Genomic DNA, 285656 nt, shown 5'->3' on the forward strand with positions numbered 1-285656 from the left:
TACCTCTACTCGCCCATTCCAGCAGACACTAGACTCCAGTCAAAACTCATCACCGCAGCCCTTTTTGAAGTCTGAGGAAGCGCTGACCTCACAGCCACCAGATCAAGGGTTTGCAGGTCACTGTAAGTCACCAGGGGTCTGTCAACATGTCCACTCACTGAGTTCAATTAGATAGCCATCATTAAAAAAAAATACCTGAAGCACGTCGACTTAATTTCATAACTCATTGGTTCTGCAGTACCTTGTCTGCTGCTCAGTACCATAGAAATAGGTACCAAAGCTAAAGGGTCGCAACTATCCTGAAATGAGTGATTGCTCTTTCAGTTTTTTTTTGTTTTTTTTTGCTTTACACTCATTTCTAAGCCCATGTTTCAGTTTTTGAAATTATTAAAACACCACTTAAAAATGCTAACTCGGACAATGCAAATGGGAAACTGCAACATGTGTCTTCCATTTTGCATGAAAGTGAAATCTTTTCATGAAATGATAATTTGTTGAATCATCTGAACAGGACAAGACATTGCCATGATAAGTAAATATATGCTAAGGTACACTGTCAACTCTGATTGTCCACTGCCTATCAGAATAAAAATAGAAGAAACAAATCAAAGGGTCATGTTCAAGATTAATTTACTGTTTCTCCAGCCATCAATATTGCAGTACATAGAATATCACAGCTACATATTTGCCTTCACCTCAGACAAAAAAACGAGTGATGTGGCAAATTCATGTGGGAAATCCCTGCAGTATTACCGTACAGTATCTTATTGCATGTATCATGCATACACGTTTCCTCCCAAAGAAAATGTCATAATGGGATTTGTGGAAAGGGGAAGTTGATAATACAGTGCCTCCTGATCTGTATCATTTATTATTATATTATTGCATAACCTTCACCCCTTCCTTGACTTGCACGTTGCTGCCCAGAATTACTGTAAGACCAGCTTACCCGGAGCTACAAGGCCAGCACTCTAACCTTCAGCACTACGCAGTAGCATCCCTGTTCCATTTCAGCCTTTTGAACAATGGCAATTGTGTATCGCATAATTTCATAGAGATGAAGCAATTATTATTGAGGACGAATTAATGCATTATAGAAAGAAATTGAAATTTTTAATTGAAAAGAGAATTTGAAATTAAAGAATAGATTTCAAGATAATGAAAGGAGAATCCCAATGAAACTGTTTTGCAGAAATTTGTTTTATGAGATACTATAGTACTTGAGTCAATAGTTTTGGAACTGAGCTAAACGTTAAAAAAGATCCACATTAGCAACAGAAAAACTGAAACCTAGCAAATGGTTTCTATTATTTATAGAGAGAGAACCTTCTCCTCTCCGTGTTCGTTTTCTTTTCCCTACTTTCCAAACTGTAAGGCTTGTCATAAGCACACACCGAAGTGCTGTGGAGTCTCTGCCCGTGAAGCTGCTCAGGGTAAGACTGAGGTGTGGTGGAAGGGGACGGTCTCCGATGTGTCTCCGCACAGGATGCAGTTTTAACACTGCCGTCAGCCTCGCCCCCCTGTTTTTACTGCTTCCTGGGAACTTTGGCTCCGGACGCATGGAATTCCACCAACTGTTTCTTTCCCAAGGTCTGTGACTACCGCAAACAAAGCTGAGTAAGAGCGGGAGGGAAAGCGTGTCCCTGAACTGGCCACACGACCAAACCGACCCCGCATTTCAGCACAGCTCATCGCCGCTGCACCTGTGTGCTACACCAGCCAACTGCACTGATAACCCTGCTGAGACAGTCCCACACCTGACCACATTTCATTCTCCCCTCTCCCTCCCTGCCTCACCCAACCACCCAACAATCCTTCCCAATTTCCACTCCAACTTTTAAACCTCCACTGCCTGGTCAGTTCTTCAATCTGCTCCACTTTCGCCCCATATCTTCCAACCACTCCCACCTCCACCCTTCTTTGTCCATTCTTCATCCCCTCATCCACTACAGAATAGCCTTTTCTAGGACTGGCTGCATGTCATGGCTGCGTGGCCATCGACCTCCTGAGCGCTGACAAACACACCGCAGGTTAATGACCAGGCAAATTCTTTCATGTGGGAGTGGGAAACAATTGGGACATTCAGTTCTGCTCATTGCAGGGAGCATGGGAGGGGCAGGGATGGTGTCGGAGAGAGAGAGAGAGAGAGAGAGAGAGAGAGAGAGAGAGAGAGAGAGAGAGAGAGAGAGAGAGAGAGAGAGAGAGAGAGAGAGAGAGAGAGAGAGAGAGAGAGAGAGAGAGAGAGAGAGAATCCACAGGGAGCCCAAACATTTTTGATTCTTTTGGCCATGGCTTTCTGTATGCAAAGCCGAAACATTCCAATAGTCTTATTTCTAGGCTGATAATACTACAGCTGCAATTATTTTCTTCAAGGTCATTGTCTGCTGACTAAGGAAGCATTGCGGAATTTCAACCCCCCTTTGTTCTGAAGGGAAAAATAATATCTGGATGAAAATCATCTGGATAAATATTATTTCTCAGTCTATGACGTAAGTGATCTAAACAGCTTAACTAAAATAATAAACTGTGTGTGCTCAAATAGAATTCTGCTAACATAAGAATCAGAAGAGAAGCACTTGAACACTGTCATGGGGACACATTCCACTGTGCCACTCTTCCAGAGTGGAGTATTCTGTGGGATATCAGTTTACTCTGCTGAGGTATAATTTTACCCTCCTGTACTGCATTTTCTAGCTCTCCCATTTCCAATGGATTCTCAAAAGATGAACATCTAAATATATTACCAGCTGATTTTGATGTAGGTCGGTCAGTTAATCAAAGTCAGAGTTAAGTGAAAGGGATGGAAAAAGGGAATGGGACCTTAAGGTCATAGTGAAGGCAAAGAAAAAATCTTTGAATAATGTGCTGTTAAGACGGAAAACCGGTAACTGCTGAATATACGGGAAAATGAGGTGCGCACTCCCCTTTCCCATCCCATTGTAGTGAGAAAGGAATGTACGTGGCGCGTACAGAGAGCCTGAGTGTTTTCTTTTAAACTGGTGAGATGTAGATGTGCGATAAGCACGCGGTTTCTCATTACTGCTTACCATGTGCAGCGTAAGCCCCAGGCCCAAACGTGCGCATCATAACCACCGGCCTGACAGCTCACAGCCTGGGGCCCTAACGTGTGCCTGTGGGACGCTGCAGATCATATCTCCCTGCGATTACTGTAAACAGGGAGTGCAGAGACAGCACGTTAGGCCAGCGCACACTCGCAGTCACACTGGGGAGAGGTGAACTCTGCACCTGCCTGCTCTATTCGCCTCAGCGAAAACCTCAGAGAGAGGGGGGGGGGTAGAGAGAGAGAGAGGGGGGGGAGAGAGAGAGAGAGAGAGAGAGAGGGAGAGAGAGAGAGAGAGAGAGAGAGAGGAGAGAGAGAGAGAGAGAGAGAGGTGGATTTGTATGTGTGAAATTAACGCTGAATACAGTACGACTGTACTGACTGGACATACACCTTTCATAGTTATACACTTTCCTGAGACAGATCTAGGTTGAGTATTTAAAATAGAGGTTTAAAATGATTCCATTTAATATGATAGAGATATATGTGCCCCTCTACACATGGGTCAATGGTTTTATAGAATTAGATAAGTGTACACATAACCAGGAATACTGTGATCCTTCTTGCTTTATCTTTCGACTCATTTCACAGTTGGGGGGGAACAATATTGAAGCCTCATCTTAAAGGCTGATTCTACTCACATTTATTCACTTTATATTTCAAACAAAAACCAAAATAAAATCATTTGGTTATCAAGACTTTCTGGGACGCTCCTTAATTATTCATAATCTTTTACAAATGTTTTTGTTTGTACAAAAATCAGATGCTGAAATTCTTTTGATGCTCCTTTTATTTGAAAGATTTTTAAAGTTTTTATAAGAAGCAAAGATTGACAAAAGCCTGCTCAGAAGTTTCATTAGCTAACAACAAAAAAAAATTGAATGCCGATGTTGACTTTTTGTCCAATATTCCCCCTCAGGTCAGAAGACAATGGAACACATTCCCCTTTCATCTCTTAGCATATCCACGTGTGGAACATCTATTCAGACAGACCCTTCTCAATTACCACTGAACGCTGATATCTCTGGACTAAATGAACCTGGAGAATTAGAGCACCTTTTATGGTGAGCATTTTGTATAACCCCCACTGCACCCACCTCTAACACACACACACGCAATATACACAATACACAATACGAACAATTCATTTTGCAATTTGCAGAACAGATAATCAAGTGGTATTTATGATGTCTGATCACCCCATGGTCTAAAATCACCCATCTGTACGCCTACGTGGGGCTAATTAGCTTCTTCACACATTGATTGCTTATTCATCCACCAGAAAAAAAAAACACTTTCTTCTCTCCCCACACAATTCAGCATTAACCTTCTACACTTGTGTAAATTGGAGCGTGCCTTCCTGGGGGAGTCTCATTGTGTCGATGCCTTAGCTCTCATGTAAGATCCATTTCTATTCTTAGCCAGGGTTGTTCATCACCTCAGCGCTAATCGCATCCTGCAGGTTCAGCTGTCTGGGGGGGGGGTGATGAGACAGGGGGGCTCTGTTTGCTGGTATATGTATGAGACCCCTTCTGTTGAGCCAGGTCTGACCACACAGCGTCCTGGTAAACCCTGTCCGCCACCCTTAATACCTCACTGATGCCATGTCCTCACAGCGCTGGCATTTATCAGCAGTGTGCCCTTGTTTGCTAACCAGCGCTACACCCACCTGAGTCTTGCCTAAGCAGCCAATACACCTTCCCAAAACATGCTCCTGCAAGCACGTTCAGCACAATTAAGCCACGGGTCTCCAAAAAAACAGACAAAAGAATGCCAGCTGAAATTAATTATGCAAAAGATTTGGATAGATATATTTCTAATAGTACCCATTTTCAATGGTATTTCACAAAACTATAATAACTCTGTGCATCCTGGAAAATCTATGGACATTGTGTACACTGAATGTACGTTCAAAGTTATTAATGATGAAATGCCGTACATCCCTAACACTTTTCTTACATTAGGCTATATATCAAACGTGAAAGAAGGTGAAAGGAGTTTTTTTTTTCTTATCTCTTCTGAGGTCTAATGAGGAAACCGAATGTAACTGCCACAGAACAAAGAGAGGGAGCCGGTTTGTGAATGGCTGTGAGCCGGGGCTATGGATCGGGAACGGGCGCTGATCTCCGCGCAAGCCCCGGATCCTCGGCATGTCACCGCGGCCTGGAGATCAGCGGGGGCGTGACGTCACCGCGGAAGCGAGAGCGGAGGACGAAGAATCTGGTGGTAATGAGGGATTATGTGCGGATTAGATCCCTTTATTAAGATGTTTTTGATCCTCATTAGGCCGTTCCTCATATCTGTGCATTGATTCTCTCTCACTCAGCCCATCCCAGCCCAGCGGTGGGGGATTCACTCTCTGATAGCTGAAAATAAGAAAAGAAAAGTTAAATGGGCCACAAACTTAACCTTTTAAAAAGATAGTATTGTTTTAGAGTTTGAATGCTGCAATGAGAAATCGAAAATATAAGGCACATATTTTAGATATACCGGCATACATTTATGAAGGTTCATTTTTTAATAAAATAGAACAATTGCAACCATTTATGACATTTCTATAAATGTATAAAATTACACATACATATTACATTTAATATACCTGAAAGTATTGTATTTTGGAAAAACACAAGGATAATTATTGATATATTTTCATATACACACATTGCATTTTAATATGGGTATGGGTAAGATGCTTTCTTTTCGCAATTTGGAATTCCGATTTTGGCATTTAGGGACATTTAGGGTCGAACTCATTGCACTGTTTCCTGTCACTGTTCTTTGCGTCTCTGTGCCCACGCTGCGGATCTTTGACCATTAAACCCGATCCTTTATCTGTGCAGACAGACATCTGTGTTGTGAGCGCGGAGTGTGTACAAGCAGACATGTTTACGGGCGCAGGATCTCTCTGCTATTGTTTTTCAGAGAGAGAAGAGGGAGGAAGTGTGCAGTCCAGCAGCAGGCAGAGTCCGTGTATTTCCAAAGTCAATATTGACGGCCTATCAGGAGTTTAGATAGCCACTAAGCAAACACTGATGGCGGCTTTAACACCTCAGAATCCAGTACAATGGTGGGAGTGAATCGCAGAAATTCCTGGGCTCGTAGAAAAAAAAGAAGCATCCCAGAGATTAACATGGAGGCCCAGGGATGGCCAGGACATTTGACAGAGGATGGGAAATGGCTGCTACAATCACACCGGCAAGAGATGACTGTGGCCCAGAGCCCAGGCCGACTGAAGGAAATAGTAACACTAAATCGCCAATGTGCTGTTGTTTTTATTAGATATCAGGAAATGATTACGAAATAAATAACAGACATTGACTAAGACATTTTGTTATTTACATTTCAATTTCTTTCTACAAACCTTTCTACATTTCTTTCTACAAAACTCAAGCATGAAGATCTTCTCAACTATTGCCTCTCGATAGAATCTATTTCCACTAATTAATTTTATACATACCAGGGTATTTTCTAGCATTGAACTATCTCACATATCTAAGTATACGATTTTACAATGATACGAGGGGTGTAGATTGCTATCCCATACAATGACTCCATAAACAACGGTGAGTGATATTATCTAATGTTTTATGTTCTGTGAACTTCCCCCGTGAAAAAAGAAAAATTCCACATTCAGCACGAGGTGTGTTACTCTTCCCTGTCCTGTGCGGGTGCCAGGGGTGTGAACGGTGAGTGGCTGCCTGTCAGCACCTCCTCGCCCGTTCTGGAAGAACGGCGCGGCGGAGGAGACAGATTCGGCAGATGAGGGGCTGAGCACTGGGGCTAGCGGGGGAGCGGCGGAGGTGTTCCCTGAGTACGCAGCTCGCTCCCGTTCCCACGCCACGGCCTTCTCGGGCACCTGCCCCGACATGTTGACCGAAACCAATTGGCTCGGTGGAGTGCGTTTCGAGCCCCGAGGGCGTGGGGCAGGTTGGGACGGCGTCTCACTTAAGACCAACGGAAAACGGGCGCCTGCCCACAGCGCACCAATGAGAGGAGGCCGCCTGCGCTCCAGCGGCCTGTCCCAGCCTGCAGAGAGGATGAGGAGGAAGAGGACACTCGGGACAAACTGAATTAACACCGCCTCCCTCCTCAGTCAAGATGAGCTTAAGCTCAAATGGCCCAGCTCAGCATTAAGTATATCCCACATAGTATGAACTAAAATAAAAAGTAAATAATTACTGGGCGGACCTATAAAGATATTTAGGTAATAAGCCTGCTGAGGAGAACATCAAATAAGCCAGCTTTTGTGAAATTCCTGTTCACACTATGTGGTTAGTGGTAGTAAGCACACAACACATTGGACAGTCAATCACAGAAGACTTGTGTGCTGTTGCTCAGCGTGGGGGCTGCCCTACTGCAGGTGAGATCAGAGGTCATGGAGCGGGGTCAGCAGGTGCATTTCTGTCCTAGCACCTGTAAAGACTGACCATCGATGCCTAGAGCACCAGCATGCTTACAGAAAATATATACTCACACTAATCCCAAACCGTAAGACTCGAGGCCTGCTCAACACAAGACTCCTAGAAAGCAATGGCAGTTGGCACAATGAGCTTGTTAGACACAGTGATGTCATCCTCATAGTCAATTATATAGCTTAGTCTCAGTCTGCAGCGCCAAAGGCATATATTTTGGCATGCCATTTTGTCATATGTCTGCCATGAGTATGCAAAGCTGTGTTCATGTATTTCATTTCTTTATTGTCAATTTTTTCAGCCTGAAGCATGATAAATCAGGCTGGTTAGTCTGGGTGTGTGACTCTACTCTCCACTAGTGACAGTCTGTACAGGGGATGATTTTACAGCAGCAGTGGCTGTGCTGCCTCCCTGCGCTGTTAATATTAGCACAGCCTGGTATGCTTAGTAATGCAGTATCCATACACCATGACTGGCACACCAGTCTACTAAATGCATCCCATTCCCAACCCCTCAGTACCGATGGTCTGTTGCAGTGGTCTCCACTGCCCATGTTGCACACAAATGCTGGTGCTCCGGTCCGTTACGTTAGTGCTTGTTATCCAAATAGTGGTGCTCTTGTGCTTTGCAGGATTTGAGTGTATTTGATCCAGTATTCCATGGACAGATCTTAGGAGTTGTGTATGAAGAGAGAACGTAATGCCAGAACCGTATTTCCAAACAGAAGAGAGATGTCAGGAGAATGCACACAATTCTAGCTTTAATCAAGTGGCCCCAACATAAGTCAAAATAAATAAATAAATAAAATAATAAATACGAAATATTCTTCTGAGACAAAATGTACACATTAATCTACCGGGCAAAATGTACAAATGTACAAAAGTCAGGACTGTTCTTCTGCTTTAGCCTGGGATCAGTTTCCCATGTAGAGTAATACACAAATCTCCTATAATCGTTAGGGGCGTGAATTGAAGCGGTTTCGTTGAGATGCCATCAGCTCATAAGACAACAGCAACAGCACCTGGAATAGACTGGCGAGCCATAAAGTGTCCTGTGAAAACTCAGGCCTGTACGAGTCTGCACAGGACACCCTACAAATCTGCAGGGTCTTCAGCCAGGAACAGAAATCCTTACAAGTCCTCTCTTGGTGAAGATGACATCATCACCACATCCTGGGAAAGGCAAATAAACGTATCCTTGATCCTCTCTAAAGACATAATCTCACACAAATAAACGCGCCAAAGTCATGCATCTGGAAACAGGGGTAATTATAACATACTGTATGCGCTGCTTTCTGGGCCCCCCAGCAGAGCCTGGGAGTGAAATGTGTTCAGGCATAGACCCACTCTCCCACTGCAGGCCGTGTACATGTACCATGTTTCTAACCAGGCTATAACCGGGGAGTACCTGCTGAAGCTGTCTCTACTCAGAAGGGAAAGATCAATGTTCTCTGCACTGCGTCTAGGCTTCAGAGACATTTACTTATCACCCCTCTTTTGAGTCAGAAGATTTGCTCACTATTTCTTGATTAGAATACATTTTTTGTGTAAGCCTGGTCATACACAGGCCTTGGTCCCCACCTTCACGACAGCCCACAGGTTATTTTTGTGTACTGCATTAAGTTCTTCCATGATAGATCAGGGAGAATTTGAATGGAGACTCAAGGCAACTTTGTTGCTGGAGATTCCTTTAAAATATGTTTAGGCCTCAAGAACACTTCCTCCAAAAAGGGCTGGGGCTAAACCGCCATTGTTTGAAATGTGAAATGTTTTGCCATTTGGCCTGAAGAAATGAACTATCAGTCCTGTCGTGAGTGTTTGACTCTTGCGGAGCTGCTCGTTGTTGTTATCTTCTCACTCCTCCCACACTTGGAAGACGAGCATCACTGGGCGCACTCCATCCATGGAGAAAAAAATTGCCGCGCACAAGATACCATCATTTGGATTTTTTAAAAAATAAACAAAAAGACAATCACCAACCAAGCATCACACTCTTTGTGTTTATGGCAGACCTGCATTGGACAGTGATTATAAGAAGGGGCAAACAGCCAATCAGTTACAGTGCTCACGCAGTAATAACCAGGAGGTTGTGTGGGGTGATCTGGGAGGCCAAAATCCTCAATGCATTTTTCTCTGGGTCTTGATTCCAACTCATGTTGCATCTTCTTGTTGAGTGGTCATCACAGTTTGTTTGCACATTTTTCATCATGGGTCCCCTTTGGAACTCTTATTCTATTTTATGCATTAAGGTCCTTACTCTAGTTTAGTATAATTAAAACACATGATGAAGACCAGTCACCCTCCCTATTTCTTTACTCCAAGCACTCATCCTCATTGTCTTTTTCAGTGCTTGCATTGGGATATGCACTATGGGAGTGGTCAGGGTTTAAAATTCTTGTGGGAGCACTGCTGTCACTTTTTTTTATCTCCACAAGTAACAGTACTCAAACAACCCCACTGAACATCCATAAACTGAAAAAAGTGACTTTAAAATAAGCAAGATGGAAAATTCCCCAATTTCTGGGCAAGAACCTTAAAAATGATAATGGATAATTCTGAATAATGAATAACGCTGCCTAATAAAACAAGACTTGAAGGAGTCTCCAGAGCTAGAAAGGAGTACACTTGGCATGGCTCACGTGAGCCCGTTTCTGAGAGAGGTTCTTGCTGTCCAACACCGGTCTGGGAGCTGCTCTTTATTGGGTTGACCACATCCGCACATGGCTATGCAAAGAGCAACCGAGCGACAGGAAGCAGCCGTGAAAAAAAGGAGAAATGTGACTTTTGCACAAGAGCTTCACGAGGTGGTCACTTCAGCATTCAGAATCCTCGTCGTCTGGTGGGAAATAAGTAATGCCTAGGAGCAGCATTGAACTGAATTTCCTATGAAACCAGCACGAGGAACAGTGTCATGTGAGGCTTAAGAAGTGTACTTTCAGTATGAGCAATGTTGTGTCATCAATTATCTTACACAACAACAACATCTTCCTTTTAAATCATGCCAAAGAATTAAACAACAATCCCCATGCATGCAAGCACTTATACAGCTTTGGGAAGAACATCAGGGTACAGTAAATGGTCTTGCAAAAGACCAGGTCATTTGTTGACTCATCTGTTTGTCAGAATCAACACACTTAGCAGAAATCATTTTCAAAATGTTGTATGGATTCCAGGAGGACATAATGAAGCCCCTTTCAGAATGCTCTGCTGCTGATGTGGCCCATTCTGTCCTGAGAGACAGTGTCATGGTGAAAACCAGTAACAGCCCAGTGAAGCCAGGATTGCAGCTCCTGGTTTTCAGTAAAAAGTCCTATCTTCCCTGCAGCTGTGAAAGCTCTCTCCCAAAGCTTTGTTTATATACCAACAGATACAATATTAAGTCTCTGACTTTAATCTCTGCGAGAATCACTAAACATAAACAAATAAGACTTCATCACTTAATCAGCCCTTTTCTGTAAACCTGTCTTTTGTTGGTTTGAATTGTATATTGTATGAATGCAATTGATAACACGGTTTTCATTGTTTTAGCCTTTTATTTTTATTAAATAGATTTGGTTTTCTGTAATGCATCATCATCTTGTTTTTAATGTCTTTTGTCTGTATAACTATGCCCTTACCCTTCTTGTAGATAGAAAATCATATGCATATCTTTGCTAACACATGATTGTCATAATTTCTTGCTGCCCAGAGATACAATATCTGTCTGAAACAAATGACAGTGTTCAGAACTTAACGGCTCAAATGTCAACAATGTGTCACCATATTTATTCTGTTTTGACACATCCACACTGATTCCCATAAGAATTCGCAATACAATTCAAGGTTCAGCTTATAAAATGTAAAACTTTGCATGGTGGGACCCCATCCTTTATTTCAGGTCAGAAATTCCCAAAAAAAAAATATTATCTTCACTGACAAAACCTGTTAAAACACTATTTCATTTTGTCATGTTCTTTTGAATGTCATATATTTGGCTCCTTAATTAATTTTTTTCTTCTTTTTTTTTTTTACAATATACTGTATATATTTTTCTAAAAAAAAGTGAAATGTATTAAGAAAGAAGAAAGATCAAGCTCGAAATTCTATTTATATTCTTTTCATTTAAAAATAACAAGAGGAGTTTGGGCAATTTAGACATGTAGGTAAGGTAAAACCAACATGCCCAAGTCCCTCATGCAGAGACCTGTTCCTTCCCTTTCAGTCAGTTGTCTTCAGAGTAAATGGAGAAAGAGGGCATTTGTAAGGAAGAGCAGAAAGTATGTATTCAGATGTAATAATGTCTGCACCAGATTAAACATCCTAATGCACTTTTTTCTTTCCTAGAGGAGATTGGGCGGGCGCCCAGTGCTTGACATGAATACTAACCAAATACACACCTCCACACTTATCATTCTGAGTCATAAATATTGTTCTTCTGGGCTGAGTTATTCACAATGATTCAGAGTTTCTGCTCACAAACTGGTGAGAAGCACGACACCTGGGTGTGTTTTCTCAAGTGAGCCTTACTACGTGTGGTGGCTTTTGAGTTACACCAATGCTTTGTTTGAGAGCTCCTTTAAAAATAGAAACATTTCTGTTATTTTGTGAATAAAAAACTCTTATCCCCATCAATTCTAATCTAAATAGCATTTACAAAAATGACATTCATCATTCTGATATGATGTTCACTGGGAAGTGACCCTTAAAAAGAACTAAAGCTGGGAGTGGAACGCCCCCCAGGGGCTGAACCTAGACATTATTGGAAGTGCGGTTCAACTGCCCTGTAGTGCCCTCAGGTGGTAATAACATGCAAGCACAGCTGCAGCAAACACCAACAAGGTTCACAGTCCCTTTACAACAAAAATATTTACAATATTTTGGCTATGCTGAATTCTCATTTTTCTTGAAAACAGAAGGTTGTTCTGATACTTTCAACATTTAACTAAATCTAGCACACTGACATAAACACTGGTTTATTGAGAAGTATTAAACTTTTGCATGAAATGTAAAATATATTGAACTTTGTATTGGTAAATCAATTGAATAATGTATAGAAGTATATTGTGTAATATTTTGATTATTACACATCAGTCCCAAACATTACATTACATTACATTACATTACAGGCATTTGGCAGACGCTCTTATCCAGAGCGACGTACAACAAAGTGTATAACCATAACCAGGAACAAGTATGACGAAACCCCTAGAGAGAAGTACCGGTCCAAGTGCAGGGAACAACCGCATAGTTCAACTTGGACCCTGAAGGTTAAACTGATTAACACTAACACAACGAGAACGGCAACAACGCAATCTATGGAAAAAATACAAGCAGTAGTTAAGACAGTTAATGCACCTAAGTCACCTACGAAACAGCTGCCTAGTTACAACCCTAAGCTTACAGTCATTTACAGGGGGGTAGGGAGGGATGGGGAGAGGTGCAGCCTGAAGAGGTGAGTCTTCAGTCCTCGTTTGAAATGGGTCAGTGTCTCAGCTGTTCTGACCTCCACAGGGAGGTCATTCCACCATCGTGGGGCCAGAACAGACAGGAGACGTGTTCTGGAAGTGCAGGTGCGAAGGGGGGGAGGTGCTAGGCGTCCTGAGGTATCAGAACGGAGGGATCTGGCTGGCATGTAGGGCTGGATATATGACCCATGGCTCTTGCTTTTTTGGGTGACAGTACTAATCTCCTTCCTAAATAGGTTATTCTTCTAGAAAAAAAGAAAAAAAAAACTTTTAATGTAAATATATTTTGCAGGCCATGTAAAACTGGACTTCCCACCAGCAATAAATCATGAGTCTAGTGAATAAAAAATAAATAAAAAGTCTCCTCCTTCAGAGATGAAGTGCTCAACTGAGGGATGATAGCAGTTCTTTTCAGCTGATGTGGGCTCCCTTAATATTATATTGGAAATATATTTGGAATGCCTCCATATAATTTAATGAATTATTTCATATACTGAATCATATTTTTCAATACAGATCAATATATTATGCTGCATAAGGGACATGCACCTTGTCATCAGCTAGGGTGGAATTTCAGAATGAATGACATCAGGAACTCTGTAATGCAAGAATTAAATTTTGGAGTGATCAACAGGCCATTGTTTAATCAACTTATTTCCCTCCGAAACACATGGCAGAGTGAATTGTGATATTTTGATCATTTCTTCATTCAGTTCCGGAACCTTCCTTAACAACAGGCGTAATTTCCTCATGGCTCACTGCGTTGAGCAAGTAAGCTGTGAGAAGTGAGGAACATGATACAGCTGCTTCATCTCAGCAAGGTCTGGCATACCTTTGTCTTTAACCTTGACACTACTATTTTCTGTGTACACTGGTATCTTACCAAAACGTTTCTTTCTTTTTTCCCACCCTACACCTTTTTGGTGGCACATTTGTTTTGTACAGCATTATGGACCATTAAATAGTTGAGAAGATTTTTGCCTCCTTAAACCTCAGTGTGGACATTCCTTTTGTTTAATATCAGTGTGCAAGCATTTTCTATATCTCATCGTATATCCATTTAGCTTACGCACCTGATTAAAAGATATTTTTTGGACTTTTTGACAAGAAAGCAAACTATTTTCTATTTTTTGATATTTTTTGTTCCTTATATAAAATATAAATGCACCGTCTGTGGGTTTGATGATAAATATGACAATTTTTCCCCCATTTATAAACAGAAACACTTCTTTAAATACATTACATATTTTCTTTTTATTTACAGTTTAAAAATTATCCAAGTTAAAAGAGCTGCCAGCAGTTACATAGTATGTTGGAAAGCGAGACAAGCGAGGTTCATATTTTTTACTTGGTGTTCTGCATAATAACACGCTAGTTACTTTAACATACATAAATTAATAACGTGATATATTTACAAAAGTTCAATCATCACAAAACAAAATTGTCTTTTGTTTTTGTCTTTTGTTCGTTGTTGGGAGTTATTGTATTTAGGAGGAAAGTAAGGGGGAAAAGGAGCAGCAAACGTTCAGGCCATGGATGAGAGGAAATTGCAAATGAGAGGTTGCCAAACAGACCTTGTCTGAAGATTGATGGATTGTAGGAATTAAATGTTCTCTTCACTATCACCACAGGCTTGTGTTTGATATGAGTTGTGATTGGAGGCCAAGGAAAGCAAAGGAAACAAGGAGAAGCAACATGTGAGACTGGAAACCAACAAAGGGACAGTATTCTGAAGCAGCTAGTGGTATGTAGGCCGGTAAACTAGCCAACAGAGAGTTTCCATAGTCCAATGCAAAGAGATTTAATGTTTTCTGCTGTGAATAGCTTCTCTTGCAAGTGGAAAAATTCAGTGCTATGAAGCCCTTGAGTAGTCACAAAAAGGTGAGGAAACAACATATAAGTTAAGTGTATCTGTTTGGGAGACATTGGCCGGGTGAGGAATCTGTGTCTTTGTATGAGACCTTTAAATCTGTACATATGATAGTCTTGCATTTTTGGATATTGCTGTGTAGGATTTCTCAGGATGACGACTGGGTTACACTCATTAAACCTGCAGAATTTTTTGTTTGAATTTACGTTAAAAACTACTAGCTTCGGCGAGATAAGTGGACAACAAACGAGGGTGTTTCGGTGTATTATCCGAATACACTGCTTGTGGAAGACACGAGGGGGCACTCTTCGAAGGGACGCGTCGATATCCGGTTAAATTCACCTGTAGGTCACAAAATGCAAAAATGTATTTTTATTTTAACATTGGGTTTGCATTTTAAAACATAAGTTGTATGTTGAATAAAATTCCGATTGTATATTTATTTATAAAATTGTATTACGAACCAATGTTTGTTATAGTGACGTGAAGGTACACGTCGCCTAGCAGGATGTGCTTGCGTATGATGGCGGCTGTGTGTCTACATCGCAATACTGCAGTTTTGTAAGAATTCATATTTAATCCTCCTTCATATCGCGTTGTGTTTTTTCGGAGGTAAGAGGTAAGGTGGGTGGGGTTCGAATGGGGTTTTGCTATTATCGATGTGAAAGTCAGACTTTTAACGTAAAGCCAGTTGTTCAGTAACCATATAGCGTATTACACGTCTGGTGGCTAACATTAGCTGTATAGCAATAGCTAGCTGAGTAGAGTTGCTAGCTAAGGTATTGCCACTGTGTTATGTGTCAGGATGCCGTATAGAGAGATCGGATTCGTGCAACACATGTTTCGTTCAACAGGTATACTGCTGAATTATTCTTTTCTAAACTTAGGGGCTGTTGTGTTGGTTCACTAGCTAACTAGCTGCAGCAACCTTCCACCGGACTAGGTCCCTGTTGGTCTTTCGACATCGTTCGAACTGTTATTCGTGGACTTGCTAGCTAGTTGGAAAGCCGGCTACAACTAACGTTGGTTTCGTTTGACTAACTTACCAAGACTGTTGTTGTACACACACTCCGCTTTGTTCCAATGTTCCAGTTTGTAGCTAGCGTGCAAACATCAGTGTATATCAAGCAGTGACAAGTTAACGTTGGGTAATTTTACCGTTATTTGCTAAGTTGGCTGGTTTGGGCTGCTGTTTGCTCTGAGGTTCAGAATATGCATGTTGTGTGTGACAGATACAATGCAAGGGAGGTCTGTTAACTTAAAATTAGCTTGGTAGCTAACGTTAGCTAACATTTAACCCATCTTATCCACACATCACCAGATGGCTAGAGAGCTTGCGAATATTTTCTGCGCTGGCTAACATTACATTTTCATTTGGTTTTGGAACATGTCCATTCGTTTGCCAGGAGCCATAGCTGGGATAATACTGTCGTGAACGGTAAATGCAGTGTTGTCAGTGCTAGCGGAACTAGACTGAATTACGCCAAAGTGCCATAATACACACAACTAGTTTCCGGCTGGCGGAAATAATAGACGTTTACTAACGCAAGTATCTATCGCCCTCGTCCTGGAGAGCCACTGGGGCAGCAGGTTTTTTGTATTTACCTAAATTAGTAACCAGTTCAGGCCCAAGAAACCAAACTAATCACCTGCTTTAACTGATCACTTGTGTGACAACATGAAAGCAGCAGACTCTGCGGCCCTCTAGGCCTAGCGTTGTAGTCTGCTGTTCATTTACGTTGTCAGGCGTATTGTTAGAAAGGTAAATATTAAAAAGTTTAACCCTTAAAGGTGTAAGGGCACACACGTTAGAATGTTCTTAATTGAATATTCTAATGCTGATGTTACAATCACTGCTGGTAATTGAAATCATGAAGTTCCTGAACGCTGACTTAATTTTTTTTGGGAAAAAAGCATTCCAGAAAAACAAATTTAACCCTTTGAAGAATAGGTTAAGAGCATGTGGAACTTTATGGCAAAGTTAATTGCCTTTGATGTATAGTGCATGCTCCTATAAGGCAGCACACAAGAATGTTTAATGTACTGGAGAATTATTTGTTTTATAATTACTCATAGCTTGTCTTCAGCCTCAGTAATAGTGTCTTGAGCAGTTGGTGTTACGTCTGTTAGTGTTTGTCTTGCATGTTTTAGATGCACGAGTAGTCTTGATAATTAGTTTTGCTGCTGAAAGGCTTGAAAATTCTAAATAAATCCTTAATCTACTTAGAAATTCCTGTTTCCCTAAGGGCAGTTGAATAATGTTAAAGGTGATTAAACTTGTATTTGTCAAAACTAGAACTGGATTCTCTCTGTTTACATGTGGCTGGGGTGGAACCTTGGAAGTGGTGTAGTAGATGTGGTTGTAAACAGCTGTGTCTTGTAATGGTTATGGAGCTGGGCTTGGAACTCTGAAGGTGTAGGTTGGATTCTGGGGTGGGGCTCTGTCCTTGTACCTTTGAGCAAGGTGCATCATGTGAATTGCTTCAGTAATATCCTGTTGTATCAGTTAATTGTAAAGAATATAAGCAGTGCAAGGTACTCTGGATAAAGGTGTCTGCTAAATGGCTAAAGTGTTATGTTTGACGCTTGACGGATTGTTTCGTCTCTCTACAGCTGACATCTAGCTCAAAACTATTAAACGGCTTAATTCTGGATAATCTTTTATTTTGACTGGAATTTTGTGGAGATGCAGCCCCCTCCACGAACTGCTCCACCCGGGGCTTCTGGCCCACCGCCTACTGGAGGGGTCCCCAATGTATTTCGACGGACAAGGCCTCACAAGCATCCAGGGAGCACAATGATGATGCCTGGACCCGCTATGCCCACTATGCCCATTCCCCCTATGACCGATCCTTTTGCATTTGGCAGGCAAGCCATGTCCACCGGGTCCCAGCCACCACCTGCCAAGAGCAGCCCCCTTCCTATGCAAGCTGCACCCCCTGTAGGATTTCACCCAACCGCCCCCAGCCAGGAGCATGGAGTGCCTCCACAGCCAGCAGAAAGTGCACAGGGTGCCCGTCACCTTCCGCCGCCCTCGTCTTTGTCTGCTCCCGCCCCAGGGGTAAACGTGTTCACTCCCAACAGCGCTGGGGCTTCAGCTGCACCACCTGGGCAACTCCCTAGCCCTCCCACCCTCACAGGGGCAGGTGCTGCAGGTGCAGAACAAGGGCACGGCAGTTCTGCAGATAATGTGCCCTACATAACACCAGGAGCCTACAGTTCAGCCCCCATGCAGAACAGACCTCCGTATGGGCAGGAGTTCAGGGGCGACCCTGCCCCTTACACCCCCTCGGCCCCTGGTGCAGTGCCCTCTCAACCCCAGACCATGCCGCCCCCAGCCTCGCAACGGATGCCTGACTATGGGAGTCGTCCACCTTCTGATCAGAACTACTTCCAGCCAACCAGTGATCCACCCCAGGCTTTTGTTGCCCACCCTCCAGCGCCTGCCCCAACTCTTGCACCTGCACCAGCCTCCTCTCCGCATTTACCCCAGCCTTCCCCTTCTCCTCACTTACCCGCGTCCACTCCCTCGCCTCAGTTGCCCCATCATGTCCCCTCGCCTCATTTTCCCCAACCTGCCCCCTCACCTCACACATCCCCACAGATGCCCCCCCAGAACCAGGTCCCCTCGGCTGTACTGGGCCCCAGCAGCCCACCCACCGCAGCCCTTGGGCCAGGTGCAGCCGAGCAGCAGGGGCCTGCAGGGGCCGCTGCAACCTCCCTGTACCACAATTCCCATTTTCAGGCCCAAAATTATTTCAGTCAAAACTGTGTTGTACCTGACCCCTGGTTTAGCCAGTCTTCCCAGGAGCACTTTTACCACCAGATGGGCGGGGAGTCTGGTAACAGACGACCCGACCCCTTAAATTCTCAACATGGCACCCCCTCAAGCCAAGGTGGGCCGGTCCCTTATATGGCTGACCCTGGCACTGTTACAATGTTCTTCAAGGGGAACGACGTTGAGAATGAGGAGACACTCTCAGGAGAGGGGAAAGCCATTAACGGAGTTGCTGGAGCTACTGGACATTCATTCCCAAACTCCTCACTTCCCAACCATCAAGTGCCCCCTTCACAGGCTCTCCCGGGGGCCGAGGCGGCCCAGAGAGGGGGTCCGAATGTGCCTGGCCCCTGCCATGCCCCGCCTGTGGGTGAAGGGGATGCAGTCTATATGAATGACAGTGGGTTTGTCAGCGGCACCCCAAAACATGCGGGTGTCCAGTTTGATCATGTGGAAAACCTGGAGTGCATCCCCAACCAAGAGGTTTTGCCCAACGAGCCGCAAAAACTCCCCACTGTGCCCCCGAGTGCCAGCGAAAACCTGGGAGCGGCACACAGTCTCCCTGTTACCCATGGAGGGGACCATTTTGAAGGGGGCCCCAACCTGGAGACCCCCGATTCGGTGCCTCGGCCCATCAGGTCGGAGAGCGTGTCGTCGAGCTACAGCAACGTGAGCCACGGGAGCGCTTCCGGCTCCAGGAGGCCCCAGGGCATGGGGCCCACTTTCATCCAGCAGGAGACCGCCAGGCCCCCTGAAGATTCCTCCACGGAATACTTCCAGCAGATCGACTCCTCCCCCGCCGGAGAACCAGTGCCGCAGAACATGTCCAGCAGGATGTACCACAGCCAGCTGTCCCAGACCCCCACCCCCAGCCCCCCAAAACCCACTGGAATTTTCCAAGCCAGCGCAAACAGCTCTTTTGAGCCCGTACGCTCCCATGGCGTGGGGGTCCGGCCTGCGGAGGTGGACCAGGCCAGGATGGTCATGGAGAAGAGCAGCTACAGGCTACCCGAGCCGGGCGTGGCCGACGTGTCACCCGGCAACCTGGAACAGCCACCGGACAACCTGGAGAACATCTTCATGCCCTCTGCGCCGCAGCCTAGCGTGGGGCCGGCGGAACGGCGGCCCTCCTCTCGGGCGCACGGGGCCCGTATGAAGTGCGAGAGCCCTGCCACCACGCTGTGGGCCCAGAACGAAATGCCCAACCTGGGAGCCAACATCCTGCTGGCCCCCGCGGCCCCTCCCGTGCACGCGCCGGTGAGACAGCCCAGCGCAGAGGTGATCCAGCCCCCTGAGGACGGGCCGCTCGACCTGCAGGCCCCTCAGCGGCCCCAGAAAGCCGACAACTCATCCGAGAACCTGGAGAACCCTCCCAAAGTGACCGAGGCCGACCTGAAGAATCCCCAGGCAAGTCTCGGCTATGCCTCCCTGCTAGTCCCTTCCCCTGCTGCAGAATCATTCCACAATCAGTCTGTCCTGATTGCGCCTCCAGCTACTAATTACAGCGTGATTTCAGCAAATAATTCTGCACATACATCAAATCAGACTGCCCCCAGTGAGATTTTACAGAATACAGCAGTAGATGGCAATTCGTCATTCATGCATTTACATTTACCGTCTACGGCATCCACTGCAAACGCAATAGTTCTAGATTCCTCGAAGACTTCTAATCTCCAGCAGCATTTTATTGCTTCACCAGTAAATTCTTCTGGAAGCTTTAGTGGTCCGCCTGTACCAAATCCAGGACCCCTCAACCTGGCACTGGACAAAGCCATAAAATCAGAGAACCCCCCTCTGGCATCTACAGGTAGACCACCACAGCCACTTCCTTCCGGGGCCGATCCTATTGGCAGTCAGGCCCACTCTATTCCCCCTGTTAATTCCCAGACCCATTCTGCAGCCGCCAATCAAAAGCAACCCACCAATTATGAGCTCCTCGGTTTCGCCATGCACCATCCTCAGAACCACCAAAACCAAGCTCCTACCCCAGGTAGTCATGTGCCTTCTGCTGCTCCTCAGCAAGCGCTGCCCCCGTCGCAGGCAGCCAAGCCAGGAGCGCCGCAGGGCAACACGACAGGGTTCTACCTGCAGGTGACCAAAGACGCGCAGCAGGGAGGGAGGGGGGAGGGCGAGCAGCAGCCCGCGGAGCCGCCCCCGTCGGCGGCCGCTAGCTCCCAGCAGCCCGCCCCAGACTCCACCCAGCCGCCCGAGGCTCAACCCGGCCTTCAGGGGCCGGGAGCGGCCCCTTCGCCCTCACACAACCAAGGGCTTCCACCAAATAACCAGTATCCTCAGCCCCCTGCGCCCGGACAGGGCCCACCTGGGCCGGGTGCCCCCCCAGGCCAGCCTTGGGCTGTCCCTCATGGGCCGGGCGGCCCGCCGCCCCCCCAGCAGCCGTGGAACTCCTCTCAGCCAGCCGTCACAGACCCGCAGAGGCCGCCGTCTGCACAGGGGGGCCAGCAAGGGTATGCTGGCCCACCTTCCGTGCCAGGACCTGGGTACGGAGGGTACTATGATGGCGCCTATTCAGAGTATCCGAATGGAAGACCGCCTTATCCCCCTCAGTACTACCAGGTAAAACTTTTGGTACAGTTCCTTATCCAAGCTATAATCTTTTATTTACAGTGCGTGCATCACTGTCTTTTGGAAGATGTATTGTTGCTTTCAGGCTAAAATGAAGTAATGTGTAAAAAAATCATTGTTTTGAGGAAGGAAATGCAAAAAACCTTTGCAGTTGTTAAAGTGTTTTCCTCCTAGATCCTTCTTAACTGCGACCAAATTTCTTGAGCCGTTAATGAATACTTTGTGCTGCATAGTCTTCGGTATTTCATTGTTTTTTATTACAATGCTGTGGTTTGGCTTGTTGTACATAGGATGATGCCTACAGAAGATACGATGCCCGCTACGGTCGATATGAAGGATCCAACCCAGGCTACAGAGAAGGAGAGCAGCGTTACCGAGAGCAACCGGACCGACCCAGTTCTAGAACCAGCCAATACTCGGACAGGCCCTCCTCCAGGTCAGTTTGTTTCCTGTCCCTGTAGGAGCAGAACGTGTCATACAGGTGTCACTGCTCCCTCTGTTTGTTTGGCCTGCCGTCACTTTTCAGTAGCAAGAGATTTACATGACGGCACCACATGCCCAGATAGACATTTCAGCTGTAACTGTATGATTAATGATTAAGTCACATTTGGGAATATGTGATTCACTCAATGTTCCTGCAGCCAGCGACATTTTAAAGTGACTGATGAGAAATGCTTTCTACATGTAGTAAGAAGTGAAGCACTATTGTGTGTGTGGTGTGTGTGTGTGTGTGTGTGTGTGTGTGTGTGGTTGTGTGGAGCGGTTGACGTCTTTCAGAGAAAGCTGCCTACCTGGCACTGTGACTTGTAAACATGCGGTACACACCCTGTTTGGCTGTGTACTTAGTCTGTTGTGCTCACAGTACTTCCTTTTCTTTCCCCTGTTAGACCTTTTGCCGAACAGCTAAAGACCCTGAGGTTAAAATGCAAACCAATTTAAATTTGAATAGAATCCATTTTTTGTGCACAATTCCTGCTTTAAACTGAGATAAATTACAAGGAGTTGATTGATTAAAGGTACTGTTGCATTTTGTTTGGATGGTGTTTTGGAGAATGCTGAGGTGACGTAACTCTGGGTATTACCGGTTGGTGTTGCATCATCATGTCATCTGTGTCTACATGGTTATAATGGGCTGAAGGCTAATATCTAGACACCAAGTGATTTTACCAGTTCTGCCTGATTCCCCTTCTGGTGATTTTTGGCATTAGCGATCTTTGCGTATCCTATTCTTGGGCATTAGCTCATACATCATGTAATGCACTGATAACAGATGTATTTGGATAGTTAATAGTAATTTAAAACTCCTGGGCAGTTACTGCACTGTTTCAGAGTAACGTAAGAAATCCTGACTGTGACCAGGAGTCTCATGGAGTTTGTTTTAGCATTTCTCTGGGAGGGGGGTTTGCAGTCAGCAAGATATACCCTGCCTCATTGCACACAGGAACCGTGATTGGTGGATTGGGCACCTGCAGTCTGTCTGTACCATCCTCATACATGACTGCAGTGACTGACGCTGCACACCAGCTTGAAAGCCTATATTCCAATGTTGCAGAAATTGGTTGGGCTTACAGACTTAATACAGTCAAACCAAAAAGAGAAACGTCTTTGAGGCAGACGCTCCTTTTGAGTAGAGAGTATGTACCTTTGTGTTAGACAAGATACCCAGCAAATGGTGGTTCAGTCAAACCCAAACTACCATGAGAAAGCGTCACATTGATTTCTGCTCTGTTCCTGACAGACAAGGCTACCCTGAGGATCACCAGAGAGCCAACCGAAGTGCCTATGATGAGTATTATGCAGAACACTATAAGAATCAGTATGACTATGGAGGTAAGGGACTCTGCACCCAGGTGTTCCTGTGTCCTGACATGCTCGTCACATGACGTGTTTCTGTGAGGCAGTCCGGTCTAATCATGCCTGTTCCCGTTTGCTTTCCAGATCGGAGCCGGTGGGAGCGCTATGACGCGGCGGGCTATGACCCTCGGTACCGGGGCTACTATGACCAGTACTGGTATAACTACGGCTCTGAGGCTTATGGGAACAGAGAGGCGTACTATCCTCCCCAGCAGTACGCCGCCAGGTACACGCTCTCTTTGTGATGGCGGGCTGGGTCTGTCGGTCGTGTGGAGTTTCCGCGGTGTGACGGGGTGTCCCGGCTGCTTCCCCCGCAGGCCGGAGGATCAGTGGCGCTACGACCCGCGCTACGACGCCAGCTTCGACGACGACTACCAGCGCAAGTGGAGCCAGTACGGCGACGAGTTGGACCGGCGCAGCGTGCACAGCGAGCAGTCCGCCCACAGCGCGCACAGCTCACGCAGTCAGCACAGCCGACGCAGCAGCTTCAGCTCCCACTCGCAGCAGGTCTGTCTGTCCGTCTGTCTGTCTGTCTGTCCGTCTGTCTGTCTGTCCTGTCTGTCCGTCCATTCATCCTGTCTGTCTGTCTGTCTGTCTGTCTGTCTGTCTGTCTGTCCTGTCTGTCCGTCCATTCATCCTGTTTGTCTGTCTGTCTGTCTGTCTGTCTGTCTGTCTGTCCGTCTGTCCGTCTGTCCGTCTGCCCGTCTGTCAGTCCGTCTGTCCGTCTGTCCGTCTGCCCGTGCCGCTAGACCCGCTGCCGCGCCCAGCTTCGTCGACGTACTACCGCGCATGCGCCAGTACGCGACAGTTGGACCCGCGCGTGCACCGCAGTCGCTCACCGCGTCAGTCTCGCGTCGTCAGCACAGCGTCCGCGCTTCAGCTCCCTCGTCAGCAGTGTCTGTCTGCCCGTCTGCCCGTCTGTCAGTCTGTCAGTCCGTCCGTTCATCCTGTCTGTCTGTCTGTCTGTCTGTCTGTCCGTCTGTCCGTTTGTCTGTCCTGTCTGTCCGTCTGTCTGTCTGTCTGTCTGTCTGTCTGTCCGTCTGTCTGTCAGTCCTGTCTGTCCGTTCGTCCGTTCATCCTGTCTGTCCGTCTGTCCATTGGCCCTGTCTGTCTCCCTGACTGTGTGGCTGGCTGCAAGTCTCTATGTAAATCAGATCATTGAGATGAAACATTATTTATTAAAACCAGGCTGTACAGTGCTCCTGTTTTAGGACTGCTGTGTGCTAACTGCAAAAATATTTTAATAAGCGTATTTACTATTTGGGATGCATTAGTGTACTTAAAGGTTTTTCAACTTAGGACCATGGGCTACTTGGGGAAAAAAAATGTTTCCACAGAGCCCTGAAAACTATGCATTCATTGTTTTGTTACACTTTTGATAATTAACTCTGGCAGTTAAGCACACAAAATGGACAATGTATTATTATGTATTAAAACATGATTGGTTTGAATCTGGTGAGAACATCAGGTTTAGGGCTAGTTCATCATGCATAAATTTATTTAGTTGACTTATAGCCAGTGTGAGATTCACACACCTGTGAGTGTGTGCACGTGCATGGCATGTGTGTGTGTGCGTGTGTGCGTGTGTGTGTGTGTGTGTGTGTGTGTGTGTGTGTGGGTGTTCACTTTCATTTCCATGGTCATGTGTGAGTGACTATGACAGTTACTGTTTTCCTGTCTGCCGTCACATTTTTGTAATGTCTGCTAGTGCTCCCCCTGTTGGCTTCTTCAGGTAACTCACTCCTGTCATGTGACTGCCTCACAGAGCCAGGTGTACAGGAGCCAGCCAGACCTGGTTTCTGGGGGTTACGAGCCCCCTGGCCAAACGTCCTCCCTCATGGTCGACTACTCGTACGCACCGTACTCCGACAACGTGGACAGAAACCAGACTTTCACCGATTACCCGTACCCAGGCGCCTACTCCTCAGAGAACGCGTGGCCCGCTGTGGAGCAAGGTCAGTCCGGGGACCGGGGTTCCTGCAAATGGTCATGGACATGGTCATGTATGGCTGAAAAAAGGGAGGCCATGTGCAGTCATGGTTCAGGTCATTGTGGCATGTACAATAGTCCAGGGCATGAATAACTCCGTGACACAGCTCCCCATTAAATGAGCTTTAGAGTGGTGAAGTCTGAAAGTTGGCCTAACAAAGCCTTGAAGTAAAAAACAAAAAAAAAGTCTTGAATTCAGTGGGCAGGCTGACCACTAGTTTTTATTCTCAGGTTGGTATTGGTTGGGCACATTGGTTCACTTCTGCAGCCACATTTAAACTTCCCTCTGTTCACAAACCACCAGACTGCAGGTGTCCTGAACAGACTGTTGTCATTGGAATACTAAGCAGCGGCAGGCCTCTGTGTAATTTCTGTTCAGCTGAGGAAATGGATGAGTGGTCTAAGCCCGCTGGTCCCTCTCTCCTCCCGTCCTCAGCGCCACCGCGGCCCATGACCCCGGAGAAGTACTCTGTCCCGCACCGGTGCGCCAGGTTTGGGCCCGGGGGCCAGATGGTCCAGGTGCTGCCCAACCTGCCCTCGGCGGGCCAGCCTGCGCTGGTGGAGATCCACAGCATGGAGGTCAGGCTCTGGGGTCCTACCCGCTGCTTCAGTTCTACATTTCACAACACTCTGTTTACAAGCCACTTCAGCACCTTGTACACATGGCTTTGTGCTTCAAGGCCTCCAACTAATGTGATCTTTGGCTGACTGTAAGGGTTGCATATTAAACTGAGGATTTTCTTTTGCTTGTGTTCACTTGGCTTGCTGTAGTCGTCATCAGATGTTAGCTTGAAGGTTTGTGCAGGTCACATGCTTTCAGTTACTTCATCAAAAAAATAACTAATTGGAGTTCTAATTAGCCAGATTGAGAACCAGATTAATGGGTGAATGAGAGGCATCAGTTGTAAAGCGCTTTGGATAAACGCGCTATATAAACGCAGTCCATTAAGAACCACACAGACACTCTTTCTCACTCTTCAGACTACATGTGTAATTGGAGGCTTTGTAATTAAAGTGAGAATGTAGTAGTACATTTGGGTGTACCTGTTTTTCCTGTTGATCTTGATTCATTTTATTTTTTGCAAATTGCAAATAGTCTTTCAGCTGAGCTGTAAAAGCTGTGTACTCATAATACCTGTGTCCCAAATTGATCCTACATTCCTCAGAAGGGCTACATGCAGCCGGGGGTTGTTTGAGGTAATGAGTGAGCACACGTTTCCTCTGCCCACAGACCATGCTGCAGGACACACAGGCGCAGCAGGAGCTACGCAGCTTCCCCGGCCCGCTCGTAAAGTAAGAGCTGTGTTCATAACACTGTGTTCATAGTGCTGCATTCATAACACTGTGTTCATAGCGCTATGTTCATAACAGCGTGTTCACAACTCTGTGTTCACAGCACACAACACACTGTTCACAACATGTTGTGCTACATCTGCTCTGCATTGTGTTCCAGCGCTTCATTTGAACTGATGACAGCTGGGGCTGAGAGCTGCTCTGGGTGACTGTAATGTAGCTCTCACAAGTAGATGCAGAATGCTGCAGTACAGTGTGATTTATGTGAACAAAGCACTTGAAATATATCCAGGTCACGTGAAGGTGATGGTGCAGCTTTGTCTAGATGTGATGCCTTTTTACATCCGGATCAGATTTAGCCTCATTCTGGTGGTCACCACCTTTTCAGGGTTGGCACTATGCAGATTGCTGTAGGACTCAGCTGCGACTCAGACTAGTGATGCTCTAAGCTCAGGGCCTGTACTGCAGTCCATATCCCACATTCCACACCCGCAAGGTCTTCAGAGCTCTCTCTCCCCTTCCAGAGAGGAGACCCACAAGGTGGACGTGATCAAGTTCGCCCAGAACAGAGCTCTGGAGTGCCTGCGCTCCGACAGCCTGATCGATAAGGACTCGGCCTTCCTCATCTGGGAGTTCATCGTCCTGCTGTGCAGGCAGAATGGAGTGAGTGCTCTTTCTCTAGTGGGAAGGGTGGGACTAGGGCTGCAGCAGCTCCCAAGTCCAAATGGTATGCTTTAGTTTATACAAGTCCAGACAAAGTCTGCTGCTCTTGATTTTTAAATCATGTCTTATCAAACGCTATGTTAGTATGTTCAATGTGCTGTTCAGTATGCTTTTCTTTCTTTTTGCCATTATGCATCTAGTCAAGCTCACGATCTCATTTAAAGCAGGGTATTGAATGCGCTGTGTGTATTGTATGAGCGTATCTTGTCAGTTGATTTTTGACCGTTTGCCCTTACGCTTATGGGCGATGGTCGAGGCGTTTCCTCTGGCGTGTGTGAGCCTCCTGTCGTGTCGCCCCTGCGTCGCAGACGGTGGTGGGGACGGACATCGCCGACCTGCTCCTGCGGGAGCACAGGTCCGTGTGGCTGCCGGGGAAGTCGCCCAACGAGGCCAACCTGATCGACTTCACCAACGAGCCGCTGGAGCGGGCCGAGGAGGAGCCGGGCTCCGGGCCGCTGTCCCTGCTGTCCGACACCTTCATGACCGTGCCCGAGAACGTGGGCAAGGAGACGGAGCGCTTCCGCGAGCTGCTGCTGTTCGGCAGGAAGAAGGCGAGCTCCCCCCCGCCGAGCCCCCCGCCGAGCCCCGCGCGCCCCACGCCCAGGAGCGCGCTCCGCTCGCCTAACGCTGCCTTTCTCTGGCCCGCAGGACGCGCTGGAGTCCGCCATGAAGAACGGGCTCTGGGGTCACGCCCTGCTGCTCGCCAGCAAGATGGACAACCGGACGCACGCGCGGGTCATGACCAGGTGAGGTCGTCCTGCGGTCCTGCCCGCGGTCAGCTGTGTTAGTGGCTGGAGGGTTCAGCCTAGGGTTCAGTGTGATCTTTATCAAATCTGACCGGGCCAATGTCAGGTTTTGAAAGTTTAAATATTTAAATTGCTGTTAAAAGTGTACAGAAGAAAACTGCTGACGTCCCTCGTCTCTCCTTGCTGCTCAGGTTTGCCAATAGCCTGCCCATCAACGACCCCCTGCAGACCGTGTACCAGCTGATGTCTGGAAGGATGCCGGCCGCTGCAACAGTGAGTGTGACCGTAGCAGAAGAGCCTCATGTGGCGAGTGTGTGTGTGTGTGTGTGTGTGTGTGTGTGTGTGTGCACGTGCGCACGTGCGCGAGTGCTTGCGTGTGCGTGTGTGTGCGCGTGCGCGAGTGCATGCGTGTGTGTGTGCGCGCGTGTGAGTGTGTGTGCGTGTGTGTGTGCCTGTGCACGCGTGTGTGCTTGCTTGTGTACATGCCTGTGTGTGTGCATGTGTGCCCATGTGTGTGCATGCGTGTGTGCCTGTCTCTCTCTAAGGGTTCTTGAGATGAGCCCATTTCTCTTGCGTCCTGTGCTGTAGTGCTGTGGGGATGAGAAGTGGGGTGACTGGCGCCCCCACCTGGCCATGGTGCTGTCCAACCTCACACACGCACTGGACCTGGACACCAGAACCATCGCCACCATGGGAGACACACTGGGTATGGGAAAGCATTGCTGTCTTCCACCCCTTTTAAATATGTCTTTGGTATAGCCTGGTTTTCTTGCTCCTTGTCAGTGAATTTAGGGGACCTCCCAGATCTCCCTCAAAATCCTAAGCTAAATATGAAGAATGAACTTCTTTTATGTGTGTGTTAGTACACACATTCTCACACATGCAGTCATGTGCACACAGTCTTGGTTTTACAGGTATCCCAGTTCTGGGTTATATTCTAAAAATAGTCCAAGGTTTCATGATACTTGTTGGTTTAAACACTTGGCAGTCAGACTGAAATTTAATCAAAGCAGCTGCTTAAATCTGGCAGTAACAGAAGAGTGACCACAGCCACTGATAACAGATGCAGCTGATAAAATTGTAAAATATAATTCATAAGTGTTGTAATATAGTCATGAATCAGCCTTTTTCTGATTTACGTATTTTGTTGTATGAAAAACGAATTTCTTCTTAAACTATAAAATGTATTTTTATAACCCTTACTACTTTAAATATCCCACACAGATGTAATCCCACGTATATTTATTTTATGTCTTTACATTTGTTTATTTTGCAACGTGAAGTATTCATTTTCCTTGTATTTTTCCAATGACTTGACTGAAGTGCCCTGTAAATCCCACCCTGTAAACAACAGAATCAGTTGTTTGTGCCTCTCAGATACAGCATCTGTGTCTTTATCTCCTCTATAGCCTCCAAAGGCCTGACCGACGCAGCCCACTTCTGCTACATGATGGCTCAGGTCGGATTGGGCGTCTACACCAAGAAGAGTACAAAGATGGTGCTGATTGGAGCCAATCACAGGTGAGGCAGCTCTTTCAGTCTGAGAACACTACGCCTCACAGATGAAACGCCACTGGGTGGATTGTTCTGTTTGTGTCAAGACTTCAATTTAAAGTGGTGTCTGGAATGTCTGTATGCACGGGGAATGGTTATGAGATGCTTAGAATCACAGCGCCTTTTATCATACATAATGGACCACATTCCATATTTGCCGCAATTTAATGCAGCCACTAAGATTCCTTTCGTCCTAGTCTGGATTGCAACGATATAATTATTTGTAATTAATTGAAATACTAATTCCATTTGTAATTGCCCTTCATCCTGTGGTCTTGAACGGGGCTCAGCTGATGTCCCCCTGGTTCATAGCACCCTCCTGGGTATTCCATGGCAGCCATTTTGAGGTGGAGATGGAGGGATTCTTTTTCAGTCTCTTTTCAGTTCTGTCAGTTCACGCTCTGTCCCCTCAGTTTGCCGTTCTTCAAGTTTGCCTCCAACGAAGCGATCCAGCGGACCGAGGCTTACGAGTATGCACAGTCTCTGGGCTCCCAGCCCTGCTCCCTACCGAACTTCCAGGTCAGTGCTTCTCTCCTCAACCAGCCCCTCTCTGCATGAATGGACTTCACTTATGACAGTTCAGAAAAACAACCAATACTTCTCATCGTTATAATGTTGCATTTGGCTGTGTTGGAACTTGGAGTCTGGTTGGTTCAGTGACCCTTTGAAGACTGATAGGTAAATGTCACTGTATTAGGTTAAAGCCTGAGTATGTGTTTGGCTGGACATGCCCAGGTCCCACCACCCTTCATAAAGCTTACTGGGACATGTTTATTGCATGTGGGCTGCTGTGTGTGATGTGGCCGCTGGGCGCTGGCTCTCTTCTCCTCCTGCAGGTGTTCAAGTTCATCTACGCCTGCAGGCTGGCTGAGTCCGGCCTCTCTGCTCAGGCCTTCCACTACTGTGAGGTCATCGCCCGAGCCCTGCTGTCCCTCCCCTCCTACCACTCTCCTGTGTTTGTCAGCCAGCTTATACAGGTCTGTACTCACATGCACACACGCACACGCACACACATGCACACGCACACACGCATATGCACACACACACTCACACTCATGTCCTCTGATCGTCCTCAGAGATTCGGTCCCAAGTGTACATTGCTATTCCGTGTCTCAGTCACTGCATTTCTCTAATAATTTATGAGGATGTGGCAGATGTATCCTATTCTGTGACATCATTCTTTTCAGAGTGTCTGCTAAATAAATGAAATAAATATTCTTGCTTATGCACGTTATAGATGTTTCTCGTTGCATTATTTGTTTTTGTGAAGCTGAAATTCTGTGGCAGACATCCTCTGTCAGCTCGGTTTGGATAAATTTTAGTTTGTTAAATGCTAAATTTCCTCGCTGGTGGCGATCATAGATGCCTCTGATGTAACGGTGCGTAACGGCGGTGTTGATTGCAGGTCGCGGCGAAGCTACGTTTCTTCGACCCTCAGCTGAAGGAGAAGCCGGAACAGGAGCTTTTCATCGAGCCGGACTGGCTGGTGAGTCTGCGACAGCTGGACGGACAGATCAAGGTAAGTGTGTCTGAGCTGCAGTATACACACACACTGTACTAGCCTGCATTACTTTAACACATCTTTACCTACTTATCAAGGGTTACAGGACTCAATAAATGTGTGTTTAAATCATTATATGTGATATTGAACATTACATGTGATATTGAAATGTAAAATTGAATAACAAAGTTTAAATTTACAGAAGTATTCCACAGAAAATATTTATTTGATAGTTTATTTTTTGTTACTATCCCTTATTACTGAAACCAGGGGAAATGCCAGTTTCCATGCCAGGTAGGATAAAGGGTGGTTGACCTCTTGGTCTGTAGAGTGCCTGTGTGCCTTTGTGTTGTCTGTAGTCATTCATTGATATTTTAGTGGTGTGCAGTATATCGTATTGTTGCCAGGTTTTATCAGCGCTGTCGTAACTTCATTAAGAATTCGGTTGATTTCCTGCCTGGTATATTCCCAGCTGATATTCAGGTTTTCAGCGTTAGCTCTCAGTAACATTAGCTGTCAGGAGCAGGTGACTGTGTCATCATGCAAGAGCAGCACTGACACTTTGACCTCTGCTAATCTCTGGCATCCTACGCAGCACACTGCGGTCCTACAGGTCAGGTTTATTCTATTCTTGGCAGGGCAGCGGCGTGTGCAAACATGAAAAACTACTGTCAGGCATGCGTGCAGTTTGTGACTAGTGATTGTACAAATGTATTTATAGAATTATGTTTCAACAACAAGCAGCCATGCTTTTCCTCCGCCTTACCTCCAGTTCCTAAGTGTGTGCATTCTGGTTCTTAGCTTGGAATTTAATTGCATGTGAAAAGAATATTATTTTTTCTAATGTATTCAAATGGTTATATTTTCAAGAAAAGAATGGTCAAAGCATTTTTGGAGAATAACTGACATCCCTAGTGCAGAGTACATGCAGTCCAGAGTGAACTAGCCATAGCCAGTGTGCTTCATACAACACATTAGCTGCATTTTCACCTGTTTCTTTTTTGTTTCTGGAACTTCCACTGAAATGGTTGTAGACAGACCATTACTGAGGTTTAAGACTTCTTTGGCATATGACTGATTGAAGGTAGAAACATTTTTATTGAATGGGAGGTTATTTTAGCAGGCGATCACTAGTCACATCAGTAGTAGTATCCATAATTGTTACTTCTATGGCTATAGTGCCTCCAAGCATTAGATCTTCAGTGTTACAAAGCAGTGTGCATCGGTCTCTTCTGCCCCCTACAGGAAGGGGTCATATCCTACAGTGGAGATAGGGCCACGCCCCAGCAGTATGCCTGCAGTACCCCCAGCTCTGAGTTTGACCAGCCCAGCCCCCCAGACCCAATGGGGGTGCCCCAGGACATGGGAGGCCCTGCCCCAGAGAACCCCTTAATGTCCTCCCTGATGCCAAACCCGGGGCAGCCCATGGCAGGGGTTCAGCTCATGCCCCCAGGTACACAGCAACGTGTGTGTGTGTGTGTATGTGTGTGCACGCAGTTGTGTGTAAATCTCAGTAAAGTGTTTTTTGTCTTTGAGTATGAAAGTAACCATGTGCGTGCCTGGTCTCTCTCCCACAGCACCCGCCACCATTCTGGAGGAAGGGATGCCCTCCATGCCCCAGGTTCTGCCCCCCACTGACGGGGTCCCCTTCTACCCAGTACCCCCCACTCAGCCTGGCATGGTCCCTTTTTCACAGCCTGTCCCAGAGAGCCAGCCAGGTGGGTATCCCCCTCCAGGGCAGGGCTACCCACCCTACCACCCCGAGCAGCCAGAGATGTACCCAGGACCCCCAATGCCCGCACAGATGTCCCCCCAGGTCAGCCCCACGGAGCCTCACCCTGCACCCCCCGAACACCAGTTCCCGCACCCAAGCTCCCAGCCCTCCTCCCCCGCCCGGAGCACCTTCACCCAGCAGATGGACTTCTATGACCAGATGGCCCAGATGGTGAGTTCTCATGAGTCGGTATCAGGGCCCAGCTAATACCTCATTTGCCCTGATCATTGCCTGCTGAACGGTTTTGTTTTTTGTGACACAGGGCAACCCTGTGTTTTTAGATGGTTAACCTCTGATCTCTGTTTGGCTTTGTCTGACCAGGCCCCAGGGAGGAGGTCCAGAACCACCTCACAGTCCTCAGCACACATGGTAGGGCCCTGCTCTCTCTCAGTCTCTCTCTCTCTGCCAGCTTGTCTTCCTCCCTCTGTTCTTCTGCTCCTCCTCATTCTCTCCACATGCAGCTTTGACTCCTCCAGCGTTTCCTCCTCATTCTCTCCACATGCAGCTTTGACTCCTCCAGCGTTTCCTCCTCATTCTCTCCACGTGCAGCTTTGACTCCTCCAGCGTTTCCTCCTCATTCTCTCCACATGCAGCTTTGACTCCTCCAGTGTTTCCTCCTCATTCTCTCCACACGCAGCTTTGACTCCTCCAGTGTTTCCTCCTCATTCTCTCCACACACAGTGCTGACTCCTCCAGCGTTTCCTCCTCATTCTCTCCACATGCAGCTTTGACTCCTCCAGCGTTTCCTCCTCATTCTCTCCACACACAGTGCTGACTCCTCCAGCGTTTCCTCCTCATTCTCTCCACATGCAGCTTTGACTCCTCCAGCGTTTCCTCCTCATTCTCTCCACACACAGTGCTGACTCCTCCAGCGTTTCCTCCTCATTCTCTCTACATGCAGCTTTGACTCCTCCAGCGTTTCCTCCTCATTCTCTCCACGTGCAGCTTTGACTCCTCCAGCGTTTCCTCCTCATTCTGTCCACACACAGTGCTGACTCCTCCAGCGTTTCCTCCTCATTCTCTCCACACGCAGCTTTGACTCCTCCAGTGTTTCCTCCTCATTCTCTCCACACGCAGCTTTGACTCCTCCAGTGTTTCCTCCTCATTCTCTCACCAGCTTGACTCCCCAGCGTTCCTCCTCTTCTGACTCCTCCAGCGTTTCCTCCTCATTCTCTCTACATGCAGCTTTGACTCCTCCTCTCCCATCTCAGCTCACAGACCACGGCTCTTCCTCTGCTACCACTCTTTCTGCATCCCGGAGGCCCCTCGCGGTTTTTGGGGTAAAGGCACAGTTCCTGCCACACTAGCAGCTGCACTGACATGTCTCTTCAGTTCCCGCCCCTCTCACTGGCCCTCTGTTGACTGCAGGCTCCAGGCATGCGATCCCGCACCACCTCCGAATCCTCCACTCACTCCATGGGACGAGAGTGGAATAATTCAGCTGTGAAGCAGACCTCGCCTCCTCCCCCGTCCATACCAGAGCAGGCCCCCCACAGGGAGGAGCCCAAGAAGCAAAAGAAGGACTCCCCCAAAAAGGTGGGTGTTCATGACCTCAGAGAAGTACCTGAGGCCTGTACTTGTGGTCTGTTTTTAATTCCAGATAATATATTATTGCATGTTAGCATTTAAATGCTAATGTTAAAATGCAACACATTTTAAAAAGTTAACCGACTTCTGAGAAGTACTTGTTGTATTGGGTAGGTTCATTGGGTAAAATATTAAATCTTCCCCAAATTTGCTCTTTAATGAACATATTGCTCACAGATATTTCGTAGTGTAAATAAAATAGTGGAATCTTTTTACATTCACTGTGAGCATATTGAAAAACATACATATTTCAGTTAATTGGATTGAAAAGTGAATTTGAGAAAATGGGCTACACCTGCTGAGAGCATTGTTCATCCATGTCTGGAATTATGGAGAATCCTTCGGCCTGGAATATCGGTCTGCATATGTCTGAGTGTGTCTATACAGTGATCTGAGTATGTATCCATCCATCTCTGTGTACGTCTCTGTCTGTACTGAACAAGTTTCTATTCCATCAGTCTGTGCTCAATGAGTCTGTCCATCGGTATTTGTGATCTGAATGACTGTACCTCTCCATCTGTCTGTCCCTCTCTCAGGGAGGCGGAGGTGGAGGTGGAGGTGGTGGTGGCTGGCTGATGAACTTGTTTCGCAAGGGGAAGAACGAGGCTCACCTGCCTGACGACAAGAATAAATCGGTGAGGAGGCTCCGCCTGTTCATTTGGATTATTCTTAGGGAAGCTGGGCTGAAGTGATGTGTTTGGAAAGCTGTCCATTCACTTCTTTTACTCAGCCATGTCAGTTGTGCTGCTTGCAAGCAATGTTTTCTTAAGCTCTAAAAGAATGGCAGGGCTCGGAGTGACCTAAGGCCATTATGAGATTGGTTCAGGCCAGTTGATTGATCTGTCATTTGCCCAAACGGGCCACTACCCTAAATAAGTCTTGAATGGGTCAAAGAGTAACAAGTTTTACCATCCAGGGAACTATGCTACAACTGGGTCATTTCTGTACCATCGCTTACTTATGATAACAAATGTTACGGCTTGGTCATTCATCACTTTGTATCAACATTTTCTTTATAAATAGCTAACGTTGAAATTCGGAATCTCCAGACAAAGGTATGGAGGTTCTGAAAGACAAAGGTCCTCTGTAATTTGGCAGCAGCGATTGGCAGATTTATTTCATATTTTATTTTCTTAAACCAGCACTGTAGATTGGTGTTTTGACAGTGTAAAGCAAATAGTCTGTATAGTCTCCTTTAAAAAGTGGTTGTATTCATTTCAGCAGAATCAGTGGAAGTGTACCTGGTGCAAGTAGAACACTGACCTACTAGCCTGATTGGACTGATAAAAAAATCTTTAATTTTCAGCCCTGAAATGGTTATGATTTGATTCAAAGTTTTGTTGGTTTTCACTCCAACCCTAACAAAGCACACCTCATTCAAGAGCTAGAGATCTCATTGAGCTACTAATTGGTAGATCCATTTGCACCATTTTAAGAAATATAGGCCTAAAAGAAAATAAACACTGCTTATAACATTTAAGTATTTAACACACAAGTGAAAGAATAACGGAAAGAACGCCCAGGCCAAAGTACATTTTCAAACATATTTTAATAAATACCACACCTTTTTCAAAATGTAAATAGCACTCAAGTGCATTTCTGTAAAACAGTGTCAAAAAAGGAATTCTGAGACAGGGATTTTGATAAATAGACCAGTTTCAAGAAGTGCTGCTTCCAGTCTAAAATGAAATGAACTCGAATAGGGCTGAAGTATTACTAGGCCATAAATCGCTTGTTGTCGCAAAAGTTAATTAAAATTTAGAATTTTCCTTCCTGTCTCTTTGCTACAATACAGGACAGATGTGGAATAGTGGTATCAAAAATGATTTGCAGCTGGGTACATCATAACACGGATCAACTAAGTAGTCTTCTGAAAAGCTTTGACTGTATAGGTACCAGTATGCTCAAAACGAAGTGGAACGTTTTGTTCGAAATGACCTGTTTCTATGGAGAGAGATTAGTCTCAAGTTGGCAATGGGGTGGGACGGGCTAGTAAAACGTCAGGAAGCAGTGTTAGTGAGAGTTGTCAGCGCAACTGTTCTGATAGATTGTACAGTAGCTCTGAAGCACAATACTTCAGATCTCTCTGTGAAGGCAGATCCTGGAGGAATTTTTATGGTTCGCGATCTACGATTATCATATCGCACACCCTTCATTCTGGTTATAGAACTGTATTTTTTTTGCTTCATCAGATCGTTTGGGATGAGAAGAAACAGAGATGGGTGAACTTGGATGAACCAGAAGAGGAGGTAATGGTTTACTGATCGGTCTGAATTGTTTGCCCTTGTGAGGGGGTTCACCTAGAGTCAAGAGCTGAGGTGTGTTGATTTTCCCCACAGAACAAGCCTCCCCCGCCACCGCCCTCAAACTTCCCGAAAATGGGCCCTCAGATGGGGCCAGGAGGGCCCGGCGGGCCGCCCAGCGGGGGACCCCCGGTGAACATCTTCTCCAGGAAAGCAGGTGAGACACGGGAGTGAGCTCCTCAGCAGGACCGACGCTCCCCTGCTCAGAGCCTGCGCTAGCCGCATCGCTGCAGGTCCTGCTGGAACGCGCTACTCCCATCAGCCTGCCCTGTGTGCGGTGAGGCTGCCGTTTCCCTGCCTCTTACCTGAGAACCCTCTTCTTTCCACAGGCACTAAGGGCCGGTACGTGGACGTCCTGAACCCAGGCGGAACTGGCGCCAAGCCTGCCAGTTTACTCCCTGCCCCGGCGGATCTCTTCGCACCCCTGGCACCCATGCCCATGCCCGCTAACCTCTTCGTACCAGGAGCAGGTCTGCTCTTTCAGCTCTTTTTCTTTCTTCTTTCTGATTTGTGTTGAGATTATTTGCTCAAAGTGTTGAGCGTAACGACATACTGAACGCAGGAGATCACTGGGGTTGAGTGTAGCGGCGTATGGAACGCAGGAGATCACTGGGGTTGAGTGTAGCGGCGTATGGAACACAGGAGATCACTGGGGTTGAGTGTAGCGGCGTATGGAACGCAGGAGATCACTGGGGTCGAGTGTAGCGGCGTATGGAACACAGGAGATCACTGGGGTTGAGTGTAGCGGCGTATGGAACGCAGGAGATCACTGGGGTTGAGTGTAGCGGCGTATGGAACACAGGAGATCACTGGGGTTGAGTGTAGCGGCGTATGGAACGCAGGAGATCACTGGGGTTGAGTGTAGCGGCGTATGGAACGCAGGAGATCACTGGGGTTGAGTGTAGCGGCGTATGGAACACAGGAGATCACTGGGGTTGAGTGTAGCGGCGTATGGAACGCAGGAGATCACTGGGGTTGAGTGTAGCGGCGTATGGAACGCAGGAGATCACTGGGGTTGAGTGTAGCGGCGTATGGAACGCAGGAGATCACTGGGGTTGAGTGTAGCGGCGTATGGAACGCAGGAGATCACTGGGGTTGAGTGTAGCGGCGTATGGAACGCAGGAGATCACTGGGGTTGAGTGTAGCGGCGTATGGAACGCAGGAGATCACTGGGGCTGAGTGTGGCGGCGTATGGAACACAGGAGATCACTGGGGTTGAGTGTAGCGGCGTATGGAACACAGGAGATCACTGGGGTTGAGTGTGGCGGCGTATGGAACACAGGAGATCACTGGGGTTGAGTGTAGCGGCGTATGGAACACAGGAGATCACTGGGGTTGAGTGTAGTGGCGTATGGAACACAGGAGATCACTGGGGTTGAGTGTGGCAGCGTATGGAACACAGGAGATCACTGGGGTTGAGTGTGGCGGCGTATGGAACACAGGAGATCACTGGGGCTGAGTGTGGCGGCGTATGGAACACAGGAGATCACTGGGGCGTGCTGAAGGAGGCCTTTTTTCTGTCCGCAGCACCAGAGGAGCAGCAGCCCATGGAGGGCAGCGTTCCGGAGACTAGCGGTAACCCAGAGCAGGACCATCCTGTCCCCAGCGCTGCACCCCAGGTGAGACACAACCGCCTGGGGATGAGGGAGAGGGGACAGTGGGGTGCATCTACAGTCACAGCCACATGTTTAATGTTAGCACTGCAAATGGATGTGCTTTATTTAAATGGGTTTGGACATTTTTCTCCACCTTGTGTGAGATTCACATTTTGGAATTCTGATGTTCCAGATGTTCAACCCAATGCTGTTCCCTCCCGGCCCAGAGGGGGCAGCAGCTATGGATGGGGAGGTGAGAAACATTTCTGACCTTTTCTAGAGAAGTCTTTGATCCAGGAAGCTGCTCATCCTGCCATCCTATGCCCATGCCCCATTGCAGCATGGAGTCTGACTCCGTCAAATTCTCTGAGCATCCAGTCATCCAGGCTACATCCCCGTAGGGTCTTGTGTGCAAGTAGCTTCTCTTAACCCTTGGCAATCCATTAACATGCAACAGAAGGATATAACTATGTTCTATCTCTAATAATCAAGTCAGGTCAGAGGTATGGACCAAATTAGCTGGGTTGATAATTAGGGTGATATTGCATGTTTGTGCGCGTGTGCGTTTGTGTGAGTGAGAGACTTTGAATGTGTGTTTACCTTTTGACTTAAAACAATCAAATTTCAATTTATTATTGGGAGTGTAATTACTATTTAAGTGCCTGGACAGGTAAAAAGTTAACTTACTGGCTTGAGTTTCTTCAGTTGCCTATTCCTGTTCTTGTCTGTCATTTCTGATGAGAAACTGTTTATATCACCGCTGACCTGAGACCATCTGCTCCCTCTCTGCTCCCGGCACTTAAAACTCCTGAATCTGCACATTTTTGCCCTCGTGAAAACCAGTCTCAGAGCGGAAGCTTGGGGCTGAGACTTGCATGTATTAATTTTGGTTTGTGGTGTTTTTGTTCATTTATTCCTGCTGTTTTTAGCTCTCACGCTCTAGCTCAATGAGTTCTTTATCACGCGAAGTGAGTCAGCATTTAAACCAGGTACATCCAGCTGGGCTTCGTGAGCCCCACCCTGCCCAATCGTCATGCCCCGCGTCGCGCCTCCCCTGCACACGCCACACAGCACACGTCTGCACCCTCTGCCTCTAGCACCGCGCGTTTCGGGCGGGGCACCCAGCTGAGCCAGCCTTCGCTGTGCTGTGCCTGGGTCAAAGCCACGCGGCACTACAGAGCTCTCCAGAGTGATGGTGCCCAGGTGGTGCTTCCAAGCACTGATCTGGGTTCAGCTGAACGTGCCACAGTCCTAATTTCAACTGTCAAGGCTCAGTGCTTGGAGGTGCGTTCCGTCAGTAAGATAACGTCACAGAGTAGGTTGAGTCAATTAATTTCTGAGAGTTGGCTCACAGTGAAAATGAGTAGCCTCCCTATTTCTGATCTGGCAATCAAGTCAGTGGCACCTTCACGAGACCTGTAAAGGATCAAATTGAGAGTACCAGATGGGGTATTAGGATGACCTCATTGTTGTCCCCCTCTAGCATTGCTGAAGGCAGAGCTGTCACCGCCCCTGTCTTTGTCACTCTGTATGGCCACGTGTGCATGCCTACATTTAACCCATCACGCTCTGCATGCTTGTTATTAACATCAGTGGGCGTGTCCATCAGCTCCGCCTCATCCACCACATGCCTCATGCCACTGTGGAATTGGGTGGGAGGACCTTGTTGAAGTCACATGGTTTCTGTTGGGGCGGGGAGGTGAGAGCCAAATCGAGCATCACCCACTGGGTAAGCTCAGCTATGGTGCTGATGTTATCCCTTCTTTAATCCATGGGTCAAAGGTAGGAGGGTTGGTCTAAACATTCTAACATGAAACCTCTGTTCAGATGGAAAACTTGGTGTTTTTCCACACAGAGTGATTTTCATTTTCTCTGTGTGTAAAACCAAAAGCCCTAAAAAAAAGAACCTCCTTCCTGACACATGGAATAAATGGGTGACTGTGCCTTGGCCATCATGACTCATGAGTGTTTCCTGCAGGCTCAAGCTCAGCCTCCTCCACAAGGAGCCCCACCCCCCCAAGGAGGTCCACCCCCTGGAGGTGTGACTTTCTACAATCCCTCCCAGTTTGCACAGGTGAGTCGTCCTGTCCTGACATTCCTTCAACAACAATGTGGGTTTGGTATTAAAGTGTGATTGCAGTCGCTGTTCCAGCTTGGCTCCGCCTAATACACAATTTTGCATCCTGGGGTAGAAATGGAAAATGTGTGTCCATCTCATTTGCATATAGTATGCAATATGCAAATGAATTTGTACTGCGTAGCTGCAGCTAGCTTATGAAAACTCTGATCAAACTGGCAAACTAGTTGTTGCAGATCGAATATGAATCTAAATTCAGCAATTACATGGCCTATTTCTCACCACAAATGTTACATATTTTAGTGGACTGTTTCGGTGGAATATGAGAGCTTATGAACTTGTTTCTCTGGTTTGAAAAATGTTGGGCCGAAACTAATCTAGCCAATCAGGTGTCGGCAGTGTTCCATCATATTAAAAAGTCTAAGGTCTAACGTCATTTAATAGAGCGAGTGATTGGAAAAGGGCTAATTAGTTGTGGTGCCACGTGGTCTATTGACCATCGCTTTCATATGACATCTAATGTGGTACATTATTTTCGCCTTTTAGCCAAGCGCCCCGTCGGGAGGAGGCCGACTGGGTCGGTTCGGGCAGAGGAAGTACCCGGCGCTGAAGTAGAGTCTGCCAGGATCGGCTGAAGAGGTGGCCTGGTTCTGAAGCTGGCTGTCAGGCTCTGTGACACTCACTGCCCCCAATGTTTGAATAAAAAGCACATTCGTTAGCTTCAATTCCATACTCATTTGATATGCCATTTTGTATGATCAGAGCTTTATCAGATTCAGATTTCGTTGCAGTTTTAATTTCTTCTGGTTCTTTCTCATGCCACAGGAATAGCCACTGTCGTATATGTCCAGTTAGGCCATGCTGGTAACCCCAGAAGTTTTCTTGGAGATTCAGTGGCCCTTTTTTTTTACAGTATGTACCATGTGATCTAGGCGTTCCAGTGAGCTTCATCTCGCAAGCATACCACTTTATCCGGGTTTGATGATGGCACGGGAAACCTGGAGTCAACAGTCAGGGATGTTGAGATCAACCTCACCACTTCATAAAATTAAATGTTGACATGTTCACACCTGGAGTTAGGATATTTACTGCAGAACCTTGTCTTAGGGTGCAAAAATACTGTTAAAATGTTAATTTTATGAGGACGCGTTTAAGAACAGCTTGCTTTGTGTACAACCAGTAGTGTCACTCTCCTGACAGTCTGCTGAACACCAGTCGGAGCCATGAATTCCATTGGATCCTGTTCACCAGTTCATCACAAGGCAGAAAGATTTGATTGAGACTGTTTGTTTGTTTGTTTGTTTTTTTTAGTGCTTTCTCTTAAGTTTAAGTGTAGGTGAACTTTCATTTCAGTGCCACTGAGTGGCCTGTGAGCCCCCACCCCCTCTCTGTCTGATTATGTTTTTAATCCTCAGTACCTGTGTAGTTTCTTTGGTGTCCCTGAATGTGCTGCTGAGGTAGGAGAGGTCTGTCAGAGCACGGAATTGTGTGAATTTTTAAGTGCAATATCAGTTTTTTTCCCCCTTTTCCCCCATTCCCAATTTAAATTAGACATTTACTAGAGGGTGAAAAGCATAGTTCAGTTAACATAAGAAAATCACAACCAAGGCTGTTATAGTACAGTAGCCTTGAATGTTAACCTTTTACGAGAGTTGAAATGTTGTTCATTTGGAATATTTATTAAACTTGCCTGCCCGTTATTACCCATGGTCTTAATGAAGCTTGACTGTAACCATTCTAAAGTTCAAGAGAAATGGCAGATCTTACAGGAACGATGAGAGTACCATTTTTACAGCAGGTTTCAGGACTGAACACCATTTTTAATTGTCATAAATCTATCCAAATATTTGTATATCTGATTCAGATTGTATTTATGACCTGTAGTCAAGTGTGCAAAGCGACTAATATTTCTGAGTTAACCTTGAAATGCAGTTAATCCCTACATTTACACCTTGATCATTTGTATCAAACGCTTCAGTGTATGAACTATCATGGAAGTATGTCAAGTGCGAGGCGAATAACCATTCTACGCTATTCCCAGTCTCCTACAATTTCTTTTTTCTTTTGGCTATCTGTTGTGATCAATCCTCCCGCCTCCCCCTCCATGTCATCTGTAATGTATCCAGAATCCTTTGCTTCAATATAGTTTCTGAAGCTGAGTTTTCATGTAGACTGCTGAATACTTTTAATTCAAATTGTTTCCTTTATTTGAAGGAAGCTCTTGATTTTCCTAAGTGTTTAGAATTGACATTGTAAAATTCTTGACAACAGAAGCAAAACTTAAAACAAATGATAATAAAAATATTTTTGCGCTCTTGAGCACTTTGAAAGTATGTGTTGTGTATCTGTGTAACCTTTGTGGTTGTCTTTCTCTAATGTAGTGCAATCTGTGGTGGCATGTTGATTGTCCTGGGCCGTTTCACAAAGCAGTATTACTGAGTTAGCTGCACTGAGTAAGACTCTGAATCTGGAACGTGGTGTGAAGTAAAAATGGCTATTCCAGGTTTTACTCTGCAGTTATCCAGCTAACTCCATAATCTGCTTTGTGACATACTCCTGGACTTATACACTCACAGGTTTGTAAGCATATCCAACATTTTGGACTGTTCATTGAGTTGGTCGAGCCATATTCTCCGTTTAGTTTGTGATTCTGCTTAAACAGATTCATGTGAAATTGTTCTCAAAGTAATATGCCTTATAATTTGGTTGGTCAAAATTTTGGGTTCTTGGAAACTGGGAAAATGATCAGAGGTAAAGTCCAGTGGTCCAAAGGTAAAAGTCATGCTATGCGTTTCCTCCACCCATGAACTCTGCCAGCTGATTTCACTAATTAGTTCTACCTCCTGGCTGAAGGATGTGCCAATTTGAACAGCTAATTTGCAAAACCGGGTGATTGGAACAAAATACTGGGGCAGACTATTACGTTCTGAACCTGGATTTTTTCACTTCTGAAAATGATGGCAGGAAAATTAACTTTACAGACCTCCCTCCATACTGTGTGTGTAGAAGTTTGACAGATGAACAGATTTCACATCAACTAGACATAACCCTTGAAAGTTATTGACAGCAAAATCAGAATTACCTCTGGCCGCTTACCTGCATTTCCTAGATTTGGGACGAGGGCGCTGTTTGACTAAATTGTTTCAAGTCGAATTCTTCCAGGTTAAATCATCTGTCGCCATGCGCCGCGTTGCTAAGGAAGTGATTCGTTCTGTGTCTCTTATGGTAACTTGCTGTATATATTAACAGATAACATTTAATCTGGACCGCATATCATCTTGTCTTTATCTGCTGTGGGAGCCTGTCCATGATATATGCAGGTCGGAGAATGTGCATTCACTGCGCACTACGGCGCCTCGAACAATTTAATTTTCAAACAAAACAAGGTAAGATAACTTGCCTAACTAACATTAGTAATGTGGTACTATGTGTTTTGCTAGCTTGCTATTACAATAGATGACACTGACACTGACACTGGTAGGACCCGTAAATAAAACCGTAAACTTACCTCAACCCATAGTTGAAGCTAGTCAAATAACGATGCAGGTTTTGTACCGATCAGTTGCCACTAATGTTAGCTAGCTAACGGTAATGTTAATTATTTTATGTCGGTAGTTAGTTGGGTCTCACTTGCGCTAACTTAGCTAACAAAACACTGTCATTAGTTACGGTTGCGAACTTCACTAAGGTTGCATTTCTGATTTGATTGAAGATGTTTTATGCTGTTTTAGCAAGTGCTGATTTTTACAAAAAACGTTAGCAGCTCAATTAACTAGCGAGCAATCAAGTACAGCATTGGCTTTGTATTAGTCAATATGTTCTTGGAAGTGTCGCTATGTCAGTTATGGACAAATGAATCTGAGTATCAGTTCTTTGTCAAGGTGTTGTGTGTTCTATTAATTATTCGCCGTTTCTGCGTGTGCGAGAATGCTGACATTGTTACTGATCGAGTTAAACGATTTACAAATTCGGATGCCTTTACCTAATAACAGGATTTTTTAAAATTTTACATTTCTGTATGTCATCGTCTTTAATATACTGGCCTACTTGGATTTCCTTATTTTTAAGTGATGTCCTGAAACACATTGAATTTGTCAATGAATGGTGTAATTCTTTATTACCTTCCAGATGTGGGTATGTGAATAATTGGCTGAAACTCTTCAAACTGTAAGCAAAAGTTCTGGAGATGAGAGACAATAATGAACCTGCTGAACAGTGTGTGATCTCAGTCTGTGAACAAGACGTGGTCCTAAGGAACCACAGTCAGGTACTCTCCTGGCAGCCTGATGGTGGAGCAGACTTTCTGCGATGCAGAAAACTACACATGTGCCTGTAGTGACACCCTGAGATTCTCTGCTGAGGAGATGGAGAAAGTCAGTCATACAAGTCCGTGTTCAGCAGAGCAGCCGTTCCTACCCAAGCCTCCTGCCCAGATGAAGGATCAAACCATCTCCTCTGCCAGACAGAGGAGGAGGAATAATAAGGCCAGTCAGGAGAGTCTGACTGACCACACAGGTACTGGGTCCTCCACAGACTCCCTCCAGGATGATAGCACAGGCCAGCCTGTCTTCAGTAGCACTGCCTCTCTCCAGAACGAACAGAACGCTGTGGATGGTCTTCTCAGGGACAGCCCCAGGGATGTCACCTTCTCCAGAGGGCAGGAGGACCCTGATCCCTGCAGTCTGGCCGGGCAGCACATGAAGTCCACCAAGGTCTGTCTCTCTCCACTGCAGCCTTGTCCATCCCCTGCTGTAGAGCCCTGCACTGCTTCCACGTCCTTAAGGACGGCTAATGAGATTGACGGGGATTGTGAGGATTATGAGGCAGTGGCCAGAGGGGGTTTGGAGCGCCTGCACAGGAACTACTGTGACTGCCAGCTTTCGGAGACCATGGTGTCTGACAACACCTCCCTCAACTCCATGAAGTCCTCCTTCAGTGTACTCAACCCCATTCGACCCAAGGATGCAAGGAACAGGTCAGGGCGCTCTTACTCTGTTTTCTGCTGTGGTATTGCTGGTCCAAAACTGGCTTCAGCCTCAACTTCCTGTCTAGCAAGCAAGCTCTTCCTCATTTGTGGCAGTTTTGAATTATGAATGTGGTTTTTATGAAACAATTTACTGAAGTTATGGACACTTGCAGTAAAATAATTTTTGTGGTATCTCTTTTCTGAAGGATTGACCCTGTTATAGGCTTTAAGGGCTTCAAAAGTGGTATTTTCTGCTCTTAAAAGATGTAGAAAATTCTCATACAGTCTTGCGGTTTGTTGCTTTGCTAGGCTCTCCATTGCGAATGGAGAATGTAGAAATAAGTGCTTTTCAAGGAAATCTACTTGAAACAATTACAATTGTGCAGAAAAACACTTTTTCTGAAGATCCTGCATATCAATAGCAAGCATCTGAACTATTTACCCAGCAAACTGGTATTTTGTTATTTACTGCTGATGAAAGGGGACGGGGACAGTGAGGAGAGTAAGATTAGGCAGTCACAGAAAATAATGTGGTAGAGAGAGTAGAGAGATTCTGAGAGTATCAGTGAAAGAACAGACCCGTTTTAGGCTTTGACCATCGGCATGTGTGCTTAATATCCTCACTGCTACCTCTGTCTCCCCCTGGTGGTTTGGTGGTTCAGAAGCTTCTTGGAGGGCAGTGTTCTGGGCCATGGTGCATTGCTTGGGGCGGGTGAGCTTGACCGATACTTCCCTGAAAGAAGAGTTGGAGTCTATATTGTCACATGGAACATGCAAGGAGAGAAGGTGCATCAGAAGCTTCCTGTAATTTTATACATTAGTAGATAAACCTACAGGCTCAGTATCACATTTTACATGCTTTGAGAAATTGCCAATAATGTCTTTTAATATTTAATATATCTGATTCTCAGGAACTTCCCTCTAACCTGGATGACCTTTTGTTCCCCATGGATACTGAAGCTGCTCAGGATTTATACATCATAGGAGTCCAGGAGGGCTGTGCTGATAGGTATACAGTCAAACCTTCAAATATCCACACGTTATCAAGAGTAGAGCGAATGTTTCTTCGGTATATAACTTACTTGAAAATACATAAAATATAATAGGTTGAATCAATGTGTATGTAATAGGTTGAATCACCAGGAAATATGTCTGTCTTATGATCTTTTGCTAAACAGGAGAGAGTGGGATATTCGCCTGCAAGAAGCTCTGGGGCCATATTATGTTATGTTGTATGCTGCTGTTCATGGCGTACTATATCTAAGTGTCTTCATTAGGAGAGACCTGATCTGGTTCTGTTCAGGTGGGTTTTCCTGTAGCTCCTGCATTTCTTCCACCCTTACTTCCTTCCATATTTTACGTGCCTCCAGTTGGCTATAGGAAGTTCTGTTGCTGTTTGCCTTCCTTTGTGTCCTGTGTATGCTGTCTCTAAATATTCATGAGTCAACAAATCAAAACAGCAAATCATAATGACAGAACTTTAATTGTTAAGACTACAACGCTGTCCCTCTGGTCAATATAGGCAATCTGATTTCTGCCAAAACTGTTCTATGGGCATCTGGCTCCATGGCAGGGCCAGCAAAACCACGTCAGTGGTGACATGGCATTCTGGACGCCATGTGCAGACGTGAATACATGAGGATATGCACTCTCCTACACATGCTCATCGGTGATGACGTTTTCTCCAACAGAAGTGGAACATGCTACGGTCACAACACGCATAATCTCGCAGATCAAAACCAAGGGTGCAGTGGGAGTCAGCGTCACCTTCTTCGGCACTTCCTTCCTCTTCATCACTTCCCACTTCACCTGTGAGTATAAGAATGTAGTGATGTTCTCAACTGGTTAAGTAAAACTTTGGAATGACTTCAATCTGTTTTATGATTTCTTGCTTGCTAAGTCAGTTGAGACCACTCTCCTAGCAAACAGAGTGTGCTGAACACTGTACTGTAGATAGTTTGTGGAGATAGGGTTTTCAACATCAAGTGTTTTTGTGTCTGTTACAGCTGGAGATAGTAAAGTGTATGAAAGGATTCTAGACTACAACAAGATAATTGAAGCACTGACTCTTCCCAAAGTCATTCCGGACACCAACCCTTACCGCTCCATCACCTGTAAGTGCCCATAGCCACTGTCTATGAAACTCACTTAGAAGTAGCGGGAATTGCATGACATTTGACTGTCCATTTTTGTGCCATTTCAGCGGATGTGACGACCCGATTTGATGAGGTCTTCTGGTTTGGGGACTTTAATTTCCGTCTCAGTAAAGACCGGGCAGCAGTTGAGGGCATTATGAAGGAGAACCTGGGGTCAGACATGAGCCCCCTGCTTCAGCACGACCAGCTATCCAAGGAAATGAGGGATGGTATGTTTGCCTTTGTGGTTTCGGTATGGGACAAAGCTGTGGTAGAGATCCTGGCTGAGATGCCCATTTAAATGGATATGCAAGGCTCTCACCAGGAATGTTTTTTGTTGCGTGTGCTCTTACACATAGTGTTGTGTATGCCTTCTTTCCAGAACCTAAGTGGGATAACCTTAAATGTGTCTTCCATTTGACTTGCCACATAGCTGCATGGGTGCAAGATGTCAAGGCAGTAACTGAATTAATTGAAAATGTATAGTGGATGTGGAACTGCTAGCTACCATAACATGCTAAAATTATTCAGAAAATAAAAAATGCAAAAATATTTGCAAATTTTTTAGACTGTCCAGTTACAACCTTCTCTTTAACTAGTTTTAAATAATCTTTTTCATGCGTAACCTTCAAAAAAGTGAATTGTTTTATTATTTTTGGTATTTTGGAAAAGATTTTAAAACAGAATCTCGGCTGGACATTCCTCGTCCATAGACTTCCGTTTATCTTGGAATTTAATCAGTCATTTTGGACTAATGAAATATGGTGCGGTGAGCTGTCATTATCAGATCAATAGACATTTCTTGAGGAAATTAAGAAATTAATAACATTCATTATTATGGTGAACTAGCCCTTTAATCCACCACCACACTGCTCATAGCTTTTCAGACATAGGGAAAGAATAGTTTTGAATTGTACAGCATGGCACAAGAGAAGGATCTGTGTGACAGCTGTATCAATTATTTATTCTTTGAAGGGACCCATGATATGTTGAACAGAAGGTATGCAAACCTTGGATAAGGTTGTCTGGTATTAAAGTGAGGGCAGGTGCCATGCAGCCACATTGTTCTCTCTGTAACTCATTGTGTAGAATGGGTCCCCATGGAGTGTGATGCACTATCAGGGCCATTCTAATGGGAAAGGACACTTTATGGACTTTAGTAAATTCTAATGGTTCTCTTGTGAAAAAAGAGAAGACTGAAAGTGAAAGAAGACTGAAATGTTTAGATCATTTCAATTCTGAAATGAATTTGCATTGATAAGGCTTTATCTCTTTAATCTCTTCTACAGGTTCCATCTTCAAAGGGTTCCAAGAAGCACCCATACACTTCCTTCCGACATACAAATTTGACATTGGCTTTGATGTATACGACACCACGTCAAAGCAGAGAACTCCTTCATATACAGTGAGGACATTGGACATTCCGTCTCACTGATATGTATCAGATGGTCAATTCAGGAGCATCTGCTGTTTTAATCCAAGCTATTGTCCAGTAGTTTTGCAGCTTTATCTAGGCTCAGAGCACTAATACATTGTATTGTAAAGTGAAAAGTAAAATGTATAAGTCATAAGTCATTTTATGTCTGCAAATGTTTTAAGTGATTTTAAATGCTAACTACCTTCTAGTAGCCACAAAAAGTGATTTCAGGAATTTCAGGAACTGAATTCTGTCCACCTCTCCTGTTGACTGTGTTTTTCTCTCCCTGCCATTGTGAAGGACCGGATACTGTACAGGAGTCGACAGAGGGATGACATCAAGGCAGTCAAGTATGCCTGCTGTTCATCCATCAAGACATCGGACCACCGGCCTGTAATTGGCATATTTCAGGTCAAACTCCAACCAGGAAGGGACAAGTGAGTGATAACAGCATGCCAGTTTGCAAAATGTAGATAAAATGTCCAGAAATATGAGCATCATTTATAATTCAATGGAGAGTGTGTTCCAGTCAATCCATTTGAGTGGGAGAGGTGGCAGAGGTGATTTACTGGATCAATGTTGCATGTATTCCAGCATCCCTCTGGGGGCTGGTCAGTTTGACAGAGACTTGTTTCTGGAGGGAATCCGGAGGAGAATCACCCGGGAGCAGAAGTGGAAGGAGGCGATGAAGAACCAGAAGAGCAGCAGCGTTTGTTCCATCTCCTGAATCATGGGCACCAGAGGAACTGGAACAGATTGGTTGAAGACCTCTTTGTTTGACAGTGCAAAAAAAGTTGACTTTTACATCAGGCCTGCAGACTCAGCAGAATGCCATTTATTTTACATTCCACAGAAATCCAAGGAGATGCCTTGGTTCAGCTTCCAATGACCTCTTTGAAGGATATTCCACATTAACCAAATATTTCTTATGTATGTATAATACTCTATTTTTGTTTATTTATCCAGCTGTTGGTGTATAGGCTGTGTGTGGAAAATCTCTTTGCATCTTGAGCTTTTTATTAGATTTCATCACTATGATTATTCTGTTACATGATCTAACTCAAATAGGTTAACAGACAAGTTCTGCTTTACTTGTGCAAGATCATACACGGTAAACCCAGACTAATAATCTGTTGATGTTGATCTGAGCTGGTCCTCCTTTGTGTAGTTTCATACTGAGTAAGGAAAGTGTTGATGGAAAAGGAGCCGTTATCATGTTTTGTGTTGCCTTAAAACATAGCCTTCAGCTGAGATTCAGCATAAGAACGTGTATTAAAGCCTGCATCAATGCTTATGCCTTTGATTAACAAATGGAAAAGAAAACTTGAAGTAACATTCTGCTCTGATGACCTTGGAGGATTTGTAGGAATAGCTGAATTGTGAAGTGCTGTAAAAACCTTGAGAGTAAAATTCCTTTCTTTACTTCTTCACTTGGGACCTATTGGGCGAAGAAACTAAACAACGTATTTGTCAATGCTGATAGAGCTGAAACTACAACCTGAATCCTGGGCATAACGTCACACTGCAAACTAACTGTTGTGCAAGCTATGACTTTGTATTCTGCTGCAATTGTACCTGTAAGCATTTGATTCTCAACTGTTCCTCACTTTGTGTGCAGACACATTGATAAAGGGGAGCCTTTTTTCCATTGTCCTTTTCTTTTGCATTTAAATGACAACTCTCACATCCTTCAAAATCCAAGATGAATGGCTGCATAAAATTACTTTATGGAGCATTTTGAGGTCAAAACAATACGGCATGTACGGAGTATGTAAACATGTTTTTAAAAGGAATTATGACTCTGAAAGTCTGAATAAAACATTTCATTTTATAAACTTAGCTGATAGTTGGCTTAGCATTAAACATGTTCACTGCCAGTCTATTGGAAGAAAACATTTGCTGTGATCTACAGTGGATGTGTGAAATGAGGAAACAGCTGCCAGTCATCAACCCTGTCATAAAATATGTCCAGTCACATTATATGTCCAGCGCAAGTGCCTAACTTATTCTCCATTGCTGCCTGGTGTGTTCGTTTAGAGAATATTGTTCTCCAAATGTATTTTTAACACTATGTTTGGGTCCAGAAGGAAAACATTTTTGTATGGTTATCTTTTTTTAGGGACATTGGGATGGGAGTGGGTGTCTGATTAAATTCAGGGGGATGAGCCAGAGTGTCAAAATATAACGCAGCAGTAAACTAGCAACTTGCTACACCAGTTTCAATTTTGCTAATTGTTTAATATACCAAACCAGATTCTAATATTCTGATCCACAGACTAATTCTACATCTGCCACAGCCTGCAAATCAAAAGCCACTCGATAATTTTAAATATAGTTTTAATAATTACATTGTACTTATGAATACTGTATAGAAACAAATAGCCTTGTTTAAAAATCAATATCCTAAAACACTCCGTGCCCATTTCAAATATTTTAGTATAAGGGTGAATTAATCAGTTGTACAGCAACTGGAAAGGTCTTATCTGAGTTACTTGCCTCCATACATATACACAAGATTATACATATTTAAGCAGTCACAGATCCAAAACACATTCTAGATTGGTATATGGTCTGCAAGTTCTTTTCTGCTGTGTTTTAATGTGGGCGGTAGTCATGATGACCACTACAATTATGAAAAAATGGCGGTGTTTGGTACCGCAATTAATAAATAAAAATGAAAACAGCTCTGTACTGAAATGCAGGGACACGCCAAGCAAAATCTTCCAACTGACATAACTACCCTGGGCTTCTGAGCAGAATAACAAGTCATGGTTCAGAAATCAGATTTGTACTTTAAATTCAGGTCTTTGGTGTGTTTCAGATAATGATGGACACAGCATGGCATTTGAAATGTTGGCCAAGGGTATGAATGAATCGAAGTCTAAAATAATTTTAGAATGACATGGTGGACTTACTTGCCTCAAATAAACATCAAAATTGCCTTTCTATGGTAATCAGTATCTTTTGGGAGGCCAGCTTTTACCACTGGATGGTCAACAGTTCAAAGCAGGTTATCCTGTAGTCAAAACTACTTGGAAATAATATGGGTGATTGGCATAACATGACCCGTTTTTGATTGAATTGTATAGGACAATTTGTAGAGGACGCGCAAACTCACAACGCAACACTGCACGAATGTTCAAATTTTACATTTTTAACCACAGGGGTAAGGAATTAAGCCATATATAAAGGAATAAAGTACATTTTGGTAACAAAGTATAAATTCCGGATTTGCAGCCACTGCCTACATAGAATTCCCATGAACTTTAGCCCCCACTGTCTTCAGGATGCTTTGAGTAATAACTCAACCATCAATATGAGTGACTGTACATATGTGTAACCATTACTGAGTATAAACAATCCTGCACGTTTCTGGAAAAATCTATCTACCTTTGCTCGCATGTATACTATTTTACAACCAAAAGCATGCAAATCCACAAAAGTAGTCCAAGACATCAGCCATAATGGGATCTGTGGAGCAGGGCGTGTCTTTGTGTCCTTTCCTTCCCATTAAGGACTTTACATCTATGAACTATACATATATCTATGTGAACTATATATGCATAGCAGCAACCTTGAATTTTTAAGACAGACTTTTGTAAGGCAACCCCTTTTCCTAAGCCTGTAACGATAAGGTTTTAAATAGTATGGCGCACTTCACATCCCCACAATCCACAATTAGTTCCACGCCGTCTCCGGTGAGAGAACGGCGTTATGGTTCAGTTTCCAGCACGCGCGCTCCTCCATGAGCGGTAACAGCTGCAGTCTGTTCGCCCCGGCCTATCGGAAAAGGCGGTACATGCGGGGGAGCCGCCCGTCCTTGCTGGAGAGTGCGGTCTGGATGTGCTCGTAGGAGGGCAGCTCCGTCAGGTCTCCCAGCGCCGCCACCGCCGGCTTGCTGCGCAGCATCTTGGTGGTCACCCGCTTGATGTCGCTGGCCGTCACGCTGCCTGCACGCGATTGTGGAATCAAGGGAAAACCGTTTGAGAAATGGCGAGAAATCTTTGTACATTGGTACATTTATATACCATGGTTTTGTAATGGCTTGCTAATAACGTGATGAGTGATTTAAACAATCTATACTCTGTACTATACTGTAGCAGCTTGTCTGCAAAAGGCGTAAAAACAAAAATAATCAGCTATAATGGGGAAACTGGGCATATAATACCAGTTGAAAGACGTACAATAGATGCAACAGAGACTGACAGATTGACTGACTCATTCATTCACTCACTCACTGAAAACATAAGGTGACTGAATGGCTTAACTCACTGATCATTTGACACAGCTCATGTGGCAGCTTCCTCTTTCCAGTGGCAAGCACCTGCCGACCCACGTCCTCGAAGATGACTGGCCGAGACTCCAGGTTCATCATCAGCATCGACTTCAGCTGGGTCTTGGCCCGCTCCAGCTCCATCTGAATACAGAGGCACAGGATATGCCTGAGTCAATTCACCACAGTCCTACTTCACTTGCGCACGTCCACGTCATAAACACCCCTTCACCCTGTCACAGGCACTCATTTCTCTCACCTCTCCTGGTGTCCCACCCATTTGAATGAACTCCCTTGTAATAATCTCCACCATTTCCCGCACCTTGAAAACAATTAAAGACAAACTTTAAGCATCGTGCTGTCGCATCATAGATTACATTTTACAATGCAATACACTTTATATATAGTTCAACTGAACTTAAAACATGGACACTGGAGCAAACCCACTTGGGAAACATGAAAATGGCAGGTAAATGTGTGGCTCCATGTACCCACCTGTCTGGGATCAGCACTTGCATGGATGCAAAGCAGACCAGAGTCTTCATAGCTATGGTGGTAGGAAGTGGCATTGTACATCCAGTGATGCCTGGAAAGCATAGAATGCCATTATACATACAGTACACACTGGAAAAATATAATAGTAGCAGTTACACTACATTCATTCTGTAGTTCCAGTTCTGCATATGGATCTGCAGGAGGATAATCCCAGAAGACCTGGACCATACCTGTTAAGCACATTAAGGTAAAGGCGAGTGAACATTCCTTTCCCAGGACCCCCGGCTGAGAACGACCCTCCGCCACCCATCAACATGTTTAAGACGGCAAAGGGAATGAAGTCATCCTCCTGTCAAACAGACAGTCCACAGGAAGTGAGGGTAAGGCAAGAAAATCATGGCCACTCGACTGAAACTGAAGTAAACTGTAGACCTTGCAGAATATTTCTCACCAGGAAGGAGCAGCTCTCCAGGCCAATCATGATGTGGGTGAGTTCAGGGATGGGCGTAGGGCCTAAGCTTACATCAGACATATCTTTCTCGGTCTGTTCAGACAAAGAACAAAGGTTACACAGAGTACTTTACCCTTAAAATCAAGTGTCAGAACAGCACCTCGGGTAGAATAAACTGTCATACTTGTGACAGGGCAAGTTAATGCGGGTGCTGGTATGGCTATTGGTCGGAGCTTTTCCATGACAGTACTTTCTTTCTATAGAACTGTGTGTATTTATTTAGATGTGTTAAAAAAAGTTTTCTCCCTAAAAGATAAATACATTTTGAAGAATGAGTGTGCCAACCATATGTAAAGTTATGGATTTTACTAGCTCACAGACCAATCGCAAATGCCTTTTACACCTGATAAAGCACAAACAAATTGTCATGCTTCCGGCACAAGGAAGAGGTGGTGGATGATGGGTAATGAGTGACGTGAGGGGGCGGATGCCATAACACTCACCTTGATTATGCCACCTGTGTACGCTGCCACAGACAGGTCAACGTTGCCAGGCGTGCTTGCTCCCCACACAGGCTTCATTCCAAGTAGGTACTTCCTGGCGCAATCCACTAGCTGCTCATGCTCAATTCCCACCCCCGCTAGCACCATGCGTTCTGGGGTGTAGTAACTCCGAAGGTAGGTATGCAGCACAGACCGGTCGATCTTCTCCACGTTGTCCACAGGACAGAAGCGGGGCAACCCAACAGTGTTCCCCCGATACGCTGCCTGGACAAGGTAAGACCGGGGCATCAACCTACTGGCAGTGTCCATGCAATAACAAGGGCTGCTGTTACAACGTGTGGCTTTATTGCTAGTCAATGTTACAAGATGGATGTGTGTGTCTAGAAGCTTACGGGTGTACAGAAGTTTACAATGGGATATGATGATCTGTGACCCTGAACATTTATCTATAGCACTATGGAACATCATGGCTGCCTACAACACATTATTTAGCTAGCTATCTTGATTGAATGAATTTCAGCACTGCTGAAGCAGTGACCAACATTTTTATCAGGATTCTCTGGCCTGCACCACCTATCCCAAGTTAACTTTGTCTGAACCAGCGAACTGCCTCTTTTCCTCCTGCGTACAGCTGAGCATGTGCCACCTCTCCTAAGACACTATCTATCCCAAATGCCACAGACCTATGCCTTTAAAAATAATGCTTGCCAACAGGCCTTTAGGCTAACTAGAGCTCATATTATATTTCAGCTTCCAACACAGCAGTAACTGGGCAGATCCCCTCTGACTGCTTGAGCCAGGAATGCCATGTGAGACCTTGGCATCTGACTGAGAGGGTCATTCCTACGCTGACATGGGAGGCGCTAACTGCTGCTTCCCTCCAGTCATGATCTGCATGCTGACCAAGTGGACATCGTTCTAGCCACCTGAAACAGATGCTACGCTAGGCAAGTGATAAGCTTTTAATGAGCTGTATTACGTGCCCCAGCTCAAACAGAAAAGTTCCTGTTTTAAAAGTGTTTGTGCTAATACCTCTGCCATTATTTAAACAGCTAAGATCCTTTCATATATTTACTTGCTATCCATATATTAATAAACCGATGGGCATTTTATGCACATTTATTTGTTATCAAGTTTCAATGCATTTACACCAGATTTTAAAGACATAATGTAACACTTGTAAGCATATCAGATGTAGGAAGAATCCGGAGTAAGTAAATAAACAAATTAAGCACTGTTTTGTTCCACAGTCACACATATAAAATAATGATTACTTCATAAAAAATAAATAAAATAAAAAAATAAATAATAATAAATTAACTTGACACTTTTCCACTTTCATTTAAGGTATATAATTAAGGGAAAATTGTGAACAGTACTCATGCACTGAACAGCACTTGGGCAAGGGCTCAACAATTTCATTGAAAAAGGAGTTTGGCCTGATTTTAGTGCCACTCACCGCATGGATCATTTCCGTCAACAGGGGCTCAGGATCCGGTCTCATATTGAGGTCTTCCAACTCAAACCGCACAGCCATACGCGTCATCTCAATCTCCTCATCTGCATCAATAACCAGATCATCAGCACCGACAAAGCAGTACAGCCCAGCAGAACTGACAGCCAGTCACCATGACAAAAACACTGACCAGTTAGACGGGGTTGCAGGACAGCGTCGGCAAGAAGGCCAACCACAGTATCCAAACCCTTCACCTCTGCAGAAACCGCATACATTGTTGTGTCTCTGTGAATTAACCAAACAGCAGGCCATTAAGAAACATGATTAATGCATGCTAATAGCCTACTACAGCAACTAACCCACTATCCAAACCAAACGCTCAAAAGAGAAGCACGGTAATTGAAAATGACGAAAGAAGAGTACCTCGATGCCTGGCAATCACAAATCCCTCCATGCTTCTCCAGGGTCAGGAGAATTTCATCTTTGCTCCCATACTGGGCTGTGGACTAAAAGGAAGTCCCCTTATAGATTTATCTCAGTTAAATGGTTAATTGTACCACAGACAGTTTGTAGTCAACTAGTTCAGACCTTGGTGGATACGACAAAACACATATGGGACTTACAGAAAAGGCCAGTTTCTCCAGAAAATGTGAAATTCCACTTGGAAACTTTGCCTCATGTCGGGATCCAGAGTTCACCAAGACTAGAGAGAAGACAAACCTCAATGCAGTGAGTCATCAGACCAAAAAAAAAACAAAACAAAAAAACAACAGAGGCCTGGTCCCATTTTGGTGACAACACAATAGAGCATTTTTAAATGAAGACATAATTAAGCAAACTCCAGAAAATTCAGAGTACTGTATAGACAAATTCCTAAAACTGCTATTTTAAGGAGTTTGCTTACTTATGCAAAACTGCAATTTTCAGTACTAGAACACTTACCCCCAACGGTGCAGAACTGACCAAACTTGTTCTGTGACGCAACTCTGAGGCCATTTTCTAGAGTGGTGACTTTCGTTTCATATTTCTCACGTTCATCAACGGATGCAAACACTGGCTTGGGTATGCCAGGTAATGGCGAGGACAGTGAAATGTTTGGGTATCCGCCACCACTGCTGTACCGTCTATAGGCAACAATGCCCAAACTGCATAGAGAGAAGATCATTTAAATAAATAACTGTTTTATGTGGAATTACATATGTTGCAAAAATTAAAGTATCCAAAGTCAGGCCTAGTCAGAAAGCTAAATAGAAAAGCGTGGAATGTCACTTAATACGCAGTTAGAAGATCTAGTTTAAATAGTATGGCGCTAGTCTAGCTAGCGGTTAAAAGCTCATCAGCCAGAACGACAGCATACAATATATGAGTTAGCTAACTGATAAAATTACAATTCATCCTGCCATTTTTGTTCTGCTACAAATAACAGTTAAATATATCTATAAGGTTCAGGTAATTCAAACGTATATATTTTGATGTGAACTGAGCGAAAATATAGTGAACTTGCCGGTTGTTGCATGCTGTGGTTATTCAACGTGACATTCTTAGCTAGGTAGTTAGCTTGCGTTAGCTAGCTAACTACATAACAGACGCACTGCTTGTTTACATATGCAAAAGCTGGAATCATACTGTTGCCTTTGGAAATGTCATGACCTTGTGTAGCTGCCCCAAAACGTATTATTGCCCCGCTCAATACAAAGCCGGCATTTACCCTTATCGGAAACATTACCTGTTCGCTCGGTTCCAAGTCCTGAATCTCGCCATGTGCGTCGCCATCTTGAACTGACATTGACCGCTTCCGGGAGGCGTAAAGACAGAAGGCGAGAGACCGACTGCAAGCAGCGCTGCGACTGGGATCGGTTTGATTAGAAGCCGACACCCTCGAAAAGAGGCGGGCTTTGACCAACATCTAGACTTTTAATAAATTGAAAAAAATCTAAATTTTCATTTTTGAACTTTGAGAGGATTTTGACTATTAGTGCGTGGTGTTATTTGCGTGCTTAACGTGTGGAAATGTTCTGATGCGCTAGAGTATTTTCAAAGCTAGTCCAGAGGGACTGTGCTGTACACTGAGCTGCTAATTATTATAATCAGGAGTGCCGAATTAGAGTCAAAATAAAAACCTAGAGGATAGTAGATCTCCAGGAACAGGGTTGTTTATCACTGATCTAGACAATCCTGAAGTTCAAGTGGTAGTGTAGTTGTTTTCTTTAAAAAATTAAAAAATAATATAATATATGCACGCTTAATGGATCAAGGCTCAAAATGGTTGGCATGGGTCATGCCTAGGTATGATGAGAAAAACATAAAACGGTCATTATTTAACAGTTATAAAAAAATAAAAAAATCTTAATATTTTTCAAATCATTATATATTTGGAATTTTCAGCCACATCAGATCATGCCTATAACCGAATCATCTAGAACAGTACTGCTAACACAAGTCTTTTTGTAAAAATGCTTATTGTGGAAAAGCTTGACACTGGCATTCACTGAAGTGAAATTGGCTGGAGGACACCATTTCATCAGCACAAGAAGAAACTGAAAACAATAACACCTGTAAAGAAATTTATTGTAAATAAATGGACATCATTTTCCTTCTACAGCTTGACACTTTGAGACATTTTGGAGCAAAATTCTAAATGATTACAATGTTGAATTACTTTCATTGATAAAACAGCATTCACTCACTCATTACACAGTGGTTTGTAAACTCTGTCCTGTGGACCCACCCTGTATAGTTTTTGGTCACAGCCAATATCTTGATCAATTAAGATTGTTGAAAACATGTTTGGGTTCTAACAATTTTGTACTTTTGCTAATTACAACATAATGCAGGTTTGGCTCTCTACCCTTTGCTCTGTTACTGAACCCATCATTTTTCACAAATAGATTAGTTTCAGTGAACAGTGGACCACAATTTCAAGGACCTCAGTGATTGTAGCCCTGTCAGCCTATAATTGCATCGATTCATAAATGTAACCTCTTTCTAAAGGAATCATGTGCTACACAGAACTAATTAAGGACAGATAACAGCTCATTACTATGCAATTATGGTAGGATCAAAAACCTGCATATGCAGTGGGTCACCAGGAGCAAGTTTAAAACACCCTACATTAACAAAAATTGCCAAGATAATGTGTTTATATCCATACATTATCACTGCTGCTTCTTCAGTGAGTATTCACTGTTTAAGCACCTCCGCAGAACAAATTCTTTGCCTGTACTGTAGCTCACTTTCAGGGTTTCATTACATTGATCTGCTTTTGTGCAAATACCTTAACCCCTTTCATGAGGTTTCATGGTTATGAAATAATGGGTAAAAGACTGAAACCTCATAAATGGCAGCTTTTTGTGAGCCAATTGGCACGGTCCAAAATATACATTAAAATAGAGAACACCACAATTAAATTCTCCTGTATTCCACAATAACTTTCCTAATCAATTTCATTATAAAAGAAATATATTTTTTATCTACAATGTGCAGAATTACTACATGAACCTGGGGAGTAAGGCCTTTTTTCAAGCTTGAAATCTGATTATGAATCAGGAACGTGGCACTATATATACATTATATTTTGTCTTGATACAAAGTGCCCTGCGAAGAAGACAAGATTTATTTAACTGCATTGTTGCCATGGCCCCTCAGGGCCCCTCAGCGCCACACATACCGCAGTGTTGTACAGAAGTCATTGCTGAGACGTTATTGACTAAGGCCTCAGTCTCAAGCTCTTGTTGTAGACAGCCACAGTAGTCTGTCCATGCTTCTTTACACCCGCAGTCACTCTGTGTGTTCTGGATCAGTCAAGTCCTGTGAAAAGCGAAACAACAGCCTTGTGCAAATAGGCCAGACTAAACACTGAATTAACCCTAAATAGTATTGAAGCCCCCAATTCATTTAATTCTATATGCATTGTATACATCATAACAGATCAAAGTACTAAACAACTAATCTACAATGCTCTCTGGTCACTCTTATTTGAAAGCACAGGTTACCTGTGCTCAAGTCTGCTTGCTCTCTGAAGAATCTGTCCCTGATGACAAGGTGGTGTGGTCTGAGGGGGTGTGACTGTCATGTCCCAGCAGTGCTGACTGGGCTTTCTGAACAGCTGCCTCTAGCATGGCCTGGTCACTCAGAACCTGCCTCAGTGTTCCATGGTCCATTTCTAGCAGCATGCCTAGAAGAGAACATAGGGAGTCAGCACCAGAATCCACACCTGGTCTAACAGGTATGCTAAACACAAGTACCAAGCCACTGATGGTTTGTTTCTTGTGCTACCTGTGCATTCTACCCCATGCCTAGAAGTTTTATAATACAGAGATGGTAATCTTTAACTGATCGTCAACAGGATACTTGGCTCATTTCAAAGTTCATGGTTTCTGAAATTTACTCCACAGTACAGCTCTACACAATGTATCCCTCCTGATGGATGCTTCTTCAAAATCAGGCAAATAAAATGTATGCCTGCATAATGTTGCATTGCTGCCAAAAACTGCCTTTGATGTAGAAATTCTTCAACCTACCAGGTTTTGTAAGGTTACCTTTTGAAAGCTACTGACTCACCTGTGATGTCAGCACACTTTACTGCATCGATCTGTCGCACGATCGCAAACAGTTTCTCCCCCAACCTCTCTGTGTCATCAGGATCTGAGAAGTCACTAACGTCCGTCTCTTCTGGGCTTTGTCCGCTGAAAAAAGTGATATTACATCAAGGCCAGTGCATTTCTTGCACATTTTTTTTCTAATTCTGAAGTAGTGCATCTACAGTATGTCAACAATAATAATCAGACGAGCACTTTCATTGTCTGCAGTTCACACTTACTCCTCCAGCATCTTCAATGCAATATTAACCCTTTCCTCCAAAAGGCCAGGATCAAAGAGAAGTTTCTGCACCTCCAGTTTCTTTTGCTCCAACAACATGCCTATAGGAACAAACAGAAAGGCACACTTGTATGGTCAGTACACATTAATTGCATGTAGTTACTTTCCCCTAAATGGTCACTTTGCTTCCTTACTCTAAAGCTGATCCAAAAACAGGACACATTTTATGATTGTAAAAACAGCATTGGTCATATCAATTTGTCTGGTATATATGGTGCACACACAACAGAAATGCCTGATGTTGTAAATGTGTCATTGTTTGTAAAAAGTTGTATTATGTTTAAGGAAATTTACAGGAAGCACAGATAAGTAAACTTGCACCATTCTGCCAAACACACCAATGGAAGCAGCTCATTCTGCAACACACAAAAAGGTAAGCTAGCTGTACTCTGGCACTCAGGTACAGCAAGCTAGCCACATTCTTTAGCACAGCTATTTGAGTCGCCACATTTCTGCTCATAAACTGCTTCTGCAAGTAAACTGAATAATTAGAAGAACTATTGGATGTCTAACACATGATAAACATTTCACTGTACACTATAAACTCTTTTTTTTTTTTTTTTTTAAAGCTGCACATCATGGTAAAATATCCATCCATATCAAACAAAACATGATTACATTTACGCCTCAGAAATTACATCTATGGACAGAAATTTCTCATTTTGATATCCATTAGACAGGTCTGCATTGAATGAAAAACCTAATCATCACTACAGTATAGTTTGTTGAATTGATAAGTTATGCTGCAAGTCCATGGTGCACCTCAACTAAATAATTAATAATAGCTCTTGTACCCTGAACACACACTGATGGCTCCTCTTCACCTAACTGGGCTTGGACGCAGTCCATCCCAGTACACAGGAATCAATGTTGCAGTGTCCAAAGTCCACACCTGTAATTTTCTCTGTGAGACCAGTGTTGTAGACTTCCACAAGCTTGTACAGCTGTTCGCCCAGCGAGTCTGAGGAAGTAGATGCTTGATCTTCCTCCTGGGGCTCCATCTCACTGCTTTGAGGACAGAGAAGTTCAGAATCATAAAGCCAGACCAGCATGGGCTGATTAAGGGTTTATGCTAACTACCTGCGGTCTTTCATACTAAACTTACCAGATGACAGCAGAGTATCTTTTCACATACCTGTTGTCCCCGGACAGCTGGAGAGCACTGATTGCTTTATTCAGAGCCTCAGTCAACATAGCCTCATCCTGCATTATCTGTGCCAGTACAGAACCAGGCAGCTCCAGCAACATCCCTGCAGTGCAACACACATACATATGCTCTGATACGGTCTTCAATTTATAAATGTCCACATTCCTATAACAATTTTATCCTGCAATGTAAGCAAGCTTTTAGAGTATCGTTTAGGTTGTCCTTTCTGCCAGTTGTTTTGAGCATTCATTTTTCTACCAGATTTACACAACATCTGTGAGCCTACAAGATCAAAAGGTGACTGTCTGGTACTTCTACACCCCTGCAATAAGAAAGAGTCTACAGCAGTGTCAAACTCCAGCCCTGGAGGGCCGCAGTGTCTGTTGGTTTTCATGGTCTTCTCAGCACCAGTGGTCCATTTAAGTCATTGGTTGCCTAAAGAATCCACACACCTTGTTTTCAAGGCATGAACTGACGGCTAATTGAAAGAAACCACAAAAACCCACAGACACTACAGCCCACCAGGAATTTAGTCTGACACCCCTGGTCTTCGGTGCACAGTATCAAAATCAAAGAGTAATGTTCTACACCGGCAATTTTGTAACACTGAAACTGACAATGATAACTGAAAGCATAATAATGAAATTCAAATAAATGGTTTAATAAGACACAAATATTGCGTACGGATGAACAGCAGATTTTAATTGTACTTATAAAGTCTTTATTAAAGGAATGTGTAGTATTTAGAAAGCAGCTACAATTGATTTTTATGAGACATATGAAATTTGGTTTCAGTGGGTACCTCACCTGTAGAAATATGTCTGCGTCAAGTAAACAAGACATGCAACTTCAAAACCAGTGTCAATCATACAGAATGATTCACTCCGACCAGCAGTTTAATGTCATTAACAACAAGCATGTCAATCTTCTAGGGTAGACACCTTCCCTCAGACCGAAGTGCTGTGGTGCATTACCTGTTAGTTTCCCAGCCATTTCCGCGTGCCTAGGATATATTAGGCCATACAGCTTCTCCCCCAGCATCTCGAGATCCTCCCCATCCTCCATATTGAGTGATGTCTTCAAAATGCATTCAAGTGTCTTCGGAGTTGATATGCTTTTGGCATTTTTAAGTTTTAGCTAGGTAGCTAAAATGTCAAATATAAACAAACAAATCACAACATATGCTGCAATGTTACCTGTCTAATTTGTCCTCCAATTACATGCAAACAACGACATTGAGGTAGCAGTAGTATAACCTACACAGGCTACATTTTTTGCCACTACATCCAATATAGCTAACATTAGATAGCTAACTTAGCTACTGCTCTTGTTATCTAAGAATGTTTTCTAGTTTGCGTTATCTAGTATAGTCAACATCAGCTAGATAAAGTCAATTTAGAAATAATCCTAGCAAATATGTCTGTGTATAACTACTATAATTATTAGATTATTATTATCATATCTTTTCCACATAAGCTAAAGTTTTGCGTTTGTTGGATAGCATATTTCATTTAATTCTAGTTAACGTTAATGGCAAATCTGTTTTTCCAGATGCTAAAAACACATCCAATCTTCTGTGGCAGAACTGCGCATGTTGATGACGTTTATCAAAAACGTAGATTTGTCGCAGCGAGCCTTAGTACGCTCTTTTCCTAAAATGTCTCTCCGAGAGAAGTAGGGCTAAAAGACAAAAATAAGAATTGTTCGTACACAGACATTAATTGTATGTGATATGTATATGAAGTTCCCCTGTGAAAAATTATGTTCTATATGTTTGAAAACTTTGAATTGTTACAAAACAGCATGACAATTACGTTAAAATGACTTAAGTGTTTGCGAGCGCGTAGGGATATATTCTTTTGTAAAGCGGCTTCCTTCCTTCTCTCGCTCTTTTCTACCGCTGAAAGGTAACGTGGTCGTATCCGATGGTCTTGTTGCAAGACGCATTTTAATAATTTTTTCCATTTTGTACGTACTGAGTGTATAAACGCACATTTATATGATCAATGATGTTTATTTCCAACTTCTCATGTCAACACTTTGGAATATGAAACTTGTATTTTGCTGAAAATGTTCAATTCTGTACTGTTGCTAGTGTGGGCCTCCCCAGATAGCATAACGCAGCTTTTCAGAGGCCCTCCCTTCGGCATTTAACGTTTCTTATTTAGCTCCAGATTTAGATTGCTTACCAGCAAGTTAGTATGCGAGCTTGCAGTCTATTGTATTAACGTTTCCGAAAACGTACTTGAATAGGTTTTAGGAAATGTTTGATAGTGGCGGGTGCTAGCTAGCTAATGGGCTAGTATATGCTGCATATGAATGGTAAGGGATCTGAAAAGAGCACGTTGTCACGAAGTAGTGAGTTAAACGTTGTTTCAGTGGAAAATATGTCGTATGGTTAACTCGCTATAATATCTAACGAGGGTATATTTCCTCTTTTTAACAAAGTAACTGATGATTGATAAAAGCTGTTTATAATAACTTGGGATTCAAGGTGCTCCGCTTAGTAGTCTTTATTGAAAATATTATGATCACTACTATGTTTAGACCTTAAAACACTTTCGGAGTTTTAACGAAGGACGAATGTTGCGTTTAAATGTACAATATATTAACGATTTTTGTTTCCTTACTCAGGTGTCAACATGTCGTCTCATCTGCAGTGGATGGTGATCAGGAACTGCTCCAGCTTCCTTATCAAGAGGAACGGACAGACGTACAGCACCGTAAGTTGGAATCCAGGTTTTTAAAAACACATCTGCTATACTCATAATGAAATGATGCAGGTCACAAAACGTGAAGTCGTTAAAAAAAAAAATGGAATGGAAGGACATTATTATTGGAAGTGGGTCTTGTAGCAGTCCTTGCTTTTCTTTTTGACAGGAACCCAACAACCTGAAGTCAAAGAACTCCTTCCGTTTTAACGGACTTGTGCACAGGAAGACTGTTGGTGTTGAGCCAGCTGCTGATGGGAAAGGAATTGTTGTGGTTTTGAAGAAACGCGCAGGTAGGTGTTAGTCATCCTCTTGCCACCAGTGAAATGCACTGCCTCCATTAATATTGCTGTGAAAGATTCTTGAGGGTTTTCGCACTGTTCTGATGCATAAGGAAACAAATACTTGCATGATTTCTGTAAGCTTTGGAAGAATTTCCATTGTTTTAAAGGGGTTAGGTGGACTGTCTTGCAGTGTACACATTTTTTTGAGGCAGATTGGTTTTTTGAACATAAGCAAGGCTGAACACTTGATTCTGGGATGTAGACTGCACACCTTTTGTACTTAACTCTAATTGCATAAATCCCAGAGTCATGTGATCAAAGACTTAACTGACATTTCACCTGGAGAAATGTAAGAACTGTTGTGGAAAAATAAGTGACCCTTCCTAGATATGCAAGTGAAGTAATACTGCAGATATGTGGCTAGATTTGATTATCTTGTGGTATATCACCATCTACCGTGGGACTTCATTGAGGTCTTTTTTTATCAAATGTTTTCAAGGTCAGCGCAAACCTGCCACCTCGTTTGAGAAAATCACCATCAACAAGAACTCACGTGCCACTCTGAACAGCCTGCGCCACATCATCCGCAAGAACAACTACAGAAAGGATCTGCGCATGGTACGCTCTCACTCCCAGGAACCAAGATAAAGCGCTTTGCTCTTCAGGGATTGCATTTACAGCAGACAGGTTTGACGTGTAGTCAGAGCAACCAATGAGCTCAGATATTAGAGTCAAAATTATGGTTGATGTAAGGAAGTGATCAAACAAATGAATTATTCCCTAACAAGAAGTTGAATGCTAAGATGTCTGCTTTGAAATATTTATTCACAGGGTTAGTTTCCATGTCTGTTACTTTGCTTTGAAGTTGCACCTGTGTGGCTGTCCAGCATATTTGCTCATTTTTTCCACATCCTATGACAGTGATGTGCAGAATGTGTTTTGAGCTGATCAGGTGTAGAGTTGAGCAGGAAGCACATGTAGGGCTTTTGTGTGGAGCGATAGCTGGAAAGACTACAAGGTGCAATTCTGACCTGAGTGCGGTTCTCCTACAGGCTGCTCTGCGTCGTGCTAGCGCCATCCTGAAGAGCCAGAAGCCTGTGGTGGTGAAGAAGCAGCGCTCAAGAGCTACAAAGACCGCATAAATGTTTTCATTAAGAATCATTTAATAAAGTTCTGTTAAATTGAGTCATACGATTCCTCATTACAAACCAATAGAATTGCATTGGTATGTCTGCCAGTATTATTTGACGTACACCTTTCTGGAGTAAATAAGGTTCTTACAGTAAAGATGCACCAAATGTGAATTGAAGGAGCACTTGGAGCAGTGTATTTGCCTACTAGCCAGTAGATTGTCCTAAAACTGGAGAAATTGCCAAAACATTTCCTTATAGCACTTAGTTCCCCTGAGTGCTGAAAGATTATCCCTAACAGCTGCATTATGGTGCACACAGCCCGATGTGTCTACGTGAAGTCAGTGTTTACTTGGCAGCGAGCAACAATCCATAAGTGCAACTTTACTATGCATAGAACTGTAATTGTCTGAAACTCTGAACTTGAATTGAGATGTGATTGTGGCATTTGTTTTGCATCCAGATTTTTGGAACTAAAGCAGTGTTTCTCCAACTAGGTCTGTGGCATGCCTGTGTATGCCGACTTTTGCAATCACATTTGAAATCTCAATTTGAACAAGCTGGTAATTTTTCTTGATGTGTTTTGAGGGATTATTTACCCTCACAGCATGCTGTGAAAAATTAAAGGCCCATATAAATACTGTGCAATTTTGTAAATGATTACATACAGGTAAAAAAAGATCCAATGAAGGATTATGGTGAGTAAGTAGGAATTGGTGAAAGTGGACACGGGCAGTAAAACTAACCATTTGGTAGATAATGAAGAATTCAATGACTAAACAATGAGCCAAACCTGCATTGGTTTTAAGGGGAAAAAGTATGGAAGAACTTGAACATGTTCAACAAGCTTCAGTCAAGAAATTGGCTGTAATGAAGACCAGCAAACACACGGCTCCCCCAAGACTGTTTTAGAATCCCTGAATGCCATAAGTGGTGTTATGGTATCAGTATGGCGAGCAATTGTTCATAATCCCATAAGGCCTGAGGATATTTTTTGCCTATCATTGCCTATTACCATGAGCCCTGAAGTGAGTGTACTATATATCCAGATGCATATAGACAGCAGACATGGTTTGCAATTACACCAGTGTTTGTTCAGACTACAAACATGCCTGCATCATGCTGTAGTGGAGAAGAAGTGCTTTTGCACTCCCCAGATTGTGCCAAATGGAATCTATATGTGGAGATCTTCATTGTCTCATAAAACAAAAAAGTAGGGGAAGCCAGGGATGGGAGCATGATATATATACTACACCAGCCAGCATTACATGTGAAAGAATAGTTCAGCTGCATTTTCTTCAAACGTTCAAACTTTATCCTGGACACAAAATGCCCTGGTGCATTTTGAAAGTCTTTCGGAATCTTGTGTCATTGTTTTTGTCAAAGAAAATGGTTTTTAGACTTAAGTTGTTTTTGGCTTATTGTATAACGATCATTTTAAAGCCAAATCCTTATTTTGTCCTCAACCCAGAAACCTGAATGTTAGAGTGACCAGTTTCCCACAATTAAACATTGTTGCAGGATTCTGGAAATAGGTCACTGACAGTAACTATTGCTTGTAGGACATGCTTAATTAAAAAGCACCAGGATATACGTATGCAGTTCCTATTGATGGCTTCTGGAATAGGTTATGTACATGCATAACCTCATTATTTTTTGCTTTTATTATTTGTAGTCTACTGGGGTTATTTTCAGTATCATCCACTATTATTCAAACAGTAAATCTGCTATGATCAATGAATGCATTATGGAAAATTATCTGATTAGGTACTCAATAACAGGGACACGGGGTGATGACACTACCCCAGATCAGCCATGCAAAAGAATCCGATTGATTTTTGAAAGTAGCACACTGACATCCAACCATGTGACCTAAAAATCTGATCTACTGACACATTTGTATTAGCCTTTAGTTACCAAAACAGTTAAGCATTTCCTTGGTTTCGGAGCTGATGTGTTAACTTTGTTTAACAATGAAACTTCAGACACCTCTGACTGTGAATTGAAAGTGTTCATTGATGGCCATGAAAGGGACCAACAGAATGTTACTTGTAAGACTGGCACTGACACTGTGGACGGCATTTGCCTTTCCCAAATTAGGGATGGCATTTGAGCTTCAGGATACCATTCACGCTCTGATAGAGGAAAACATACATTTACACGACCAGCTGGAGAACCTGACACGGGCACTGCGTGAGCTGAAACAGCTGCTGTGGAACCACTCCAAAGGTTAGTGAATATCCATCCTTGTTTTTCTCTTGAGATAGAAGAACAATTTGAATCTAAAGGGAATGAATGAAAATGTCAAAAATAGCTATTTATTTAATGCCCGTTTTTAAATTTTAATAGCTTGTCTTGCCATTCAGTTAAAATAAAGTATATTTAACTTCATAATGAAGTTCATACATTTAATCAATAGCAGATCTCTCTTTTTAACAGAAACTGAAGGAGAACATGATCCAGATATACAGCATCTCTGGGATGAATGGAAAGAACATGGTAATACTTCACTATTTTACCTATCTATATTTTATCTCACTATCAAAGCAGTATTGACTTAATAACACACCCATGACATTAAACCAGAGCATGACTAAACTGAAATGATTGTCCAATACACAAAGGTTCACCAAAGAGGAGGTTACTGTCCTGTGGAATCTGAACGACAGCTCATGTTAATTCATAAAAATGTTAAAAGGGAAGTAAAATTTTCCCTTCATGTAGTGTGATTCAAGGGAGCAGAGGCACAAGAATGGCTCTAGTTCTTTCATTCCAGACTGACCTCACGTTTGAGGTATTTTTACCTCTTCAATTAATCCCTAATCCTTTGGGGTTCATTGGGTCAGTAATATCCACGATGGGAGAGGAGAAAGGTGCCTTGGTTCATCCATAAAATTCCAGTAGTTATTGGCCTTTTAAAGCTGGCGGGTCAGAGCGAAGAGAACTCATTCCCCTAGGGTTGGCAGTTCAGCTGTGAGAAACATGCTCCTGATTCCAAATTTCAGCAGTTGTTTCTCAGCCTTGGCTGGTAAACCGGCAGTAAAATATTGTGACGCTTCAAGGTGAGCACTAGTTAACTACTCCTCTTCCCTCAGTCATTTTGTAAAGAAGCATGTTTTCTTCTTAGATTTGTCATTGCACTGGGAATTTGTCACCTGTTTGTAATGCCTGATGTTAAGCCTGTTTTGGACTATATGTTCAAATCCATACAGAGTCTAGTCTATGTGCACATGTGAGAGTGTAGCTAACAAAATAAAGAGGAACATGTGAACTAAGGCAGGACACTGTACATAATATTGAAATGTCCTAAATGTTTTCCCCCAGGTTTTTACCCATGGTGATAACAGTTTACATATTGCATTACCTTTATTACAGCTGCTTCATACTGGCATATCAGGGTTTAACAGAATGGACTCATGTTATGCAGGTATAAGTGCTGAAACACACCTCCTGTTGGAGCATGCATTCTGTGGGCAGGATCTTCATGGAGCAGCCAGTCCATACCAGGCACACACATTCCTCCTGCTCCCCACCTTTTTCACCCTCTGCCTTCTGCTCTTCTGATGACATTAAATATCCTCCAATGGCAGGGTTATGGGAGAAAACTGCATTATGAATAATTGCTTGAAATCAGACCTGTGTCAACATTGGTTTTTTTTTTTTGTTTTTTTTTTTTTAACTTTATGTAATACATAATTTCACTGCCTTCCTAAGAATAAAATTATAAAAAACATTTTCCAAATGTTTAAATCCTAAATTTCAGGTTTTAATGTTCCATAACTCTTAACTAGGGAAGATGAAACCTCTGACAATAGAATGAGGTAATACAATTTATCTGTAATAAATATACTTTATATAGCTGAATGTTGTCATATGTGTGAGTATTTTTCCATTATATGTATTTTTATGCTATGCACAGGACTTAAAATACTTACTGGGTTTTAAAATCTCAAGATTCTTTATATGTTTGAAAGGGTAAACAGTGCTCTCATGAAGACTGATACTCAATTTAATGCATAATTATAAATTTAAATACATAAAATATAATTTTAACAGCTTCCCAGCATTTGCTAGCTAGCGTCGTGTCTAATTGTGTCAGTTAAATGTTGGTGAAGATCAGCAAGTTTAAAATGCAGAATGTTTTTTGTCTTCTGCCATGGAAAAAGGGCATTCAAGATCATTTCAAAATAGGTTATTAGGGGTGTGAATAATTGTGACACACCTTTGGAAAATGTATTACTTGTTCAACATAGTATTTTTCTCCAAGCAATTGTATTATATATATATATATATATATATATATATATAAAACTTTTGAACATACTTTACTTGTATTTATTTTTCTAGCCTTGTTTTTCTCTCATTTTTATCAGGGGTGTGCCTATTTTTAGAGGACACTATATGGCTGTAACACCAGAGGACTCTTTCTCCCATCCAATCATTCCTTTTCACTTCAGCATCTGTTGTATTACAGAAAAGCAATTATCTCAAACAGTAATATAGGCTATTGATTGATGATTTCTAAAAAAAGATTGAGTTGCCATGATTAGACCCAAATGATGCCATTGAATACTAAATTTAATAAAGTACTGCAAATGTCAGTTGGTCTTCTACGTTTATTTGTTTATTTAATGTTTTATTTGTTTTTTTCCAACAGCAATCAAACGTGAAAGACGTCAATATGTCAAAACACAAATTACACAATCTTTCACGGACCATGCATATGCCTATGAAGATTATGCATTGTTATGCATCCACATTTTGTTGAAAAGATACCAGTCAGCAGGAGTCACCATACCATACAGAGACACTAGTTTAAATAAGCAGTCTTTTCCTACCCACCACAATATCCCACTTTAGGTCCCCAAAAATGTGAATATACAGAATCAAGTGGGCATAATAATTTATTTGCATTTTTTCCAACTGGTAAACATACAAAAGGTATAAAACTAAGAAAATGTCCCTTTATACAGGATTAAGCAAAGGGTTTGAACTTGCCATCTTGTTTCTTAGAGTTCTATATCATTTCAGTTACTACTGCAGTTACTATACATGCAGGTTGAGATTTACAACATTCCTCTTTGATAATAAATTAAATAATGCAAACACGCTTTACAGTGGAATGTACGCATGTAACATCATGTGTAAGAAACAGAGAGAAAGGAGAAATTTACCAATTCATGCTCAGCAGCTTCTATCGTGCAGCTAGAACAACCGTACAGGAGTCCAACAGAAACTAGTTTTCAGATGGACTGGAAATGAGTCGAGGTCTAAGAGGTTCAGGATGTTTTACTGGCCACTATTGTGAGCCTTCAGTCTGGATAGAAATCGTCATACTTACAAAATATCCCTGTACCAAATTTCACCACCTGAAATACATCGACAGTTTGAAAGTGGTCAAACTTTATTGAAATCAAAAGTTGGCTCAGTCCAACATCCATTTTCATCAAATCTTGTATAGTCATAGGCAGAATGCCTTGCATGATATGATTATTGCTCTCAGCATGCAATGTTCCAGCTACAGTATGCATTATTATACTTACATATATTGGATATCAATGAGAAAACCATGTTGTTGTGGACAATTTCCAGATATTAAGCTGCATTCACTTACTTATTTTTGCCAGTAACTCTGTTGGGATGCATTAGGCATTAGGGTCCACTTGGTTGCACTGACCTGACTGGTAATGCCGACATTACTGTTGAGTTCAGAACAAGAGCCAACCTGGTCTCTTCCTGCCTTTGCCAACACCACGTGCGCAGGGGTTATTTACTCTTAATCCTAAACTGTAAACAGTAACTACTTTAATTCATAAATGCTAAGGATGCCAGGCTTTGGACTGCATGGACAACGCTCTGCACTGAAATTAAGCAGCTACCACAGATGCAACAGGTCAAAGCCTTGGCACTGCATGTACATTTACACAACATTGGTGGAGGTCTTCACGTCTGCAGGGGAAACCATTTGAAAACACCTTGCAGAGGCTCACCAGGTATTGGAGACTTTGTGTTGAAATGGACCACGTCTCTGGAGTTATTGACTGTGGCCGCTTCTGTTGTTCATGCACAGAAGAGAGTTACAGCTCATGGACCCAGGCCCAGAGTATTTCAGTATGAAGGGGTGGGGGTTAGCCCTACTCTGAGCTTTTAGGAGAAGGAACACAAAAACAAATACTAACACAACCACACATCTACAGAAGGACCCTGCAGTTCACACCCACGTGCAGAATGTTTCTGTTAAACGGGAGTAAGGGTACTGCAGGGCTGCAAGTATTAACAAACAGAGGGGACCTTGTGCATGTATCTATCTACCTTTAGAGGTTTATTTTTTTTTTTGCTGTGGTTCGTGGGGTGCGGCCTTGCTAATCGATGTCCAGGTCGCTGTCGTCGTCGCTCTGGGCGAGGTGCGCAATGGCGGCGTTGCGGATGGAGGTGGGGATCACCGCCGTCTTGTCTGGCAGCAGGCCGTACTCCTGCAGCAGGGCCTCCAGGTCCACTGCGAAGAAGTCCTCGCCCAGCTGGTCGGTGATGCGCACAAAGTTCCCGATGAGGTCTCCGCCCTTGTACACCAGCAGCGCCGGGAGGGCGTTGCCTGTGAAGAGGGCGCTGGTGCCGATGACGGAGCTGCGGACGGCGCAGAACTTGACGAGCGGGTACTCCTGCGCCAGGCACAGCATGCAGCCGCTCATGGCCTCGCAGGCCGGCACCTCGCTCTCGTAGATGTGGATCATCACCAGTGTGCCCTTCTCCTCTTTGTCCACGGCCTCCAGGAAGTCCTCTCCGCTCGACAGCTCGAAGACCTGCTCGAAGCGCTTGCCGCTGTACAGCTGGCGCCTCATCTCGTCGATGCGCTGCTTGCGGTACTGCTCCAGGAAGTCCTCGTCGTCCTCGTCCTCCTGCAGCATGTTGTACTCCTGCAAGGTCATCTGGGAAATGGAGGTGTACGGGTACACCTCAAATCACCAAAGATACTGGAATGCAGGTTAAGAACCTTGCTCAAGGGTACAACGGCAGTGTCCTACCTGGGGATCGAACGTGTGTCCTTCAGCTTACAAGGCCAGCTCCTTACCCATTATACTACACTGCCACCCATGCACACTAAACACTAAATGCCCACAAGTATGTGGACTCCTGACATCCAGTATCTCATCCAAAATTACAGACATTAATATGTATTTGGTCCACCGTTTGTTACTAAACAACTTCCACTCTCCTGGGAAGGCTTTAAACTAGATGTTGGAGCATCTCAGAATAGTCTAGAATGTCATTGCATTAAGAGTTGCCTTTACTGGGCCTAGCCCAAACCATGAAAAACAGCCCCAGACCAAGGGTTGTCCAGATACTTCTGGTCATATAGTGAACACAGGATATGCTTGCCTCTCACATGAACACAGGATATGTTTGCCCCAAATACTTCCTCAAGGTGGCCAACTGCAGCAGCCACATAACTGTTCTCTGTTCTCAGCTGGTGTCTGTAGGCCTTATCCTGACTATCTGACTCCTGCTCAGGCCAAGCAGGACAAAAGCGCTGTATTTTTCAGAGAAGGTGATTCTGAATTGCACCCATATAACCCCCTATGAGCCAGCCCGAAGACCCCTTCCCCACCTTTCCATTGATCTTATCCTGCAGCTCCTTCTGCTTCTCCTTGTCACGCTCCTCGTCCAGGTGCGAGCGGCAGCTCATGGACAGCTTCTTGATCAGCCTCTCCATCTCCTTCTTCTGCTCCTGCCGCTGCTCCGTCTCCAGCTGCTTGTACTTCCTCCAGTCGTTGATCACGCCCTTGGGCCCTGCACGCGCCCGCCATTATCGTCACACACACAAACATCTCATTGGCCTTCATAGAGAATATAAAGGCCTACCCATTTAAAGAAATTACATTTTACAAATAAATACATTTAATACATACATATCAATATTCAAAGGTACAAGAACATGATCTCAAAAATGACCAAACTCTAATCTAATCTTAGCTTCCCAATGAAGTGTTAGTCAAGTATATCAATTGCCTAAGGGGATTTATTCATCTGTGCGTGAGGCTTCCTCAGAGACAGAGCAACAAGGACACCTGAAAGAGAAAGGACTACCTGAGGGAGAAGAGGTTGGCCAGGAGACGGGCATACCTGTGTTTATGGCGCTGCCATCCGGGCTGTATTCAATCTCCTCCAGGACATCGGGGTTGCGAATGGTCTTCTCCTCCCCTTCCTCTTCCTCTTTATCGCTGTCTTCATCTTCACTGCTACTGCAGTAGTACTGCAGCTTCTCCCCAAGCAGCTTGTCATCCAGCGTTGTCATGGTCACTCACCGGAGGGAACACCACTGCGTATTTGAGAGCAAGTGCAGGTTCATCTGTGTGTGAGTGTGTTTGTGTGTGTGTATTCTTACTGGGTTTAATAGAGATCTCCAATGCCTGTACTCCCCCCAGGCCTGGCCACCATGATGCCTACCAGGCAATAACACGGTAATTTTCAATAAGCCGTCATCAGCCCATCAGTACTTTTTTCAGTCACATTCACTCAAGCAAGTATCTAATCCAGATTTTCATAATTCCATTTATAATTAAGTAAGGATGCTGGGCAACATGTGCATTCGAAATCCATTTTCCTTGTTCAAAATGTCAGCTTCCTAATGACTGAACTCTCCATATTTAAGAAATATTTCAAAGACGAGAGAAATGCAGAACATCCGAGTTCAAACCACTGCTTTATCATACACAGGACAAAGATCCTAAAACACAGAATCCACCCAAAGTTTAAGCTTAAGTTGTGCACGCCTCTGCTGGTAAAACTAGTGTGTGATGCTTGAGTGTAACGTGCAAACTCATGCACCTGCAGAACAGATCACTCCTCAGAAAGACTGTCCCTCCAATGCACCTGTTATGCCACTGTTTAAGACATCAGCATTTAAGTGAAGCCTCACTGTGATATAGCCCACTCCATATCTCACTCCTGTCACAGCACCTCAACTCATAGAGTTTCAGGTCTCAACACCTTGGTAAAGCAGCCACAGCATATATGCATTTCCTTTATTGGACTCCTAATGTCCCTGGAACATACTGGGGCAAGAATAATTACACTCATCTAATTTTCTGCATTGAAAATGTAAAAAATAACCAAAATTCCTTTAAGTGCTGAACTAGGAATCATAAAAACGAGAGCCTGTCTAATCCACAGCCTCGAGCATGTCACATCTGTAGACAGAACCCCCGCTGCTCAACCCTTCAGAGGGAAATCAAAACACAGCACTCTGGGGATAAAGCTGGTCCATTAATGGAGCTGCAGCTGCCCCTTTTGTATTCTTGTAGTGCAAGGGAGCTGCAGGGCCGGTGATTTTGCATTAAGTTTTGTATTAATCCATCTATTAATCCATCTAAAACACTGCACAGATGGAGAGGGGGATGGTGATCGTTCCAGGGCAAGTCCACCAGCCTGTACAATCACGTCCGTTACCGATTCTACAAATAAGCAGCAGAATCATTTGCTGAAATATGGCTTGCACCTAATATTAAGCAATTTCAAGAAATGATATAGGCTAAAGAAAGCATTACAGAAAAGGTGTGTTTGCACGATTCGGTCATCTGAACAACTAAGAGACACACAAATGACTGTCCCAACCGCTTGTTTTTCACTGTGTTCTTCTCGATATCTCCTCTGATTTCTCGATTAATTTTCTTCTGTCGTTATTTTGACCGAGATCCTCATAACGCATAACAGGCATGCTGTCATTACTGTCATCGCTGAAACACCATTTGTATGTGCGCTATTTTATTTCCCTTTAAATTTCTGAAATAATACAAACATTTTCAATGCACAACTGAGAAACCCGACAGCACGAGACCGCGGGTTATGTAAACTAACCAAAAACCAACTGAAATATATGATCCGCCATCATTTCTGAGCAGCGTAACACTACGGGTACAGTATCCATATGAGACCCATAGGATCGCAATGTCATCTACAACACAGAGCTCACGTAACATAAGATAAACAAATAGACTACATCAGTAGCGTTACACTGACAAAAAAATCGTCGTTCCTACTTTTCTTTAATGAATTGTATAGACAATCAATTCGTGTATTATGCAGAGATGTTCCGTTAGATATAACATTATACATTTTGCTTTTATATATGCTTGTTGATCAACTTGCTATAGCCTATTAACCACATTAAAACAATCAAAAATTGCGATATAGGATCCCTTGCCATGGCCAGTAAATCCAATTACACGTTTATATTCTCAAACTAGGCCGCCCTGAGAGAATGGTTTGACACTAGCTAGAACTGAGCAGCCAGAAATCGACAACAAACAACCTTAATGTTGATTGCTGTTCGGTATTATGTTGCTTAACGTTATTTGGTGTTCAGTCTATAATAGCTAGTTAGCCAGCTAGTGAGACACCGAAGCTAAGGTGGCACCATGGGCGCATCAGTGACATATAGGGCGTTAGCATGCTAGCTAACTGACAACCGTTTTATTTTATCCTCTAGCGTAGCCACTTCGGTCTAGTGGCTGATTAGACGGTAACTACCTGGCCATATATATTTTAATAGCAATGAAACAACGCATTTTAAGCGAATCTCTTGTTTCTCATGTCACCAATGCCTTTTCCTAACGAAGTGGCGCTCGACTACTAGCCAGAATACCAACATGCCAACAGCGACTAAACGCCTTACCATGAAAAATCTCACGTCGCGGCCAGAATAATACGTTTTTGAGACAGTAATAATAAAGTCTTACCACACAACAACGTCGTCTGTTTTCTGCCTGAGATAAAAACACACACAGCAACCTTTTAAACTGCTTAGGTAAAAGGTTAGTCTAGCTAAGTTCTTGACTTCCTGTACACAAACGCGTTCATTAATTATATTTTTTGTTCGACTGATTGACCAATTACAATTCAGATAACAATGATGGATATTATAAACAACCAATCACTGAAGACTATAAAGGAAGACGGTATCTTTTTCCCCCTCCCATACAAGGAACACACTACGCTGACGCGGTCATGTGATCTAGTAGGGGAAAAAGCTGGGAATAAGCCGAAGATGATGAATACATTTTCTGTAATGAAATTAAGTAATGCATTTACGGGAAATGGTAGTGTAAGGACAAGATGATAATGTCTGCATTTAATGGTATAGTTTGGTGGTGTGACAAAAATTAGATATCTCGCTGTAGAAGAGTTGCAGTAATATCAGCACGGACTATGGCAGAATAAATTTAACAGGTTGCAGTCCTACAGGTTGAAAGCAATGCTGTTCCATTTCTTACACATCTGACCATCTACTGCAGTAATTCAGAACGGGTAGGAATAAAGAATGCCACAGCAGCACCCCAACTCTCATTTGACCCAGCACCCTTCTGTTTAGTAATCCAGTTCCTTAGCCAGTATTACACAGTGTAGCCCAAGCCTGAAATTAAAGCTTGTTTTGAGCGATGAATGACACTACATACGTTTTTATCCCATAATGATGTGCATGGCCGCAGTGGGAACACTGTGGGAAGTGGGGGTGATCGTGTACCCCTCCCGGCAGCCTGTTGCCTATCTGCTGCCTCAGAAGCCCCTCATTTTTTTCCAGCGAACTCTCCTGTAGCTCTTCCACTCTCACCTCAGCATCCTGCTTCAGGTTCTCTTGCAGATGGCCACTTTATTAGTACACCTATCTAGTACCTAGAATTACCTTTTACACCCAGAACAGTCTGAATTTAACAGGGCATTATAAATATTCTTAAGGGTTTTTTTTCTCACTGCTGACTTGTTAGCATCAAAATGTTCCAGCACATTTTTTGTCCACACATTCATGCTGCAAACCTTCTATTTCACCTCAACCCAAACCTGCCCTATTGGACTGAGATCTAGGGACTGAGCAGGTCATTGAAGTAAACTGAAGTCACTGTCATGTTTGTGGAGCCAGCCAGCCAGGAGATGATGTGTGCTTTATAACATGGTGGTGCATTATCCTGCCAGAGGTATCCATTTGAAAAAGGGTAGACTGTGGCCATAAAGAGATGCACATGGTGAGCAACAAGGATTAGGTATGCTGTGGTATTCAAATGATGCTCAATTTGTATTAAGGGGCCTAATGAATGCCAAGAAAACAATGCATCAAACATACACGTCTAAGATAAGTGAAAATGAAAAAGTAAAATGTGTCTGGTCTGGACAGTGAATGAATGCAAACAGTAAAAAAAAAGGTGATGCATTCTGATGTTGCAGTGAATAGCACTGTAGCCTAGGCACAAGAAGGTACAGAGACCAAATCCCAATGGAGAGCCTTTCTGTGTTTGTGTGTTCTGTGTTTGCAGCCCCTCCTGCCCTGCCCAGGAACAGGCAATGAATGGCTGGATTGATGACCCGTTCTGAGGATTCTTTTCAAATTATTTTGAATATCATTCATAGTTATTTAAAATACACGTTTAAACATATCACAACATTTTTATAGTTGGCCTATTTTCAAGTTAATAATGAAATAATTCAGAAAATCTTTCTTCACAGCATAAGTCTTGACTATATTTATGATCTATCTCTGGTTAGCCTGTCACAAACTGTGAAACATGTACTTCTGCTTTGTACCACTTGGAGGCAGAATTGAAATGTTAAAAGACAATGAATCAATGTTCAGAAATAATAATAATAATACAAATTATTATTATTGTTATTTTTATTAATATTATTGTTATTGTTATTATATAAGATAGTAAATAATAATAAACAAAGTAATGATGAACAAAATAATATTTATCTCATATTAATTTGTATGGATATGTTAGAACATTTAAGCTCAAAATACAAAAACAATTATGCGGTAATTCTTTAACTACTAAACTCTACCATAGTTTTGCAATAGGAATAGGAGGTACCCCTCTGTTTATCCGAAATAGAATGCTGAGAGAAAAAGCACCCAATACAAGATATTGCTTAGACCTTTATCAGTGGTAATGATAGCTCAAGTCAGGATAACAGTGCTGATAACAGGGGTTTTTTTAGGGCAACATGGCCTTGGTGATTAACATGGCAATCTGCATTATGATTAACATCTTAACTTCAGTGGGCTAGATTACTAACATGTTTCCCACAGAAAATGGTGAGAAAGGAAGACCTCAGCATGAAACTTTCAAAGAAATGACACAATCAAGATGTGATAAACTGGAAATTGCAATGTGGTATGCATATGCGGTGGACTATTATGATTATGTTCATGACTGAAAGTGTTGTGTTCCCTTTTGATTACTACAGTCTGTAATGTAAAATCACTTTAAAGTGGTACACATGCATCCTAATTATAACTGGAGAATAACTTCAGGGACACCACACAAAATGAGGTGCAAAAGAAACACACTAGAGTGAAGTAAAGATCGTAGTGCCAGAAGTGACCACAGATCAGGACTCCAACCCTGTAGGGTAACCTGTTCAGCAAACAAACAAACAAACAATCCTGCCAAGTACAAACTAGCACTGAAATCACATTTGCCTAATCAGAATCAGACAAATACAATCCTGCCAAATAAAAACTAACGTGATCGTATTAGCCTAACTAGGTACATTGAGCTAAACTATAGGCTAGGGAGGGGTGGGGAGAGGTGCAGCCTGAAGAGATGAGTCTTTAGTCTGCGTTTGAAGGTAGTCAGATTCTCTGCTGTTCTGACCGCCACGGGGAGGTCATTCCACCAGCGAGGGGCCAGGACAGACAGCAGACGTGAGCGGGAAGTACAGACCCGAAGAGGGGGAGATGCCAAGCGTCCAGAGGTGGCAGAACGGAGAGGTCTGGCTGGTGTGTAGGGTCTGATGATCCTCTGGATGTATCCTGGTGCTGACCCTTTAGCTGCCTGGTATGCAAGCACCAAGGTCTTAAATTTGATGCGAGCCATAACAGGCAGCCAGTGGAGGTCAGTGAGCAAGGGGGTGACATGGGAATGTCTGGGGAGGTTGTAGACCAGACGCGCTGCAGCATTCTGGATGAGCTGCAGGGGTCTGATGGCGGATGCTGGCAGACCAGCCAGCAGCGAGTTGCAGTAGTCCAGGCGGGACAGGACCATCGCTTGAACCAGGAGCTGGGTTGCGTAGGTGGTGAGGAAGGGACGGATTCTCCGGATGTTGTACAGGAAGAACCTGCACGTTCGACTCACCGCAGTGATGTTCTGGGAGAGGGACAGTCTGCTGTCCATCACCACTCCGAGGTTTTTTGCGGTGGGTGATGATGACACCACGGTGTCCCCTAGGGAAATGGAAAAGTCAAGGAGGTTAGAGGATGGAGCAGGGATGAAGATCATCTCTGTCTTACCTGGGTTCAGCTTAAGATGGTGGTTATCCATCCAGCTCTGGATGTCCCTCAGGCAAGCAGAGATGCGAGCGGAGACCTGTGTGTCAGAGGGGGGGGGGGGGGGGGGACTATATATACTGTATATGTTCCATACTTTTTCTTTGAAACAATAAAAGGTGATGTGTTGAGGAGGTGGCAGTTCAGTTGGAATGTATCAGTGTAGTCAGCTGGTTAATAGCTACCAGCAGAGGGTTAAGTAAAAATACTGGATCATGTGGGACTCTGTAATACTGGCAGAAAGGCCCACTCTATGTGTCAGTGAAATGGGTAAATAGCTCCATGTTACATGCCCTGGCAAAGGCTCGTCTAGCTTTTTTCCACAGAGGACTTATATAAATTGTGATATGAGGGTTAGATTCCTTCTGATTGGCCCAGATAATCACAGCACAACATGTGTCCTGTAGTTTTGCCCGTGTCAGCAGGCTCTTTTCACACTGCACTGAAGATAAATCTGGAGTTAGGAAACAACACCTCACCTGGTAGATACTAACAGAAAATCACTGTAAACTTACATTGACAATGCTTGATGTACAATACCGTTCTATCCATGAAGAGAAAGACAGGCAGAGCACTTTGTTTTTTTATGGACGTTTTCATGAACTGACTTATAACCAAGTAACCAACACTGCCATGTAAAAGCTGAGTAATCATAAGAGTACCCTAACTGACTCACACAGTCTAATTTTGTCATGTTGCTGTAAGCAGCAACCGGAAGATGCATTCAAAACCAAACCTTCTCTACCTCCTCCCCCCCCCAGCCAACACTGATCATGGACCAGTACTCACGTAAATTATTTGGCATCTGAAAGCAGATTAGAGATTATTTTTACTGAGCATGTACAGAGAGACACTGCAAGCAACTAATGCAGTTGCAGTAGTGGAGTTCCAGAGTAGATAAGAGGCTGAAAGGCATAATTCTAGTTTTGGCTGAGACAAGTTATCATGTTAAATCTGAGTTTAAATCGGCCTTGTAACAGGAAGCTATAAAAACAAGCATGTAACCATCCAGACCCACGACGCAACTCACTTCCGCAGACACATTTTATCTGCACCACCTGCGCATGCGTCCCACAGAACATCCCTCAAAGGTCGTCTGTGAGTGAGTAAGTGACCACAAGTTGCCATGCATAGCCCATGGTGGCAGTTCCTGCACGCCGTGGGAAAAAGGCCCTGTAAAATATCATTGCAGATAAACGTACTCTCAGATCATTAATCAGCATTGATAAATCTAACCCCTCCCACCTTTGCAACAGTAAGGCATGACTTTTCACAATTTGAAACCTGCTGACTATCATTCTAGGCAAGCTGTGATTCCCATTCCGATAAGTCTAAGTCAACTGGACCAGGTGAACTAGTTATAATGTATGCAGTATTTATCATATTAAATTAAATTGTCCCCCTCAAAAAAAAAAAATTTTCTCTCTTAAATTTCTCTTCATGGTAGACTGCTAATTTGCAAGCTATAAATATATATCCCTCAAATATTCAAATATTTGGATTCTGGGTTCATGTAATGTATGAGCTACATATGTGATTTAGGGGTACTGTCGCTCTTAACTCCGATTTATACACTTGTTTTCTTATTGTAAGAATGCCAGTAATGTAATGTAATGTAATGATCATTTACATATACTCATTTAGAGATACGTTGAGTTCCACATTCCTCATCACAGGAATCATTACAGATGGCTGCGGCAATCACAGAGTTCTTTTTTTTTTTTTTTTAATCAGTTAAGAGATATAGGTAATCTATCATCTAATACTGTGCATAATTATTTATAAATCTTTCTTCTACCACAAAATTAGATTAACCCTCATTTATTCACAAATTATCATCTAGATTCCCATAGCTACAAGATCTCACCTCTTGGGATTAATAAAGTATATTCAATTACGTATTCCATTTACCATGTCTGGTTTCCATGCCCTGCAGGGAGAAAGGGAAAGGGTAACCTAAGTGAGGAGGTGCAGCACAGTTTCTGGCTGTGAATGGAGGGGCTCAACTGTGTATGTCTAGACTTGTCCAAAAGCACACTCCTGCCAAGAACTGCCTCTTCTCATACTTTCTGGGTCAAAGCATCACTCATGGGGAGAAAGGACTATTGTTTGTATTAAACTTCTGTGGAATTTCCTTCCACTACCTTATTAAGGGACAATACTCAAAACAGCCAGAATATCAAAAAAAAAAACCTCCCATCTGTTTCTTGTTTCTCCTTTCTTTCTCATAACTGCTGTCCAGTGTTCTCTTTTGGATTTTATGGCATTTATTATTTTATCTGTCTTTATCTATTTCAGTGGGCCAAAACTGAGGGTTTAGACCAACTCATAGCTCATGCCTCTCACACTAATAACGCTAAGAACTGAATTATCTTTACATGTAGACATATATTGAAATATATTGACATATTTTATTCCCAATTTTCACAATTTTCAGGTCTTAACATAATCATAATCATTTGGGATCTCCTGTTTTACTAGTTCAATTTGTTGTTTTCATATTTTGGATTTAATACATTTTGTATTCTGTTTAGGCATGTTTTTTATGCGGATCTTTCTCAAATACTACACTGCAATGAAATACAATTATGATGCAATGCCAGACACCTCACTGTTCTGGAGTATTATCAACACCGATCATGGAACAGGAAGGGTTTAAATCCTTCCTGTCTGAAGAAGATTGAGACCCCATAGAGGAAGGCAGGGTTCCTCGCCATGCCCATTTACAATCAGCTTGTGTGTGTGGAGGAAGGGGGTGGAGTGGGGTGGATGTTAAGTGTGGACAATGCCAGGATGACCTCCCCAGCATCGTTGGGAGGAAACATTTCACACTACAAAATACATAGACAGACCCCTGCACGTGGCCCTCGTCTCCTGCTGGGGCCTTCTGTACCCAGTCTTTCTTGGGGTCACTGACATGGCTGAAGACATGCACTTTAACCAAGGCCAGCCATCTCCCTCTAAGTGACCCAAAGCCCACTGTTCAATGGGCATTGTGTTGTGTATCAGGGGAAGAACTCTCCAAAGGCTCAGGAACGTACATGCACATTACTTAAGCGTGGGCCATAAGAGTGCTAACTCCAGGAGCGTGTATTCAAACATTATGTTGTCTTGTGCCTCTATTAGTCAGTCAGAATTCTATTTGACCAAATCAACAGCTTTATGAACTGCACTTCCCTTTAGGAATCCTTGGCTCATGGTTAAATTCAGAACAAGCCTTCAAGGTCCATCTAATTGTTTAAACTATCCAAACTTTAAATTAACCAAGTATTATTATTCTGTTGGGTGAGGTTTATGAGCACGTTTTTGTTCAACATGGTGCCAAATACTTTCTGCAGAAACCATCTGATAAGATGTTGCAAATAGATTTTAGCGACGTGCTTCCTCAGATTATGGGTGTTTCTTCGAGTAACATTGCATGCTGGCCAGGTTTTTTTAACTGAATAGCCTATATACACTTACACTCTCTCACAGATTCTAAGATTTATCAGATTGCACAACAGGATTTCCTGTGACAAATAAGCGTTCTGTGCGCAGTTCTCAAGAATCAATTAATGAGTTACAATATTTGTCTATGTCAATCAACAACTAACATGGTTATTACAGAGTTGTTTTAAAGACATCTCACAAAACAACAGTAAGCTCTGGAAACAGTGACCTCTGCTTGCTGAGCATGGGCTAAATACAGTTAATGGATATCAGAATCTTTATAACTCTACATGTTCAAAAAGAGAACTACACAGGGGTTGATTTGTTAGAAAGGCTTTATTCCTAATTAAGCTCTTAACCACTCAAGATCTCATTTTGGGGAGTGGAAACTTAGTATTAAGGGCTGTTCTAATATTTAGTCACTGTGGCGAGGTCAGCCTAATTTTCCTATAAAGCATTATTAAGCAATAATAAACCAACCAGAACACATATTATCAAATAAAACTACAAATGGAAAATTCTTTATTTTGTTATTCCTTTTTCATTGAGAAAAGTTGACAATCATATTCAAGTCACAAAATACACATTTTTAAATCTAGTGAATGTATAATCATTTTACTTCACTAAATAGATTTCATTTTGCATGGAATCGTACATGAGATCAGTAACTAGGTTTGTACCAGTGTTAGGTACCTTAGCAGTGATGTCCATTTCTGTTCATTGATGTATTATCGTCCATAGTTTGTGCTATAAATTTCGATTCTGAAAATTAATCGGGAGTGAATTTGGAACCTGACAACCGGGAGAGTCACCACCAATGCTGTTAACGGTCAGCAGGGACAGCTGATGTCCCTCCTATTCACAATACACAATTACAATGGGGTGGCCGCGGCTCAAACAAATTCATTATCTTTAACATGATAAATTCAATTATCCTCTCGGTTCTTGTGGAAATGTTTCTCACCTTTTCTGCTTAGCTGCATTCTTGTTTGGGTGAACTATGAAAAGTCAGCACAGACTATTCCTTTGAGTGGCGTTTCTTCAAATACTTTATCAAATTTGTCGTATTGAATGAAGCTGTGCTAATGCTGCTCCTTGAGACACTGGCAATGCAAATGTTGCAAATGGCTGTTTTCGGATTCCACTTTCTAGAAAGTTCCATGCAGCAGACATATAGCAGATAGCAACTGTTGCATAGTGGCGAATGGATAGTGCTTTTTTACAGCAGTGATGGCACATTCAGACAATTGTCAAGGGTGCCGAATACCGATCCATGGACAGGATTGGGAGAATCCTACCACCAGTAGGTGTGTCCAAGACAACTCAAGACAACGGCCTGCCATATCAAACACCACACTAGGTTTTACAATTAAGAAATCTACATTTTACACCATTGTCAGGGTTGTATTACTTTCTTCCATGTAAAAAACTGTTGACATGTAGCTAGTTTGGACAGTTCATGTGTTTCTTTCATTCACTTTCAGTGCATGTAGTTTCATTTATCCTGTTTCCATTCAGTTGATGAGCATTTTTCTGGTTCACGTCAACAAAACCATGGTGCAAATGATGTCACAATTTGGCAAAATGCCATCTTTAATCCAAATTGTTGTAAAGCACAATTTGGAGATTCCAGTGAAGTCCATTTATTGTTTGTATGTTCCCCTGAGCCAATATTCCTATACTCCAGCTCTCTCCAACAAATAAATTTAACCAATTAAACACATACTCATGAATTTGGAATTGCTCAATACCTATAAGTGTGAAACATACTGCAAGTTCAGGAACTGCTTTAAAATTAAATAACTAGTTTGAAACAGCAATCAGTATTTATAATGGTATCCTTCAATGTTTGGGTAAATATATTGTGGTCATATTCTGTCATTATTTTACTTTTGAAGCGTAATATAATGTTGCTATATACTCCTTCGAAGAATATAATTGCAGTTAGGGCTAAAGATGAAATGTTGCAGTAATGTCATTTTGCAGTAAGGTATAAAACCCACAAATATGGCTATATATTGTAATTATATAGATATGTCAATTGAACATAGAAAGATCACAATTAATTCACATCATTTGTGTGGATATGCACAAACACCAACCATATACAATATAATTATATAACCATGTATATCATTTCTGACACAAGAAAACACATTCCAATACATTGTTTTCACTATTTATGTTCAATTTCTGTAAACATAATATTGCAATACAGTAGTGTCAAGAAACAACTTATCAACAACCTCAATCTAAAAGTTCACAGTTTTAATATTCAAACATTGCACTCTTGTGCTTATAAAGAAAAAGGAAATTATTATTTTAATAAATATGCTTACTTTAGTTGTCTGTGCATTTATATATTGATCACATGGATCTCATGTCATGTGCACTGTAATTTCTTAATTGCATCATCTTTTTTTTTTTACCAAAGGTTAGACTGTGGTCATCTGGAAGGGCTCAGATTTGTGCAACATCACTGTATTTTTTTCTAATTGAAACTAGTCTGGGATTTAGCAAATCTTCTTGCACTTCAGTTGTGGAACATGGGTGCTTATCAAAAGTGAAGAGTTATGTTCAGAAATGTTCAGTGTGACATTACATTTTTGTGTTAGAGAATGAAATACAGCCTATTAATTCAGAGCATTGAAACCGCAGAAGGGGATAGTAATGGAAAGAAGAAAATGTCTAGATGAACAGGAGCAAGTTTATTAAGTCCTTAACCATTTAACTTGCAACAGAATGGTTAATTTTATCCAACATCTCAGTCGAAATGCATTTCATAAAGAGTGTATTTTGTCAAATAGCCGTGAGGTGGAGGTCTCAGGCCAAAACTGAACTACATACATATACATGACCAATGTTTGTGTACTGGCTAGCAATTGATGTTAATTCATTCTAACTTTCTCTGCTCAAATGAAAATTGGCATACTATATCTATAAATAATGCTTATAACATGCACATATAAAATTAGTTAAGCTTCGACACTAAATGTTTTATGCTGAATTTTAAGAATTCACATGCCTACAGCAAATTCATTTTTAGATTAACTGTACCGTCATGATGACCCACTGGATACCAATGTTGCAATTTGTCACTGTTGCATATTTGGAATATCTGTAATATAATGATTTTTAGTGAATTTTTAAAAAATTGGAAGCTCTATAACATCACTGTGTCTTTTGAATAGCCTAATTCATAAGCATTTCTGTCATGATTTATGTGTGAATAGAAAAAGTTTTATCACTTTATAGCAAACAATTTATAATTCATTAGCTTTTTACAATAAACCACACCGACATACAAGTTAATTAGCTTATTGCCACCACAATTTCTGCATAGCAACATTGTTTATATTGCATCCAGAGGGACTGGTCTGTAGAAGTTCTATGCAACGTTTGATGTAGATTCGGCAAACAGTCTAGGAGGAGATAAATGTTAAGTGTTTTTTAAAATGAATTATTCAAAATGGCAATGAATCCAGAATGGTGAGCTGAGCTCACGGGTCCCTGAGGCAGATGTAGTCTGTGAGAGGCAGAATCTTGTGACATTATTTTCAGGTTCCTTAGTCAAACGGAGCAGAACTTAATATTTAATTCTCAGAAATTCAGTTGACTGCTATAGTGCCACCAAGCAGCCAGTTGGCACTGAATTTGGTCAGTGGTGGTACAAGTAATATGTCTAAGGAGGTGAGTAGTCACTGGAGGAAGTTTCAAATGCCTACAAAACAATTATGTTTAGTGAAATGTTACATTTTGAAAAACCATTGAGCTCAATAGCAACACCTTGATTTAAACAAGCCAGTTCTTCAAGATTTATCTCAGGATGCAGTTATCAATACACCGTTTGATTAACTTTTGTCTACCTGTTTGGGATTCACATTTTCATAAAAAGCCACACGTACATGCAAATTAATTTGCTTACTGTGGACATAGTTTTAACCATTAAATATTATAATTTCATTTATATCATTTTTAAAGACATTCAACACTAAACACACATTCCAATTTTCACGAAAAATCAATCAAAGTGTATAGGAGGAGATAGATATTTATGGTTCTAAATGGAGAAAAATCAATCCAGATACATTTTTGTGGTTCGGATTAATTTGTTTTATGAGAGGAATCTATGAAAAGATTATTTTGATTTCAGGTCAAAGGGGTCAGGAGTTATGGCCTGCCAAATTTTGTATTTTCAACCATTAATTTTAGCACCACCAAATGGCTACTTGAGCTCAATATCGCCCAATTACCGTTTGGTACATAGCCCCCTAATTAAAGCTCAGAGTAAGGTTCTCTTGCATGTTTCTGCTCATCAAAATCAGCAGGGGGAACCTGGAATGCTACATAAGGACACGTCTTTGTGTTGAGGCAGACAAGCTTCTGCAGTGTGGCCGAGTTGACAAGGTCGAACCCCACCTGCCCACCAAACGTGCTGGGCTTCCAGTAGTGTGGTGCGCAGATGGCATTTCCCATGAGTCCTTTCAGAGAGAAGGGAGCACCCATCTCCACCATGCTCTGACCAAATATGGCACCAGGCCTTGTCTTCTCCAAAAGCAGGCCAGGGTAGAACTCAAGGGCATCAATGTCACCATACATCTCCTCTAGAGTCTGAATCATCTCCTCATCATCTGTAGAGCCATCAGAGACAATGTCCAGAACTGATCACTCTGTACCTACAGGCCCATAAGCCTCATCTATGAAAACATAACCGCTAAACTAAACACCTCTGCATGAGAACAACAATATTATAACAATACGATTTTTGAAGGCACAGAAAAGCTGTAAATTTGATTACCTGTTTCACTTATATCTCAGTTGTATTGAACAGTATATTTTAACCTCAGCATGGATGCTCTGCGTGTTTTGTGATGCAAGTCTGTGATGTGAGCATGTCTGTGGCTTCATTTCTGTCAGAGAAGAGTCAGTTGCCAAGGGAGGGGTGAGCCAGAATACACATTCCTGATGGTTATGTAAGCTGCAGTGTTTATTATCAGCCTCAGTGTGGTGAAACCAGATTCACCCAGACTGCACTGCAGCACATATTCCCAGCCAAGGAGCTTGGGTCTTGTAGATCCAATCGGATTAATCGTCTGTTGAATTTTGTCACAAAACTAAGCTAGGTTGTGTGTCAGTATAAATGAAGTGAAGTGAAGTAGAGGTGGGGTTTGTTTGCATCTGTGAATATCGTCCTGGACGAGTGGAGTCAGAGAGCGCTTACTGTAACGGCAGATACTGTGAAGAGAAAGGACCTGAGATGTGGACCCTTAGCCATTACCAATACCTAGGATCAGGATCTCGATATGTACTCTTACCTGTGAACTGTCTGAAGGAGGTGTAGGGTGTCAGGTGGAACCTCTTCCTGTACTGGTTGAAGGGCTGAATACGAGAATGTCTAGATTCCCTAATGGTGTTTGCTGCAACTTTTGTCACAGCAGCATTCATATTGTAACCGCCCCCTATCTGTTGGGCACAGAATTACAACTGTGTCAACACAGGGACTCATCAAGGCAAACGATTAATACACAATAAACACAGTATAATACAGACTTTGGTCAAACAATCAAAGTATTCAACAGCAACCAAAAAGAGCACAGTAACTGGGGGAAAAGAATAAGTTCCACAAACAAAAGCGACTTGTAAATAAATAAATCAAAAAATCAAAACAAAATCAGAATAAGCACCAAAGTTCCTCTTACACACTCCTATTAGTAAGATCATCAAAATGCCAACAAATGATTAAATTATGAACTAATGATGAATGGCCACTGCTGTACAAAATATTACAGTCTGTCCACACGCCTAACCAAATCAGTAACTCCCTTGGTTGGCCTTGTGAAACATACAGATGGCCAGTTTGGACTAGCCACAAGAGGGTACTCAACAATCACAAATATTTTTCTCTTTTTGTTATGCTTTAAACCAGTAAAGTACAACATTAATTTGACCTGTGAGAGAGAACTGTGCAGCTGCATGCATCAGTCACGCAGCCACACTAGCAATTAAATAAACAAATTCAAACATCTGCCTGGCTTTGGCTTATTTCCTCAGTGTGACTCATTTAAATGAACTTAGAAACAAAAGAAATAATGCTTGTAATGGAGTTACAGGACCAGACTGTATAGAGTTACAGGGCAAGACTGTATGGAGATACTGGGCCAGGCTGTGCAGCTACAGAGTCAGACTGTATGGAGTTACAGGACCAGATTGTTTGGTGTTACACAGTTATAGCGCCAGACTGTGTGGAGTGACAGGGACAGGCTGTGAGGATTGACTGGACCAGACAGAGACAAAGCTAAGGCAGATCCTACAATGCTTCTGGGAAGTGATATAACACAGAAGTGAACACATTTTAACAATAACATTCATGCTCACATCAAAGTGATAAAGTATGTGTTATTGTTACTATAATTGCTCATCTTATTTTTCATATATATATATATATATATATATAATCCACTTTCCCGATGTCACAATAGGGAAACTAATCTGGACACTGATACAGAATTAAGACACAAAAGTAAGTCATAAGCACCCAGGCATTGCCTGTCTTACCTGACCAGCATGTTGCCGTGTAAATGCATGTATGAGCTTGTCCACCCCATGGTTGAGCAGGACTGAGGCGTTGAACAGGAACTGGGGGTACTGAATCTCATCTCCATCAATGAAAAAGCTGTCAGGCATCAGTGGGTGCCAGTGGTAAAGTTGGGCAAATTCCAGGGCGATTCGGTTTCCATACTGGAAGGTGCTCCCAAACATGAGTGTTGGGTCAAACTTCAGCTTGAAGTTATACCCGCTCAGATGCTGGACGTAGTCCTCAATAACAATCCGGATGATCTCGCCTCAAATAGAGCACAAGCAAAGCAAAGCCATTAAACCATCTAAAATGATTGAAAATTGGGTCAGATTTTATTTGCACATTTTTTCCATGACTCATGGATTTTAACCAAATTTATATTTAGCAAAGATAATCAAATTTGGAGCTCAATTATTATATCAATTATTCAAACTTTATAGTGCTGATGGAAATCTGTGAGTCCTGCAATACCCATATTATTCTGCTGGACTGTGATGGCAGGTATTTCATCCGCATTTTCATTCAGAAAATTCCCACACCGACCTCCCCAGTGTCCACATGTGCTTTCAGTGGTGTTCCCCCACCTCCTCCCGTCTTCTGCCTGCATGGTGGCACTTACCGATGATGATTAGCCGTGCGGTCTGATACAGCTGCTCATCGTCCCAGGTGGGGTGCTCCGCCTTCAGGACGTCACAGACGCGGTTGTGCTCACGCAGCCACAGGGTGGCATACATGGTGAGGCCTGGCAGTAGCCCAAACCTGTCCTCGCCAATTGCCAGGCGCTGCTCTTCTGGGACGTGCGGGGGATAGATCATGGACACATCTGTTTCTGCTACCGTCGGAGGGTAAACCTCTCCGTCAATCACCTGTGTGGGCAAGAAATGGCTTTAAAGTTACACATATATCTCTCTGCTAGGCAATCACACATTACACCGGTTTCCATTAATGCCCTATTATCTACAGCATGGAGACCCTATGACGCTATTATAGCACTATGAATATTACTACTTTACATTTTATCACAATCGTTTAGCAGATGCTTTTATCCAGAGCGACTTACACAACTTTTACATAGCATTTTTGTAAATTCACATTGTATCCATTTATACAGCTGGATATATACTGAAGCAATTCAGGTTAAGTACCTTGCTCAAGGGTACAACGGCAGTGTCCTACCCAGGAATTAAACCTATGACCTTTCGGTCACAAGCCCAGTTCCTTACCCACTGTGCTACACTGCCGCCCTTATCAACCCTTTTATAATCTGCATGGTTTTGTACTCAAACGCATCAGATCACAAAACGGCAAGAATTACACTCTTTAACCAAACCAGAATGAATCTAACAGGTTTATGCTTTTTATGGCTGCATGATAACATCTTGTGAAGATAATTCATGCTGAATTCACTGTGGGGAAATTACAGCTTTCTACCATCCCAAATTAACGGCTCTCTTCACTGCAGCTGATATTTTGATGTGATTTTACCTGGTACTTAAGCTTTCCATCTTTGAGAAGTCTGAGTTTTAACTGTCGATCCATACTATATCCATAAATATGTGCAGCATCAACCTGAGGATGTGACAAAAAGACAGACTCACACACAATGAAAATTCAAAATCCACATCCATGTGGGTCTGTTGGATTGCCTTGCCTTTCTTTAAATATTTTGATACACGCTGTGGGATATTACAGTCCAGTGATCTGGAGCATGTGGTGTCAAATGGGAAAGGGTCAGGGATGACATGATTAGGTCAGTAAATACACACTGTCATTATGAATTTGGTCTGTTTCAGTGGTAACAGTCCATGTCAGTGAAGATTCCCACTATCCCAGTGATGACTGAGATGGTCATTAAAGACCCAGGCTATCTCACGGATTACTAAGACTGTGTGTAACTTTGTCAGTGAAGTTCTGAACGGTGTAAGCGCCTGCTTCAGTGAAGACAGACTCACCCCATGCCCCAGAGCTAAGGTAAATTCTGATCCAATCTTGTGGTTAGTTTTGAAAAACTGATGTGTGAAATGTTGGGCAAAGAAGCCAAACATCAGGTTGGTTCCACGAGGTTCTGGGCGGAACTTCCTCCGCAGCATCAGTTTATTTGCCAACTCATCTGGATCTGGAAGCTCACGTTTTCCTGCAAAGGAAAGAAACACCCTGGATCAGTCACATTTTGACTGTCAGCTGCTTGTCAGCCACGAAGTCGGTTTAGTGTTTTTTTTTCCGTTAGATGTTTAACTCTACCCCCAATGCAAAGTGGAAAAAGGATGATATCTCAGTTTTAAAAAAAAGAAACCAATGTATAATATAAAGAGATAAAGACAAGTCTGTAAGCTGTAGCTCTAAAAACAGCACGATGCATTATTTACTTAATGTAGGTCAGCCACATCCTTCAGATATTCAACCATGGCTTTTTTTTTTTCAGAATTCGTCAGCAGCACCTTTAAAGTGTACGGTTATACTGAGGTCGCTGAATGAATGAATATACATGTACTTACACATGAAAATAACAAACCACTTTAAAGAGATTTGAAATATCAACAGTCACCTTTAACCCCCATAGGGGTTGGACAGTCCTGAGGGATGGGCGGCAGAATTCGGGTGTAGAAGGTGATGTTGGAATATGCCTCCCAGTTCAAGTAATCATACTTGGTGTTGTAGGTTGGAGGGTTGGGGATCAGATCTGACCTCACTGGAGAGGGAGAAGAGACAGAATAACTGCTCAGGTCATTTCTACTATGTCCTTCTGATTAATATATTATGCATATTGCTTATTATATGATGACTTGGGTTTATTTGGAGGTTTAGCCATTGCTTCATCTCTTTGCTCAAAAGCAAAATGTATCATTGATTTATTGCCATCACTTTATGTGAGATATGATGTCAAGTGTCTTTCTATAAGGGCGCTCTCCTTTTCATCCTGTCAAATGACCTCTTTCCATTTAAATTTAAGTGCCCTGATACACAATACATTCATCTTCCAAAATAGTCGCACTGAACACTACAAACAAAATCCAGGTGTTCTACATTCTAAATAATCTCAGCCACAATTCTTAATCTAAAGTTTTTTTTAAATATTTAAATATTAATTTCTTGGATACAATGCTGGACATTCTAAAGGGTTGTATTGCCTTTTAATACTCCTCAATTCACCCAGGTTGTTACACATGCACGAGTAGTGTAACCTAAAATGGATCCACTGTTGTTAAAACTCCCCATACAATCAGTCTTAGGATCAGAATGTTTTAATAACTTTCTCTCTCACAACAGTCAATGTAGTTTATTTGTGCCTATTAAGCAAATGATTAACATAAACTTGCTTGAACCCATGTTTTTATTAACGTTGCCCAATATCAAACAGCAATAAAATAGGTTCAGAATAGTTCTTTACTGCCTATTAAAATAAATACCATGCCAGGTACTGAATTGCTGTTCACCTCCACAAAAATCACCCTGCACCTAAAAAGCAAATAAACGATGCAGAAAATGTTGAGGTTGTGCAAGCTGCTAGCTGTGCAGTGACTTGGCCCACAGGGTGGAATTCCTGGAACTGCAACGCAAGTAGAATGCAAATAATCCACAGCCAGCAGGTTTAGGACATGTGCTGTGGACAACCAGCATGTAACAGGAGGCGAGAATTCTGAGCATGAATGAGCACAGCAGAAGATGGGAAGATAAAACCTCTACTTCTCACACCGTGACAGAAGAAGGGAGCTTCTCGGTGACACGCTCAAATGGATGGGTCCACAGACACACCTTGTTCAACCAGCATAGAGTAAACTAGCAATTTCAGAAATCCAGGTACAAAGAAAACACAGCAGGGTGAGGGCAACACAGTAGAGCAATGTCGGGAATAAGAGTCATATGATGTGTTGCCAAAAACCAGTCGATCTCATTCAAGTTAAATGCAGAGTTACATGCACAGTACATAAATGGCTGAAAGACACACTAGAGCCGATAAATCAACAACACTCAAAAAAAAAAACCAAATGTGGTCTTAAATGTGCTTAAACAGTTACGCCTGGTGCCAAGATAAATGGAAGCTTGTAGAACACATTTATCTACTTTCCACAGCACTTCCTCTGGTCGCTAACACAAAGTATGCCACCCTCCCATTATGGTATTCACCCTGGCTGGCTGCATTCACTTCAGAGAACCATGGGCACTTGGACACCTGGGAAAGGGCTCATTCCGGTATATACTTTCCCTGCCACATGAGAATTACTTTAACTACCTGAGTAGCGTGGCAAATGCTAGCTTAGCATTCTATGGCAGATAGCTAGGACTTTTAACATTGTTGGCTAAATGGCTGAAATGTGCAAAATTTGCCAGTCACATGTCTGTTGTGCAGCTCTGGAGACTGAGATTGCTGCTTTCCCCTTTTTTTCTTTTAAAAAAGGTATTTAAAGGGGAAAATGAGTATTCATTCATCATCAACTGTCATATGCATCGATGACCTATACATAGGTCTTACATTTACACATACGTCTTACAAACACAGCCATACAGGCATTCAAACATTTACATACACAAATGCGTATTTAGCATCTTTTCTTTTGTACAGCTCATACTAACAGCTATTTATAATGATCTATTCTGTCCCCAGGTGACCTTCTGACCACATCTATCAGTACTGACCGGTCAGGACCACACCCATGAGCCAGTCTCGGAGTCTGGTCGCGTTGACGATGTCCCACAGCCACTTGAAGTGGGTCAGGATGTAATTTACCACATCTGGGTTGGGCCTCAGCAAATCATGAATTCTGGACCAGAACTCGGCTGCAAACAAACAGATTTCAGGAAGACATGGAGTTGGTGATTTCCCACAGGTTTTAATACTTTTGCAACTTTTTATAATCAAGCAGGTAGGTTTGAGAAACCATTTATGCTGACCCTCAGGCAAAGAGTATCCAATAAATAGATCTGACCAATGTACAACAAGACTCAACAGGCCAAAGTAATTAGACCCACCAACCCTCCTTTTAACAATGAACAGAGACAAAGAAACTGATCCTTTGCTGTGATTAACAGCAAGAAGCAATAAAGAATATGTTAATAGCACCGGCCCGGAATATTCTTTTAGGGAGGAAAAAGCCTCCAGGAAATAGTTGGGAGGATTTTTTCCAGAGGAAAGGCAGTGCTTTAAAGATTTTGGAACAAGTCTGCAACAGCATGTTCACCTACCAGGTAAAACTTGAGTTTAAAGAGTTTATGAGAAATTCTCCAGAATGTAGTGTCCTCAAAAATGACTAACAATAGTGATAAAGTTGGGACATAAAACTATAAAATAGAAAATACAGGTACTGCATGATCAAAAAAAGGAAAATAGTTTTATATTAATACAAAACGAAAGATTTAGTTTGACTGGTAATATTTTTCCTAAAAATGTGTGTCTCATAATTATTAACACCCCTAACAAGTCTTTTAAATAAAATCCAAAAAAAAAAAAAAACCGCCTTCATGTGCTACTTTTTAAGGTCATCTCAATCTTAGGTAACTGTATCTTGGCCTCCCATGGTTTTCTGTTTTATTGAAATACAGAGCTCTCAAAAGAAACAAGCCCAAGTATTGTTGACATTCACAAAGCAGGACATTGTTACAAACAAAAAAAGACACCACTTTCCAGTATTGGGTCAATAATGAAGAAGCTTAAAACCACTGGAACACAGATACATCTATAAAGGATAAATGGTAAAGGATGGAACTGCATCTTGCCCCCACAAACAGTAAATCAAAAAATATTCAAGAGTCAAGTTTCCAAATCTACCACCAAATGGCGCTTCCATACCGACAGACTTTTTGGAGGGGTCATTAGAAAAGAAAGCCAGCTGAGGACAGTCAGGAAAAATAGGCAGCTGGAGTTTGCTAAACAATATTGGAACGTGAGCTTTCTGGCCATGCACACCCGCTGTGGGTTTGGCATAGGAAGAGGGACACATGTTGAAAAGGATGTTGTACCTATACCGAAATTTGACAGTGGATCTTTGATGTTTCCTTCATTAAATGCTGTTTATTTCAGGTCAGCTTTAAGATAATAATTTTGTGCTTTTGGTAGAATACATCTAGATACAATTATGTCAAAAACACTTGTTTTCTAAAACGTGCTTTCACTTGATGTACTGGGAGGATGGCAGGGGTGGGCGTATTCACAGTAACCACTCAGAGAACTAGAGGGGGCGAGGCAATTCCCAACGAAGCTGGAGGGGGAGTGTGAAATGCATCTCACTGGTGCTAGCTGTCAGAACATTAGTGCAGCCTCAGAACAGAACTGGAACTAGCCGTGAACTGGGAGGCAGTTTCTGTTCGATGCAGGTGAAATGATCGGAGTTGCATGCGTGATGCATGCTCATCACGACAAATGACAGGAGTCAGAGAATTAGGGGAAACGTGCACTGAGACACTGCGCTGAGATTGAGCTGTAACCAAAATGGTATCGCATGGTCTAAGAATAAGAACAGCAGCAATGACTCTGTGCCTGTTGTCCCATTTAGGGTGTTCATGATGCAGATGACCTGACTTTTACATGTGTATGGTGCATGTTTATGCCGAACAGTCTGCCACTGCTCGTTTCGATAAAACTAGTACAGATCTGGGAGACATTAGGGTTTACAATACTGAGGATAAGACAGTTCCTCCTGCAACCTTGCCGTTGGCACAACCCGCTCAATTCTCTCTGCCCCCGCCACCTGTTACTGGCGAAGCAGACAGTATAAATACTTCGCATTCCATGCATAGAAGAAGTAAGGAAAAGGAAATTTGAAAAACAAAAAAACAAAAAAGTCCAAAATTAAAATAAAAACCTATTTACTTACGGATACTGCAATTTTTTCCATAGTAACCAGTGCGGGTGCAGTCACATTCATAGTCATCCAGGCCAATCCTCATACACACTCCCCAGTTCTCACAGGGGTAGTGACAGCAGGGATTTACTGCAGAAGAACACAGAAGACACATTTCTACAGTTGGGAACGAGCGTATCAATTCATCAGTTTTCTGCTGAATCTTCAGGCACAAGAATTTGAGATTAAGATACACTTACATTTTTTTTGTTGAAAACCTGACTGCCGAACGAATGTATTAGAAATACTTAAAAGTGTACATAAGTTCACATACATCTGAGATCATGCCTCAATTGTTTAGGAAATGTGTTTACCCTCTGAAAAAGTAGAGGAAAGACACTAGTGGTTGAATATTTTTATTGTCTGATACGGACTTTGAGAAATTTATCTCTGAGCAAATTACAGGTTTCACAGATATCAATGTTCGCCCTGGGGTCACAAACATGACTGTCTGAGATATGCTTAAAGGATAACTATGAGGTCTCACAATCTCTTTCGCTTTACATAGGGATGCATGCTCCAAAAATAATAACTAACATTTATGGATCAGATTTTCTGTTTAGATAAAACAATATCCCTGCTCTCCTTCCCCAGATGCCTATAGAGACTGTATGAGGTAAAGGACAAAGTCTGACTTCCTTCGTACACTTAAAATCAAAAACCAATTAATCAAGACAAGGTGTTTTATACCATGAACAGGGTGCGAAGACTTGCAAATTGCAGGTTCATTAAGTGCACCTTTGCCAGGCTCCACAGCTGATTGCTGATTACTGGGCTTTGTGCAGTCAGAGTCAGTCACATCAGACCATGGTTTAACCAATCAAGAATTCAAAAAGATCTTTTTTCTAGTGTATATACCTCAGAATTGGTTGGAGATTACCAATCAATGGAATACCTCTTTCAAAATCTGAGTATTCCTTTTTATCCACTGATTTACTGGCAGATCCTGAGCAGTCTTTGACCCTTAAGAAATCATAAGGGAGTCCTCATCAATGCAGCCTGAAAAAAACACCTGTGCCACACGGGTTTCCATCTGACTTTTAGGAAAATTATCAGCTCAACTTCCCTTGCTTCAGTTGTCAGAACTTGTTCCAATACAAGGATTGAAATTTGCATTTGACACTGTTTTCACTTGATGAATTTTGTTACTTTTATTGTGTTATTATTGCATTGTGTTTTATTGTATTGGGTATTACTTTTATAACTAATATTCAAACATGGCACTCGATATAAGCAATCTGATGTTTAATTGGTGTAAATATATTGAACTACAGGTTGCCTTACCATATATCCCATATGGTAAGGCAGTATATGCACATGACGTTATGCAAGTGGTACTAAATACACAGTATACAGTTGTGTGGTTAAAATATGTACTCCTTAAATTATTTATTTTTTACCTTTTCTGTTTCTGAGGCACTGCCTTCTCTGAAAATGTGTTGTAGTTCTCAATGGATCAGCCATGAGCTAGTCTGTGACAAAAACTTGGCAATATAATTTTGCATTAGCCTATACCTTGTATTTTGTATATCCATACAGATACATTGGTGTTTATTCCTGTTTAAAAGCGATAACTAATTTTTGAGCAAAGTTTCTCAAGACTGCCAGCGAGGGCACCATACTGTGCATGGGGGTTTTCACAACAAAATATGTTAATCAGATAAGCGGAATACTAATCAAAACTGGGAATTTGTGCAATGACCACAAATTACCAATTCACTGATTAAAGCTGAGCATGCTCTCATTTTGATTGTTCATTTTTAGTGAAGCAAATACCCCTGCGACCACACAACTTTCTCACAGGACTCACAGTCTATCTAGAGGCACACATTCCAGAACAGTGCTGATTAAGGAGATTAATCAAGCCTAATTAATGAAGATGTCAGTGGGAAAATGCGGCACATGCAGTGAGATCTCTTGATGATGAGATAAGAAATGCTGATGTAGTCTGGCAGTTCTAGAGCAACAACAAGCAGCAAGGCGCAGAGAAAGCAGGCAATGCTCAGTTTCACTCCATTTCAAAAGCATGTTGTGTTTAGAAGAAAACATCCATTGCTGGTAAATTAAGAGGATCAAGAGATTAAGAGGTAACATAATAATATTACCAGGCATCAGACATGATTAATAAGAAAAACCTTTATTGTTAATCAAGCATAAAAAGTAGTGATTCCTGCAGTTGCAAACAATCAGGCATTAAATACCTTACTCTGAGCTTAAGTAATCAACCTCCTAGCCTTAAACACAACACTTTTCCTGAACACAAGCAGCATCATTTCTTAACCCGGCCATTCTTCATTAAAGAAATCCCACTGTACATAAAAATTCAATTTACCTCTGATCTATTCATGCATGACATGCGTAATGCAGATTTACATTTACGAGGACCAAAGAAAATTTGTATAATGCTAATTCACATGTAAAGGGTCTGTGCCTCTGCTTACCATAAACCCCTGTCAAATTAGACAGTTAAACAGCCTCCTATTAACAAAACTGTGTTGTTTTAGCAGACTGATTTAGTATGCATGGTTGTATTGCATCATCTCCCAGTCAGGTCTTTTCAAAGTAGCTGGGAACATCACTGAATGCAGTCTTTTAATAACACGCTGGAAAATGTGTGCCCAGACACTAATAAAAAATAAAAATAAAATTGTGTTCTTGTCAGATTACAGCAGCAACTTTAAACTGTGCCCTGTTTTACCAGGTAATACACTGAGCTTAACAGTCCAGTGTAAAAATGAAAACAAAAAATTAAAATATTGTTCTACTGCCTGCATGACAAATGTTCTCCTCAAATCACCTACCATCTTTCAAGGGAGAAATGTACCATTAGCCACAAGGGATCAAGAAATACCTCTGACCAGGAACAACCATACATAACAGCAGATAATCAAGATAGTAACTGGCATCGACTTGTATCAATGATTTGAGAATGAGTGTTCTAAAGAGAGAAAACCATTGTAACACGCAAAATGAGAACAAAATATATAGCCAGATCACCATGTAGTTTTGTATTTCCTAATTAGGTGGATTTCTAGATCATTGCATTAAACAAAAACTATTAATTGGCATACTACACAACAACAATTCCAAAAGTCCTTGTCAAAGTAAAGGGCCTGTTGATAACACTTACTTGGTTTTGAACCGCTTTCGTCGTTTCCGCAGCAGAACTGTCCCCGTAGCAGCAGAAAAAGTGCAAAAGACCATGCAGAGGTGGACACTGGCAAGTGCACAGCATTTCATTATTAATTGACGGTGAGAACAATCTTCATTTTAAAAACACTGTCGTAACGTAGTAGCCTCAAAGGAAAATGTGATTTCAAAGCTATGATAGCCTACTTACTTTTCAAGACACGGTTCAAAAGACCAACGCGTACAGACGTCCTGCAGACGTACCCCTCTCTTCCGACGAAGCAAATAATGCAAAAGACACTAAACTCTTGTACAAATATACATACTGTGTTTCCGTGCCGGAAATGTTTTCCATGTTGGTCATTTGCCTCAATGCAATAAGCAACCGCGCGAATAGAGGTTTATCGCCCCTCCCCTCACCCACTGTAATCACAAAACATATTTTACATATTTGAACATTATGGACCATTAGTATGGAAGAGTATTTGCGCCAAAATTCAGATGAAAATGCAAATCGTCAATTTCTTTGTTTTTTATTGTAACAAAGAACATGCTATGTACATTTTCTACAATAAAACAACACGATATAAGCATCACATGTAACATATGTATAAGGTAATATTTTCAACTACAAAAAAAGAAGAAGCATACTTTCGATTTAAGGGCTAGGGTATTCGGTTTAAATTAAAGAGAATTAATATATATATATATTTAATATTTTATTGAAGAGAGTTTTGCTGGTTTAGTGCAATGTCTTAAAGTTTCCAAATATATGTTAAAAGTGGCTCTAAATTTCATTTCGTTTTCATTCGATGTGCGCAAAAGCCATGACGTAATTAAAATGAAAATACTAAAGCATTTCAAGTTGATGGAAGCCCTTTATCTGACTGTTTTAAAATTTAAGTGAAAGTCCACTTCACATTCAATCTGTCTACGACAAACCCTGCCATAATTGTATGAAATTATGAAAAGCTACATTGTAAATAGCAGTTGAATTACGATAGGGTTGTGTCGTAGAGGGCGATAAACATTGAATTTGAAATGTAGTTGGCATTGTTTTCTGTGTATTCTATGTAAGGGTACATCTGCAATCGTTTTTTTAATTTTTTTATTTGGGTTTATGGAGCCAATGCAAATAAGTATTTTGCAGAAAGCGCCCCCTATAGGCCATATTGAACCATAACGCTGCGTGCCTGTGCATGCTCTTCAACAATACCGGTTTCAATCATGCCCTGAAGTATTGTTGCAATCGACATAATTTGAGGGCCATACGCGTAGTTTGGGCGTGGCCAACCATTTTGCCTAAATTGAAATTGTTGTCCTGAAGCCATATCTAAATTTACTTAACAGTTTTACACAGGGACCTGATATTGATCAAGCTGAATTTGGTGAGAATTGGACACTGTAGGAGAAGCACAAAAACTGTCAAAAAAATTAATAATGGCAGAAATTCAACTATGTATGGGTTCTTTAAATAGATTTATTCAGGAAGAGGAGGTACATGTGGTACATGTGGAGGAAATTTGGTTCATTCAAGTGAAACAGGATGGCTGTAATCATTGTAATTTTGTAGGTGGGGAGTGTCAGTTGCATGGATATCATGTCATACCAGACATGCTTGCCAAAGTTTGTGAGTTTTTGAGCATGGGAAAGGGGTGGAAAAATTAGCAAGAGGAGGAAGAAGTTGGAGGAGTAATGATTTGAACATTGCAAGCTTCAAGTGGTGCTGTAGCACCACCTTGGGTGGCATGTGCACAAAATGAGATACATACCATCTACATGGGTTCTTTTTCAGTTTGTATATTTTCCATAATTTGAGCTGTGACTTGATTTAAAACTGTGATCAAATAACCTTTTGAAGCCTATTCAAATTAGTTCTTTGCAAAAGTGCCATATTGCGCTATAACATGCTGTGCAAGCTTGTACAAAACATGGCTGTGTAATATCGCCTGAAATATCATTGCAATAGGCATACATTTGTGGCCAGACACATATTTTGGGCATGGCAAGCCATTTTTGTTTAGTCCTGTGGCCATCTTTTGACATATCAAAATTTCCTTCGCAATTTAACACAGTGACATGCTGTAGATCACACATGCCGGATTTTGTGAGAATCGGAGAACATTCTAGAAGAATGTACGAATAAGTACGAATAAGTTTGTTCTTTCAAAAATTCTAAATTGAGGAAAAACTAATATGGTGGACACTATGGGTTCTGTGATATTATTTGTTCAGAATGAGATGGTAGACATGTAGAAAAAATTTGGTGCATGTACGTCAAATGGGATGTCCGTAATAATTGTTTGAATGTTGCCATTTTTACCCTTGGTGCTTGGCCCCCTAATAATAACCCTAGCAAAAACAATATGGGTCCTATACACCCTTGGTGCTTGGCCCCCTAATTACCACAAAGTGAAGAATAGATTATGAAATGAATGTGAACAGCTGCATGATCCAGTTCACTTGAATATTGTTTTTTAACGGTGCCTGTTGTAGGTGTCATAGTAAAAGGATCACTGAAAGCCCATGTTGCCCCCATATGAAAAGATACAGCATCTTTATTAGGCTGCTGCACAAAATCATTGAAAGTTTCACTATACTCCATTGTATTGTCATCATTGCATTTATGTTCCATTGAAAATGTAACTTAGCCTATCTGTTCATATTTTCACAAATGTAGGTAGTGTAGAAAATGCAGTATTGCATTGCTACACCTTAAAGAAGGTTGTTTTGGACCTCAGTCTGGCCTTGAATTGAACATGAGTTATGCATCAGTCAAATATGCAATTTGAACTTCTGTAAAGCAACAAGGAAGTTTCAATCCACTGAATTTGCAATTCACACACCACACCCACATACATACCCACAGGGGGTAGCAAAGGAGGAAGTTCAGGACCGTAAAAAGACCATAAGCTATTAAATTAATGCAAAATATATTTCTCACAATCTCATGTTTCAGACAGCTTTTTCGATGACTGCATTATTATGTTTAACATTTGGGAAAGATTTATGGCACATAATTGGTCACAGCATCACCCGGAGAGGGAGGGTTTCCATTAGTGGGATTGTCCCTGTCTCAGAGCCCAGCAGGATGCAGTCTGCCTGTGCCATCTGTGCATGACATATGCAGAGTGGGAAGAAGGAGCCACATGCAGCATACACTTCTGGAGGAGAAAATGTCCGTATGCAGTATATCAACAGTCTTCCCCAGACTGACGAAACAAAGGCTTGGCATTCTGTGGCAGTAAATGACAACCCCCTGATTTACTAGTGAATGAAAAATGCATGTAAGCGAGTGGCATAGCACGGGAACAGAGGTATTTCCACATGCTGCATGCACTCATCCTCAATCAACAACACAGGAGGCCACAGAGAGATGCGTCCAAAGACCAACAGTCTGATAAGTAAACAATGTACACAATGAGGTATATTATGTCACAGTTTTTGGCATTCCATAACAGGAGACACTGCCATACACTGTATATCTGAATAATATATGCACAACAGGCTCCATTTTAGGTGACCGTAAGAGATGGAAAAACAATGGTTATCAAAAGGATATGGTACTAAATGTAACCTTTTTTCAGCCAGTCAGTGGGGCAGACAAATATAAGTTTTGTAGACCTCTCATGAAGCGTGGGATTGTAAGTATAAACAACGTCATGAGCCACGGCATAACTAAATCATGGATTTAGGTTATATCTTACATTGATAAATGGTAAATTGTGGTCTGCAACAAATCTTTGCATGAGCATACTTGAAGGTGGGCCACTCAGCTCAGACATTGCTTTAGTAGCTAACTGCATACAACTATCTTATTAGTTTTTATGTCAAGTGAATGATATTTTAAATACCTACAGAGGACTCTGGAGACTAGCTGGCTTTACAGTGGCTGGTCTAGGGGCATTCAGTGGTTAGCAGTCAATGTCATCAGTCAGGTCATCATTAAGTTCCATAAAATATCCTTCATCATACACAGACTATCTGGTAGCATGGTGAAGATGAGTCCTGAGTTTGAAACAGTGCCTTTCAAAAGTGGACGTGTACAAAAATGGCTGGGACTGAAGGAACCAGAGGAGAACTAAGAGCTATTCCCGGATGGAGCCATTCAGGGTGCCTGCTTGGAAGCACTGCAACAGCGAGGATGAACAAAGGCTGCATGCTGAGAGAAAGCGGTTAGAGAAGCAAGGACAGATCAAAAGGTGATAAAATGAGAATTAAACATGAATCAGCAAATGAGATGATTGGACATAACTGGAGGAGTGCATGAATGACATACTCTATGTAAATGAATTTAACATGCTCTCTGTCATAGAGGAAAAGTATGGAAAAGAGTGGCTAGGAGGAAATGATCAGAAAAATATATATAAAAGGCCGAGAATATTATAATGAGAGGACGGTCTCAACAAAGACCACGACTAGAACATGATACAAAGATATTGGTACATAGATTTTGAGGTCAAAACTTTTTAAACGGCTCCAGTGTTTTAAGTTAGAGCAGGAGTACAACACAAAGATAATAGCCAAAAAAGGCTTCTTTGGAAAAGGGAGGAAATATCAATGTATCAAAAAGGGTTTTGTTTTCCAGTCAAAATTATGAAAAACTACAAGTGGCAAACAAGTAGGAATCCAAGGCACTCTTAATGATAAAGTGAAAAGCCTTTATTCAAATGTGGCAAAAAAAAAAATATATATATCAAAAAGTGGTCTATCTAGCATGATTTAAGGAGGGGTCTTCAACATAAAGCACTATTAATAGAAATCTTAGCCATTGATTCTCAATTGGGCCAACTAAAAGTCTGCGGTCCATTGAAAAAGCAGCACCACATTGGGCCAATTGAAAACGTATCAAAGAAGCCCAGAAAGTGAACTATCCATTTAATTTGTCATCTTGGAATATATATAGCAGGAATTTAGTGATAAACATAGCCAGCTTGTACAAGCCAAAGCTGTAGATTAACATAAACTGACACACTGTTTCAACATCTTCCTGTATGAGGTCCTATATTGTCAAACTAGCTAACTACAGGAATAATATGGCGGCAGTGCAGTATAATGGAGCTGGTCTTGTAACCTAAAGGTCACAGGTTCAATTCCCCAGTAGAACACTGCCGTTGTGCCCTTGAGCATGGCACTTAATCTACATTGCTTCAGTATACATCCTGCTGTATAAATGGGTACAATGTAAATGCTATGTAAAAAGCTATGTAAGTTGTTCTGGATAAGTGCATCTGCTAAATGTCTATAATGTAAAACATGATTTTTTATTTGAAACCTGTATTCTGAAAGATTCAAGCTTACTAGTGCAAAAATTATTAATATTGCTTGATAGTTACAGTTGGTGTCCTTCACCCACATTTATTTGGATGATCCCCAAGGCTCAGTTCATGGCCACTTTTTATTTTTCTTCAGTGGTATCTTGGTATCCTCAGAACCTACATACATGGGGGTTTATGCCATCAGTCCTGAGGACTTATCTCTCTAATCGGCCTCTTTTATACACCCCAGTCAAGAGTGAGTATTCCACTGGGATATTTCCACTATGTTTTCATATGGCCACCACCTGGCACTTAACAAGTTAAACCTGCTCCAGTAACCTGAAATGGTCTATGGCTTTGTGGGAGGGGCTGCAGACTGGTGGAGGTCGTGGGAGTGATTGTGGACTGGGGGATTTGGGGAGGGGGGCGATGGCCGCCAACTATCATGGACGCAACACGTGGATTTTTCCTCCTCTTTGTTTCTTCTATTTCTTCTTTGTTAAATTGACTTACTGTACGTAGTAATCATTTCCCTTGGCTCAGCTCTATAACAATATTATGCGCTGTGTGTATTAATGCCACCAATAGTTTGAACTGTGTTTGTTACAGTATATTAAATTGATATTATTTGAGATTAAACTGATTGTTCAATAATAAATAGTGCTTTATCCTTACATTCCACCATTCCCACTTTTCTTCCATTTGGATTGCCATTTGTACTGTATTGCACAACTCAAAAGTCTATGTTCAATTCACTCTTCGATTATTATCAAGAATGATATCTCAGTGACTACTCAATAGTTCTTTGCTGTTGTTTGGCCAACAAAACTGCAAAAAACCAAGGCTTACACTTATGATATAAACACAGATACAGTCTGTATGCTTCTGTGTATAAGCAGGTGCCAGTACATGCAAGGTACAAGCATGTAGGAGTTCAAAAAAAGGTGAAGAATGCTACTCCCTCACATGGAGGAATTTGAACACCACGCAAAATGCGTGATGATGACTTCAGTACAGATCAGGGCTTATATAATATTTATAGGCATTATATAAACCCTAATCTGCACACCCCTTCAAATATTTCCCCAGACTTGGAATTGGCATTATATTCTGTATATAGGATATAATGAAAATTGAATGGTACACCCCACTTATTTTTACAGACCAAGGGCCATTGCCAAGTTTTTACTTTGAAAATGTAAAATGGATTATCATGCCTGGGTGACCCATTAGGACCTGTTTATTTTTTAATAAACAGGTCCTAATGGGTCACCCAGGCATGATAATCCATTTCCTGTTTTGCTTGTGCTTTTGTGTCAGTCCATAATTATCTTCAGTGACATCACCAGGAATGTTTTTTTCCCTGGAGGTACTAAAAGGGAGCCAGGACAACACATGGAGGTACTGATCATTTGTTTTTAGTGAAAAATGTAAAATTGTAAGAAAATGCTTGGGAGCGGCAGCTCTATGCAGATTTGTAATGGGGCTATGGCCGCGGCTGGCTCCCCTTAGTGCTGCCACTGTTGATCTTGTGGTCTAAAATAAGTCACACAAAATGCTAAACAACTTACATTTGTCAATGTCAATATGAATTGTACCAATAAGCAAAAGTGGAAGGTCAGACATGTGCAATCAATGCTCTAATTCACTTATTCCTACCGCCTGGCTGAAGAATTGCGCTAATTAGCGAATAGTTTATTGGAACAAGATAGTGGGGAGGACTTTTACTTTCTGAACCTTTCTGAACTTTCCACCTCTCTCTGTAGGACATTGTTTTACTCCGCCATTAATGTAAATACCTCTTAACATTGTTTCTGCACCCATGTTCCTCCACATACGCCTGTAACAGCTGCCATTTATTGTTTTGCACTGCTGACCAGCTCATAATTAACATCTATATAATTGTATACTGCCTTGTGTAGTGTCAGTGTTGCTAAACTCCACATGCATGAATTGACACCTGCTGAAAGCGCTCTTCAGAGCCCAGATGGCCACATGACAAAGAGGCTTATCTCCAGGCCCTACCCCCCCTTTCCACTCCTCCCATTTATTGCTCATTTATTCAGAAAATATTTAACCTAGCACTATGAAATTTTACTTCAAACAGTCGGATACAATTAAAACCGAGGTTGGTAGCTATGATTTTATCAGAGGTCCGGAATAATTGTAACAGCAAATGAAAACATACGCAGGTTTTTCCCGCACATACTAATGTTAATCAAGGAAACATAATTCCAGTGGCGATTTGAGACCAGCCACATCCTCAGATTAGGATGCATGGGGCTATGTTCATTAAAAAAGACGCGAAAACATGGACAAGCAACTTTCGTGATTTATTGTGACGTGAGTTGTGGTAACGGCCCAATAGATGAGGAAAGCTGCATTTGTTTGTTTCTTGTCATCCAGGTAAGCTTTTACTAAGCAGATAGCCGTAGGCCTATCAAACCATACAGACCAATCTGGTGTGTGCTTATTATAAATGCTTGTGTCCAGGTAGGTTTTTTTCCATTAATTACTTTGAGTAGGCTATCCAGAAAATGTCGACACAGCAAGCTAATTAGCAGAACACATTTAATATTAAACTCTGAAATACATTTCATCCATGGGTCCTGACACCTGACAAAAACCTGAGTTCACCAGAAATGGAGCGATACAACAATGTTGCTTTCCTGCCGTGTGCAAGACGCATCTTAAATAACGGCAGGAGAGGGGGTCGAATCATTTTGTGGCTGATGGAGGCCGCCAGTGGCCGCTGCAGCGGCTGGCGGGTCCTCCTGCCAGTCGGCTTCTCCCGACAGTGAGTATGGCGGGTGCCCTGGGATGATTTTGTGGCGGATCTTTGGCGGGTGTACTGGCGGGTGAACGAGTGGAAGCTAAGTTTTACTGGCTGTGGTGGGTCCTGCCAGATATTTTGTGGCAGCTCTGATCGCTGTCTGGTTGTTCTGCCAGATATTTAGTCTGCGCTAATGGGAGCTAGAGGCAGCTCCGTGAAGAATCCAAACAAGATGTTTTCGTGTGATGTCATATGTTAAATTAATTAGACAGTTCTTATCATGATTGCACCGGGAGGGTAGTGCCTGAAAAGCCCCACAGGCTCCGTGTTCGACTCATCAGTCCGGCAATTGAAGCAAATTTCTTAGGATTTAGGTTAGCCTGTGATGGTGTTTCATTGAACTTGTTTAATGGCAGGTATGATCTCCTTGTTTTAACTTATATGTTCCACTGTAAATGCTTTATTCTAAGGATGGAACCGAAATATTTTAAGAAGAACTTTGTTCAATTCCCAATTTTAATTATTTAATTATAAACAGCATAATACAACAGATGCTTGGTAATTGTTACTATAAACAGGTCAAAGATGTGAATATCCATTTGTAATGTGAAAAATGTCCTGTTATTTGTCTGAATAATAATCCATACTCAAAGCTCATTTGAAGGCCTAAACAGATTTTTGACTATAGTATCTCTTCGCCAAAGGTTGCACATGGTTTGATTGAAGGCTCAAAATAGTAAACTCTCTCATCAACCCCCAGCCCGGGTTTCCTGCCCTAGCATAGTGACTGGGAAAAGGTCTCAAATCAAATCAAATCAAAATGTATTTATATAGCGCATTTCACAAACAATATGTCAGACAACCCTGGCCTATTCTCCCACAGAAGCAAGCCTAAAGCAACAGTGGCAAGGAAAAACTCCCTGTGGCAGATGGGAAGAAACCTCGGGAGGAATCAGACTCTAGGGGGAGCACCCATCCTCTTCTGGTGGCTCAGGGTGTAGCTTGGTGACCAACATGGTCAATCCGTCAATGTTCACATTGATCAAATTAGTGGCAGCTAAATGACAATCCTGTGGTAGCGGCTCATATGATGGGCAGTGGCATTGGTGGGGAGTGGCAGGTGGAGACAGAAGTGGGCAGAGTGGTGGTGGCGACGAAAGGGCCAAACTGCAGTGGCGGGGGAGTCCAGATGACAATATTGTGAGATACCCTGAACAATTATGTTCATAACCAGGCAATATCAAATATATAATTATCTCTTTGAAGAATTCCTTTACCATTGAAGAGGATGTGTCTCTTTCTCTTTGTGTGTGTGTGTGTGTGTGTGTGTGTGTTCAAGTTCCTTTTTAGTGTGTGTGTGTGTGTGTGTGTGTGTGTGCGCACGTCCATATTCTGCAAGAACGGTTGAGTCTCTGTGGGGGGAGGGGTGTCGGTGGGGGAGGAGCGGTGCACCAAACCATACTGTGAGAATGTTGTTCCCAGGAAGGAAGACAGAAAGAGAGAGAGAGAGAGAGAGAGAGAGAGAGGATGTGTGTCAGTGTATGTGCGTGTGTGTCAGTGTTCATATTCTGCAAGCAAAATTTAGTTCCTGTGGTTCCAGAGGGATTGGAATTACTAGTTCATAATACAAGAAAAGAATTGTGCCCGAGGAGGAAGGGGAGGGTTGGGGTGTCTAGTCTAGTCAAATATGAATCAAATAACTATCCACAACTTTAAATCCTATGCCATACTATCAACAATCAATATTCTTTCCCGGGTCATATTTGACCCATAACACCACAAATGTAACTATTTTTTCAGAGACCTTCAGAATTGAATAAAATGGTGATCATTGGTTTTGTTGTGTTTATATAGCTGTTTTGAGGATATCATGAAGCCTTGTACCAATAAATTAAACTAGATGGTGTTTATGACATATCTTAACTCAAAAACGGGTCACATTTAACCCTAACACAATAGAACGGATTTATAATCAGAGGACACCGCCACCCGCCTCTCAGATAACAGCCAGACCTTAAATTCACTCCCATTTAAAGCAATGGGTAGAATTACATGATCGAAAATTATTGTCCAAATTCCAATCGGAACATTAATTTTGTATAATTTCATTTTTTTGCATACATTGCTCTCCAGGCTTTTTCTGTGAGTGATTTTACTGCCAAACAAAACTTCTGTGATGCAAAAATAGTCAGACCAAGGCTAGTGTGCTTTGGTTATGTTCAATTGGGAAGTTATTTGAATTGAATTGGAATTATTTATTTATTTTATTTTTTTTGACTGGGGTGTAGATTTCAAGGTGAGATACTGTTATAGAGGATATGAAAATTGTTTCCCCAAATTCCACCATCTTGTTTATCCAACTGATATGGCTTTGCAGCCTTTAAATGGTGGCACATGCACCAAAACTGTTTTGTTGAAGTAGTTTAATTTTTTTTTTGTATGGAATGCTTATATTGTTTGAGGGTTTCCAAACATTTATGTTTTAGTGTGGAGTCATGTTTGTGTCCATGCTTTTGGTTAGATAGTTGTTGTAATTGTTCCCTTATTTGTTCACATTCACCATCAAACCATTTTTCAGAGGTTTTTTGCTTACCATTTTTGTGGTGGTACTTTATTGTTTTTCCTAGGTTTGCCTTGAGTGTAGCTTTTTGGAAGATAGAGTTTATGGCTTTGGTTGCCACATTAATGCCTTCAGGGTTATTCTAGTAGAATGAGTTGTTGAAGGTGTTGATGGCACCTTCTATTCCATCTGAGTACAAAGCCGCCATCTGTACGATTGGGTTATGTGAGTACAACTAACTGGGTTGTTTCTTTGGGGTTTCACACATGTGTTTCTTATCAATGTTGATCAGAGTGGGGGGTTGCGTTCTGACTGTAAATGCATTAAATAAGGGGGGCTGAAAGTCTGTGATGACATAGTTGACAACACCACACCCAAGAGATGAACAGTAGGGGAAACATCCCGAACGGTCCCCTCTGATCCTACCGTTCTAGGAGTGACAGGCCAGAGTCCCTGCAGATGCACTAGCTCTGTCACATCCCTACTGAGTCTCTTATCAGGGTTGATCCTCGCTGATGTGGGTGAGAGGCTCAGAGATGCTTATTCATGTGTTCATTTCCTGCCTCATTTATGCAGTCAGGTTCTGAGTCTGTGCAGGCATTAAAGTCTCCACATAGAAGTATTGTACAATGGGCGTGAAAATTTTCACTTTCTTCTGTGTGTAGAGAACTGAAAAAATACTTCATCATGGTAATGTGACTCTGATAGAGGAAGGTATATTGCAGAGATATAGGTATAATTTTTCAAATGGCTGTATACTTATAGCCAAATGTCTGCAGTTGTGATATGTTTAGAGAGATCATCTCTGAGCCAGATTACTTCTCCTCCTGAATCTCTGCTGTGATGCACTACACTCATTTTAACGGAAAGCAGTATGATATCACTACAGCCTGAGGGACCCTGAGTAACTATCAGGTCAACACCATATTTCTTTAAGGATCAAAATATCAACGTTGTCAACATATCAACATATCAAAATCTGGGTCTGTGGTCTTAAGACCGAAAGTACTGGAGTATAAACCTTGAACATTTCTAGAAGCTTACAGTGACAGATTTCATGTGAGATAAATAAATAAATTCAAGCCAATTTGTAAATGTATGTGTGCACCTGCACATGTGTGCATACATGCATATATGCGTGTGCGTATGCATGTCTATGAGATGTGTGAGTGAGAGTGATTATGGCCATGGCCAAAACAGCTTACTCACCTACTATTTGGTATATAAGTTCAGTACTCTCAATCAGAAAGTTAAGTAGGCAAAATTTTTCTAAATGTAGTATACTTAAAATCTCTGGATGATAGACTTATTTCTGGGGTTTCGCTGAGTGTACAGTATTTGGGAGCACACTTTTCAAGAAGTACACAACACTTTTTAGGAGATCTCACAGAGAGGAAGAGGCAGAGCGGTTTTACTACAAGGGGGGAGAGGGGGTGTCTTTCGACATTTCCACAGTACTGTTATAAAATAGTATGGAGGATAATTCTTGCATACTGCACAACGCATACTAAAACAGTCAGCAGTATGTTTAGTAGACAGCACGTATTTTTAGGACACAGTAGTTAGGAGGCTGTTTCGGACATGGCTCTCATGTTGTTTTAATTCTCTGCTGCCCTCTGTAGGCTATGCACAAACAAAGCAAGGCTCTTCTCATTTCTAGTCCACTCAACTGCATTTATACATGCAGTAGGTCACATAAATTGATGCTGAAATTAGTTCAGATGTTACTTGTTGTACTTCTGAAATTTGGGCAGTGAGTTTATGAGATGTTTCACTTCCACTTGACAGTTCATCAGAATGAAGCAGTGGCTTCTCAGCCCTCTACACTACCTGGAAGACACCTGCGGAATGTTTCAGGTTAAATGAGAATGAAACATTATGTTCAATGTATGGGCGAACGTGCCCCCAAGGTACAGTCAAGCATACCATTATTTATTTCACTCTAATCACAAATGTAGAAATTTAATGGAAATTGTGGTTCAAAGGGTCAAGTGTTATTCTGCATCTTTTGCGAGTAAGACAAAAGGCTTTCATCAGTGATGACTGTAGATTGATGTGGTTATACCGAGACCTCTGAGGAAAGGTCTTCTGTTTTTAGAGCAGCTTAAAGAGCCTCATCATTTGAGTGTGCGCCGAGACTGTATGATCTGGCCATCTTCCTTTGGAGTTCACGCATGAAGAATAGTCTGAGATGAAACACGGTGCACTTGGAATAATCAGTTACCGGCTCCTGAAAATTGCCAATGAGTGGGTCCCTCAGGTGAATATAATGTCATGTATTTAACACACATAATGTGTGCAAAGCATCCGGCTGGGACAAAGTTTAAAAGAGAATGAAACTTAGAAAACCAAAAACGCATTAAAAATTAAAACTCAAACTTATATAATTGTACAAAGAACACTGGTTGAGTTTTAATAATATAATGAGTATGGTTTATTTTACAGTGAAACAGTTTTTTTAAACATCCTAAAATCTATTATTTATTACCTGAAAGTGTTACTCAGTCTTCACACTAACAAGGGATATGTGCTGTTGCGTGCCAGGGAAAGGCAGGGCAGGGCAAAAAGAAAGTAGTAGTGTTGTTCCTTGATGATGATGATGATGATGATGATGATGATGGTTGTGACCAGGGAAGGACAACTTGTTGTTTTCCCTGAGTCCGCAACATTTAGTGCCCCCACCCCCCCGTTTGATGTACCCTATGTAGGCTTTTATTTATATTTTATCGTCTTGTATCTATGTCTTGCTGCAAAACCAATTGCCCTCCGGGGACAAATAAAGTTGAAAGTTGAAGTTTAAAGTTGAAAGTGGCAGTGCTTCCCTGTTCTCTCTTTCTGACTCCCCACATGCAATTGTTCTCTCTGGCCTTCCTTCCATGGTGCCCCTGAAAAAGAGAAACACGTTCTCAATGGACCTTCCCTGGTTAAATAAAAGGATCCATAAAGGAAACTGAACTCTTGAAGTGTATTGCAGGAGAATGAAAATGGAGGTAATTTTTTCTTCCTATTCACTTAATAAAGATAAGAGTATGCGCCTAGCCTTGATAAATGACATTTAATTATGATACCACAAATGACCACATGATGGCAGACTTTACCACAGTAATACTATGGGTCAACATGTAAATACAGGCAAATATAGCCTAGTCCTTCGTGCAATATAATTAGTATTTCATTCTGTCATACATTTTGTCACATCTAAAACAGACTTATGATTATTGCAGCATTTTTCAGATGTTACATATGTTTTGAGTGCGTACACGGAGGTTTATTCCAAACATAGCCCAACCCAGCATTCCCTAATCAGAACTTTTGGTTTGTTGTCATTGCATTAAAGACGAGTAAAATTCTGGACAGGCTTGTTTAGTATGGATGCAGTGCCATACCACACAGTTCTCTTAATATTACTGTGATTATATGGTCACTTGAATTGCTGCCTAAAAGTAGCCCTCTCCTATCTGATGACTGGATTGAACTGGGCCTGGTTTTGTTGGTCAATACTTGAATAGAAACCCTTCCAGAAAAAAATAATAAAAACAGGGTGCTGCTAGAAGCAGTATTGTTGGTACACCATCGGGCAGTTTTCCCTCAGTGCAAACATAAAACCAGTGTCCCAATACAGTGATGTCCATGAGACACACTATTAGAATATAGGCGTTGTCTCCTTTTGGTCATTTAAGATCCTGTGGCACATATGTAGATTACACTGATCAGCCACAACATTAAAACCACCTACCTAATATTGTGTAGGTCCCCCTCGTGCCACCAATACAGCTCTGACCCGTCGAGGCATGGACTCCACTTCTGAATGTGTCCTCTGGTATATTTGGATTTCTGTACATATTTGTATCTACTGTATATTTGTATTTGGTATTTTGTATCTACTGTAAATTTGTATCTGATTGTGTTACTTTGTTGTCTTTGATGCTGCAACAGTGCAAATCCCCCCGGGGATCAATAAAGTACACTAATGCTACTACTACTACTACGACTACTACTTATTACATTATTGGTTTTTATTACATAAAAAATTTGAAATGGATTATTGGGAGTTACTACACTATTGGTAGTTTATTACATTATTAGTTGCTACAGGGCTATAAAAAGCTAAGATATTGTTAGAGGGTGAATTATTTCCACATGATTTTAAAAACTCTTGACGGATCAGAGCTGTTTTGGCGGCACGAGGGGGAACCTACACAATATTAGGCAGGTGGTTTTAATGTTGTGGCTGATCGGTGTATATCACTCAGGTATGTGCTACACATTGGTGGTGGCAGGTAAAGAGATAAGCACACCTATACACACTGCGAAGCGCTTAGGAATCCATGATACGTGATATACTGCAATCCATTATATTTTCATGGTATCATGAAGGAGAGTAAGTCTGGATGCATCCCTTGACTGTCTTCTAGATATTGCCTTTTCTGGAGGAAGAGGAAATCTACATAGAGCCCAAGTCCCTTTCTCTGGTTTTCTCTCTCCTTTTGAAAGGTGTATTCTTTGTGACACAGGGAGCTCTCTACCACACACATCATACTGAGCTGAATGTCACAAAGAAAAGCTGCCTCACACACACAGCTAGAATTGTACGTTGTTGGCCACAGCACATGCAAACCCAGTGTTTACAGGTTTTTTTTGAAGTAAAGAGACAAACTAAAACCTAGAATTAAGATACGAGCATCATGTAATATATTGTCGGATTATGTTAGTCATTGTGTTAAGACCTGAGGTAGCATGATATTTGAAGAATGATTTGTTGTTGTTGTTGTTGTTCTTCTTCTTCTTCTTCTGTTTCTACTTATTCTTCTTATTATTACTATTATTACCATATTACACAATATACAATAATGCAAATACTATTTCCACTTCAAAGTAAAGTGCTTTGTGGTTGTGTAAGGCATGATATGTGATACATTTTATTATTCTAAATTTTTGTTGAATGGCATTGTACGTGGAGACCGTACAGTTTTGTGGTCTCCATAATGTATCCTGTGCACTGTTTAAGGTTTTATTATTTACTACAATGTCTCAATGTTAAATGTTAAAATGCACCCATTAGCCCTGTATATTATTATAACTAAAAAATTACCCTTTCCTGCTTCTGCTCTTCTACACCCTTTTTGAACTTGAAGCAACATCTGATTTCCTTTTCACCAAATGACAGTTAAACCCCATTGAAATATATATACATTTGCCCACCCATAATGACAATGCAAGGAAAAAAGTTTTAATCATCTTGCAATTAATATACCAAGGAAAGCCAAGCATCAGGAACCAATTATTTAATAACATTTCACAGCCCGCCCCCCTCAACCTTTGTTTTTCAGGAGAAGGCCAATGCGCGTATCTGTGTTGGAGTGCACTTCCTGTTTGTTGCCATGGTGCTGTTGGCTCAACGGGGTTGGAAGGGTCCAATATCACAGCAGTAATTGATATCAGATGCTTCCACGACCTCAGCTTTAAGTAACCTGGAAGCATTTATTTTATGAAAAAGATGTTTAGTTAAGTGCAGCAATGTGGCCTAATGAGTCTGGGTCCAGCCCTGTGATGAATATGATTGGTGAAAGCTCTGAAGGCTGGTGCCTGAGCTCTTCCTTCCTCAGTATTGGGTTACAGATTAGCAGACTTCCTGTCCAGTCCATGTATTTGCTTTCCAACTGATCGTTTTTGTGGGGTTCATCGTGTATTATTTCAGATGGTCTTTTTTGACAGAACTACACAGCCCTGGTAAGAGCTCCTCAGACCACATTTATAAGACAATGAATTAGATGCACCAGAATGACTTTTTTCTTTATACTGATAACTTATCATCTTAGCCATAGCCATAGCTACGGATAACACCGAGAGATGAAGCCATTTGTCTTGTGGGACAGTCAGCCTCACCCCAAAGGTTAAGAGGGTTATCCCTGTTGCAGCTCATCCCTCTCACACAGCTGTTTGACTGCTCCACAACTAGTCTCGTCTCCATGGAAATATTATACACCACCCTAGGACATGAGAACAATCTTGGTTTTTAATGCAGACCACTGACATTCAGGAACAATCCTTTGTGAAACACTGGAATGGCTTTGAACTTTGGTTTGATGTGGTAGAGCGCAAGTTCACATACAGGAATCGGTATTGGCAGTTTAATATCCTGCACAGGCAGAGAGTTATACCATTAGGTTCGTAATGGAGCATAAATAAATAGTTCACATTTACAATCGATATTAAAGACCAAATATGGCACAATATTTATGATTTGCTTGACACCGGTACGTTTAAAACGATCAATAAAACATTCTTTCAATTAAATGTATTTTCATCACAGAAATGCAGAACAAAAAGGAGTTACAATAGGAGCTGAAAACACATGATGAGAGATTTTCCCATATACAGTACTGATATAGCATATTGTTTTAATGTGTTTATTTCACCACGGTGTGCATAATGTCATTGATTAAAAATGGGCTGGAAATAATTTTGACACAAATACATGTAATAGTGTACACTAAAATAAATGCCTTATAATTCCTCCAACGTAAGAACATTCTGAAAATTTAAATTAATTATAATTTGGCCGATATATGTATTCTGTACTACTGTAGCAACATCCAGAGTAAAAAGTTTACAACAATGGACACCTCCATGGACGGCATTAATTACACCAAGGCTGGGAAGAACAACAGATACATGAACACTGTGCTGATGAAACTATTTCTGAGAATGTTTTTTTTTTCTCATTATTACAGAACATGCACTAAAATCCTAAGCAAAATGTTTATAATTTAAATACTTTATAATCATTTATACTGAGCATTTATACTTACATTGAGCTGTAAATCCAAATACAAATAATTGATTTATTTGTTACAAAATTGCATATTTATGTGCATTTTCGTACAGTGATTATGTCTGGGCCATTGTCAGTCTCTTTCACCAGCTCAAATCAGTGAGGAGGTAGCTGTCATCTGCACCTGCTACAGGCCCAAGCTGCCAGTACACATCCACAGAACCCAGCAGAACCCAATCCCTTCATGCTGCTGCATTACCTATGTCCTCATGGCTCTACAGCAGCTGATTCAGGTTCACCCAAGTGACCCAACATCCTTAGCCTAGCTAATTCCACAGAAGAAACATAGGCCGATGGAGGATCAGCAGAATCTGTCTATGCTGTTCAGACACAGCCCTCCATTCCTGGAATGAAGCAGCCAACCGCCAGAGGAGGAGTGATTACATGCAGGGAAGTGGAGGAGGAGGCATCAATAGTATTGGAGGCCATAACATGCCAGTGTCCCCTGGGCTCTTTATTCATCAGGTATCAGACAGTACAGTCAAGAGGGAAGAGCAGAAAAACACAGCTTAGACCCTGTCTCCTCTACTCACACTGGTATTTACACTGCCCCATACTGCCCCATACACTGACAATATCCTATATAACCAGGGTCTGTAACCCTGGTGCTGGAGAGCTGCAGGGCCTGCCGGATTGTTTTTTGCTCAGTATTTAAATGAGCTAAAAACAAAAAATTCGCTGACCCCATGGCTGTCCAGTTCCAGGGTTCTGTGAGCGCCCAAACCGATGGTCTGCTGTGCCATTGCCCCCTAAATATTGTCATTCAGAAAGTGCACCTGCAGGAAATCAGTAAATAACACAAATACTTATAAAGATGAAAATATGAAGACGAAGCAAAGAATATAACTAATTTGGATTTATTGTATTGTACTGTAGTCCAGCCTTTTTTTACCCTTCACTCGATTGACATTTTTTGTCAGTAGACCTCAGGTTGTTAACAAACCACTTTCGAGGACACCTAACGCACCAGATTCTTTGATGTGCCATTTTCCTACCTCACTGACCCAGGGAGCTGCCCACAGCTCACCATAACACCCCTCCCCACTCCAGCTGAGAGGATTTCCCAATTAAGCCTAACTGCCCGCGCATGCAGGACAATTAATGACGGACGTCCACCGGCTAACTGCTTCCACACTTCTCACCTTCACTGCAGCTGTATCGGGCAACTAAGCCCTAATTCCCAAACCAAACAAACGCTGGTGTTATTCTTACATTATTGGCGCTGCCAAATTCTCCTCCTTCCACACGTGAATCAGAAAGCGGTTTATGAGTGATGTGCGGAATGCACAATGTGCCTTGCGATCCTTCCCCTTCCACGGCCTGTCGTTCCTCAGCGCGCGTTTGGGGGGCCGCTGATTACAGTGTTCCATGGGTGCGAGTACGACTCCTCGGAGACGGGGGCTATCCAGTGCACAAGTCACTTAGGATCAATGCAGGGGCAGGAAATTGTGGCAGGCATAAAGCTAAATATATAATTCCTCCCGCGCCGGTAATCACAGTGTCCAGACGATTTGAATTGACAGCTTAACCACTCGTAGCTCAAAGACGCTCTGTTTGAGGGGATTGCTCTGTGACAGCGTGCATCCCGTGCACCCTGCCTTTACACCCAAGGGTTTTCCTCCAAGTGGGTGCACGTTTCGCCAAACTGGGATTGCACAGGTCACTTTTGCCGGATACAAGTGGCTGGAAGGAAACAATTTTCCTCCTAGAATTAGTTACCTGATTATGTAGTTGCTCCTACGCCCTCCCCATCCCCCCACACCCCACCGTGGCAGATGGGTATGGCCCTGGATCCAAAGCGCCCTGATGTATAGAACCCTGCCTTCATTGCAGTCAATGCCATAACCTTGCCATTTGCAATCATTTTCTCATTCATTTCACTTGTTATAGTCTCTACTATTAAATTGTAGACATTAAACATGCAATTCTCCTATTTCACATTAACAGTTTCACAAAATTGCCAATTTCCAACCATTTGTTCTTGTCTTTTAACATAAATACTCAAAAGACAAGACTTAGAATAAATAGCAATTTAATTTCATTTACACTTACTTGACTTCATTTATTCATCAGCAACAATGTACAATTTTTATATTAAGGTTAAATGTTACCATTTTATTTTGTACATTGTGCCAGATTATGCGTGGCTACTTCTCAGCTGCAGTCTCAGTGCATAATTAATTATAACTGAATATACCAGTTCCTTTCCAGTTTCGTCCTAAGAGCCTGCACATTGTATTGGTATGTTTCTCTATAGTATGTGTCTACCTTCCGTTTGACTTTCTTCTTCAGTCCTCAAATGAGCAATGAAGACTCACTCCCCCCATCCCACCCAGTGGAGTATCACAGAATATGAAATTCAAATAATTAATTTCCAGTTTAATTTACATATGCAATAATTCTGCCCTTATGACACACAAATATCCTGACAAAATATCTTTTCCCTCTGCATATGGAGGCCATTTATGTTCATCTTGATTGCATTCTTGATGAGAACGTCAGGTAGCTTGTACACTCCAGTGACGAGGATGTGATGGGCATTTTGGAGCCAATTCCACGCTGGTGAAGTGATTAAATGCGCACTCGAGTCCCCATAACTATCTGAACAGCGATGCGAGGATGGATGGTAATCAGTGCAGACAGACAGGGCAGCGTAATAGCCTGCTTCATTGTGGGATACCCCGTTGTCAGTCAAGTGCTCAGATTCACGAAACCAGAATATCAATATAACTCCACTGCCTTCAGCCCCAGAGACAGAACTGATAAATAATTCAGCCTGGAATAATCTGCATGTAAAATAAGCGCGGAGCCACTGAAGAGTTTTCCTGCATCCGTTACCACTGGCTTTTTTCAACAAAGGTCTACTTGCTTATTGTTCAAGCATTGCAATTCATGTGCTAATCACATGTGACCATGTTTTATTTATTTATTTACTTATTTATTTGGATCCCCATTGGCTGTTGCCCATACAGCAGCTACTGTGCCAGGGGTCCAGATGCGATTTACAGAATACTGCACGACATGTAAACAAAGAAAATGTAAAAGAGGAAGTGTTGCATCAGTCCAATAATACGACTACTTCTGTCTTCTAGACACAAAAGAAATTCACTTTTATCCTCTGCATTGGACAACAAAGTTGTTTGTTGCATTACCTGTAACTGGAAGTCCAACTTCATCTAGTTGAAGAGCACATTTCAAAGGCATACCAGATGATACTGTAGGCACAGATCCCACAGATGATGGTTATAAGATCTACTTCAATGAAGTTACGACACTTTTTTAATTTTCACAAAACAAGTTGATTGAGACAAAGGGTGTTTTTAAAGGTTTAAACTTCTCACATTACCTTACATTCTGTAGGGTGCAGGGGAATTTAAAATGTTCAACAGCAATTTGCTGATTTTGTTATCAGGAACGGTTCTATTTAAATCATTACTTCTTATGATTGGGACCATTTATTCTAATGAACCTTGACCGGCTCAATGGTTTAATCTGTTTGCGGTCTCCATGGTGCATTTAGCTGCACTGTGATTGGATGAGAGAGTGACAGCTATTTGATTTTAAAGGGAAGCCTAAGTCATACCCGGCCCAGAATGATGTTTGAAAATCAGTGAGCTTTTGGGAACGCTCTAATGGACACCTTGAAACAAACCACTGTACCATGGAGAGGGAAGACCATGTGCTGACATTTTCTTAAAAATTGCATCGTATAATTAGCAAATTATCATGGATGTGCAGATCAGTGGTCCTGTTAGACCAAATATTCACAGGTGGAGCCGTCCGAATGTGCCTCCATCCTCTTCCTGATCTCCAAATACTCTCACTTCTCTTCATTTTACTTTGAAAACAACAATTGAAGGGGGGAAGCACTACAACAGGATCCCTGAGTGCTCTCCTGAGTGCACGTGCCCTGCTTCAGCAGCGTGTATTTTCTTAGAGTGCATCCGCTCGGAGGGCGCGTGCGCTTCCTGAGTGCATTTGCTCTGGTACCACTCGAGCTCGTCTGCATCCACGGCACATCCGCACGCATTTATCTTTGAGCCCAGCGGTTCCAGCCAGGGGTCACTGGAGCTGGCACAGAAGCCACGCAACTCCGTACACAGCCAGAAAGCAAGCCGCGAGCGCTCAATCAATTAGCATGTTTACAGAGGCCATTTAGTGCTGTGTATTTTTTTCCAGCCGAGGAAAAAAAAATACATTAAGTCCTCCGTTTTGCATTCCCTATCAGTCTCTTCGCAGTAGTAAATAGGTGGACGTACTGTAACACACTTGATAAATGTCAACCGAAATGAGGCTATCAGCTGAAAGCAATTTGCAGGTCTGCATTCAGACCAGGGACTGATTTTCACTGCTTCATCTATCATGAGCCGCTGTTCCTGGCCAAGATACACAATGCCCTTTAATTGCTGACATATGGACCCAAAGCACAAGAACACTGCCATTTTCCCCTTTTGCTGTACACGAACGCCTGTTTATTTAATGACCGCGAGTATTTTTGTCCATCGGAAATAATGCTTCTGAGAAGGGGTCCAGCATAATGTATGATTTCCTGTGTTTGTTGAAAGGACAGCAACGGTGCCAGGATTTGGGGGTCTTGATCTGGGAGTACACCAAGCCACAATCCCAAACTGAATGGAGTTGTTCAAAGTGTGTCTAGAATCACCCCAGGGACTACAGTCTCAGTGCCAACACATGTATTCAAGATACACTGGCAATGATGTTCACTTCAAATTCAATTACCAATGGCATGGAAACCATAAACTGTCCTTGTAATGTTTTATCTTCTCCAGACCAATATTCTATTTTCTCCAAACTAATATTTGTTACTTTACTATTGTACTAGAAGTCAACAAACAATTGCAAATAAAAGCACTAGTTATGGTCAGCCCACAGACAAATGGCCATTATGTTTCTTAAGTGGACATCAGAAGGATGCCTATACAAGACAGTGCACCATAGATACAATGGCCACTACTATCTGATATGCATTGGGAATGTTACTTAACATGGAGGGAGAAAGGTTAATTATGGCCAAAGTGGTAATGGTGTCCATATATAATGTGTGCAGTGTACAGGGTTTATAATAGTAGCTGATGTATTAATCCATGGATCTGGGAAGAAGGATTTGAGCCAACGCACTAATAGCTGAAATCCCACAGAGTGGTTCCAAATCCCTCTCCCACTGAGTTTACATTCAGTGTGGCGCTTTCACTTGATTAACAGGAGGACCCAAAATCACATTAAAAGTCCATTTTTTCCCAGGTTGTTTAAAATGCACAGAGAAAGGGGCCTACAGATCCTGGCATGGCTTGCCTATACACGTTTACACGAGTGGAGCACACAAACATTGCTCAGCACCAACCTTGGTCCACATTTTATATTCGAAGACAGCAAATTGTCAACTTGCTCGAATCTTGTTTTATTTCAGAATTTCACATTTTAATATGTTGTGTCCACTCAAACAGCACACATGGAAAAAGCACACACAGTAAGAGAATCTCCAGCGGATATCATCCCAGAAGCTCCTTGGACTTGCTGGCCAGTTGCTTCTCTATGTCAGCTGTAAAACTGTCTGCCATTTGCTGAACCTGGCCAATAGAAAGAGAGACAGCTTTTTATATCCAGATTTATAAAATATATGTTTTAATATCCAGCTTTTACTGGATAGTAAATGTGCACAGATAACCATATAAAATGTGCACAGATAACATATAGATAACTATATAAAAAATATCCCATAAAAACATAAGTAAACTTGTAAGCGTATTATAGCATGTATATACTTATTTTCACTGAGTTTGGATTAAAAGTTTAACTGCATCCCACGCAGTTCTCTGCCACAGAGAGGTGGGTTCACCTGCTTCTCTATTAAGCGGATGGTGTCCTCGGAGACCCGGTCCTTCTCCCTCTTCAGCTGTGTGACGGCACCCGATCGCACCCGGCGCAGCGACTCCTTGGCCTTGTTGCTGAACTGCTTGGCCAGCTTGGCCAGGTTCTCCCTGTGCTCCCTGGTCACCCTGTGGGTCAGACACGCCCCCATTCTCAGGATTACACGAAGACAGAGACAGAGATTATAAAACTAAAGAGGTCCAAAAACGTTAGCCGAAAAGGGCCAGTTCACACAAACTAATAACAGCAGTGCCTGCTTTTGGTCCTGACTCAGGACAGTCTAATTGCCCAGTGCTAATTAAAAGAACGGGTAAAGCCTAATTGCTAAATAATGAGACATATAGATAATGAAAAATAAACTATCATTCCATAAACTGCAGTTCTTAATAAAACAGTAATACACCGTAATAGTCCTGCCTTTTTGTTTTCTGGATAAACTGTGTTCAAAACTGTGTGCATTTGCAAGTCACCATTTTCCCCTCATTTCTTATTTTTTTTATTTGCTGGCAGCATACCAAGTTTTTAAATAATGCATCTGTAACGTTTACATGGGAACAGGTCAGAGATCTGGAAGCTGTCAGACAGTAGGGGGCGATATAGCAGGGTACGGATACAATGGCTTCCTATGGGAGGAAGTTTTCATACGAACTGTTGGCCGGTAGGCGAGAGTGGCAGTATAATCCAGGGGTGGTGTAGAGCACCGTATATGCAAGTGCTAAAATACTGTAGGTACAAAAAATAATACAGCAGTCTTTTTTTTTTTTTACACAAAGAAATAGACATTAAACCTTTATATTTGGTTGCAGTATCAAGGCAACAGACTTGCAAGCTGAGACTCAACTGCATTAAATCCTATTTTCTGCTAAACTCAGAGGCAGGTCAGCAGCTGGAGTCAGACCACTCAAAGGTGCGTCTGAAAGCAGAGATTACAGACTCCAGTTCGGAGAGTTCAGTGATTCAAGGGACATATAACAGTGATCAATCTACGTTATAGAGCTTTCCTACAAACAGCAACAATTTTACACACACCTGTATATGGCAGAATCAAACACAACAACTGATCGGAGTCTCATTGAAAAAAAATTTCACCAATCCCACCCAAATGTGGAATGTCCAATTCACAAATTACGCACACAAGATCTGAGTCCCATTTTGAGTTTCCCACTAAAGCAATTGTGTACTTGCATACAGGTTACATAACCTTAAAGGAAGATCATTAGTATACGAGTTTAACCTTTTCAATAACATAACTTTACATTCTATTTTCAGGACTTTAAAAAGTTTTGACTGCATTCAACAATTAGTTTTTGTTGGCGCAACAATTTTTCTTTCATTTGAAAAGCCAAATTCCATTTGCAAACAGTCCGTGAATAGTCCCTGTTTACTGCAAACAATAACCGTAATTGCTCAACTCAGGCCAATCAAGCGAGCCACTCTCTTTGGAAATGCAAATGCTCATTCCTGCACTGATTACTGGGCCAGGCTTCGATTTCTCTCTGCTCTGCAAACACCTGCTAGAGTCGCTGGGCTTCAAAAAAAAAAAAAAAAAGGAAGAACGAAATGTTTCCTGGGTTTAAAGCGTGCGGTCAGAACATCAAACTATTTGGACTGGCACCGGTGACTGCTTGCATTCGTCCTGCTGGACCTGTGACCGCAGCGGATTGGGTCTCTGAGAGAACACAAAGGCTCCAGCTGGATCAGGGGGGAATACCGCTATTAACTCCATTACAGCCCGAGCACACCAATGCCTCTGGTCACAGATGCACTTTTAATGACATCTGAAAAACCGGAGCAATTAAAAAAAAAATTTAATTTCACAATATCGGCTTCCTTCAAATTACCACGTCTAAATTATGCTACTTGTCACCACACTTCAAAAACCTTTCTATTTTTATGAAGGATTTTTGGAGCCTGGAATTAACTTGTCATGTTGCTGTTATGCTATGAGCTTCAATGTGTATCACTGCACAGTGGTAATTAGGTTTCTAATCCGTCATAAATGTTCTACATCTGCTTTTTAGTGGTGGCTTTTTCACGTTCTGTGCTTTTTTAAACATCACAGCAAGATGGAGCCAATATCACATTTTAAAAGGGTTGGGAAGAACACAGCGCTAGCGCTGCCAAGCAGCTTGAGGCAACAGGCGCTGTGGTGTGCGTGCTACCTTCACACTGAAGCCACTGAAGCGCAGGCAGAGCCAACATGGCCGCCGGCACTCTCACTCACTTGGGAATGGGCACCCTGATGATGGTCCCCTCCACCTCGGGGTTGAGCCTCATGCTGCTGTCTCTGAGGGCCTGGGCAGCCGCCGCCGTGGCCTGTGGGCAGATCAAAGACAGGGGCATTAGGGGTAATGGCTGCCAGCTGAGGCGCACTTACCTGCCTGCACTGCCAAACTCGGGCGTCCTCCCACTCCCCCCCCCACCCGCCCATTGTAAGAGCACCAGGGAGAGGGGCTGGCCCACTGCCTTTGATCCGATGGGAGATTTTGAGCAGGAGGACTTGAGTAGGGAGAGTTTGTGCTCTCTCCCTGAAGAGGGGCAGCGGAGAGAAGGGAGGAAAAAGAGGAGAAAGAGGAGAAAAGGCACATGTGGGGTGGAAGTGCTGGAGGGGAGCGTCAGACCCCCCCGTCTCCTCAGGCGCAGTGCAGGGGCTGACCCCTGATGACCTGGGCTCACCTCCTGGCTGCTTCCCACAATGCACTGCAGCCAGGGTCCGCAGAGAGCACAGACTAAAGACATGCTTCAGATAAGTTTTGTGTTGAACTGAAGAGGTGCTGGCGGTTGTGCTTTAGGGCACTAGCAGGGACCTCTTGAACGTTCAGCTCACAAACCTGCTTCAGTAGAGCTGGCCAACAGTGGACAATATGCCTTTGAGTACACAAGGTATGAATATGCAAAACACATACCAACTCAACACATAAGGGAGCGTACTGAGCCCAGCACAGACACTTTTGCACTTTGTAATTTGCACTCCATAAAGCAAATGGTCAAATAAGAATGTCAGAATATTTTGTACATCACCTTCCATACAACCTATAATGTGATGAAGACAATGGGAACACCTCAGGAATACCCCGAGTATCATAAGTGTGCAAATGATGCCTACACATTTCTCAACAGTTGATTATGATATTTATTTTACATTTACAAAGGGTGAAAAAAAAAAACGTTTTATATTTGTGATTAATAATTTTTAAACCTCTGCCGACATCTGTGCAGACTTCAAAAAGAGCGAAATATCTAAATCTCTTGTTTCTTCAGCACAATAAATGCACTTCATGCCACGGTTAGATTGTTCCTGAAATTCAATCCACACGGTTTTCACAACAGCTCCGGTTACTGAGGCCGCTGGGAGACTCTGCAGTTTTGTAAACACCAGACATGTTCTGGTTAATATGTAAAAAAAAAGGCCCACAGAATTACCCTGGAGTTGATTGAATACTGCAGGTTCAAAGCGAACTGAGACTTCCACATGTAGCACTGTAAAAACACCTCCGTAACGACATGGATGCCACACACGGAAACCCTGCGCTCTCAGAAACTGCGCTGTAATTAATGCCCTCTGTAGACGGGTGTAACAGCCATAGGCTCTGAGTGGGGGGTGTACATTTGGGTTTTATTTGATTTTAATTAATTGCGGGAAAACAATGCTCTCTCCAGGGGATATGTAATGGATTAGAATCATTATGGGCCTGTTTGGCTTTGCTGGGTTTTGGTCTGGTTCTGCAGGGATGTTGGGTAATGAGGTGCTGTTTCTGTACCGTGCTCCTGCCATTTGAGGGGGTATTCTGACCTCAGTGTCCTAGCCTATGAAATCATCACACGTGATTTAGGTCAGAAGTAACAATTCATAATGATATTAAACAAAGACAGTCTTTAGAAAGGTTGACTTTTCAAGGTATTCATATTATTTTCTACATTTTAATTGGCAAGAACTGAAACACTATCATAAGCAAATCATGCACCTTACTTAATGGAAGGAATGAGATACATATAGTGTGTTTTAACTGTAGTTCACAAACTGCAGTCCTGAGCTCACAGAACATGTCTGGCACTGAGGTAAAGCTAAAGACCCTAAAGAACAAAAGATGAATATTTACTTTCATAAATTCAGGAAAAGCTTAAGTTTCTCTTCTTAAAACAGGACCCTATTCTACAAAGGAGGGGGGGGGGGGAAACTATGTGAGAGACCATTAGATCCCCATTTTAGACCAACCCAACCAAACGTGGTAACAGCCCACATCAGCAGCTGCGGAGGACGTTAGCGAAGCACGTTAGCGGAGCACGTTAGCGGAGGAGGCATGCGGAGCGGCGGCGGCTGCTTGTGAAGTGCGTGCCTGTGGAGAAATCGCGCTGGCGCAGCCCTCAGCTGGAGGAGCAGAACCCGGTCACTTCCTTCCTCTCACAACACGCAGCAGACTCTTGGCCTTTGTTTCAATCGCTCTTCAAGAACAAAGGGGCTCCCAAATAATCAATCAATTTGTCTGAAGCGAGGCGAAACAGCAGATTCAGGTTTCAGCGGCAGGACGCTACGGACCGCTCTGCTCGCATGCGAAGGCTGGGAGGGCGTGCGGATGTTGAAAGAGCTCCGCTCTTATTAAGATACCTTTCAAATGATTTTTTTTCCTTTACATCCTCCTTCTCTCCCTGTTTTGCACATTTCTCTCATTCTAAAAAAATAAGTGGCGGCCGATCATCAGGTTAACAACGCTCCCGTGTGCCTCTCAGGCTGCAGCATGATGTAATTATATGGCATTAAGTCAAAGTCATTAAGTCAGCAGCATTAAATCAAATAAAGTGTGCAAGAACCTGAGCCTGGTTGTTGCCATGGATACCTAGTTAACAGAATGGCCACATTCTGAGGTAACCTGTGGTCATGGAAATGACCAATCTGGCAGAAAAGTGGACAAGCTTACAAATAATATACGTTCTGGTGCACCAGCATAATTAAACTGCTCATAACTCGTCAGGCAACACTGTGGTGGCTCCAGGGGGTTTAACACATGGGGAAAAGCAGTGTACCTCTGGGAACCCGGTCATGTTCACCACAATGAGCTGGGGAGACTTCATCGAGATCTGGCCCAGCTGGTTGATGGGGAACCGGCCATCCTTGGTGCTGACGGTGATGTGGTCCAAGGCTCCTGAGGTCAAGAGAGACACAGATTTTGGGGTTTCGAGTTTAAAACGAACAGAGATTCAGACGCAACCAGAACAACTCAGGAGAGCTGGAGTTGAGGCCGGGCACGGCCAGAATCGCGGTGGCAGAGCGCTGCTCGCTTAGCCACAACCCCGCCGCAGCACAGAAACTGCTTTGTATCCGAACAAATCCTCAGACCCATTACACATCCTAGAGCCCTTCACTGCGCCCTGGGCTGCAGCTTATGGGGAACTCTGCAGTGTGAGTCAGTGCACAGGGCTCCCCTCCTCCCACGGCAGAGAACCAGACCCACTGCCAGCATGCGTCTGGTGGCCTCGTCTGGTTTAACTCAGGGCTCGTTCTTTCCTCCGTCTCTGTCTAATTTCATCATTCCTCCTGCTGCCGCTGAAGGGAGAGTACGCTGTGGGGCTCGGTGCGCTCTTTTGCCAACATACTTTGTGCACTTTGATCTCTTCTGCCGTTTTAAAGGGGAAAAGGTCTAATATAAAACACCACACAATGTCAAATATTAGTTTCTCTAATAGTATTTGAAAACTGAAGAAAAAGTTGGCCGATTTATTATTTGCTTGCTATAAATCTTAACAGCTCAGTGCAAGTGTTTTAGAATCATGCTTCCATCGGGAGTACTGTGCATGTAAGGACCTGCTCACAAAGAAGCAAGGAAATCCTACCCCTGGCCAAACAAAGCATAAACATAATAAAGCAATTTTACTCCTTAAATTAAAAAAGAAGCAGTGCAGTGACACAGGGGGAGGGGCTCTGTAAGGGTGCGTCCCCCCCCCCGGCCTGGGCTGTGTGAAGAGCCCAGTCTGCAGCCCTGCTGCCGATGTGTGACCCAGTTCTGGCACTGCCATTACCTGAGCCCCAGTCCCACCACACATCTGCTAGTACTTGCACCGGGGATACTGGTACTTCCCCTGCCTCATCCAAACGAGACCCAGCAAGGAAACGATTACCCAAATGGGCTCTTCCTGGTCAGGACACGACCCTTTCTCTGTCATATTTTTTTCCTTAAACAACTTTGCGCCATTTTTCTTTAGACTCTAATTTGGTATGCCCTGTCCTAATGTAGGCCTATCCCACGGCTGTCACGCCCTCTTACACAAACCTGCACACTTGTACAAAAACGTGCACAGTCGCGCAGGAGCATGCACACTCATACAGGATTGTGTCATTGCAGGCATTGCTCATGCAACTGATTCAGGAGGACCACCGGTACTCTATTAAGCAGTGGGATCAGAGAGCAATGAGGAGGGAAATATACCGAGTGAAACTCCCTCTAGGTGTGGCACCACAGAAGAACAGGCACAGTCAGGATATAATCTGTAGTGCATCTCTGCCCTGAGAGCTAGCCCCTCAGCTGGCTATACAACCTAGCAGCTTTCTGTTTTCTGAGATCTTTGGAGATCCAGTACTGCACTATGCTCAAATGAGAGCTTGGAATTATACAATCACTCCGGCTGGGGAGGGGTGGGACGCTTGAGCGGGGGGAGCAAGGGGGGCGGGAGTGCAGGGACACTCACAGGTTTCAGGGGCACTACGGACCCCCCGTCTGCAGAAACTCTCTGACGCTTCAGCTGCGTGCTTCCTCTGGCTCACATCTGAGCTCAGAGACCACCTTAAGTAAATGGAGACAGAGGCTGCTTTGGAGCTTCACAGGGGCTGATATCAGAGATAGCTGGGGTTTGTGTCCCAGGCACCCACAGTGAATCCTGCCCTCCAGCTGATGGATGCGCTTACGGAATAATATCCTCACGCTGCAGATGAATCCGGGCTCCGGTTCAACATTGCAGCTGTCTGAGGGGCTTTAGGTTCACTCTGAAAATCGTCTGCAGTTTCCCTAATCCTGTAACCGACAACCTGTCACAATGTGGGCTAGCGAGTTTAGGCCGGAGGCCCCAGATCAGTCTTTCCAGCGTACGGCTGACTCCTGTCAGAGTGAAGGACTGATCCTGGGTCAGCACACTGCCCTCAGCTGAGGTGTCTTTCAGCTCCCCTCTACAGTAAACACAGCAGATAATGAGAGCCAGATGAGACTGTTACCAAACCGTCCATCTCCTGAATCTGATGTCATTTTATTCCTGGGGTCTTCCAGTTCTTTTATTGTTTTGTTAAATTTACCGTCAAGCCAAATTCTTCCGGTTCCATGAGTAATTCTGCATCTGGACCCAGAACAGAGGAAGCAGCGGACAGAGATGAACAAAAGACCCAGGCTCGAGTTCAGCGCTGCTCGAAGAGCCGTGTGGGCCCAGCGAGCATCCTGCCGCTCTCCCCTCCCGGGCTGCCCACAGCTGAGACACGCTGACCCGGAAGTGCTCAACAAAACAAGGTCAAACCAGACCTGCTCTTCATGTGGCTTCAGTCTCGATGGCCAGGGTGGGAGTTGGAATACAGTTTGAATATGAACTCTGGAGCGATGAGGGTTTGCTCCCAGGAAGAAATGCATCACATGATCTGCTACAACATGTAATGGTCATCTCCCGCCAGAATAAACTGCATTTACCCTTTGTACTCCTCAAATATTGAAACGGAAATAATTAAATGAATCGCAGTTAAATATTCCATAATTATATCATTTTTTAATTAAACAAATCACACAATAGATAGAATTGAAAATTATTTAACATAATTTTCTATTAATTATACCACATTTTATTAACTACATAACAAGTATAATAGAAAATTATTTCATGACATCATGTAATTATGTCTACCACTATTACTACTATTACTATATTATAAATGAATATAACTGAACTAGTGACGGAGCAGAATCAGAGAAGTGCTCATGGATTTTCAGCAGCTTCCTGTTAAAGCCCCAGCCTAGTGTAGCAGATTAAGGGAGTGTGCCAGAGGACCCCGGGCTGGTTTACAGCTGTAAACAGCGGTTGCCAGATGCAGGCCAGGCAGGGTACGGTGCCCATAGGCCAGCGGGCCGCCTACCGGGGGAGGTGCGGATGCTCAGGTTGCGGCTGAAGTCGTCCTTCAGGGAGGTCAGCACGGCGGTCATGTGCGCCTTCACCTCCTCCAGGTCGATGATGTCCTCCACCAGCTCCGGGTTGATGTTCACTTTCGCCTGCTGCCCCTTGGATTTGGCTGGAGCAAAGAATCGTACGCAATGCACAGACTAAATACAGTACATGTACAGACCGTATCGTACACAATGCACAGACTAAATACAGTACATATACAGACCGTATCGTACACAATGCACAGACTAAATACAGTACATATACAGACCGTAGCATCGCTGCTGGCCGTTAGATCAATAATATAATTGCATTATGATCTACACAGATAAGCACAAAGTCTGTCATTGTGTGAGGGAAAGCCGTAATGCTCATAACTGCAACACTGTGGCATGATTCTGGCGCATTGCTGGAACTGAGGAATTTGAACTCTTTTTCCACCCTGAGAAGGTTCCCATTCGTTTGATATGGAGAGAATGACTGACTTCTCAGAGAAAGAACACATTTCACAATGTCAGGCAAAATGAGTGATCCAGACCTCCTGCAATTTGAAAGGGGTGCTGATGACCCAGCACACACTCCATTTTCCAGCATACTGCAAATTTATATTTACATTTAATCATTAGGTGGATGTCCTTATCCAGATATCCTGACAAAAATGCATGGACAAGGGTAGAGTCGTTGCCAAGTTATCAGTGTAACAACCGACCGTCACATAAACCTACAATATATGTAAGTACCAGAGTAGGTGAAAGAGGGAGAGCAGGGCAATAATGCTTAAAATAACATGGGTTTGGTGGTACAGTGTTACATTTAGCATAATGGGGGCTATTCAACTCAGAGTGCAGTTAAAGCAGGTGAATTTTCAGAGTGCAGATCAAAGAGAGTGACAGCTGTCTGGATTGCAGTGGGAAGCTTGTTCCACCATTGGGTGGCCAGAGTATGGAAGGGTCATGAGCGATAAGAGGGACCCTTTTAGGAAGGGGGGAAAGGAGATTAAAGGTTGGGGGATACAGTGTTTGGGGACCAGGGCGGGCTGTTTTTCAGGCAGTGTGTCAGCTGACTGTGTACAGCCCGTTCAGGTGTTTCTGAGAGGTAAAGGAGGGTTGCTGGTTAGGACTGCAGGTGTCCAATAAGTATGTGTTATTTGGGCCTGCTTTAATTCACTGGGGACACAGTGCTCAGGGAGTTGACCGGATAGGGGACGAACGGCAGAAGTCTGGGAGTAGAGGAGAGGGGACAGGGGACAGGATCAAGCATACAGAACAGTAGCCCTACGGCCAGTGGAATACGTAACGTTATGAATGTCTGCAACGCTGGATTCAAAATATGAAGTGAAGGCGTCTACTGAGAGAATAGAGGGTGGTGGAAGGATGAAAAGAGAACAGAACACAACAGAAGGTAGCAAATAAATTACATGGGTTTGTAGCAGCATTGATTTTGGTAATTGATTAGGCCAAATTACTTCTTAGCACAGACATACAGACAGGCCAGACGGAAAAGACAGAAAAACAGACAGACAGACCAGACAGACAGAACACACACACACACACACACACAGAAGAATCTAATCTCTTGAATCTGAGGCCTCTTTAAAAGGGACATGGAAATGAAAGGGACAGACCTGCATGCAGGTATATGACTCCAGCCATTAGTAATAAAAGCAGAGCAGAAACCCAGAACAAACACCTGCTTAAGAGGAGAAGAGAGCCAGCCGAGACCCCAGGACTTTAAAACAAGCGCTGCACAGAGTGCCGTTATAGCAAAAGATCACACACCGGCCCCTCTGCTACCCCTATGCGCGGCTCTGAGGACGGCTGCGTGCGTGCGTGCGTGTGTGTGTGTGTGTGTGTGTGTGTGTGCAGGGCAGCGGACGATGAGCCCAGTGCTCCACTCACCTTTACTCTTCTTGGTGGCGTACAGACGGGCGAGGGAGGGTAGGGGGGCCATCTTCTGCCTGGGCAGGTTTTGGAGCCCTGGGGCGCGTGTCGCAATCACCCCCAGCTGGGCCACGGATCGGCACACCAGAGGCCGGAGGAGACAGAGCTGACTCAGAGCCATCGCTGCGTCACCCGTTCAGCGCAGTCTGAGACGCGAGAAAACAGTCTGAGCGGCTTTGTGTACCGAGGCTCAGGTGGCCTGTGTGTGTGTGTGTGTGTGCGCGCGTGTCTATGTGTGTGTGTGCATATGGCTGAGTGTGCGTGTCTGTGTGTGTGTGTGCGCATGTGTGTGCGTGTCTGTGTGTCTGAGTGCTGTGTTGAGTTGAGTTTTAAAGCCAAGGACAAGGCTCAAACCTTAAACATTTTTCCAATGGGAGATAAAATATCATATTTTGAGTGTATCGCATGTCCATATTAGCCATTCCACAAAACCTATACCTGGAAACGGCATCAGGAGGAACACCCCTACCCTGAGGTCTAAAGTGTACCAGCTCACACAGCATCTCGCCGTGGGAAAGAATATGACCCACGCATGTAAACGCACCAGAACTCAAGAGGACATTGAGTCCAGGCTCTCTTATGAATCACTCACCACAGAAAGACCAGCTGCTTCCCACTCAGCCGTGACAAGCAGCAGGAACATGGGGATGAAGGGAGTCTATTTATTATTCTGACTGAGCTGCATGTAGCATGCGAGTGCTTGCATGGTTCTCCTTAACCTATTGCTGGCAGGCGAGGCGGCCCATTGGAAACGTCCTCCAGTTCTCAGTCGTGAGATAAGTCAGCAGCTCCATCAGACTTCTCGTCATTTCTTTTTTAGACAGATTTTTAACTCGTCTGATGTACTCATCTGTGAGTGGTAAGGGACTATTTTCAACCCTACAGACCACAATGTAGCAGGACGCTAGTGTCAATCAGCAGAACTTAGAGGGTTAAATCAAGGGGAACTCTTTTCTGTTCTGCACACTTCAGACAATGAAAGAAGAGCTTAGCAAATGAGCCATTCCAGTTCTGCACCCATTCACTCTGTGGAGGAACAGAGAGCATTAGAAAGCAGACTTACTTTCTTCTGTGTAGCAAAACTTGGAGAAACTTATAATCAACTGGTGTAAAGGAGGGGTGCTTCTCTATACACTGGGCATAAACATTACAAATTCAAGCAAGGTGCTGGCATAGGTGGACAGACACAGTTATTTTATGTCAATGTAAGCAGTACTGCTAGTCAAATCTGATCCCACCAAAAAAATGAAGACACGACTGGTACCTACAAAATTTTTGTATCAGGGAGAAACAACTACATTAGTGTGACAAACACTGGAGTGCATGTTAATAAGACTAAACTATAGCAAGCTAATGAAATAAGACTTGCATTAGAAAAATAACTTTTAATGAGCCAGTAGAGGGCACTATGCTTATCCTGCGTAACTCAGCTCTACGGACAAACATATTCAGCAGACATCACTGTAAGTCTCTGTCAAGCGTGTTTTTGGAAAATATTATTAATTCAATGAAAGAAAGAACTTTGTACCATCCAAGCAGGTACTTTTCCCCTACGGGCTTTCTTTAGGGAAACCCCAGAGGGACACTGGGGGGGGACAAAGAAACCTCAGCATCACCCGTGCATATCAAAGACTTGGTGAACCTAACTTTTCATTGCCAGTGGGTCTGAACAAAGTCAATGATGTGTCTGACAGCAGAAGACGTCCTCCTTTGTGCACGGAACATTCACACTATCGAGCCGTGTTGAGTAAAGTCACGCTGACGGCACGCAGGTGGACACAGCACCACCCTCTCTCTCTCTCAGCGCCTCCGCTTTACATCTGGGTGTGTGGTTTGAGCCTAGTCAAAATACGGCCTCGCTCTGTATCAACTGAGCCTGCATGCGCGGACGCGACCGGGCTACCGTGTTTACTGTCTGCACTGTATCGGTAATGTATAAACAGCGCGGGCTAACTGTCGGCCCAGTACCGGCATCTTTTCTAAACAAATCCGATAATATTGCGCTAAACAATGCTGGGAACAGGTCCACTGACAGACGGGCCGGATATTCATATATGCGTTTATTTATTGATTTTTTTTTTAAATGAAACACTGGTTTTGTAGCTGTGTCATCGAGCTGAGATATTACCATCAGCACACAGTGTGAAAGCAGGCAGAGAGAGAGAGGGGGATGGAGGACGTCTTTGGAGCGGAGGTGAAGCAGAAAACTGTTACACAGGTGTTGGGTGTAATACTGTATGCACGCCCCTCTGTTTGGATCCAAATTTAAAGAGCCGGGCCAGCTGGCCTGCTTGTGTCTGTGATCCTATCTCACTAAAAGCACACTCTTTAAAGATAAGCTATTCTAATATTTACACTAAAAATGGATGTCTACTTATCATTGCTCCCCATCACCATTGTTCAGCGATGGATACACAGTTGTTGGCTTTCAGTGGGTGTTGTATCCAGTTAAAGTGGTAGGCTAGTTCTGGGGAGTGTTGTGGCACCCCACAGTCTGGAATTGAATCTGACTGTGCCAGTGCTGACACTGGCCAGACATCCTGTGGGGTGAAGCACTATCTCCCAGTGTCAGCCAGAGAGGGAGGTTTCAGCAAGCAGGGTGTTCTCTGCCTCGTTATGTAGTCATGTAGTTAATAGTTGCATTTTGATGCACTTTGATAGATAAACTGCAAAAGTATATCGTAATCTAATCTAATTCCGTTGTGAATGTGATCATTTCCCCCCATTTGAATACATTTGCCACCAGACATTTTTCATGCATATGTTAATGTGCCAGATGGCAAACCATACATTTTGTATTAGTATCCAAATAAAATAATGAAACCACAACAGTTTCAGTGAAACTCACATGATATCCTCCAATAAGTAAAACATGTGTCTGGATAATGTCACTCGGCACCACTTTTCTTGCCATTTCAACACACTTGCTTAGTATTAGCCCATACATCATATTTATAATATGAGGTTATCAACAGGACATACAGTCTCACTGTATGTCTAATGATACAGAACTGAATTCCCAAGGGGCAGGGAAAATTGTCTGCAAAGTCTCCATGATATTGCTGCGTTAACACTAGGCTGTCTATAATTGTCACGAATGGCTGCTGTCAGAAATATTAACAGTTGCTCCAGATCAACTCCAGATTACCTCTCCTGTTACATTGCTGACAATGCATTTTAGAGGACAACTGTGTTAGAGTATAAATTCCAAATTTACAGAGTATGTATCAGTGAAGAGATGGGCTTATGTTAAGAACTGGGTTAACTAAATGGGACAGCTCACTTTTTATCATTGTAATGTCAGACAGTATCTTACTTTGCAGATGACATACTATATTAAAGAAGCATCCTTCACCTCCACATCTACATAAAAACAAACGTATACGCTAATGACTGAATCAACAGGATGCAAGGAAGGCCTAGGCTATATACTGCATATACCATTAACGGTCCAATGACACCACTGTGGCTTCAGCAAAAGTCAACCTCCTTATACAACAAAAGAAGCCAACATCTCTGAATGTCCAATTTTTTTTTTTTATATCGGCAACCTTTGAGCTGAAACAGACATGAATTTTAATTCTGATCAGCCTCCAACTACTTTGTACAAACTAGAATGAATTATTAATGGTGGTCAGAGAGCACATTCATCCCAAAAATATTTAGTTTCACTATGTCTATATGTTCAGGGCTCGAACATCAACTGTTCCAACCAACTGCAATCTGATGTCTTCATGTTGTAGTCTTACTGCCAATGGATATGAAGTACGTAACTGACACCAACCCTACTAAACCTACTCTTTGTGAAATGAATGTGTTGCTACATACATATAAAGCTTTTATAATGCCTTGCCTTTATATAGCGCTTTTCTCATCGGTCAGTGACTCAAAGCACATTATAGAGATGAACCACCTCCAATGAGTAGCACCTACGTGGTTGATGCATGGCAGCCATCTTGCACCAGAATGCTTACCACACACATCAGTTGAGGTGGAGAGGAAGAGAACAATTCTTAGCTAATCAAAGGGGGTGATGTTTTGAGGGCAGGTTCAGTGAGCCAGCTTGGGAATTTAGCCAGGACACCAGGGAACTCGCTACTCTTTGCGATGAGCGTCATGGGATCTTTAATGACCACAATAATAATAATCCATCCATCAAAACATCGATTTCTATACCCACATTTCCTGGTCAGGATCGTGGGGGGGTGCTGGAGCCAATCTCATCATGCATTGGGTGAGAGGCAGGACGCAGGAATAATAAAAAATAATAATAATATTCTTTCAAATGGAACAGAAATGTACATAGGCCTAACCATTACTTTTATCACTCTTGGAAAACACTTCCTACAATATATATTAGGATGTAGAACTAAGCTGATATTACAGACAAATGATTAAAAATCCAAACTAACTCAGCGCATTGGTGAAATGAAAGCAAGAATTGTCAGGAGAAACTGGTGGGTTATAGACAAACCAATATAGACAGCTAGGAGCAGGGAATACTCAAATTCTGAAAGCTAACGTTAGATAAAGACAAGGAACACGCATTTATAGCCAAAATTAAGTATTCAGCCAATGCATGCCACACATATTTTGTCACTGATAAACTAATAATGAACCAATATATTCAATCAGTAAATAAGAACGCGCACAAGCAGAGGGTCAGACAACTGGCTACAAAGCTCTGCAGAAGAACCATTTACAGCAATTAAGGTCGATGCTAAATCACGTGAAACGTCGAGTGTTATGAATACCAGACAGATTTGACATAACAGCCTTGAGAAGGTACAGGTAATCACAAATATATACAAATTAAATGAATATGCGCAAATACATTTGTCAGAAGTTGTACTCACAGAGCTAATATACCCCAGCTGAATCAAAGCATGTCTAGCTAACTCTTGAAGTAGTTATTTGTGGTCACATCATCATAACGCGACGGAATTGCTACTAACGTCATTAAACGCGCAGAAGCTCTGTCGACGATGTGTGGATAGTGTCACTCTGTGGCGACTTTGTTTCTGTTTTGTAGTTTGTGAGCTATAAGCTACATACGAAGCTAGCTAGCAACATTAGTGTAAATTTCCCCTGAAGTACCAATTTCCTGAATTATTTACCTTAATTTGTGAACGGCAGAGCTGTGGACTAATTCTTTATCACAAACAGGCTACTCTTCAGCCGACGGTAAGTGTAAAGCGATCTTAAAAAATAGTAAGCTAACATGAGCTACTTTGCTTCAGTGGGCAGTCTCTGTTTAATTTTAGCCAATGAGCTAGGTACTACTAGCCAGCGTCCTGGCTAATGTTCTCGATCTTCAGTATTCGATCTATACTGGCCCAATAACCACAGTGTTATTGAGAAACTGACAAATAAATTGTCTATCTACTTAGATTAGTAAAATAACCTTAGTGCTAGTTACCAATAATACGTTTTTTGGCTAGCTTACTTATGTTGCTAAGTAGCTAGCTCTAGCTTTTCGGCTTGCTAATTTTGGTACTAGCTAAATGAGTTAAGTAGGGAACCCGATTTCTCCGTTACGTAAGTTAACGTTACAATGCCGTTTCAACTTGTAGTTTGATTACTGCACGCTGGTGAAATGTAACGTTATATTGTTCGCCGCCTAATTTGACCGTTACCTAATTAAGGTGTCGTACATTATACGTAACGTTAGGTATTTACAAATAGCCCACTTCTCTGTTGCCGTTAAGTTATCGACTCAGCACTGAAAGTTAAAAAGGGCATTTAAAAACAATTTTACCAAGTAATGCTATTCCTGTCATAATCTCAATTCACTGCGCTATGTGGAAATTATATTTCAACCAATGCTGTATTTTTGAATTTGGAGGATTCCACTGGCTCACCCCTAATTTACGATGTGAGGGGCATAGTAGCATTACTGACCGAGTGTCATAGCTGGTCTGTTTAATTTATCCCTGTGTTAGTGGGTCTATCTAACATTATTATTAGCCTACATTATCTTACTTTGTTATTACATCACATTTTACATTTATTAACCTTGTGTGAATGACTCTGAGGTGTTTAGGTGTATAGTGCTCTTCTATTGTGGCTTTGTTAAAACTTCAGCGTCCACTCTCCTGCTGAATGTATTTACATTCTGTTTTGTAATGGACAAAAAGAAGTACAAAATATTTTTTTCTTCATAGAGTTTTCAATATGTAGGTTAGTTTTACCTTCTTTTAGGTATGAGACTGTTGGTAGAGTATGTGCTGAGTTTTTTTTTCATAATTGTTTTTTTAATGAAGGCTCTCCCCTTCTGATTCACTCCAGAAGTCCATGCAGTCAGCAGCAGAAACTTTGGAGAATGCCTCCATCCTATCGGAAAGCTCGTCGCAAGAGGGACATCGCCTGTGGATCGGCAACATTGACCCCAAAATCACAGAGTGAGTTGCTTTTCTGGTCGGGGTTTTGCTGGAATCCCCCCCCCCCGACCCCCACCATTATGATTGATTTAACTGGAGTATAAGCACATGTCTGAGGTGTGTGATAGAGCATGGAAACCCATTCCACTGAGGACCCTGGTTGTTTTGTGCCCACCTGGAGTGTTTACTCTGTCAACCTGTTGCTGCCATTAAACACAAAAAGAGGGAGGGGAGAAAAAACACCACACTCTGAGGTTACCTAGTGGACTCCTGGAAAATGTAAGGCTTGCTTGGACCGGTGTCTAGACAGGCGTTTCCTTCCCTCCTCTCCTCTGTTTTCTTTAAATAACCTGGTATAATAAAAACAGCAGGAATGCCTACAGGCTGGTGATTGGTAAGATTAATTAGTTCACATGTTGGGAGTGTTTGTTGTAGCAGGCCCACTTCAGATCTCACTGAAGGCAACAAGCAGCAGAAGTCCTGGTTCACAAGGTCAGTGTTCTCCTACAGGCACTTTCCAGAATGAGCAGAAACTCAGGGGAGCCAAGCTAGGGGGTTAATTGAGAGCAGTAGTTTGGTTCCGAGGTGAAATGCGTCTGATTTCTATGCTGTATTTCATGTAGATTCTTTGTCTGGAAGATTAATGGCTATGAAGGGCATGATGAATAGGGAGGCAGCAGTTATTGCTGGGATGTTTATTTGCGGTGATTGATCGGTAATGTCAAAGGACTGACATAGCCAGAGAACAGCTCTGTGGTCACCAGGTGGACACCACCAAATCTATGCACTCAGCGATCTAGAACTTGTGAACCCAGAATGTGATCTTTGTATGCTAAAACCTACAACTTTCTCTCTCTCTCAGCGATTCAAATGGCTTGGTCATGTCTTTATGAGCAGTACTGCAAGGCACTAATGAGTCCTGCGTAATGATCTTGGGCCTCTTGCCACTTTCTTGGTCATGAGGGAACCAGCACTCTTGAAGTCTTGCAGTGTTTTTGACGCCTTTGAATGATTACATGAACTGAGCTCAATTTCCTTTTTCTGAATAGTGTAAGACTGTAGAAGGTGGAAATGCTACAGCAAAACAGGAAGAGGCGTTCGTGTCCAATCTGTATAATTAATCAGCTGGCAGAAGACAATTTTCTCCTTCATCACCTCTGAACTGTCGAGTAGCATGAGCCTTTTTTCTTTCTCTCGCATGCCTCCTCATTACCTAACCCTTAGTAAGCAGTCAGGGTCATTTCTCGGTGCAGAGCGCTGGGTTTAGTTCCCTGTACGGGTGTTCTGTGCCTGTCCTCTTGTGAACACCAACTTTGGATGGGGAGAAAGTACCCCCCTACTACTGTGATACTAACTATGCTAAATCCTGCATTGAGATCTGAACATATGAGGGTAATATTCTCCACTAAGTGCGACTACCTACTGTCTGTTTAGGGCTGGGTGATATACCACAACAATAATTTTCGAATGCTGTAATGGCCTTCACCACCATATGGTGTGTTATGTTTCTTTTTCATCTTTTTCTTTTTGATTATACCTGAAGCAGTAGTAAACAACCAAATTAAAGATTCTTTGTGAAATGCTTCCAGACAAAAAAACTGTAACCATTGTTATAGATTGGGTGTTGGTAAGACAGCCAATCAGCAGCAAGGTTATACAGCTTTCTTGTGATCATGTGATGTGCTCTTGTCTATCTCATGGAAGCTACAGGGCTTTGCTGCTGATTGGCTGTCCTATGTTCACCCAATAGATAAGAATGGTGACGGGTTTTCCGGAAAGCATTTTGCGTGGCCTTTGAAGTGTGGCGCTTTACTGCCGCATCAGTTATAATTGAAGAGGAAAAAGACAAAAAGGAAGACAATACACCACACGGTGGCAATGACTGTTACTGCATTTGATAATCATCATCACGGTATATTTCCCAGCCGTATCTCTGTTGCCCTTTCGTGTGAGATGAAAGCATACCCCCCCTTTAAAGTAATCAGTTAACGTGATGCTTCTCTTTCCTGTTGACTATGAGACCATGTATTGTGCAAAATGTATGATGATAATTGTCGGAAGTAGGGGCACAGCAAGTGGAATGTCTTTGATGCTCCCTCACGAATTGTGTCCATCAACGCACGACACCTCTCATTTGAATGTCTGCGCAGTCTGCAGGTGTTTTCGCAAGCAGTTTAACATGTGCTTAAGTGCTTGTAAGATCTTTGCAGATATTAGCGCATCACTTAGTGCACGAGTGTGACAGAGACACGTGTTGAAAAGGGAACATTTAAACAACAACCACCCCGTCCTGGCAGGTTTTCCGCAGGCTATATAGCCACACACAATGCCCCACCCATCAGGTTTACACAGATCGTGCTGTAGACGCAATAAGGTGCTGACACGTTGACCCGTTGGCGTTCCACAGGGGCCCATTTTGGGCGGTGATGGTTTTAGCATATGCTGCAGGTTGTTTGTATTACGACAGGGCCTCCGCGGCGCATTGTCCAGTTGGCCGGGTGGTGAGCGGGAAAGGGGGGTGCCCAGCGGAAGGCCAGAGGAACAGGAAAGAGGAAAGTCCTGTGGAATTCTGGGAAGCTGGGAAATGTGAGGCCAGCGTGCTCCTGGCCTTGTTTGTGGACCTGCTTCACACCGCTGCCGTGGTTACAGTGCGTGCAGGAGCCGCCCACATCTTTATGTTAACATAAGCCAGCGTGATGCCTGCTATTGATCTCACCCTCACCTTTGTCCTCCCGTTCTCCCTCAGTGCTGCTAAAGCTCCCACCGTTTCATAAGGGGAGCTAATGAGCAGTATGAGTGAAACATGTAGCAGTTTTACTAATGTGATGAATTTCAATTGTTCAAAGATTTAATTCTGATATGTAAAACAATTGATGTTTGAAAAACTTCTGGGTGGGTTTAATGACTAAAGCTCTTGATGATTCACTCCAAAGAATCAAATCCTCACTGTGCCAATCCCAACTGTGGAAGAGAGTCTCATGGTGTGCTGCGTAATTGGCCATAATAACCTCATAACTCCCCACCTCATTGTGCAGCTCAATGCCCAATCAGGTGGCTGATGCCTGCTTTCAGCATGGAGAAGTGCTGGCTGGCTGTACATTATACAAAGGAAGCGTTTACTGCACTGCACCCTCTGAAATCAGTGGCAGCAGCGAGGCAGGCCTCCAGTTATAAGCGAGCATTCAAATCTGGGGAAAAATAAAAATGCAGATGGAGTGTAGTTAAAATGAAAGTAGCTTTGCCGTTTTTTGCCTGTTGCACTGCTGTATCCTCTGCACGTTCTGTGCGCCGGTTGTGAGTGACCAGATGATATCAGGACCGTGTGTGCGCAGGGTTAGCCTCAAGGCGACCGCGGGAGGTTAAGCTGGGCTGCTCCGTCTGCACCTTGGCACATGGCTGCCTTGGCCCGGGCCCACGCTTTCACAGAACACCCTCGAGTCAAGAGGCCACTCCTCCACACCAGTCCTTCAGCTGTCTTAATGGGCCCCTCGAGAGGCACATTGTGGTCTGTTTAAAGCCAGAAGTGGATTCTGTATATCAGGCACTATCAATTCCTCAATCTGCACCATTACAGGAAGAGCTTCCATTCTCGGCTGGAGGGGTGGAGTCTGGGAAAGTGAGAAATGCTCCTTGGAAAAAGCCCCAGGGATGCGAGGGGAAGACATTAATACAGCCTCCAGGACCCCCCACTTCTGCCGTTCATACCTTTCCAAGATTAAAAATAGCCTCGGCCAAAACAATAAGGCAATCCCAGCGACCTCTCCGACACTTACACAAGCTAATTCCCAGGCAGCCTCGATTGTCACTCAGGAAAAAAAACAAGTTCCCTGGATTTTTGTCATCGATCGGTCCCTGCTGTCGAGTCAGCCCAAGGTCACTTACTCCAGCTATTATGTTATGCACTCCCTGTTCAAGGGGTAGTCCTGGCTCAAAGGGATATTTATATTATAGATCTAATTAGTCTGTTTATGTTTGCTTTATATCGAATTGCTCTGTTAAATGGATCAGTTGATAAATCAGTAAGATCACATTTCCAGATCAGTGTAGTGTAGTGTGTTGACCTTTTATATGGTTGTATTCACTTTATCTCTGGTGATAAATTGGTCCATGTGCTATTCATTCTTTTAAAGAAGAGCTTGACTGTGGCACTGAACTAGTGGTCAGATTTTTACCACAGGCCAGTTTGCTGTATTCTGCTGGCCATACTACACAATGAAAAAGCTTGTTGTGTAACCATGACAAAGGCTGAAGTTGTATGAATGTACGCTCTTCCTCTGTCTGTATTGGTGGTTGTGTCCCGGGTTGTGTTCACTCTGTTCTCAGATAGGAGAGCCGTAAAGCACGCCTGTGTAACGTGTACCAGCATACAGGCTCTGCTTTTCTGCGTGATCAGATACATTCTGTCATGCTCTGCGATGTGGCCTCTTGGCCTCATAGCAGGGGATGTCTCTGCCATTCTTGGGCAAGTCCTGTAATTTGCAAATGTTTTTTTTCACATTGCTGTCCACTGGTTTCCTCTGGGCAGCATGCAAGTAGTAAATCTGAAAAGTGTTGCGCTGGCTTCTCAAGCAACCTTCCGCTATTAATTGATCTGAGCAGCGTCAGAGCTCAGGGTTGTGTAATGCTCCTCAAATGCTATGTTGTGTGGCAGGAGTATTTAGGGTTGTGTAATGCTCCTCAAATGCCATGTTGTGGGCAGGAGTATTTAGGGTTGTGCAATGCTCCTCACATTCTATGTTGTGTGGCAGGAGTATTTAGGGTTGTGCAATGTTCCTCAAATGCCAATGTTCTGTGGGAGGAGTACGTAGGGTTGTGTAACGCTAACACTGTGTCAAAGTGTTCAGGATCACCTCCGGCGCTGGACCGTTTCCATTCCTGCGTTTCCCTGATACTGCGGGGGAAGTAAACAACAATACCGCGCGCAGTCAGGATGATTCCAGAACATGTGCGCTCATGTGCAGTCATAGGACGTGTCTCACGGGGGAGCACTTCCATATTGGGGTGTTCAGAGTATTTCGTCGACAGTGAATGGTGGCTTCCAGGGTGATGGTGGCGGGCAGAGGGGCGGGCATGTTTCATTTCCCACGAGTCCTATTGGCTGGTGAAGGCTGTTGTGGTTCTAATGCAGTTCACAGTTGTAAATGTTTTTCTTGAATTAAGCTCTGGTGGGAATTCTCACTTCCTCTTCTTTATTTTCTCATTGTCCTCTTGCTGTATCCTTCGTATTGTGTTATTAAAAGATTTATTGCTGCTCAAAGGTGTAAAGACCCTGTCATGCCAATTAGGGCTTGACACATGGAGAGAGGAACGCCGTTCCATATTGCTGAATATCTCAATGCCCATTGTACATGAATAATACATTTCTTTTTATAGTTTGCTTATTGTTCTGAATAGCTGTTTGTTTAATAAGAAACAGAGTGTCATCAGCAGTGAAATTGAGCAACATATCTGTGGATTGAGAAGTTCTGTGTTTTTCTCACAGGTACCACCTGGTGAAGCTTCTGGAGAGGTTTGGCAAGGTGAAGCAGTTTGATTTCCTTTTCCACAAGTCTGGCCCCCTGGAGGGCCAACCCAGAGGGTACTGTTTTGTCAATTTCCAGACTAAAGAGGTAGGCGTGTATATCTGACCTCTTAAAGAGCTTTTAATGGTATTGTGCATTCTTGTCTTTTATGATATTGTTTGCTGCAAAATGTGTTTCTTGCCTTTTGTTCTGAATAGCATGGAGATGCTAACTGTGATGCGCAGGAAATTTCTGTGTGCAACAGACAATGAAGCTCTCCCATACTAAAAGCTTCCAGAATACACAAATCTGTTTCTCTCCAGTATTTAGTCTAAAGAGGCACAGTGCTTAAAGCAGCTTCATACAGAAATGAACATTTCCGCTCCATCTTTAAAAATCTGGCAAGTAATTAGATTAGCATGCTGGCTTTTGTTCCAACAAATTCCGAGTTAATTGGTCCAATTTTCTCCTGTGCATTTCCTAAAGTACATTGCACTGGAATATTTCTTTACTGTAGGGCAAAAGTATAATCTTTGTATGTGGTATGTAGAAAAAAAAATGTTCATAATAATTGGGCAAACGGACGTTATAAGAAGTAGTACAGAAATCATCATGTGCACAGCCAGCTAGTAAATGAGTTAGGGAATCCCCTGGGTAGGGAACTGTATGTTTCAGAATCTTCGTCATGTTCATTTGAGACTGCAGTCTTATGCAGAATCACCATTGGCGTGGTGCTCAGGTTTTGACATGCTGTTTTCTGTGAGCTGTGACTTAGAGCCTGACAGCAAAGCCAGTTCAGAGAGACTGGGTTCTCTGCATTGCCATTCTGTCATTTAGATGTCAGTCTAATCATCTTTCATGGCACATCAAACAGCAGGCTGCGATTTACCAATGACAAGTGACACTGCTAGACGGTGGCTAAAGGAACTTCTGTCTCCTTGATGGGCAGGCCTCTTCTGAATGAGGCTGTGGCAAATCCCGCAAAAAGGTCTGGGGTATCTGTGCCAATGCCACGCCCACTGCTGCTGGCAGCCTCTCGGGATGGCACTCAGTCATACCATCTCCCAGGGACGGAGGGTGGTAATCGGTGGGGAATTCTCTGCCTCACTGCTCACTAACGTCTCCTCTGGCACTCCTGCGCCCCCTGCAGGCCAGTCCTCTGTCCTCCCGAGGCTGTGCAGCTTCGCTGCTGGGCTGTACAGTGAAAAGGAGCAGTTGCAGGCTGAACATTCCTCAGTGCACATATTCTCAGCTGTGCTGAGTTGGCAGAGGACATTGTTTGGCTTCTCATTGTTACTGGGCATTCCAAATTTTTTATAAAAACGGAAAAACATATTATGTAAAACGATTTTTTTCTTAGAATTGACTGTGTGCTGGTTATTAATGATGAGGATTATGAGGACGAGAATGATGATGATGATGACAATGCCAACTCCATCCTGCAGGAGGCGGAGCGAGCGATCCAGTGCCTGAACGGGAAGCTGGCCTTGTCTAAGAAGCTTGTGGTTCGCTGGGCTCATGCACAAGTAAAGGTAAATATCCCGCAGGTGTCGTTAGTGTGCGGGGCACTGCTGGCTCATCCTCCTGGCTAATCCTCCTTGCCATCACTGTCCATTCTGATGGCTCTCAAAACAGCCCACACTCACATACGCAGAGCTGCACATGCGCTCTGACAGATCTCACTGCACACGGGGCTCTTGTTGGTTTTATGGGTTCCTTGAGGACAGTATGAGATGAAATCTTTTTAAACTGTGTGCTGTATTAGTTAAAGATGCCTTTATTAGTCTGGTGAGTGAGTGATGGTCTCTGCTGTCATCAGTGGAGGGTTTTAGTGAGGGTCTGCCTCTCATTGTTAATGTGTGAGTGAGGATGTATAACTCATCAGTACGGTGTGTGAGTGAGGATGTATAACTAAGTACAGTGTCATAATGAGGATGTATAACTTGAGTAAGGTTTGTGAGTGAGGATGTATAAGTTCAGTACGGTGTGTGAGTGAAGGTGTATAACTCATCAGTACGGTGTGTGAGTGAAGGTGTATAACTCATCAGTACGGTGTGTGAGTGAAGGTGTATAACTCATAGAGTGTTAGTGAGGGTGTGGAGCTCATAACTGCAGTGTGTGATTAGAGTAAGTGAGAAGAGTCAGGACAGTAGCCGATGCCTCTAAGAATAGGCAGCTGCCGTGCTGAGTGAGGAAATCCTGTATGGGCTAGAATGACGCCCCGCTGAGGCCAGCGGGACACCAGACTCAGGTCAAGGTTAACAGTGCAGACTTGTTGACAACAACAGGCAGCTGCCAATCCTGGTTCCAGCCAAACACGGTTAAAGCCACGTTTCCTAACATGTCTGAGTGGTAAATAACATCTGCGTGGCTGCAGTCTACGGCCTGCATCTGTCTCAAGGGCTTCCCTGCACTTGTAGTTTTGAGAGCGTTGTCTACCTCATCTCTGCTCTGAGGGTTTGTGCTCTCAGTCCAGTCTGTCTGTTCATAGAGGGGATGGTCTGAAATCTCGCCATTGGTTGGCTTTGAGATTTTTATTTTAAGATTTTTTTTTCCATTAAGAGCCTATCCAAACCCCAGCGGCCTCCATGGTTACGGTTTTCAGTGGCACTGTGTCCTGTTTTCTCTGCACCACCAGGTCAATCATCTTACAGTTTTTCCTCTGGGAGCGAAGTAGCTCATTTGCGTAGTCAATCTCCAAACATTGCTGGCAATTCCCCTGCATTCCTGAGTGTGATCTTCCAGCTGACTCTGACCTGTGTGATCTCATCTTTACTGATAAACAAGGCTCAACCGAAGAGTAATGTTACACAGAATCATATGTTTTAATATTTCAGGCAGCTCAACCCACAAACATGCTTTCCCAATTAATTCTGTTGCTGGCGAAGGGGAGTGAGGGACTTGCTGTGTTCAAGAGCGTCATTTTTTTGGAATGTTTTCATAATCCCGATGCTGTTTGTGTGAGGGCGTGTGTGTGTGTGTGTGTGTGTGTGCGCGCGCATGTGTGTATGTGCCTGTGTGTGTGTGCATGCCTGTGTGTGTGCCTCTGTGTGCGTGCCTGTGTGTGTATGTGCCTGTGTGTGAGTGTGTGTGTGCGTGCATGCCTGTGTGCGTGCCTGTGTGTGTGCGAGCCTCTGAGCGTGTCTGTGTGCGTGCCTGGGTGTGTGTGTGTGTGCCTCTGTGTGTGAGTGTGCATGTGTGTGTGTGTGTGTGTGTGTGTGTGCGTGCCTCTGTCTGTGCCTGTGTGTGTGTGTGTAAGAGTTCAGGCAGGACAGAGCATAGGCCGGGTGAGTTTGTGCTGCTGCAAAGACGTGTGCGTGAAACAGCCAGGAGCAGTTTGCACTCTGCTGCTGAAAAGCAAGAATGAGCATGTGCCAGAAACAACAGTTCCCAGGAAAGTTGACAGGAGAGGAGGCATGAAAGGGGGTCTGAGAGGGGTGGTTGGAAAGGCCTTGTCCTGGACAGCAGCTGACCCTTCACAGTGTTGAACTTGTAACTCGTAAGTTCATTGAATTGTCACACGTTTGATTCTGATTTCCCTGGCAAATCAGTGTTGATGTGTAAAGTTTGAGCAATAATATGCATGTTATGTGATCGAACATTAAAACTAAGCATCAGAAAAAAGGAGCCATGTTTGTGGCAATATCAGGGAATAAATATTTATTTCTAATGCTTTACAGGATAAAAATTGACCGTCTGTGTGAAAGTTATCTACGGAGGCACGGGTGAATAATGTGTCTTGTGCGGAATTAGACTTTGGCGAGTGCTTCTCTTGTGGTATCCGTGTTTCCTGCCCTCCCAGACTAGTGCTGCGCTGAGAGCCATTCCAGTGGCCTTTCTGGGGAAGAACACTGGTGTGTGAATGTTGTGCAGTCGTGCTTCTCCCACATGCCTGAAACTGGGAGGAGAATTGGCCAGAGGCAGCAGCAGCAGCGGTCTCTTTTCCAACAAAATGACCGTAAGATGAATGAACGAAGCCCAACATCTGTGGCCTGCGCTGCTGATCTGGTTTTGAGGAATGGGTTCCGATAAGACTCCCAACAACACGCTCCGCATCGCAACCCCTTCTCCCTTCCCTCAGCCGAACTTCAGCTTTCCTCTTTGTCTTCCTTTTGCGTTTTATTTGTTTTTATTTTTAATTTTAATCATTTTGTCTGTAGAAGTTTGACCAGTTCCGAGGGGACAAAGCCATGCCGGCCAGTCTGGAGCCCTCGTCCAGTGCAGAAGAGCTGCCCACTTCCCTGAGGTCTGTAATGTTACTCCAATGACTGTTGTTTTATTTGTGTGTGTTACATTTCATCTTCTTATCTTTAGAAAGTGTCTTTGAGTTCCCTGAAAAGCGCTATATAAATACAATGTATTACTATTATTATTATTATTATTATTATTATTATTTTGTTATTAATAATGCATCCAGCCAAACCACCAGCTCTTTTCCTTTGCAAACTAGAGAGCAGAAGAGTTTTAACGTAATAAGAATTTGTCTATGCTCACAAGACTGGAGGGCAGGCCCTGTTCCTGCATAATGTGCAGTGCAGAGGAGTATCATGTAGCGTTTTTATTTTCTGGGGAAGAGCAGAGAGAGCAGTCCCAGTGCCCCCCCCCCCCGAGCAGCAGGCCCGTGTTGAGAGCAGCGGCGGAAGATGAAAGTGCCGCGCTTCTCAAGTGGCTTTTCGTTTCTCCCTGTGCTCTTTCATGCCGGTCGGCAGCGTGAACGCCAAGATCCGCGCCATCGAGGCCAAGCTGCAGATGATGGACGAGAAGCCGGACGAGGAGTACTCCGGCCCGTCGATGTACCTGTACAACAAGCCCCCGGAGAAGAAGCGCCCGGCCCCCTACACCAAGTTCGGCCGCAAGTTCAGGCGGTGACACGGCCCGCGTCGCCACGGTCACATTCCGCTGCGCGCTCGCTGTGAAGGACTGTGCCTTCCTGAGGCCTCCTGTGTTTGAACCCGCAGGACCCGCGCATAGAGTGCTCACACTGAAACTGTCTTCTGCTCCGTGATCACGCTGTAATATATGAGGTTTGTGAGAGAGGAGTCGGGCCAAACACCCTCTGATCGTCTGGCTCTGGGTGTGTCGGTCGGCCATCACAGGGCTCTAGTGCTCCCCTTTTAGGGGCATTTCCTCCTGAAAGCTGATGTGTGCTAACCGGATGCATCAGTGTGCTCGGGAGCCCCTGTACCCCTTGGAATAAACGTTAGCGTAGAGCCCTGCATCGGGCCACATGTTTGGCTCTGATGCTAGCAGAATAACGATGCTCGCTTTTTATCGGTGAGATTTTTTGCCTTTCATTTGTTACATGTGGTCCTTTGTAGAACCGTTTTTATTTTTAGGATGGTTTTTGTATTCCAGTTTTGTACCAGTTTAGCTGGAATATTTTAATAGGTATATCTTGCTATTCTATGACATCTTTTCCATTGCCTAATCATTCACATTTATGAGCGCTTGTGCATACTGATTTTTCCTAACTTTAGATGATCTGGAGTGTCTGGTTTATTTTATCTGCTTTTTTCCTGGACTAATCTGCTCACTCTGAAGACACTGACGAAGCAATGGACTTGTTGGTCTGTAGTGAAACAGAAGACATTCTCATCCACAGCATTGAATTATGCACTGCAAATAGAGGAAATCAGGGTGACTCAGATGGTTCTTAATGACCCAGAGTATCAAAATATCTTCATCTTTCTTCCCAGAGTCTCAGTCCCAAATGGGTAAACATCATTAACCAGTGTGATTAAATTTGCATTATGAAAGGATACATTCTGTTCTGTTTGCCCAATGCACGTCTCACATGTTCTGTACACTTATGTTTCTTCTCCTTTTGGCCAATGATGGTGTCTCTCAATGTGTTGCAGTAGTTCAGACTTAAAGAACAGCTTCTGTGTGATGTTTGTGTCCTGCTTCAGATTCAATGCACAGTATCTCCTGACTACCGGCATACGGTCATATTATAACCAGACACTCACGCCGTGATGCTCATCACTTTGCTCAACTTCCTGTTTCTCCTGAAGGGCGGCAGTGGAAACACGGTGCCGAAACACGCTCGTAGTTACAAATGCGTGTGGTTATCTGGATATCAGTGGTCAATGGAAAGGCTTGACAAAGCAATCATCATTCAATCCAGATGCGATTGCTGTGGTCAACTTGACAGCGAAAACGCTCCATTGCAATTTTGCCTTTTGAGTTATTTGGTAATTGAATTGAATAGGAACAAATAAATCAAGCAAGTGAATGTGTGTTGATTTCTTTTCCTTATGTGGGTGTTCGGCAGCCCTGTTCACTGTTTCAAGGCTGTGGTTTGTACTAAGTAATCATATTATATTGTTCTGTGAGGGCTGTAATGGCCATGCATATTATAGTTTCAGGTGCTGCAGCTAATTTTGCCATCATTCAATAAATCACATTGATTGGAAAGGATACCAGAATTTAATATGTGACCCACTGTGTTCATGCCATGTAATGACATGTTCAGCCATGCACTCATGCCTGATACTTGTTGCTCTGACATATTTGTCAGGTTCTTGCACAGTGGACTAGCAGGTGTTTTCTACTGTGCAAGGTAGTTTTGCATGTGTAGGAGTTCTGTGGTGCTTTGAGCATCATGCACACTTGTCACATTTCACCTTTTTAAAATCTAAGTGTGCGTTTACACATGCAGGCTTTTCACTGAAATATTCATTTAAATTCCAGATTGGTGCAAAAGCATAGTGTAAATAATAAATGGAACCCTGAAAGAGTTATCTCAGTGTTGTGAACATATTTTATGTTAGCTTTAGTTCTGTCACTGTCCTCTTTAATTAGCTTGGTATAAAATGACAAGGGATCTAGAGGAACACATTAGGTATGCATGATTTTAATCATTTGAAAATTTAAAGATCATACTCCATAACACCTTTATGGCTTTTGCTAATGGATTCTTTAGAACCGTTCTTAGATTTCTGTGTTGGGAGATGGAACATGAGGCACAGCTGTCAGTAAATTCAGGCTTCATTTTGTACAGTAACGGGACAGCAAGCAAGCATGCAATGTTCTGTAGCATTTCCTTTGCTGAGATCCATGTAATCTATGTCCTCATTATAATGGTGTTTTGGATATTATCGTTATTTTCATTAGCATGACCTCTAAGTCCAACATTAATGAGATTTCTATCAGAAAAGAAATAAAGGCCAGAGTTTTGTATCATGAATGCAAATGTTTATTTGTGTCATTCTAATAGAACTTGAATTGGCTATTTTAAAATTCCTTGTGACTTCACTTACATGGCCCCATGGGTCCCTGTACCCCTCCCCTCCCTGCTGATATAGAGCCTTCAAGTATTTAGTTTCCCTGTCAGTTGGATGCTGTAACCTCCGTCCGACACATCCCCGTGGGTTAGTCATTTTCCTGCTTTCCTGCCTCTGGTGTACTGACGATGTGCAGTCCTCCAGTTCACTGCTTACGCTAGACTGTTCTTTTAATAGTGAGGTCTTAATCTGCATTTTAATCTGGGTTTTTTTTTGCAAACGAGTTGTTCAGTTGACCTCTTGCATAGTCTAAAACATAGGACTGATTATGCATATTGGGTTGGCTGCTGAAGCGTTTGTCAGGGATGAGATACAAATTGTCTTTGGGCAAGAATTTATTTGTTGTGATTCTTTATACATTCAGAAGCGGTTGTAAACATACTTCTTCTTGGGTATATAGTGTGCTTGTTTTCTCTTGTGTGAAGATCAGAATCAATTTTTATTTCAAAATATGCACATATCGGAATCAATTCCTGTGTGACCTTGGATAACGAGCATATGTACTGTGCTATTTTATTTGTAACAGTAGTAGTATATTTGATAGAGTTGTCTGTCTGTGTTGCTTCTGCAATGATGTCTTATCTTTCATGGCTGTTCATCTACTAGTAACAGACTTGACTGAAGCAAACGGTTACAATGCCTACTTTTGGCCAGCTTACTTGAGACCAGGATATGGCAACTACTCTTGATGAAGAATATAACACAACAACATGGGAGAATATACCCTAAGCGTTAATAAAGCTTATTCCCTACTTCGTGAAAAAATATCAACTACCTTAAACCTCAAAAATGAGGATTTCATTTTACAGGGAAAGTTTAAATAAAAAAGGAATAGTGTTTTTGTTTTGTTTTGCAAGGTTCCATTCGTTTCTGATGGACTAGAATACACATGACTGTAGCCAAAATGTAATTATTATACCTGCTTTTATAGTTCTTGAAGTACTAAATCTGAATTTTTGTAGTCATACATTTCTTAAAATGACATCAAGCTAAAAGTTTGTGTAAAATAAGTCAAGAGATACACTAAAAAAGATCCATCACTATTCTGGTGAGTTTGAAAGAATATTTTTAACGTAATGCAATGCACCTCCCATAATCTAACTCTGAGAATCTGTAAGAGATTCATAGATCATAGCTTACATAATACATACCCATGTGTTCAGATAGTAATAATAATAGTATAACTGTAACGTGTCTGTAAAAATGTATGTAATTATTATAGACATGCTATTTAGGGGGTGGAAGTATGTGGAATACACTTACAGTTTTTTTTTTTTTTACTTGACTGACTTTAATTGAACAGATATGAATTAATAGGGTGATTTATTGTTCTTGTAAAAATATTTGACATTGCAATAATTCATCAGATGTTTGGACATTAGTCATAGCATATAATTTCAATTTATTACAATTTACAATGTAATATTTTACAAATGCTTTAGCCATATGTACTCACAAAAGTGCATTTCACATGATAAAGGTCTGGGAATCACACTGTAGCAACTGTTGGGTTTAAGGAAAAATATAAATCTGATCAAATTAAACCAACCCATTATTATTTGAATAGAAAAAGAAACATATACAGCGTTGTTATTTGTAAATATGTAAATTGCTCTAATATTTCACTGTGTAATTTCTTTTACATTATCTTTCGATTTTCTTAGACTGACAACGGCTGTTTCTCTAAAGTGGCATTGTATATCAATATGACAAGCCCCTTCTAACAGCTACACCAATTACATTATTAGACCTATTGTGACATCATTTGGAGGCAGTGTGATGCTTGTAGCGAATTAAACCAGCATTGACATACACTGTGCTCTGTAAGAATGATATGTAGGCCACTCCATACATGTAGTGAATGGAGTCTGAAATGCTCCAGGTAGAAACTGTGAAGATTTTAAGGCATGATTTGCTTACAGTGCTCCTCACTTAGGGCCTACTGCAACAAGATGTTAATGCAAAAAGTTAATGCAGTCTTGTGAGTGCCAAGAGACTGACTGAGAAGAGACCTCAGAAGAGTTTTGACCAGAAATTAATTAAAATACACAAGAGCACTTATGCATATTTAATCAGACATAACAAGATGACAGGCTTGAATAATTAAAATGTAATCTTGATAAATACATTTGAAAAAGAAGAACATCATTTTGTAATATCTTTCTTATTTTTAACATACTCAAGTAAAACACAATTATTTAACTTCAATAAGATTGTGCCATGTACATGTCATTGAAATGCTCTCTTGCAACAGCACTTGCAATTTGCACTGTATAGTATATACATACAGTAACTCCTGTACAGGTGACACTTTCACCATCTGTGAAAGATACTTGCAAGAACATTTAACGGATATTCATTGTGATACGGTCCAAAAAAGCGTGCTGCCCGTAATGCCCCTGTACTTGATCCATGAACACTCCTCAGGTGTCTGGCGGTTGTGCTTTTGACGGGTATCCCAGTCTTAGGGAAACAAATGAGGATGCAGCTCCTCTCCACTGCCCTCTGCAGTTGCACCTGCATATGGACGTTCCATATCTGTGCTAACATCTCAGAAATATTTGCACTATGAGGGATGTTACAGTTTTAAAATGAAATAAAATGTGTATGACAGTGAAGAGTATTTTCATGGAATCTGCCTTAGAACTAACGAGGAATGATGGCTGGCAGCTATGAAACTTGCTATTAAAACACTACACTTGTGCACTTCACAAGGAAGAGAGCCCACAGTTGATACATTCTTAAGCAACACTTTAAGTGTCCACTAGCCGAAGAGCAAATGGTTGATTCTATGGTTCAGACTGGGACACACCTCATTTATAGGGCAGTACTCTACCACCATACCTGACATTCTTGTGAAATAATGTCAGAATCAACGCAAGCCAAACTAAATAATTGTATCATGGCGATAAATAGCATAACAAATAATAAATTATTTAACAGTCTAATAAAATAGCTATTTTTGTAGAAGTTTAGCTATACGAGTTCTGGTTTTGTGTCATGTCGGCCGTCTCTTCTGATATAAATTCAGATTGTGCAAGCCAAAGTGCATTGGAACGATGTGCATTCATACCTGTGTTCTTTATTTATGTAACTAAATCGCACTAAAGGTGGTGGGTGCTCTCATGCATTCCGTATTCCGAGCGAAAGCACTGTAGAACCTCTAGGTCTTCGCATTTCATTTGTGGCAACATGCGGAGCTCTGTTGCAGTTGGAAACAGATTCAATGATTATCCCAAAAATGACGGCCCCGTAATGGCAGATCAATTCCGACTTACTTTTAAAAAAAGCATGTTTTATAATTTGCATTTATTTGTTGGCTTATGTGCCCTTCAATATTGTTAATATTAGGCTATACAAGCATTTGGTATCTACTGAAATTATGAGAAGTGAGTAGCGTCTAATATTTATACTTTCATTGGAAGGTTGGATTCATTTTTATTCGAGTTTTGTATTTTTAAACCGATAAAATGTATAACCTTGAGAGTGAAGTACTGCACAGCCACATTTTCCGTTTAACTTAAATTTCAGTAGGCTATAACGCGAATTATATATTAAACAGCCTAGTGCCCCACTTAGGATTCAAACTCTGGAACATCCATTTGAAGGATGGAGTTTCAGGTTAAATGGCACATAATGATATTTCTATTGCCTATTCTTCCAATGGCATATGCGTGCCTTCTTAATAGCAAAATAAATTCGGATCACATAGAAACACTTAGGCTTAATGAAAATAGTCTAGTGTAGGCCTAAAACTATTTAATCGTTTTAACACAGAGTTCATTGGTGTCCATTATACTGACAGCAGTAGCCAGTTCAGAAAAAAGCATATTACATTTAGAAAGTAGGATTGAAATTTTACTTATTGACTGGTGGGATGTTCCGTCCAGCTCTGTTACAGTAAAATGTTCAGTGTTAAATCAACTCTTACAGGGTACATATGGTCCTACTTTGGTCCCTTTAGGACTCATATGTACTCTGTTAGATTTTAAGTAACACTGGACATTTTCTTGTGTACTTCTTTGGCACGACATATGTTCTTGTCGCTGTCATTCTCATCAAATGCAGGTTCTTAATTTGGATTGAAGTCGGCGAGAATATGTGGAACAACCGTTTCAGGTAATATTAGTAACCAGTGTATGCTTTCTTGTGCAATTTGTCGGAGAAAATTAATAGCCTACTTGATATCGTTCATCCTGTATATAGACGTTTGACTAAACCGATCTCAGTCATTTATGAAATAATGATCCGCACAATGAAGGTTTGTTTGTGTTTGATTATTATCATAATTATTATTAATAGTAATAAATAATATACGCTGAAATGACATCGAATTTGATTATTATTATTATTATTATTATTATTATTATTATATAAGCACGCAGGTATGTATGTTTGTCCTCTGTTAAGATTTGTGAATGTGTGCGCGCGATCAGATGAGGAATATTTGCTTATCCACGCGCGCGCGCACACACATATATTCGCGCGCGACTGTTAGATAGAAAATACATAGGCTATCTTTCACTTCGGTTTTTTAGAGACTGTATAATGTTCTTCCTCAAAAGCTTGTGCATTGTTGAAACTAAAGACGATGTATTTCCTTATTTCGACCTTCGAGGATTTGACCTGCACAATATAGCATGCCTATTGCAACAGAGTGACTATGTTCAGATCGCATTGTCTTTATTGATAATAGCATTGGTAAGATTGCATTTTATGGTAGACATTGCAGAACCGCATCCATCAAAACTTATCTCTCATACCAAGAGAATTTGTTGTTATTTTGAATATCAGTAATATTTTGTTCGATCTGGTATTTTCCCTTGTCAATTGGACTATGTATGGGAACTTTTCAAAATGACATTTATTTTGTATAGCCTAGATGTATTACAAGGCCAATGTCACATAAACGTCTTAGGTAAACGGTCTTCAATACTATAGTTTTCTATGAGGAAATCTCAGCAGTGAAGAAGAGACGCTTTAGATAAACAATTTGTACGCCAATAAATCATAAATGTGTCAAGCACCTGTGATTTGTATTTTAATAGTCTATGCAACACATACCAGTACTTCAGTAAAGATTGCATTTTTCTGTCTGAAAATTAACTTCTAGAGAATTTGACCTTTTCAATGTCATGATTGCCGATACCATACACATGCTTGATAGAATAGCCTATCAATAGTGAAGATCATGCTGCGCATAAAATGGATTTTAAAATTAAATGTATTACCTTTACCTAATTAGAAGCAGATGAACAAATTGATACTCAGACTTAAAATAAGGTCATCAGTTGAATGTTTAATTTAAATAATTTTGATGTTTAAATAATCACGCGCAAGAGAGCAGCTTCTAGGTTTTAATTAGCCTGCCAGAAAAGCAGCAGTTGTGTTGTGGTTTAAAATATTCAAGTAACAGTAATTACAAGTATACAAATATTCAAGTTTCTCTGTTGTATTTATAGGTTCGTAGTATAAACCATACCCTCTTACACCTATGACAGGACTTACCCTCCCCCATCCGTCGAGGGGCGCGCGCTAAACTTTCACTTCAGAAGCACAGACGTTGGGTGCCCTGCACTGACGGTCTCGCGCTCTCCAGGAGATTGAGAGCAGACCTGCCAGCCCCTCAACTCCACTGACTTCCTGCAGTCAGCAATTCCATCCCAAAAGGGAAAAAAAGTGGAAGGAAGAATTTTACAAACTGTTCTAAATAAGGCGCTCTGAACAACAACCCCCATTTGGCCGCCTGCTACCCAACCCACTCGAACCTCGGCGATTGCGCTTAGCCTTCCCTTGTTAAAGAAAGTGTGTCTGCAAGTTACCACTGCATATTCTGGAGACGAAAATGTGGTCTGCATTCTAATCAAGTTTAAAAGATATCCAGATGCACGAGAAGATCCATAACACAGAGGATACAACTGTCGCTTATCGTTCTGCATGAACGTTAAATTAGTGTGGCACTATACAGAACCTGAAGACAGCTGGGCTACTAACTTCGGTCTTTCCTGGACTGTTGCATTTTCGAGGTCTTTTTTCATGTATTGGAAAAATGAAGTTTTGGCCCCTCTACCTGAGGGAAATAAATTTCTATCCGAAGGAATTCCAGTGAAACAGGTAATGTTGTTGCCAAACTCCTGATTTAATTCTGTACAAATCGCCGTACATATCATGTTTTTGCTTCTTTAAAGATTTTTCGAAAGGTGAAGTAGGCTATGTAACAAATATTTGACCAATGCGTACCGTTAACTACCAGTCGTGAAAATAAACACGTAGTTAAGTCAGAGAAAACACATTTGCGTCATTTTTCTCAAGAATTCTACATGAAAATAAATAACATCAACTTATGAAATACATATAAAAGCACTGTTACGTCGCTTATAAGTCCTCATGAATACTGTCTTAATCGCCAAGAACGTGTTGCGTTTTATCTTTAAGTGATGCATTAAGAATCGCTCTCGTTCGTGTGCACTGATCAGCTGCGAGCTCTGGAAATTGTGCTTTTTATGAATAGTGTGATTTGCAGTCCAGCCTCTTCAAATGGCAATTCTGCTTGGAAAAATTCGATTTTAATTACTGCCATTAAAAATCAAATTTGCAATTCTTTGGGTGGCCCGATGCCTTTTCTGATTGACAGTTGAAATTGACACTTCGGGTCCCTCTTATCCTGAGCATTTCAAGCTATTTCTAATTGCAGGTAGTTTATTTTTTTCAGTGCCCTGGATTGCATGGGATAGACGATTACTTTAAGAGGCACGGGTTAAGTGCAGGGAAAAATCAATCCAAATTGAAATCGCTTCATTAAAAAGAGCTTTTGTTGTGAGGTTTTAAATACACAGTGGAAATACTTATTTATTGTTTTGGACAGTTTATATAGGCTGCTGTGCAACGGGGAGGTTTAGTGCAACAGAACTCCGTCAGTTGACTTTGCTGGTATTAAATCTGTTGTAGGTAATTTCTGCAGGAACACAGAGTACACCAGGAGCTTCGCTCTGTTTGGAAGCCAAACACGCGCAGATAATGGTGAGTACATTTTTAAGCGAATCACAGAAGAGCCAGGCCAAGCAACTCTGAGACAAATCCGCTAAAATAAACCATACCATAAATGTATATATGTATGTTGTGTTACGCATTTTTATTTACCATTGTAATTTTCCTTTTAGATTCATTTTTGCATTTATCCCTTCCTTACTTAGATTTTTTTCTTTTTTACTTATTACTAATTACTAAAAACACACTAAAATGCTTAATCTGTGTTTTTATTGTTGTAAATTGGCTCATATTGTTAAAATTTGAATTGCAATTAAATTAAATCAGGCTAATGCTAAATAAAGCCTCAGAATATTCCCTTATGGTTTAAAACGCGCTTCTCAATATTGCTACTTATTTCTTTTCACAAGTCTAATCTACTGTGAAGATTACCATAAGTAATCGGTAAATAGCCCTGGTTAGGCAATTGCATTTGATTTTGATTTGCGCAGTTTTAAAGCGTTTTCAAGCCATGCAAATCCTGTGTTCCCAGTTTGCATCGTTAAACCTAAGGACATCTGCGACCTCAAAGCTTGAAGTTTACTGTATGCAGGGGAAATGGCTTCAAACAAGTTGATATGTTGATGAAAAACGTATCTGGATGAAATAACATCATATTTAAAATGGTTTGGTGCGTAGCTGCCTTAAGTGTTTCTTAATTCTTGCCATTTACAAACCTTCCACAATACAGTCTCACTCCGATGGAGAATCTCACAGGTCGAATATGGAAAAGGACGATGCACGCTCTTCCCCGAGTCCTCCGTCAACTCCGTCTGTATGCTCTCCTACATCATCCTCGTCCTCTGTGCCGTCCACTGGGAAGAACGTGTGCGCAAGTTGCGGATTGGAGATTCTGGATAGATACCTTCTCAAGGTATGAGTGAGTGCATCGCACAAAGACCGTAGAAAATGCGTGACTGACTTGACAATGACAGTGAATTTTTAATCTCCGTTCTGGGGAATAAAACATCTCGTACTCAACGTGAACTAATGATATGCTTTAGACTAGACAGTCTGAGACCATAACATTAAATAATAATATAGGCCTAATTACATAATCAAATTAAATCGTAAAAAACAAACAGATATACATGCGGGCTCGCGCGTAAATAAAATGCATAGGTTACCATTTCATTGCATGTCATGAAGTCAATCATTTGCAACCACCCTTTGAGAATAAATATATTTACTTGTAAGCCTACACTATTATAGTTATGATGTTAGCAGTAACAACTCTGTATGCATAATTTAAAATGGGTGTAAATCAAAATTCATACAGGGATGATCCATATTGTATGTTTAAGTCACATAGGCTATTTTCTAAAATTTCTGTCCGCGAGTTCTTCTCCCATTGAGCTCTGTTAAATAAGAGTGAAATATTAACAGATTAAACAAAACAAAAATAAAATGACTATTCGTGAAGCAAATAGGCCTACGGTATAATATTTCGAATAATTTATTTTTAAGCATGTAGTGTACGTCGAATAAGGGTGAAGAGAGAATTACGATTGATGGCAGAATAAACTGTTTTTAAATCATTCTCACACTGGACACAGACTGTCGTTTCGGATACTCGCGTTTTCATGTAAACACAACAGGGTGTGTACTGGAGGATGTAGGTCTCAAGTATTGCACGGAAGCTTTACGGAAAGGCTTTTTCCTTAGGGGTTCCATCAGGACCTGAATGTGAGTAAAGGACGAAAACTGTTTGAAGGGTGACGGTCGTCTGAATGTTGCATGGCATGTTCTAGCGTACATTTATTTTTGACATTGGACATATGACGACACATTACATATGACGACACTGTAATGTGAATCTGTAGTGTGAACTAAAAAGTTGTTTTCTTATTATGTATGGGAGACTTCCTTGGAAGACGAAAAACACAAAAACACCACTGCGAATGTTACAGGAATAGCATTCTGCCACTGTATCAGATGTTCAGTTTCAGTAGTGTATATGGCTTTGGGAATCGGCGTTATAGCTATGATTCCCAGGTGAAGCACAGCCACTGCACCCTCCAGCAAAGTAATCGGCCTAATCTGACTTTCTTCAGAAATTCAGCTGTATGAACTGATAGCATTTTAAGACTGTAGAGTGTGCAGTTGCCTCCGTATAACAGCGTCTGCTAAATGCCTCAGATATAAAGGGTACTATCATCTTTTTCAAAATTAGAATTTGAATCAGCAACTCACTGGCTTTGAAATATCTGAAAATCACATCTACGCGGATTCGTTGTTTTGAGATGACATGGTTGCCATTGGCTGATGAACATGAAGGGGGTTATATCTAATTCGATATCCTGTTGATTGAGAATAGTGTTTAGATATCTAATCACGATATTACTCGATTCTGTAGTCAATTACACCTGTGATACAATTAATTCCTGAATGATCGGAAGCCTTCTGTCTGTTATCTTAATTATTTAAGGTGAGACGTCCTCACCGTGAAAATTCAGCAGTGTGACTTCCTAATACTAGATTAAATTAGACTTACCAAGGCAAATTAAGCACTTTTAAGGAATTCTGCAGGCAGATTCCGAAGTACAAAATACATCTGGCAATGCAACATGTAGACATGCAATACATGAAATGCGAAAAGATTTTAATCCTATTCGAAGTTCAAATGAACAGATAGTTCCTACATCAGAGAAAGTGAGGTAATGGCGTATTTAAACTACTAACCAGAGATTTAACACTTTTTGCAAGGTTATAGTTTTGAATTCATTTGAATGAAAAATGATTCTCCTCATTTTATCTTTACGCGAACGTCACGTGGTCAAAATAAACGTCGAATCCTGGCACGCCTGTGTGCCTATGTATTTAGTAGGCCTTGTGGCGTGCTTTCTGTTAGTATGTGTCCCAGCTCTGGTTTCTCAAGAAAATAAAAATTTAAATATGAATAACAGAACTGGTAAAGCGAAAGATTAATGAAAATGAATACAATAATTAGTAATATTACAACAACCTCAAGCTCTTCAACTATAGATACGCACTACTACCTCAGCAGCAGCAGCAGCAGCAGCAGCAGCAACGACAACAACAACAACAACAATAATACTAATAATCATCATCATCACCATCATTATTATTATTATTATTATTATGATTATTAGTATTATTATTGTTGTTGTTGTTGTTATCCGTACAAATGACATAAAAACGAATTTTTATATTTATTTCGGAATATTTAATTGTTGTTCTTAATATATAAGCTTTTTTAAATCAGTGATTACTGTCTGAGTTTTCGGAATATTTTGTGAATAATTAGATTTTCTAAAAGGCGTACATCTATTCACCTTTGCATGTCTTTGTGAATTCTTTCTCTGAGAAGAAAAAAAAAACTGAATTTAAATCTCAAAGCGGTTGGCCTCACCGTCGTGTAAAAAATTGAAGGCACTCGATCTATTCGTACTATGTACTAATTTACGTTTACTTCAAGCGTTAATATTTCGGACAATGTTCAAAAGTTTGAACAGTATTTGTAGATTATAATATAATATTGCACTGCATTAAATGTCACAAAACAATACAGGACAAAAACACTTGCGCCGTGATAAAATCCTAGGCTAATTCTCCATAACCTCTCATCATTTTTCAACTTATATTAAATAACAGGTTTGGGAAAACATTACGACAAGACTGTACTGTACTGTACTGTACCCTGACGAATAAGTCTCAATCACAAAAATAGTGCTTTTGCAGTAATATACCTTTTTTTCGAATGAAAAAAGCTGAGGGGTAGATAAAGTATAATGAAAAACGATAGATAATATTGTACAGTTTTTGCGTAATATCAAATGGCAAAAACGCGTTGATGATTATGATTATTATGATGATTATTATTATTGTTGTTGTTGTTGTGTCTACCTTTGAATCCTACCCTGAAGTAGGCCGGTTTGATAGTCTTTCTCCTCATATCTTCTCAGGTAAACAACTTAATCTGGCACGTGAGGTGTCTGGAGTGTTCAGTGTGCAGGACGTCGTTGCGTCAACACAGCAGCTGCTACATCAAAAACAAAGAGATCTTCTGTAAAATGGACTATTTCAGGTAGGGTAAGTTTTGCACTTTGTTTTAAAAATATCAAAAAGACGGTTGCCAGATCCAACATCCAAACCATTTTCTTACTGAATGGTGTCCTCACGTAAAATGCGGTCTGTCTAGCTGGGATTTTCAGAAAGAATTTCAAAACATAGCTGTGTTCCATGGAACATTATCCTACTGTAAATACATGTTTCCTTTTATGATACTCTTTTGGCTTCTTCCACTCAGAATTCTTATCTTCACACTGATAATTAAAATAAAACAATATCTTAAAACATAGGATACGCAGAACAGGTCTTTTGAAAACAGTCCAGGCGAATCAAAAACACGAAACCTCAATCCAGTAGCAGCAGGCTGGTATTGTCAGAACCTGAATCTGCAGGTATTGTCAGAACCTGAATCTGCAACAGAATATACGTCATATTTAAAGATACCGATTTGTTTTGGTGTGTAGCTACTTTAATGTAGATTTAAAGATTTAAAGATACCGATCTAAAGGTGCCAATTTGTTTTCATTCGTGGTTTCACGAAAATATAACATTTATCATCCGTTTAGATTATTGGCGGATATTTTCAACGTTTAACACCATTCAACGTTTAATAAACTATGTGTGACACATATGTGTATAATACATGGTTTAGAATGGTGCTGGTGATGGTGGTGACGAGTAGGTTTATGATAATAAGGAGTATGATGGTGCTGAATTCAATGACCATTACAATAGTTTCAATACATTAAGACATAGTAGCATATGATTGCATATGTTCAATTAACTGTTGTAATGTCGCAATAGTCGCTCTGGCTAAAAAAATCATATACTAAATGATTAACATGTGAAATGTAAGCACAATTTGTCATAGATAAAAAGAGAATGTTTATATTGTATAGTAATATTGTGATGATATCATTTATAAATATTTATTTTTATAGTATTTTCTTATACTTTGCGCATTATAAATTATTTTCTTACTCTGCCCTGTAATGTATAGGTCTATGTATTTGTTTGCCTAAAACATAGTAAAAAAAAAAAAAAAAAGTAATTATTTAGAGTGAGCCTCACTGAATAGCACACAGAGAAAAAAATATTGGAAGCGCACAGCTGTTTCTCTTTTAGTTGTAAAAGGCCGGAATTCAATCGAAACTTTTACTTTCCCCCTAATTGAAGATTACAAACTAACCGCCACGGGCGGATTTTTACTTTTTTGATGGCTCTTGGTTCTACAGAAGCTGCTCTTGGTTTTGTCATTTTTGTTTAGCAGGATGGTCTTGGTTTGGTTTTGATTCCGTCCATTTTTAAGGATACTGAAGTCATTTTGACATCCTTTGTTGATTAGTCTATGGATTAATTGAGCGTTAAGAAGTATTCAGGTACGTTATTTTAATCTATATCACTATTTGATACGTTTTTTAAATACCACACGAAAAGGTGGAATGCATTGCAGTCAATTCAAGGTAAACATAACGCATTAAAGTATAATTTTTGTCCTATTATTCTTTCGATTTTTGAGATAAACATAGTACGCCTAAACATCATGCATTGGAATTATATAATTGTATAGGCAATCCACTGAGGTCTCAAAGTAGATTCTCCGCAACTCTACAAGTTCGGAGAACACTCTTCACAGACTTTCAATTGAAAAACAAATTGCTCAGCCTTCCCTTTTACCCTTTGTCAATCTGAAGTGACTGGTCCTTTAAAGTTGATACTCTGCTTAGGAGCTCTGCTCTGGAGGGTTATCGTACACTTGAGACTTATAATCCAAAGTGATGCTTAACAAGATGTTTTATCAAAGCCAAATGCCTGAGCAAGTGACAGCTGAAAGTGTAAATCAGCCACATTGTGAAGCATTCTCATATTGTTGAACAGTTTGGATAAAGATGGAGCCCTCCATGTAGTTGAATTATAATTTGATTTGCACATAACTTCAAATATTAAGTTTGAACAAGTGGTGTTGCAACTGAAAACACTGTATTCTCGTCCATTTAATTAAGCTGCCACTAAACCTATCATGTTGTGCAGAACATGAAACGCTTGCTTTAATGTACAGAATCCCTCAGAATCGAGTTCAAAATGTAAATGCACTTGCTAATGCAATGAAAGTCCTGAGAATATATGTGTGGAACCAGTGTGGATAAAGGCACTGTATGCATTGTAATAGTACTGAAGCAACGGCATAAAAATGAAAACATAAACTTGATTGAAAATATAAAAATGGAAATGAACATAATATTGCTGCACAGACAACATTTTTCACCAGGCTTTGGTGAAAAATATCCGACCACTCCAATTCACCAGCCATGTTATCTCTGAGACCGATATGGATGAGAAGTCACCTTTTAATTTTATTACAAGAGTTTTTTGTTCAATGAAAGTTATAGTTGTGGTAGTCTTGTTATGGTTGTTTTAAGGGTCACCACAGTAATATTTTCTTGGTTAAAAAATATTAATTTCCTTGAATTAATTTTTTTTTTTTCAATGTCCCTACATAGTCCAGTTATTAGAATGTGGACTTTCTTCCTTAAAATACATAGACAATAGAAATATGCCTGATCTTCTATAGCACAATGCGCTGTTAAGGATCATGCATAAACCAATAAACATAATTTCAAATAGTATATTGAAGATACCTGTATAAAAATAGTCATTCAAACTTTCCATGTGTATAAATAATTCTTCCGGTTGCTGTGACCATCACATTTGGAAAAAGATGTTCTCAGCTGATACACAATCATGTATATTTGCGTGGCTCTTTTTATTTAATTTTTTATTTAATTTTTCTTTTGTTTTGTCTATTTTGACCAAGGCAAAGCTGTTATTGACTCCCTCATATATTTTATTAGACGAGACTAGAATATTTAAAAGTTCCAAGCTTGCAAAAGAGCCTAGCAGTTGGGTTCAAATGCATGGAGAGAACAGCCTGAAGCCAGTGTGGGTAATGTTTGAGAATTTATAAGAGAACACATAGGAGGCAGCCTGGCTATGAGAGTGTATCATTGAGAACGAGGAGAACTGTGCTGGATGTTGGTGCTGCGATAAAGGTGCACCAAATAATTGGTCTCTGTGGATCTGTATCTCTGTGTTGCCTCAGTAGTCTGAACTCAAAAGAAGGTGCAAGTCATAACCAGATACAAGGTGCTAGTTTGAGGATTATAATCTCCATAAATCAGAAGCAGAAATCAGCATCACTGTCAGCACAAATTGAATATGTGTTCAGTCACACTGTAGAACATTGTACATCTTGGATAGTATGCGTATTAGTGCACACATATACACAAACATATACAGTATACACGCATATACACACAAACAAATGTGTACACGTACACACACACACACACACACTGCCAAGACAAAAACACACACTTGCAAACAACTGACGTTTTGACTCATGTGAGCTTGGTTTTACTGCAAGCAGGTCAACCATTTTAAATGTATTTCCACTGTGTAAAGTTGTTTGTTCTCATGTTATGAGTGATGTGGGATACATTTAACATTAATACTGCATATATGGTTAAGGAAGGTTTAAGTTGTGCAGGACATGGTGTGTTGGTGACTATGAATGTTACAATGTGTGGTTTTTGTCGGCGTACACGCAGCTGGGGGGATATAGCTGCACTGTAGAATAGGTACAGTGTATTACAGCCCTAGTGCTTACGGTCAGCCATAGCAATCTGTGGTTTTACTGGAGTCAGAACATGGACAAGTTTAGTATAACTCCTGAAGGAGAGGCACAGGCTGAAACATGTTTTTCTGCATGCTGCCCAAACCAGTAAAGGTAAATAAGAATAATAAAAAGTATGAATAGTGTTGCTAATTGCGAGTGCTTGCTTTAAGCGTGCCGACCAGATCGAAACTGCTCTTTACTTCGGCTCAAAAGGATATCTTTTGAAAGATGCTGTCTGATTTGTACCAGTCTCTCACCTGCCTATACTGACTGCCCTCCTAATGACAGAATCACAGGAAATAAAAAACGGTTCAGCATGTGCAGGGGATGCAGGGCATGGAGTAGGCACTGTACTGCATACTCTCCGGTTATATGACTATAAACCACTGTACTGCATACTCTCCAGTTATATGACTATAAACCACCGTACTGCATACTCTCCAGTTATATGGCGATAAACCACTGTACTGCATACTCTCCGGTTATATGACTATAAACCACTGTACTGCATACTCTCCAGTTATATGGCTATAAACCGCTGTACCGCATACTCTCCGGTTATATGATTACAAACCACTGTACCGCATACTCTCCAGTTATATGGCTATAAACTACTGTACCGCATACTCTCCAGTTATATGACTATAAACCACTGTACCGCATACTCTCCAGTTATATGACTATAAACCACTGTACCGCATACTCTCCAGTTATATGGCTATAAACTACTGTACCGCATACTCTCCAGTTATATGGCTATAAACCACTGTACCGCATACTCTCCAGTTATATGGCTATAAACTACTGTACCGCATACTCTCCGGTTATATGACTATAAAAAAATCCACCCCATACTCTCCGGTTATATGGCTGTACGGTATGGCTCACGTGGGAAGTGGCTAAAACAGCATATCGCGGGTACCTGCTGACACAGAGATGGAGACGCATGCTGCTGCGCGTATTTCATGGGCAGCATAATGGAGCCACTTGATTGTCGTATCCTGCCATGGAGTACCGAAGCTCGCCAGGTGTACGTGTACGTTGTGCAGGTTTCTAGTCACAGATTTCTATGAGGCTCTCCAGGGTGGATGTGAGTTTCACAATGTCAAGTACCAGAAATGAGGTCATAGACTACCACAGCCTGGGATTTGTGATATATCTAATCACAGGCGCAAAACCCCATGGCTGAAAATTCTTAGACAAGATAGAATAAAATTACCTGCTCTTTATAACCTCATATAGGTATTGAGGAGGCTTAAGTCTCTGGTGTCGTTTTCATTATGCGTATGTACACATATTGTGTGAATTCCATATGCATTGTTTTGGATGAATGCACTATTTCTGTTCTGTTAACATCAGTCAGGGAAGCTGCAGGGTCACCGTGAAAGAGCAATTCAACTGCTCACTCAGTCGTCAGGAACGGCAGCACCGATACATTGCTTTCTGTAATTTATGGAAGCAGTTAACCTTGGTGGTACTGTCATGTACACTGTATTCAGAGAGAGCGATAAAATAAAGTGTTTTCAAGAGTGCTTAGACCGTGGTCATTGGAAAATAGACTCTTGCAGCACTGCTTTCCCCATGCAGCTTCACTGTTAATGCAAAAGGGAGAAAATATATGATTCTATTTTAGAAATTGTATATTTACATTTTACAAATTTTTCAACAACCGACAGTGTAATCTGTAAGGTTTATAATATAACAATATAATATTCTCATATTCTATTTAATTATAGCATGTGTAGCATAGCATGTGTGAATATTAAAGTAGTAATTATGCCCATGGTGAATGTGTTAACAGAACATACAAGTGATGAAACAGTGTTTTCTGGAGATGGTGGGGATTTTACACAAGATTAAATAATTCCCTGAGGATATCAGAATGAATCCACAAAACATGCACCCCCTCAAGTCATTATTTTCTACTGAAAGCAAATTGCGGTGGAACTGGAGAATCACTGAAGGCAGGCTCTTTTTTAGTAGGATACCCCACCCACAAAGTCAGTTACTGATGGGTGGATAGAAATGAATCCAGAATAAATATCAGGTTTTAGTGCAGAAGTGCTATCAGACACGCTACTTAATGCCTTCCTCTGTACAACATCCAGCAGCACTGGTTTTGAACCAGGCCGCTGAAAGTCCTTACTTAGTCACTTAAGTCTCAGTTTTGACTGATGTTGTGTGTGTACTATTAGTAATCTGAACTGAGAATCTTAAACGCGATTTCGGAGAGGCCTATGTGGGCTCGGCCTTCAACCAAACGCATGTCAGCGCAGCAGTGCGTGTTGCTGTGTGTCGTACCGGTCCGAAGTGAGAGCAGACAGGGGGGAATGCACAAGGGCAGAAGCAGCCCTCAGGTGAAAGGGTGGACATGCAGATAGAATCAGTGGACAGAAATGTGTTTGGAAATCACAGACAGGGGCCGCAGTCTGTCTGGGTTTGTGGGGAGACGGACATGAACGACGAGGTTCCTACGCGTGCAGTGACTCTGACATGGGCTCCTCTTCTCTGCTTCACTGCAGCTTAGACCTCGGGGCCCATGCTCACATGGGATACTGCCAAATCAGTCTTCCCTCTCTGATTGCCCCATCCCCCCATGCACCCCCTTCCCCCCTTTGGGATAGTGTTTATATTACACTGTTTATAGAAGCTCTTTCTGTGCAAAGGAGATGGGGGTGGAGGGTAGAGCTATAGTAGCAGAGATTCTATTCACCTCCCTCTAACTCTTGCCAGTGGATTATGGGTAGCCTTCCACTCAGTCCATACTGGCCTTCAGACCTGGGCTGGGCCACTCCTGTTCTGCCACCTATCCCTAATCACAGCCCGAACTGGGCATATAGGAAGTATTCAGCTCATAAATATGTTACACCACTGGAAACATATGTGTTAGCTTGTCACTTGTACTTCTCAGTGGAGAGGTTTCATTAATCTGAAATGAAAATGCCACAAAATGTAAAATTAATCAAATATTCAGGACCTCAGCGGTAAAAAAAAAAAAAAAGTGAATGTCAACGTCAAAAGGAAAGTTTTTCTTGGCATAAACTTCTCAGGAACTCCACGCCAAGAATTTCCGCAGAAGTGTCTCGTTTCATAACGTAATAATTCTTCCTCCTTTCAACTTGTGAATTCGGTATGCACATGAATATTCATGGGAATGGTCATTAAGTGCTTTTCAGTGAGAGGTCACATGAAAGGAAATGTCCTTGCAGGTGGTTTGTGTTTAAAACGTGACTTCATCGCGGCTGTCAGCTGCAGCTGGGCTCAGGTGATGTGCTCGAGATTGCTCTCAGTCTTCCATTGCCTCCACGAAAGTCCACTGCTTCAACAAGGGACTGTCTGTCAGACGTTCGCACGTCAGTCAGGAAATTGCAGGTGTTGGTTTGTTTGCATTTAAAGCTCCGCTGGCAGAAGGAGACATTCCAAGGTTATCTTACGTGAATTGCTTCAGTGCTGCTGCTTCCCCCAGGAGAACAGATCTGAAGAATTTCAAAACATGAAAGCGAAGTACAATTTAAAAAACATTTCACCATTAACTTGATGAAGTTCTTAAATTGATTTGAAGGAGGAATGGCAAGGGAGGAGAATAAACTAGTTTTGAAATATTATTACTGTTTTGACAATATGAATTACTGGGGGTAGCGGAACCTTTTCACCTGTTACTTGAACCCCCTCTCACTCTCTTCAGATCTAAGCATCACAGACTCAGGGTTTGGTGGTTTGGTTTCAGGGTTCCTTTCCAACAGTTCTGCTGAATGTCCTTCTCACCCAGACTGCTGAGTGATATCAGTTTGCAGCAGAGTGTTGATGTCCCAGACCCTCTCTTTCTCACAGTAGGTTTGGGACAAAGTGTGCCCGCTGCGGACGACAGATCTACGCCAGCGACTGGGTGAGGCGGGCAAGAGGCAACGCCTACCACCTGGCCTGCTTCGCCTGCTTCTCCTGCAAGAGGCAGCTCTCTACTGGCGAGGAGTTTGGCTTGGTAGAGGAGAAAGTGCTCTGCAGGATCCACTATGACACCATGGTGGAGAACCTCAAACGGGCCGCAGAGACCGGTGAGTTCACCCACAGGCAGAGCTGGCTGCTGGCATAAATGCTCTGTGCAGTCATTGAGGGCCACAACCATCCATGGGCCACACACTTAAGGTTTTAAATGGCGTTTGTTTTTAAAGATATTTTAATTGTGAACCACTATTACTAAGTTAACTCTTAGGGCCGCCAAAATCCTAGAGCTGGCTCTGCCTACAGTTCAGCTTCTGGTCTGAGGGTCATCGCGTTAGACTAACACATAAGACGGTGGCGGGTGACCAGCAGGTCATCTCTTTCTTTTCCTCCTTCCTTCCTGGTCTCAGGAAGTGGGATCACTCTGGAGGGTGCGGTTCCTTCGGAGCAGGACAGCCAGCCCAAACCAGCCAAAAGAGCGCGCACCTCCTTCACTGCCGAGCAGCTGCAGGTAAACCCGCCTTCTATAGCACAGCACAGACGTGTGGGTGTGGCACAGAGGTTATGGGGGAGGAGTCTGAACCTGGTCACCTGATGGGGAGGACGGATGGGTGGAAGTAGCTGACTGAGTCAGGGATGTGTGCAGGTGATGCAGGCGCAGTTTGCACAGGACAACAACCCCGACGCCCAGACGCTGCAGAAGCTGGCGGACATGACGGGCCTGAGCAGGCGGGTGATACAGGTGCGTGGAATCCCTAGTGCTCATTCGCACGGAGTATGTCCAGGAAGTCAATGGAAAAAGCTGGTTGTCTGGTGGTCACATACCTGCTGGTAACATTGCATTTTCATAGGTCTGGTTTCAAAACTGCAGAGCAAGACACAAAAAGCACACCCCCCAGCACAGCGGACCCCCCCAGGGCCACCCTCAGTCTCGGATGCCCCCCTCCCTGCCGGACGACCTGCATTACTCTCCCTTTGGCAGCCCTGAGAGAGCGCGCATGGTGGCGCTGCACGGATACATCGAGAGTAAGCGTCTGCCGGGCACCGCCGTGGCCCCTTCCTGTTCGTCCACGCGCTCCGTTCCTTGTCTTTAGGGGCGGATCTACGGGGTGGCCCGGGGTTGGCAGCTGCCGCCCCAAATGCCAACCCCACCTTCCCGGTCCCTAAAAAAAATAATACAAAAATTTCATTCAGCACTATGTGGCTAAAATAGGCAAGAAAATATTGCAAAAATATTGTAATGTAGACATGCCACTGCACAAGTCCTCTGTGCAGTTGCTCTCCCTCATTCCATGCGAATTCAAGCATTCAATGAATTCATTATGGATTGAATTCCATTTAGCCTGTGAATGTAAACTTAGACAGCTAGCTTATTCCTTAACTTGTTAGCTGAAACTACAAAGGTGATGAATGCACCGGTGTTCTGATGATTTAAAACACCCTGGCTCTATTGCAGCTGCACTGGAACTGGTGCGTTCATCACTGGAATGCGCTGGGGTCGAGATTCTCGTCTTTATCAGTTGTTTCAATCAGACGTTTGACAGCCCCTGTCAACAGTGTTGACGCCCAGTGCTCCTTCCCCCATCAGTGACAACAGGCGCTCATCAAAGACTCAAACCTTGCAATATACAACATATTGTACCAAAACAAAACTTTAAAGAAATAATAATGGACACACGGTAACCGTGTTTTATTTTAGTGGTGCGATTTTAGCATGCTCTATTTTTGACGACGTTCAGTTAATATAACGGACCAAATTAAGCAATTTAATTGCTGCAGCCTGTCTATGTGTTTAACTTGTGGCCTGTTCCTAGCAGCAACCGTAATTGCCTGTCAATTTTATTTAATTTTTTAAAACTTGTTACTACAGTAGCACACGTCATTGCAATCGTTTACCACTGCTGCGCAGGTGATTTAATCTTTTTTTAAACTATGATTTCTTCCACCTTTTTTTAGTTTTTCTTGATTTTCAACAACTTTGCAGTGACTGCTCCATGATTTCAGCCAGCATTTTCACCGATTAGTAATCTGTAGCACTTCCCCCCTTAGAATTCAAAGTAAAGTTACACCCATGAAATGTCCAGTGCATTGCATTATTCCTTTTCATATAGAGCCAGCCATGTTGGATGCTGTTGCTTTTTGATGTTTGTTTTATCAGTGATGAAGGGCTATATGGATGGCCCATATATATGATTCTGTATGTGACATATGACATCATATTAAAGGTAACTCTTGATATCATATTTATGGTACATCTTATAGTGATGCTTGTGTTGTGTGTGTCCTTTATTAATTCACTAATTTACATTGAGTCAAGGTGATTTTTCTTTTGGGAATTAAAAATCCACACCCACTCCTCCCCGCCAAAAGTCGCTGCAACCCCTTTGTTACTAAATTTTGTTGATCTGCCACTGCTTGTCCTCTACCGCTTTTTCACTGCTGTCATGGTATGAGAGAGTGGCTGTAAAAATCAGCTCTGTCTTCTTGCCCGGGCTGCAGGCCAGAGGTTTTCAGAGATGATGTTTGGGACAACAGTGACATAGCTGTCTGAGTGTCCCTGGTGGCATCCTGATCTGACACGTGTGTTTGTGCTCCTGCAGGTCACCCCTTCTCCGTGCTGACAGCACAGACCCTCCCCCACCAGGCTATGGCTTTGCCCCAGCTGCCCCTCAGCCGCTAGCACCACCCAGGATGTACCCTCCCCCAGTCCACCCCTACCCCTGACCCCTGGGTACCAACTTCCCTTCCCAATCCAGCCCTGACCCCAGGAAACGGAGGGCATCTCTGGCTCAGTGATGGACAGGAAAGACGTTCCCCACCTCTGGCTGGCCCCACGCACTGGGTATTCCCCACACACACCAGGGCTCTCCTCTGCACTCAAGCTTAGCAGGACAGGACCTCTTCTTCCCACATTTGGGCAGACTGGAGGAATTCACACACCACGTCTGCCTTTGGTTTCACTTTGGAAGAAATGCCACTGGTGAAATTGGGACTTGTTAAACAAGGCCAAGGAGTCTACGCATCCACGCTGATAATCACCTTTCTCTTGCTGTGCACGCTCAATCTGGGATTCTTTTCAGCATCTTGTGCTCTATCCTCCTCTGACTCTGGTGAGGAGAGAGGGGACACACCCACTGACAGTGAAGATCACCGTTTCAAGTGAGCTGTCAGTATTCTAACAAATGAAGAGAAGAAAGAATTGTGATGACACAAGGCTCAGTTTGGCTCAGCGTTGGACACAGGTAAGAAAATGCCCCTCTCTTTCTCTGGAACAAAATGCTTTTTGATGGAACTCGTTTTTGAGTGTGACAACATTGTTAGAGAAATGTTGAGTATCAGATTACATTAAATGTTGCCTTAGACATCAATGGGACAAAAATTCACCTGGAAATAAACACAGTATGGACAGAACACAGGCTTTCTTGTTTATGTATAATATAGTGCATTGCCAATGTAAGCTCACGTTCCCCCACCACAGGACACCTCTGTCCTTCGCTCACTCACAAAGCTGGAGCCATCACTGATGCTGCACATACTTATCATTAATAAGTCCCAATATTTTTTTTCTGCACTGGAAAGGAAATGTTGTTTGGTCCGATGACAGTTTGTTGAAGGTATTGAAATTTTCTATTTGTAGGCAGGTAAATGTGGGAACAGAGGGCACATTTATCATCTGTTTTCTGTTCAAATGAAATCTATTTGGCATTTTCTGTATCTATAAATAGATTCAATCTGGTGGCAAATCCAGACCTATGATTTGAAAGATCGGGACACTCTGCAATCCCTGGTACCTACAGAACAGCACTGGATTTTTAATTACTTCTGCATTTTGCTTAAAAGTTAATTTTCATATTTCAAGGTACTAGGGACCCAGTCTTTTCTACTTCCTGTCAGCTGTTTTCTTCTTGCAATCAGTTTCCATCAGAGGGAAACAAATCTAATTAGCAAGTTAAATAATTTGAGGTTCCTGTGGTAATCAAAGCAAATGACAAGTGACTGCAAAGATCACTAAAATAAAAAAATTTAAATGAAATATTTAGCATGCATATTATGAAATGGATTTGTTGGTCAAAAAATACAATAAAATCCAAAGAAAATTAACCCCAGGGTTTGTGGAGCCATGACCAGAAAAAAAGAATAGAATAGGAAGACCTAACTACAGATTGTATGAATGCATCACATGCTAATGTTGCAGAAAATTATAAATCTTGGTCTAGAAACTCATCACCTTTTGTGCTAAGATGTCTACCTTCCAGTGTATCACTTCATCACAACCAAATGAAGCCAACTTACAGATAATGTGAATAAATATTTCAATGGCAAATATTTGTCAATTTACTTTTGTTGGTTTTTCACTTATGGTACATTTCATCAACAAGGCTAAATGCAAACCTGGTCAATAACATTACACGTATCTTCTGAACTGTCTCCAAGTCAATTTGTTTATTTTATTGTTCTTAGTAGGAAGATGTCCTGTGTCTAGTCATGATATCTATGAAAATTTAAATTTTGCTCCTTTGATTTTATTCTATTGTAAAAAAAAAAAAAAAAAAAAAAAAACTGTAATGGAAAACAAGGTGTTTTACTCGCTGGACATCATAGAAAATGCTAATTAACCGCCCGTTATCATTACACAAAGCTCTTAAGTGTCTGAAATGAAATGTTGTGTATCTGTGCGTGTTTTTACATGTGTCTGTGCACGCACTTGTGCAAACAGAGTGCAATTCACACTTAACAGAATTTAAAGTAAATCAGATTTAATGTCAAGTCTCAATGCGGAGATTGCTTGTAATTGTTTAATGTTAAAATAAAACAATGACCAGACGGAGCAAGCTTGCAGTGAACAATTTACAGAAAAATGGCAGAACAGGGGCAGCAATTTCATCTCTGAGAATATTTACCTCTCATCATTTTAATTTAGCTATATATTTCAATCATGAGAATATGGTCGACAGTGTTTATATTTACAAGGTCGAAAAAGCAGCAAAAACGGGAACCACAGTAAATATGATCTAAATGCATTTACTGTGAAATTATCAGCAAAATCTCTAGCTAACAGATGTGGCCCATTATTTGATGGATGGACTCATCAGTGAAGAAAATTATTGTTTCTGAGAACTAGGAGTGAATCTTCTCAATATCATGTATTCATTAATGGGAGAACCCAACCGAAATGCAAGTTAAGCATTGATGTTTAAATGGTCAGTGTGGGCATTAGGCTGCTGCTTGCTGAGGATTGACCAATCTTTACAAACTGCAGAAGTTCTTTACATTGTTGTGATGCTTTCAAACTAGGACATTTTGAGTGCCTTATTTATTAAATTATTCAAAAACACATTCTATTTGTTTGCATCTTTGAATTAACAGCAATGGACTCCATACTAGCATGAAGCACAGAACAATTATGAAAAGTAATATATGTTTACATAAATATGAAATCACAAGGATTATCTATTTTATGTGTGAAAATATGAGTCATTTATTAAAATATATGAAGTGCTTAATTTTTATTTAAATTAAAACATTAAAGCATTACATTATGAATTTATTATGCAGTGAATTATAATTTTACAGTAACAGATACTTGTGAAAAGTGAAATATGAAATTAGCAATAATTTATATATATTTAATACTTGGCTCATATTTTAACATGTAGTCAAATGAGTCATTAAACTATTATATTTATTAATATTAAACATATGTTACTTTTGATTTGGGATGAATTTGGGAGTACAGAGATCCCATCTCAGAGAGATCTGCGCAATGACAGTGAGAAACTCCATGAACATGCTCAGTCACAAAGAGAGAGAGAGAGATACGGAAAGAGAGAGAGACTGAACTCAATATAAAATAAAGCCTTCCTTCTCACCTTGTAAAAATTGATTGAAACCCCATTGCATGTACTGTTACATGTAAGGCATTATTTTATCACATCACAATGGCTCTTGTTAATTTATGTCTTGGTGGGATTTTGAATCGGTAGTTCCCTGAAGTGTCTTTCCTGTATGCTTCATCCCCAGTGGGGAAAGTGGTACAACGACGGTGGAGTGGGGATGTATATAGATGTTTATGGCAGTCTGTGTGCCAGAGGAACCGAGTTGTGTGAAACTGTATCATTGTGTCTTGGCTGTGGAGTGGGAAATATGATCCTGTGTTTACGAGGGGAGACCAGGCCTCAACGTTCCTGTATTTATTGAGACTGAAAATAGCCTGTAAGCACTTTTTTCCACAAATGTCTGTTTTGATAAAAAAAAAAGGTAATTCCATTTATTGTGCATTATAAATGTCTTTTGTGTACTAAATGCAATAAAATTGAATTTAAAACTAACAATTTGACTACATTATTCAGAAATTTCAGAACAAGAATAACAGAACTACACAAGCACATACAAACACATTCTGTGCTTCAAGCTGGAACTAATCAAAATTGGGTTGTTTTGACTATTCTTTGAGCATTAACGTTGGAGCAGTGGCAAATAATAATATTTTTCATGTATTTGTGTCTGCGTATGTGTGTCTGCGTGCGTTTGTGTGCATGCGTGTGTGATTACGTGCCTGTGTGTGTGCCTGTATGTGTGTGCGAGCGCACGCGTGCATGCATACGTGTATGTTTGTGTGTGTGTGTGTCTGTGCATGTGGCATGTATAAGAGTATGTTTGCATGTGTGTGTGTGTGTCTGTGCATCACTGCATGTACACGTGTCCATGTATATGTGTATGTTTGTGTGTGTGTGTGTGTGTCTGTGCATGTGCATGCAAATGTGTATGCTTGTGTGTCTGTGCGTCTGTGTACGTGGACGCGTGTATGTATATGTGTATGTTTGTGTGTGCGTGTGTGTACATGCGCGTGCGTGTGTGTGTGTATGTGCGTGTGTGTGTGTACGTGCATGTGTGTGTGTACGCGTGCGTGTGTGTGTGTACGTGAGTGAGCATGCGTGTGTGTGTGTGTACGCGTGCGTGTGTGTGTACGCGTGCGTGTGTGTGTACGTGTGCGTGCGTGTGTGTGTGTGTGTACATGTGTGTGCGTGTGTGTGTATGTGTGTGTGTACGTGTGTGTGTGTGTACGCGTGCGTGTGTGTGTACGTGTGCGTGCGTGTGTGTGTGTGCATGCGTGTGTGTGTGTGTGTTGGTCTGTAATGCAGGCCTGGCACAGGGCAGGAAGTAATCACAGGCCGATAGCTGCACTCCCTGACGCTTCACGGGTCAGTGTGCACATTAATGACTGCACCGCTGATCCTGCTGCCATCACACACAGGAAGCTACTGTCAGCTTGCATCATGGGATTGATCAGGTACCCAAGGTTTCAAAGGGAAACTGTGAGTACTGACAGTGTGCATACATACACATGCATGGGCGCGCGCACACACACACACACAACCTTTAATGCACATTTCATAAAGCCAAATAACTTATATTATTTGCCATTTAAGAGTAATATTTATAGATGCCATTATGGAGTACAGGCCTAATGGACCAAATTTCCTCTTTATGTGTTAAATGGGAAACAATTTCATATCCTCGTATTATCCTTTTGGACAATACAGCACATATAGCTATTGCATCGACCAGCCACTTGGTTTGCTTTCAGAAAGCCTTTAAAAGAAATGATCTGAAATTGATTACACTGAGCGGCACCACTCAAGACTGTACCTTCACTGTGCTGAACAGAAGAACAAAACAGATAAATAGAGGACTCTCTACCCATTAGAAGCACATGACATTATTTTTGCTTAACTGATCAATTTCTAACTGGTCATTTTCACTCTCCTTTCAACAGTATTTAAGTGCTTCAAGTGCTTCATCTCTTTTTTCTGTTACTTGCAGCATAGTATATTTATAGTGAACAACAGGTAATGACTTATCCATTAGTCCAGCCAAGGCTAAAGCAAATAGAACATTAAAGGTAGGCTTCATAAACAAATAACAAATGTACAGTCCAACACAATACAGCATATTTTATCTTATACATCATAAACATAAATGCCATTTGTGCCTTTGGTTCGTAGTTGTTAACATTCATCTGATACGTAGGTCACAACTGTTCTGTATGCATTTGCTAAAATTTCTATAAACTCAAATCTACTCATATCTTTCACCCAACACTAGATGGTTATTTATTAAAATATGAAATCTATTTTAAAGGTGTGGGGCCCACTACTACGCAGTTGACACATCTTAAATAAAAGAATCCCCCTTTCATGTTGATTATATGTGTTGATTATTGATCAAGTGTGAGGCAGACATCTAAGTAGTAGAGCAATGTTTCAAAGAGCTTACATCAACCACACAATAACATGCTGGTGCTGTTTGAGGACCAGAATTTCATTTCAATGCATGAAAAAAATGCACTTATGTTTTTTTTTTTGCAAAGGTAAGAACACATTGTATGAAATATTTTTTTTTTCTGACATTTTTAACTGGTCGCACTATTGTCAGTGCTCACATACTTGCAGTGTGATACTACTTTAGTTTTTGCAAATCAACACTTGTAAAGTCTGTGAGCCTTCAATGTTGTATTATATAATAAATATTTGTATGAAGTGATAAAAAAGGGAAATAGCAGAAGCATTTATATGCATTTTTCAGTGCCACAGAAAGTCCCAGATGCAAAAACACATAACTCCACTGTTGTGAATAGCTACTAAACATCTGGAACTAAATCTACACATAAATATTGTATTACATATATTTAACTAAGATCAACCATTATAGATATAATAAATTGCTTGTCCCCTGAAACCATTGCTAGACAATTGTTTAATCTGTACTCTGCTTTTTTAAAATTACTGAACCAGATGACGTTCCTTAACGGTGATGCCAACCATACTGTCAAAAAATGTTTTCTGTCTACATCAGCGCATCTGATAAAGCTGCAGCCTGCCGTGATTGGTTGGAAGATTTACCTAACTCCATACTGTAAACAGTTTATGCCTTACTGCCCTTCAGAGTGGAGTACAGGCCTTGCAAATAATCTACATGAAACAGAATCCAAGGAGGTTGTATTATATACTGTACGGTGTCTTTGTCAGACCACATTTAGTGTGTTCCGTTCTGGGTTCCACACTATAAGAATGGAATTTTCAGTTTTGTTCCCCCCCACACCAAAGCATTCCGATTTACCGTCAGGAGTTTTATTACAGTGAGGGCAAACCTCTTCTGCGGAACATAGCTGATTACCATTGAAAAGCACAATGTCTATTTGTATGAGATCAGAGTGACGCGGTCCCGCTTTGTCATAGGTTCCCTCAGCTCTCAGGCGTTTACTTCCTGGACGCATGTCCCACAACCTCATCCCAGCCCTTCCGACAGGTCCGAACAATCCACTCATGTTCACCATCATCTGCAAGGAGAAATGACAAAGAACATCCAAGAATTTGTTTATTCATTTACTGCTGCTTTACCGAGAACTCAATTCTTATTTGTAAATGTGAGAAACACACATTTTGTCATTTTTTTAAAATTGTACAACAGTGTAATAAATGCTGATCTTGCCATTGCTATTCTTACAGTACTTCCTCTTCATAATAGCAGTTAAAAATAGCAAAACATCACCAACTTGACTTTCTAGGGTTTACTATTAGCTCATTTAAAGTATGTATACTGTCTACTCTAACCAAACACCTTCATATGATATTTCGATCTAAATCTGTGGTAACAAGAATTATTTGGGATGTAGCCAATCCCGACACAGTGGCCCTCTGCACTTAACAAATCAATCACCGGGAGAACCGAACAGTAGTTTCCTTTTGAAGCATGATTTGCGGAGTAAAAACAGTAGATAATACTGTTTTTCCATAGTTAGCACTGAAAGGAGTTGCTAATTGCAGAGCGAGAGGTAGGGCCTTTCTGTGGGGCCTGAATCGCAGAGCGCAGCTGCACGCACTTGAGCGCTCACCCCGGGTACAAGGCGGACTGCTCCATTGTTGCGAACAGGTCTTAAGCTCTTCTCTGATTGTCAGTAATTGCCTGCGATGGCCCTAACTGCCTCTCCACTCGCCTCGCGCCACTCTACCTGGCTCCCACGTGCGCCAATTCAAATCACGGTCTGCGAAGCAGCAGCTGCATGCTAAGTCGCTAACGAAACGTCTCGCCATTCTGTCGGGCTCTCTGCCTCCGAGGCAACGAGGTCACGCTCAAGAAGAACATTTCATCACTATTTTAAGCCAATTAATACCTCTGCTTCCCCTGTCGCTGGCCAGCGTCTGACCGCAATTACCCAGAGTGTGCATGCTAATAAGCCAGATCGCATTTTCATGCATTTTTACATTCGCTATAATCGGCTCCACAAAAAGGCAGTGATCGTTTTATTCTTCTTTAGAACCGAAATACAGCTCAATTTATTGAAGCTTACATATGATTCTATTTTGTTTCGTTTTTTTTTGCCTTATTCCTCTGGATTTAATCTTAATTAGGTAAGTAAAGCTTAAATGGATATTCTGTTCTTCTAAATTCTGTAACATACTGTTTTCTCATTCATTCTCAATCAATAAAAATAATAAAGTAATTCCTTGTTTTAATTAAAGAGGTGGCACAGGATTTTGTCGAAAAATCTCTTAAGTTTTCATGTAATGCATGGTTATAGAAACTAGTAGACTAGAAACTAGTAAAAAAAAAATTAGTAATTTTTATGTTCTGAGAGCCAACAAAAACTGGGCCAAAAAGCAGAGACAGACAGACAGAGTAGCAGGGGTAAGTAATGTAAACCGGAATGTGACTAAGACTAAAATCCAGTCAATGTCACTAGTCAAATAGAGGACTCAAATAGATCTGACTCTGACCCCTCCGCATGTTAATTTGGACCACATTGAGACTAAGACCAACTGGAAATTAATTAATTGCACATACGTGCCAACTGGCACATTTTAGAACACAGTACAGGAAAATGGTAACGTTGCCTTGTTAAAACACGTTTATCTTAATCCCTTAAATACATCCAAAAGGAAAAGTGCTTCCTTCCAAAGCAGGACTGTTCCTCCTTTAATGGAGCTGAGGCCACCTTGCCCATTACTATTTTTACACTGACCAGAAGATTTGTTTTTTGGGATCACGTCGTGAAAATGTAAACCATATCACAAGCAGTGGACTTTTGTAGAAAGTACCAAGCTCATTTTCAGCAAACAAACAGATTATACTGATACTGCCTTTTCAAAATCTTAATTTTGACTCACAATAGAATTGCCAGGGCTCAAGATTTGTTGGCTGTGAGATATTTTGAATGTGAAATGAGTTTCAAAGGAACAATTACCTAAGAAGCCAGAAGCCACAAAGAAAACACAATAATAGGTCGTCCAGGTACTTAAAGAACTGATCACTGCTAAATTAAAGCGAGACTGAGGATCAATGCATACACAGAAACACTGTCGTATTGAACAGAAAAACAAAATCCCAGCCTTCTCTTTCTACAGGGGCTGCTGCGCTGTACAAGGTCACCAGTAACAGGGCCATTTTTCTTGTTGATGTCATGCACACAGTGTTCTTTCATGATTTGCGGGCTGAATGAATTGCCTCGATATTTACACTAAGACCACTGTTTGTATCTCAGGTCTATTTCCTGGATACAGCATGATTCATTCTTACAATGGTTATTCACGGGAGGTCAACTGCTAAATTCAACAACAAAAAAGAAAAGCATGCTGATCTTTGCCACCGTGTCTCTTTGCGGTTTACTTTCATGCAGGATATTTTCTGAAATTTCCAAAGTTCTCCTTCTGATCCTCAAATCCCTTTCAGTATTACCCACAGCTAGGATAATGGGAGGGGCTTGGCTACAGCCATCTTCAAGTTACAAGTTCTTTGGTCTCTGCTGTTTATCAGGGAAATCATCCATCATTCTTCCATAAGATTCTCAGAGAAGTGAAACGCAGAGGTCTCATTTTACAGTTTTCAAGCATGTTATTTATATTTTTTATCTTTTTTTTTTCTGTTTCCAAATGACATCATTTGTCGGTGTTTTGGAGCCCAGCAGCAGAGGGGTGAAGGTTAATATGTGAGAGGGTGAGTGGGAGGAGACTGAGCTCAACGTCCCAGTGAGGCCGCTGCATGCGTCCCTGGGCAAGGGGCCAGCTCTCCTCATGGCCCCGCGCTGCCACTCCCAGACCTGAGAAGGGGCCGTGTCACTTTGGCCTAACCCCTCTCCCCACGGCTGCTGTGTAAAGAGATTCCTGAGGGCTTCCTCCCATCTGCTTTTGTTGCTTTTCAGGACTTGGCCCACAGCCTGGGCATTTCCTTGGCCCTTCCTGCCCAGCCCAGGAGCTGCTCTCTGGGCCGGCTCCCTGTCATTCCCTGCCCCTTCCCCTCCATTCCTTTGTCCTGCAGCTGCGGCCAGACTCTTCCTCTCCTCCCCTGACCCCCCCCCCACCCCAACAGAGAAACTCCTCTCCACCTCCACTAAGCGTTGTTCCCTTACACTCTCGCTCAGGAGGGAAGCCACTGGCAATAAATCCTTTCTTCACACCCATTTTGACAAATGTGTCTTCAGCAAAGATAAAAAATAAACCCAAAAATAAAGAGTGCTTTCAGTACAATGGGATGCAAGGTAATATCAATGTCCACTGAAAACCCTGACTCATAATCTGAGATTGCTGTATAATTGTTCAGGTTCAAACACCTCCACACTGAATGCCATGGAATATACCTTTCATCTGACAGTTCTGTGCTGCTACGTTTGTGCATCTGAAGTTCCTGCAGCTTGCTTTCGGCCATTGGGGGGGGCAATCCAGCCATAGACCGTGTCTTTTTTATCTGATTTGTCTAATCTGTCTGGAGCTGCAGTGATTAAATGCTCTGTGATGGCTTCTGATGCTACAGGGACAGCATGCCCTGACTGCTTTTGATGAAATATTTCCTGTCAAATAATGTAAAATAAAGAAACTAAAAACAAGATTTTATATGCATCTTGGCACTGTTGCTAATAATACAGCCTCTCTGTCTTTCCACCAATAACAGCATGGTGCCTCTTCCAAATCATAACTGAACTGTACTTAACCAATGGCAAGTGATGACAAATCTTCATGCATGTATTTATTTTTGATATCTCTTTAGAATTTACATGCTTCTTTCTTGTTTCTGGCCTGTGCAAACTAATGCATTAAATACGCTTAGTCTCTCATGCTGAATTGTCTGTGCTGTCAAGTTGTGCTCTGTGTCATGTTGCAGTTAGGTAGTCAGGACAGGGTTTCCCAAACTTTGAGGTGGTGGCCACAGTTTGGCTGCCCACTCACTATGGTGGTCCCCAAAGCCAAGTAGAAATTTAATAAAGTACTGAATGCTAATCACAAGTTGATATGAGTTCATATATGTACAGAGAGAATATTACAGGTATGAGAATTGTTGGAAACATGTTTGTCCTAACAGGTGGGTTCACGTGAAAGATTTGAGGGACAAAGTATACTGTTGTAAAAAATAAATGAACATATTTTTACAACAGCAAAAAATTTTCACAAATCATTTTTGGTATCACTTTCTAAGAATAGTCATTCATAAGACCCTGGTCATACATAACTTTATATGCATGCCTAAGAACCTTCATATGGATGACACAGATATTCAGAAATTCTTATCCTGCTGACACCTGGAAGAAAAAAGTTTACATATTTCATTTTTTGACACAATACAAGAGTTTTGGGTGACAAAAACATACTGCAGTAAATATATTTTCAAAATATTGTTTATTTTATTTTTATTCACTGTCTCTTGGAGTATAGGTTTCAGCATATGTATATATATATATATATATATGATTCTGGATATTAAGATGAGAGACTCAAAAATGAATTGCTAGGCTTAAGGATGTTAGGTGAATAACTACAAATTGAAATTTGGTTGTGTCATGGTAATGTCACTTGCTGCATTAGTGGCAACACAACACAGCATATGCCTATACGTTTACTGACATGTTTATGTAGTGTGTATGAAGGTGATATTTACTGCTTATAAAGCTATTACATTGCTCTTATTAAGGATAATTCACAGAAAGTGTCACCAAATTTAAAGTATATTAAATGTACAGATCAAAATAAAGATCAGAATTTAAGTCCATCAAACCTAAGTAACTGAGACCTCACATGGAATGAAAACTAGCACACAATAGGTGTTCCCCTAGGAAAGGGGCGGGGAAAACACTGCTTTAGACTTTCTGCGCATAGCACATTTACCGTGGACACAATACAACCGGAGATTCCCTGCCAAACCCCCAGAGCCATTGGCAAGGCCTGGCAGAGCTGCCCTCCTGCCTGAACCCGCCCCCTGCAGGCCCTCACAGCCAGTGGGTCCAGTCCCCCAGCGCAGCTGCAGCGGGCAGATTAAAACCGCAGCCATTCCTAATCCATGACATCGCCTGGCGCTGCGCGGCTACGAAGCGCTGGCATCCAGATCAGAATTCCTCTCTGAAAACCTGACAAACTAGATTTTCTTCAAATCAATGGTCCCGCGTTGGCCATTCAATGGGGGGAAATGTGTTTTATATTTTCTTTTGAAAAAAAAAAAAAATCTTTAATGACTGCAGTACAGAAGCATGCACAGTCAAGGGAGGGCATGAAGCTAAATTGACATGAAAGAAATCTCGAGTGGCATAAGTTCTATATTTCAATAATTTCCTGTTGGGGGTACTTACCTAATACATTTATACCTCTGGAACACTGATCATACCTGTATTTTTTCCACGTCATGCAAATTAAATCATAATACGTTCCTTGGCCCTTAATGAATGTAAACCATAAGTATGAAAGGAATACTTTCATTTTGCTTGTTCTGTTTCATGGTTTTTGTTAAAAAGGGGGAACTGCAATCACCATACACTGGGAGAGAGCTTGTTCAAACAGTTGCTATAGAGTGAAACTGAGTCAGCTTTAACTCAAACAGCAATGAAGAACCGGGTCCTCTCACCTGCATTCCTAAGGAAACTGTGTTTGTAGTCAGAGATGACCCGGGTCTGGGGATTGTAGAAGCCATCTCCACAGTCGTAGCAGCCTTCGGGGATGACACGTGGTGGGTACAGGTTGGTCAGCTGGGACTCCCCTGCAAGGCCACGCAGGAAAATTCTGTGTTAAAAAGTTACCTTGGGGCTTCCAGTTCTTTTCTATGCACCCACATTCATTTTCACTTTTTGATGGAGCATACTGTGAGATTGCTCTATACATGTTATGCAAATCATAATATACAAGAAGCATTTTGAATATAGAAGAGAGAACAGCAAAGATAATATTGGAACACTATAAAACGATAAAAGCATGAATGAGGTTAAGACTAGGCCTATCTGGTTTGGGGGTAAAATATTTCTGTGACCTCACCTGCTGGTTTCAGTCCATTACACACTTCTGTGTAGAACCGTCTGTCACAGCCATTACAGTACTCCCAATCACTCTCCTGGTACTCCAGTCCATCAGCAAAGGTGTATTTCCCCTGTAGCCAACACATGCGCTGTTTGCCCAGCAACACAGTCTAGAGTGCATTATCCAAGAGCTCTGTTCCTTATCAACATGGATGTTCTAATAGATTGCAGTACCTCTGTGACAAGGTATGAACAAGCTTCATTCACACATTAATTTTGGTGTAGTACATTAGATGCTGAATTCTATTATTCTATTTAAAGGTGAAGCAAGTTGAACGTTTGCAGTTAGGGCACACTATAACCGATCCTGAGGCAGACCTTTTTAAGTTTCACTAAAAGCTTGATAGGCTAGTGGGATGAATTTCGTGTGTTTGGCTATGATCATTGAAACTTTTTAATGGACCGCAGTTATAATTAGTATGGTTGACTGTGCTTAATACTAACCCTAACCCAAACCTAACCCTAACCCTAGATGAAACCCTAACCCGAGCCCTAGCAGTCATCCTAAAATTAACCCTAACCCTAGCTGTAACCCCAACCCTAACCCTAACCCTAGCTGTAACCCTAACCCTAACCCAAACTCTAACCCTAACCCTAGCTGTAACCCTAACCCTAACTGTAACCCTAACCCTATCCCTAAACCTAGCTGTAACCCTAACCCTAGCTGTAACACTAACCTTATCCTTAGCTGTTACCCTAACCCTAACCATTACCCTAACTCTAACCCTAACCCTAGCTGTAACCCTAACCCTAACTGTAACACTAACATTATCCCTAGCTGTAACTCTAACCCTAACCCTAGCTGTACCCCTAACCTTAACCCTAACCCTAGCTGTAACCCTAACCTCCTAGCAACCTCCTAGAACACCCTAGCAACTGCATACAACACCCTAGCAACCATCTAGAACACCAGAGCAACCTAATAGAACACCATAGCAACCAGCTATTAACTCTCTAGCAACCCAACACCCTAGCAACTGCCTAGAACTCCACAGCAACCACCAAGCAACACCCTAGCAACCACCTAGAACACCCTAGCAACTGCCTAGAACACTATATCAACTACCTAGCAACACCCTAACAACCACCTAGAACACCATGTCAACTACCTAGCATACGAAACCTGAAATACGTTGTCTTTTTCCAAAATAGTAATACTGAATACTTATATTGTAAGAATAATGTTTACATAATGTATAAAGGTCTGTTCAGCAGTCGACTTTGCATTGGCGGCAACCAGACTTCACAATTTCTGCAAGAATTGTCTAGTTATAAAAATAACTGGTTGTTATGTTGGCTGTAGCATGCATTAATTCATTATTTGAACTGTAACAGAACAGGAATGTCTTCCTCGTCTGGATCGCACTCATCTGAGGGGTACAGGAAATGAAGCTCTGTGGCTCTTGAGGCTCTGTGGCATATGAACAGGGATCAGATGACATGTCAGCCAGATGATGGGCTGCTGTGTTAGACCCCAATCAAACACACACGCAGAATGCACACCGCACACCTGCTTTGATATTCCTTTTTCCCATGTTCCCTCGTATTTGCTTCCATTGGGAAAATACAGTACTCCCTTTCCGTGGAATGTACCATCCTTCATCTCTCCAACATATCTTGTCTCGGTTGGCAAAGTATACTCTCCCCTCCCTTCCATCCTGGAAAGGAGAGTGGTGTCAGATAGTAGAAGGGGAAGTCATATAGAGGGAAGAATAACAAAATTGAAAGTCCATTTTTGTGTTTCCAGGGACAAATTATGATGGGAATGTAAGCTTCAATGTAATGAAGTGATGTAATTGCCAAATTCAAATTAAACTGATTCCAGATCATTTTACCATATTATTAGCATTTCAACTAATATTCCAATGGCAGAATTCATGCTTTTCAGCTTCTCACAATTAAAAATGAATTCCCACTGGGAGGTGGTCATCACTCATGGCAGCATAACGAGTTGTTTCACACTTGAAAAAAAATATAGCCAATATTGGGAAAATAATTTCTACACTTAAACACTGTCTTATAATCAAATGGTGGAAATGGGAGTGATGCTCACTTTTTAACTTGGAAAATTTCCAACAAAAACATGAAGTAGTCTATCTAGTATAAAGGGCTAGATCATAGACTGCTATAATTTTGTATTTGGTGAAAAATACAATAAAGAGGATGTCCTGAATAGTAAGCAAACGTTAGCCAGTATCTGATACAATTTTTCCCACAGCGCGCAGGAACTGGCACCATGGGCTATGCATGGCAAATTGTGGTCACTCACTCACTCACTCACAGACGACCTTTCAGGGACGTTTTTCTGGGACGTTCTTCGTTTAGTAGGACGCATGCGCGGGTGGTATGGCAGGACATTTTTAAGTACAGCTTTATCGCCTAACGTTACTTTAGCTAACCCTAACATGTTCGCGTTTCGCCTACTTTAGCTAACCTAGTTAGCGTGTATGGATCGCCTACTTTCGTTAACCTAGTTAGGGCGTATGGATGCTATCCTGCACGCATGAGTAGGAGTTTAGTTTATGTGCACACAGTAATTTTTTTTTTTTTAAATACAACAAATAAAAGCAAGTAGTACATGTGCAGGTGAGATAAGAAGCTCAAAGAGATTATATCGAAACCTCACCGGTTATAAGATGCTATCCTGCACGCATCAGTAGGAGCTAAAGACACACAGCTACAACCACCGATACAGATGCATGGACACACGGAGGACAACAAATAACGTTAAGGTAAGGACGTGCCCTAGATAGCTAGCTATATAGTACAGAGGGGAAAACTGAGCTTTAGAATCTTGCCAGCAGTGTATGCGCGTGAGCTCGACAACACATTTCTCATAGAAAAGGTAGTTTGTGGCCTTTTTGTTCACTACAGTGGTGGTACAAGTGACAAGCAGTAACTGCTATTGTGTTGTTAACCTTCACTGATCGCCGTACAAGGTTCATGTAAAGTAGCTAGAACAATCTGACAGCACACCCATAAAAATGTACTGCGCATGCTCAATCGAACGGTAAACGTGAAAAACATTCGATTACAGTGAGCGAAATTTTCTGTCACACCCTCAATAAACGGGAAAATATTGAATTAAATCTTTTCAAGTTATATATTTTCTGAAACGTTATCGATTCCGCTTGGCCACAGTGAGTGAAACTAGGCGGTATGAGCATATAGTTTCTATGTAAATTACGTCAAAAGGATGCAGCCTTGTTGTTTGCTACCTAAACTTCACGGCACAGTCATTGTCGTTATCATGATTGTAGCATGAAGTGTCTATTTTCAAAATCCATTTAAACCATTCACAAATGACCTGGGACTTTGAAGTTATAAGGCGAGATGTATCAACTCTTCAGTGAAAATACTGACCTGATTATCAGTCAGAATTCTGAGAGAACCAACTGCCATATATGAGCGCGTAAAATCAACCAAAAAATATAGTTCGCCAAGTTGCGCCGTGGGTCTGGACCAGAGACTGTACGGTTTCGTGCAGCTTGCTGGCTATCTAGAATCAGCCGAGTTACCAGTTTTACTCCGAGATTTTATTCGGAACAGTTTACGGGTTCAAATATCAACGGTGAAAAAATTTTACCTGTTTACCTGCCATTGTTGTAATCCCCATTATAACTGCTACCACAGAATTCCATATCTGGTAAATAAATGAGAAACGCTGTAAACCTGCCAAAATGTGTGTTTGCTTTGGTGCGAGTGTTTCCATAGCAACCGCAATCGGTGCGTAGAATTTGTCAACATTCAGGTTCGTGCCAAATATATATATTTCTTTTTTCTAGATAATGTATCTGGTAAGCAAGCCAATGTGTTTGCAAAGTGTGTAGTCTTTGAAACACAAAAATAGTCATGATATAAACTTATTGTAGCAGCCATGATGACGACAGGGTGCTTATGTGTCTGTCGCGCACTAATGATGTCATCAAGGAGGTGGGATTGTATGCGTACGGTCTGTGGAGTGGATTGACCTTCTCTGTGAGGCCTTCCCCTTCTGTCTCACCGACCTTGTTTTTTTTCAGACGGGGATAAAGTGTTCGCTAGAAACTGTTAGCCGACTTGAACATTTTATATATTTTCTTTTAGCTGTTCCCAGACACGCTGTATCATGCCGGGTGTGGTAGAGATACCGACCCTAGATGAGCTGACTGTCGAGGAGGTAAATAACTAGACTAGCTAGCCGTAACTACTTAGCTAGCATATTTGCAGCTGCTTGCTTAGTTATGTTAAAAGTCTAACGTTAGTGATAGCTGGGTTAATTCATTTAGTTGTCTGTCATACATTTAAACTTTCTTGAAATTTCATTGCGGGTAAACGTAAATGGTTACGCTGTTTTTTAAAATTGTATTTTTTACTTCATATTTACCTAACGCTAGCCATTCTGTTGAATTTGTGTTTTGCACTATGTTAACATTGCATCACCGAGCGGTATTTCGGCTAAAGCCGGGTAGCTAGTTGGAAAGACAAGTTAGCAGTGATAGACTTTCAAAAATGTTCATAGCAACCACAATAGTTAAACATTCTGCCTTTCATACTTGTCATAGGTTATTTTACCTAGTTTTTGATGTGGCCGTGACATGCAGCCTTAAATCGTGTAATACTATTTTTTCACAAACGCAACTATGATAACAGTACCTAGCATCTATGCATGTTCAGCCGATGAGTGCATGCAACGTGCATTTATTATTATTATTATTATTATTATTATTATTATTATTGTTGTTGTTTTTATTTTTACATCTGCCTCCCTAGTATAATAATGTTTCCTGTCCAAATTTGAAATGCAACTCATTTGGGGTTTCAATTAAACATAAGCGTACTAATTTGAAAGTACTATTTGTTGCCAACTACACCACTACCGATTCTAAATGTTATGGAATCATTTTAGGAACTGAAAGTGTATGAAAGAGTTAACCATCACATTTATCCAAAAATGTCAATTTACACCAGGTGAACGTGTCCTCGTCTGTGCTGAAAGCCGCTGCCCACCACTATGGCTCGCAGTGTGACAAGGCCAACAAAGAGTTCATGTTGTGTAGGTGGGAGGAGAAGGACCCCAGGAAATGCCTGGACGAGGGAAGGAAGGTCAATGAGTGTGCACTGCAGTTCTTCAGGTACTTAAACCCATCCCAAGTGTCCTGTTGCATTTTCATAGTGGATTTAACTTGGACCAGGTTGAACAACACTTCGACTCTGGGTTCCCAAGTTTCTAAAATATGCTTTAAAATATATGCATCCTAGAAAGACGTAGAAAACACTGTCAGATTTATTCTTCAAATGTGTCCAAATAAATAAATAGATAAACTCAAGCAGACAAACTGCATCCATTTTCCTTACTACCTCACTAGCTTGATGTCACTCACCATCAAATCTTGCAAAATCAGTGTGCTGATAGCACTAACATATAGGACAGCTCACTGGTTTCTACATTAATTACGTTGCCAAACAAAACTCACTGTCCGCTGGATTGTGTGTGTTTGTATACGCAAGCTATTTTAGAAATAATGTGCCTCAAAACATCCAAATTACTAACTTAGCCATGTAAATCAAGGTAGACCTGACATTGCATCAATTCTTGAAATGTATTGCATGCTTGAAAAATCATGGAAAATACAAACCTGATCTGAGTGGGAATTTTGTTGACTAAACAGATGGACGTGATCATGTAATTTTGTTTGTTTAATAAATATATAGTTAATTCCTGTCTAGTTATTATCGGAGTGTACTTAGATATTGACGTTGAAAACCATGCTTTGTAATTGAATATACGAATAATGATTTCATGTTTTGAAATTAAATCTCAAAAATGAGAGATTGAATCTGCACACTGGTAGGTGGTTTATGCCAACGTAATCTTTCACCTGAAAATGAACCATTTATTTGCAGCCGTAGGTAAGTATGTATTTAACGCTTCCTTTTTTCAGTAGACTGCCTTTTATCATGAATAATAATATGTATGCTTTTCTACATAACTGGATTAAAATAAGAATGGTTTTGCTGTCCATTGATGTTAATAGATGTATCAGAATTTAAGTCTTATTTTAGTATTAAGATCAGAGAACGCATACAAAATTGTAATTTTTGCAAGATTAAATGTCGCAGCAACTCATTTTATTGGATTTGTCTATTGTAGGAGCCATGGATATTTGTTATGCATTGTGTGCATTCCTGTTGCTTTTTTTGTTACAGTATTTTGTTGTAATTTACGGTTGTTGGGACGGCACGTGGGTTCACGTGGTTGATTAGATTTATTTCGCCTGAGAGCTAGAAACAGGCTGAGTGGGGACACACATTTTCTGTTGACTGCATGCATACACACACCATACCGCAAGAATCTACAATTATGGCACCAGAAGCCAGCACTGCAGTCTGATGGTCATTAAAATGGTAAAGCCTGTCATTGCGTCCGCTGTATTCAATAATAAACTGTCAAACATATTTTGGACTGGAACTGAACTTGGAGTACAGCGAGTCATACGGTGTTATTCCCTGTCTTAGCCTCTCAGTGACTGTTTTCTTTGTCTCCTGGGATCCTTACATCTGTTCTTATACATGTATCTTCATTTACATTTTCCTGTTTGAGCAACTGAATAACATACAGTTTGTGTTGAGACTGATGGAATGGAATTGGAAGTGCTTTGGAAAATAAGTATAAGTGATTATCACAAGGGGTTGTGTGTATGGTGTGTTTTCAGAAAAATGACATTTCAGTCACTGAACTCCGCCCCCAGAGTAGTGTGCGTGAGCCGCTCATTCAGTCTTGTGGTGCCCACCCTTGCTTGCTTATCTGCAGATTGCCTTTTGATGGCTTGTTGCTTTAAGATGTGTTAGCTATCCAACAATGTGCTGTTATTTCCACTTGATGGAAATTTTGGAGCTGGATGTTTTGACTATGTCTTCAGACTGGAGTGAATAGGCTAATGTGCAAGTTAACCCACACGTGTGTGTTTTCCTACTTTTCCCTTCAGCTAACAAGCAAAGTCAAGAGGGTGCGGCTGTTTGTCAGATTGTGGAAATATAGGAACACTGTCTGGGATATATCAGTCTGAGCAGTGGCAGTAGTGTTTATCAAAGCGAATTTGCATTGATAAACTTAAACATTTATGTTCTCTGGACCAGTAATTATAAATAGTAGAATATGGAAAAAGTGTTTGAAGGCTTTCTGAAAGTCATCATGTGGCAAGTGTAGTAATGTGTTTTTTTGGGCTTGCTAGACAGAAGAAGAGACCAGGATTATGCCTGTAGTCAAAAGGCTTCAAGAATAGTAACCATTTGGGTATGTTATTTTCAGGCTTGTGTGTAAATTTTTTATTTTTTTTTAAATGGGGGGGGGGGCGGACCAAAGGGGTTAAAGAAAATACCTTAAAATGTTCTGAGTGGTCCTTCATAAGAGCGCTACAGTTCCTTCATAAGCACTGCATAATCATTCATAAATGCTTATGTCAAAAACTACAGCTGTTCAAGACATCATACCATGACATACCAATGTATGAATGACATGTCTGAATGACAGAACAACATAGCACAACTTTGTGTGCTTAATAAAGAAGATAATGGCGTCAAAACATCTTGTGTCTCCAGCAGATTTTGATGTGGTCGTCTTCCAACAATTCCAAACCTAGAATTATTAATACCTGTTGCCATGACAGCACTATCAGTCCAAGGCTTGACACACAAGATGCTTGAAATGCTTGGGTTTGCTTGCAATGACAGACTGTCCAGCACTCTGTGAGACTGCTCCTACAAGAGACGGGTGCTGGTTTGCAGGGAACTAGGCTAAAGAGATATGTGAAATAAAGGTGGTTTAAATTTCATTCAGAGAAATTACTTGTTCTTGTTCATTTCCTTACTTTTAAAATATTTGAATGACTTTGCACATAATACAGAATGTAAAATGAATAATTGTTGTGGTCTTTTGTAAGAAACGACTCCCAGCCCAAGCTGGCTATACCTTGAGGTAATGGAAACACAATATTATTATCTGATGTGTATGTTTTTGGTCATATGAATACAAGCTGTACCATTTATCAGAAAATGTCATTTGTTTTGAATAGGTACCAATATTTTTTAAAAGGTTTTTCTTCATCAGATCATGCCACAAAATTGACATGCCTTTAAATGTATTTGAGCAGTTGAGATAAGGGCTGGCAAACACTGAATTGGCACACAAGTACTTGTTCTGGAGAAGATTTTTAAAAGTTTGTATTTTTTATGAGCTTTTCATCTCTGAGAAATGTATTGCATATGTAATGTACTGAGTTTTTGTTCAGTAGAAAAACTTTTAATGGTATATTTTTGTAGTATTTTGTTTATAACATGCAGTAACATGTTGGGACGTAGGCCTTAATAAATAACTGCTTGTCCAGATATTCATTATCTTCCTATTTAGTGTATAATTTAGCAAAGGTTGCCATGAGAAATGTGTCTCTTGAGCAACAGAACAATGCAATGGAGAGTATTAAGGGTGTGTTGATGTATTTGGGTGGTGGTGTGGCTATACAAGGGTATGAGTGCTGAATTGTCTGAACCAGGAAGTGGTTAATTTTAAGTATTCACTCTGACAAACTAGGAGGAAGCAGTCACAGTTTTTGAAGCTCCCAAGTGTTGTCAAAAAACAAGTTGAAGCATATAGGTTTGGGATGCCAGGGTTAGGAAACTGACAGCACATTAATTTGTCATTGTAGGAAGACATGTTTTGAGAACAGCCAAAATGGTCACAGTTTTAGCAATGCAGAACTGGCATGGCAGTGAACCACCTGCTTGTGTGAGACAAGTCTTCAGTTGCTTTTTGAACTGTGCAGTCTCTCCGTGGCTTTATGGTATTTTCCAAATCAAACAGTTTCCTTGATTAACTGCTTGAAAATTGAGGTCTGGAGTTCCAGTGCATGTCATGCTTACTTTTAAACGACTTTTTATTTCAAATAAGATCCTTGAAAGCTTGGATCCCGTAGATGGCGGGTGCTGTTGAATATGTTCACTGGGTCGCTGTGCTGATTTACTGCTTTTTGCTTTTCACAGGCAGATTAAGGGGAACTGTGCAGAGTCCTTCACTGAATACTGGACCTGTCTGGATTACACCAACCTGGCAGAACTGCGCCAGTGTCGCAAACAGCAGAATGAGTTTGACAACTGTGTGCTGCAGAAACTGGGCTGGGAACGGCCTGAGTTGGGTGAACTGTCCAAGGTGAGAGACCATCTGTGCGCTCAGGCCACTGTTCTGAATCTCAGAGGTCAGCCGTACACGGTGATCAGGGCTAGTTTTAAAGCCTATCGGAACAATGTCACTTTCCTCATCCATTTTTCAATCTGCTGTCTTCACATCTAGCTGCGCACAGTGGGCCTGATTTACTAGGACCTTTAATATCTGCACTACCTTTTAAAGCATGCAAAACCAGTAATATGACCTGTGATTGGTCATGATATTTGTTTTGCACCAATCATTGGTTGTGTTGTTAGTTTTTCATGTGCTAGAAGGTTTTGCACCTGCTAAAGGTTTTAGTAAATCTGGCCCAGTATGTTTTATTTCAATAAACTATACCAAATTTAAAAGCAAACATACTTTTTGAATCTTTCAGCATTCAATTTGTAATACCCATTGTTTGGCCGATCCCTTTTCTGGTCTGAAAATGTAACCCTTGTGCCTGTCTCAGGTGACCAAGGTGCAGACCTCTAGACCTGTGCCTGAGAATGCGTACCATTCGAGGCCCAGACCCGAGCCAAACCCCGTGATCGAGGGCGAGCTTCAGCCAGCCAAACACGGCAGCCGTCTCTTCTTCTGGAGCTGGTGAAGCCCTGACCTGCCCTGCCACGCCCGACCCCACCATTCCTGCTGTCAAGTTCTGCACGGCTACCCTTGAGTCTTCATGGGCCAGAGAGTGCATGACGCAGTTCCTGTTGTCTCAGACCATTTCTGTAATATTATTATAGAATAAAATATGAGTTTAAACTTTTGGAGAATGTGATCATTCATTAGCATCTGTGCCATTACTGTGACTTCATTGTGATCTGGCAGGATCACAAAATGTCATGTTCACTGTGCTAATCATTCATAATGTCCCCTTGGTTTTGATGTAAATCACAATTCCTTTACCCCGAAAGAAAATGCATCCCCAAGCGGGTGGCCTAATTTGCCCTGTTATTTGGTTGCAGCAGTGCTGCAGGAGAGTGCTCACCATTTCCGTTTGCTCTGACCCTTTGGTATTGACCTACTGTTCCTCTAACCCTGCCCTATGAAAAAAAAAAAAGTATGTCCATGAGGTAAGTCGTGTCTTGTTTTGGAGGCAATATCTTGCCTCCCGCCTTACCCCTGGGGTTATGTTTGAAGTTAAACCTGTTTTTGCATTGTGTCAGTGTCCTCTGGGATCTGGGGTCATTACCCACAGGCTGCGGCCAACACCCCCCTTCCCCTTCTTCCGTACTGCAACCTAGAGACTAGTCTCTGGAACAGAATGCTAGTTCAGTGCCAGAAGCTGTCCTTCCAGACCTGAGACTCTTTCCTTTTATGCTAATTCATTGACCGCTGGACTGGACTTCACAGCACTGTCTCTCTGGACTAGTCAATTTATCCATTAAAGAACTACATGCGTAACTTTACATCTGTTCTGTGAGATTACTTCTATGCCCAGCTGACAGTCCTTTGTAGTGCAAAATATGTGATATGACTAATAATATCTAAAGATATCGGAGTAGCTGACGCAGTGAAAAGCAAGCATATTAAATCAAAGTTAGCTGTAGCAAATTAAGCTTTCAGGGTTTTCCTGTGTGTGGGCAGGCACAATGCTGAAGTGATTGTGCCTCGTACCAGGCCATTGTCGTTTCACATAAAGTCTTTCCCTTTGAACCGCTAGAGTGAGCTGATGTCGGCTTGCGGTGGGAGCCGTCTTAGCTGAATTCGACCTGACGTTTCCTTGGCAGGGGAGAGCGGAGGCACGTTCGATTTTCAGGGAGAGCCTGTCCCTGACAGTAACGCGCATTACAAGCCTGGGGCCCTGGAGTTCATTAGAGTTTCAGATCAAGGGAAACGCAACACTGGGAGTCAAAAAGGCCCAATGGTGTTCGATCACCCGGGTAAAGAAGGGCTTCTTAACTGTGGAAGTACAGGATAACCTGTAGGTATATTTTTACATTTAGGGGGAGACTTGATTGATGGGAGGTGGGACTGGAGCTGTGTAAACAGCTTGTGGTTTGGCCATTCTTAATGAATGCAGAAGAATTCAGAAATGTAATTTGGTGTTTTTTTCCCCCATTAGGGATTAAGGTAAGTGTGGCAACCCTTAAAAAGACTGCATTTCAATACTTCTGCAATCTTAGGCTACTGGGCGGTTTTAATACCTTTGCGGAATGTCTTGCTCACAGTTCTGGTGACCCAGTTTGAAAGCGGTGCACCTCAATAAAAATATATATTCTCGAAGAACCAGAACAATAAACATTCAATTTAAGGGCAGAGCGTGATCTCCCCTGGTCTTGGTGAAGCCATATGTTTGCCTTCACTTTGGAGCGGGCCATTAATGTGATTAATTAAGAGCTGGCCCCGAGGCTGCGGCGGAGGCCGGCGGCGTGCTGCAGCCAGGCCCGGTGTACCTCCGAAGCCTGATTGACTGGCCGGCTGGGTGTGTGTGCCAGCTCTCCGTGCCTCAGCTGCCCCTGGAGGGTAATGAGCCCTGCTGGAGCAGAGGAGCCCCCTCTGTCAGAGAGCCCCAGCACTGTTCCCCCCCGGGTGCAGTCCGTGCCCGCGGCTCGCGCAGGAAGCGGCTGACAGAGGTGGTCCTGACCTGGGCGATGCTCGGGCGGCCGGGGGGAGCCCTGCAGATGGAGGCGGTGCCCGGGGGCTCGTGGCGGCCGCGGCCCGTGGACCTGCACAGGAAGGTGGGGGTGGGGGAGGGGTCACGGTCAGCTGACTCTGCCCTGATGCAGGAAGCCCGGGCTGGAAGAGGAAAGAAATACAATCCTGGACTTTCACAAAGCAAGGGTCCGACGAGGCAGCGGTGCTAAAACACTCAAACAAACTAGCCAATTCGTGTTCCCATTCTGTAAATATTCCCATTGTTCACAAATGACATTGATAGAAGCAAATAAATATTGAAAGCATTTTGGAAACAGTTTTGTTCTCTCCCCGATATCACACAGTCATCAGGTCATATGAGTTTGAAGTAATGCTTAAATTTCCATGCAGTGTGTTTAGAGAGACTTGTTTTTGAGTCATCTGATATGGTCTGATGTCTTTTCATTGTATGGCAAAAATAATTTCATATAATAAAAATGATTGGCATATGCTGGTCAGTAATCTGAAGAATTTTCCCCTTAGAATTTACCAGGACTTATCAATTCACAATTTTACAGTCGTTCTATAAAAAAATTATTCTGGGTGGCATGACTCCGGACCCCCCTAGAGGGTTGCATTTCAAACCACCCCCACCACCCCCCCAATATTCAAGCAGATGGACAGATGAGATTTATATAAACGTGTACCAAAGTGATGGAAAGAGGAAAGAGAAAGAAAGGAACTGCTCTTGATCCATAGCACCCCCCTTATCTGTAAAACGTGGTGGAGGAAGTATTATGACTTGGGCATGTATGGCTGCTACTCGAACTGGCTCACGTCTCTTTATTGATGTTGTGACTGCTGACAGCAGCAGCAGGATGAAATGTGAAGTGTGCATAAACATCTTATCTGCTCAGGTCCAGCCAAATGTCTCAAAACTCATTGGATAGCACTACACCTTGCAGCAGGACAGTGAGTCTAATAATATTGCAACCAAGGAGTTTTAGAGCCAAAAAGTGGAATGTTCTGACTGGCCAAGTCAATCATGTGACCTAAATCCAACTGGACATGCAGTTTATTTGCTGAAGACAAGACTGAAGACAAAAAGCACCTGAAACAAACAGGAACTGAAGAGGGCCTGGCAGAGCATTACAGGGAAGATACCCAGCATCTGGTGATTTCTATGGTTCGCATACTGCAGGCAGTCATTGAATGTAAAGCATTTGCAACCAACTATTAATTATGGCAACTTTATTTAAGATTATGTTAATTTGTCTAATTATTTATAGTCCCTTATGGGGGAAGCTATGTATGAAACATGTTATATTACCTATACAGTTGACCCAATATGGGCACTTTAACCTCATATTCATTCTTCATTTCAAACCCAGTGTGCTGAAGTATAAAGCCAAAACAACAAAAATTTTGCCACTGCCTAAATACTTATGGACTGCACTGTATACAAGAAAAACATATGGTTTATGTTAATATAAATTTCACTGAAACAATTTCATTTTTATTTATTTTTATAAAGACATTCTTTTTTAAGTTGTAGGTGAGAATTTATAATAAATTGTGAAATATTGCCAGTTGATTGCTAGTATAATGAATTATCATGAAAAACTATCTGAGATCTCCTGATTGAATCGTATAGCTGTGACATTGCTCTTTAGAGTCTGTGTTAACCAACTATTACCAGGAGTCCTTCAGCAGCGGAGCAGAACTGGCTTCATCCGACCAGAACAAGGTTGCAGATCAGTTGGCCAGGACTTCTCAGGTTATTGCTACATGAACACCCCTGCTCAGGTGCCTACAAATTATCATTTGTTGTCAGAGATGTTCATCTCCTTTGATCTGTAAAACAGTGTGGTTTATGATGTGGAAGTATATTGGAGGAGTACAAGTGCTCAGTGTTAAGGGGTAAGAGCATTGATGCCAAAGCATAGTTGAGTTGGTGAAGCCAACTGCATCTGGTCTTGCCTATAAAATAAAGGATGTAAAAATATTATGTTCTTCTGAATGTGTGCACTGACCTCTCTGATGCTAGATAGGGATGTGACTTCATGTTTCCCCTGAACACTCACTCACAGAGATGTGAACTGTTGTTTGTCACTTTCTTAGACTTTCTTATAGGTTTCCCTCTAAGTATTTCTAAGCCCTCTAGTACATACAAGCATTCAATTTTACATCTGATACATTAGTTTCAAATTATGAAGAACCAGAATTGAAGTGAAGTGCCTTGTTCAAGGGTACCAAAGCCAAATCTTGCCTGGAGTGTGAACCCACAACCCATTGGCGTACATATTAATACAGGTGCAAGTGCGCCAAACAATGTACAATAAGATCTCAAGGATAACTGAATTTTTTGTCTCACTTCCTGTTCACCCTCTGCTGGGATGGCCACGGGGTTCATCAGAACAGTGCTAACCCTCTGAGCTCATAGGTCAAAAATGTTTAATCTCTCTGGTGGTGATGGAACAGCAGGTCAAGCAACAGCAAAAGAAGCTGTGTTAAAACATGAAATTCAGAAGCTGAAATGCCGGGAAAATTAAGTGTGCAATTTTTGTATTATGTATTAAATCTGGTCACATGCAGTACCACAATCGCGCACTTCCAAAATGAATTGTCTTGGATTAGTGTTTTGGTTTTGCTCCTTTGTCTCATATACTTTAGGTTGCAGTGGTCAAAAATAAGAATGAACAAATAATGAGAACTGAACTTTACGGAGTATTAGCAGATATTTCTTTGCCTAAAGACACCTCGGAAATGTCCACATTTGTTAACTTCAGTGCTGTTCAAAGGTTAATGTCACTTCAATTTAAATCAAGAGCACATGTCTTTTGTACCCCATATTGTGTCTAGACTATAATACTGACACCCACACTGTGTCACCTTTGTGACCGCAAAATCAAAAAAGAAAGCCATATATGGTTTAATTATCAAATGGTAAATGGACTGCATTTGTATAGCACTTTACAATTGATGCCTCTCATTCACCCATTCACACACACACTCACATACCAACGGTGAAAGGCTGCCATGCAAGGTACCAATCAGCTCGTTGGGACCAATTAGGGGTTAGGCGTCTTGCTCAGGGGCACGTTGACATGCCCAGGGCGGGGGATCGAACCGGCAATCCTCCGACTTCCAGCCAACCGCTCTTACCTCCTGAGCTATGTCGCCCCATCAACAAGGTGGAACAAATTTGACAATCTCATAAATAATTCTGAAATTGCAAAACTTTATACAAAGAAAAACTCTCATGAACACACAATCTAGGCTGACAAAAACAGATGTTGCCCAGCTTCAAGAGCATATAGCAAGACCACAGGTGTATGTCAAATGTACATCTCGGCAATAGTACAGTATGTGAAAAGCCTTACAAAACCACAGGTGTGCAAATGTTAATATACATATCCATTATTAAGATATGTAAACAATAATAATGCAATGATTTGAAAAGCTATGTTGGATCAAAACTGTTAATTTTATGAGCTATGAGTTGATTTTGTCTTTGTCTGCAAAACCCCCCATAAAGAGTCTTTAAGTCCGTAAAATTCCCCCACCTTACAATATATACGTATGCATACTTCTATTGTATTCTATGCTATATGGTTAAGTCCTGCTGGTGTACAGGTGAAAGTAATATATTAATTCATTTGAAAATAAATTTAATGGAACACATTTCACAAGTGTTTAAAATGTCCTCCATTGGTTTAAATAATATAACTTAAAAAAGCTTTGTGTGAATTATTGTAATTGGGGCAACTGTTGAACCAGGGATCTGCTATTTGACAGCTTCTGCAGTAGCTATTGAATTTGAATCTCACTGTCCAGACAGCTGTCCTCTTCTTAAAGTTTGCCATAAAAACATGCCATATATGCTTGACTGAAAATGGAATCTCGGGCATTGGACACTTGACAAGCGTTTCTAGGTAGCAACAGTATGCTGGGCTGTTTGCATTCTTATTGGTGCATTTCATATGAAGCATTCTCTTGTGTTCTGAAACGACCACCAAGGTGTGCGTTATTATTTGCAACTATCTGACCAAGACAAGACAGCTCAGGAGAGTTATTGCTCTATAATAATATAATATCTTATAACTTACGGTTATTTTTTTTCTGGTTTGCACGTCACAAGTATTATTTTGGCGCAAAGGGGGGATAGCAGTTTTATTTCCTTCAGGTACTAGCACTAACATTATTATTTACTTGCTGCCCAAGGGTATTACAGGTCTTTAGTTGCAGTATGAACCTACTTGTGTTGTGAGGGAAGCTTTTTCATACAAGCAAACCTAAAACAATGAATCTGTGTTCTCATGCCTATTTTTGTAAAAATCATTGCATGCTTGCTGTATAACAATTTGTGTCTGTTATATATGAAGTGTGTGATGACATGAATTAAAGTGTCATATTTTTGGAAGTGCTTCCTGCTATTCAGAATTCAATGATATCCAGTTTATCTTGATTTAAGTTACCCCTAAAAACAAAAGAAGCTGTGTTCAGTAAATAACACATTGGTGTTTCCACTTTTTCAATAACTGAAATCTTTCCCCCAACACAAATAAGCACATACCTTTCGGTATTCCCATGACCAAACACCCATGACAAATACCAAAAGTCAAAAGATGACTGACAGGTGCACTTCATGGTAATTGTTTATTATGTGCTCAAGGAGGGAGTGTTCACACTTGGGGAATGCTCGGTACACGAATTCAGCTTGGTAAAGGTGGTCTTTCACTGTGTATTCTGGGACCAACAAGAGAGCTCTTGAGAGGTGTAGGGCGTAGGGTCCTTCATTTGAGGACATTCTCAGTGAGTGACAGGTCCAGCTGCTGACAGCTGCGTGGGGGAGGAGAGGGGGGAGTCTGAATTTGAAAAGGAGGAAAGAAAGCACGAGAGTGCAGATCCTCCCGGGCAGGCTCCTGTTTGTTTTGGCCGGAGACCAGGCCGTCATTACTCCTCCTGAGATACAGCCTTCAGGACTATTTACAGCCCAGCTCCATGTTCGTGCGAGCTCCAAATCCTTTTCTCCCCCCCGCGCAAGATGGGGCGCCCGGCAGTGTCATATATGGCATTGTTTGTTGAAATTTCAGCCGCGATTCATCATTTTCTGAATGAGGAAAAATAAGCAACGTTTTTCCCCACTGTTCGTCGCTGTGTCCACATGGAGAATTGGATCCTCAGCTTGGTTTACTGTGAGCCAGCTCCTCACAGTTTAACTAACCTGCTTCAGTCCATCTCTCATTCCTCTTCCTTCTCCCTCTCCCTTTTCTTGCTCCTCCCTCTCTCTTGCTTTCTCTCCCTTTTCCTCCTGCCTCTCTGATGTTTCTCCTTTCTTGTTTTCCCCCTTCCCTTCTTTTTCTATTGAGGAAGTATTTCTCTGGTCTCAGAGCTGTTAAATCGTATCCAGTTCCCTGCCTGCTGATTGATATGCGTAAGACACAGTAACACTGAATCTGTCCCACAGAGTATTTGTTTGTGCAGCGTGCAGGCAGACGTTATGAGGCCATGCATGGACGATGAAAGACTGTCAAAAACAGCAGCAGTTCCAGGTGGGGTGGGAGTGGATGAACTGTGTATTTGTCACTTCTAGATTTGCCGCAGAGCTTGTGTTCCCCACAGATGGTGGGAGACGGAGGGGAGGATGTGAGTCTTTCTCTCCCTCTCCCTCTGTGTGTGTGCGTGTGTGAGAGAGAGAGAAAGACAGAGAGAGCAAGAGAAAGAGAGAGCTTGTTTATGCGGTTCCACTGTTCCCTGAATGGTTAGCTTTTGGGTACAGAGGAATGGCTTATTGACTTTATCTGTCTTCCTTTAGGGTCCACAACTGATCCCTGTAAGCCCGAGCATGCTGGCACTGGTTTGCGGGCACGACGCTGGTGTGCGCATTTGTCAGGCAGACATACAAATGCGCACAAAGTACGCTCGGTTGGTGGTATATGTTTCATGTGGTAGTTCGCCGATTCCATACATCTCTATGGATGGTGTTTTAATGCAGTTGTGTGGGGGGCTTGGGCAGGGGGAGCGGGGGTTGCTGGAGAAATTCCTCCCCAGTGTGCTCATCTAAACAGATTTAGTTAAAAGAGAGCACATATTGTGCAGTGCAGCTCAGCTGCGTTGGTGGGACATGTCTGTTGGTCCTCCGCGCTCAACTTGGGTTTCACATGCACGTCAAGGTGGGTTATGCCTTCCTGGCATCTCTGGTTTCTGGGCCCTTGGTGGGCCACCAGTCAAAGCAGCGCCACACCCCTCCCCTGCACCACCCAGGTCTGAATCACTGTCTGCTTGGTGCACGGTCTCCTCCACGTCTCCTCTGTTTGCGATTGTTTTCCCTCCAGCGCCTCCTTCCCAGTGGCTTTCCTGCTTCTGGCATGTAGTCCGACTCAGTTTCCTCTGATTTAAGCCCCGCAGCCAGGTGAGTTCAGGGGTAGTAAAACGGTTGTGATGTCGTCTTAGTCACAGTCAAGGCAGTTTGATCTCTCAGCGTTCAACTCATTGAGGATTGTCTTCTTTCCTATACTCTGGCTGAATCGTCTGAAATGTATAACTCATGAAATGGTCTTTTTCTCAGTTGACAAAGTTGGGAGTTTGTATAGGTAAAGAGAGTTAGTTCCACCTGATTGTCTCTGTATGTGTTTACGGGTCATGCCAGAGTAATTGCCACTATTCCCTGTTCACTGTTCACTGTTCACTGTTACTTCGCTCTCTGAATTATGCTAGCCTCATACAGGTTTTCATTCTTCTCTTATGAGAAAAAAATGTTTCTGAAAGTCTTACATTTTAAGGGTATCAGAACTCATTTTTATTTCAAGGTCCAAAAATGACAAATGATTAACAGAAAGAGGACCCAGTCTGATCAAACTTAACCGACACGTGCTTATGACATATGCAAATGTTACATAAAAGAACTTAACAACTTCATTCTAACAACCACGCTATGTGAAAGTGCAAAAGAGAGCATGAACCTAAAGTAATTACAGTGTGACTGTGTTTCTGCACATCTCAAAACAGTAATAATTTCTCAAACGTCTATATAATTATGGCTAAATGATATGGAAATGTTTTGAAGCAGGGAAATTAGTCATAGGTATCAATATTAATAGTGGAAAAAAAGATTATGTAAATGCTTCATGGAGCCATAAGTTCAATTGTGAAATCAGTCGCAATGTCCATAGGGGGTGTTTTCCTTTTTAGTATTTTGATATTCATTCGATTCTTAAAGACCATCAGCAGAAGATTGGCTGTGGTTGATATGAAGTGGTGCTCCAACAAGCAATGACCTGCACTTTAACGTCCATTACCTTTGGTCGATATATTTTCATTGGATTAAATTTGGGGGGAATTTTGTCGGGATAGTGTGGGATGTAAAAATCCTGTTTACAGGAAAAAGGTGCAGCGCAGCTGCAGCTCGGAAGCAACAGCCGTGATGAAGATAGACGGAAGTTACAAGCTTAGTCATCTGTGAATGCACAATGCTCTGCGTTTCGCCAGAGGATCTTGCCTCTCAAACACATTGCCTGGAAATGCCTTGACATCGTCAGGTGTTATCTACATAATTCCTTCCCATATGACAATACTTTTCTGTCACTCTGGAATTTAGTAGTAGGATGTAGCCTGCTGCATTGCAAACATCCAGGTCAAGCTGATGTCACATGAGGACAGACATTATTCATACATTGTGCATTGATATCAGAACGATTTGAAGCTTGCTCTTAATTTTACCAAGGTAAGAGGAAGTGTAGCATCCATTTAATGTTCATCCCTCCACTTCTATCTGATTTTGTTTTCCAGTAGAACATGAATTTCAAATAGATTCTTCCATATTCTGAAAAGTGTTCACACACTGCTGAAGATCGTAGGACTGTTGATCAGCAGACAAAGGTCGACGTATAACTGTCAACAGTACATTGACAAATGCTCTCTGATCGCTTTTTACTTCTCCAGCAGTTAAAGAAGATTACTTGCCTGAAAGATAACTGTTATCACGCATGGTACCACACATACAGCAGATTATGTGCATAATGCTTTGTATACAGGCTTGTGCTGAATAATGGCTTCACATCTCATTGGTGTTGTGTTGAACTATGTCCAAGGTGTGTTGGAGATCAAATGCAGTTGAGAACTCCAACAGGGTTTTAGTACATTTTGGCTCCACACATTCTAAAAGGTCCCGTGATCGCCAGCTCATTGAAAAGTGGCAGGCCCTGTAATCCTGTGCCTTCAAATGCTTTCCACACGTAGATATCTAAGATATGCAACTGTGTAATTAAGTTATCATAAGAGATGAGTAATTATTTTTAAATGAAAATGTAATCATGCTTACTTTTTATTAAAATACCGATTATAATCTTTTTTTGAGATTTATTGAGAAATTAGTTATGTACATGTTTTTATTTACACTTCAACCTGTGCCAGAAGAAAACAATGCAAAAGGGATTCAAGGGAGAAGAAAGGTTGCACCTTTACCAAGTCCGTCACCATGCTCCAGTGTCCCTGCCTCCAGCCCTGTGCACAAATAAGCACAGGATTTCCACATTTGCTTTGCCTGTTAGTGTCCCGCTGTATACAACCCAATTAGAAGACTTTGCTTAATTGTGAATGCAGGGAGTTTGTGAGTCAAAACTAAAATAACTTTGCAAAGAAAAATAAACCAATGGGGATTTTTCCTGGGAGGAAACCTTTAGTTTACTATATGACATGTTTCTTAATAGTGCTAAAGTGTTCTGCGTTCTTTAAATAAACAATGGGGAGTTTTGCATAGAGGGGCATGAAAGAATGCAGGATTTCACTGCCCCTCACACACATGTCAGCAATTTAGCTGCCTTGTGTATTTTGGATATAAAAAAGAGCATTTCAAAGTAAACGAACGAGGGAAAGTCTTATCCGCCTGGCAGCTGCTCTCGGCAGTAAATTGCTTTCAGCTGATGCACTGCAGCTCAAACTTACTTGGGTAATGTCAAGTGATGCATTGCGATGCTGAGAAAACAACACAGACAAAAATAAATAGAAGAAACAAACAGTGGAAAGTTCCTATGTTTATCCTCGCTTCTACGCCAGGCTCTGATGCTCCGGGTCCCGCGGTGCGCTCGCCCCGCCCCCGACTCTGTGCCACGCCCAACCGTGGCCCAATCGGAACAGCCGACCAGCGCTGCGTCCAAAGCGTAATGCAGCGATGGTCCCGGGCCAGAGCTGGTATTGAGAGCGGAGACGCGCACTGGCATCTGTCCTGTAACAGCAAACATACAGCTTTGCATCCCAGGGGCCTGGCCAAGGAAGCCTGCAGCCCAGCCTGAAGTGAGAACAACTGACGAGAGCCTCCAGAGCCAAATTCATTTTGAGCAAGAGAGGGAGGGAGGGGCTGACCCTGCCAGATCCCATGCAGCCTGTTACCAGACTCATTACTGGAGAACTTTCGCAAATAAACAACAGTGTATCTGCTAACTCCGTTAACGCTGCTTTCATATCTGCCCTTTTTACTTGAGCAAGATTTGTCAACGTATTTTCAAGAAGAAAGCTTTTCTCTGGTAGTGAGCCCCCCTGGTGCAGTGTAATCCTCAGCACAAGTAACAGTGTGCCTCTGCTGTATTATTGGTGCTGGGCGTTCACTTCAGATTGATCATGTGCCTGCAGCTGTCTGGCTAGAGCATGGAGACTGTGATTTCTCATGGCCCTGCCTCTGTTTGAGTATGTGTTGAATATTAAATGGCCGGAATAAGGTCAAAAGGCAAGATCCTGACCCATCTGTTAGAACCTTCCAATGACACATTGGAAATGTAATGGCTCCTGATCTAATGCTATCCTATGCTCTGAAATGATGTACACTATCAAATTGTAGCCTAAATACACATTAAAGTTGATACTGGAGCTCTTATTATAAATCTACAAATATATCTGAGATGCAGTATTATGTGGATTGATATATGCATTGAACAGGTCTCTCAGAATCAGGGCTATTGTCATCCATTTTTTGCTTTTTTATTATATTAGTGGAAGATGTCCCATGGTTGATACAGAAATTAATTGAAATATGCAATGCTGGCTCTATTTGTTTGGCGCAAAGGTAAACCAGAGAGGGAATAACAGAATGGCACAGAGCACGGTGATTGCCTACAATTATCAGAAAAGCAAAACAGGGCTGTGACTATTTTGGAGAGGGAAGGTGTCTCTGGTGTCTCGACCAGATCCTGTGATTATCATTTCCCCAAAACCCCTGGGACAGGGGGACGACAAGTTCAGTCCAGCTTTGCAGCCCCTCCCCCCCTCTCCCCATCCGTGGACTCGTCAGGGTGGGTTTCGCTGATGTTAGCCAGCTAGGCCAAGTAATTAAGCACAAAGGAGAAACCCAACTCTGGATGTGACTGAGAGCGAGGTGCAAAGTCGTGTCACACACACTCCTTATTCTCTATGGTTACGACAGAATGGAAGAATGCTGTAGTAATTCTTCATGCACTGGCGAAACTGTCAGCTGCTCAATAGCAACCTGCTCTGAAAGCCCTGAATATTCTCCTCTCTCTGTGGCCACACTGGGACTGTGTTTATATCTTGGCATAAGCGCCATTTTTACCAAATATCTTTGATTATGTTTATTTGCCTTATACCACAGCGACCAAAGCTTTTTAATTTTTGTCCAGTCACAGTATTTATATCATCAGCACACAAGTGTTTTTTTCTTATACTGTAAAAAGGGTATTTAACATACATCTATTATTACTATACCCTACTACTAGCAATAATAATAATAATAATAATAATAATAATAATAATAATAACACTCAGATCAATATGTTTCAAATGGGTTAGCATTAGCAAGCTAAGTGAGTTGATTACAGTAAATTCCAAATGCCACAAAATACAAAAGACATCTCTTGCCTACCATAATGTACAGTAACGTCCAGTGCAACATTCAGCCTTCATTGATATTTATACTGGTGAGGTCTTGCCTCAAGACAATATTTCACAGTGAGAGAGAGAGAAGGCAGTCTTTATTCTACCAGTTAGACTCTGTTTAGGTTTCAGAATTGAGAGCATGAAGTGTTTTCTGGCTAACTGGGAACTATCAGACAATTTATTTTAATCTATTTTGATATTAACTCTGCAGAGAGTTACCCAGTGTCTGAGAATGCCAATAGGCTGGTCTCTGGGTTTGGCTCGCTCTAAGAAAGATAAACAAAATGAAAAACAGGTCCAGCTATTTCCAGTCTGAACGCGTTCAGGAATAAGTAAGAGCAAAACCTGTGGTTTTACGACCATATGGTAGTGCGCTCGGCTTTCTTTATCTTTTCTTTCCTGTTTCTAATTCTGTGGAGATAGGGCACCAGAGTGATCTGGCACACAAAGATCATAACGGGCTTCCCCTCTCCACAGTGTGCTATCGGCAGCATGGTGCTGATGTGCTAATGGATGCATCTGCTGCCACTGTAGCCGGTTAGCACGTGTCAGAGTTCGCAGGATTATGGGGTACCCTCTGGCCCCAGCGATTAGGGGTTCTTTGAGGCTCCTGCTGCCACACACATGGAGGTGTTACCAATGGTGACACCACCCCCCAACCTCCCCACAGCCAACACACGCAGCTCAGCAGGATCTATTACCCAAATGTGTTTATTCTGCGACCTCTTATTACCCTCACTATAATCATGCTTCGGAGCTAATGGCTGAAATTCCTTGCATAATTTTGAGAAATAATTGATCGCATGTGAGTGCAATGGCGCGTGTTTCCACAGTTTTTTGCGATACCAGTGCGGCCAAATCGTTCCTCTGATACTCTGATTGCTTCCGCCGGACTCCGGATCGGAAGATTGAGGAACAAGAGGCATTACAGCATTAAATCATGCGCTCCTATCAAAGCTTAGTCCTTAGTCACCGCAAACTGCCTGGACACAAGCCACCTGATCTCTTCTGCTCCACAGCTCCTTAACTAACCATTCCACGACAAGGTCAGGAAATTGAGCCTAACAATAGTTTACAGCGAGATGGTTTATCATCTGTGTTATAATGACTCAAAGTCCCGGCTGGAGCCCTCCTTTGGATAGGGGCGTGCACTACATAAATAATGACAATACCGATGATAGTAATTGCTCATGTTCAGAACTTTCTTTTTACTGAATGGAAGTAGAGAAAACATGTTCCTAAATCTACACATCCAGTTCCATCCGCTGTATAAAGGAACAGGTTGCTAATGAGACCATTGTAAAGCAGATCTCAGTTGTTTATCTTAAGCTGGGCTGGACCCTTGGGCACACAATCCTGTCACACAAACCTGAGGAGAAGGTTCAGCCTTCATCGTCTCTGTTGTCCTCCCACTAAAACATGAAATCAGGTTATGCTCTGCTTTTTAAGATTTTCCAAACATCAGCAGGACAATTCCCCTAGAACAATGGTTAAAATGAAAAAAGTAGGTGTTTTTTTATCATGGGCAGTCTTTGTGCAGGTAGCCTCTTTCCAGAATGGCTCTGAGCTGCAAAAGTATTGTAAGCAGAATGTCAGGTCCTCTCCTGAAGAAACGCGGCTGTTGTCTGATTTCTCAACACTGTGTGAGAGAATTGGACGGGACAGACTGAAGCACAGAACACAGAATCTCGACCCCCTTCCACCACATTAACTTGACTCTCTTTTTTATTTTGACAAATTTGCGTTTCCAGGAAGTGGCTGAGGTCAGCAGAGCATCTGTTGCTACTTATTTCCAAGATGCAGGGCTGCTTTGTGTGGGTTGTCGTAGCAACGGGGTCTCTGCAATCAGATCTGAATTGCAGCATCTTCAAAATCTGCACGTGACGGCAAGCTCAACCTGGAGCATTTTCTGTCACTCTATGCACATGTCAGTCCACCTTTATGTCATGTCACATTTGTTTGCTGCAAAGCTACATTTATTACAAAGCAAGTAGTTCCTCCAGCTTCAATGGATATTTCTGAACATTTTCAAATGTCATTCAAAGGGAGGCAGCATAACTGGTTTCTGGTAACTGAAAACACCAGCATGAGAGAATCCAGACGTCTCTTGATTCCAGGAATGCTGCTTGGCCCAAACCAACAGGAACCTCCCTTCACAGCCAAGTCACAGACCCAGACAAACCCTCAGATTTATATTTCTTGTGGTCCATCACTGTCAAAATTTCTTAGGTACCATAACAGCAAAAAATGAATAAGAAAATGAGATGTTCTTTCAGCAAAATAGACCCCTGGGGTACCTCAAAATTATATCAAATATACCAGGATGTGGCAACAGTTTAACCCTATTATTTTTGTTATATTGGTGCAGCTTTCATTGTGGAGTTTGTATGGTGAATTCCAGTAGCAGTTGAGGACATAATTTAATTCACAAGCCAAAATAATTTAATTTGCATTCAACAGTTATTTCTTAACATAAAAATGAATGGTAAAATAAAACAAATCACCATAAGAAAAATTTGTGAATTCCCACTTATACACAAAAATAATTATGTGTATTTTATGAATTTATAAAGATTTTTGGCTTGAACTGCAGATGATTTTTCAGATTAAGAGTTTGCTGTTCTCTCACTCATATATATCATATCACCATATAATGGAACTCCATATTCCATACACACACTCCACTGCATTTAGCCCTGTCTAATATAGCTGTGTTTTTCTGAGTCAGAGATGTACCAAACATTTAAATTCTGCAGGCTGTTCCAGTTGTATCACATATCCAGTCTCAGTGGAGAGTGGTAGATGCATGCAGATGTTGTTTTTAAAGTGTGGCAAAGATGTGACTGCGGTTGCCATTGCACTTCTCACCATTCTTTTCATTTTTTCACCTGGGGGGGCACATGAGCGGGCACAGAGAGCATTCAGACCTTCTGCTGCAGCAGTGTGTTGGCTGTAAAATGAAGATATGAATTTGTAATCATCGCTGCCTACCCAATTATTTCTTTCCCTCTGCTGGTGATGAATAGAACGCTAATTGATGCAATCAAGAGGCAGACAGTCCACTTCAACTATCCTTATGGTACACATGACATTGACTCAACATACCAATATATATCAATATGAAAATCACTGCCATAGTGAATAAAACTGACCCATTTATATTCATTTTCAGCATTTGTATGGACTTTGATTTAATGTATTGTATTAAGGTGTTCTTGAATAAGAGAGCCACCCCCTGGGATTTTTTTTTTTTTCTTCTTTTTTGGAAAAGCTCGATCAGATGCATAATGAGCTAATTTGTGCTGTAAGTATTTTCACCTATCCTGTGACTGCATAGCCTGGATGCTAATAAGCTGGTGTGGGCAGCCCACTCCTGGACCTCAGCTTGTCCTACGAGACCCCGTCGGCCCCACGGTGAATATTTCGTTTCCGTGTAGCTCCTAGCCCTGAGCGGCCTGGCAGCCGAGCAGAGCCTGTGTCATATCGGCGCAATCCACCACTTGTATCACATTCGTTTTCCTTTCTTCTTCTTCTTTTTTTCAAAACAAAAGTGTTAGGTTCTTTTCCCCCCTCAGGTCTACATGCTGATTCAATTTTCACTTTTCTTTTTTTTTTCCACCAGTCCTTACAGCTGTTGTTTTGGATTAGCGAAATAGCTGCTGTCAAACGGAATGATCCTTTTCCAGCACCACCCACGGTGTGGAGAGGCGTGACAGGTACATGTCTGGGAGCAGGGAAGGGCAGGACTCCTGTGCGCCTGAGCGGCCCTTTCAGGGGCCGGCCCCCGGGCACCGTCGCACCTCGCTGTGGTTTGTCGCTTCGCGTGGAATAGAACGCCATAAAAACTCCCTCATTCGCCCTGTGCACCGCGTTCACAATTTTATTTATTTTGTTTACACCCTTCAAGTGTGAACACAAGAAACTGCAACCAACTATAAAAACAACAGGGTCCATCACGCTTGCGGCATAAACCATATTCACCGTGCTGCGGCCAGCTTTCTGTGAGCTTTTTACACTGACTCTCAAATGACTTAGCCGAGGCCCTAAGTCCACCGGTTGTTGTCAGCGAGGGTCATGCTTCCCTAATCAGCGCTAGCGCTCTGGTGGGTCTCTGTGGCCTGTAGCGGGGAGAACAGCCACTCGCTCATGGGACGACTGCGTCACCAGAGTGCAGGAACCTCAGCTGCGGTGCGCGCGTGGGTGTGGGGGCCAGGAGCGGCCGGAGCGGCGCCGTCGTTTACTTACTTATCCTCTTGGCTCCAAGTGGAGAATTAGACAGCGAAGGCACAATTAGCAATTCTCTGTTTGTGAGAAAAAGGGAAAAATTGTCTATAAAAGTATTTACCATCCCAATTAACCATAGTGACCAGACTGCCACAACATCTACTTTAAATGCATTTAATCAGACAGAAATGTTATTTCAGTTAATTATTTTGTTTTGTTTTATTGCGACATCTATATTTAATTTTCTTTTGTTATGCTTCTGAAACTAGACTATTGTTAGTTTACAATGCAATACACAGTTCGATCCTCCCTCTTTAATAATGCTTGATTACTATGTGGTTTTGTCAGAGGGATTATTATGGTCATGTGACCACAAAGAACAGTTGTAAGTGGGTCCAGATATAATTGTTTGTAGCATGCTCCATCTTCACTTTTTAAAATATGAAAGTTCTCGTGCAGACTCTTTATTTCCTCCCCCTCTGCATGATCTGTGGACTTCCAGGCTTCAGTGGAGGTGGGTTCACCCCAACAGTCATCTCACAGAAAGGTTTTGTTGATTTAAAAAATTTGTTTTTAATTCATTGCAGATTTTTCAGCGGCCCCCTACTTCAAACAGCTTCTGCCTTGCCTGTTTCACACTTGTGAAAACAGCAAATTCTATGCATATTGGCCAAACATCCGACTGAAATTATGCAATATTAAATCTGGTACCTGCAGCTGGGCCTTTTGATACACGGAGCAGATTTAAGGAAATCAATGCCGTTGAGAGACTTTGATAAAAGCATTTGTATTGTTTTCTGAAGTTTCGTTTTTAAGTCCAATATGTTTCAGTTTTTCACAACTGCTGTCCTGCCCTGTACTGTAACTCCCAGTTGCTTTGTGTTCCACATGGTCACTGGGAGTCTTCTTCTGTCTGCTGCTTCTGCACACATTCTCATCGTTTTTTCTCCAGTCTGATTCAGGTAATCACGGTCTCACTGCCAATGAATCAGACCAAGATATGAAGATTGATTGGCATCTCAGCTGACAGTTTCCATAAGAGGCTATGGGCTCATGCCTGGCTCCAGTGTGGGATGAAGAGAATAAGTCTGTGTGCAAGGAAAGAAGATGAGCTTGCTTTTCCTCTAATGAGGTAATTTTATGCACATCTTTCTCATGCATTATTTTCCATGCCCTTGGAAACTTCTTAATGGTTGAAGTATATGGTATAGTAACATTTACGTTGAAGCAGGTCATCCTAGCACCTTTATCAGCTTATGTACAAGCTATAACCCTTAATCGTACATAAACGTAATAACCAGTTTGTAACAACTGATATAATGTTATGAAGCATGTCATGATAAACATCATGGTATTAGTGGAATAATATCATATTATAATGAGTGAAGTACTCTGTTGCTATTATCTTTGCATCCTTTTGTATTAATATAATCTTATGACTGGTTATGATGCATTATGTAGTGCTTATTAAGGCATTATAAATGCTACATAGTGCTTCCATTCTATGTGAAGTGTTACCACTCATACCTCGGCATGTAAAATACATGTGTCTAAGGAGGTTGGATGCTATGCCTGTTTTGGAGCTGGACATGGATGAGTTTCTTGTTGTTTTGGCATGCATTACACCATCTCTTTATAGCAACACAATGATGTGTTTTCTCTTTAGCATTCTTGCCCTTCAAGGCTCACGGTCGTCAGTGGTGGGGGGGAGGGGGGGAGGGGGGAGGCACTGTCCCATTGCCCAGGTTTCCTCTGAAGACAATAGGGGGGCAGCAGGGAGACAGTTCAGGAGCACAGGGGCAGATTTATGGCAGAGGAAACGCGTTGGAGCGCACCGCGGCCGGTGTCAGAGGGAAACAATGGAGGATTCACAGCGTGGACTGTCCCCAGGACAGGGGCTCTTTATTGTGCGAGCCCCGCTTTTCCTACCGCTGGGGAACTCCCTTCCTGCGGCGCTGGCAGCCAGGCCTGATTTCCCCTCGCCGCGTTCCATCGGCGGCGAGGAGGTGCGGAGAGCGCCCGCCGTCGGCCGCGAGCCGGGGCGGGAGGGCCGGCGCGTCCCCGGGTCATCAGCCGCTGATTTATGGGCTCGGCGGCGTACACAGCGCCACGCTGCGTTCCCCACCCGCGCAGGACTCCGCCCCGGGTCTCCTGTCCTGGTCCGCGGCCCCTCATCGGGGGTGTCGTGGCGGCCACCCTGTCAGCGGATGCGCTGGCTGCGGTAACGTCCTGTAGGCCTCTGACACCGTCTCAGTCCAGGCATGGAGGGAGAAGAGAGGGTATGCGCATAACTTCTTATGTCAGTGAAAAGTTGGCACACAAGTACTGTATAATTCAGAATGACTTCTGGTTGATCTCTTTCACTGTTGTTTTTCTTAATCATACAATTTAGGGTGGTGTGCTGCCTGCTATTACTACAGGGAAAATCACAGTCTATTTCCAAGAGAAGCCTGATACTAGTCAGTGACACCAAGGCCAACGTCAGCTGATCTGAAATCCAAGAAAAAGTGAAGTGGTCCAGATTTACAGTGGTAAATTCAATTTTCTTCATATCCAGTGATGTACTTTATTTTCCAATACACTGAAAAGCTGTGGGAATACTGTAGAATATTTCACGGCTATCCTACGTGGTTATTGTTTAGGCTAACAGTTACCCTAATTCTCAAAGCTTATCACAACATAGTGGAACATTCAGAATCATAACATGAGAAATGTTGTGAGTGGTGTTGTCCAGAAAGACCACCACAAGTAATTCAATTGATTGTTGAAGAACAAGACCTGTTGGTTTAGTTTTGCTTTGCTTGGGCTCCCCCTAGAACCAGGTTGTGGAACTACACATGCATAATTGCCAGTGTTCACGCTGTTATATTTGATATTTCAATTGTTCCATGAAGCAATTGTCTTTGTCAGTGCAGAACAAATAGCAGCTAACAAGCATTCGTGTTGTAGCCTACAGTCCAGCAAAATTTGTTATAAATGCATGAGATTATTTTGTTTCATTAAGTTTTTCTCCCTTTTCTTTCACAATGCAGTAACAGCTATTCAGAGCATAAAGCAGCCTAAATATAGTGTTTAGGGTTGTTACACCACGCACAGGCCTGGCTGGTAATTGAAACTTTTTCATTTTGCTTTTGTAATGTCATGTGTCTGCGGGAGTGATTGGCAGACTCAAGTGGCCGCAGATGAAACGGCTCCTGTGCTAATGAATAGAGCGCTGATTGCAGGATCCCGAGCCGCAAATTACCGCGCTGCCACGCTGACGTGCAATTACCGGCCTTCTTTTGCATATTCATGGACACGCTTTGCATACGGATCAACACCGCCGGCTCAGGCAATCGCGGAAAATAAAAGTGATAAGAGCCATCGTCTCTCTTGTTTTTCTGTAGCTGAGGGTGTTTCGCTTTCCATCCAGTGGAGTTTATGTCTTGTTGCTTTTAAAAAGGTATGTTTTATTTAAGAATATTAAAGTCTGTGTTGATCAAGGCTATATAAACCACATTCACTATGTACGCCATAAAGACATGCACATTCTAGAAGACGAAGTTTGGGTACGGAGCAGGAGGAACTAAATAAAAACACAAAATACACTTTGTAGCAGATAAGATTTATTTACTTCATTTATATTGTTTGATCCTTACATGTAAGTTTTATAAATGAATTTGTAACTGCAAAGAACCTGTACTCCCAAAACCTAGCCCTCATATTTTTGTTCAAAAACAATTTTCATCGAAATAACAATGAACAGTTTGTGTGTGTGTGTGTGTGTGTGTGTGCGTTACCTAGCATTTTTAATAACTAGAACTATTTATATTTTAATAGACAATTTCAAACCTTTTTTTACATTTTGTTTACCATACCTAATGCAACACATTTTATTTCACCACAGATAATGCTATACCCTAAGTGAGTTCATGGAATGAATACTGTCATTCTAATTATCATAATTTTAATAATAATCATAATAATTTGAAAGTACACAATTGCAAATAGGACAATTGATGTAGAATGAATGAATGATAATGATAATCTGGTAATAATAGAGTTGTCCTGTCTATTTGCTGATTAATATGCAGTGGCAAAAGAGAAATTAGAATACAATTTGTGAATTTAGACTGTAATCAGTACCAAAGCAATCAGCCTAATGTATAAAGCAATTGAAATTATCAGTCAAAAAACAAGGGTATAATATTCATGTTTACACAGTACTAGAGACCTTATGCAGATTAACTGACTTTTTGTCTTAAATACTGTTATTAGTTTATTGGGTTAAAAATGAAATAGACTAGATATCATACAGTATAAAATGTTGACATTATTGGTATTATGAACATTTTAAATATGTTGAAGCAATCTTTGTGCTTTCATTCATAATCGACCTATTAAGGAGTGTGGAGTATAAGTCTCATGCACTAGTATATTATCGAGACACAAATATAATATTAGAGCATTGTGTATGCGTACCAATGGAGTGTGTTATTACATGAATATTGAAACATGAAGGCGAATCATAACGTGTTAAAGTATGACTGCAGAAGGAACCAGGAGCACATTGCTTCTGTTTCTGCTGATGTTGTTTTGCTTTTGTAGTTGGAAGGCTGTGCAGGCAAGACGCACAAAAGAAATAGAATCTTGAAAGGAATCAATTTATATTTTCTTCATTTCTTCTCCTATGAAATATCTAAATTATTATTTGAAATGAAGACTTTATATTATGTCAATAGTTTCAAGGATAAATATGACTGTTGAGATTTTTCTTCAAACACCAAATTGCATATCACTATACAAAAAATAAAAATAAAAAATATTATGTGTTTCCTGCCAAAAAGCATTGGTAAGGAATAAACTATGATTATCGTGATTTGAGATTCTGTAATGATTATTGTCAAATGATTTCTTTGTATTTCTTCAATAATAGCCCACATTGGCCTGTCAATAACTTCATTATTTATTTACATTGATCTCCATGACAAACTCTCAACACTCTATTTAATATATTTTTAAATATAATCTTTGACCATGATATAATGTTTTATGCAAATGTAAAAACCCTGTTAAAATATTTTGTTCACAATGAGTCTTAATATACATAATAAACAGATAAAGATAAACAGTATATATATATATATATATATATATATATATATATATATATATATATACACATACTGTTTGTGTGTGTGGGCGGGTGTGTCTGTATATATATATATATATATAATATATTTATATAGCATGCAATTCTATTTTGTTTGAAAATGCAGTTATAATTAATTACTGACTTTTTTTTTTCCTTTTTATGAACATTTTCCAATTATCTGGGAGGCATGCTGTAAAAATTTATGGAAAAAGTTATATTCCAAAAGATGGAACTGTCCTCCAAACTGCTCGTATGCAGGTCATCCAGTGAACGATTAAAGTGAAAGAGGCACAACCTTTGTAAGCGTTCATTTCTTGCACTGGACACCAAGGGCGATACTTTGCTCAAAAAAGGACAGGTCGTCTCATTCAAGCACATGAAATATGGGATGAAGAATAGCTGTGGCTTTTCAAGTATCCATATATTTGTTTTATTTGGAAGCATGTAGTCTTGCCTTAACCTCAAATTTCATGTATTTCTGTCTTGCAGAGTCATTCTTCAGCAGCAGTTTGACACCAGACAGCCCAAAAAAAGCCTCTTGGAGTGCTTTCCTCTTGCTGCCATGACCTGGTCAGTTGTCCAGCTGGCTCTTGGCCAACACTTCTGTGCGAAGGGGTTGCAGTATGTTACAGTATCTGTGTAGTACTTTGTGCTTTTTCTAGTTGTTCACATTAGTACATGGTTTTAAATTGGGTGTAGACCCATGTTTAGGTGCATTCGTTCTCTCAAGTGGGTTACATGTAGCAGTGTCTGTAACTGCATATATTCATGTATTATTATTATTATTATTATTATTATTATATTAATATTTATCAGCTGGTAAAGACACATTGATTGTGTGGCTATATGTGTTGTCGGTTTCATGTACCCAGGATTTTAATTAAAACACAATATAAACAATTATGTTGAAGTGGAATTGTGCCGTTGAATATGAGGAGAAACATGCTTTTTCCCAGTAAAAACATGTGTTTCCGTTCATCCTTATTCCCGCTACATGTATTTAACATAAAAACTAGGTTTTTTTAAGCTGCCAAATGTTTCCATCAGTTTTCAGATGATTTGGAGGTTTGAATCACGCAGGCCTCTATGTTACAAACTCACCAGTGACTGATAAAATCTCGGAGCACTCCGCTCCCCCATTCACATTTCAGACTGCCTGCTGTGTTCTTTAAGCATGCATGCAACCTGCAGCCGGGGAAAGGCTGAATGAATGGAATCGAATGTGCAGGTGGTAACCTCCAGTATTGTTCACATTTTCTGGTATCTGTTTGCAATTTCACCAAAGATTTCTATCGCTGATTTGTTGGCGTATTGAACTGTTTTCCCTCTGTTCAATTGGAAGCCAATCAAAGGCCGGCGAAATGAGCAAGCCCAGGCTGCGGACAAGACCAGCAAACCCTGCTTTGAACACTTCTGAGATCAAGCCGAGATATCAGCTGGATAATTCTGTTAATTGGCCACTTTGTACATTTGGAACGCAAACAGAAAACACCCCGAAAACTTTTCTGCTCATTTCTATGAAAGAGCGCAGTGACCATTACAGTGGGTCAACCTGAACAGAAATTTCCAGAAATAAAATCACTGCTTTACTTCACCGCATACTTATATAGATTTTTTTAGATAGAGTTTTTCTTTAGATTTGTGTACGTTGTTCCTTGCTTATGGCTAGTTTTTTGTGTACAATTTCTTAGTTTTTCTTTTGTTGCAGCACTCCAAAATTCTAGTTCCAAGAAACAGAAGACACAAATTAATCATTTACTTTAGTGTATCATTAATTTGCAAAAATGAAGTCACAGATCTATTGTGTCATTTTGTCTTCTGAATTTCAGCAAATGTTATTTTACATGCTGAGAGAAAAAGATCTGCTTTTTCTTTGATAATGGAGGAACAGATTACAAAAGCGGTAGCTACTCTTTTTTTGTTGAGCTATTCTTTCTTTCTTTGGTTTAGCTTGTTTTCACATTTTTCCCACTGGTTTCTCTATATATCTGTCAGCATCATCAAATAAATCAAAACCCAAGATGCCTCCTTGAGTGTGATACAAAACCCTAAGGAGTCTCTCATCATTCAGAGATATGACCTGAAAGCAAGATCTACACAGATATGCTTTTGTCTGAATTCAATTGTTATTAAAAAAATGTTTCTCAATGCTATACATGACTCTCTAAAATAGGAAAAAATTGATTTATGTTCTAATTTTGCTTGCTAAATTGTGACGCCGCTCATATTTTTCTAGTGATTTCTTTCCCTGTTTAATACAGCAATCCTGGAAACAACTCGTATGAAAATAGCATACCTGTAAAAAAAAAAATATAATTCCTCCTATTTTTTTCTTCTCAGTTGTTTTATACCATGTGCCATGGGGTTTTAATTGCGATTCAAAGCTCGGTGCTTTTTTTCCCGGGGGGTTGGAGGGAGCAGCCCTCTCTGAGGGTGTTTCCTGGGGCTGGCGTAATCAGACATGGCAGAGGTGAGTGGGGGTCAAGTGGGGTGATGAGCGGCATCGTGACGTCGCGCTGGGCTGCACGGACGACTGAAGGTCCTGATCAAACACCGTAAACAAGACATCACTGTGGGTCCCGGTCCTCCCAGATCAGGGGAGAGAGTCCAATCAAGCCACAGAAATGTCCTCCGTCTCAGCGCATCACCACAAGGCCCGAGAACAACAGTATGGAGCGCTGGGTCTGACCATTTTGTTGACGTTTTCTTCATTTGTAACATTTAAACCAATATAAAGCATCATATACCTCACAGAAATCTACTATGACTGGAAATCCTGTAGCAGATTAATCCAAACATGTGGAACCGGAGATTAAATTATGCCATACCATAAAACATCTGTGACAGGGAGACTTTTACTCCTGTGTCTGAAAAAAGATGGGTGATATCGATACGTCTGTCCCAGTTCAGTGTATTATTACATATGTGTAATACGAACAGGAGCATTCATTCAATATACTCAGATTAATCAAGCTTTCATTTATTAATATGAATAATGTTATGATTTAATATATGAATAGGTTTGATAATAAGGATTCATTTTCAGAACTATAACATCAGACTAGCAAAGATAATGGCACCATGATTTTTATAGGCAGGTCTTCATGGTCCTCACAGAGCCTCAGAGACTGTTATGATTGGGTACACATGATTGGGTGATTGCCGGTATAGGTATGAGACAGGTCAATCGGTGTGTGTGTGTGTGTGTGTGTGTGGGTGTGCGTGTGTGCATGTGTGCGTGTGTGTGTTTGTGCGTGTGTGCATATATGTGTGTGTCTGTATGTATGTATGTATATATGGATGCATGTATGTGTGTGACAGTTTTTGTGGACTGTCATATTTCAATAACAGTCCACAACTGCATGGTACAACTATAACAGGTATTAAAACACTACAGTGATGGATTTGTTAGTTCTTGCTCAGGTCATACAACTGTGTGTCCCATAAGAGAAGACACAAGAGAGTTATACATGATAATCACAAGTATATGGACATTAATCTTTAATGAGGTGATTAGCAAATAGCTATCCTCAAGGCCCTAGATATAATATCAAATGGATTTTTGATTTTTTAAATAGATTTTTGGAATATTAAGAGAGTATTCATTTCAACGAGTGTTTCTAACAAAACTTGAACAAACAACTTGAATAAACAATTAATTTATTGTTAAAAAGCTATTTAAAAAAAGCTAGTATCCCTGCCATATTGTTAGTGCCAATGCAGATAATTTTGCAGCAACTTATTTACACAGAATAAAGTTGTGCTTGGGGAAGTAGGGAATTGTTCCCTTATGAAATACCACATCCAGAGAACTGTACAATATTCAAATATAAAATGAATCCAAAGGTGACCCTTAACATTAACCTATTCCAACACAGGAATGTATTCACAACAGCAACTTTGACTGCATAGGTGCAATAGAAATTCACAAAAATGATACCTTTATCAAACAGACAGCAGTGCTACAGCTTCCATTTGTTACATGGCACATGTTTTAGCAGTTGTTGGAGGCCCCAATTTGTTGATTTATCCAAGAGGAAACCTCAATACTCAAGAGTATTTCTAAGGCTTGTGCTTCCGCAGCTATGTATATATAGCCCAATAGCACCCTCTGCTGCAGGTCCATCATTTCTGTAAAGACCATGGAAATCAAGTTCATTTTTTAAAACATTTTTTTCAGTTGCTTTAAGCTTCAACTGATTTACTTTCATAGGTGAATAATAATAATAATAATAATAGTAATAATAGTAAAAATAATAATAATAATAATAATAATAATAATAATAATAATAATAATACCTTTCATCAATAGCATCACCAACATCATCATCATATATTAACAAAGAAAACATAAAGGTTATACTGTTGTGGACAAATACAATCTTTCAGAACCAATACATACGCATTTCAGAAATGCATGCATTGCTCTGAATGGTACAGAATCCTGTTGAAATCAGAGCAGGATCATTTTGTGCCCAGAGCCACCTGCTGCCCACATGAAACATTCTGGCTGAAATGTGTGGCCCTTGTTGTCCAAAGGGTGGAGAAACATCGTTCCAGACAGTAGCATTGTATTGAATATTTGCAAATGTTTTCTCTTCTTTAATCTCAGACAGGCTGAGATCACTTCACAGGAGCTTTGGCTGTATGGAATGTAAATGGGCTAGTAGCCACCCAACAGCGCTGCACCCTAAATCCTTCCACATGATGGCCTCAGGCTAGAAAAAAAACAAGCAGTGTTTTGGGACTAATTAATTTTCCATGAAGTAGAAACAATTGAAGCAAGGGGTACAAAGGGCATAACAAACCATGCATGAAAGTAATGAAGTACTGGTTTGTGTTAATAAAAAAGTTTGTGTCCATAATTAAGGCTACCCTCTGCAATTAACATATATAATAGTGATAGGGAAGGCAAAAGTGTTTTTCAAACTGAGCATGAAGAGACAATGTGCAATATTTTATTTAAATTCATTCATTAATTCATTCATTTTAACTACAGACCATTTGCAGGTGTTTTTACTTTTCATTTCAGTGTAAGCCCTTCTAGCTTGCCTCAGCTGATTTTAAAAAATCATTCACATCACTTTTCTTCATTTCTGGATGATGAGTCATCAAATTCCTTGTGCATTTTCTATCACACTGACATCAGGGCTTGGATTGAAGCAATGTTTGTCCCTAAATTTGCCTTACAAATGAATGTTTATTTTGTTGCTCTTTTTTTTTTCTTCACAAACAAAGTTTAGCCGGGTCACCATTCACCAAAATCAATTTACCAAACTCTGCTTGTGCACACAAAACTAACACTTGCATTTATTTGTAAGTCAAAGTTTAGGCCTTGCTCTCTGATTGGTTCAGTGTTTAAAGGGTATTGGTTGACAGCAAAACAAGATTCCGTATGCAGAATCAGAAAAGACTGTTGGTCCCACACCAATGCGCATTAGATTTCTGCACCAGACCATTTCATCACTTACATTGTAAAATTATAACCCTAATGTTGGGTTGCAATTTTTATCATGCCCTAATGACTTAATTCATGTTTTGTATATATCTCCTCAATCATTATGAGGGAACCATATTAAGATAATACCCGCAAAAAAAATATTAATGAGAAAAGGTTCTACTGATTCACACATATTTGTGCAGTTGCTACTGTTTGATTATGTGCCTTTGTTGATGTTCCTGATTTCATGTGTAGTGGATTTTATTCAAGACCATACAATGGCCAATATTTTTATTAATGACACAATTTATTTTTATGATTTTTATGCATTACACACAAAAATGAATACAACAACAAATAAAACGATAAGCATGTGCAGTGGCGTCACTAGGGTGGGTGACCCCCCGTGCGGTCGACCGCTGGTGTCACCCGATGTTGGTGACCGGGGGGTGCGGTGGGGGGGGGGGGGGGTGCTGGCAGGTCTGGGCTCAAGGAATTGCGTGTTATGCATTCAAACGACTAAGCGCTTCTCGTTACATTAATACCGCTTAAGTCAACCGGCAGTAAACTGCTTTGGAGAAATTCAACTCGTCGCTACACAAAACACTGCACAAAAAGATTATTGGCAGTAATTTCGGTGTCACCCGCACCCTCCGCACCCGCCTAGTGACGCCTCTGAGCATTTATATAACTGAGATAGCCACAAGAGCCTATTTTAAAAAGCAGATGAGATGACAACATTGTTTTTTCAAACTATTCCTGAGTGCTTTGGTTTCAGACCACGTCACCACAAAGTCTGGTAACCTACTATGTATTATCAAGTCTATGTGAATAAATAGACCTTGTGTCTATGAAATATATTTTCTACTACTATACTATTAAAAAGCAGCCACACCTTCTGGTTCTTTCATCAGGTATTAGTTCTAAGTGCCCTTTTGAGTCTATTTTGTTAATCCTTTGATAGTTTATGAATCTGTCAATCCTGTCCTGCCTGCTCTTAGTAAAATTAAAGAGATTAAATTTCCTTCCCCCATAGGCAATGGTTCAGCCTGGTGCCATTGTTAATTCTCTTTTCTACACGTATTCTACAGCTTCTGTCCTCCTGTTATAATTTGGATACAAGAACAGCACATTATCAGTTTAGCATCAGGCCTACCAGTACATTTATCTATTTGAGGGAAAACTACAAGCCCTGCAAGATCCTGTGGGACAGATATTCCTATGATAGCCTGTTAACATATGCCAGATTTTAGTTTTTTTTTTTTTACTACTGTTAGCTTCATAATGTTTCATTCATGCTGGGATTGGTTAGAACTCTTTTAAATTGCATTATATCAATTTAGTAAATGTGCAGAGCAACTTACAAGAGAACAGTGTGCATTCATATTACACAAGCAATAATGGCAAAAACATTCCCAGATCAGTGAATGCATATAAAACAGCACTAAAGCAGTAAATGTAAGTTACCTATAGCACCATATACAAATCATGAATACATACAGATTGCATCCCAAAAGAATTATTAAAAAACATAAAACTTTCAAAAATATAATGAAAAATGAATTATTTACATATGATAGAAGTGGTGGAGTGGTCGGGCAGCCAAGATACAGCCTTGTGGGGCAGTGATTTTAGTTTCCTGACCATTGTGGTAAGTTCATTCCACCACTGGGGGGAAATCTACTCCAAATCTAATACAACTCCAAATGTTCCAGAGGATTTGTTAAACATGACCTCTCACTTCACATTCTATGCTGGCCATATCCCATACAATGCTATATTTTTGTTCAAGAACAACTCCCTAATGGATTGGTTATAGTTTTCAGTATTTTGTAGAAAGGGTTGTGATAACCTGATCTTAATTTCTTAATTTCCAGGAGTAGTATGATATATTTTGTATACACTGGCATTGTATTGCCCTATTCCAGTCATTTTTTTTCCAGCCCATTAATTTTTCTCCATGAAATTATATGTAAGTTAATTCACTTTTCTTTCTTTTTTTTGGATGGTTTATATTTCATCTCATAAAACTCTTTAAGAACCTCTGACTACATCTCATGCAATCCTGCTGATGTCATTGTTAGTTTTTGCAATAGCTCACCTTCCTTTCTTTGAGTGTGAAGTGATACCTCCTGAGAATTAGCTGTCTAACCTTTTCACTAGTGAAACCCTCAACAAAGTAGTCGCCACTGCATGTACCTGCATGGTCTTGATTTTTATAGAACAACACCCTTCCCAATTTTTATCACACCTCACCATTTTTATTTTGTATTTTAGAACATTTTCTAATTGTTTAACTTTTCACTCAAGCAGTCTTATAGTTTAAAATGTTGTAGGAAGTGGCTCACCTAAATAATTGATCACTTGTCTGAGGTAACTTTGAGTTGCCAAAAAGAGTATTAAAATGCTTAGGGGTGTAATAAGTTTAGTTAAAATCTATATCATGATTTTAGATTAAGGAAAAACAATTTGAATTTAAACTCAAATTAGAATTGCTTGTGCTTTCCTTCCATTGATGCATCTTTGATGATGTAGAGGTCACCATTAAAATGATACAGATCTGTAGCATAGTCCTGGAATTCTAGTGCTTCAGCATATGACTTGTAATATTCACACAGGCATAGTGTCAGTCATTACATCAGTGTATGTGACGGGAATGGCCAAGCCTATTTCACCGATGGTCCCATCGTATCACAGTTTGGAGGAAGTCCTGGACCACTATATGTCGGATAAATATTTGCCTACAGCTCATTCATTCATGGAATATGCAGATTATTATACAAAGTCCTGGATGTGCTGGCTCGAGAGTGTCAGGTGATTTTGAGGATTATGTGATAAAGAATGATAAAGTGGGAATAGTAGGCAGCTGACATCTCATAAAGGGGACTAATGAAGGGGTCTTATTAATTGCGATGAGACCTTTCAGCCTTGAATCAGCTCATCACAATATATAACCACATAATATACATTGTTCAAATTGGATTTGAATTCATTTAACTTTGATATTAGTTTTTCTGTCTTTTATTGTTTGTAGATAGATACTTTTTTGGATCGTGGAGTTGGACAAGACAACAGGGGAAATTCTATGACACCTTGTTTAGATTACGTTCTTTGGGAAACAGGAAACACCAGTCTGTGTGAGTGCACTGTTTTGAGAAAGGCTTCTACCTTGGAGCATCCAGTGGGAACAGCCAGGGAGACTTGAGAACAAAAGCGAATAGGGGTCGTCTTAACAGGTCTGTCAGGTTTTTTGTATGGGTAGGGTTTTTAGTGGGGTGTGTCTGTTGCTTTCTCAAATGTCCTCTGCTGTAGGTTTTGTCCTTCAGGGTAAGAAGCTGGGTACAAGGGGACAGAAGTGAAAATGTATGTCAGATGATTATCAATATGGATCATTTTCAGACAGACACTACAGTCTCACACCTCTCCTTCGGTGTGGGTACGAGACACACAGACAGATTCCAGCATAGATGGCATTTCTCAGGTAGGGTGGGGTGTGGGAGGGAACAACGAATCAGCTTCACAGACCAGGTGTGCTAGAAGTGGCTTTTAGATGGATAAGTCATTGTATGTGAGCAGCACCTGACGCTGGGGGGAAGGGACAACATTTCCCAGCATGACAGGGGTTAGCTTTCATTAAAAAAAGATTACACATTTCCCCTAACCTCCAGATTCTAGCCCCAGGCCTGAGCACACACCCTAACCACACATAGCTCACACAGTATAGCACCTCTGGCACAAACCTCACCCCCATGTGTCAAAGTCTCATAAAATGATTGTCACATTCCTTCGACATCTGCAGTTATGTGGAATGAGAGTGGTGTATTCATGTTCGACACATGTAATCGTATTTTTCAACCTAAAGCCAGATGCCGACTCCTTCACCCCCACAGTGACTCATCAGTTACCTTGCCAAAAAAAACATAGTTGCTGTAATGAGACACATAATTATTTTTCCATCTTGCTGAGCACTTACGCAGGTTCAACGAAAGACAAAATTACACAGTATGAACATGAAATCATCATGATGAGTCTGTTTCTGTGTGTCTCACGCAGAAGAGACTGGGAAACATGTATGTGGTGGTTTGCAGTTCCTTTACCTGAGTGTGTGTAATATGATTCCCTTTTACAAAGACCATGGTACATGTTTAGTTTCAGTTTGAATGTCCTTTGACTCTGTTCAGAACAGCCCAATGTGATAAATATGTCAACAAATATTGTGCATCATGTTGGGTAAAAGAGAAGCGTTTGAGTCACAACAGTTACTTATTAGGTTAATTTGTGCTTCCCTCTGTTAGGTTAGAGCACTGAATATTTAATTCCCTGTGGTGCTGAGGGCAGAGTATCGCATTGCCTGCTCCTTGTTTCAGTCTGCTGACCCAGCCCCTAGTGGAAGGTTTATAGATTTCTGAGGCCATGCCCACCTGGGGCTGCCCCTCCTCCTCTCACCTGACCAGGCTTACTAGTACTGTATATATTCAGCTGTATTACCAAGGCCAGTACAGAGCTGATCTATTTCCAGGGGCATTCATTGAACACCTGCAAAACCTTCTTGTAAGTTTTTTTCTTCTTTACCTTCATTCCTATTGGCTTTTAAACTTTCAAGTTCATCAATATCAAAGCTTTTATTCTGAATTGTGGATTATTTTCTTCATTAAACTAAAACTTTATTATTTCCCGTTTTTAAATGATAGCTTTGTGGTTTTGACTGCTGGTATTCCTGTTCTTAAAAATGATGATGTGTCTCCAATAAAGTTTAAACTAGTTAATGGTTTAATAAACAGACTAGAAAGTGGATAATTTCCTATGTTTTAGAAATAAGAATATTCAGCTTATCAACATCATCCTTGTGCAAAATAAAGATGTTTTTCCAATGTTTATCAAGTAATAAATATTATGTATATGCTCCCTGACTGGGATTAAATCATATAATCTAAACTATTATTGTTATATCAAGTGTCAAAGCCCAACAAAAACCATTGACTGCTCAACAATGTTTAAGTGGTACTTAGTCTTTTATACTATTTCATTTTGTGTTTAATTTTGTGTAGTGTTATTCAAACTTCTATTTTTAAAAGTCTTGGCATTTTATTCTGAATTTGAACTTCAAAATAAAATTAACTGGTGCTGTCCTATGGAGCTGTTCACAGATGCTGAAACATGAATTCAAACAGAAAAGTAGAGGCTATTGTCTCAGAGAGTAAAATGAGATGACACCGTGATGAAGGATGCAGACTCTGTTGGATGGCAGTAGAGGGAGTCATATCAAAGATTTACCGTTTTACAACCCGGAGCTGAAGATTAGTTACAATGGGGCTTAGTTCATGTGGCATTCCTGTTCGGCTGGAAATGACAGCTAGGCAGATTAGAGACAGATAACCTCCACAGACACCACAATAATGACATCATGGCCACATACAGTATGTTGTCGAATGAAAGTCTAAGGCACAGTGCTGTATGCAATTTTGAGTTACTGCCTGTATTCAGAATGTACTTGTAAAATATTCGACTGTACTTTTTTTTTCTTTAAGTGTTCTTTTCATGTTATATAAGAAAAAAACATCCTTCCTAGCATTTATAAATGTCTATTCAATGCATTGAAAGATCATAGTTAATCTCTAGATGATTTTTTTCACTGAGTTATGTGTTCGTGTATGTGGGTGGGTGTGTGGGTGGATGTGGTGGTGGGGGGGGGGAGGTGTGTGAGATCTATTTAATAAGTTGTTTTAAACGAACGTGTACAATGAAGACCCACGCACAGCAGTGTACATCCCTCTGATAAACAATACTGTTGTGCTGCTGAACAATGCATCCGTTTGTTTGCACATTTCCCCGCAGAAGTCGCCATGGCATCCACCCTCTCTGTGCGGAACTACTCAGCAGGCCGGCAGCCCTCCTTCTCCAGCCTGTCCCTCAGAGACAGCGGCCGCAGCCGCTCCAAGGCCTCCGTCTCCCTCTCCGCCAGCCCCCTCTCTCACTCCCTGTCCATGAGCAGCGGCCTCAACGACTCCAGGAGCCTGTCACTCAACGGTCTGGTGGGCGGGATCAACGAGAAGGAAGCCATGCAGGGCCTCAATTCTCGCCTTTCCAACTACCTGGAGAAGGTGCGCTCGCTGGAGAAGTCCAACGCTGACCTGGAGCTGAAGATCAAGCAGTTGATGCTGGAACGGGCACCCAAGGGGCATGACATAGAGGGCATGTTGGCCCAGGCACATGCCATCGAAAAGGAGGTCAGCGCCCATTACTTACAGTGGTGTGCACTTACAGTATACATACAGGCTACACAAGTAGACAAATGAACATTATCTGTGTTTCCACAGCCAAATTCACATTTGCATGCAGACACATACACAAAGATACACACTGCCACTCTGTTTGGACTCCAGTATAAGTTTAACAGGTAATGACCTCAGATCATTACCTATTAAAGTTATGCAGGAACAGTGTTTCTTTGTGATGTGAAGCCACAGCGATACAGCTATAGCTCTGTTTGTCAGCTCACTGTAGGGCGGGCCCAGGTTAATGATTAGTTGAGTATTTTGAGTAACTCAAGGTAGTTTAATGGATACAGAATGAGACTGTTATATCTGCAAAAGCACTGACACTGTGAAACAGACTACAAGAGACGATTGTCACACTTCCACAACTCCACTTCCCTGCTGATCTTCATATCCTATCTATATGAAACAAAACTGGAGTCTTTTAAACAGTGAATGTTGACCACAGATGTGTTAGAACTTATAAACCTGAGTAGATGCAGGTACATTGACATTAAGCTTGTCCACACTCCTGTTGTTGACCCTGTTTCCTTGTTTCTCAGGTGAGGAAGAAGACTCTGGAGAATGCTCGCATCATGCTGGAGATTGACAATGCCAAGCTGGCAGCTGATGACTTCAGAGTGAAGTGAGCGTCAGCCTTTCCTGTAGAATTAGCCCTCTTCATTGACATTAAGATACTCTCTGTATGTAGATGGATGTCTGTGTGCTTGTGTGTGTGTGCACACATGTTCACAGCTAGCCTCCCTGTGCTTGTAGATGGGAGGCGGAGCTTGAGCTGTGTCAATCAGTGGAGAGGGACTGCCAGGCTCTGAGGAAGGCGAAGGCGGACCACGAGCAGATCATCGCCACGCTGAGCGCCGACCTGGACAGCCTGAAGGAGGAGCTGTACTTCCTGAAGAAGAACCATGAAGAGGTGAGAGCGCCCCCTAAGGGTATTCTCACATCACTGACAAGAAGTGAGAGGAGTGTCGAATTCTTTGTGCTAACCCCACTGCCCCATTATTTTCTCCTTGTCCTAGCAGTAGTGATCACTGACCAAGAAACAATGGTGAGGGGATCATTGTTTTTGAGGAAAACGGCACAATGAAGCAGCTTGGTTTACATCCCCTGAAACACCTTTTGTCATGAGCAAAATGTGGCAATAGTTTCAGGTCTACCAGTGGCGCAGAGTGTAACTGAAGATGCCTCTCTTTTGTGTTTCAGTTTCTTCTGTGAGGGGGAAACAGACTCATGCTCTGGGCTGTTTCTGCCAAGTCTGTGTATTCCAATGTTCATATTTTAGTGTTTGTCAACTCAATGTAGTCAGAGAGTGTTCCAGGGCCTCTAGTGGATTACGATAAAATTGCAAAAAATGCCAAAGAACAATGTAAATATGAAAATGGAAATCAAATCCTAGAAGGATTGTGAACAATATCAGCATTATGTCACACCTAACAGGGCTGCTTTAATTTTATTGTTAAATTAAGTGAAGTGGTTTCCATGGAAATGAACAAATTCCAAATTCTATTTCCATGACAACGATCTTTTCAGTCTCTGTGATGGAGCGGTTGTATTGAACAGCTGCGATGCCTGTCATGCCTGTGATATATGTCAACAATGAGATCAGAGACCTGGTCGTTCTCCCTTTGCTGTGGTCTGTGACCTGTGCCTGTGATCTGGAAAGAGACGGCCACTTTGTGAATGCACTTCAGATGCGCTTCCTGTTTTTATTTGGTGCACTTGAGCACACATCCATTACAGTAGCGTGGGCTGGTTCAGGGCATGCAAGAGGTGAGGCCTGGGTGTGGTGCCCACAATGCAGCCAAACATACCGATACAAGAAGGTACTTTTAACAGGCCAGATGTAATCTGATGCAACATCAAACCCTGTGGTGATCTGATACTGTTGCTATGGCGGTTACCATGCACCATGCAGTATTTATGTATTCATGGTGAGGGCATTAATAATGAAGCAGTATGTCTCCAGTGCCCTTCCTTCCAGCGCTCTTTTTCCTGGGTCTTCTCACTCTCCCTTTTCTGTCCTTCCCTCTTCATTTTTCTCTCTGCTTACCCCCTTTCACGCTCTCTGGCTCTGTCTCTTTTTAGGAACTGGCTGCACTGAAGGCTCGCGTTGCGAAAGACGATGTGAACGTGGAGGTGGATGCTGCCCAGGGTCCCGACCTAGGGGGCATACTGTCTGAGCTGAGGTCACATTATGAGGGCATCGTCCGGAAGAACAAGGAGGATGCGGAAGTCTGGTACAAGAAGAAGGTCTGTGGGCCCATCAGATCCAGGACTGCCTGGCAGCCATCTTAGTTTAAGGGGACTTTGCCTTGGTTATGTGATCACATCCTGTAGATAGCCCTGCATTGCTGTTGTCACTGTCTCCTGTATGTGTATATGTATGCGGTTACTAAAGCAATGTCGGTGTTTCCCTATATTTGCTGCAGCTGGACACTGTGCAGTTCGAGGTAAAGGAGAGCAATGAGGCCCTGCGTGGGGCTCAGAATGACCTCGTAGAGAGGCAGCGCTTCCTGCAGACCCTGGAGGTGGAGCTAGACAGCCTGCGCAAACAGGTGAGGCCCCCCTGACATGCCTGCCCTCCCAAATCTGGCCCCCTCTGCCTAATAGAATGAACTTTTCTGTGTTAACAATAAATAACCCTCACTTTCATAAACATGGATAGCTGTCAGGCCAAGCGTAGTTCATTTCTATAGGGGCATTATGAGGGTACAGTGTCTTTTGTTGTGCTTTGTGAATAGAAAGAGATTAATCTCCAGACTGGCTGTACCTAGTCAGGATTAAATAGATGTTGTCAAGGGCATTCTTTTGTAACTGCAGATTACACAGGAAGGCATCTTTCCACACCTCATTGCTTCTGTCTGCACATGCAAGTCCCCACTCACTAATATTAAATAAATGTTAGTTCAAATGAAACCTTTCTTTATATTTACAGTACATTATTTGATGAAGTGCTTTAATAAGCTCAAGGTGTGGAGTGTTTCCCACACGCTAGCCCTTGATACACCTGGATATTTTAGCAACACTTGTGAAGTACTGCATTTTCAACAGTTTATACCAATTCAATAATTTAAAAAAATGTTTACAGTGTACATGATAATGATTAGGAGACCAAGAGCTTTGTTGATACAGCGTATTCTTAGATAATGAAATTAAATCCACAAAAAGGCATTAAAAATTCCTGCTGTGAGGCGCTTTTGCTGTGAGGTAATTCAAACACGGCGCTTCTCCTCTTCCAGGTGGGCGCACTGGAAGGTAACCTGAGCGAGACGAGTCAAAAGTACGCCCTGGAGATGGAGCGGCTCCAGGCCACTCTGACGCAGCTCGAGGCCGACCTGTCCCAGCTGCGACTGGACATGCAGCGCAATAAGACCGAATACGAACAGCTGCTGCGCGTCAAGCAGAGCCTGGAGATGGAGATCGCCACCTACAGGAGGCTGCTGGAGGGGGAGGAACAGTGAGTGCTGCCGCCCTGCTGGCTAGCGACAGAACATCTGCGAGAGCCTGAGCTTGAGCTGAAAGCGATACTGTAGTTCACTTTCTGGGGTTTTATTATTTCAGGTTTCATGCATGTTCTTAACTGGCCCAGACAGGATTTATTTATAATGATGGGTATTTTAGATACTCGTTGCATGAGTTTCTGATTACCATCTGGCTTTACAATGACTGTTATAGGGGCATTTCTGGATTTGTGGTTACGACAAGAAAATACACCAAGTAATCCTAACGCAGCTTTTACATGCTACAAGCAGCTGCATGCGCTGAACAGACAATATAGTTTTTTAAATCTGAGCAGGTGAATTATGAAGCTGCACTATGTATGATACATGTCTTCTTTTTTTGATTGACTGGGGGATTACTCATTACCTCTTGTTTTTTTTTCATTTGCAGGATTAAGGAAATCCCTCCCAAAAGTAAGTCCAGTTATCTGTTCTTCAGTATCATAGCTTAACTGAGCTTCCTTTTGATAAAAGGAGTGAAATGTTGCATCACTCACCTGCCTATTACAATGATGAAAATAAGTGTGCAATATGAAACCTTGCCATTGATTGACATGTGAGCACTTGCCTAACGTTGATGGGCAGAGGGTCATGAAGTAGTCAGTAGAGGATGGACAAGTGACACTGGACCACAGGGCCACTGCAGAAATGATAGGAGCTTCATTTCCTGGTTTTTTGAGCCTGGACTAGAAGCATAAAACCCTTATATGGAAATCTTGGCCTTTGCCCCGAGCCCTTTTCCTGGCAGCGCCAGCTTATCAGAATGACATCATCAGCACTCAGATGTAGTAAGAGCGAAACTCATGAATGGAAAATATCTCCCTCTTGCATGTCCCATCAAGTTTAGGTTTGTGGCAGAGCCCATTGCTGCTCTGTTTGTCACTGTGACAAGGGGGTGATACTATTTCCTGGGCTGCCATGTGACTTGCAGTGATGACGTCATTAAAGAAATGACACAACTAATGGGAAAGGCAAACAGGCGTGGTGGGTCACACAGAGGGTGAGTGAGTTGTTTGTTCACACCACAGTGGAGAATGGGAGATGACAAGCGCCTGGCTGACCTTTGACCTCATAGCAAAAGTAGATCGTTGTCTATTCCCTTTCACATGGATGCTAGTAGGTCAGGGCAAGGGTAGCAAACAAACGAGATATTCATGAAAATGGCACATGAAGCGCTCTCACCATACAGAGTAGTCTCTGGAAACCATGCACACAAGTGAATAGCCCAGTCATCATATTTCTGTGGGGGTTTTACCCGGAGTCTGTCGTTGCTAAGAAATTTCACACTGTGATTTATTGTATTTTCATTCCCAAGTCATTTTTTCACACTATTGACTGTGTGTTGACTGATCAGAAGTCAGAAGTGAAAGAAGAAACTGTGGATGCATTGTGATGACAACAACAAACAAAAAAATGAATTGCTGAACTCTGCTATGTGGGGAAAGCAACTGAAGTCTTTGTTTTTAATACTTTCCTGACTAGAGTGTCAATAATAAATTTCCTCTCTTTAGAAGAGCCAGATGTGAGGACCAGGAAGATTGTGAAGGTCGTCACCCAGACCATGGTCAATGGCAAAGTGGTGGAGGAGTCCAGTGAGGTTGAGCAGATCGAGGAGAAGAAAAAGTGAGAGAGAAGTTCAGGGGTCCCCTGCCACCCCCCACAAAAAAAAACCTCTCTGTCATGAGGGCACCATTTTAATAATCCCCCAGATGCTCCTCAGGGCAAAGGTTTTCCTCATCTTCCTCATCTACTGAAATGCTTCCAACAATTTGGGACTGTTTTCCTCTTCCACTGTCACCAGCTGTGCTGTACAAAATATGTGTAATATACGTAGGTTCAGGGGAATGTCTTTCCATGTTCCAATCTTTTAAAATATGTAATAAAAATGTTTTTGGTTTCACAGTTAGTTTTTGAGTGTGTCACCAGCCTGGCCATGCAGTCCATGAGAAAACACTGCAGAGTGGATGCAGACCTCGCATACATTAAGGAACCTTCAGAGACATCGAGCATAGGCTGTTTTACGAAGGCAATAGTAATGTTCGTCAGGAATTTTAAAAAATATCCAGAAATACTGCTGAAAACAGTGGGGGACGAATGTTTTTAAAGTGAACACATACCTTTTATATACTTAACAGGACACAACATGGATTATTTTATAATGTGTTTGTTGTCAATTTGGAGGACACATGAGCTTTTCTTTTTTTCAAGACAAAGCTTTTTTAATATGTCTATCTTTGCAGTTACATCATAGCAGGTCAGCAGAGAGTCTAAGTATTGCTTGAGAGTCTGAGTTCAAAAAGTAAAAGTCCTCCCCAATATGTTGTTCCAGTCACATAGACTTGCTAATTAGCACAATTCTTCAGGCTAATTAATGTAATCAGCTGGCTGAGTTCATGGGTGGAGGAAACACAGGACTCTTACTTTCTGATCCCTGGGCCCTCATTTATCAATGTTGCTTAGAAAAGTTTCTCAATTCTCTGAAAGAGAATTTAGAATGTTCGTGCGTCCTAGAAAGTGGGCATTCATCAAATGTGCATGCACTTAATTTATGCACACCTGTGTGAAATCTGCCTTGGTAAATCCCACCCGTTCTAAACCAACATGCTTGTGCACAGCAAGTCTCATTTACAAGAACTGCCCTCAATAACCATTTATGGTCATCAACCTTCCCTTTAAAGCCGCAGGAAATATTACAATTTTCTGACATTCAAGTGGAAAAAGTCAAAGAAAAAATACTTTTCGGACAATGAAAGAGAAGTTTTACCAAGGTGGTAGCAAAACGAACCATACTTTTCGGAACCCTCAGCATTGGCTTGAGTAGTAGGAGAAAATATTGCTTTGGAGCAGCTCAGAGCTGTAGCAAATTCTGCCTCATCAGAGTACACTTAATAAAGTTAAAAATAAATGGTTGGATTTGAAAACATTTACAAAAAATATTATCCATTAAACAAAAAAGCCACTTACCAGTAAGTGCAACAGCTCCTCGCTGGATGCTAAGGACGACTGAACTGTTCTGCACAATAAATGAATCATGTGTTCGACTTGCCCGTTTGGCCATTACATTCAGCAAAGCCAAATGTGAATCACAGATGATCTGCACATTAATGGTACGCCTTTTCTGTTGACAATGTTGAAGTTGTGTATTGCAGTGTGTGTGCAGTCAATTGCTCCAATGACACTGGGAAATCCAGCAACGGCATGGACGTCCCTTTTCAGTCGGGTCTGTTATGCAGCAGTGTATGGAAACTGGATGTATTGTGGGGTCAATTAAATTATATCAAGGACTGCAGGCAATATTCTGCTCTCGGTGGGTTGTGAAATGTCAGACCGATTCGCAATCTCCTGTTGGAATATTTTGATTGCCAAAAATCCCTGGCTGGACAAGACTTGGATGTGCACTGGGATGACATTGATCAGTTTTGCGTTCCTTTCCAATATTGGGGAAAGTTGGTGGCAGAGACCCAACAAAGTAGGCTCTGGAAAATCTACCAATGAGCTAAGCATCATTCTCAGTAAGAAAATCTTTACCGTTTTTGGAAACACACTCCCTGCATAATGTAGCATGTGCTAGATCCTCAAGCAATGCAAGATTTGCCATTTTGTTCAGATCTTTCTAGTTGACATAATTATTCAATTAAGCTTAAATAGCTTTATGTTTATGAAGTGAATAGCACTCTGAAAAGCATTTGTAGGCTCAGCATCTATAACAGAAATAATTGTTGTTTTTTTCTGTGCTCATTTGATCCAATATACAGTACTGTATCGTTCCTTTCTCCACTTGGTGGATGGTACTTCATTGACAGTTCTTTTCTACCACGTGGTGCTGTGTGCAAGCATGGTCAGAGCTGTGTTTAAATTTAAGCACATTCTCAAGTATATGTGCAAATTGAAAAATTGATCATTGCTTAGAAATTATCACAATTTACGAACAATTTACAATTTTGTTCATATGCAATGTTGAAAAATGAGTGCCCTGGACCTTTGTAGTTCAGCATATCACCTTTTGTAAATGGTTCATTTTTTCTGATAGAAGTAGTACAATAATAATTTATGGTTGATACAGAGGGAAACATTACCTATTTATCTGTGTACACAGTTGGCATCTGTCAATCTTCCAATAAATAGAGCCTATTTAAAAAGCTAGTAGCTATCCTAGTTTTAAAAATGGCCATTATAAATGGATTTTTTTAATTTAACATATACTGCTTGTGGTGTTCTGACCCAAAAAAACTTTAATATGTTCAAATTTCCCCTAGTTTTAAGTTGACTTTAAAGTTCAGGCTACAGAGAATACAGTAAAGTTATACATTTCAAAATACTTCCCTGATTAGGTTTAGGGCAATTATAAAATTACAAAATAAAAGCAATGCTAAAGTCATTCTCTGCTATATTGCTATCTAATATAAAGCCGTAGTCTTCTGGGTTTTACATGCATACAGTTTTGTGGTGATGCAAAATGTCTGAACTAATTTTTCCCACAATGTCCTAAGGTATGATGTAGGCACCTGGAGGGCAGGGCTCTGTATCTTCAGTGGTACTGTATGTGTAGGCAGTACTGTTTGTGCGTGCAGAATGTAATTAACATGTTTAACCACTGAAGTCAGCTGTGACCACCTTGTCTTCTCACATTCTCTCTCTCTGTTATTGGTCCAATTACTAAATTTAGCGCATCTTGGTTCACTCAGAAATGAACCTGCCTTGTAATTAGGGCATTACCTGCACCAAAAGCTTACCACTGTCATTACATGGATGCATACAAATGTCTAGGCTTGCTTCCATGAACATTTCATCAGCATAGCACTGTTTCTAGCCCTGTTTACTGCTATGCTGGAAAGCTTGCACTTCAGATGTTTTATTTTTATCTAAGTTTTTGGGCAGACTTAATGTGTGAACAGTATATGTAAAAATAACGATTGTTGATTGCAGACTGATGGGTATCTTAACCATTTTTAATTCAGAATGAATACTCTGCTGAATGGCTGTTATCCCCCTGTAATCCTGCCAATTACAGTTCAGCATGACCTGTTCTGCAATGAGTGGAAAATCACGCAAAATGACTTTCTCATGAGTGTGCATTTAATTGCAAAAGACAGTGCTGTTAAAACTGCTAAATCAGCGTTTTTACATGTTGCTGTCTGCATTTCTGTCACAAAATTGCAATAGTTATATACACATATTATTTAAACCATTAGTATATTCTTTTATGACAAATATTTAATTGCAAAAAACTTTGAACAATACTGCTTGGTGAAAAATACACATTTTACATATCACAATAAAAAACAAAAAACAAACAAACAAACAAAAAATAAAACCATATACAAAATAGGCATTGTGATTTTATAAAAACATATTCCACAAAAAACAACCGCAGTTATGTTGTTTTTAGCTTTAATTGAACAGACATTACTGTACTGCAATACTGGATTTCTAGCAATATAAAAGAGACAGGACTGCAGCAAATTGGAGTATTTGTTTATTTGTCATTGATGTAGAGAGCGACCAGACCTTGGCTTCTTGCTCAACACTCCTCAACCCATCAGAGATAGCCTTAAGCCACTGACAATTTGCTTTCCTTGGCATAGGGATAAAATCTGACCAATGCCCACTGACTAGCTAACAAACCAAAACACAAGAACGCAATACTGTGACTCCAAACCCATACTTGCTTTGTAATTAAAGGACTTACACTTTGTGGAGAAAGCAAACATATTTTCTTGTGAGGGTGAAGGTGACTGGGTATATGACAGTGATTGGGTATTTTCCTTTAGCCACAACAAATACTATTACAACTAATAGTTTCAATCCCATGTTTTCAACATGGTGTAATTATACAAAGTACAAACTTATTTAATCTGTCAGCAAGAGACAGCCTTTTCTTCGCATTTCAAATGTGTACATTGTTGCAATGAGCAAACAAAAATGCCACGAGAAGCTGGCGGACAGGGGCACACCCAAGAAAAACAAAACAATTATTTATTGCAAGAACTATTACGTTGTCACTATGGCCCCAGTGATTAATGTGAATTTCATCAGTGAGTTATCTGCAACTCAATCATTTTTTCAGACCTGTTTTTCCAGATATTTGCTTCTCCCTGTATAATAGTTTTTTCATTGATGCAATTTACTGTAGCAGTTCCATAAATTGAGGGTATTTTATCCGGTGACTCTTTCTATTGTATTACCCAGTTACATGAATCAGTTCTTGCTTAAGAATTCTGGGTCTATAATTACAGCAGTCCCTTCCCCCATCCAGGACCTTAACTAAGTAACTGGCATGCAAAATGGCTACCTAGTTGTCATTCAAGCAAGCTGGTTGGGAGAGGTAGAGTTAATATATATTACCCCTGAGATTCAAGGCACACCCACATGTCAGGTTGATGTAACACAACTGAAATATTTTCTGTTTGAGATAACCAATGGCATGGGAAGTAAAGACTGTAATTACTCTTGATGATTATGAAGACAACCACCTGTAAGTCGAGACTTAACTGAGTCTCATCTTGTCTCACCCCTGCCAGCATGAATCTTACGTACTTTCATCCGTTTATTCTATGAGTTGGGGTTTGGGGGATTACACATGCATTGTGTCTGGAATGGTTCCTACCTGTGAATTTCCTCAGAATATAGCAGTCTAAACCTGTTAATATGCTGAGATTAAGCAATAATTAATCTACTCATCCCATTTCCATTGAAACAAATTAATTCAGCTGAAAACATGTGTAAAGCCCCATGGTTACTTTGAAGTCCTTTTTCGTATCTTTACCCACATTGTGTGTTGCTTTTTTAATTTATAACTGGGCATGCTGAGGCAAATCAGGTACAGCACCTGTATGGTGTTCATCATCTGTTACTCATCATAATTTCAAACGTTTTTTTCCCATTTTGTCTTCTTCAGTGCCTTCTAAAAGTATGGGAACTGTAGAGAGAAAATTGTTATTTTATAGTTTATACTTTTACCATTTTACTGAAACCACTGCTTTGTGCTGAGTCCCCATTTTAAAAGCAATAAAGCCAAACATTTGGTTGCATTGTCCTTAAAGGATAAGGCCAGCATAATTTTATATTTTTCTTATCAACATATCCTATGAAAAGACCAAAATCTACAATCTTTCTGGCGGACTCTCCATCTCTCTTGACATTATCCTACCCCATTTACAGTGGTGCTCAACCAGGAAACCATTCTTGCAAATTGAATGATGAAGTCTTTAAATTCAGAAAGACCATTAAGAAGGTGTTTTTCCCACAGAACTGCCACTCACTGGATGTTTGGTTGTCTATCGCACCATTCTTTGTAAACCCTAGAGACTATAGTGCACAAAAATCCTAGATCAGCTGTTTCTGAGATGCTGAAATCACCACGTCTGGCACCAACAATCATACCACGGTCAAAGTACAGTATGTGTGTGCGTGCGTGTGTAAACATGTTATTCGGTTCTGTCTATGCAGACCATCATCTACAGCTCCATTAGTTTCAATATAGACCACAGGTGATCTTCCACAGGGGAGGCTCTGCAATGGGAAACAGGGTCCCATCTTGCTCTCGTAGCACGGAATGTGAAACACTGTTGGACCGTAATGTTCTGCTTCCTATCCAATGGCTGAAACCCTTGCTTGAATTAAAGAACATACATGTACGCTATCTCAGTGCTCTCAATGATGTCTTAACAAAGCAATTACATTTCAGCCAACAGTGTATGGTCGTCATCAGGAAAAATACAAAAGTAAAATGTTAAGAGGTAAACATTTCAATAAACGATCCCAAAATCAGAGCCAAGGAATAGTATGCAATAGAAATGCATATTGCAATTCATTGCGCGACAGGTCAAATTTGACTCTTTTTTGACATATTTTATTAACAGATTTTATTTCCAGTCTGGAACCAGTCATATAAAGTAGACTATAACATTCCCATTACTACAGTGTCCTCCCTACCAATCCTTTGTGTAGGAAGGTTTAATCTGACATCTCATAAAAAGACAGAACGGAGGCGTTATAATAAAAGAGATTATAAGATGAAACCGCATAAACACACACACCTCTTCCACATAATGATAACAAACTGGTAACAATTATTTTTGTTGGAATACTCTCAAGTCCTACTGTACATGATGTGCCTAGGGTGAATTTCACAGGAAAAATATCAGTGTGCATATGATCACTCCATGTGCAAGCACACTCGCAGTTGGGATCGGCAGACTGGCATGGTCACAGATTGAGGAAAGGATAAGATTTTACAAGAAAGGTGTTCAAATGTAGACAATTTTTCACTTTCCTGTTGAGTGGCAGGGTGGCAGGAGCCCAGAGGAATGCGCTTCGCACGCTCTGGGGAAGGGAGTCAGTGGGAAGGTGGGTGTGAGGGGATGGAGTTCCACAGTGGGCTTCTACCTTTTTAGGGCAGAGGGCTTTGGGCTAGTGCAGACAGTCTAGAATCCTGGTCCTGGAGAATTTTGTTTTTACTTTAAAAAACCAATTCTGACCCAAAGAAAACACCTTGTTTTTTGGGCTCACTGAGAGTCTGGCCTGATTCTGGCCACCAATTTGACAGATAGGTAAAAACCAGGCAATTATTTTTATGCTTCTGTCCCACTGCACCAGTTTCACTAAGGACTCATAATCATGCAAACTGAAACCAGGTGCAAAACAAGCATTTACAAACAGGACAATGAAACACATTACCCATGCTTACTAAGAACCACTAAAGGTCAAGAGAACGCAGACATTTGAGCCCTTTAAAAATGAGAACCAGACTACAGGAATGTCTGTGGAATTTTACACACCAATACTAGACCTAACTTTTTATATATCCCAGTAAAACACTTCACAAAGAACAGATTATTTCAAAGGTTGGGACATAATGTTAGTCTAAATGAAGTTGTACAAACATAGCCATTTTTGGCCCACAACTGAAAAAAAGGAAAGCAGAATCAACATTAATTGGCTCATTACTACTAATTATAGGAATCAATCCCCTTAAACATTTTTTAATGTCCAATTCAAGAGTTGATTATTATTTTTATCTTTGAATGGATGGTGTTTTATATTCATATTTTTCATATCATATAAAAAGATAACAAAGGACAAATATTTTATCTGCCCATCCAAGCTACCATATTAGCTTTGTAGAAACAGAGCTGACTAACATAACATATTCATCACTTCAGGCCATATTTAAATATAATATTATTATTAAAATATATCAAAGCAAAATTGTTACGTTCAGAGTAAGGACCCACACGCAGACCAGGGAATCCAAGAAAACGTTGTCTTTATTCCGTGCGAAGTTCGAAGCCAGGTGATCAGAGATAGCGAAGGTACAAAGGGGCAGGCAAAAGAGAAGTCAAAGAAAAGCGAAGGTCGAACCAGATCAAACAAAACCAAAAGGGGCAGGCAAACTCGAAGTCGGGCAAAGGGGTGTCGCAAGAATCTCAAAATACAACTGTTACGTTCAGAGTAAGGACCCACACGCAGACCAGGGAATCCAAGAAAACGTTGTCTTTATTCCGTGCGAAGTTCGAAGCCAGGTGATCAGAGATAGCGAAGGTACAAAGGGGCAGGCAAAAGAGAAGTCAAAGAAAAGCGAAGGTCGAACCAGATCAAACAAAACCAAAAGGGGCAGGCAAACTCGAAGTCGGGCAAAGGGGTGTCGCAAGAATCTCAAAATACAAAGGCTTACAAATAATCGGCACAATGAATCTGATCAACGTTCTGACAAGAAACAAGTGGAAAAGACTGACATTTATACACTGGGGAAGATAACAATCAAGGAGGGGTTAAGTGAGTGAGGGCGGAGTAACAAACAACATCCAGGTGAAGAACATTAGGATAACTAATTAAATGACAGGGGACTGACAAAACGCGGACTGGAATCACATAGACAACAATGATAACAGACGGCCTGGGTTTAGCAGGTAAAACACGTGCAGAGAGAGAGAGGTGCAGTTAGAGCAAGAGACAGGTGCAGGCAATTGCAGAACTCAGCGTTAGAGCAGGCTAGAAAGAAAAGGGGCGGAGCTACAGCGCAGCATGGAAAAGGGGAGACTGGTTAATGTATTAGTATAGTGATCTAAACGATCAAAAACCCAAAACTAGTGTGTGTTAGTCCATTAGTAATATTCACATGTTAGTATATTAGTGAGGTTAGTACTTTACAATCTATAAGTTAGTAGGGATTAGTAGAAATTAGTAAAACTAGAAATCAGCAGGAAGAAAGTAAAGCGAGACTGGAAAGAAGGGGGGAAACCACGAAAACCCGGAACCACCCGAATAGTGAAATCACACAAGTACAGGGGAGTGAAGCAGCTCAGGGAACACAGACACAGAGACAGTACTGGGGAGACAAGTGACCGGAAATACAGACTACAACACAAAATATTTTAGCTTAGATATCGAAAACATAAGAATCATTACAACTTAGATAACCATTTAAAATAATGACAGTAATTTTCACAGTTTGTAATTTCCTATATTTCATATTCTGTTTATTCTTATCTTATATGTTCATTAGAGGTATACTATGCCCATCTTGATTCAGACTGCAGTCTCTCTGGCTGCCTCCTAGCGGTACAGTATGTTCTTACTGAAATATTTTAGAATCCTGGCTTACATTCATATAATGCCTGCCATACTTTCAGTGGCACAGAAGGAGACACTTAAAGTTGCATTGAGTCAAATTCTGGTCCAGTTTCAACATTACAACATTTGTCACACAGTTAAATTATCTGATTATTCTTCTAACGAATTTCATTATTCCCATGATAAACTGCGAAAGTACTAATGTTTAATAATGTTTGATTTATTGGATCTTTAATCTAAATTTATTTAAATAATTCAAAGAAATAAATACGGAATGAAAAAGAAACAGTAGAAATAAAACAAGTGGCCAACCGGGGCGCGAAAAGGGAAATAAGTGGAAATCACAAAGTAAAACAAAACCATAAAATAAAAGCAGAGGACGGAAAACAAAAAACAGTGCTGCACAGTGCACATATGAGCATTCTATCTGTAATGATTAACATCTCCAAACATTGATTACGAACTGTACATCCTATCATTCCATAATCTGAAAAATGGTATTTTGGGCATGCAGTACAGAGTTTCTGTGGGTGTCACACGGTTTACTAGTTTATCAAGATTTAATTGTTTTTGTCCGCCGTTTATTATTTTCTCCTCTTTGAGCACCCATTTTTCATGTTATTTTCTTTTCACTTTTCTTCCCCTATGAGCAATTGCGCAATATAGCCTAATCAGTGTTTGGTATGCCTAATATTCTATGCAAGGATGATGTGCTTCCTGTTTGTGACCACACACCCATGAAAGCTAAATTGTTCTAATTTTCTGGAATAAAGGCTTTTAAACACAATTGAGTGCTTTTTTGGATTTGTAATATGTCGCTAAGTTACGCATGGTTATTTCCAAAAAATCTTATATATGGATGTGCAGTCCGCAGTGAAGAGTAGGCTACCTGTTGACTATTACGGCCACGGACATTGTATGAAGTACAGTTCCAAATTCTAGCAATGCTAAAACTGTAGGCTATTCCTGCTGCCAATAATAAGCATAGGCTACATAAATGAATAGCTCCGTAGCGATGAGGTAGCATACGCTTCCTGACGAAAAAAAAAACACCACCATAACCACTAACCAACTAGCAATACATGGACAGGCCTATTTGCTAGACATTCAAATTCTATCGGGCACCGCGGAGCCAATTCGCCTTTATCGGAAACAAAAAACATGAAATGTAGGTAGGCTACATGAAATAGGCTAGCTAGGCAAATTGCTTGTTTTACATCATATTAATTGCACCACAATCGCTGCTCATTTCTATGAGATAGCCAACCTCTCATTTCTCCCGATTTTAGCAATAAGTGCAAGCCATTAGGATACAGAATGCCTATGTGCTCCAAATGTGAACAATGATCTCACGCTCAATAAATGTATGGCGTAGCATTAAATTTCTGTCCTACCCTGGATTATTGTGTCTGCTTGTGAATGCGTGTAGCGTACATAAATGAATGGAACGTGTTTTATTCGTACAACTTGACAAGTCAGATGACTGAAATTTACCGCGCCTCAAAACACGCAGACAATGTAGCCGTCTGATTCAACATTTGATGATAAATTGTGCTTAAATCCTCTCACGGGAGGCAGTATTCCGTTCCAAATTTCGCCCAGGCTTCCAGACGTGGAGTGTGAGAGAGATGCACAGGAAGTAGGAAGTAGATCCAGAGGTCTTCTCATTATTCTTTATGAAGGAAGAGTTTCTCTTGGGGGTTGAATAGAAGCTAACGCAGTCTGATACATCAAAATTTTCAGTCTTCTTACATTTGCAGGGGTCTTATAGGCCTAACGATTCATTCGCAACTGTTAGGCTACATATTTTAAAGCGAAGAACAACCAGACTGCCTTACCAAGTGAGAATAATGTTTTAGCTAGTGGGTCGACACCGAAAATCCTCCGGCTAATAGTTCATTTGGGTATATAATGTATGATAGTACATTCCAAACTTTCTCTTTATAGCTGAAATAGGAAATATACGCTGACTGGGGCAATGTATTGTTTAGTAACGGTTTAATTAATACTTCTGAAGGCACGACAATGTGTCCGTTTCAGTAATCCAGAAACTAGTCAATTGTGTCTGACCTGTCAATCATTTGGTTTGTTTGCTCCCAGTTTATGAGGTTGATTTAGTGGTTAGCTATCTTAGTTGGCTTTGATGATCGAGATAATTAATTTTTCTTATTTTTGCTGTAGAGTTTACAAAAAGTCGCGTCTTCTAATGTGTTGTGAATCAAATTTGATGTATCTTGGGGTAATAGTTCACAAGTAGGATGAGCTTTGGCGACAGTAAAATGTCAATTTTAGCGTGTCATTTTAAGAGCTCATAATTAAGATTACGGTAGGTTTTTGAATGGAGCAGGATAAGTGTAACTTCAAACAAGCTTTTAAAATTGTAAATGCTGCTCCGTTACGAAGATTGCTCGTGCTTAGCTGCATTTTGCTTGCCATTCTTGGTAGGGTAGGGTTTGGATGTAGTAACAGTACCACCACTTTAATGTGGCAGTGTTTTTATTGATATTCATTTACACACACGTCAGATAAATATTCTTTCTTACAGCAGAATTTAAAATGACGCCGAGCTCAGACGTTCTTCAGTTCCGGTTCGCAGGCCATGGTGACACAGTTTTGGAGAAGATGAACATTCTGCGGGAGGACCGGCGGTTCTGTGACGTCACTCTCATCCTTGGCGGGTTCCGTTTCCCGGGACACAGAGTGGTTCTGGCAGCTTCTTCTGCTTTCCTGCGAGACCAGTTCTTGCTGCACGACACCCGGGAGCTACAGGTGTCGGTGCTGCCCAGTGCAGACGTGGGCAGACGCTTGTTGCTCTGCTGCTACACTGGCGTCTTGGAGTTTCCCTTGAGAGAACTGGTCACCTACCTGATGGCGGCCAGTGCATTGCAGATGAGCCATGTGGTAGAAAAGTGTGAACGAGCTGTCTCCCAGTACTTGGATCCCACTCTGGCACAACTAAAGCTGGAAAATAGTCCTGACCCTTATCCACTGAAAGAAAAAGAGGACCTAAATGCTGAGTCCCTTGGGGAGCATGGCCCAGAGGGAGCGGAATATGACCTAGACTCCGAGGACAGTGTTCAGATCATTCATACAGAAGCTGCCAACATGGGCACACTGAGGATCAAGCAGCAAGACAGTAGCTCAGACTCGCCAACAGGAAGCCCCTCCCACTCCAGGGCAGGTGTGGCAGATAGCTCCCAAGACCAGGAGTTTGGGGGGGGGGATGTGTACATGCTGGCCGCTCAGCACCTCCAGCTACAGGGGGGTGAGTCACCTGGACTCGGGGAGAGCAGCAGGATGCCGAGGGACGCCCTCGCGGAGCACGACTCCCCGCTCCAGAGGATCTACTTCTGCAGGAAGTGCGACCGTGTGTTCCAGCAGCTGGAAAACTACGTGGGGCACCTGAAGGAGCATAAACTCTATCTGTGTCTTCTGTGTGGGAAGAGCTTCTCTCAGAAGAGCAACCTGACTCGGCACATCCGCGTGCACACCGGCATCAAGCCCTTCCAGTGCCCGCTCTGCCACAAAACTTTCTCCCAGAAAGCCACGCTGCAGGACCACCTCAACCTGCACACAGGCAACAAGCCGCACAAGTGCAACTACTGCGCCATGCACTTCGCTCACAAGCCTGGCCTACGGCGCCACTTAAGGGACATCCATGGCAAGAGCAGTCTGGAGAACATGTTTGAGGAGGTGTGAGCAGCCACAAGGAGGGGGCCCTGAGCCCCAGGCCCTGTTAGGACCTGGGGGGGGGGAGTGCGGGTCATTGTCTCTGTTGTGTGCGTCCTTGAGTACTACTCTGTAGGTACAGTAACAGTAGTAACTAAGCCATTGACTGATTGGTCCCTCTGATCAGCCGCTTTTCCACCGTAGGGCCGAACCGTTACCAGGGCCACTCCGTGTCGTTCCGTGCTGCTCAGTACTCGTGGGAACGGTTACCGTTTCTGTTTCCACCGTTGGGCTGCTAAAACCAGGACTAGGAAATATGTAGTGAGGGCAGCAAGTGACGCGGTGGATCAGCGACGGCGTCCCGTTGTGAATGTAATATGCGCCAGTTGTTGTCTCTCCCCATACTGTTTTGTTTTTGTTATGTTATGTTTCGTTGGCTGACGAGGATTCTGTGTATTTTGGTCTGTTTTTGTTTTTTCTTTTTAGCGTATCCTCCACTGACCATCACTGTTGCATGCATTCAAAAAACTACTAACAAAGCTTACATTACAGTGTGAAATATCCACAATATATAATACCACTAACCTATTTAAAGACACTCAATCCAAAAATAACGTGTATAACCGAAACATTTTGAGCAGTAATACTTACATAGCAATGATGAAATGTTATCTGTGTTCAGACAGAGACAGTAAATCAACAAGTTCAATCCGCTTCTGTTTTGCTCCAGAAAACGATGTCAGATAGGTCTATCAGGCAATATACGGCGTAGCTTTGCCCAGAAGTCCTCAATAATAATAGTATTTTCCAAGAAATTACAAAAAATCGTTAACAACGTTTTGTTAGGTGCAGCGTCTTAATGCGTAAGTGAATGCGATGATAAGAAAATTTTTGGTTACGCTGACTGATAAAACGCTATTCCAAAAGCAGAATTAGACATGTTATAGGCTACATCGTTAGAAAGCTTATACTCTCACCTACTGAATAAATGAATTGTCAATCAAGCCAGACTGTACTCAAAACGGCGACAACGCTGTAAACAATACGTGTGGTATTATGCACAGCTATTTTGAATGTAGGCATCACAAATGCGCGAAATATATTTCATAAACGGATTGTCCAAGACAATATATGACCACTCAGTCGCAAAAGGGACATCTCCACGTGTAAAACCAATGGTAAGATTATGTATTTATTCAATATTTAGTCCCAGATATTGACTGTAGAATGACATCGTCTCATTTTTTAAAACTTTGTCCCGTTTATTTTGTTATTCAGCAAGCAGCGTTTTCACTGCTGTATATCTTATGGCTATTGTCGGGTTTATCTTGTTACTATGACGGAATTTGCATTTTAATTTATATTAGCTTCTCCACCGACCTAGGTTACGGAAGAGGACATGAAGAGGCCGCATGCGGAGTCACAAAACTGGCGTAATGTGAAACCAATCAGTGAATACGTCATTAAGCCTGCCCACCCGAACGGTTCTGCTGCACTTAGCACGGTTGTCTAACCGTGCCATAAATATCGTGCTGGGCAGGTGGAAACACCATTGGAACCGTTCCTCTCCGTGCTCAGAACCGTTCGGCTTTGCAGTGGAAAAGGGGCTAAAGTCGTTGTAATGTGCTATGTGAAGATTATTGCAATGGCTACTGTTCTGATACTTATGTGCTGTGACATGGAGACATGTGCTGTTGTGTGTTTAATACCCTTCATGTATTTTAATGAATATATCGGTACAGCTGCAGGAGCTGCATTGTACGGTTTCTTTACCAGTGTCCTGTTGTGGCTACGGCCAATTCAATGCACGTGGGAGAAAAACTTAGGGCAGAAACACATTTGATGCTGATCAAAGGACTAATATATATATAGTTTCTCTTTTACCTTTTACAGATTGCTGCCTATCTCACACCTCACGTTTCAATAATAATAATAATAATAATGTGATTTTAATGGGTCCCAGCTGAGGTCTTTCTGTCTGGAGTTGGCATGTTCTCCCTGTGTCAATGTGGGATTTTACCAGGTACTCTGGGTTCCTCCCACTGCCCAAAGACATGCAGCTCAGACTACTTGGAGACTCTAAATTGCCCATAGGTATGAGTGTGTGAGTAAATGGTGTGTGTGCCCTGTGATGGATTGGTGACCTGTCCAGGGTTGTATTCCTGCCTCTCGCCCAGGGTATGCTGGGAAAGGCTCAGCCCCCCCCCCCCCCACAACCTTGACACCAGGAATAAGTGGTTTAGATAATGGATGGATGGATAGATGCAGATCTTATATTAATTGACTTCTCACAACAACATCTCTAATATGATAATATGACAAACTGCAGATTTAATTGGAAGGTGGGAGAGGGCTGTTTGTTGCTTGTACAACAATAACCTTGTCATATTCTAAAAATCAGCAGCACAACCATAATAACAAATAGGCCAAAAAAGTTGCCTAGTTTAGTTTATTTGAAATGCCATTGTAATACCATAGTTCTTTTAACTGCTTGCAGTAGAATTTGACTTCATATCAAAAAATTTAACATTCCAGAATTAAAAGCTTGTATAAAACCCTTGAAACTATCAAATATTGGCTGAGCATTCATTATATAGAATGTAGGAAACTGAAGAAATTGTCTTCAACACAACTGATTTTTAATAAAAAATGTTCCCTCAGTATTTTTGTATCCTGCCTCCACCTCTTCCATTGATTGGTGATGGAAAGGTTGCTTTGGTATTTCATGAACAGAGAACTAAAAAATAAATACGTACATTTATGACAACCATTCCACACAAGTGTAAAGGTGAAAAGTATTTTTTAACTGGAGCGATTGTAAGGGTTTTCTTGTGTTTGCTGTGCGAAGCCGTTATTAATGTTTACTGCAGGTTACAGTGTGTAGCTGCCGTTGTAGATTTCAGCCTGTGTATTAAAGGTAAAGTGTACTGTATGTGGGACTGATAAGCTTGTGAACTCTAATCTGTTCTCCTGCTTGGTAAACAGGGAGGTACCGTACCGGGCTCCTCCAGCTTTTTAATGTAAAATGTTTCTTGAATGTCGAAACTACCTTTCTGACAAATGTAATTACAAAATGCTCTTTTTAAGTTGTTTAAGGTTTTTGTTGTAGAACACTCCCTTCTTAACCAACATAGAAGTGACCAATTTATTTTTTCATTTAATGACAGACCACGTGTTTTAATAAAAAAAAAAATGCTGCATGTATGTTGGTCGGAATGCTGGAGTTTTGAATGGAGTCTAGCGGCCAGAGTTTGATGCACATGTGCTACCAATATGTTTTCAGTATCTGTCCTGCACTTTCACTTCTAACTGTAACACATACTGTATAAACTAAATTTTTTACTGAAAGCCACAGTTTTAAAGTACACCGTAATATTCTGCTGTATGAGCACTTCAGAATGTATTAAACGGAGGTGTTGACTCACTGTGGTCCTTTAAAGGTCCCCTGACACTTGTTGAAAAGAGTACGGGGTTCCCTGGTGTCCTGGCTAAATCCCCAACCTGACTCTCTTAACCTGCCATTTAATCATCCCCTGATTTGCTACAAGGGTTGCTACAGTATGAGTATTTAGGTTTTTGTATAGGAAGGTTCAGGGATGAAGAAGATGCATTGAGAAGATCAGATACTCATCTTACAACCACGCAATGACCTGCTGAGGAAAGCTGAGAAGAAACAGAAACTGAAACAGGTCCCAACAGTACAGTTGAATGTACTGTATTTACTATAAATTATTTTTAATTCAGTTCTGTCCTACCACACTAGTTTAAATGATTTGTCTCAGTTCCAAACCTGCAATTCATTTTCAGTCAATGATTCAAATAAAAGTGATGTATTGGTTGGTTGGTTACCTTGTCACATGACAGAAGTGTAATGCAATATGTTACATTTATTTGATGTGATAAGTTAGTGTTGCATGTTGTTTGTCAAAATGGATTTGAACAGGCAAGGCTAATATTTATTTAGACTGATCCGGGTGTTCCTGGCAGTGTAGTTGAGAACCATCTTACATTTGAATGGAATCATAACATGCTACCTTGAGCAACTAATCTGACCCAGGCTGTCCACTGTAATATGTCTCTTGTGACATGACATTAATTTAGCTTGAAGTTGAAGTTCCTTTTCTTCAGGTTTCAGTTCCATCCTCATAACATGTTTCTATTGTTTTCCATGCTGTATGCTCTGGTATTGTAATAGACTGCAGTATTTCCATATGACCACATGGTGGTGTATGATCTCTATGAATGTGCTAGGTTTATGTCTCAACTGACTCGATACTAGAAATAGTAGCAATTTATATAAAAATTTTGATTTGTAAACAAATCTCAGGCCTGTGCTCAGAAAAAAGGGTTTATACATGATAATATTACTTTAAGTGAAGTACAATCAGGCTTCAGATCTGGTCATAGAAATATTGCCACAGCCACATTGGTAGTGAATCTCATCATCCAGCCTTAGACCACAAACAACATTGTACCACTTTATTCATTGATCTCTTGAAAGCTTTTGATATGGTTGACCAAGCTCTCTTAGTTTAAAGATTAAATTGATGATTAAATTCAAGTAATTGAACCCATGAATGTTACCTTATGGGTTCATCATGGATTTTTCACCATTCATATCAACCAACATTGATGTAAATGTTTATGTAAACACAAGAGGAAATTGAACAGTACTCGAGACAATTGTTTCCCCAAAGTTTGTAGAACTGTGTAAATGTTTAGCATGTATCCCACTTGCAGTGTGTTGGGGGCATGTAACCACCTCCTAGTTCCGTGTGTGTAAGAATAACTAGGAACAACAAACTGTCAAATTTTTTTTTACAAATTCTCTCTGGGTACTACAAATGGCGTTGAAAGCTTACACTTTTGCTGTTCTGAGAAGACAGATTGCAGTAACTGTTGTTCTGTGTTAGGATGTTGAGTTGCAGTATTTTCCTAAACACAGTAGCTTTGTCTAGTTTAGGTCAGACAGTACTGCTCCAGCACTGTTACCCCCCCCCCCCCTTCCATTCTTGTGGTAGCTGGGTCCTGTTGCTAAGTGTGCAGGGGAAACGGTTTCTGTGTTGATGCCAGCTTGCTGGTGTATATCCCAGACTGCGCCCATTTGCTATGTTAAGGAATCTTTCACTTAGCAATTTTCTTTCAAGTTGCATTGGTTGTCCGGGTAAGTGTTCTGTACCACACTGGCAGAGTTTTTCCACTGGATAAAGCCTGGAAACCTGATGGTGACAAGTTTAAAAAGAAGAGGACATTTCCTTCCCTGATGTTTTGCCTACTTGTAAAGAAGGCTGTGAAGACAAAAATAGTGATCTTTAAAAAATGTTTTTTTTTTTTAATTGGGTTGCCGCCACAGCTTTAGAATTTATTTTACACACTTGTGAGGAAGTGAGCTTCTGGCCTTAGAATTGTAAATAGAATTAGAAACAGAAATACAATAGATGAAGAATATTGACCTGCAGTATTACACAGCACCTCAGTCTCAATTGTGTATGCTTCTTCTGGCAGCTAACCTCAATATGCACAACTTCCCAGTTAGCTCATAATGATGTGCGACCTTCACCCAAATGGAGCCGTTTGCATCACTGCCACATGCCTGCTCATGGAGAGGGAATGAAGGAACTCCAGAGGAAGCTCTGTAAGAGGACCCTAACCCAGACATGTTCTTGGCATGATAATTCACACTGGAACCAAGTCACAGTGGTCTAGCCTTTATAACATGGTTCTGATCCGAGAGTCTTCTGGATGTGACCTAAAAGATGCACAGCAGGAGTCCCCAGTGAGCATTGCGTGCAAGTTGGGTGGATGGCCTGGGGTCTGTGTGTGTGAGAGACAGAGAGAGATATGGGAAAGGGAAGGGGGGAGGGTGGCATGCCCTGAGTGTGACTTAACTTCTTCTTTGCGCATCAGCGAGCATGAATACAGTATGAGTGGATTCACGGGCATGTCTGAGAGGGTTGCCTCCGCTCAGCCCCTCTCTCTGCTCCAGAAACATCGCCCTCTTTCAGCTCAGAGAAAGCTCAGTCTGCTGCTCGCTCTCAGATACCCAGGGGGCTGATCTGTAGTTTTGGCATCATACCTTGCATTGCCAGTTGAACCTCTTCCCTTCCTTGGAAATTTTGTTACTGTCCTGGCCACAATAACAAAACACAGGCAACAATCACAACACATTATGTTTCATTATCGATCCATATTAAGCAGTAAGTCCATAAAGTAACATGTGGATGAAAGTCACTGACAATTCTGCACAATTTTGATGAATTTCCATGTATGTAATTATTTCTTGTCATTTTAAACATAGTGCTAAAATATTCCCTTTTAAATCATCCCTGTCACAGTCATCAAATAATTGATTTGATAATTATTTGTCAGTCCTCTTACATTAATTTAATGTAATGTATGTTTCAGTACCAAGGGTAGGCAAACCAATTAACTACACAAAATGGATGCATTAGTCATATCCCTAACTGAGAAAATCAAAGTCCTATCTGAACCATATATTGGCTTATCAGGTGTGTCCAGAATGCAGCAGGAGAAATCTGTGTAATGTTGAACAGCCACCCAAATAAATTATATTAGCTCACAGCGAATGAATTACCCACACACAATAAAGCAATAAATAGTTAATTATACCTTAACACCTTTTTATATGCAATTCTATATATTACAGGCTTGCCTGTAATGCTGCAGAGAAGAAATTGTTGAATGAACTGTATAGGAAATCAGGATGAAACCCTGAAACTTCCCTTGTACATTTTCTGACATGTTAGTTTTAACCCATTATTCAACACGTTATTGTCCTGAGAGGCACTCTTGAATCCACTGTCCTCAGTTCCTCCTGAATGCTTACCGAGAGGATGGAGCACCCAGTGCTGTATGTAAAGTAGGTCACACACGGGCCTCGATGCTAGGTGTTTGTGTTTGTGTTTGTGAGTGTGCAGTGGAAGGCTCCTCTATTATGAATGAGGAAATGCCAGGGGAGCGGAGAGCAGCAAGCAGGCTTCATCCTCTGGACTTCACTCGTGCCAAATTCAGCACAACTGCAGAGCACAATGTAATGCAAGGGATCAACACATTGCAAATGCAAGCACCCAAAGTTGACTTTATTGCATTATCACATAATTGCACTGCAGTGACTAGCCTTCCTATTACAGTTCTAGGTTTAAGATGGAGGAAAAAAGTGGCACTGCTGTTGCATGTTGCTGAGAGCTGGGGTCTGACAACGTGTGGTAAATACAGGCGACCTATGTTACCTCAAATTGTAAAGCATATAGGCCTGTGTTTTAGACAATCCAACAGTATCTGCGACGAATATTGAGCCTAAGAAAAAACCTAGATACTGTTAACCCTTGCAATTCCGTACTTGTCATTTACATTCACTCTTTCCCAAAGAGAGCCCAACAACTTCATAATATATGTGTCGCAAATGGCTTGCCTGTTAGTAGCGGATGGTTGTTTTTTCACATAGTTTAATCAAAACATAATCCCCTTCCAAACGAACCGAAAAACTTTTAAATGTCGATTGCAGAGGTATGAAAACAGTTTAGCTTCCAAATCCAAAGTGGTACTTAGCATAGCTCTCACAGCTTCGAATCGTATCCTGTCTCTTTAAAACAGATGCAGCCTACGCCTCGAAAAGCGGCTTGTTCCGGCTTTGCCCCTTTACATCTTTATCCTTGCCCACCACACGAAAGTAGTGCCATATATGCACGACCACGACAAGTGAGCTTTAATGGCACAATCTGAAATTGGCATTTATTTTAGGGAGTTGGCATGGTCCCGCAACGCCGCCGTGGCTGTTTGTGCGCCTCTGCCCGCGGCGCGCGTCAAGTACACGGACTCAGCGGAGTGATACTAGGCAGGGAGCTCCCCGGTTGTCAAACCAAGGGAGTGAACCTGAGCGAAGATGTCGCGTAGCCAGGGAAAATGCACTGAAATTGACACAAATGACATTTTACATTTGTTGTCATGACATGACGTGACAGCCACCTTTCAAAAGAAAAACTTATTGTTTTGTCGCTTCTGTGAAGTTGCAGCCGATAAAGTATTTTCCTTTCTCACCTCCTGGTCGAAAAAAAACAAAAAACGATGGATATTACTCTCTTACCGTAGTGCCTGGGGTAAGTGACTTAAGAGTTGCGAGTTTATTGCAGGTTTTCAAAGTACGACAGTAACGTTTATGATGGGTGCTGCAAAATTTTTAGGCGGGACTTACAGTGGTTATGTAACATCAGCAGGGGAATAAAAAATAATTAATGTTTGCCTTATCAATATGAGCAATGAATGTTTAAAGAAATTTTGTTTCTGAGCCAATTCCATTGCAAAGCAACAGCGAGTGCACAGAGTTGCAATCATCTCCTGCAGCCGTCATCACCAAGTGACCGCGATGGGGCACGAGAAATTTCCTGAAAACGGGGATGCGTTTGCACCCAAAAGACTGCCTTTCTGGAAACAGCGCGGGCGAATTTATCTTAGATCGTTTCTAATATGCTAGGCGCGTGTTCGTGTTTCCAGGTAGCATCAAAGCAAGCTGCAGTCGTAAGTTACTGTGGCATCGTTTAGGTGCTACACTACTATATTAAATCCATATTTTGAGCGGAACATAATGCAACTGAGCAATCATATTTACTGTAGCAAAGGCTTATTTAACGATGAAGTGAGAAGCTAAGTTGTATAATGGTGTTGATACGCTCAGTTAAGAATTAATTTTATGCTAGTTACTTATTTTCGGGCGCAATAATTTCACTTTCGGATTCTGCCTGCCACTTAGTGAGGAAGTAGTTGTGCCAAATATTTTGTCATTGCGTCTGTGCAGTGCGATTATGTACACAGAACACCTGATAGTAAGTGCAAAGCCAAAGAGGATATGAGATGAGGATCTTAAAAAGACTCAATAACATTGCGTAGATATATGTATTTATTTATCCAAAAGAAAAGATTGAACTGTGCTACTCTCTGAAAGTGTTTTGTGGGTTGATGAGCTTTGTATGTTGAATTCTTTAACGTAGATAAATTATATATTGTTGTTAAAATATTATTATTCACATTACCAAGATCTGCTCACAAAGTTGCTTATTTAACTGAAGACCAGAGAGTGTTACAAGCTGATGCATGAATCCAACCTCTTACTAATGGTTGACGCTGTAATTCAGTTCTGTGGAAACTTTTAAGGAAAATTCATGTGCGAACATGCCCTCTCCCATATGTTCCTGGCCTTTGCGAGAGCAGTACATTTAGATTTCAGACATTTGACATTGCACTTGTCTAGAGCAGCTAATGTTAATGTGTACATACAATCCATCCTACTGGTAATTTACTGCAGAAATTCTGATTAAGTACCTTGCTCAAAGTTGCTATGGAAGTGCCTCACCTACAACCTGGGAGTTGCAAGCCAAGTTCCTGGACCATTGTGCTATACTGCCACACTTGTCAAATATGGGTTCCCTCTCAGTTGATTTTTCTTTTCTCTGACTGGGTGTGAAGCAAACATAAACTGGTATTCTGGTGCCCAGAAGACTGATGTAAAGTGTTAAATAAGACATTCTGTGTGCTGTGTTGAAACTCCAAACAGTCTGAGGTCCTGAGAGATCTCTTGTATATTCTATGCCTGAGTTCAGTGATGCAAGAGATTAAAAGTTGACTTTCTGGTCAAAGGAGTTCATAACAGGGAGAGTTCCCTTAATGTTTTCTGCTGGTAGAACAGTGACCACTGGCTTTTGGTGAGCTGATAACTGGCAGGGTGAAAAACTTCCCCTTATACGGATTATTGGTCTTGATGTGTTTCCAGTCATTTTCAATGCAGTGCTTAATCAATACAGTGATTCATTCACAAAATACTCAACACCATCAGACATAACCAGTTCTCCTCAATTAGGCTATTGAACAAGCAATGCAATTCTTTTTGCATCAAAAAACTGCAAATTTGATCAACATTATATAAAATAGTGGATACATGTAGGCCACTATTCGTTCTTTGCACTCACAGAAGGAGAATATTCATGGCAAAGATGTGCAATGTGCAGATTTTGTAATTTAAATGATCTTGAATCGCAGGCTTTGTTAGATTGCATTTATTGCAGGTTGTGCTGGAAGCTAATGTGCTGGATAACAGAGAGGTGTATCTTTTTTGTTAAGCTTACATAGTGATTAAAGCAAAGTTTTCTAAATTGAATTTATTGTTTAATCTCGCTAACATGTGTGTTACCTGCCAATTGATTATTCAGATCATTAGCACACTTGTTAATCAAGGAAATATAGTGAAAACAGGTTGATACCCATTATCAGTTTAAAGGGAAGTTTTACACCCCACCTGTTTTCAGCACGCCAACTGCTACTAATACTAACTGCAATCTGGAATGCTTTTATCCCAACTGATGATATGATGACATTGCATCACAAATTGCATTATTTGTGTCACACAGTAACTAGGCTACTACTTGCAGGTTTATGATTTGTTCTCCTGCTACCAGTTCCTGGATATGGGTGTTAAGAGTACAGGGGAAGGCCATTTCAGGCCATTTGTATGAATAGTCATGATTGATGTAGCTGGATGCATTGATACCATTTAGCAGCAGGGGAAATGTGATGCAGAGATTAAGGGCTGACTTGGATAGGAGATTTGAGTAGGATAGTTTATTTCCTTCTCCTCTGAACTCTTACAGTTTGCCTGATTGGGTTTAGCTGAAAAATCTTGCAATCTGATTGGTTAGAGTGAGTTCTGGTTAGCATGACGTTATTTACTAATTCATAAGATTGATTTGCTGCTTCTCTTTGGATTAGCCACCAACACAAGGTCATAAAAAGAGGAAATGCATCATTGATTTATTGGAGAAGCACATCCCTGGAAGTTTGGTGGACTTAGTTCACACTAGAATTCCTACCTTGCCAGCAGAAGGGTGTCCTATGGGAAGCCAAGGTTTTCTCATGCCTCTAAGTGACCATGGTGTTAAGGCCCCATCTACATTGTCCTGAGAGAGCTTTGACCGCACCTAAAGCCTGGCTGCTGCGGGCGGCAGGCTCAACGGGGGCCCATGATTTGACAGTTGTACTGAAGTGTGACTGCGGTTGGCTCAGATGACTGTGCGGGCCGGAGTGCTGGAAAGTGACATGCTGTGGTGAGTGGGCACACTCAGTATGCTTCACACTGGCAGAGTGGGAGGGATTAAGTCTGCGCTCCACATCTGATGCTGGTGTCCTGCTATCTGTTGCATTGAGATGCAGTCAGTGCGGACGGGTTCTTATTGTTCTTATGCTTCAGATAGGGAAAGGCGCAATTTTGTTTCTTATTTCGCTTCCCTGGGGAAGGAAATGGCGTGCACATCGGTTGCCTTGGCTCTCTTACAAGTGGAAACGTCATGTTTGGCAGGGTGAGCCGTGAAGAGCTTTCTATTGCCGGCAGTGGTAGAACACTTTGTCTTTAGGTTGGGTGACACTTGAGCTGAGAGCGAGCGATGTCTGAGTGTCTTTCCACGAAAATGTGGCCAGTCTCAGTCCTGGTGTTGCCCAATGCTCTATAAAAGGGATAGGACATGTTTTCCATGTGACCTAGTATTGCTAATATTAGAACCCAAAACAGTACCTTTCAGGTCATTGCATCACTGCACTGTTCACATTACACAGACATGGACCACTCAAATAAATTTAATTCTGTTCCAAAGATGTTCTGTCCAGTTTGAAAGTTAAGCCACATTAAACAATACTTGAATGTACATTGTTTGCTTGAAATTAAATTTTATTTTGTTATTAAAGAGATTGCAGGATATTGGATGTCAAGGTTTGTTTAGTGTTACAGTGTTATGTAGTAGAACATTTTATCATAAATTTGGTGATTTTAAGTCTGGTAGTATTTTCATGGCAACTGTCAACGTATCACTTTATCATATCAAACTTGGTTCTTATGTTCACAACAACCAAAAACAACAAAAAATGTTGTTATATTATAAATTGAATACTCGTCCCTGGCTCCACTCAAGGTTATAGCAGTTAAAATAGTTTTCCTGGATATTAAGTCTTCCAGCAGGGCATTTCTAGAATAAAAAGTCTTGTGACATGGAAGTTTTTGGTCTTGTAGTTATGGTTGTTCACATTAGGGGTGTAGAGGATCAATGAAAGGCAAAGCTGAATTAAAAACAGATATTCTTTACTGTAAACATAACGTTTCCAGAGTTGTCCTGATCCCCCAGAGATGTGGTATTCTATTTGATCAGATGAGTACAGGGCACTGTACTGGGGAGGAATACCACTGCCTGAACATAGGGTCTGTCGCATGAATACAAAACCATGGCGGTCGTGCACCCTGCATTCCAGTGGTTAAGTTTCAAAAAGGGGAATGTGCCAGGGTGCATGAGGGGCTGCCCATCAACCCACAATCCTATGCTCAAGCCCCCTCCCCACCCCCACCCCCCACAGACTTCCACAATATGTGTTCCCATTCATGCAAGTAATAGTAATAAAGTACTGCAGTGTTGGGAATTTAGCCTGCGCCAAGAAGAATGTGAGCTACATGTCATTTGCAATTAAAGTTTTTTGGTGGTACAAATCAAGGAACTCACCTGTTATTTATGGTTATTTCTCAGATGTTAATTTACTTTTGAAATGATAAAATACAGATATTCAGCAATGATCTTGAAGGAAATGTAGTAATGTAGAGATTTTACGAACAGAACCCAGGACCACCTGTTAATATTTTTTTAATAAACCATGCAGCAAAAAAGTGTTGACCTTTTCTTGGGGAAACTGTCAAATGATCGTGATTAAGTCGCATGTGATTTTGTGAAGTGAACCGTGCCTCTCGCCCTGTACGTAATGTGCGAGGCGGTTTCAGGGGCCTCGCCTACGATTGTCACATGAGAGTGAACAAATGCTTCCTGTTGTTTACGAACCTGAGGTGGTTCCCCGATTCTCTCGTGTAACGGGAGATGCAATATGAGTAAAGCCGAGTGTGAGTTACAGCTGATGCAGCTTGATTTCAGTGTGTCGCTATAAAACGCGGAAACTGGTACCCATCATGTTATATTTATATCTATTGATGTGAAAAGTGCATATTACATTGTAATGGTGTCAAATAGGCAAATATAAAAGGCTAATCTGAGAAATACTTACTTGATCGAGGTATCCTTTTTTCATAATCGTATGACGTTTTAACACGTTGTGCACGTGCTGTCTCAATTGACAACCAGACGCTGAAAAACGGGAAGTGGCAGTTTGCCTTCCACCGCGAGGCGAAATAATTTTGGGGTTTTTTTTCAAAACCGCTTACCTTGTGTGAAGCCTCCGTAATATTTAGAGTAAAAACTCCCACCAAACGCAGTCACATGTGCTAATTTAATTGTGGAAAGCACTTGTAAGCCCAACTGTTGCGTGAAGCCCGTGGCCATATATTCAACACGTCTCGCGGAGACATGACTCGCAAGATCAGCACGGAGCTGTCCACGCGGGTGTGGCAGAATAACCTCAGACCCTGGACGGTAGGCTAAATGATTTTATCGTTAATGCAGTAAAATCTCTACGCTTTCAACGTTTCATGAACTCTGATCAAATATTAGCCCACGTGTTGATTGATCGTATAGACTAAAAAAGCATATTAGAAATAAAAAATGCAAATAGCCGGTTAGATTTCACATTTGTCTGTTTTGAACGTTACACTTCACTTGCATGGAAAAACTTAAGAAATATATTTCTGAAGCTGTTTGCTTTTAAAGAAGGCAAGTTTATTTTTTATTAATTTTCAAAATGTAAGATTAAGCATCATTATCAAGTCATTCAGAAGCGTACAGTTTAGTTATAAACGTTATGTTGATGATTTTAGGGAGGAATATTTTGTTTTTCATTTTTGCCATGGCCTCAGTTTTTTTGTCTGTAAGATAAGACAGACGTTCTAATGGATGAACTAACCAAAGATGGTGAAGTGCTGGTGTAAACTTGTTATGCATGGGTCTCGAACTCAAGTCCTGGAGGGTTACAATCTACAAAAAGCTGGTTTTCGTGATTTCATTTCAATCAGCAGCCAGTTTAGGCCTGGAATAAAGGGTGTGTTGGCTTTTTTTGTCAATCAGTAACTTAAATTAAGCACTTAAGTGCAGGAACACATAAAAACCAGAAGGCCTCCAGGATTTGAGTTTGAGATCCTTGCTCTTAAGGGACTCATTGGCACAACATGAATGGGTTCAAGTTTCAGTGTGTTTGAGTCCATCTATCACTTGTGGTAGCACACTACCTTTAGTCCACAGTGTGCCCTCATTCATCTGCTCTGTTAGAATGGCCCTACGGCATTTCCAACATCTGAAGCTCACATCATGCTGTATAATTGTGTGAAGGTCTGCAGAGAAGAGTGAGTGGTGTGACCTGTACAGCTTTGTTTGAAACTGATAAGCTAATGGGAACTGCTGTGCCGTTCCTGTATTCTCTGGATATCTGGAGCAATTGCCCTTATTGTTACAGCTATTGTGTGTATGGTAAATTGCAGGGTTTAGTACAGTTGTCCTCAAAATAGTTATTACTCTGTCAGGGAATTGAAGTGTCTGACCTTTGTGATGATTGTTATAAATATCTCTGCTATAAAACGTTTGAGAACATGTGACCATCACTGGCGCTAGGACAGCATGCTCTCTCCCACTCTCTCTCTCTCGCTCTTTCTCGCACTCCCTCCCCCTGTCTTCTTTGGTTCCCTTTCTGTATTTATAGTCTGGCGCTCAGTGACAGGGTGCAGAGAGTGTAAATCAGAGTGACGCACGGTGTAAATCAGGTGGCTGGGAGATGGGACCAGTTCCCTTACCGGTGTCAGCGGGGACTCTGTACTTGGAAATTCAGATGGACAGTGGGCGTGGCCAGATATGGAGGAGAGGAGAGAGGGGGCGTGACTGGCTGAAGGGGTAGAGAAAGTGCTAGAGTGGGAGGGCCTGTGTAAGGAGAGAGTGAGGGAAGTGCAGACAGGGTGACACAGCAAGGCAGCGGGCAGTGAGAGGGGGTCATGGGTCATGTCTGTGCAAACAGGATAGGGGTCGAGTTGGGAGCAGGCAGGAGAGGGGCAGAGGGGAGGGGAAATGCTGTGTTGGGAGCAGGCAGGAGAGGGGCAGAGAGGAGGGGAGGTGCAATGTTGAGAGGCATACAATAGGGGTGCTTTCAGGGACTGTTTTGCTCTGTGAAAGTGGACAATGGCTCCAGTAAAACTGCACCTGCTTTGCTGGTCCTGTGTAATGGCCCCAGTGATCTCACAGAACCATGTCATCTTATAAGTATCCATACTGTGCACTTTCATTAAAGTTGTGCTCAGATTGTCCAGGTCATGGATGTTCAGACTCACATTTTTGACCAGAAAACATTTATTTAATTTTGTGTTGCTTGAATGGCAGCGCAGGATTTTTCGGTTTCCAGAAGGACCTTCTGTATTGAATAAGAATTACAAGCCCTACAAATTGTGCTTTTACTCTCCGTTTCTATGGAAACGGAATTACAGGATCTCTAACTTCATAAAGACGTTTAAGTCGCCAAGCCAATGACTGTAAAATAAGTTACTTATTAGTTTATTGACAACTACCGGTTATCACTTTGCATGCTGTTCAGATTCCTGTGTACTTAAATTTGAGTGGATTAATCTTGCAGTGCAGGTGCTAACTGTGGCTCTCTGTCCTTCCCCCTGCTCCCAGCTGTGTGTGAGGTGCTAACTGTGGCTCTCTGTCCTTCCCCCTGCTCCCAGCTGTGTGTGAGGTGCTAACTGTGGCTCTCTGTCCTTCCCCTGCTCCCACTGTGTTGAGGTGCTAACTGTGGCTCTCTGTCCTTCCCCCTGCTCCCAGCTGTGTGTGAGGTGCTAACTGAGGCTTCTCGTCCTTCCCCTGCTCCGTTGTGTAGAGTTGCCTAATGTGGCTCTCTGTCCTTCCCCTGCTCCAGCTGGTGTGAGGTGCTAACTTGTGGCTCTTGTCCTTCCCCCTGCTGCTAAAATGTTCTTTAGTTCTAAATTGGCTCTCTGTCTTCCCTGCTCCAGCTGTGTGAGGTGCTAACTGTGGCTCTCTGTCTTGCCTGCTCCCAGCTTGTGTGAGGTGCTAACTGTGGCTCTCTGTCCTTCCCCTGCTCCAGCTGTGTGTGAGGTGCTAACTGTGCTCTCTGTCCTTCCCCTGCTCCCAGCTGTGTGTGAGGTGCTAACTGTGGCTCTCTGTCCTTCCCTGCTCTCAGCTGTGTGAGGTGCTAACTCGGCTCTCTGTCCTTCCCCTGCCTCAGCTGTGTGTGAGGTGCTAACTGTGGCTCTCTGTCCTTCCCCCTGCTCCCAGCTGTGTGTGAGGTGCTAACTGTGGCTCTCTGTCCTTCCCCCTGCTCCCAGCTGTGTGTGAGGTGCTAACTGTGGCTCTCTGTCCTTCCCCCTGCTCCCAGCTGTGTGTGAGGTGCTAACTGTGGCTCTCTGTCCTTCGCCCTGCTCCCAGCTGTGTGTGAGGTGCTAACTGTGGCTCTCTGTCCTTCGCCCTGCTCTCAGCTGTGCGTGAGGTGCTGCGGCGAGCCAGCATGCGATTCACCTGAGTGCAGCAGCGCCCGCAGCAGGTGACAGGATGCCGGTGCAGGCAGCCCAGTGGACGGAGTTCCTATCCTGCCCCATCTGCTACAATGAATTTGACGGGAGCGGCCACAAGCCCATCAGCCTGGGCTGCTCCCACACCGTGTGCAAGACCTGCCTCCACAAGCTGCACCGCAAGGCCTGCCCCTTCGACCAGACCGCCATCAGCACCGACATCGACCTGCTGCCCGTCAACTGCGCCCTGCTGCAGCTGGTGGGGGCTCAGGTGAGCGCGGCCGCAGGGCTGGGGGGCGCTCAGGGGGGCATGCTCAGGGGTCATGAGCGTACATCCAATAGCAGTTTCATTTTGGCTGGTGAAGAGAACAGATGATCGGTTTGGTGTCGGTAATTTTTTGTTTTGCTCTTCTTTGTTTTTGCGAATCAGGTGACAGACCAGACGGTGACCCTGAGCAGTTTGGTGGAAAGTAAACACTATGAGGCGTCCCGGCAGTGCGTGGAGGAGCTGGCGCTCTACCTGAAGCCCATCAGTGGAGGAAAAGGTAGCTGGAGGGGGTGACCCCGCCTTCACGAAATAACACGCAGCTCTGTGCCCCTTAACGCACCTCTCTGGTTTTCACAGTGGCCCACATTTTAAATTTAACACTGTATGAGACTGCAGGGACAAAAAGCTCACGCTGCAGGGTGTGTGCATTTCCTGTTTTTCTGTATTTTTGATTTGTTGTGGTTTGAGTCAGAGGAGCAGAATCTGCGTCACTGCAGAAAAAAACAGCCCTGCTGCATCGTGGGAACTCTCTGTAACAATACTTTTCACACATAGATTCCACCCCCATAATTTAATAAGGTCTCTTATTTCATGGGGACACACTTATTAAAAACAGAAATTATGTGAGAACTGAAATATGCATGATCAGAAGTTATGCCAATAACAGTTTGACTGTGTATGTAGAACTTAGCGCCTTGCAGTTGTGGTGTGGTTTTTTAAGGTTAAACTGTATAGAAAGTCTGCTCATCTTGCCCATCCAGGTAACTGTGTTGCCTAGCCAACCAGATCATCACCTAGCTTGCACTTTTTTCCTGTTGTGTGGAGCTAGCTGGCTGTATTTATTTCCTTTTTTGCTGACATAGACATCTTGGTAGCTGGTTAAGTATGTAAATATAAAGCATGGTATATGTTTTCAATTTTTTAATATGTGTTATGCTTTATAAGTATAGCTATTGTCACTTTGTGTTTGTTATTTTCTTAAGTATGAAAATGAAACAAAAAATAAAAAACAAAATAAATGAATAATAAACTATTTCAATATCTATAAGGACTTGGGAAGCTCTATAGTTTACTGTGAACCCATTTCATAGTAATTGAAATGGAAAATCAACCTTTTAAGACCTGTAATACAACAGGTGGGACTGACTGTAAACTTGGAGCCCAATTATGTTCTTCTATCAGTGTTTTAAAAGCTAACCGTCATGCTGAAGTGGTTGGTTTATTGGTGCCTTTTGAGAAGAACACGCTTTGCATAAGAAGCACGATTATCAGGTCAGCCAGACTCTGAACATTCAGTAAAATCCAGCCTGAAATAATAATTGCAGCTTAGAGCAGTGGACTGTGTGCTGGATTTGTTCTTCGTATTTTGTATGGAGATGCTCACAACAAATTCAATTTCGACGTAGGTTTTATTGCATCCTCTGTGCCTTTTTATGGGTAAAACAGAAGAGGATGTCTCCTAATACTTTCTTTACACTTGCTACTTTCTGAAAGAAATCATTCATAATCATTTTGTTATGCCAGAAATCCCTCCAGATTTGTGTCCACAGGGAAATGGGAAAAGACTTAATTATTATTCAGTGGAATGTAAATGGTCATGCCGGCTCCCTCTGCAGTCGTGTTACTGATGCGGCTGTGAAAGTGAGCGTGTGGAACGACTCTGAGCGCTCTCCCGCTCTTTCCCCAGGTGTCACGACCCTCAGCCAGAGCGTGCTCAGCAGGCCCATGCAGCGGAAGCTGGTGACGCTGGTCAACTGCCAGCTGGTGGAGGAGGAGGGGCGGGTGCGCGCCATGCGGGCGGGGCGCTCGCTGGGCGAGCGCACGGTCACCGAGCTCATCCTGCAGCACCAGAACCCCCAGCAGCTCTCGGCCAACCTGTGGGCCGCCGTGCGCGCCCGCGGCTGCCAGTTCCTGGGCCCCGGTGAGCAGCGCCGCCGGCGGACGCCCGGGTCGCCCGCGCGAGACCGGCGTGGGCGCGGGAGCCCGGCCGCGTGTGAGAGAGAGAGAGAGTACATTTTGTTGCGCTCGTTGGCGTGTGTGCGTGTGCTTTTGTGTGCATGTGTGCGTGTCTGAATGCCCGGGAACAGGCTGCCTACCTCACGCCCACTCCTCTGACTGTCTGTCAGGGAGCTGTGCTGTGGCTTTGGCTTATCCAAACAGCAGGGGGAGATTTATTCTGCTTGTGCCTTAGTACATGGGAGAAATCAACTCTTTCTGCCTCTGCACATTAAAATACCCAGCCTTGGACCTTGGCCAGGGAGTTATGGTTCGATGCATCATGGCTGCTACCCATTGTATTAAAATGTGCGTGGATGTACTTAGCTGCATTGTACTGATTGTGCTGACAGCGAGCAGCTGTGTGTGCTTTTGGCAGCTCTGTGTGCTCTAATGGCTGTGTGCACTGCCATTTAGGAGGGAGCCATCACACTGCAGTGTTCAGGCTGAAACGGACAGCTGCCCTGGGGCTGAACGCCCTTTCTTACTGTAGCTCGGACTGTGTCTCTGGGCCCCTTCCTTCCTGTCCGTGACTCCACCTCTGTCTAGTGTCTGATGATGATTACTCATAGGGCATATTCTGAGTGAGGGGACAGTGGATTTCAAACCTGACTTTACTTGAGTCTCTAAGCCTGAGAAGACAGGGGTTGTGATGTCAGCAATGACAGTGATGGCATCTGCACCAGTGTAGTGTAGTTACACTGTTCTGTGTCAGTGGTCGGCGTGGTTACAGTACAGTGTGTCCTGTCCATCTCAGCCATGCAGGAAGATGCCCTTAAGCTGGTGCTGCTGGCTCTGGAGGATGGCTCAGCACTGTCCAGAAAGGTGCTGGTCCTTTTTGTGGTGCAGAAGCTGGAGGCGCGGTTCCCCCAGGCGTCCAAGACCAGCATTGGCCATGTGGTGCAGCTGCTGTACCGGGCCTCCTGCTTCAAGGTAAGGGTCCGATCAGGCTGATGGCTCAGCTGTTTCTCCAGTGGTTACTTTATCCACAGGCTGGGGGTGCACTTATCACCATTCACAATTTGAAGCTGTGAAGGAAAGTAACTGAACCATTCTGAAAGCCATTGCGCATTTGAAGGGTTTGATCGTACTGTACATGCTCATATTCAGGCACTAACGTGTCTTCTAAAAATGTATTGAGTGCCACTCTCTTCTCTGCCATGTCTGACACATGGGTTGTTTCCTGAACATGAATGTATTTCTTGACCAAGGGCTGTGAAGATCTCAAACAACAGGATGGCCGCTGCCACCTACGCAGTAAAGTGTTCAGTGTGAAATCAACTCTTGCAGAGTACATAATGGTTCATATTGGACTCATATGTACTCTGTTAGAGTTTAATTAACTCTGGACATTTTGCTGTGCACTGTTGTATAGTGTTTATGTTGTTCTTCCTGTGCTTCCAATCCAAAATGTCCTTGAAAAAAATAATTTATGCTCGCTACTACGGTCACATAGTCTCTCATAACAGAATCACGCAGCCCAAACAAATTAGGGAGAGTCAGTGGACAGCGACATGGACATTTATATATTTGTGTGGTTGAAATTGAATAGCGAAATGCAGGTGACTGCGATTACAACTGGTTGAAATGTAAGGTGATTTGATTTTTAAACCCAGCAGAAGCCTGCTGGTGTGGAAAGGAACCTCAGGGCTGATTCACAAAAGCATTAGTTCTGTCTGCCCTGGCACATTTCGTACCCAAATAGAATGGTAATTACTCCTGAGGAGTTGCCAGTCCTAGCTTGGGTTGGCAGGACTGGATAAGAGTTTCAGGATTCCAGGGTAGAGGCCATAAGGATTATTTTACTCTCCTTGTGGACCCAGTGACGTCCTTAATTCAGATACTATTGCTCAAACTGGATTCCACATCGTTCATATTCCTGTGATGTCACCTCTCAGTGATTCATAACATTAACAGGTGTGCTTTTATGTAATCTGGGCCAAGTAAGCAGGAGGGAACCTACGTTTGGGAATTAAATAAATTATGTTGGTTAGTTTGGTTGGTCAGCAGTATCATGTCTTTCAGATACTGTTTAATCCTTAAGCCTTATTTCCCTGAGCAGTTTCTGTTGGGAAATTATGACAATTCTGTCTTTAGAATTGGTTGTTGGACAGGTGTTCTGTGTGTACCATCTCCAGATCCTTTGCATAAAGAGACACAGTTTCTGGCTTTGTGAGGTTAACTGTCATAATGACAGGGTATGGGGTAATTTACCTCAAGAAAAACTACTTGTTCATATGTAAGACTAAAACCCATGTTAATAGTTCACTACCTTGGCCATTGGAAGCATGGCTTGTGGGGCTGGCTGACCAGGTATGCCAGGTATTTCCCAGAGTGCATCGGTGTTATAAGTTTGAAGTTTGAAAAGTTCAAGGTTGTTTCAGACAATTCGATGTCTTGTATGCCACATTGCTCCAGCTGATCAGGAAGTAAGTGTAAGATGTGTGCAGCATTGCTGGCTTTCTCAGTCTCACCTGCCTGTGGATAACACAGTGTCTCTCTGGTGGTCTGATGATGATGACTCATAGGGCAGATTCTGACTGGGGGGACTGTGGTTCTCACACCTGATTTGACTTCGAGTGTCCCAGTCTGAGGACACCTAGAGACACAAATATCTGTCCTTTACCAGACTTTCAAACTTAAGTGAAACTGAAAGTCCTGGCAAGCCTCAACAGGTTTCCTGGCACATTATTGTTTTCTGTTACTTGAGCACGCTATAAATATCGCCACGTTTTAGGCCCTAATGCGGAAACAGTTGTCTCACTAAAGTGGGATTAATGAGAGCGCGGGCGTATACCTGGTTTCCCAGGTGACGAAGCGAGACGAGGACTCGTCGCTGATGCAGCTGAAGGAGGAGTTCCGCACGTACGAGGCGCTGCGGCGCGAGCACGACGCCCAGATCGTCCACATCGCCATGGAGGCGGGCCTGCGCATCTCACCCGAGCAGTGGTCCTCGCTGCTGTACGGCGACCTCGTCCACAAGTCACACATGCAGTCCATCATTGACAAGGTATTGCTGTCACACAACAGCCAATGAAACATTTCTCATTATACACCAACTGCCACTAAAAGACATGCATGTTAGGTGCGCTCCTGCAGTTGTCCTTGACCAAGGCACGGGCCTCAGAACTGGAGTTGGTCCCCGGGCGCTGCACTATGGCTGCCCACTGCTCCTAAGTAACTAGGATGGGTCAAATGCAGAGGACAAATTACCCCACGGGGTTCAATAAAAAGTATATCTTTATATCTTATATCTTATATATCTTTAATGCACGAATCACACACCGTGCTGTCTGTCACAACAGAATCTGTCATTTACACACCCCTCAGATTACACCAGGCCACACATTTGAGATACACATATGCACTGGAAAAATGGACTGTATACCAGCCATTTTGTAGCCGACAGTGTTGTCAGAAACTTCTGAAAATACCTCAGTAATCCTTCATCGCATGCAATAGCTGTATAGGCCAATCAGAAAACATTAAAATTGAAATTAAGCCACAGAACCCCAGAAAGTGAACTATTCCTTTAATGAGCTGTGTGTTATTTTGTTAATTGTTTCTTTTTTTTGGGTCACTCAAGCTCCAGTCCCCAGAATCTTTTGCAAAGAGTGTCCAGGAGCTGACAATCGTGCTGCAGAGGACAGGAGACCCGGCCAACTTGAACAGTCTAAGACCTCACCTGGAGCTGCTGGCCAATATTGATCACAATCCAGGTAACAGCATGTCTGAGGGTACGGCTGTCACAGTGAGGACTCTATGTCTCTACTCTCTACTCTGGATTGAAGTTCTTTGATGTGTGAATATGCTGTAGGGAGGTCTTGTTTGTGTGTGGATTTTGGAGACTCACCATAGTTTCCTGTGTATGTATATTTGATTTGAAGATGCCGCCTCCCCCTCTTGGGAGCAGCTGGAGCAGGTGATGCTGGCGGTGAAGCTGGTGGTCCACAGCCTGGTGGACTTCATCCAGAACTTCAGCAAGAAGAGCCACGAGGCTCCACAGGTAGCCACCACTCAATCGATCACTTTTTTCATCATTCATTCACTCAGTCCAACTGTCCATCTGTCAGTCAATCACGTTATTTTTAACCTAATTCTCTGGCACCAGCAAGAGCTTGAGAATAGATACACATGACAGATGAACTGGCTGTGGTGTGGGGTTTGTGTTATATGTACAGACTGGCTGAGGTGTGGGGTTAGGGTTAGGTGTACAGACTGGCTGAGGTGTGGGGTTTGTGTTAGGTGTACAGACTGGCTGTGGTTTTGGGCTTGTGTTATATGTACAGATTGGCTGAGGTGTGGGGTTTGTGTTAGGTGTACAGACTGGCTGTGGTGTGGGGTTTGTGTTAGGTGTACAGACTGGCTGGTGTGGGGCTGTGTTAGGCTACAGACTGGCTGAGGTGTTGGGTTTGGGTTAGGTGTACAGACTGGCTGTGGTGTGGAGTTTGTTTTTAGGTATACAGACTGGCTGAGGTGTGGGTGTGTAGGTGTACAGACTGGCTGAGGTGTTGGGTTTGTGTTAGGTGTACAGACTGGCTGAGGTGTGGGGTTAGGGTTAGGTGTACAGACTGGCTGTGGTGTGGGGTTTGTGTTAGGTGTACAGACTGGCTGAGGTGTGGGGTTTGTGTTAGGTGTACAGACTGGCTGAGGTGTGGGGTTAGGGTTAGGTGTACAGACTGGCTGTGGTGTGGGGTTTGTGTTAGGTGTACAGACTGGCTGAGGTGTGGGGTTTGTGTTAGGTATACAGACTGGCTGAGGTGTGGGGTTTGTGTTAGGTGTATAGACTGGCTGAGGTGTGGGGTTTGTGTTAGGTGTACAGACTGGCTGTGGTGTGGGGTTTGTGTTAGATATACAGACTGGCTGAGGTGTGGGGTTTGTGTTGGGTGTACAGACTGGCTGAGGTGTGGGGTTTGTGTTAGATATACAGACTGGCTGTGGTGTGGGGTTTGTGTTAGATATACAGACTGGCTGAGGTGTGGGGTTTGTGTTAGGTGTACAGACTGACTGTGGTGTGGGGTTTGTGTTAGATATACAGACTGACTGTGGTGTGGGGCTTGTGTTAGGTGTACAGACTGACTGTGGTGTGGGGCTTGTGTTAGGTGTACAGACTGACTGTGGTGTGGGGCTTGTGTTAGGTGTACAGACTGGCTGAGGTGTGGGGTTTGTGTTAGATATACAGACTGGCTGAGGTGTGGGGTTTGTGTTAGATATACAGACTGGCTGAGGTGTGGGGTTAGGGTTAGGTGTACAGACTGGCTGTGGTGTGGGGCTTGTGTTAGGTGTACAGACTGAGGTGTGTTTAATTGATGGTGTTTTCTCTTCAGCCACAGCCCAACAGCAAGTACAAGACCAGCATGTGTAGAGACCTGCGACAGCAAGGAGGCTGTCCCCGTGGGGCCAACTGCACCTTCGCCCATTCCCAGGATGAGCTGGAGAAGTGAGCGAGCCGGCCCACACACAAACCCACACACCACGAGCACATGAACACGCATACACACGCATATACACACAAACCCACACACCACGAGCACATGAACACGCATATACACACAAACCCACACACCACGAGCACATGAACACGCATACACACGCATATACACACAAACCCACACACCACGAGCACATGAACACGCATATACACACAAACCCACACACCACGAGCACATGAACACGCATACACACATATACACACAAGCCCACACACCACGAGCACATGAACACGCTACACAAAACCCACACACCACGAGCACTGAACACGCATATACACACAAACCCACACCCGAGCACATGAACACGCATATACACCAACCCACACACCACGGCACATGAACACGCATATACACACAAGCCCACACACCACGAGCACATGAACACGCATATACACACAAACCCACACACCACGAGCACATGAACACGCATACACACAAACCCACACACCACGAGCACATGAACACGCATACACACATATACACACAAACCCACACACCACGAGCACATGAACATGCATACACACATATACACACAAACCCACACACCACAAGCACATGAACACGCATACACACGCATACACACACAAACCCACACACTGCGCTCTGCGTACTGTTTCATCACGTTTGATATTTACTCATTACTTCCTCTGCTCCTCTGTACTTGGAGTTTCTGGCCATTCACACAAACCTATCCCCCTATCCCACTCCCCTGCCACAGTCAGGGGTCCCCCTGTTAACCCCTGCCATCCCTGTGCCATTCCTGAAAGTCCTCTCTGCCGTAGGTTCAGGATGAGAAATAAGAAGATCAGCGGAGCCGTGAGACCCTTCCCTCTGCCCCAGGCAGTTTTGGGGAAAACTGTGACCAGCCCTGGGAACGTCCCAGCGGGTGGGGTCTCCCTGGGAGGTCCTGAGGGGACAGAGAAGGGGGCGTCTCCGACAGAGAGCATGGGGCTCATCCCTCGAGGCGGAGAGACCCTGGATAAGATGAAGAGGGCGGTTCGAAACGGATCCAACGGAGTGATTCCTCCGGGCCTTCCTGCCTCGGGTCCCAGCGAGCTGTAAGTCCCGGTGCCCTCCAGGGGCACTGCCACCCAGTCAGAGCTACGGCTGTTTCTGATGACTGAGACCACAAATCTAAATGATGAGGTTTTATTAAGCCTGTTAGCCTTATTGAATAAGCCTTAGCATTTAGCCCCTGGTGAAGACACAGTGAGTAGGTCCTGGTCTGAGGTTTGCACGCTCTGTACTCGTGTCTTTCAGGAAGCCCATCTCTCCCCCAAAGACACCCGTCAGTCACATCTGTGCTACCTCACCTCATGCCCCTGGAGCCGGAGCGGACAGCGGCTCCGCACACCCCAAACATGGGCATTTCATCGCCAGGGGGGCCCCGTTCCCTCCCCAGCAATCTGATGTTTACTTCCAGGATCCACAGGCACCTTATGACACCCCGCCCTACCACCCAGCCAGTGAGTACATTCAGGGCTGAGGTCTGGAAACTCAGGCTGTATCGTTAGCAGCTAATGTAGTAAAAGCAGATGCAAGCTGTACTTTCGGTGAGGCTAGGAGGTCATACAGAAAGTGCTCTGAATCCTGTGCCCTGCCCTCTTCTTCCACAGGTAATTACTATGCCTCCCCAGTGCCCCCGCTGAAACAGTGCACTGCCCGCTTTTTCCGCAACGTGCCCGAATCCTCACTCCCCCCCGCGATGGCGCCGTACTCCGAGCAGCACCCCCCTTTCCCCCCGCGGGAGCGCCTGGGCCCTGCCCCCTACCCCCCACCCCCGCAGTACGGCCACCTGACCCACGCCCACGGCGTCTACGCCCCCGTCTACGACAGCCGGCGCCTGTGGCGTCCGCAGCTGTACCACCGCGAGGACGCGCGGAGCAACTCGCTCCCCCCCGAGGTTCTGCACTCCTCCGTGTACCAGACCCCCCTGAGAGAGCGCTACAACTCGCTGGACGCGTCCTTCTGCTCGGACGGGGAGCAGAGAGCAGCGCTGCAGAGGGTGAGCGACTGAGCAGAGCCGGGCCTTGGGTTTCCGTGGCCCTGACCAAGAATGTTGTTGTGGCCCCAAAGTAAATCACACCCACCACTTAAACCTGAATCGTGTGGCCCTAAATGACGGCAGTGTGTTTGTGCCAGTGGCCGGCTCTGTGACTAAGCTGGCAGCTAACTAGAGGGCTATAAATGGTGCGTAACAGGTGATTCTCAGATATGTGCTGTATTTGATTTGGGTTTGCTCCAGCGTTGCCTCACTAGCTAAATAAGTGAGACAGTACATCCATACTACAAACATGACTACAAACATGACACCTGCGGACATATTCTTCATCTTGTTCTATTAAAATGTGGCTGATAAAAAAGACAGGAAATTAAGAGCTTTCCAAAAACCCTGGTGGACAGTATGGGAAGGAGAGGGTAGCTGTGTTCCATCAGGAGCAAGGACAGAAGAGCTAATGTGAGTGTGGTGTGGTGCAGTAAGACAATAAACAGCTGAGTGAAATAAGTCCTCCAGTAGGTTTTTGCCAAACTGGGTGCGTACTGGAGCACACCTCACTGGCTTGCGTCTGATTGGCCAGTGGAGGAACTCGTGTTTGGACGGGATAAGCCTCACAGCCCTTGTTTCCTCAGGACATGTACAGTCATGTGCCCGTTGGGTATGAGGACCTCTTCAGACGAAAACCAGAGCAGTGGGCCCAGCACCAACTGGGCAACAGGCCCTCGCCCTCCTCCCCTCTCTTCACTGTTGATTTCAGCTCTGAGGTGGGCCTGCATGCGACTTAGACTTCCAAATCATGTCATAAAATCTACAGCATATTATTATTTGACTCAAGTTGCTACAAAGTACTCTCTTTGCTAAGAATATCAGATACATAGCTTATTGAACGTGGACAACTGACAACTGAATTGCTAGCAGCTGTGTTGTGTGGTGTGCAGGCATATGTGTATGTGTGTGTGTGTGTATGTGGGCATGTATGGGTGCGTTTGCATGTGTGTGTGTGTGTGTGTATGTGCATGGGCATGTACGTGGGCGTGTGTGTGTGTGTGTGTTTGTGTGTGCATGGGCGTGTGCGTGTGCGGGTGTGTGCGCATATGCGTGTGTGTGCATGTGTACGTGCGCGTGTGTGTTTGCATGCATTTTGTTTAAGCCCTCTGGGTTGGAGCTGGTTCAGAACAGAAATAGGGACACTGAGTCACTCCATGTTGCTATGCTCAGTGCTGTCGTGTGCTGAACATCTGTTTGCGGGAGTGAGGAACATAAACCCACTCTCTCTCTCTAATCCTCAGCGCTCTCTCTGTCTTTGACTCTCAGCTCTCGGAGAGTGGAGGCGGGGACTGTGTGGGCTGTAAGTACCGGGGGGAGGAGAATCTGACCCACTACTCCCCCTGGTCCTGCGGCACCATCAGCACCTGCATCAGCAGCGTCGAGTCTGACCCCCCCGTCATGGCAACCTCCACTTCAGAGCTGACCGTGAGTTTTAATTATTTCAAATATTTATCTTGGTATTTTATTAGGACTAGAGTTAGCTGTAGTACTACAGACATGTTTTTTTGTAATGTACATGCATTTCCATTAAGATCAATATTTAGAAGTTGGAGGGTAGAATACTTGCTGTTACCATGCATGCAAATGTTGACAAACAGGACTGATATGATTGTGTTCAGAGACAAGCCATGCAAATAGGCTGACAAACAGGCTCGTAAGGGTTAAAGGTCAGAGATCAAAGGCCAAGAGTAAACTGCAGTGAGATATACTGTAGCGGCTGCGCTGGCACAGTCTCCATTATGGCGAGCCCTGGCTGTGTTCTCAGGGGAAACAGCGGGCTGCAAAGGTGTGCTCTCTCTGGACTCTCTCTGGGCTCTCTCATTGAGCTCTCTGACTGGGCTGTCTTATTGAGCTCTCTGACTGGGCTGTCTCATTGAGCTCTCTCACTGGGCTCTCTCTGGACTCTCTCTGGGCTCTCTCATTGAGCTCTCTGACTGGGCTGTCTTATTGAGCTCTCTGACTGGGCTGTCTCATTGAGCTCTCTCACTGGGCTCTCACTGGGCTCTCTCTGGACTCTCTCTGGGCTCTCTCATTGAGCTCTCTCACTGGGCTGTCTTATTGAGCTCTCTGACTGGGCTGTCTTATTGAGCTCTCTGACTGGGCTCTCTCGTTGAGCTCTCTCATCGGACTCTCTCTGTTGAAGGATCTGGAGGCTAGGGGGCTGAAACACCGGCTGCACAGCTTCGAGCCCCATCGGCGGCTGAAGGACGAGGACCCCATCATCCCCTTCGGAGAGGGTCCCATCATCTCCAAGTGGGGCGCCATCTCACGCGCGTCCCGCACGGGCTACCACACCACCGACCCGGTCCAGGCCACCGCCTCCCAGGGGAGAGCCACCACCACTCCCATCAACTTTAGAGGTGTGGGAGCGGGGCACACACACCCAAAACCAGGTTACTTTTCAGATGCCGTTAATATGGTGAAGTTAGGAAGACCGTGGGTAGTTTGACTAGTTAAATCAAGGGTAGAATAAAAAGAGCTTTAAAATGAATGTTCTTTTCTTAGGGTTTAAATTTAATTAGAAAATATTTAATGCACTGAGAGTACTGGAAAATACACAAATCTCCCATTTCCCTTTCCTGAGAAACGAAGAGCTCTCAGCTGTTGGTACCAGTGAGTTCTCATTACTTGCAGATGGATTTCATCCTTATTTGACGTGTGCACTGAGATTGTCAGCAGCGGCAGCAGTGGCAGCCCTTGCTGAATGTATATATGTTACTTTAATGCCAGTGTCACCATACTTTTCCTGACAGACTATGGTCCGTACCACCAGAGTGACTACAGATGGAGCTCACATGGGTGTGAAGCCTCCAGCCATTCCTGCTTCCTTCAGAGGTACTAAATCAAGCACCCATGCCACTGAGCTCATGCACTAGGGGCCATTTTAATGTTTGGCCAGAAAAAGGGAAAAAACATGCAAAACGACAAAAAATGATGTCACTGTGCCTATAAGAAGGCAGTGTGACAAAAAATGTATGTGGTGAAGCAACATGTACTTATCATGAAACTCAATTGAATATCTTTACAAAAGGCCCCCCCCCCAGAGGGTAAGGAAAGATGCCCCATCTGGTTTTATGAGAAAAGGTGAAAGGTTCAATGCAAATTTAGTCATTTACATCTAGCCTGTTCATTCATGTCAAAATGACAAGAATATGAGAGGAAAAACTAGCCCAACCATGCTAGCGCTGGCTTGGCAGACTCCTTATTTTGCCATATTCAAATGACATATTGGCTAGCTAAGTGAACCTGTTTTCATTGATGTACCAAAAATGTAAGTTATACTATAAAATACCTCTATTAGGTATATAGGTATACCTCTATATTAGGGAGGCAAATTATATTTTAACATTATGTATGATTATTTTTAGAATTCTTTTTGAATATAGCAAAATTAACAGCCGATTAACCTATATTTTAACGGGTCATTCGTCTTCTGTTATGCATTGTTATATCATTCAAAACCTTACTTCTCTTTCTGAATTTAAAGATCACAAATTGTTTTGTGGTTATCAATTCTATGTCAGCCCACTTAGTTAAAGCAAAAAGTACAGCTCTGTAATGCCCAGTTGTACTGAAAACTGTACTATGAGGAAGTTTGTTGTTGTACCTGGTGAGGTGCAGTCAGTTCCAGTTCCAAGCCCTAAAAATAGAGCGCCTCTCAGCGTGGCCTCACGGTCCTCGTGCCTGAGCTTTCCTCCAGTGCTCGCCACATTCACCGTTTGCCAGGATTATGTGACTTATCGAGTGAACTCCACGAGACACTTTGTATTGTGTACTGTTGCATTATGTTTGTTCTAAGTTTTATGTTTGTTGCTGGTTCTGGTGAGCATGTGCATTTGAGAGAAACTGTTTGCTGCCGTTCCAGTGACCAGCTCGGCGTGTCGGAGCTGAGCGCCTGTTGCAAGTCTTCCAGCAGCAGAGAGAAGCAGAATGCAGACCTGCTGCAGGTAAAGAGGGGGCGGGGTCACTGCTGCAGATAAAGAGGGGGCGGGGTCACTGCTGCAGATAAAGAGGGGGCGGGGTCACTGCTGCAGATAAAGAGGGGGCGGGGTCACTGCTGCAGATAAAGAGGGGGCGGGGTCACTGCTGCAGATAAAGAGGGGGCGGGGTCACTGCTGCAGGTAAAGAGGGGGTGGGTTCACTGCTGCAGGATGGGGGGGCAGGGTCACTGCTGCAGGATGGGGGGGGCAGGGCCACATCCATGTGTGCTGAGGCTCCTCCCTCTTTCCTTTGCAGGCTGATTACTGTGAGGACACAGCAGACAGGGAGCCTGATAGAGACATAGAGCTGGAACTGTCTGCTCTGGACATGGAGGATTCCAGCTCGCAGGATGACAAGGCTGAGGTGCTGCTCCCCTCTGAGGCTTAAGAGTGTCTGTGTGCAATTTCAAGGCTGTGCCTCTGCGTTTTGATGGCTTTCAAATGTGAGAAATATGTGCCAGCATCTGTCAAGTGAGAAATATGTGCCGGTATCTGTTAAAGAAATAACATGTAATATGAAAAGCATATAAAGTTAAACAAATCTGTTCAAAGCATTAATCATGATTAGTTGGATTTTTTGAGTCTCTATGTTATTGTGAGAACATCTCAGGGAACAGCAGTTCCAGTGTATTTCTGGTGGTGACAAGCCTAGCTGAGGACTAACATCAGGCCCTCTCCATCCCTCTGCATCTGTGTGTCTGGCCAGGAGTCTCATGACCTGCGGATGCATTCCCATGGCAATCATCACAGCAACGGCACGGTAACTGGGAATGGCCACCAGCGAACCCAGCCGGACACGCTGTCTCCCGATAAGACGGGTGCCCACCTGCTGAAGAAGATGGCCTTCAGGTGAGTCTCAGATGCCGGGGGTGCCACTGAAAGGAGGGGTTGACATGGCCACCGTGTGTGCAGGTTTCTACCGTCCTCCCTGGTGCATGATCGGCCTCACGCTTCTGTGTTGCAGGAAGTCCGGCTCCCCCACCGGGCTGGGCGCCAGCAAGCTGGTCATGAAGACGGGGCCTTCCCGGGTGGGGGAGGCGTCCCACCCCAGTGCGGGGCCGGAAATGCTGCTCAACAGCTGAGGGTGTGAAAGGCCCGCCCCCCCGCCCCCCCCCGCCCAACGTCTTCACCGCACTCTTCAGACCGCCGCTAGTGCCGCCTCCTCCAAAACAAGGGCAGTCTAGGGGGTTCCCTGTTTGATTCAGGCCTTTTGGTTCTACAAAAAAGCCAAGTTGTTCATATGTACGCGTTCACTTTCCAGCGCCCCGGGGAATCTGGATGTCAGTGTGGAATGTCAGCGGTGCTGTAAAGGCTTTGCTGGTCGTGGGTGCCGGCGCGGCGCGCGGGATTGCTTAAGCTTAAACTAGCAGGGCCCTGCAATAGTGTATCCTGTGATTCACACTTTACTTTCTCTCTGATTACTGTCAACTTTTTTTTTTAAGAAGACTAATTCTCTGTCTCTGCTGCCTGTGGTAGTGAAACAGCACATTTCATGCATGTCTCCCTTCATGTAACCAGGGCGAAATTTGTAACAGGGGCAACATGAGACCCCATGAACCCCAGGTAGAAGCTTCAGGGCGGCCATCTTGTATTCACTGTGCAACTCATCACAGAAATACACATCTGACAATACCAGCCTAGTATCTCACATTTCCACTCCAAAACACTGTCATTTATTATTGTTTTTGTGATCATTGGCATAGTCTGATTAGTGTGTAATGCACTAGTTGAGGGAAAGTTAAATGCACATGATAAACAACCAAGCAAATTCTATTAGAGTATGATACTGCTTAAAATTGCACATTACCTTAATACTTTCAAACTGCTTAATGATGATAGCCTTCTTGTCGACACACTGATGTGCAAAGCCCAGAAAATTATCAAGGTGCTCAGCACTGGCAGCCAAAGGGAGAATAATCCTCTCCAGCTGTAGTTACTGTGCTTGATTACTGTGTATTACCTTATTAAATATAGGAATGATATTTGCACGATAAATGTTTTTATTATTAAATTATACAACTGTTGATGTTCACTCAGAAATATTGTACTAACTGATTTACATGAATTAGTGTCCATACAGTAGGCCTCTCCGAGTGTATGCTGTACTGCGTAGGGACAGAATTATTGTCTATTTGCAGAGTAGGCAAAAGAGAAGCATTTTAGGTTCATTAAACATCAGCGATGGCAAAAAGTTTCTTTATAATTTTTAATATCCGTTGTATATCACGCTTCATTTTGCTGCTCAAAGACCCAGGTAATGCCCTCCTCAGATGAACACAGCCTGCTTTAAGGAAGGTTCCATCCCCAGGCGATATAGCTCTGGTATGCAGTGACTTTAAATTCTCCTGGTCATATACACATCACTGATAAGATGTGCTCGAGACGTTTGTTGTATTTAGTACAGATGACGTGAGTGCAACACCGACGTAAGTTTTGTGCTGAGTGCCACAGGATTTTAGAGAGGTACTGGAGGGGTGGTTTATAGACCACAGAGTGCGACATGCTACACTCACTGTTACATCCCACATATCCTGCTGTGTGTCCTTTAATACTTACCGAATCACTGCTTAGATTTATAAGCATGGGTGATATACTGTAGGTTTACCTTGAAATCACCAACAAAGCAAAGCATGCATTACAGATGTGTAAGGTAAAGAATTTAACTCACGTTTCATTTCGATAAATGTTTTCAAAATTATATTCCTTACTGGAAGATGTTTAATGTCTGCATTGAGTTGGAAACATATTGCTATGATGTGTGCTATATGTTTGACATTTTCCACGTGTGGGAAACTGACAGCGTTTACAGGCATTGTGATAGTTTTGTTGGCTGTCTTCATTTTTAACCACAGGGGGAATTACCAGAAGCCAATACAGTATCAAATATGTCTTTGTTATCTTGTGCTCTGCTAGACTGTTTCTTTTCATATTTGTTCTGACTTTCCAGATTTTACATTTTTTACAACATGCTAACTTCTGTGAAGTTGTTTGTCAAACTATTTTGTATCAGGATCTTTTTGTTTTCCTAATTGTTTTTGAAAATGTAACCAACCCATCTGTCACTGCTTTGTGTGCACGGGTTTTCCTGCTAGTTGACTGACGTGGTCCATCAAATGGAAACCATTGCGATGATCAGACCAATCACACATTGACCGGAGGGGTCAGTGTTATTTTACTGCAGTTTTGTGCATATGTTTTGGTGGTGGTCTTCTCCTGAGGGGTTTAAAGGAGAACTCTGGGGGGAATTACATTTTGCATTTTTGTGATATGTATTTTCTTTTAAAATTCTTTTAAAATTCTTCATGTACAATTGAGCATTGAAAACTGTGGCTTGTAATCCTAGGATTCAAACAGGAGGTGATTCGTCCTTTCTACTGCCCAGTTTTTTTTAAATTACAGCGAATTAATAAATTTTTGTTATTAAAAAAACTGCTTTTTCTGTGAGTAGCTCTCTGATCACTGAAAGGTAACCAAAATGCTGTATACAACCTTCTTGAGTGCGTGTTTGGTTTCTACATTGGTGCCGATTTAATTTTGAGAACAGATGAAAGCAATCAAAAAATGTGAACTGAATTTGGCACTCAAATTCTTCCATTGGGAATAACTTACTGAAGGAGCAGGCTCTGCTTTTCACTCAGTTTCTAAAATATCATGCATCATCCTGACTACCTAGGAATAAATTCGCAAGAAGCGTTTATGTATGATTGATGTGTTAAAATGGTTACAGCTATTGATGGAAAAAGCATGTTTTTCAAAAGTTTTTTGTTCTTTTCTGTGCGTTGTTTAAACATAGGTGATCAGGTGTCCTTGGCTTACAGGACACCATTCAAAATTCTTAATTGTACTTGAATCACATCGTAAAACATTACATTTTAATTTGTGACCCGAGTTCTCCTTTAGGAGATTTGGAAAAGGTATGCTGTGTGTTGACAGCACTAAGGAGAGCTTAATATATTTTATAGGTGTTGTCTAAAAAGAGGTGATAGGGCAAGTTAGCACCAACTTGACCAATCCTTTCCAAGTTCCAGTCAATGTTTACTGATTGCCAGTTTTGCAGTAACTGTCTTGCTTTACTGAGCTATCTGTTGTCACCTTATGCTTTTTAGTTGGTTAAAGCTATTATGGCTGTGGCTGTACCTGCATTTCTCTATAAATTCATGTACACTGTTTTCAGTCTGTTACACCATGAGAGAAAAAGGGACAAAATTGAAAATGTATATTTTTCATTCACTTCCTACTTTATAGCACAGTTGCTGGCTTTACCTCTTCATTCATTCAAAAACAAAAAACTACATTTTTTTAACCAGACCAATTAAGGTGCTTTGCTATGTACTTGTATCAATGTGTAAGCAAGACTATTCTGTGTTTCTTTATCTGGAGAGCACATATTTTATATGAATGATTTATTACGTATTCTGTGAGTGAGATGCATCTTGAAATTATTTGAAATCTGATGATTACATTTTTGTAGTCTCTGAGCATCTAAAATGAGGCGCAGTTCAAGCTAAAGCTAAGTTGTCTCATCCTCTTGGGTCTTGTGAGGTCATTTGAACCTTATGTTACAGGCCAATAAAAGGCTTTAGGCTTTGCAAGTTATAGGGAAAGACACGTAAACTTGGAGATTGGTCAAGTTGGTCAAGGACTGGAACTTTGCCTCCTGTTGTTAATGTAAATTACAGCAGGGGGCGCCAGAATCCAGTCTCTGCCATCCTCAGGGAAGAGCCTCCCTTGTGTTGCTAAGCTACTGATTGCATCCTCAGCGCTGACCGAGGGTGAATGCAAATATTACATGAATTAATCTTGTGTATGTACCTTTTTACTTTATTAATATGTGCATGGAGAGGAGATCTTTTTTTGTTTTATTGTGTTTTTTTTCTTTTTAATGCTGTTGTTACACTGAAGGAAGTTAAGAGTACAATGACCCACCTACATGGCGCTTTGTGTATAGACAAACAGATTGTTTGTGCAGTACCTGCAAGGCACTGATCCCGGTTTGCCCTAAGTCTAGCTCTCTCTTGAGTTTAGATTGACCCCAAGCTCTAATCAGCTTCTCCTGCTTAACCTGCAGGGAGAGAGTGAGACTGATGTCTGAGCAGGGGACTCCATTTCCTGCAGCGAGAGTCAGTACTGGACTGTTTCAAATTATAGCATTGCACAGGTCCCCCACCCAGCCACAGATGGAGCCAGGCTGTGTCCCAGCCGATCCAAACCTGCCCCCTGTCAGCCCCAGCCAGGTCATGCATGCAGGCCCTTAGTTGGGCAAAGGAGTACATGATTCTGTAGTTGTGATACAACACACCCGGCGTTATAAGTGTTCTGCACATGCCCACTGTGTGGCCACGCCCAGTATCGTGGTTAGCTTGCAGCATTTTCTGTCTGCTTTTATAATGTTTTATTGCATATTATATTTAGTAGTAGTACTTTTCTTGAAAATAAAGTCTTCTTTTTGTATTGGTTGAATTTTAAAAATTTGCTTAGCCGTAATTGTTTGGGAGGGAGAGTTGAAAGGGTGAGAAGCCTGTTTGTCAATTGCACAACCGATAACAGAGCTGATAAATATTTTTACGTCTGTATTAGACATTTTATTTGCAAATCTATTGTTCGATTGAATTGTAAATGAAATAAAAGATGGTACACATCCGTCATTGTATACAGCTGGCACCATCGTTAGATGGACTTACTGCTCATTTTTATTACATATAATCAGCTATATTTAAATATATAGATATATATAGAAACAAATACAATTTGAATTGAAGAAAAACTTTTAATGAATGGTGGAAATATCAATGGGAATACTTTATATTCCGTTTGTTTCTTTTGAACAACCACTTGTGAAAGGTTTCACTTTTGCATTTTTGATTGCAAGGCAAGTCTGGTTTGTGCATTAAATGTGGCAAATAGCAGAGTGGATCCTTTTTGTTCATTGTTTGCTCTTGCACTGATAGGTTGCTCTTGCCTTGGTCTGTTCTGCATGGAGCAGCAAGGTAATACAGATAGAAGAAAGTGATTGCAGTACCTGATATGTATTTGCATGCTCAAAATAAAAATACAAAAAAATGCTCACTGAAGTGCATCCTCGTCATTGCTGTGATCTTTAATCACTTTTGATAGCCGTTTCAGAAAAGATTGTCATATGAGAAGAGCTTCATCTAGTGGTTAACTGTGGTACTGCATCTGGATTTTAGGCAACATGGCTGACACACTCGTTTCTTTGTTGGTGAATCAGTAACACTTAGTCACATACCCTCATTAGCCCTTTTTCTATTGTCTATCCAAGCAATGAAGAAACATACAAATACTGGCATCCCTTTTCATCTGACCAATGGTGTCTATAGCAGAAGATTCTAAGAAAACTGAAAAACAGTTTTACATGTAAACCCCTCAGTGGAAGGATGAGTCAGAAAGTCTAGGGTTTAACTAAGAATTATTTAGTATTTATTGAGTCAATTTGAATGTACACGTGCCAATACTGCAATGGAAACTTTAATTCAGAGCCATGGGTGTTGGTGAGAAAGGAAATTTGTACAGTCAGGTACATAAGTATTTGGACAGTGACACAATTTTCATCATTTTGGCTCTGTACGCCACCAGAATGGATTTGAAATGAAACAATCAAGATGTGATTTAAGTGTAGACTTTCAGCTTTAATTTAAGGGTTTTTTCAAAAATATTGGATGAACAATGTAGGAATTACAACCATTTTTATACATAGCCCCCCCCCCCCCCCCTTCTTCAACCCATAGACATCACCAGACGCTGGGTTTCTTCCTTGGTGATGCTCTGCCAGGCCTCTACTGCAGCTGTCTTCAGTTCCTGCTTGTTCTTGGGGCGTTTTGCCTTCAGTTTTGCCTTCAGCAAGTGAAATGCATGCTCAATTGGATTCAAGTCAGGTGATCGACCTGGCCATTGCAGAACATTCCACTTCTTTGCCTTAAAAAAGTCTTGGGTTGCTTTCGCAGTATGCTTCGGGTCATTGTCCATCTGCACTGTGAAGCGCCGTCCAATGAGTTTTGAAAAATTTGGCTGAATCACATAATATAGCCCTATACACTCCAGAATTCATCCTGCTGCTTTTGTCAGCAGTCAC

At 42.2% G+C, this 285656-nt stretch overlaps 14 protein-coding genes and 3 long non-coding RNA genes across 34 annotated transcripts; 11 read left to right on the plus strand and 6 right to left on the minus strand.

The window, feature by feature from the left end:
- The first annotated feature begins 2251 nt into the window (after positions 1-2251).
- On the plus strand, positions 2252-6341 carry LOC135239670 (uncharacterized). Its single transcript, XR_010325450.1, has 3 exons — positions 2252-2489; positions 3981-4125; positions 5085-6341. It is a non-coding gene; the product is annotated as an uncharacterized LOC135239670 (long non-coding RNA).
- An 8910-nt stretch (positions 6342-15251) lies between these two features.
- sec16a (SEC16 homolog A, endoplasmic reticulum export factor) lies at positions 15252-42473 on the plus strand. Of its 7 annotated transcripts, XM_064309150.1 has the most exons (32): positions 15265-15405; positions 17400-21138; positions 21438-21583; positions 22886-22977; positions 23086-23227; positions 23319-23508; positions 24767-24956; positions 25427-25569; positions 26222-26283; positions 26808-26946; positions 27315-27557; positions 27655-27752; positions 27944-28025; positions 28341-28458; positions 29162-29273; positions 29720-29825; positions 30143-30283; positions 30712-30825; positions 32053-32260; positions 32385-32752; positions 32903-32950; positions 33950-34117; positions 34705-34803; positions 36361-36417; positions 36508-36628; positions 36801-36941; positions 37999-38090; positions 38260-38319; positions 38996-39055; positions 40045-40140; positions 40690-40782; positions 41057-42473. In XM_064309150.1, the coding sequence occupies exons 2-31, from the start codon at positions 17473-17475 to the stop codon at positions 40756-40758; spliced, it is 7371 nt and encodes a 2456-aa protein (XP_064165220.1). In that variant the 5' UTR covers positions 15265-15405; positions 17400-17472; the 3' UTR covers positions 40759-40782; positions 41057-42473. The 7 variants fall into 7 exon arrangements, with proteins under 7 accessions (XP_064165218.1, XP_064165219.1, XP_064165220.1 ...); XM_064309148.1 differs by having other exon boundaries at positions 15252-15398; positions 40690-42473; XM_064309149.1 differs by having other exon boundaries at positions 15263-15347; positions 40690-42473.
- A 593-nt stretch (positions 42474-43066) lies between these two features.
- On the plus strand, positions 43067-50500 carry inpp5e (inositol polyphosphate-5-phosphatase E). 3 transcript variants are annotated; one of them, XM_064309157.1, is made up of 11 exons: positions 43067-43529; positions 44272-45118; positions 45772-45895; positions 46021-46118; positions 46288-46412; positions 46801-46920; positions 47116-47223; positions 47313-47474; positions 48534-48649; positions 48962-49098; positions 49302-50500. In XM_064309157.1, exons 2-11 carry the CDS (start codon positions 44430-44432, stop codon positions 49348-49350), a joined length of 1728 nt encoding a protein of 575 aa, XP_064165227.1. In that variant the 5' UTR covers positions 43067-43529; positions 44272-44429; the 3' UTR covers positions 49351-50500. The 3 variants fall into 3 exon arrangements, with proteins under 3 accessions (XP_064165227.1, XP_064165225.1, XP_064165226.1); XM_064309155.1 differs by having other exon boundaries at positions 43072-43529; positions 49256-50500; XM_064309156.1 differs by lacking the exon at positions 43067-43529 and adding an exon at positions 43708-43731 and having other exon boundaries at positions 49256-50500.
- A 481-nt stretch (positions 50501-50981) lies between these two features.
- Positions 50982-57737, minus strand: pmpca (peptidase, mitochondrial processing subunit alpha). The gene is made up of 13 exons (XM_064309158.1): positions 57566-57737; positions 56782-56984; positions 56463-56542; positions 56263-56345; positions 56030-56124; positions 55843-55943; positions 54384-54647; positions 53881-53973; positions 53660-53778; positions 53430-53520; positions 53194-53256; positions 52934-53078; positions 50982-52611 (listed from the first exon to the last, which is right to left on the minus strand). Exons 1-13 carry the CDS (start codon positions 57610-57612, stop codon positions 52442-52444), a joined length of 1554 nt encoding a protein of 517 aa, XP_064165228.1. The 5' UTR covers positions 57613-57737; the 3' UTR covers positions 50982-52441.
- A 652-nt stretch (positions 57738-58389) lies between these two features.
- On the minus strand, positions 58390-63464 carry LOC135240038 (uncharacterized). Its single transcript, XM_064309159.1, has 8 exons — positions 63061-63464; positions 62839-62941; positions 61853-61967; positions 61610-61725; positions 60659-60758; positions 60400-60524; positions 59832-60013; positions 58390-59646 (listed from the first exon to the last, which is right to left on the minus strand). The coding sequence occupies exons 2-7, from the start codon at positions 62927-62929 to the stop codon at positions 59838-59840; spliced, it is 723 nt and encodes a 240-aa protein (XP_064165229.1). The 5' UTR covers positions 62930-62941; positions 63061-63464; the 3' UTR covers positions 58390-59646; positions 59832-59837.
- Positions 63465-63747: 283 nt separating this feature from the next.
- rpl28 (ribosomal protein L28) lies at positions 63748-66044 on the plus strand. Of its 2 annotated transcripts, none has more exons than XM_064309161.1 (5): positions 63748-63771; positions 64499-64587; positions 64745-64868; positions 65359-65477; positions 65912-66044. In XM_064309161.1, exons 2-5 carry the CDS (start codon positions 64507-64509, stop codon positions 65999-66001), a joined length of 414 nt encoding a protein of 137 aa, XP_064165231.1. In that variant the 5' UTR covers positions 63748-63771; positions 64499-64506; the 3' UTR covers positions 66002-66044. The 2 variants fall into 2 exon arrangements, with proteins under 2 accessions (XP_064165231.1, XP_064165230.1); XM_064309160.1 differs by lacking the exon at positions 63748-63771 and adding an exon at positions 63794-63832.
- A 4831-nt stretch (positions 66045-70875) lies between these two features.
- LOC135239899 (prostaglandin G/H synthase 1-like) lies at positions 70876-100642 on the minus strand. Its single transcript, XM_064308903.1, has 14 exons — positions 100489-100642; positions 100279-100365; positions 97122-97238; positions 94948-95088; positions 92858-93001; positions 92265-92446; positions 91798-91881; positions 90932-91178; positions 90291-90577; positions 89051-89198; positions 88013-88366; positions 74111-74287; positions 73596-73777; positions 70876-72915 (listed from the first exon to the last, which is right to left on the minus strand). Coding segments are annotated over exons 1-14 (2715 nt in total). The 5' UTR covers positions 100490-100642; the 3' UTR covers positions 70876-72351.
- Positions 100643-123098: 22456 nt separating this feature from the next.
- On the minus strand, positions 123099-138649 carry mrrf (mitochondrial ribosome recycling factor). The gene is made up of 7 exons (XM_064306879.1): positions 138516-138649; positions 133618-133805; positions 131694-131846; positions 128615-128733; positions 125817-125908; positions 123561-123720; positions 123099-123291 (listed from the first exon to the last, which is right to left on the minus strand). The coding sequence occupies exons 2-7, from the start codon at positions 133778-133780 to the stop codon at positions 123214-123216; spliced, it is 765 nt and encodes a 254-aa protein (XP_064162949.1). The 5' UTR covers positions 133781-133805; positions 138516-138649; the 3' UTR covers positions 123099-123213.
- A 1304-nt stretch (positions 138650-139953) lies between these two features.
- On the plus strand, positions 139954-151775 carry rbm18 (RNA binding motif protein 18). Its single transcript, XM_064306880.1, has 5 exons — positions 139954-140060; positions 145522-145648; positions 146986-147072; positions 149701-149786; positions 150250-151775. Exons 1-5 carry the CDS (start codon positions 139954-139956, stop codon positions 150407-150409), a joined length of 567 nt encoding a protein of 188 aa, XP_064162950.1. The 3' UTR covers positions 150410-151775.
- A 6614-nt stretch (positions 151776-158389) lies between these two features.
- Positions 158390-177831, plus strand: lhx6a (LIM homeobox 6a). Of its 3 annotated transcripts, none has more exons than XM_064307123.1 (9): positions 158390-158940; positions 159775-159846; positions 160544-160726; positions 163779-163900; positions 171392-171612; positions 171910-172010; positions 172146-172241; positions 172351-172525; positions 174100-177831. In XM_064307123.1, exons 1-9 carry the CDS (start codon positions 158764-158766, stop codon positions 174177-174179), a joined length of 1227 nt encoding a protein of 408 aa, XP_064163193.1. In that variant the 5' UTR covers positions 158390-158763; the 3' UTR covers positions 174180-177831. The 3 variants fall into 3 exon arrangements, with proteins under 3 accessions (XP_064163193.1, XP_064163196.1, XP_064163195.1); XM_064307126.1 differs by having other exon boundaries at positions 172371-172525; XM_064307125.1 differs by having other exon boundaries at positions 171395-171612.
- Positions 177832-180043: 2212 nt separating this feature from the next.
- Positions 180044-190719, minus strand: morn5 (MORN repeat containing 5). 2 transcript variants are annotated; one of them, XM_064307128.1, is made up of 5 exons: positions 190422-190719; positions 188338-188485; positions 186787-186898; positions 186383-186514; positions 180044-180839 (listed from the first exon to the last, which is right to left on the minus strand). In XM_064307128.1, the coding sequence occupies exons 1-5, from the start codon at positions 190466-190468 to the stop codon at positions 180760-180762; spliced, it is 519 nt and encodes a 172-aa protein (XP_064163198.1). In that variant the 5' UTR covers positions 190469-190719; the 3' UTR covers positions 180044-180759. The 2 variants fall into 2 exon arrangements, with proteins under 2 accessions (XP_064163198.1, XP_064163199.1); XM_064307129.1 differs by lacking the exon at positions 190422-190719 and adding an exon at positions 190191-190402.
- A 29-nt stretch (positions 190720-190748) lies between these two features.
- ndufa8 (NADH:ubiquinone oxidoreductase subunit A8) lies at positions 190749-196778 on the plus strand. Its single transcript, XM_064307127.1, has 4 exons — positions 190749-190986; positions 191778-191941; positions 195846-196011; positions 196478-196778. The coding sequence occupies exons 1-4, from the start codon at positions 190936-190938 to the stop codon at positions 196613-196615; spliced, it is 519 nt and encodes a 172-aa protein (XP_064163197.1). The 5' UTR covers positions 190749-190935; the 3' UTR covers positions 196616-196778.
- A 20236-nt stretch (positions 196779-217014) lies between these two features.
- Positions 217015-220942, plus strand: LOC135239822 (uncharacterized). The gene is made up of 4 exons (XR_010325505.1): positions 217015-217141; positions 219323-219403; positions 219985-220061; positions 220176-220942. It is a non-coding gene; the product is annotated as an uncharacterized LOC135239822 (long non-coding RNA).
- Positions 220943-228720: 7778 nt separating this feature from the next.
- Positions 228721-235950, plus strand: si:ch211-243g18.2 (uncharacterized protein LOC559906 homolog). 3 transcript variants are annotated; one of them, XM_064308492.1, is made up of 9 exons: positions 228721-228824; positions 230109-230500; positions 231091-231173; positions 231305-231461; positions 232634-232798; positions 232978-233103; positions 233788-234005; positions 234440-234466; positions 235563-235950. In XM_064308492.1, the coding sequence occupies exons 2-9, from the start codon at positions 230117-230119 to the stop codon at positions 235642-235644; spliced, it is 1242 nt and encodes a 413-aa protein (XP_064164562.1). In that variant the 5' UTR covers positions 228721-228824; positions 230109-230116; the 3' UTR covers positions 235645-235950. The 3 variants fall into 3 exon arrangements, with proteins under 3 accessions (XP_064164562.1, XP_064164560.1, XP_064164561.1); XM_064308490.1 differs by having other exon boundaries at positions 234440-234462; positions 235560-235950; XM_064308491.1 differs by having other exon boundaries at positions 234440-234462.
- Positions 235951-246260: 10310 nt separating this feature from the next.
- On the plus strand, positions 246261-251492 carry LOC135240213 (zinc finger and BTB domain-containing protein 26-like). Of its 2 annotated transcripts, none has more exons than XM_064309601.1 (2): positions 246261-246464; positions 247169-251492. In XM_064309601.1, exon 2 carries the CDS (start codon positions 247180-247182, stop codon positions 248320-248322), a length of 1143 nt encoding a protein of 380 aa, XP_064165671.1. In that variant the 5' UTR covers positions 246261-246464; positions 247169-247179; the 3' UTR covers positions 248323-251492. The 2 variants fall into 2 exon arrangements, with proteins under 2 accessions (XP_064165671.1, XP_064165672.1); XM_064309602.1 differs by having other exon boundaries at positions 247172-251492.
- A 197-nt stretch (positions 251493-251689) lies between these two features.
- Positions 251690-255961, minus strand: LOC135240214 (uncharacterized). The gene is made up of 3 exons (XR_010325617.1): positions 255725-255961; positions 255140-255329; positions 251690-254419 (listed from the first exon to the last, which is right to left on the minus strand). It is a non-coding gene; the product is annotated as an uncharacterized LOC135240214 (long non-coding RNA).
- A 214-nt stretch (positions 255962-256175) lies between these two features.
- On the plus strand, positions 256176-284637 carry rc3h2 (ring finger and CCCH-type domains 2). Of its 3 annotated transcripts, none has more exons than XM_064309598.1 (20): positions 256176-256409; positions 264752-265055; positions 265215-265329; positions 266740-266973; positions 267805-267980; positions 269857-270057; positions 270634-270766; positions 270935-271053; positions 272375-272487; positions 273322-273597; positions 273800-274005; positions 274156-274544; positions 275171-275302; positions 275853-276011; positions 276730-276979; positions 277340-277421; positions 278452-278533; positions 278823-278930; positions 279273-279415; positions 279531-284637. In XM_064309598.1, the coding sequence occupies exons 2-20, from the start codon at positions 264825-264827 to the stop codon at positions 279646-279648; spliced, it is 3267 nt and encodes a 1088-aa protein (XP_064165668.1). In that variant the 5' UTR covers positions 256176-256409; positions 264752-264824; the 3' UTR covers positions 279649-284637. The 3 variants fall into 3 exon arrangements, with proteins under 3 accessions (XP_064165668.1, XP_064165670.1, XP_064165669.1); XM_064309600.1 differs by having other exon boundaries at positions 256177-256409; positions 276730-276946; XM_064309599.1 differs by lacking the exon at positions 256176-256409 and adding an exon at positions 261115-261755.
- The last annotated feature ends 1019 nt before the right edge of the window (positions 284638-285656 follow it).

Source organism: Anguilla rostrata, chromosome 14 (assembly GCF_018555375.3).
Source record: "Anguilla rostrata isolate EN2019 chromosome 14, ASM1855537v3, whole genome shotgun sequence".
Taxonomy (NCBI): domain Eukaryota; kingdom Metazoa; phylum Chordata; class Actinopteri; order Anguilliformes; family Anguillidae; genus Anguilla; species Anguilla rostrata.

What these genes read in the sequence shown, in the direction of transcription:
- ndufa8 (XM_064307127.1), top strand. Translation starts at nt 190,936, where the DNA reads ATGCCGGGTGTGGTAGAGATACCGACCCTAGATGAGCTGACTGTCGAG. An exon ending in TGTGCACTGCAGTTCTTCAG is followed by an intron (nt 191,942 to 195,845) that starts GTACTTAAACCC and finishes TGCTTTTCACAG; the next exon opens with GCAGATTAAGGGGAACTGTG. An exon ending in AGTTGGGTGAACTGTCCAAG is followed by an intron (nt 196,012 to 196,477) that starts GTGAGAGACCAT and finishes TGCCTGTCTCAG; the next exon opens with GTGACCAAGGTGCAGACCTC.
- morn5 (XM_064307128.1), bottom strand. Translation starts at nt 190,468, where the DNA reads ATGGAATTCTGTGGTAGCAGTTATAATGGGGATTACAACAATGGCAG. An exon ending in GGGGATTACAACAATGGCAG is followed by an intron (nt 188,486 to 190,421) that starts GTAAACAGGTAA and finishes TCTCCTTTCCAG; the next exon opens with GATGGAAGGGAGGGGAGAGT. An exon ending in TAATGGACTGAAACCAGCAG is followed by an intron (nt 186,515 to 186,786) that starts GTGAGGTCACAG and finishes GTGGCCTTGCAG; the next exon opens with GGGAGTCCCAGCTGACCAAC.
- rpl28 (XM_064309161.1), top strand. Translation starts at nt 64,507, where the DNA reads ATGTCGTCTCATCTGCAGTGGATGGTGATCAGGAACTGCTCCAGCTTC. An exon ending in GGTTTTGAAGAAACGCGCAG is followed by an intron (nt 64,869 to 65,358) that starts GTAGGTGTTAGT and finishes AATGTTTTCAAG; the next exon opens with GTCAGCGCAAACCTGCCACC. An exon ending in ACAGAAAGGATCTGCGCATG is followed by an intron (nt 65,478 to 65,911) that starts GTACGCTCTCAC and finishes GTTCTCCTACAG; the next exon opens with GCTGCTCTGCGTCGTGCTAG.
- LOC135240038 (XM_064309159.1), bottom strand. Translation starts at nt 62,929, where the DNA reads ATGGAGGATGGGGAGGATCTCGAGATGCTGGGGGAGAAGCTGTATGGC. An exon ending in AATGGCTGGGAAACTAACAG is followed by an intron (nt 61,968 to 62,838) that starts GTAATGCACCAC and finishes GTTGCACTGCAG; the next exon opens with GGATGTTGCTGGAGCTGCCT. An exon ending in AAAGTGTGCTGACATCACAG is followed by an intron (nt 60,014 to 60,399) that starts GTGAGTCAGTAG and finishes GTTCTCTTCTAG; the next exon opens with GCATGCTGCTAGAAATGGAC.
- si:ch211-243g18.2 (XM_064308490.1), top strand. Translation starts at nt 230,117, where the DNA reads ATGGCATCCACCCTCTCTGTGCGGAACTACTCAGCAGGCCGGCAGCCC. An exon ending in GCTGATGACTTCAGAGTGAA is followed by an intron (nt 231,174 to 231,304) that starts GTGAGCGTCAGC and finishes CTGTGCTTGTAG; the next exon opens with ATGGGAGGCGGAGCTTGAGC. An exon ending in TGAAGAAGAACCATGAAGAG is followed by an intron (nt 231,462 to 232,633) that starts GTGAGAGCGCCC and finishes GTCTCTTTTTAG; the next exon opens with GAACTGGCTGCACTGAAGGC.
- lhx6a (XM_064307123.1), top strand. Translation starts at nt 158,764, where the DNA reads ATGAACGTTAAATTAGTGTGGCACTATACAGAACCTGAAGACAGCTGG. An exon ending in AAGGAATTCCAGTGAAACAG is followed by an intron (nt 158,941 to 159,774) that starts GTAATGTTGTTG and finishes AATCTGTTGTAG; the next exon opens with GTAATTTCTGCAGGAACACA. An exon ending in CCAAACACGCGCAGATAATG is followed by an intron (nt 159,847 to 160,543) that starts GTGAGTACATTT and finishes TCCACAATACAG; the next exon opens with TCTCACTCCGATGGAGAATC.
- pmpca (XM_064309158.1), bottom strand. Translation starts at nt 57,612, where the DNA reads ATGGCGACGCACATGGCGAGATTCAGGACTTGGAACCGAGCGAACAG. An exon ending in TGACGGAAATGATCCATGCG is followed by an intron (nt 54,648 to 55,842) that starts GTGAGTGGCACT and finishes TACCTTGTCCAG; the next exon opens with GCAGCGTATCGGGGGAACAC. An exon ending in CAAGTGCTGATCCCAGACAG is followed by an intron (nt 53,257 to 53,429) that starts GTGGGTACATGG and finishes ATTGTTTTCAAG; the next exon opens with GTGCGGGAAATGGTGGAGAT.
- mrrf (XM_064306879.1), bottom strand. Translation starts at nt 133,780, where the DNA reads ATGGCTCTGAGTCAGCTCTGTCTCCTCCGGCCTCTGGTGTGCCGATCC. An exon ending in GAGCATCCGCACCTCCCCCG is followed by an intron (nt 128,734 to 131,693) that starts GTAGGCGGCCCG and finishes TCTTGACCTCAG; the next exon opens with GAGCCTTGGACCACATCACC. An exon ending in ACATGACCGGGTTCCCAGAG is followed by an intron (nt 125,909 to 128,614) that starts GTACACTGCTTT and finishes ATCTGCCCACAG; the next exon opens with GCCACGGCGGCGGCTGCCCA.
- rbm18 (XM_064306880.1), top strand. Translation starts at nt 139,954, where the DNA reads ATGCAGTCAGCAGCAGAAACTTTGGAGAATGCCTCCATCCTATCGGAA. An exon ending in TCAATTTCCAGACTAAAGAG is followed by an intron (nt 145,649 to 146,985) that starts GTAGGCGTGTAT and finishes TCCATCCTGCAG; the next exon opens with GAGGCGGAGCGAGCGATCCA. An exon ending in GAGCTGCCCACTTCCCTGAG is followed by an intron (nt 149,787 to 150,249) that starts GTCTGTAATGTT and finishes GCCGGTCGGCAG; the next exon opens with CGTGAACGCCAAGATCCGCG.
- rc3h2 (XM_064309598.1), top strand. Translation starts at nt 264,825, where the DNA reads ATGCCGGTGCAGGCAGCCCAGTGGACGGAGTTCCTATCCTGCCCCATC. An exon ending in CCCGCCCTACCACCCAGCCA is followed by an intron (nt 274,006 to 274,155) that starts GTGAGTACATTC and finishes CTTCTTCCACAG; the next exon opens with GTAATTACTATGCCTCCCCA. An exon ending in CTGTTGATTTCAGCTCTGAG is followed by an intron (nt 275,303 to 275,852) that starts GTGGGCCTGCAT and finishes TTTGACTCTCAG; the next exon opens with CTCTCGGAGAGTGGAGGCGG.
- LOC135240213 (XM_064309601.1), top strand. Translation starts at nt 247,180, where the DNA reads ATGACGCCGAGCTCAGACGTTCTTCAGTTCCGGTTCGCAGGCCATGGT.
- LOC135239899 (XM_064308903.1), bottom strand. An exon ending in CATGGGTGTGGTCCTGACCG is followed by an intron (nt 93,002 to 94,947) that starts GTCAGTACTGAT and finishes CTCCCTCTCCAG; the next exon opens with TGAGGTCAGATCTGATCCCC. An exon ending in TGGCAGCGCCATAAACACAG is followed by an intron (nt 73,778 to 74,110) that starts GTATGCCCGTCT and finishes GGGCGCGTGCAG; the next exon opens with GGCCCAAGGGCGTGATCAAC.
- sec16a (XM_064309148.1), top strand. Translation starts at nt 17,473, where the DNA reads ATGCAGCCCCCTCCACGAACTGCTCCACCCGGGGCTTCTGGCCCACCG. An exon ending in TTGTCAGCCAGCTTATACAG is followed by an intron (nt 30,284 to 30,711) that starts GTCTGTACTCAC and finishes TGTTGATTGCAG; the next exon opens with GTCGCGGCGAAGCTACGTTT. An exon ending in CACAGTCCTCAGCACACATG is followed by an intron (nt 32,951 to 33,949) that starts GTAGGGCCCTGC and finishes TGTTGACTGCAG; the next exon opens with GCTCCAGGCATGCGATCCCG.
- inpp5e (XM_064309155.1), top strand. Translation starts at nt 44,430, where the DNA reads ATGGTGGAGCAGACTTTCTGCGATGCAGAAAACTACACATGTGCCTGT. An exon ending in ATCCAAGGAAATGAGGGATG is followed by an intron (nt 47,475 to 48,533) that starts GTATGTTTGCCT and finishes TCTCTTCTACAG; the next exon opens with GTTCCATCTTCAAAGGGTTC. An exon ending in AGAGAACTCCTTCATATACA is followed by an intron (nt 48,650 to 48,961) that starts GTGAGGACATTG and finishes GCCATTGTGAAG; the next exon opens with GACCGGATACTGTACAGGAG.